Raw genomic sequence first — 220,634 nt, forward strand, 5'->3', positions numbered from 1 at the left:
CATTCCAAACTCTGAGACAAGAGTACATGTATTTTCATACGGTTTGCCAGAATATTATACCATTTACGCGATACTTATCGATATCAAGCACACAGCAATATTGTTTGCACAGCAGTATCGCTCACACAGTATAGATATAGACTGGAAATTATTTCTCGAGAAAATCTAAACTTTGGCGAGGTGGAGCGTGCTGTAAACCACTGAATAGCCAGAAACGTATTCCATCTGCGAAGACCTTTAGATGAGAACTCGAAAAAAATAGAGGAGTCTGATATTTCCACTCATGAATACCGATGTTGGTGATGTAACAGATTCCAGATCATTCATATAATTTACAAAGTCAACTAAGCTGTTTCTCATGTCTAGAAAACCAGCAAACGTGTCTTCCATCCGTCTTTCACCTGCTAGATGCAAACACCACAATCAATGTTCCATCGAATAAATAAAGGCGCGAAATGTGTAGAAGCAGTCAACCAGCCAATTTACTTGGGAGGGAATAATGGTCCAGCGCAAATACATGTCCATATTGAATCTTCTCAAATTTCCACACGATCACGAAAGCTATCCAACACTTACTAAGCATTAGTTCGTCATTCGGCCGTCCAGAGGATGACACGATTAAGTCAGCTACATTCCTACATGCAAACAGGCCTCTCCATTTGGACAGCTCCTACCGTCAGCCGGAAACGTGAATCATTCCAGCCACAGACCACCAGTGCAGACAGAATCATCCTAGTCAACCGTCCACATATATATTTTATCACTGTACTTACAATTGAATATTACGATTGCGATCTCAATTGGACGACATTCGACAATGAGTGATGTATCGGAAATTCACTCTGCTGATGGCTGTGGCCGCGGAAATAGAAATATCTGTACCATTTTTATGACTTGACGTACTTTTCCCTCTGCTATCACAGAATTCCACCTCAAATCCATACCTTTCTTACGACTGGTCATATAGTCATTTCCATTGCACATGTTGGAACACACACACACACACACACACACACATTCTTTATAAGCTTGCTGCTCAAGGCGCACCTATCACACATCCCCTACTACTAAGTATAATACTTCGCCAATAACTGCCAGCAATACGAAATAACACTGACCAAAAATCAGCGATTGCGCAACATGTCTCGTAAGTTTTTCCTGCGAATGGTACCACAGTGTCTCTGAAAGAGAGGTATAATCGTCTTACAAGCCGCCAGATGCTAAAAAACACGATCACAACGACAGTCAGTCTTGAGTCTTCGATACACACAAGTATCTATGTTGAAAGCTATACTGGCTGTATAAATGGAGGTATGGCATTACTTCCGAATGACGTGTTTTTTCCAGACAAATACCACGACTCTGAATATAGACGGTGGTCGTAGGAGTGTATATTATCAGACCAGCAGTGCGATTACATGTCGCCGATGGTGCAACCTCGTAATAAAATCATCGAATTTAGAAAGTGATTTGGCTGAGGAATGCAGTATGAAGCCAGTATTTGCGACTCCCTCACACCATCGCTAAATATTTCTCCAGTTTTTGTAACACATTCTGTCTCGATGTCATGTCACAATTTCTGCAACATATCCACCGGGGTATAGGCGATGGTTGATTGAGAAGGATAACAAACACTAGATGATGTGCTGATTGAGGTCGTAAGAAATGCACTTAGGCTGTTCAGATCACTATTGTCACGCTCTCTGGTAGAAATGCTCTCCACGATTTGGAATCAAGTCTTTACATTCAACCACATACTTTCGTCGGATCCTCAGCCACTAGTGAATCATATTTGCCGCACTCTCATATCACAAAACGAGTCACCTTTTATCGAACATGGCTGTTACAGTAAAATCCAACGTGGCTTTTTTTGTCAGTACTTGGAACTGCTGCCATTCGTGCAGTTTTGCATGTGTGATTGTTCCAATTTACGTCGAAATTGAGCAGAAGTTGGAGAGAGCTATATCTACAACCTTTTACAACCTGCGCAGAAACAGAGTGACTTGAGTTTATGCGACAGGACTGTGTTTTGACTGTTCATGGAGATGAGAACATGTTGTCGTAGCTCCGCCAGCAGTGTATGATGTGTAAGGTCAGCGCCGAATGAAGCCTGCTGCTGCAAGGCGAAGTAGTATAAAAGATAGTACCGGAACTGGGAGAAGGACAAGGATTTTGTTACTGCATTGTGGTGCATGTCCAAACTACATACGAGCAGTGATGGGATGGCGAGGCGCGGCGACTCGAGCGACCCGAGAATTTCTCGAGCCTCTAGTTCTCAAGTAATTCTCGAGAAGCTCACGAGAAATGGCTCGGCGGCGTGTGCCGCTGCGCGCCAGTTGGCTGCGACAACATAAGCCGCGCCGCTGTTGTTTCATGAATTGAGTGCCGCCGCTAGACAAACACGCTCGCTGTGCTCGTAACTAGTATGTCTCAGGTTTCATTCGAGTAAAGTTATTATTCAAATCAAAATGGACACTTGAAAACGAACGTCATGGTGCTGGCAATACTTTACGGAGGATGGAGATAACGTTACTTGCAACATTTGTCGTAAAAATCTCCGTAATGTATCAAAAAATACAACGGGCATGATTACACATCTCAAACTGCACAATTTATCGAGCAATAAAACAGCGACGTCCGTGGATACAGATGCTCATTCTTCTAATAGTGCGAGGCAAACAAAATATCCAGGTACGTGTTGTACAAAACGTGAAGTTCGGATAGTGAATCTACAACATACCCCAAAATCAAACCTATACTATCCTAGCTTTTGCACGATACGATATGTAATTTTATTGGACTAGTTGTCGAGCATAACATAGCCTCTCGCAGGAGCATGATCTAAATCTTACGTTTCTCTTCATAGAGGGAAGTAAACGGCAACAACAGCTACATGAAGCACGAGTGGCCATGATAACAGACGATTTTCAAACGTTTTCAATCGTCGAGGACACTGGTTTTCGACGTTTTGTTTCACTGTTGGACCCACAATACTCGATACTAAATCGAAAAAAGTTGCGCCTCATGATTGAGGACGATTACCATAAATAGAAAGAGGCTGTAAACTTGGCCGTGGAAGACTCTACTTGTGTTTCTTTAACGACCGATGTTTGGACCTCACTCAATAGTGAGGCATATATTGCTGTAACTGGTCATTTCATTAACACTAATTGGAATCTGAAAGCTTTAGTTCTCGAGACATTCCCAGAAAAGCATACAACGCTAAATATTAGTGAGGCGTTAGATAACGTGATTTCAAAATGGAACATTGAAAACAAAGTTGTAAGCATCACAAATGACAACGCCAGTAACATGACGGCGGCCGTACAACTTATTCACAGTGGCAACATAGATATGCAACATGTGCCTTGTTTAGCACACACTATCAATTTAGTTGTGAAAAGTTCTTTGAACAGCAACAGTGAGCTCTGCATAATGCGGGAAAAGGCGAGAAAAATTGTTAGCTATTTTAAAACAAGTTGCAATGCTAATGAAAAAATCCATGAGATCCAGGATCTAATGAAAAAACCTGTTCATAAATTGATTCAGGAAACCGCAACCCGATGGAACAGTACGTTTTATATGCTACAACGTCTAGTGGAGCAAAAGGAATGCATTGCAGCCTGTTTATCAACTTTGTATTAAGGTGTAGAGAACCTCATAGCTGACGAGTGGTGAATTTTGAGCGAATCTTTATGTGTACTAGAGCCATTTGAAGTGGTAACAAGTGAAATCTCAACTGAAGACTACACCTCTCTTTCGAAAGCTATTCCAATAATCAGACAGCTAATCATAACAGTATGCAATGGGAAGTGAGCTACCACGACAGCGCAAGAGCTACAGCAACGTCTGCACAACTCACTAATAGCCCGACTAGGCTTAATAGAAACAAAGTACATGCCGTTGCCACAGTTCTCGACCCAAGATTCAGAACGTTAGCATTTACGAATCCCATTCATTCAAAACATGCCGTTGCAAGCCTAATTGCAGAGTGTACAAACGTGGTAGAGACCGTGCGATCTATTCATTCGTCTGCTAACGACACTAGCCACGAGTACCATGTCGTACAAAACGCCAGTAGTTCCTTGTGGGCTTCTTTAGATGAAGAGGTTTCCAATAAAAATCTAATGAAAAGCGTTTGTGATAGCATAGACCTGGAGGTACAACGATATTTGGAAGAACCGTACCTACAACGCACGAATAATCCTTTACACTACTGGAAAAAAAAATGAAAACAGTGAAAGAATATTTTCGAAAACAAGACTACTTTAAACAAACAAAGAAGCAGACTAAAAGGCCAATTGGTTAATAAAATCATATTTCTAAACAAAAATCGACGGCAGTGTAGCAATGCGATGTAAAAACGCCTTCTGCTGAACAACTTTTGTTTACTTTGTTTCTTCTGTAAGTAAACTCATGTACGCAGTTTATGTGTATAAAAGGCTATAGTACCTCTCTTTTACGTTTAAGCATACATGCAGAATGTACAAGGTAATTTATTTTGTAAGAATAAAGCTTCTGTTTTGTGCGAATTCTGTGCTTTGTTTTAAACAACAATTCTATGATTTTTGTCTTATGAGACATATACTAATACTTCAGTAAACATTAATAACGGTAGTACAGTTCATATCAATCATAGAATTTCAAAGTTTTCCGAGCACGTACGTACGACGAGTACGACCGCTGCGGCTCAGTGCTTCGTGTACTGAAGGTTTGAGCAATTTCTCAGAGAGCGCAGCACTGTCAATTTCTCGAGAGTACCCGAGAAATTCTCGAGAAATTGCCTTCGCGTCGCGCGTTTCTCGAGCGCGATCATAGCCCATCCCTACATACGAGTACTGCAGTCCGAAGCAGATTCACGTACCTCAGGGCCCATTCACGTTTATTGCCTCAACATGCTATCATCTTTATTCTGTACCATCCAACAGAGAAAAATTACGAACCATAAAGGCTCCACTAACTTCAACTGATAGAGAACTCGATAAGTTTTTTTCCAATTCTCTCTTCTCCCATATATCGAAAACAAATACCGTCTGCACGCTGGCATCAAGCACATGTGGTGATCCTATTAAATATACGGGTATTGATCCACTGCACAGACCAGTTTAAAGTTTCATCAGCTGTACTGTAGGAGGATGACTGTATCCCACAGGCTGCACTGTAAGTCGATGAGATGCTGCCAGTTACCCTGTGTTGTTGTTTGAAACACTACTTTTTTTCTACTGCCACACATTTTGTTTTTCTGCCACGACTTCCAGGTCAGCGTCAGGTTCTAAACTGCCACTAACACTTTGTGATCCACGGCCTTTCCCAGAAAACTAAATGTCGCACAGTGCGAATCATGTTGTTGCTGCTGGTACCATAATAAACACGCACACTGGGTGATTTTAATAAAAGACAGTTACAACATAAGAAAACTGGAAGAGTTTTGCAGTGTTGTGTAGCGTTTTCAAACTGCCATCCGAAGGGACTGATGACCTCTACATTTAAACCCATCTGTCATAATGACAGGATAGCTAATGACTCTGTGTTCTGTTTCGATTGATTCTCCATATTGCAGTCATGTACGTGATCACTGTTTCGGTGCTAGCTGCCCCCCCAGAAGGTGTTGCCCCTCCACCAAGACTCTTTCTCCATCTCAAACAAGCGATGTCAGTCAATCATTATGTGGTAATCAACAGCATACCGGTGGACCGATGGGATGGAAAAGACTCCACCGATGTACTGTAATTCTAACATCAGTGCAAACAATTTTAGTAATTTTACAGTAATATCAACGCCGACCAGTGATACAACAGCATTGCTCCTGGAAAATATCTAATGCTACGAGGAGTATATATGGTGCATGTGCTTATTCTGGTACCGCGCGCTGCGGAATTTGTATTCCCTCCAGACATCATGGTCATCGAAGACCGAAAGCTGTGGCAGCGTGAGTCTCCTGACCTGCATTTAGTGTGAGGGCGCCACACTGGAACACATGGTTCGAGTTGCCAACAGCGGCGCCCACGATAGAGTATTTAAGCGACTGCCTCTTACTTAGCCAGCAAGTCTAATCTAGCTTACGTCTTTGGACACATCGCCTAGTGTTAGACGGCTTACTCACTTCCTTGTTCAGTGTACGAGTGGACGTGGTTGGTAGAGTTCCTTGTGACTCCGTTGTTTCGATCTTGTTCTTGTTCGTTCTGTCCTTCATTGGTCGTGTCCGTCCTCTCTCGTTGTGTTGTTGCTCGTGGGTCGCTACGCGGGTCCCGCTGCGCATTCCGTCACTTCAACCCCGCGACCGTTCCGGTCACACTTTTGCTGTTTGTCTTCATCAATGTATGAGTGTCTGGCGGTCGATAGCTATATGCATGATGCTAAAGGGGGAGATTTTGTATGGTACAGGATACGAATTGTGTGTTTCCTACATTGATATGGTACGTGTAGATATTCAAGCTTCCGTACTCAGTGGCAGAGCAGTGTAATTGAACAAGAGTCTTTCCATATTTCATGATATGTAGGCCACTTTTGCAGGGTTTAACTGTCAGTGCAATATGGCGATCTGTACAAAATAGTTTTGCTACTGAAAGTCTCCTCTGCGGAAAGAAAAAGACAGACAGTGCTTCCACACTGGCAGCATCAGTAATTTGGCAGGTAAATTAAGTAAGAGCCGAGGAGAATGCACTGTTAATTCACAAGACATCCTTTGTGCTGGGACATAGGAGCCTCTACAAAACAATGAGAAAGTTTGCGTTTTGAAGATGTTCATTGAGAGCAGGACATAACAACTTCCAGGAAAGATAACACATGATGGAGAGGGTGCCACGTTAGGACCATCGGGCGGAATGCATTCAGCGTTATTCAGAGCTATTTTCGCAAACAGGTTCTGTTAGGACAAGAATTTCCATGCAGACAAGCTGAGACATCACGAAAGCTCCTATGAAAGTGACCATTAATTATTTCTGTGGCATTTTACTAGTTCTGAGAGGTAGAGTAGGCTCTTATTTACATAGCCATGTGACATAGTATAACATTGAGAGCCTTTTAGCTGCACCTGCAATCGTGAGTCTCCATGCGAACATTTTTCCTCAATGCATCAGCCACACTAGGAAGGTAAAAACGTGAACAGCTAGACACATCTCGCATGTCCCGGTAGGATCGCTACGAACAGTACAGCCTGTGCTATTCTGGAAAGCATTGAAACACATTTCTATAGGGTGTACAGAGAGAGAGAGACTTGGCTGTTATTTACATAAACATATGACGTCAGTTTAACATTGAGAACCTTTTATCTGCGCGTACAATGGTAAGTTGCTCAGCAATTAGGTCTCTGCTCGACTGCAGGTAGAGAGGCATCGTGCCAGAAATGGTAAACATGGACGCACAGCTCAGAGGCGTCTCACATATGGGACTGGTGTGAGTGCAAAGCCCGACAAGCGCTCCTTCGAGTCCTGTAGGGGGAGGGGCAGTTCGCTGTGCAATGCATTACTTCTGCAGTTGACAATCAGCAAGCGTGTTCGCAGAGCCTTTTACATGCATTATTTTGACAATTTTGAGTTGTTTTCACGTCTGTACAGCAGTGTAATGCATTATATCGGTGATTTACGAGTAGTTTGCAGAGTTGTAGACTATTTACTGTGACCTCGAGCATGTTAGGGCGAGTGTTTTGTATCAGTGAAATAAATAAACTATGTGAAATCAGTCCCTAAATAAATAATATCAAAAATAAATAAAGTAAACTCGTTCCTCTCTCCAGCAGCCCAGCACAGGCTGAGTTCTTTTCCTGCCATTTTCTCCCCATACCACCATGGAACGATAGAACCCTCTGGTGGCAGTACTGTGTAGTAGGTCAGTTGCACTCCGGACCTCATGGTGAACACACTGGATAGAGCTACTGCCTAAGATTGTTTAAATAAACACTGCATGCAAAATAAAGACTTACATCCATCCTATCCAGCACATGCTTAGTCGTTTTTCCGCCAATACCAAGGAAGGGGTGGCGATCGGATGACTTTAAGTGAGTGGAGGTAGACCAAGTGTCCTATTTTCCCTCCATTTTCTTAGGTAAGTGGAGGAAATCCAAGCGACCTTTTTTCTGGCCAACGTTGACTATCCCGCCACCTTCAAGGGGCAAGGGTTTAGGTTAGTGCTGGTAGCCCAATTGACCTATTTTCCCGCCAAAATTTAAACTTCCCACCATGACATCATTGCCACGTTGCCACATTCATCGCCGCCATATTGGATCCACTATCTTGAATAAATCTGATAGTTATGCAGAGTGGCGTGATGCTACTAACGCAAAACTGTGTTACCCCATTCATATGTAAGGAAGTCAAGCTTGTATGTTCTGTCTCATGACTCGTATAAAGCAACAAGCTGCAGATAGGCACGAGTCTGCTTTATACTGTGCTTAATATTTTTATTTTTAAGCCAGGGGGAAAAAAATCCGCTTTTCTGGTATTTGCACTTGGTATTCTCCCTGTAATAGTTGAATTATAACTGGCAGGGACCGACTTCAAAGCTTCCATTCTCCCTATGGCTCTCCACTGCAGAGAGTCTGGTAGGCATCATCTCTCTGCCATACTGCTGCCTGAGTCTGTGTACACATTGAATGGGGATGTGGGACTACCCAACAAATACTACTCCATTTGATGGGTGCCCTGACAAGAATTTTGAATCAAATCACGAAAATGACAGCATTCATTTCCGAATGGTAGTCACTGCTGTTTTTCGTAACATGCAAATACAAGTTTACTCCCAGAAACAAGACCAGAAGAAGAGTCAACATACAGAATAATTATCCAAGAAGCTATTACTATGGAAACTTTAAAACCTCCAGCAGATGTTTCTGGAATGTTTCTAATTGGCTGATGTTTCATCAAGGTAATACATTTTTGAATTACCTCCTTCTCTTGTATCGTGAATCTTTACATAGGATGCAGTTGGTGAATCACCTGTGGCACTACTTTGAACTAAAAGCTCTGTTCTTAACATATCAGGAACCAACCTCTTTTAAAATTCTTTACATTGACGAAGCATTTACCATTGAAGGTATTTTTCTCCTCCACAGTTGTAACACGTTATTGTGATGTTGGGCAGTCATCATTCACATGGAGCTCTTTAAAGCATCGTTGTTAAAACGATCCATTTGTGTTACAGGTTCCTTGCGACTTCGATGCTTTCCAGATGACCCGAAACCAAGTTTTTCTATGGTTCCTACAGCTCTGACACTTTCGTTTATAATTCTCATTACATACCTCTTGCTGACACCACATGGTTCTGGAGTCCGTTCGTGTGTCCTCAACTGTCAGCAGTAGGAGACCTGGTTCCAAATTCACGTTTGAAAAAGTTATAAATGCGATAAATAATCCCCTTTGCCTGCTTGTGGAGCACTTCACATTTATTGCCGTCACCTGGCTTTCTTTTAACCGTCCTTAAACATGTTACAGATATATATTCACACATTCACCCCTATACTGCTACAAGAAAAAACAAAAAAGAAAACTGACAGTTGAATGAATAATCCGGTTTTCGTGAAGTACGGCAACAGTGCAGCATGTAGTAGCGAGATTTTCGCTGTCTAGCTGTAACTTGCAGCTAGCCGCTCGGAAAGAGAATGAATTGTGGTGTCACCGACAGACACCACACTTGCCAGGTGGTAGCCTTTGAATCGGCCGCGGTCCGTTAGTATATGTCGGACCCGCGTGTCGCCACCATCAGTGATTGCAGACCGAGCGCCGACACGGCAGGTCTAGTCTAGAGAAACTCCCTAGCACTCGCCCCAGTTGTACAGCCGACTTGGGTAGCGATGGTTCACTGTTTACATACGCTCTCATTTGCAGAGACGACAGTTTAGTATAGCCTTCAGCTACGTCATTTGCTACGACCTAGCAAGGTGCCATATTCAGTTACTGTAATTACTTCAAGAATGTATTCTGAACATATAATATTGTGAATCATGTACCGTCAAGAGCAAAGTTCATCATTAATGGATTAAAGTTAAGTATCAAACTAATTGTGTCCGCTTTCTGATTCAAATTCCTTGTCATGTTCCAGACCTCATGTCAGTATAGTTCTTTCCTCTTCACGCCATCCTGCGTGAGCTAAAACGCGTGATTTTCGGCCTCCACTCGTAACACGGTGTTGGCTCTTCTGCTAACACAAAATGAATATTATTGGCTACTAGTGGCTAGTGGAGGGTAATGGGCAGAACAGCTGAAAATTGGGTCACCTTCCAACAGACATGGAATTTAAGACTCACAAAGAGCATCAACAGCATCAAACAAATTTACACTTCTGTGTCCACATGAGGCTCCCAAAAACCAGATTTCATAATCCAGTTCCACAATACCATTTCCAGTTGATTATGTAAACACTTTAGCTTTACTGTATGGTTAAATAATGATGGCGTCCTCTTGAGTAAAATATTCCAGAGGTAAAATAGTCCCCAGTTCGGATCTCTGGGCAGGGACTACTCAAGAGGGCATCGTTATCAGGAGAAAGAAATCTGGCGTTCTACGGATTGGAGTGTGGAATGTCAGATCCCTTAATCGGGCAGGTAGGTAAGAAAATTTAAAAAGGGAAATGGATAGGTTAAAGTTAGATATAGTGGGAATTAGTGAAGTTCGGTGGCAGGAGGATCAAGACTTCTGGTCAGGTGAATACAGGGTTATAAATACAAAATCAAATAGGGGTAATGCAGGAGTAGGTTTAATAATGAATAGGAAAATAGGAATGCGGGTAAGCTACTACAAACAGCATAGTGAACGCATTATTGTGGCCGAAATAGACACAAAGCCCACACTTACTACTGTAGTACAAGTTTATATGCCAACTAGCTCTGCAACTGACGAAGAAATTGAAGAAATGTATGATGAGATAAAAGAAATTATTCACATAGTGAAGGGAGACGAAAATTTAATAGTCATGGGTGACTGGAATTCGATAGTAGGTAAAGGAGGAGAAGGAAACGTAGTAGATGAATATGGATTGGGCGGGAAGAAATGAAAGAGGAAGCTGCCTGGTAGAATTTTGCACAGAGCATAACTTAATCATAGCTAACACTTGGTTCAAGAATCATAAAAGAAGATTGTATACATGGAAGAAGGCTGGAGGTACTGACAGATTTCAAATGGCTCTGAGCACTATGCGACTTAACTTCTGTGGTCATCAGTCACCTAGAACTTAGAATTAATCAAACCTTAACCAATTTAAGGACATCCATGCCCGAGGCAGGATTCTAACCTGTGACCAAAGCGGTCGCTCGATTCCAGACTGTAGTATCTTGAACCGCATGGCCACTCCGGCCAGCGACAGATTTCACATGGATTGTATAATGGTAAGACAAAGATTTAGGAAACAGGTTTTAAATTGTAAGACATTTCCAGGGGCAGATGTGGACTCTGACCACAGTCTATTGGTTATGAACTGTAGATTAAAAGTGAAGAAACTGCAAAAAAGGTGGGAATTTAAGGAGATGGGACCTGGATAAACTGACTAAACCAGAGGTTGTACAGAGTTTCAGGGAGAGCATAAGGGAACAAATGACAAGAATGGGGGAAAGAAATACAGTAGAAGAAGAATGGCTAGCTTTGAGGGATGAAGTAGTGAAGGCAACAGAGGATCAAGTAGATAGAAAGACGAGGGCCAGTAGAAATCCTTGGGTGACAGGAGAAATGAAAATATAAAAATGCAGTAAATGAAGCAGGCAAAAAAGAATACAAACATCTCAAAAATGAGATAGGCAGGAACTGCAAAATGGCTAAGCAGGCATGGCTAGAGGACAAATGTAAGGATGTAGAGGCTTATCTCACGAGGGGTAAGATAGATACTGCCTACAGGAAAGAGACCTTTGGGGAAAAGAGAACCACTTGCATGAATATCGAGAGCTCAGATGGACACCCAGTTCTAAGCAAAGAGAGGAAGGCAGAAAGGTGGAAGGAGTATATAGAATGTCTATACAAGGGCGATGTACTTCAGGGCAATATTATGGAAATGGAAGTGGATGTAGATGAAGATGAAATGGGAGATATGATACTGCTTGAAGAGTTTGACAGAGCACTGAAAGACCTAAGTCAAAACAAGGTACCGGCAGAGCCAGTCCTGACAAAACTCTACCATGTGGTGAGCAAGATGTATGAGACAGACGAAATACCCTCAGACTTCAAGAAGAATATAATAATTCCATTCCCAAAGAAAGCAGGCGTTGACAGATGTGAAAATTACTGAACTATCAGTTGAATAAGTCACGTCTTCAAAATACTAACGTGAATTCTTTACAGATGAATGGAAAAACTGGTAGAAGCTGACCTCAGGTAAGATCAGATTGGATTCCGTAGAAATATTGGAACATGTGAGCCAATACTGACCCTACAATTTATCTTAGAAGCTACATTAAGAAAAGGAAAACCTACGTTTCTAGCATTTGTAGACTTAGAGAAAGCTTTTGACAATGTTGACTCGAATACTCTCTTTCAAATTCTTAAGGTGGCAGGGGTAAAATACAGGGAGCAAAAGGCTATTTACAATTTGTACAGAAACCAGATGGCATTTATAAGAGTCGAGGGGCACGAAAGGGAAGCTGTGGTTGGGAAGCAAAACAACGATAATGGAATGTAGTCGAATTAAATCGGGTGATGATGAGGGAATTAGATTAGAAAATGAGACACTTAAAGTAGTAAAGGAGTTTTGCTATTTGGGGAGCAAAATAACTGATCATGGTCAAAGTAGAGAGGATATAAAATGTAGACTGGAAATGGCAAGGAAAGCGTTTCTAAGCAAGAGAAATTTGTTAACATCGAGTATAGATTTAAGTGTCAGGAAGTCGTTTCTGAAAGTATTTGTATGGAGTGTAACATGGACGATAAATAGTTTGGACAAGAAGAGAATAGAAGCTTTCGAAATGTGGTCCTACAGAAGAATGCTGAAGATTAGGTGGGTAGATCACATAACTAATGAGGAGGAGAAGAGGAGTTTGTGGCACAACTTGACCAGAAGAAGGGATCGATTGGTAGGACATGTTCTGAGGCATCAAGGGTTCACCAATTTAGTATTGGAGGACAGTGTGGAGGGTAAAAATCGTAGAGGGAGAGCTAGAGATGAATACACTAATCAGGTTCAGAAGGATGTATGCTGCAGTACTTACTGGGAGATGAAGCAGCTTGCACAAGATAGAGTAGCATGGAGAGCTGCATCAAACCAGTGTCAGGACTGAAGACCACAACAACAACATGTAAACACTCCAAAATCTATTCTGGAAATCCTTTTCTAGAAAAATCCGTTTCTAGATACTGGTTTTTCACTTCCACAAACAATTTGTGCTCCCACGTAAATGCAAAACCATTTTTGACACGTGCTTGAGTATTCATATTGTGCCTTGTTTTCAAATTATTCTGCAGAATGACTTACTGTGCAGTGAAGGAGAAGCAGAAATATTAGACTCATCATCTAGCTGTGTACAAGTAATATTTAGATGAAGACAAATAGCAGTTTTGCTGACTAAATCAGGAACAGGAGCAGCTGTTTTCCAAATGCCATATTTAAGTGGGCTAGCAGATTCACTTCAGACCTTAACATGTAAATGCAACAGCGAGAAACAGTTTCTACAATTCATTTACAAATAGCGGTTGTGCTGATTAAATCAGGAACAGGAAGAGCCATTTTCGAAACACCATATTTAAATGGGCTAGCAAATTCACTTCAGACTTTAACATGTAATGCAACATCAAGAAATGGTTTCCAAAATTCCCTTTTTGTCTTCATGAACACGAATCCATGTAAACGTAATGTGCTAGGTACAGCATGCTCTCAATGAAGTTGTCTGTGTTGATGTAACTTGTGAAAATTTACAGAAATTAAATCCTGACTTAATTTTAAATCAAGTTTGAGGCCTCATTTTTACTGCATTACCATTTATATGTTTTGCTAATGGCGTCATCTGGGGAAAAAGTGACAAAAAGTTTTAGATGAAAATATAGATGGTTCTCTACTAAGAATTTTGAACAGTGTGTATGGTGCATATCAAGCAAATGAGATGGAATAGATGTACTAGTAGCAACAAAGCTACTGGTACCATGTATTTTTATTATGACAGAACGTAAAGGAAAATGATATTAATGTTTACAACATACATGGCTATAAAAAAATTGTCTCTCTTCTGCAGTTTTGAACAAAGATAGACAAGTTGCAGCATTTGTGTACACAATGAAATGAGAGATTCATTTTATTTTTTAAATAAAGTAAATGAAAACATAAAATAAAAACAGAAAACACTGTTCATTATTTATGTGTAATGGCAACACATAACAGCTCACAAACGGAAGAGATAAATCCATTCACCACCAAAGTTTTAATACCTTATAAAGGTGTCTTGGTGATATAGGCACCACCTATAGTTTTTGGTATTAAATCACAAAAATAAAATTATCAAAATGAAATATCGTCAGTTGATCATAATTGTAATAGGACAGCAAAAATAATCTTCACTGAATTGCTACAAAAAATGTGCCCTTGAAAGGGTTAAATATTTTCATGAGTGCCCAGTGGGTGGACATCTTGATATTTAATAATCTGGGGAAAATTTGCAGGAAGTTTGTGTGGAAGGGGGTGAGTGGCCACATTAAGGATAGAGTAAAGCGTTGTCAAATTTGTGCTCTAAGTAAGCCAGTGAGAAACACTAAGATCAGTTTCTTGGCATGCACCCTAGTTGAGACCCCTCTTTGAAAAATTATATGTGGGCTTTGTAGGAGCACTGCCTAGAACTCAGAATGGTCACAAGTACATTTTGGTCCACGTCAGTGTGTTTCCCAAATTTGCTTGGTTGTTTCCAACTAGAAGTGCTACCACACAAGCTGCAGCGCATTGTTTACAACAAATATTTGCTGTATTTTGGCCTAGTAATGCCGTTGTTGTTGTGGTCTTCAGCCGAGGGACTGGTTTGATGTGGCTCTGCTATCGTTAGTTATATTGTTGGTTCCATCATCTTTTGCTCTTTTGATCATCTTTTGCTGTAGAGCCCAACAGTTGTTCCTTAAGTGAATACGGGCACATCAACATGCCTCTATTTAGTCAGTCCTTAATGACCTCAATGACTACATCTTATTCTCGATTGTGCCTAATCCCCTTGTACAGTGATGGGAAGATTATTAAAATTAAATGAACTTGCGCAGGCGTGATTATTAACATATCCTGATCTGTAGTATTTTCCTGGTTAACTAGTCTAATAAGACCACTGGCAATCCAATTTTCAGCGCTCTTAATGTGCACAACCTCAAATCTAAATAACAGCATTCGGGTAGCCCATTGCATTATTTGCCTGGTCTTAGGAGTCCTGCCCAAGACACGGCTCAGTGCCTGGTTATCAGTCACAAGGCGAAAGGTGGTGTGTTCAGTGTAGTAATGCAACATTTCCAAAGCAAAAAGAACTTACAAGGCCTTGAGCTCATAAATAGGATATTTATTCACACATGAGATAATCCCATCAATGTGTATGCATTGGTCGTTCACATTGATTCATTACTGCGCTAACACATTACCTAATCCAGACACACATACATACATCTGTACAATTATTTTTTGTCAAAAAACATTTGTTAACTGTCTGCTGTGGTGTACTGTGCCAAATGCTTTTTGGAAACCTAGAAATGTGGAAACTGCCTGTTGCCCTTCATCCATAGTTTGCAGTATGTCATGTGAGAAAGAGTGAGCTGAGTTTCCCCACTAATTATGCTTTCTAAAACTGCACTATTCATGGACATAAGCTTCTCAGTCTCAAGGAAACGTATTATATTTGAACTCACAATATGTTCAAGAATCCTGCAGCAAACTGATATTAAGTACAGGGTGTTTCAAAATGAATATACAGGTTTTGAGGCTTTGTGGCATTTATTATGTTCACCTTACAAATATAAATAATACATCAAATGAAAGAACAACCCAAACCATTTTGTTTGTATACCTGTACGCAAAGGGAAGAGAGTGGAATGAACCAGAGTGACTGAAGAATGTGCTGGACGAGTGAGAACTTTTTACACACAGCACCAAGAAATCAGTTTGGATGGCTAGTCATGATTTAGCATTTCCAGTGATAGATGTCTCTGTGGAGAGCTTTAAGAAGGTGCTTACAACTACATCCTTATGATCTGAAGTTGTCACAAGCTGAAAAAAGCCTACAGCATATGGTTTATGTGTCAACTTTGCAAATGAAGCATTGCTGCTTTATGATGAACATATTCTGGATCGTGTCATCTTCGGTGATGACTTGACATTTCACCTAAGTAAACACTTGTAAGAAAAACTGTTTGAGCTGCTCTTTCATTTGATGTATTATTTATAACTGTGAGTTGAATGTAATAAATGCTACAAAGCCTTAGAACCTGTACACTCATTTTGAGACACCCTGTGTATTGGTTTGTAATTTTGTGGGTCTATTCTTTTACCCATCTTATGTACAGGGGTCACCTGGGCTTTTCTACAGTCACTTGGGACATTGCTCTGGATGAGAGACATTCATTATGAATGCAAGGTAAATAAGGGGCCAGTGCCATAGTATATTCTTTGTAAAATTGAATTGGGACTCCATCCTGATTTGGTGGCTCATTTGTTTTCAACTCCTTCAGTTGTTTCTGTATGCCAGGGGTGCTTATTACTATGTCGTCCATACAGGGGTCAGTTTGATGGTAAAATAATGGTATGTTTGAATGATTCTCCTATGTGAACAATTTCTTAGGCTACAGCTTTCATTTTGCTATCTTCAGTTGCCACAACAGACTGGTTAGTGACTGACTAGATGGAAGCCTTATACCCACTCACCGATTTTACATAGGATCAGAATTTTCTTGGGTTCTCAGTCAAAGCTTTTGTTAAGGAATTATTGTGATGGTTGTGGGTCTTTTCACAGACAAATGAATCCCTACTAACCTTTGCCTGTCATCATTTGTGTGTTTGCATTTGAACAGACAGTGCAATAGCCTTTGCTTTCCCAACATTTTCCGAATTTCATTGTTAACCCATGGTGAGTCTTTTCCATCATACGAACTGTTTAAGCTTTGCCCATAATCCCTCTGTCCATTATAATGAAACTAAATGATTTCAGTTAATTATCTGAGACACTAACAACTGCTTGTCTGATCTTGCTAGCAGAAACTCTCTCCTAGCCTTTTTTACTGATTTATTAACTTTTGTAACCATAGTTGCTGTGATGACATCATGATAACTAATCCTTATCTGTATACTGATGCTGTCAATAATATCCAGCCTGTCTGTAGCTACAAGTTTTAAGATATGTCCATTGTGTATGGGAGCTGCCAAACTAGCTTGTCAAGGCAGTTTTCAGAAAACATGTCAAAAGTACTTCACAAGACTACCTGTCTGTAGTCCCTTCAATAAATCCATAGATGTCCCAGTCTATACTCGGTAGATTAAAGTCACCTGCAACTAGTATTGCATGATCTGGGTATTTATATGTTACTGACCTTAGACTCTAGACCTGTCAGTGGAATTGGGTGGCTGGTAATAACATCCAATAATTAACTTGGTTTCATCTGCACCTTTAATAATAATAATAATAATAATGGTGTTATATGTGATCAGATAACTTCACTGTCACATTCAACTTTGAACTCAATAGTGGCAATATTTTTGTTGATTGAAATGAATACAGCGCCCTCTTATGGCATCTAATCTGCCTTTCCAACTCGCTTTATATCTCAGAGATATATACTTTAGGTTTCAACCAACTCTCAGTCCAAAGAATAATTTCAACATGAGAGCTTTCCTGGAGAGCATTAAATTTAGGGTCTTTGTTACAAATACATTGATAATTTACTGATAAAATTGTAACAGGAAAGTGTCATTACTCTGAATTTGGTCTGATTTCACTATCTGTGTATTGAGTGGTAAGAGTCCATCAGTGTATATCAAACTATCAGTTAAATCTACAGCCAAGACCATCACAGGATCTACAAAGCCTTTGGCTGAGACACTCCACTTGTCTCCAAACCAAAGGACCCCAGTCAGCTCTGGGTACAATGCTGAATATTGTGAGCTCTGCTTGCACTCCACATGAGGTTAATGGCCTTCATCATCTCTCCCTGGTGCTTCCCAGAACTCTCAGAACCCTTGCGACAGGCATTGTTGGTGCAAACACGAGCTGCAACTTGCAGATGACTACACCCTGCATGCCCAGTAGCCTCAGGCAAGGCCTCCTCCACATCTCTGATAAGGCATCCCAGCAGACATACTTAAGTGCACGTTGGCTTCCTTCCTGATCTTGGATGCTCTCTCTCTAAGGCTCTTCATAACGCACCTAACATTTGAGCTCCCAATCATTAGCAAACCCCTGCCCACATGTGTCTGCTCAGACCCTGCTGAAGGAACGGCCACCTGCTTACTCACAGAGCAAATAGGTGAGGCCAGATGGCCAGCCTCCACATTGGCCCTCCCAGTTAAGTGGTGTGAATGTGTTACCATCCACCACTCACCCTGCTGTGAGGGCAGATCCACCATTTCGTATATGCTGTGAGGTGCCTCATCAGCAGAGCCCATGGGCAAAACAAGTGACACCTGAGTTTCCGCCTGAGGAGCGTCAGATTCTCTGCCTCTTCTACTCCCCAAGACAACAGTCTGAAGGCAGCTGACCATATCAAAGAGCACATTCAGCTGTTTGCAAATGTGTCTGGCTCCTCCTTCATCCACACAGCATGCACACTTTGTAAAGACTAACTGAAGGTACTGTTGATCATAAGATTCTAGTAAATAAGATAGAAGCAGTAGGAATAAGAGGGGCAGCTAATGACAAACACTGTAGATGTACATGTAAAACTGATGTCTGACTACGTTTTCTGGTTGTTTCACTTTTTTTGTCAGGCAGTGTATTTGTGTAACTCCACGAAAGATGCTAAAAAGTCTGATTTTAGTTGTTGGTACTTATGTTAAGAAAATACCACAATTCATTTTATTGATAAATTTGTGTGATTGTATGATTTTGAACTCCACATAAACATAACTTGTCCAGTACCACTGCTCAGAATGGTTCACAGAGAAATAAAACTATAGGAATTGGTATTATTGCTATTAATACAATTGAAGAATGTTATAGATAGAATACTGCATTTTGTTAACAGGAAAGATAAAGCTGTCTTTAAGAACCAAGAGGTTAAAGCAGACTCTGAAAACTTTTATATTTGTGTTCATCAATAACAGAGATTTTTAAGAAGCTTGTCACAGAAACTATTCTACCTGTTATGGAATAAGCCTTGGTAGGTGTGCAGTTTTGCCCGATTGCCACCTGAAAGTGCTCTAGTAGGACTTATCCTTAAAATGAATTGTGAGACACTTCTTTATAAGTTCAAGGGGGTACAAGCCTGAATTAAAACTAAAGAAAGACTGACTGAAATGGCATGAGTGGCAGCCTTATAAAGGAACAGAAACTTTCTTTTATTGACTGTTTGTCATTATATTTTGTTTGTATATTTTTTATCATAAGCAACATTTATTCAAATGTTGCCTGTGCAGTGGGAATCCTGGTTTTATGACCATGTTAAAATTTCGTTACTGAAAATGTAGTAATTTCAGATAGGGACTCCTGCTCCTTAATATGGGTGTGACTGGATTCAGAAAGATCAGACAATCAAAAGTATATCAACAAATCCTAGAAATTTCCAATAATTTGGCTATAATTTACACTGAATATTAGGACCAGATGAAACCTTTAATTAACAATATCTTTTAAACTAATTACATTTGGGTTATTACAAACACTTCACTGAAAAGAGGAAAAAAAGCTATTTAAATTGAAAGTGGTCTGTACTGAATATACCTATTAGCTCACAAGAATTTATCTCTGACTGAAGTACCAAATCTTATAATTGTAAGAACTTTTCATGGCCATTATTGCTGCTGAAACTAATTAACTCATTGTGACCATGACAACAAAGTGAATGATTTGAATAACATTTTTGTTGGGGGAATTTGTTTCTACCATTCGAATAATATGCCTATTATGTGGTTAATGTAGCAACTTTAACATTGGAACTTTGAATAGAAATTTAGCAAAACTTTAAGTAGGGTGGTGGGCATCACCCTGCTTTGTCAAAGCTCTATCATTGTTCATTCTGATAGCTCCTGTTAGCAATGGTGTAGCAGAAGAATGTTTTCTGTTGCTTCCTCTTTTAAGAGAAATGTGACAAATAAGATTCAGCTGTATCATCTCAATGGTGTTAGTGGGATGATGGCCCATTTCTGCTTTCAAACTGATGCTACAAAGACTTCATCACAATTCAAGGAATGTTAAAATAACTTCTCCTGTGACCGTGTATGTGGCACATGTTCTGCTATTACGAGTCAAGAAGATAGTGATACCTTTGTTATGGAATTTTGTTTATGATGTACTGGTAATGACAGAAACTGTATCATATTAGTAGGAATTTTTTTCTCTCTTTTTCTTGGGCCTTTTGGCCTAAAATAACAAAATCCTACAGCATGCACTTTTTGTTTTTGTTGGGTTAACTATGAACAAGGGGAGACTTCTGTGCAGGTTTTGTCACTTCACTTGTAATAAAATTCATTTACTGAATGGCTGCTTTTTCAAGCCATTAGAGGACTTTTATACTCAAGAATGCAAATAGTGGTGCATTAGCCACCCACAACCTTTTTTAATTATGCAGGAATTTATTCCCTAATTGTTTGAAATCATGCAGCAAAGAATAGCCCCAATAGTGAAGGCAACAATATCATTCAATGATGCAGCATTTCGCCAAGTCCTCACTTATTCACTAAGACAAATTTGCTGCCTTTGTTATAGGACAGAATGGTACTTGCAGCTGCATCTCTCAAGAGCCAGAGGCCATGGGCACGTGCAAATGAACCACAATTAGGTCCAAGTACCTCTTGTTTCTACCAAAAGAAATAATTCCTTAACCTAGTAGGAAAGATCCCCAAAAACGACAATATAAAGGAAAGATGTCTACAAGCACTTCTAGAAATTACCTGAAAATGTGAAATTTGTTAATACTAATCTCAGTTAGTGTTTCAAGGAATAATATTTCTAGCAAATTAAGTTTTTTTCACAATATTTAGACACACAGCCTTGAATCATAACCAAGCTTAGAGCTCAGACATGGCTGCACTTTTGGGCCATTTGAGACTTGCTGCTGTTAAACTGTATCAAGAATGGTCTAAACACACACTATTGGCTTACTGCAACAATTGTATAAATTGACAACAGATAACTGGCTATCACAAGCTCTGTTGGTCAAAGTCACAGTTCATACACAACTCTGCCAACGATGCTATTGTCTGATTTTGCTTCCACAAACATGACTAGAATTATAATGCAAAGCACAAATAATATAATTCTTAAGCATTGGCTGTTTGCTATGAGGCAGGTTTACATGGCAGTATTTTGGACCTCTGAAGCCCATAGAGAAAAATATAATTGATTTGCAGCATTACAATCTCATTATGAACTGATTGCACCTGATTGTTTTCCTGTTGAGATTCTGACAGAATGCCATTATCCTCTAAGAAGTCTGTTAACCTCTTATTGAAAAGCCTTTCTAATATTTTTGAGAAAACAGACAGAAGTGCCAGTGGTCTGTAGTTGGAAATACCATCTTTTTTTCCTTTCTTGTATAATTTACTTTACTTTTGCTATTTTCAAACATGGAGGAAAAGTTCCTGTAGCAATATCCAGAACCAAAGGGAATTCATTTGTCCACATGTAGGTATTCAGGCTATGCAAGAACCTTTAACACTCAAATAAATTTGCTGAAGTCATAATAGGTTTGAACTCAGATAGTATGTGCTAGGTTTTTAAGCAACAGAAGTAGACTGTCTTTCTTCCTATCAAGCTGTGAAAGATACTATATGGACCAAATCAGTTTTACAGAATCTCTTAAAACTTAAAGATGTGGCCAACTACCTTGTAAATGGACTACCAAAATACTGTTAACTGATCAAGAAGTATGAGCCTCATTAATGGACAAAACGCAGATGTGCAGCATCATTTAATATAAAAAAAATTCTGTCTCCTTCAGTCCAGAACATCTCAGCTTCATAAATCAGGAAGTAGATACACTTACCAAGATACTCTTTAAAAGCAATTTTTAGAAACAGATACTATTACTGTTTACTGTGAGTACCATGTGCCCTAAAGACAAACAACATATTGAATCTGACATTTACTAATTAAAGTAGACATAATATGATCATTTATTAAAATAGATTTGTTTTGTTTTATTTTCCACTTAAAATATCAGTGAACTGTGTTAATCTTTTAAGTTTGTATTTGGCTCTCTTTTTGTGTGCTACTCTGGGATGTCACTGCAACTGTAATCCAACCAATGATTACAGTAAAATTTGCTACACTTTTGTCTGTGTGATTCTTCATTATGTTTTTAATGCTTTTATTTTGAAACTAGTAAAGCATTGTTATTACTCTACAAAGAGATGCTGAGTTGCAGATAGGCACTACAAACAGACAATCAAGCAAGTAATCTTTTGGCCAATCAACATTTATCGGAATGAGGCAAAAAACAAAACGCACACACACACACACACACACACACACACACACACACACACACACACACACACACACACACAGAGAGGGATAGAGAGACAGAGCTGCGCACACATGACACAGAGAGAGAGAGAGAGAGAGAGAGAGAGAGAGTGTTTGTGGGAAAGTATAGGGATGAGGGATGAGGTGGTGAGAGGGTAGGGCAGCTATGTGAAGTTTGGAAGTTAGTTAGGGGGCAGGAGGGTGGTAGGGGAGAGGTAGAGGGAAGGGGTGCAGTGGAAAAAGAGAGAAATAAAAACACGGTTGGTGCATTGGTGGAACAGAGGGCTGCAGGGTTGGAATGGGAACAGGGAAGGGGTAAGTGGGTAAAGGACAGTGTCTAACAATGAAAGATGGTGGTGCCATGTGAGGAGGCCACTGCCATGGTAATACCCATCAGGCACTTCCTCTTTCATTTTGTTTGGGTGATTATCATACAGTTTCATTTGCCTCTGGTGTATCTAAATTTTCCCTGAATGACATTAATCTGAACTATTAGGGTTAGGGTAAACCACTGATTGATCTCACAGTACTTGCATGACTTGATTAGCGGCAGGAGAATTAAAGTCGGTTATAGAGACAGATTTTTGGACACTGGAGGTGACCATTGCATTAGGGGCAGCTTTAGAATTTTCCCCGAGCAGCAGGCTAGGTCTAGGCACCTTCTCATTGTTAGCCTTCCTTTTGTAGTCACCGAAGCTGGCTGTGGGCTCAGCAGGGCAGTGGTTTATGAGCCACCATTTCGGCATCTGGCTTGGTTTGCTAGTGGCCAACAAGAGGGTGGGAACGCTGTGGCTGAATGCAAAATGAGACTTCTTTAGGAACTGGCAGCACCGGGCATCCTGGCGCTGTCCTAACTGCTTTATTAACGAGTGGACATGGTGTGGGAGCCTGGTCTCCTTATTCTGTGTGCAGGTCAAGGTAAAGTGGCATTGGGCTGGCACCCAGCTAATGTATTTGTTACAAGAACAGCATGCCTTGTGAGATGGTTCAACGAATTTCTCCGGATGTCGTGTTTCTTAGATGCCACCGCACCTTGCCAAAATGGCATCCACTAAATCGTTTTATGGACTATACAGAGCTTGTTTTCACTAGGAAGCTTCACTCATCTTGTGAAATACACCAGGGTTTTGGCTGCAGGACATCCAGGCACTGAGTGCTGTTTTTTTTGGAGGAGAACAGAATGTGTACTGCACTAAAATGATTAGTTGAGAAAGATTGGGTCTCCTTGCTAGAAAACATTATTGGCATGGTAACCACTGCTGGGCCATGATAGGTTTATTCAAGAACATAGGGGGGGGGGGGGGGGACGGCTGTTTCTTGGAAGGTTTTGAGCTATGGGAGGGGGACTTGCTTCTCAACCATCGTGGAGTACACTCGCTAGATCTCTTCCATTTATACAGAGAGAGCAGTTAGTTTTACCGACGGCTGGGCACCCAGACAAAACAATATTTTCAGGACCGTGAGACAATCATCGGCTGACATAGGGTCATATCCTGCAGTATGATGCTTCAGCATCACCTGGACGTAGATGATGCCATCTCGTCTTTCACCAGCTATACCACTAATGTTGCACAGCTTCAGCAAATTCAGAAGCATATCAATCGTTTTCATGACCATCTTTTTTCATACCAGCCTTGTACTCACAGTAGTCACTGCCAGTGTCCATTGCATGCTTCATTGTATCTTGACATGAGAGACCAATCAGTGGAACAATACAGCAGAGTGTGCTTGCCTAGATTGGCATCCTTCCTCTTACAGTAGCCAGTCTCATTTACACGTAAATTCTAGTTAGGTTCCCCAAGTCTATTTCCAACCAACCTGAGTTCGTGTTAATGAAATGAAATGTTACACAGTTGAAGTTTCTGTTGATATGTTTGTTCTCTCTAGACCCTGATATTAGTTAATAAATCTCTTTGTGAAACCATGGGACCTTGTCATTAATTTTTCAATGACACTCATTCTCATTCCCTGCTATGTCATTTAATTTGTTGTGGGTTTGAAGTAATTAAATTACTTTTATGTCTAGTTAGCCAACTCAAGGGTGATCCACACAGGGGCCACTATTTAATGTCAGATCTCCTTGTGCTATTGATTAATGTGGCACCTATTGTGTATGGTGGTTACAACTTTTTCGTCTTTTGGCAGACGGAGAATTGCTACCACCATAGGCTAACTTGCCACAAAGGTTGAGGCCAGAAGGGTTTTGGGACTGTAGGATATAGTGCAGGGAGAGTTCCCACTTGTGCAGCTCAGGAAAGGCTGGGGTTGATGAGAAGGATCCAGATGGCACAGGCTGTGAAGCAGTCACTGAAATGAAGGAAGTCAAGTTGGGCAGAGTGCTCAGCAACTGGGTGGTCCAGCAGTTTCTTGGCCACAGTTTGTCGGTGGCTTTTCAAGCTGACAGACAGCTTGTTGGTTATCATGCCTGTGTAGAATGCAGCAAAACGGTTGCAGCTCAGTTTGCAGATCACATGTCTGGTTTCACAAATAGCCATGCCTCTGATGGGATAGGTGATGTTTGCCACTGGAATGGAGTAGATGGTGGGGGGTGGATGTGTGGGACAGGTCTCGCGTCTAGATCTATTACAGAGATATGAGTCATGAGGCATGGGGTGGGGAGCAATGGTTGTTTTGGATGGATGAGGATGCTGTGTAGGTTCTATGGGTGGCTGAACACTACTGCAGGAGGGTAGGAAAGGATTGTGGGTAGGACATTCCTCATTTCAGAGCGTGATGAGAGGTAGTCAAACTATCTTTTTATCTTTTGTCTCCCTCTTGTTGTGCCTTAAAATGAGGGATATCCTACCCACAATCCTTCCCAGCCCTCTCACAATGGTATTCTGCTGCCCACTGAACCTACACAACATTCACGTCCTTCCCTACACAACCTCTGCTCCCAACCCCTTCCCTCATGGCTTACATCCCTATAATAGAACTACATATGAGATCCATCCCATACATCCTCCCATCACCACCTACTTCAGTCCAGTCACAAACATCACCTATCCCATCAAAGACAGGGCTACCTGTGAAACCAGTCATGTGATCTACAAGTTAAGTTGCTATTCACAATATACATAAATGACCTTGTGGATGACATCAAAAGTTCACTGAGGCTTTTGCAGATGATGATGTGGTGTATCGAGAGGTTGTAACAATGGAAAATTGTACTGAAATGCAGGACGATCTGCAGCGAATTGACGCATGGTACAGGGAATGGCAATTGAATCTCAATGTAGACAAGTGTAATGTGCTGCGAATACATAGACAGATTCCTTATCATTTAGCAACAAAATAGCAGGTCAGCAACTGGAAGCAGTTAATACCATAAATTATCTGGGAGTACGCATTAGGAGTGATTTAAAATGTAATGATCATATAAAGTTAATGGTTGGTAAATCAGATGCCAGACTGAGATTCATTGGAAGAATCCTAAGGAAATGCAATCCGAAAACAAAGGAAGTAGGTTACAGTACGCTTGTTCACCCATTGCTTGAATACTGCTCAGCAGTGTGGGATCCATACCACATAGGGTTGATAGAAGAGATAGAGAAGATCCAACGGAGAGCAGCACGCTTCATTACAGGATCATTTAGTAATCGCGAAAGCATTACGGAGATGATAAATAAACTCCAGTAGAAGACTCTGCAGGAGAGACGCACAGTAGCTTGGTATGGGCTTTTGTTAAAGTTTTGAGAACGTACCTTCACCGATGTGTCAAGCAGCATATTGCTCCCTCCTACGTATATCTCGCGAAGAGACCATGAGGGTACAGTCAGAGAGATTAGAGCTCACACAGAAGCATACCGACAATCTTTCTTTACATGAATAATACGAGACTGGAGTAGAAGGGAGAACCGATAGAGGTACTCAAGGTATCCTCCGCCACATACCGTCAGGTGGCTTGCGGAGTATGGATGTAGATATAGAAGTTGCAACCACCGCACTGCATTCTACATGAGCAGGACAACCAACAAACTTGAATGGCCACTGACAAACTGTAGCCAAGAAACTGCTGGACCATGCAGTTGCTGGGCATGCTGCCCAACAGAACGTTCTTCATTTCAATAATTGCTTCACAGCCTGTGCCATCTGGATCCTTCCCACTAACCCTAGCTTTTATGAACTGCGCAGGTGGGAATTCTCTTTGCAATATATCCCAGGCTCCCATAACCCTTCTGGTCTCAACCTTTGTTAGACATTGTCCTTTATCCACATACCCCCTTCCGTGTTCCCATTCCAGCAATACACCACCCTCTATTTCCTCAACACACCCACAGTCTTTCTATTGCTTTCTGTTTTTTCTGATCCTCCTCCTGCCCACTGTGTAACCTCCCGACTGCACCTAGCTGCACTACCCTCTCCTCACCTCATCCCTGTATGCTCCCGCAAGCAGCACTTTATTGTCCTCCGCCCCCACCCTGCTATCCCTTCCCCTCTCCTCCCCAGTCTCCTTCTTACACCCTCCATGCAGTTTGCTTTTCCCACATGTGCCATTTCTTGTGTTCAGACCTCAGCAGCCAGAGACTGTGGACATCTGTGTGGATACATCTCTCTCTCTCTCTCTCTCTCTCTCTCTCTCTCTCTCTCTCTGTGTGTGTGTGTGTGTGTGTGTGTGTGTGTGTGTGTGTGTGTGTGTGTGTGTGTGTGTGTGTGTGTGTGTGTGTTGGGTTTTGTCTGATCCTGATGAAGGCCTTTTGGCCAAAAGCTTACGTGCTTCACAGTCTTTTTGTTGTGTCTATCTGTGACTCAGCTTCTCTGTTATATGGTAAATAGTAATTATCCTTTTCATAATATTGTCGAATATATAACAGAAGATTTTCAACAAAGAGTTTGTGCTTGTCTAAAATTGACAATGGAATTCTATATTCTAATACAAAAATCTGAAATGAAGTGCCTGTTAAGACACGTTGTATACAACATACAAGCAGGTAGTTAAATAAAATTAAATATGGCGTACAAGCAGGTAATTAAATAAAATTAGAGACAGCACATGAGCAGATTATTAAATAAAATTAGATTTACACCTTTATTACCACCTTTATAATTTATCTGAATAATTCAGATATGACATTTCAAGTCTTAGTTAGCACAGTGTGTTGTAATACATCTAGTAAAATGTCTTTGTTCATAATATGAGTAATTATTTAAATTCTTTCCATGTGTATAAACTTAGACACACATGCTGCACTATGATGTGAGAAGTGTTAGGATTACTGCCTTTTCCGTATGCAATATAGGATAGCTACTTAAGAATACAATGAAGCATAAAAACATAAAAAGAATGAAAATATAGACCCACTTGTCCCATACTGCACAAGAAAATCAGTAATTAATGCTATTCAGTTTCTACCCCCATCTTTCTTCTTGTGTTTGTGTGATTAGTATTATATAAATGAGTGTAAATTCCACCAATTTCAACTGATAAGCATTATTCTAATACTGGAAATGAATTTTAAATATCATCTCATGAATATATCAAAACAAGCAAGTCTAAATTTCCTGAACACATACTAAACATTATGGAATAAACATGTAAAATCAAGATCAAGCAAATCAGTTGTGCTATAATCTTGGTGTGAGGGTTGCATAGAAAGGCTTAGGTGACAGAGTGACACCATCATAACCATCAAGTGAAGGGACAGGGTGGGCTGCTGGCACACTGATGCTGAAGCTATGTAACACTGTTGAGAAAAACAGAAACATAGTGCTCCTCGCAAGACCTTCTCCCAGACACCTGCGTCTACCTGTAGAATCATAAAGATTACAATAAATTAAAAAATACTTCACTCCACATGAACATCACGGTGCAAACAAAATTGTCAATCACTTTATCACAAAGCTATTTGATAGAGTGTTAGATTTTACAAAAATTGAATATGCTCTAAAATAGGATTACTCTCAATAAATTTAGTCATCTTTCCCCAGTCTGTGCCATATCCAACATTGGTACAGTTTTGTCATAGTACTTCATAACCTTGGGCTTGAAGCAAATTTACATGACATCTTACAAGGGAACCTCCCCATCGCACCCCCCGCAGATTTAGTTATAAGTTGGCTTAGTGGATAGGCCTTGAAAAACTGAACACCAGACAAAACAGAAAAACAGAAAGAAGTTGTGTGGAACTATGAAAAAAATAAGCAAAATATACAAACTGAGTAGTCCATGTGCAAGATAGGCAACATCAAGGATAATCTGAGCTCAGGAGCGTTGCGGTCCTGTGGTTAGCATGAGCAGCTGCGAAACAAGAGGTTCTTGGTTCAAGTCTTCCCTCGAGTGAAAAGTGTACTTTTTTTATTTTCACAAAGTTACTGTTCATTCATTGACGTCTCTGTTCACTGTAATAAGTTTAGTGTCTGTGTTTTGCGACCATACCGCATAATCGTACCGTGCAATTAGTAGATGAAAGGACATGCCTCTCCAATGGGAACCGAAAACATTTGGTCTCAAGGTCATAGGTCAACCGATTCCTCCACAGGTAAACACGTCTGAGATATTCTATACGACACTGGTGACGGCATGTGCGTCACATGACAGGAATATGTTGTTGACCCACGTAATTTGTACACTTGGTGAATGGGTAAAAAGATTCTTCTATCTTGCCCAATTTAGGTTTTCTTGTGGATGTGATAATCACTCCCAAAAAAGTGATGAAAACATAAGAGTTTGTCACATAAACTGCAACAAATGAATGCAACTGTTTCACAGTCACACAGTTTTCCCTGTGCTCTGTCAAAACATATGTTTTTAACATTTTCAAATTTTCCCATGTGTAGACCATCAAATCCTGCATATGTCCAAGCAAATCCGAACATGTCCTGGAATTTTGGAGAGCGAAGTTGATTATATGTGAGTGCCTGAACTTTGATAATTGACACACAATCACGTAAACAATACTGCTCTGTGTACCTGTGTAGCTTCGCAAACAATTGTCTGAAAATAAAAAATTAAACTGCTCACTCGAGGGAAGACTTGAACCAAGGACCACTCGTTCCGCAGCTGCTCACACTAACCACGGGACCACGGCACTCCTGAGCTATCACTATCCTTGATGTTGCCTATCTTGCACATGGACTACTCAGTTTGTATATTTTGCTTATTTTTTTCATAGTTGCACACAACTTCTACCTGTTTTCTCGAGTGATCTGTGTTCAGTTTTTCAAGGCCTAGCCACTGTGCCAACTTATAATTAAATCTGAGGGAGGTGCAATGAGGAGGTTTCCTTGTTAGTTAGCAGGATGACTCCTTGTCAAGTGGTGTATGGGTCCCCACTTCACAATCTTCGATTTTGACAAATTTGGTTTGCAGATTTTCTAAACAACTAATGGAGGATTTACAAATTTGTAGCTCAACAAAATTTCTCTCAAGCTGAAGTAACTTGATCTCTTTTATGTAGTTCATCTTATTTTGTAGTAGCTTTTTTTGTACCCTTTGTCAGAAAAGTTCCAGGGCAGTTTTTTTTATTTTTGAGTTTACAATACTTAAAAGGAACAAATATTGATTTTATGTTACCTGGTATGTGTGCATCTTTGAAATGACCTCGAACATGTTCCCTTGCAAACTCATTAGGTGGCAGGGCTGTGTTTAGCAACACGCTGTTTGGGTTCTTGGTGCATTAGTTATGGTGTCGCAATGGATGCTGATTGAGAGCAAAGAGTGAGCTTTAAGTTCTGCATTAAGCTTGGGAAAACCCCTAGTGAAATGTGGATAATGATTAAGCAAGCATATAAAGGCGAGGAACTTTCAAGAAGTCATGTTTTGAGTGGTGCAAAAGGTTTTGTGAAGGCAGAGATTCAGTGAAAGACAATTCTAAAGCTGGTCACCTGTCTACAGCACATACCGACGTAAACATGAAGCATGAAAGGCAGTTATTGCATGAAGACTGTTGTGTAGCTGTGTATACAATATCAGAAGAACTTAATTTGAATTTTGATGTGAGTCATAAGATTTTATGTGAAGATTTAGTGAAACAGTAACGTAATTCAAAACTTGTTCCTCAAACACTAACAGAAATAGGAAAGACGAAGCAATTCACCTGAACTAGTAGATCGAGCTTGATGTGATCCGATATTTCTGCCAAAGATTTATTGCTGAGTATGAAAGTAAAGTTGGTGCTGCCAGTATGACACACACACAACTGTAAGTCTTGAAATGTTTGCAGCAAGCAGTTCGATGTTTCCATCCTGTTTTGTGGCTTTCTCAGTCCTGGTTCTTACTGCTTGACAATGCAAGACCCCATACTACTTAATCTATTATCAAATATAATGCCAGAAGTTCTGTTATTGCCATCCCACACCCTCTACTTTCACCTGACCCTTCACATTGTGATTTTTTCTTCTTTCTGTGAATGAAAGACATCCAATGCGCTGTGACAAATAAGCTTACAAGCATCACAGTTGAAAATCTCCCAATTTGCCTCCAAGACCTCCAGAAACATTGGCTATAATATATAGGTAGCCAAGGGGGCTTCTTTGATAGGAGCTAGGATCATTTCTTGGTAAGAACAATTTTCTGTTCTTAAAAGAACCTGTCCTGGAACTTTTCTGACTAAGGGAGTGAAGCCTGTAAGTTTTATCATGTCTGTGTTCATAGGTTTTGAGGTACACAAGGTGAGATTGCCTATAAACAAATGTTCTGCCAAAGAAATGATACCTGATCCATACTTGTGTTAACTACCATTTGAAACAGAATCTTTTTCTCCATAAAATATCAAATTTCTACAAATGTTGTTTTTTTTTTCTTTTCCTTGAAAGTCTACAGTTATTCACTCAAGTTTCTTGTGCAAACTACTGTTCAGTCATTCCAGAGGGATATGGACATAAAGATAAAAAAAAATTATTTTTACCGAACTTAGTCCTCTCACTTCTAATTAACATTAAAGTTCTACATTTTACTGTTTTGCTAGCAATTTCGCCAAGAACCAGGAATTTTCAGGACTATAGCTTGGCAAATATGATCTATACAGTTTGCAAAGAAATCAAAGAAATTTTTGAATATTGGCAGGGATATTGAGGAGGAAAGTTTTTAATTACAAGCTATGCAAAAATGCATGAACCATTAATTATTTTCTCAGGTGGCTAATTATATTTATTTATAGTTGTTCTATTTTCCAGTGTGTCCCACATGCAGCATAAAAATTGTGAATATTTATGAAACATTGAATTCATTTTTGTTGGTAAGTCTCAAATAGAATCAGCCCAGAACGTCTTGGAAGAAAGGTTTTATTTGTCTTCAAGAGTTGCAGGAAAAAAAACAAATTCACCAGTTTACTCCAACTTATTTGAGAGCAATTCAAGTGTAAAGGTTGCAATGTAACTTCATGTCATTTGTTGCCAAAATATTAGAACCAATTGATGATACACCAGAATTTATGGTTTCAGCATTGCAACCAGGACAGTAAGTTGCATGCATATGTGACAACTGCTGTGCCAAGGCTTTTCACCTGCTCAGCCAGCAACCAAAAACACAGACGAGTTATGCAAGCATGGATTTCACAGGCCAGCACTTCAGATGGCAGACAAAGGATGGCCTTCCTTGTTCTGGCCACCATGTGGCAACCTGAGTGCTGCCAGAGGTCAATGGCTGTGGGTATTTCCTCCTCTGTGGGCTACATGACTGACAGTAGTACCTGCAGTATGCTGATGTCTTTTTGGGCAGACCATTCAAATTCTGTCCCTTATTGTATCATTTGATGTTTGCAGAAACTATTGCCACAAATAGTGGGCCTCAGTTTGTTTACGTAGGATTCTCCACTTCCTGTGAAGCAGATGGCCCTATTCTGATGTGTACTGAGTCCTTTCACCCTGACTGTGATGATCTAGCTGAATGCTTAATCTTTTCCTTTAAATCTGAGCTGTCCAAGCTCCACCACCATACTTGTTTGGGTGAGGCCCTTATACTCTTCTGACTTCTTATCATTCCACTCCACAGGTCAGGTCAACCCAATCAGCAAAACTCTATGGCCAACCACATCAGTCACAGTTATCTCTCATACATTCCACCAGCCCCCAAGCCTCCTCTCGGCAGTCCAGTCACCATTGTTTCTCTCTGTGAGATACTGCATGGATCCTTGTCTTCACGAGGGGCCACCAGCATTCATTTCCCATGTTCATTTCCAATCTTCTGTGGTGGGACCTGGCTCAGGTGACACTTCAAGATGGCACAGCAGCGTGTTGAATTAAAATCCCTTTACCAGGGTTTCAACGTTTATAAAATGTCTTATTCAGAAGGAAATACTGACCACCTAAACAAGGTAACAGTGAAAACATGAAATACACACACACACACACACACACACACACACACACACACACACACACACACGGGTACAGTGTGTCTCATTATGAACACAAAAGTTATTCAGACTTAGTGAATTACATGTTGTGGCAGAGGTGCATTAAAATGTAGCCCAGAGGCATCAGTCAGATATAAAATTTCACCTCTGTGATGTAGTGGCAACTTCTGACTCTGAATGTAACAGCAACACCAAATGTAGTGGGAGGAAGTAGAAGGCAACTTATTAAGACTCGTCCGAGCTTTCCAAGTGATTTGTTATTTCCAGCTACAGTGCCCCCATTCCTCTCAGTCTATGTAATTGGGTCCCGTAATGCTGAGGACAACACTTTGCTGTCTGCAAAATGGTTTGGTGTGGAATGGCTGCCTCAGCGACTCATGCAATGCCCTATGGTGTGTCGGCCCTGTACGGCTGCAGAGTTGTGGCGATGTCAGGGCTGCACCGGCAGCCGACTCAGCAACCTTTGTACTGCACTGTCTCAGCACTGCCTGCTGACAACTGCAAGGTGCCCCACACAATGCATCCCCACTGGTGTGGCTTGGGTCACGGAGACAACAAGTATCTGCATTCCGGCAGCTCAATCTGCAGCCCTCGTCCTGGATATCTCTGGTGCATTTTGGGAGCCAAAATGGCTGCTCACAGTAGCGAGCCATGGAGTGGCCCACCGCTGGCTGGGTATGGACCCTGCATCAGCTTCAGAGGGTCAAACCAGTGACCCACTGTGGACTGGAACACTGGCGCCCCATCTACTGCTGTGTGTAGATGGTGGTGTGACACTCCCCGTTGTCCAGAAGAGCTGTCTCTCTTGAATGCTTTGTTAGTGAAGCAGCACCTATTTATATGTGGCTCTGCACCTCTGTTTTGCTAAACCCGCTGCTCTGCGTTACATATTCATAACATGGGTTGGCCAGTGGGCCCCTTCTGCCTGTGACTTGCACCACGCAAACTGTTGCGTGTACTTTTCCGGCAGTTATACGCCCCTGCGGCCTCTATTTTACTTCACAACTGCTGGTGGCATAACTCACTGTAAACAGGCCTGTGCCTGGCTGTAAATTGCACACTTAGAAATATAACACCAAAACTGACCTTCCCTATCTCAAACAGTAGTGCCGCAACAGTAATAATTAAAACTTGCACAACATGGTTATTGTCATCTGGTATTTCCTCACTAATGTACAGCTAGTGTACTAGCATCATGTACAGAACAGGTGGGCTGGAGAAAGCCTCTGGCAAGAGAGGACAGTAGCGGTATGTACAACGAGGGTGCACAGTACAAATGAAACTTTATCATGCTAAACTTGTTTAAAATGTTAAAATTAAAATTGTATATTAAATACCAGATAACAATTACCTGTGTATGTTTTTAAAATTAATAAAATGGCAACAAATAGTAAGCCACTACCTGAAAAAGGTCATTGTGGTAAAAACAAATTATGTGAAACTGAATAGCGCAAATAGAAAAATAGCAAAAAGAACCAGGTTGAGGTGTGGGAGGTCGATGGAGGTATGGAAAGGGGAGAGGAATGGGGGTAGAGAGAAGGAAGAAAAGAGGTGGATGGAACATGGTATGTGTGTGTGTGGGGGGGGGAGGGGGGGGGGGGGAGAATAAGATCGTAAAACATATGTAACTCTCAAATACAACATCTCAAAAACCGTGTGGAAATAGTGATCTGATACTTGTTCTTTTTGCTATTGTGTCTATTTGCAATATGCACAATTCTACATAATTTGTGTTTACGACAATGACTCTTTAGATGGTAACTTATTATTTGTTGACATTTTATTAATTTTAAATATGTATACTGTTAAATATAATCTGATTTTTGTTCTAATTACAAGAACACACAGATAATAATGAACGCTACACTTTATTACCTTGAATGCAACACTTTATTACCTCAAGAATGTTGGTAAAGAAAAAAACACTGGCTGTGGCGTGGTGGTCCCACTAGTCCTAGTCACAATGGTTGAAGTAAACATCTGGCTGAGAGTAATGCTGGCCAGGCCCAACCCTATAAACTGTCAGCCGGCGGACATCTGAAAGTGGAGGCCTCTGACAATGCTGGCATCTAGTGATTTCTATGATGCACTGTACAGCTTTGTACCCAGATCATGGGTGTGGAATCTGACATGGGTCTCTACAGTTTTTAATGTAATCATTTTAATTTAAACAAGTTTAGCATGACAAAGTTTCATGCACTATCACCCACCCTCCTTTCACGTACTACTAGCGCCTCTCTAGCCAGAAGCTTTACATAGCCCAAACATCCCATATGTGACGCTAGTGGTAATTCTTTCTTCCTGCTATTATTTACATTTGAGGAGCTAATAAAGTTGTCTGTATATGTGGCTAGAATTAGTTTCTTTTGCTTCTTAATTCTGTAGTAAATGCAGGGATCATATTCTGATTTATGGTTCATTTTACATAGTGTTACATTCATCTTCCAACACCAAAGGAATTATACCTGTTTTGGACCATCTTACACAGCTTCTTCTCCTCCCCCTTCATCATGTAGCCTTCAGCTTGATGAATGTAAATTTCTTCAAGGTTACCATATGTATAAGAATAGAGGCTAATCATAAACATGTTCAGCACTGAGATCAAATTCAACTGTTAAAGCAAGAAGGTTCTGATGTGAAGGATGATCAATAACAGACGAGAATATTCAATGAAAGTACACTCTTGTCATCTGTGAATAACATTTTGTGAAAAAACGAGCCTTGTGATACTTCACCACATGACATTTCTTTGACTTTTAATACTCTCTTTGAACTGATCATCTATATGCCTCATTGTAAATCAGTCAAAGACCAAGTCACATTTCAAATAATGAATTATGCTCATCACTTAAGGCATCCTTCCATTTTTCATAATTACCATGACACATTCGTTCTTTATGCAAATTTGGCCCAGAAGTACTGGTAAAACAAGCATAATCATATTACAATGCTTGATGTTTGGCTTTCTTTAACATGATGTCTTATTAATTTCTGACTGTATTTCTTACTGGACAGCTTATGTATCTGACTGATCAGTGCCCATGTCTATGAGGGACATTCAGTAAGTAATACAACACATTTTTTATCAACCAGTTTTGGTTGAAAAATGCAGAATTTTTTGTGGTCTATTGTGGAATATTCCTGCATCATCACGTACAGTTTTGTGAAACTCCAATAAGTATTAGGCCGTATGTGGCCTTCAAATGGCACCTGTAATGGAGGTGCATTCCAAGCAGAGAGCTGTCATTGAGTTTCTGTGGGTGGAAAACCAGAGCATCACAGATATTCATAGGTGAATGCAGAATGTCTATGGAGACCTAGCAGTGAACAAAAGTATATGAATTGTTGGGCAAGTTGTCTGTCGTCATTGCAAACAAGATCGCGCAAACCTGTCCGATCTTCCACTTGCCTGCCAGCCACACACAGCTGTGACTCCTGCATTGTAGGACCGTGTGGAACTCTCATTCAAGATAATCAATGATGATGATGGGGAGGTTCTGGATGCAGCAAGATGTTGGCTCTGACATCAACCAGTAGAGTGGCACCATGTGGGCATACAAGCCCTCCCCATAAGGTGGTGCAAGGCCATCACACTGAATGGAGATTATGTTGAGAAACAGGATTCTGTAGCTAAAAGAGTGGAGAATAATATGGTGTACTGGAATCCTGACTGAAACCAACATGCTTTCAGAAAAAGTGTGTTGCATTACTTATTGAATGTCCCTTGTACATTGCCATTCACTGTCTGTTCTGTGTCACTTTGTGCCAGCTCAAGGTAAACTGCATTTCCATCAACATCAGAAGATTGTGTTGGTTCTGTTGTCTCTTTGATGCTGATATGTGCTGCTGCTGGCTGATTGCTTCCCATACTACTATCATCAATCAGATTACTGTTCATGATGTCGTTTCCGTAATTGCATTTTGAATTTTCAATGAATTGCACATTGTGTGCTTTCACTATTGTCTTTGGTAAATTTGAATCAGTCAGAGAGTGTTGTTGTTGTTGTGGTCTTCAGTCCTGAGACTGGTTTGATGCAGCTCTCCATGCTACTCTATCCTGCGCAAGCTTCTTCATCTCCCAGTACCTACTGCAACCTACATCCTTCTGAATCTGCTTAGTGTATTCATCTCTTGGTATCCCTCTATGATTTTTACCCTCCACGCTACCCTCCAATACTAAATTGGTAATCCCTTGATGCCTCAGAACATGTCCTACCAACCGATCCTTTCTTTTGATCAAGTTGTACCACAAACTTCTCTTCTCCCCAATCCTATTCAATACTTCCTCATTAGTTATGTGATTTACCCATCTAATCTTCAGCATTCTTCTGTAGCACCACATTTCGAAAGCTTCTATTCTCTTCTTGTCCAAACTATTTATTGTCCATGTTTCACTTACATACATGGCTAAACTCCATACAAATACTTTCAGAAATGACTTCCTGACACTTAAATCTATACTTGATGTTAACAAATTTCTCTTCTTCAGAAACGCTTTCCTTGCCATTGCCAGTCTACATTTTATATCCTCTCTACTTCGACCATCATCAGTTATTTTGCTCCCCAAATAGCAAAACTCCTTTACTACTTTAAGTGTCTCGTTTCCTAATGTAACTCCCTCAACATCACCCAACTTAATTCGATTACATTCCATGATCCTTGTTTTGCTTTTGTTGATGTTCATCTTATATCCTCCTTTCAAGACACTGTCCATTCCATTCAACTGCTCTTCCAAGTCCTTTGCTGTCTCTGACAGAATTACAATGTCATCAGCGAACCTCAAAGTTTTTATTTCTTCTCCATGGATTTTAATGCCTACTCCAAATTTTTCTTTTGTTTTCTTTACTGCTTGCTCAATATACGAGATTTAAAAACATCGGGGAGAGGCTACAACCCTGTTTTACTCCCTTTGAGTACCTCTATCGGTTATCCCTTCTATTCCAGTCTCTTATTGTTAGTGGAAAGAAAGATTGTCAGTATACCTCTGTGTGGGCTTTAATCTCTCTGATTTTATCCTCATGGTCTCTTCGTGAGATATACGTAGGAGGGAGCAATATACTGCTTGACTCCTCGGTGAAGGTATGTTCTCAAAACTTCAACAAAAGCCCGTACCGAGCTACTGAGTGTCTCTCTTGCAGAGTCTTCCACTGGAGTTTATCTGTCATCTCCGTAGCACTTTTGTGATTGCTAAATGATCCTGTAATGAAGCGCTCTGCTCTCCATTGGATCTTCTCTATCTCTTCTATCAACCCTATATGGTACGGATCCCACACCAGTGAGCAGTATTCAAGTAGTGGGTGAACAAGTGTACTGTAACCTACTTCCTTTGTTTTCGGATTGCATTTCCTTAGGATTCTTCCAATGAATCTCAGTCTGGCTTCTGCTATACCAATGATTAATTTTATATGGTCATTCCATTTTAAATCACTCCTAATGCCTACTCCCAGATAATTTATGAAGTTAACTGATTCCCATTGCTGACCTGCTATATTGTAGCTAAATGATAAAGGATCTTTCTTTCTATGTATTTGCAGCACAATACACTTGTCTACATTGAGATTCAATTGCCATTCCCTGCACCATGCGTCAATTTGTTGCAGATCCTCCTGCATTTCAGCACAATTTTCCATTGTTACAACCTCTTGATATACTACAGCATCATCCGCAAAAAGCCTCAGTGAACTTCCGATGTTATCCGCAAGGTCATTTATGTATATTGTGAATAGCAACGGTCCTACAACACTCCCCTGCGGCACACCTGGGATCACTCTTACTTCGGAAGACTTCTCTCCATTGAGAATGACATGCCTCCTTCTATTATCTAGGAACTCTTCAATCCAATCACACAATTGGTCTGATAGTCCATATGCTCTTACTTTGTTCATTAAACGTCTGTGGGGAACTGTATCGAATGCCTTGTGTAAGTCAAGAAACATGGCATCTAGCTGGGAACCCGTGTCTAAGGCCCTCTGGGTCTTGTGGACAAATAGTGCAAGCTGGGATTCACACAGTTGTCTTTTTCGAAACCCATGCTGATTCCTACAGAGTAGATTTCTAGTCTCCAGAAAAGTCATTATACTCGAACATAATAGATGCTCCAAAATTCTACAACTGATAGACGTTAGAGATATAGGTCTATAGTTCTGCACATATGTTCGACGTCCCTTCTTGAAAATGGGGATGATCTGCGCCCTTTTCCAATCCTTTGGAATGCTACGCTCTTCTAGAGACCTACGGTACACTGCTGCAAGAAGGGGGGAAAGTTCCTTCGCGTATTCTGTGTGAAATCAAACTGGTATCTTAGCAGGCCCAGCGGCCTTTCCTCTTTTGAGTGATTTTAATTGTTTTTCTATCCCTCTGTCATCTATTTCAATATCTACCAATTTGTCATCTGTACAGCAGTCTAGAGAAGGAACTACAATAAAATCTTCCTCTGTGGAACAGCTTTGAAAAAAGACATTTAGTATTTCGGCCTTTAGTCTGTCATCCTCTCTTTCAGTACCATTTTGGTCTCAGAGTGTCTGGACGTTTTGTTTTGATCCACCTACTGCTTTGACATAAAACAAAAATTTCTTAGGATTTTCTGCCAAGTCAGTACATAGAACTTTACTTTTGAATTCATTAAATGCCTATCACATAGCCCTCCTCACACTACATTTTGGTTCGTGTAATTTTTGTTTGTTTGCAAGGCTTTGGCTATGTTAATGTTTGCTGTGAAGTTCCCTTTGCTTCTGCAACAGTTTTCTATCTTGGTTGTTGTACCATGGTGGCTCTTTTCTGTATCTTACGATCTTGCTTGGTACATACTCATCTAATGCATAGTGTACGATGGTTTTGAGCTTTGTCCACTGATCCTCAACACTATCTGTAATTGAGACAAAACTTTTGTGTTGAGCCATCAAGTACTCTGAAATCTGCCTTTTATCACTTTTGCTAAACAGTATAATCTTCCAACCTTTTTTAATATTTCTATTTACGGCTGAAATTATTGATGCAGTAACTGTTTTATGATTGCTGATTCCCTGTTCTGCATTAACTGTTTCAAATAGTTCGGGTCTGTTTGTCACCAGAAGGTCGAATATGTTATCACCATGAATCATTTCTCTGTTTAACTGCTCAAGGTAGTTTTCAGATAACGCACTTAAAAAAATTTCGCTGGATTCTTTGTCCCTGCCACCTGTTATAAATGTTTGAGTCTGCCAGTCTCGACCCAGAACTATAACATGGTCGGGAAATCTACTCGAAATATTTTCCAAATTTTCCTTCAGTTGCTCTGCCACAACAGCTGCTGAGCCAGGGGGCCTATAGAGACATCCAATTACCATGTCTGAGCCTGCTTTAACTGTGACCTTCACCCAAATTATTTCACATTTCGGGATCTCCGTCAATTTCCTTTGATACTATTGCACTTTTATCACTATAAACTCCCCTCCCCCTTCACTGTCCAGCCTGTCTCTGCGGTATATATTCCAATCTGAGTTTAGAATTTCATTACTGTTTACGTCTTTCAACTTTCTGTCCCTAGTACTATGTGGACATTGTGACTGTTTATAAATGAAAGCTGTTCTGGGACCTTTCTATAGACGCTCCTGCAGCTTACTATTACCACATTAATACTGTTATTCCCTGTTGCGTTTTGCCTACTACTACCATGTCGCGTCTCAGGAGACGTCTTGTCTGGCCTAGGGAGGGAATTCTCTAACCTAAAAAAACCATGTGTGCACTCCACACATACTCCGCTACCCTTGTATTTGCTTCCTGCTTGTAGTGTAGGGCTGGCCAAATGCTGCACAGCGTGCAGACATGCGGAAGTGCTGCACACGTGCGCACGCATGTGACATCGAGCGACAGCGACATCTGTTATTAGACATGTGTCCTAAATTAACGGTGGCATTATGAATCACCTCGAAGGGAACGATCTATTGACACATAATCAGCATGGCTTTAGAAAACATTGCTCTTGTGCAACGCAGCTAGCTCTTTATTCGCACGAAGTAATGGCCGCTATTGACAGGGGATCTCAAGTTGATTCTGTATTTCTAGATTTCCGGAAAGCTTTTGACACCGTTCCTCACAAGCGACTTCTAATCAAGCTGCGGACTATGGGGTATCGTCTCAGTTGTGTGACTGGATTCATGATTTCCTGTCAGGAAGGTCGCAGTTCGTAGTAATAGACGGCAAATCATCGAGTAAAACTGAAGTGATATCAGGTGTTCCCCAGGGAAGCGTCCTGGGACCTCTACTGTTCCTGATCTATATAAATGACCTGGGTGACAATCTGAGCAGTTCTCTTAGACTGTTCGCAGATGATGCTGTAATTTACCGTCTAGTAAGGTCATCCGAAGACCAGTATCAGTTGCAAAGCGATTTAGAAAAGATTTCTGTATGGTGTGTCAGGTGGCAGTTGATGCTAAATAACGAAAAGTGTGAGATGATCCACATGAGTTCCAAAAGAAATCCGTTGGAATTCGATTACTCGATAAATAGTACAATTCTCAAGGCTGTCAATTCAACTAAGTACCTGGGTGTTAAACTTACGAACAACTTCAGTTGGAAGGACCACATAGATAATATTGTCGGGAAGGCGAGCCAAAGGTTGCGTTTCATTGGCAGGACACTGAGAAGATGCAACAAGTCCACTAAAGAGACAGCTTACACTACACTCGTTCGTCCTCTGTTAGAATATTGCTGCGCGGTGTGGGATCCTTACCAGGTGGTATTGACGGAGGACATCGAAAGGGTGCAAAAATGGGCAGCTCGTTTTGTATTATCATGTTATAGGGGAGAGAGTGTGGCAGATATGATACACGAGTTGGATGGAAGTCATTACAGCATAGACGTTTTTCGTCGCGGCGAGACCTTTTTACGAAATTTCAGTCACCAACTTTCTCTACCGAATGCGAAAATATTTTGTTGAGCCCAACCTACATAGCTAGGAATGATCATCAAAATAAAATAAGAGAAATCAGAGCTCGAACAGAAAGGTTTAGGTGTTCGTTTTTCCCGCTCGCTGTTCGGGAGTGGAATAATAGAGAGATAGTATGATTGTGGTTCGATGAACCCTCTGCCAAGCACTTAAATGTGAATTGCAGAGTAGTCATGTAGATGTAGATGTAGATGTGGCGGCTCCACTTCCCTGTTTATGTGGTACAAGCAAGAGCACAACATACCCAGTCTCATTTACCCCTGGTGACCGTAACCTTAACAGAGAAGTACTGAGAAATGGCAGGTACTGTGAAAAAGCAAAGGATGTGAGATCTATGTTTAAAAATGACTGGGAACTGTAATTCTTTTTTGTAGCCATTGGTGAAAACTCAGTGTTTGCTGTGCCGCCGAATAATAGGTGGCCAGCGAAATGTTTTCAAATGAAAGACACTAAAATACATATCACAAAGACGAATGTAGTGTACTCAACAGTGAAGAACGGCAAGCAAAATTAAATGTCCTTAAGAAAATGGATGAGGCACATCAACTCGATTTTACTGTACGTCAAAGTAACTGAGACTTCTTGAACTCTTAGTTTCTTGTGTTACATTTATGTCTGTACAATGTACTGTCTTCAGTTTTCCAGAATGACAACCACACTAAATCTTCACTGCGAGCAAGTTTTCAAATCGCATTAAGAATTGCACAATCTGGGAAACCCTATTCAGAAGGGGAATTTGTGAAAGGGTGTCTGACTGATGCTGCAGAACTTGTGGGTCCCACAAACGTTTGCAAGTTTCAATAAATCAGTCAATCCAAACAAACAGTGACAAGACGTATCAGTGCTATGGCCGGCAATGTGCGCAGTCAGCTAATAAATAAGGCTAAAGACTATGTTGCTTTCTCTGTTGCACTCTATGAAGAAACAGATCTTACAGATACAGCCCAGGTTGTGATGTACATATGAGGTGTCTATAACGCACTTTGTGTAACAGAGGACGTTTTGGGCTTAGTACCTTTGAAAGGGACTACTATAGGTGCGGACTTACTCCAAGCGGTCGAACAAGCGATTGATGGTGTAGGTATGGAGTGGAATCGGTTAGTCTAAGTGACCACAGATGGAGCACCATCAATGCAAGGCCATCAGAGAGGACTCATAGCATGGATGCGCAAAAAGCTAGGCCACGCAGACGAGACATGTGGAATTCACTGCATTCTGCATCGAGAGTGTTTTGTGCAAAATCAGTAACGTTAGCAAACGTAATGCAAGCTGTTGTCCATACTGTAAACTATCAGAAGACACATGGGCTTATGCATCACCAGTTTCGGCGGTTCTTGAAGGAATTAGGAGCGGAGTACGGTGACATACCTTACTATACCAAAGTACGCTGCCTCAGTCGAGGTAAAATGCTAAAAGTATTTTTTGATTTACGTTTGGTCATAGTAACATGTTTACATGACAAGGGAAAAAGTGAACCTATGTTGGAAGACCTTTGTTGGATATCAGAACTTGCATTTCTGGTGGACATTACGTCTCACATGAACAGACTGAACATCAGTTTGCAAGGTGAAAATAATTTAATTTATGACATGTTGGAAAAAGTAAATGCCTTTGAAAGGAGGCTTGCGCTTTGGGAGAGCCATCTGTTGACAGAAAGCACTGCACATTTCCCAACTCTTGGACTGGTCCATGAAAGTGCTAGATTTCCAGAATACGTGTCAATAATTGTACAAATTAAGGAACAATTTTGAGCACGATTTGCAGATGTTACAAGTTTGTCTCCTGTCATTTGCCTCTTTGCTCGACCATTCTCGTCGTCAGTTGAAGATGCTCCGAATGATCTACAGATGGAACTGATTGACTTACAGTGCAATAAAAGACTGAAGGACAAGTTCTTTGCAGTGCGAAGTACAAAAGAATTCTACGAAAATTTTTCACAATAAGAATTAGGGTTTTTATAATGTGTGAAGAGCTACGCTCAGCTGACATCAATAAAGATTTTTCTCGGTGATTAAAATGAATAAATCAAAGTTTCGATCAAGCATAAGTGATGAAACTCTTCGCAACTGTTTGCGTTTGTCAATGAGCCATGCTTTTGTGCCCGATATTAACTATATCATTTCTCATGACCAGTGATAAGTGTGTGTGGATTTATTCCTTTCATAATTAAAAATTATTGTTTACTAACTGTGCATTATTGCCTCATTCTGCTCCAAGTTACATTATTGTCAGGAAAATTGGTCATTAAACCGGTTGTTCCAATGTATACTTACATTTAGGGTTTTTATAATGTGTGAAGAGCTACGCTCAGCTGACATCAATAAAACAAACATTCATCTAATTGTCAGTTATTATGCAGATTTCAGATGAAACTGATGAAAGATATAGCAAAGATGGTATTGAAATAACAGGTGATCGAGAGGTCTGCGGTTATCATTCTGTTCAGAGGTCAGTGAGACAGAAATTATGTGGGTGTAACTGAGGGCACCAAGAATTAGTTATAGGAGACCTTGCATTGGTTTAATGTTATTTGAAAACATGAATAAGGTTCATTGGAAGTCGCAAAGTACTCTCTTTTTTAAATACTACATAAAAAACATTATGCATATTTATGTGCCGTCAGTCAAGCTGCCTTGATAAAAACCCATGGTTGTTAACTGTATTACTTGTCTTACTGTGTTAAACTGTTAACATAAAAGTAGATGTCTCAGTGAGTAGACTGTCACAGTATTTTAAATGTTTAATACGTGAAACACCGTCCCATGGTTGGCTTCCAAGCTGTCGAAAGAGCTCTAGAATGTGCCGGTACAGAGTATCCCATCAAGTGGATAAAGAGACATATGTGCATAGTAACATGCACTACATGAACGCTGACGGCTGCGGCATGCATGCTGTGACCCAGAAGTTGCACATGTGCAGGAGCACTGCACGTGTGCAGTATTTCTGGCCAGCCCTGGTGTAGTGCACACCTGACCTATTCAGGGGGACCCTACATTTCTCCACCTGATAGCGGAGGTCGAGAAATTTGCACCCCACGTCTCCGCAGAATTGTCTGAGCCTCTGGTTTAAGCCTTCCACTTGGCTCCAAACGAGAGGACCACGATCAGCTCTGGGAACAATACTATAAATAGTTAGCTCAGATTACACCCCATGAGCGAGGCCAACCGCCTGTATGAAATGAGGATGACCTCTGAACCCAGACTGCAGGAGTCATTGGTGCTGACTTGAGCAACAATCTGCAGTTGGGTGCACCCAGTGCTCTCTATAGCTGCCAGCAGGGCCACCTCCACATCTCAGATGAGACCCCCCGGCAAGCAGACAGAGTGAACACTGGCCTTCTTTCCCGACCTTTCAATTATTTGCCTAAGGGGCTCCATCACCCACCTAACATTGGAGCTCCCAATCACTAATACCCCCCCCCCCCCACCCCCCTCCCCTGTGTGCCTGCTCAGACCTTGCTGAAGGAGCAGCCACATGTCCACTCACAGGCGAAGATGTCTCCACAGCAGCGACTGTGGGTGAAACACGTTAACACCTGGGATGTACCATGCAATGCACCAGACTCCCCACTGCCGTTACACTCCAAGGCAGTAGCCTGAAGACGGCTGACCGCGGCCATCAACACGTTCAGCCATTCGCAAACAGTGGCCAGCTCCTCCTGCGTCCATACACAGCAGTCACATGTCCTATCCATCCTAAGAAATCAACAACTGACTGTGGAGAGTTAAACAACTTTTAACTAGACTGCTCTGGACTGTATTCAAAACAAACACGAAATCTATGGAACACTATCACTAGTACTCGAAAATTAAAGCTTCCTAAAAGCAAAAACACACGTAAAAAGAAGTGACAAGTAAGAAAAACCCAGTTAAGACTTAAATTAACACAGTTAAGACTTAAATTAATGTAGCTTGCTGCACAGCAGATGTGAAGCAGATGGCAGTTGAGACGACACTAGCACTACTGTTAACGGGTTCAGCCCAAAATATGATTGCATAGTCCTGCGTCTGTCAACATCAGTCATGCCTTTTCAATGATAAACTGGTTCAGGCATTCTGCAACTCCATTTTGTCCTGGTGTGTAAGTAACTGTTGGTTCTTATTAGATTTAATTCTCCTTTAAGAATGACTTCATATGCTGATTAACAAATTCTTTTCCACTATCTGTTCGAACTATTTTAATTTTTCAACCAATTTCATTTTCTACCCATGCTTTAAACCCAATGAAAGCTTCAGAGACTTATTTTGCTGAGTTTAGCCCATAATCAACTGACTTTTTTGTCTGTAAAAGTAAGAAATAGTGTGCTCCTTCCATAGAGCCATAAGGATCAATGTGTAGTATGCCAAGTAGAGCTCCTGTTCTTCTGTGTGATGGTTTAGGAAAAGGTTGTGCACAATACATATCTTGTCATTTGACTAACTGACAGAAAGTTACATTTAAGGCCTGGAACACAGGCTACATCGTTAATGGTTATCTGCTTATTTTTGTCATCATAGGTAACTTCAAGATGAATGTTACCCCCTGCAGTTGCCTCGAGATTGCAGTTATTTGCTACTGTAACTTTTGCAATTGTGACCAATTGGAAATTGTTAAATGAGTCTCTTTTACCCCTGGAATCTATGTAGCAGCCACCTCCATCATGTGAAGATGCAGTTAGAACCGTTAATGCATTTTCATTTTCAGCTTTCGTGGTATGACCACAATCTGAAGATTAATTTGGTTTCTTCTTAGTTCTACACTCACCCACTTTATGACTAACTTTCTGATATTTATAACATCTAAACAACTTGGGTTTTCATATATTGCAGTTAATTTTCAACTTCTGGTGTTTACTGTTCTGTTTAAAAGCTGCCAGTGCCAAATCTATAATCTCATCTGTCAAAGCCAATTTGTGTTTCATTGATTCTATAATAACCACTAACTCACTAAATTGAAGCCCAAATTCTCAGTTGCTATAATCAAGGGCTGGAAATCTTCAGAAAGTTCACTTAGCATGATCACAGCTATATAATCATCGTTGAGTTTCTTACCAGTGTTCTGAATTTGTTGAGAAAGTGATATAATTTTTGACAAATACATCCCAGAAGCCAATTGTGCATTCATTGAGTGTTGTAGCAGCCCAAAGTAAGTAGATAAACTCTTATCTATGAATGCTGATAGTAAATTTTGCCATGCTTCTGTAGCAGTAATTGCTTCATGCTGATGAATTTACAGTGAAATATATTTTGGATAATGATTTCTGTACATTCTTTGGATTTTCATCAGCACCAGCAGTTGTTTCTCACAGTCTCTTGTGTTTCAGGTACATTTCCTTTGTATACTTCCAGTTGATGAAGATAGCCATGCCTGTCAGCTTTTCAAAATTAAACATTGATTGTTCAGCAAAAGCCATCATAAATATGTTCAGGTAGTTCAACAAATAAATTTCAAAAGTTTATTAACAAAAATATGATAGCACCACATTGGACACATGCAAAATATGATAAATTTGCAAGTAAAAATCATGACAATTGATTTCACACAGATACGTGCAATATCAATTTATCAGTTTTTGCATAAATGGTACTTTATCAATGTTGAAACTTCACTGATCTCTTCTTGGGTCCACAACCTACTGGATATTGACTCCGATAAGCACTCTAAGACAGTGCAAAGATGACTGTGATGAATGAAATTCACATACGCCATACTACGGGGTGTTCAAAAAGTATCTCCACAGTGCCATATGATTGTTAGCCGCGTGTGCTGTATGATTGTTCACCTGCGTGGGTTACTTCCCTTCAAGTGGACTCTCCCAACATTCCATTGTTTCGTTTATCTCAGCCAGCATCAGTAGTATCCTTGCTGTGTGGCGATACGTGTTGACGTGAACATTTGAGTTTTCTCCTTTGTTCATTTGTTTCATTTTTGTCAGTGTTAAAAACGCTAACCACTAAAGAACATGTGCTTTTAGTGGTAAATACACAGTTTCAGTTCGTCAAACATCTAATTCAGTTTTTCCGGAGACAACACTCCCACTTCGCGATACTTTGCGAGATTTGATTAACAAATTTCAAAGTACGAGTTCAGTGACAGATGCACCGAGAAGTGGTCATCCTAGTATTTTGTCTGAGGATAAACTACTCAATATTTCTGATAAAATGTCCATGAATCCAAACAAGTCAGTAAGAAAACTTGCCCAGGAAATCGATGTTAGTGTTGGAATGGCCCACACAGCTGTAAGGAAAAAATTAGAACTTTTCCCATACAAAGTGACAGTCATGCAAGAACTGAAAAATACTGATCATGGCCAGAAACTGCATTATTGTCAATGGTTCAAAAATTTTGTTCAACAGACTGGAAGGGATATTCTTAATGAAACATTTTTCATTGATGAGGCATCATTTCATTTGTCTGGATACATGAACTCACAAAATTCTCATTTGTGGAGTACTGCAAATCCACTGTGTATTCATGAGGAACCACCTCATTCTGTGAAAATAGAAGTTTGGATTGCGATTTCTAGACGTCAGATTGTGGGTCCCATCTTTTTCAGTGAAACAAGAAGTGCACAACGATACTGCAGTAAGTTTCATTTTGGTATATTCACTGTGGCATACGGCACGTGCAGCTAACAATCATACTGCACTGTAGAGAGACTCTTTGAACACCCCGTACCCTGTACTTATTCACTGATATACTTACAAAACAGAGCAAACATGAAAAACCAACAAACTACTGTACAAGATGGCAGCAAAGGAAAAATGTAGTTGTTTCCAACAGTTCCAAGTATTCATTTCCTCTCTTATTCTGTGGAACTCCTCCTGATTTATCTTATAAATTCTCTTAATTTTTGACATCTTTCTGTAACACCACATTTCAAATATTTTGAGTCCTTTCTTTTCTGATTTTCCCACAGTCCACTAAACACTTTCATACAAAGCATTCTCAGTAAACATCCTCAAAAATTTCTTTTTCAAGTTAAGGTCTGTATCTGATCCTAGCAACTTCTTTTGGTCAAAAAGCTCTTTTCCTGTGCTAGCCTGGCTTCTTACATCCTCTTGCTTCATCTTTCATTTTATTGTACTTCCAATATAGAATTTCTTCACTTTGCGTACTACATGGTTGCCAATTTTCATGTTAAGATTACTATCAAAATGTAAAATTTATTAATACAAACAAATCTTTAGTTTGTAATTTATAAACTGACGTATTCAGAAGAATAATCTGTATGATGTCCTGAAACTGTATTATTTCTAGGGATTGTATTTGATTATTCGATGTTGAATAAATATTATTATTATTATTATTATTATTATTATTACTAATCTTGTTTCTGCTGCTCTCCTAGTACTTCAGTATAATATTCATTCCATTCAGTGAGTCCAGCAATTCTTGCTCATTTCTCAGATGCTGTCAGTGTCATCATTAATCTTATCATTGACATCCTTTCACATTTAGTTTTAGTCCCACTTCTGAATTTTTGTTTTAACTTCTTCATTACTTCTTTGATATACAGATTTAAAACTCGATAAAGACTGCATCCCCATGCTACATAATTCTTAGTTGCTGGATTGGTTTTCAAAGCCACTATCCCTAAACCATTGTGATCAGCACAGCTATTGCAATTAACAGCATCTTTGGCTTACTGAATTCATATCCATGGACAATTTCATTATGTTTTGCTTTTCATCTGCACTAGCTTAATCTTACAAAACTGTATTCATACATTTCCACAATATGAGGCACATTTACAGTCCACCAAAAGGGTCATGAGTTACACAATTTTTAACGTGAATGTCATAAATTGCCTTAGTCACATGCCTCAAAGAGTTTTTTATAAAGTGGTTTATCTTGGCTCTTTTATGAGTGTCAGTTACATGAATCATCATGAACCAAATGTCTAGAGATCTTTGAAGTACTGATCATGAGGGTGTTACACACACAACAGTTCTGTACAGTCCCATTGCCAGCCTCTGTGCAGAGGCTTTTAAACCAACACTGTTCCTCTAGTGGTGAGCCTCATGGTTCACCAAATCTATAGGTTCAAGTCTGATCCCCAGTCATTCCATCTGATTGCTTAACCCAGCATGTGGACAGTTTTAGTAAATCACCTACATGACACAAAGCCATCAAAGATCCACTTCTGGCATTGATTATAGTTCTCGCTCAGACATAGACTTAACTCATACGCCGGATGCTCAAAAAGCTCAGTCATTTTTCACTTTTCTGCAATACAATATGGAGATTGCCCCAGATCTCATTTATAAATTGTCTTTACAGAAAATATTATGCCAGCAATTACATATCTCTTTTTATGAGTGAGTTAATGCAGAAGAGGCCTACCTTGGCTGCCTAACAGTTTGACCTGTTAGTAAATTGAGTCACATGCCAAACGAATAGGGAATTTTTAAGGTGGGCATTAAAGTAGTCTAGTGCATGTACACAAAAGAAAAGCTGGTTCAGTCCATCCAGGACACTCTTCTTTAATTACAAAATCTAGGAAGGAGGTGATATCCTATTGGTTACTCAAGTAAGGCAGTAATATGGGGCAACTAAATGTTGAATGCAGCAGTCGATAGTCCTGTGCAATACCTACAGTGACAAATGTTTAAATCCCCTGTATGAGCAGTGTCACCCATCATTGAGGGCACAGGTGACTATATGTGAGGGAAGACAAGCTTCTCAACTACTGATGCAGAATGCTAATGTGGCTCTGTATAAAACACACTGTTTCCTCCTCCAGGGAGATGGTCACCAGCATGTGGTCCTTCTGACATACGTCTGTCTCTACAAAGAGTGCAACACTTTAACTTAAGTACAAAAATGAGTTTAATTCATGGGTACATATGTATACAACAATGTGTCAGAATATAGGTCATGTAAATAGTACAGTTTCAGTGGAAATTAGTTTTCTGTTGGGCAACCTCTTGTATTCAATTGAAGTGTGTCATCACAGGAACTTGGAATTAAGTAGTAATATTAGAGTATACTTAGAATTAGCACTGTAATACTGTAATGCTGAACATAGTTAAATTTTTATTTTGTGTTTCATTTCAATATAATATACATCACTGATATTTTTCTGTATCCCAGAGTGTTAACTTCCTTTGGATCCATGGAATATTATTCATGTTGTTGTTGTTGTTGTTGTTGTCTTCAGTCCTGAGACTGGTTTGATGCAGCTCTCCATGCTACTCTATCCTGTGCAATCTGCTTCATCTCCCAGTACCTACTGCAACCTACATCCTTCTGAATCTGCTTAGTGTATTCATCTCTTGGTCTCCCTCTACAATTTTTACCCTCCACGCTGCCCTCCAATGCTAAATTTGTGATCCCTTGATGCCTCAAAACATGTCCTACCAACCGATCCCTTCTTCTAGTCAAGTTGTGCCACAAACTTCTCTTCTCCCCAATCCTATTCAATACCTCCTCATTAGTTACGTGATCTACCCATCTAATCTTCAGCATTCTCCTGTAGCACCACATTTCGAAAGCTTCTATTCTCTTCTTGTCCAAACTAGTTATCGTCCATGTTTCACTTCCATACATGGCTACACTCCAAACAAATACCTTCATAAACGGCTTCCTGATACATAAAACTATATTCGATGTTAACAAATTTCTCTTCTTGAGAAACGCTTTCCTTGCCATTGCCAGTCTACATTTTATATCCTCTCTACTTCGACCATCATCAGTTATTTTACTTCCTAAATAGCAAAACTCCTTTACTACTTTAAGTGTCTCATTACCTAATCTAATTCCCTCAGCATCACCCAATTTAATTTGACTACATTCCATTATCCTCGTTTTGCTTTTGTTGATGTTCATCTTATATCCTCCTTTCAAGACACTGTCCATTCCGTTCAACTGCTCTTCCAAGTCCTTTGCCGTCTCTGACAGAATCACAATGTCATCGGCAAACCTCAAAGTTTTTATTTCTTCTCCATGAATTTTAATACCTACTCCAAATTTTTCTTTTGTTTCCTTTACTGCTTGCTCAATATACAGATTGAATAACATCGGGGAGAGGCTACAACCCTGTCTCACTCCTTTCCCAACCACTGCTTCCCTTTCATGTCCCTCGACTCTTATAACTGCCAACTGGTTTCTATACAAATTGTAATGGAATGTTGTCTACTCCGGGGGCCTTGTTTCGACTCAGGTCTTTCAGTGCTCTGTCAAACTCTTCATGCAGTATCTTACCTCCCATTTCGTCTTCATCTACATCCGCTTCCATTTCCATAATATTGTCCTCAAGTACATCGCCCTTGTATAAACCTTCTATATACTCCTTCCACCTTTCTGCCTTCCCTTCTTTGCTTAGAACTGGATTGCCATCTGAGCTCTTGATATTCATACACGTGGTTCTCTTCTCTCCAAATGTCTCTTTAATTTTCCTGTAGGCAGTATGTATCTTACCCCTAGTGAGATAAGCTTCTACATCCTTACATTTGTCCTCTAGCCATCCCTGCTTAGCCATTTTGCACTTCCTGTCGATCTCATTTTTGAGATGTTTGTATTCCTTTTTGCCTGCTTCATTTACTGCATTTTTATATTTTCTCCTTTCATCAATTAAATTCAATATTTCTTCTGTTACCCAAGGATTTCTAGCAACCCTCGTCTTTTTACCTACTTTATCCTCTGCTGCCTTCACTACTTCATCCCTCAGAGCTACCCATTCTTCTTCAACTGTGTTTCTTTCCCCCATTGCTGCCAATTGTTCCCTTATGCTCTCCTTGAAACTCTGTACAACCTCTGGTTCTTTCAGCTTATCCAGATCCCATGTCCTTAAATTCCCACCTTTTTGCAGTTTCTTCAGTTTTAACCTACAGGTCATAACCAATAGATTGTGGTCAGAGTCCACACCTGCCCCTGGAAATGTCTAACAATTTAAAACCTGATTCCTAAATCTCTGTCTTACCATTATATAATCTATCTGATACCTTTTAGTATCTCCAGGATTCTTCCATGTATATTATTCATGTAATATAATGTAATATTCACAGAACTTTAACAAGGAAAAAAGTATTAGTGACTCATAATGCTTCACACAAATTTAGACTTTTTCGGTGAATCTCAGTGATGAAGTCTTCTGGGGTTATCAGCTGAGTCAAGGCATGATTCTGCAGCAATGTTTCAACAACTTTCCAAGGTGTTATCTTCAGACCTGTCATCTTCACCTGAAGATAACATGTAGAAAACTTATTGAAACATTGCTGCAGAATGCTGCCTTGACTTGGCTGATAACCCGAGAAAACTCATAATGCTTGTCTAGAATATACATAGCGGCTTCTCCAGCATAGTAATTCTCATGGAATAAGCAAGAAGAAAATTAAATTCCACATTTAGGGAACAAAAGAAAATAGTAGAAAAATGTAGCAATGCCGTGCAATTGGTATAGCAAGCATAGTGGATGCCAGCATTCAATCTGCACTCCCACTGACCACTGTCATCTGGTCTACCATGTGCATGCAGCACTACACCAGTGACATCTGATGGACAGCCACAGGCCTTTGTGCACTCAGTTGTTAATGTTTTCAAGAGGTGTAACTACCTTCACTATATTGTTGTTGATATAACTCCCTGTGTATTTACTCAGCTACCCAACAGACTGTACCTCTTTTATGGCCATGTGCTTCATGCATTTCTAGCTAGAATCCAAGTGGCAATGAGTGAGGGTGAACTTTTCATGTGTTTTGGCTTCTGTGGTTTTCAACTATTTGGCTTTTCCATGGAAGCTTTACTCAAGTCACTTCTTCAACATCAGTAGGTGCATATGGCTAAGTTGTAATGGTTGATAGCTATATTAACCCAGGTGCAAGGAACCCCCCCCCCCCTCCCTCCCAATCTCCCCCCGATGATCAATCTGTGGATGCTTCAAAGAAGCGGCTTTGCCAACATTTGTGCTGTTCTGAGTGATCAACGAGAAAGTCTGTCAAGCTCTTCTCTTATTATGGATACAATCTTGTATGTATCACTTATTGCACCAGTTAGTTCCTCTCCAAGAACCAGAATCACTTTCTTTTCAAGATATGTCTAGTTTACTTTCCCCTATCAGTGTAATTGTACACATGTGGCCATACTGTGCATGTTGAATTCTACCAATTTCAGAAACAGCCACAACAATCGTATTGAGCTTGCATGACAACCTCAATCATAATTCATCACGGCTAAGTCTCGGGGGTTTCTCGTGGACACCTTGGTCAGAGCTGTGATATTTAGGTGCATCAGCAGGCCCTTCAGTTTGAGGACCTCACACTGGAGGAATACTGCACAGTTGTTTCAGGTCTTCCACACCATGGGCCCATGTTGTTAAGAACTTGCAGCCCCAGTGCATGGAGTCTAGCATGCTGTGGGAAGAGTTGGTCACCACAGTACAAACAAACCAACTGGGTTGACTCAGACAAACATGTTGCCAGCAGCAGGAACAGTGAACACCACTTCCTTCATGCCTCTGTTGTTTTGTACAGCATCAGCGGGCAGCCTGCCCCAAGAAGTGGGCTTCTTGCCATAGATGTAAAAAGATCACATAGCAGTAATATGTCAGTCTCTGCCTCTCCCAGGAGTCATTGCAAGAATCAATAAATATCAATATTCACACTCTTTTGTCATTGTGTTTTCTGTACCTCTAGGCTAGAATAAACTTTTCATTGAAGCACAAGTGATGGATCAGTCATTGATTCTACAAGTTGACAAGGGGCTGCCATGTCCCTGCTGAACTCACATACATACACCAGGCTTTTGCAGGGTCTACCTGCCACTGGCACAGTCAAGCATCGATTGGCAAGCTACAACAAATAGCAGATCTCTATTGTCAGCAGCTCATGGCCCACACACTTTACAAATCAGTTGTCTGTTCCATTATGTGCTTGGTGGTTAACGACATGGGTGCCAAAATTCTTTTTGTGTTAGAAGCCTTTGCTGCTTTTGGTTTTTCTGTTATGGATGCTGTGCATCTGATGTCAGATCAAGTGCTTTATCATGAATTGGATTCTTTGTGTTCTTAGTTTTTGGATCTGTTTCCCCCAGGATTAGGTTGTGCAAATAATTTCCTTGCACACAACACTCTCAGACCCTCCACCTGCCCTTTCTTTTCTTGGGTACAGCCACTGCCAGTAGCTTTATACAACCATGTTAAGACGGAGCTTGATTGCTTGACATTGGTTGGGATTACACTAATTTCTTCAAGCGAATGGCCTACACCATTAGTGGTTGTAAAAAGCCATGAAGTCAGCTTTGGCTCTGTGGCAACTTCAAGGTCACTATTTATGCACAGTTATGCCTGGAGCAGTTGTATGCAGAGTTGGCTGGGGTTGAATTCTTTCCAAATATGAACTTGGCCAAAGCCAGACCAACGAATGAGGCATCAAAGTAGTTGCTTGCAGTTCATATGCCTTTCAGCCACTATCAGTATCAACAGCTAATGTTTAGGGTCACTGGTGCTGCCATCTTTCAACATTTTTTTAGAACAGGTTATGACTGTTGTCCTTCATTACATTAACTATCTTGATTATATCACTGTGGCAGGTGCTACCACGGAGGATCAACTACATGAATTCCATTCTTTGTTTACTGTTCTACAGGTTGTGCACCTCAAATGCAATCTCACTGAGGCATATGTCCCATGAAGCAATATGTGACTGCCGTTATTGCTTTGCCTTATCTGTATAATCTAAGGGAACTCGGCTAAGCGGCATACTATCACAAATTTGTTTCCAGACTTACTTTTACCGCCCACACCTTGCTCCTGTTGTTCCAGAAATGTTCTCCTTTTATTTGGTCTGCTTAAGTATCATCTTCACTCTGCTCCGTGTTTTGGAACATGTCAACCTGACAAGCATCTGGTCCTAGCTATGGATGCATCTGCGTACAAGGTGAGAGTAGTCCTGGCTCATCGCCAATCAGATAGCTCCAAAGAGCCTACTGCCTCTGACTCAGAAACACTCAACTCAGCTCAGCAACATTATTCTGAGTTAGAAAAAAAACTCTTGCTATTGTCTACAGCTTAAAAAAATTCATGTGTTTTATTGTAGTGAAAAATGTCATTTAGTTGTAAATTATAAACTCTTGGTTTTCTTGTTCAGCCTCTCCGTGTCCTTACCAGACAAAGTCACTCATCATCTTCAGTGTTGGGCTTTGTTCTGTACAATTCTGAGACCCATTTTCATCCCCAACATGCGAAAATAGATGCCTAGTCCTGGCTCACCATGAGCCTTGACCCCTCATTCGACCAGGAGGACCTGCTTTGTCTTCATCTGGACAGATGCCATGGATGCCTCTCTAGTCACTGGATCGTGATGCCTGATCTTTTTGTAATAACCCTCTGGTTATTACACCTGCCACCCACAGTGGGCATAAGCCGAGCCACTACGGCAAATGTAGTTCTCACTGACATTAAAGTGACATGCCTGTAACTACATAAGGTGGCTGCCAGGGGCAGCACAGTCACTGACTGCCATAACCTGGCCCACCATGCATGCAATGCATTACACCAATGTGCCTGATCGGGATAAGATCTTTACAAGGAAAAGCACAGGCCTCCATGCCTTCAGTTGTTAATATTTTTAGGACATTTAACAACCTTCACTGTATTGTTATTGTTTCCACTCTGTGACTTTATCTACACTGTTTTCTTCTTTTGTCACTTTGTGACCCAATTAATTGTATCTCCTTTATGGTGTGTTTCTTTGTGTTCCAAGTTAGAACAAAATCAAAGAAGAAAAAGGCAAAATTCAACCTCTTAAATTGCATTAGTCATTTGGAAAGAAAGGAAGAGAGGTAAGAATTTAATGTCCCAAAATGAGAAACCTTTCAAGCAGTAATCAGAATTGCCAGTTTTTATTGTTACTGTGTGTTAATGCTTATGCAGGTTGATTCTGCTAAATGAGGAAAAACTGTAGGAAAAATCCCTGAAAGGATAAGGAGAAAAAGGTCATATGGACATATGGCTGAAAATGTGTTCAAAGGGAGGTACATCCACTTGAAGGTAGGGATAAAATGTCTTTGACAGTGTGTATTTCATTGATTGATAGCACACATATGAGCACACGATGCAAGTGGTAACGTTTGTCTTTACTAGTGTTTTAAGTCCACATTCCAGAGGACAGCTAGCTGAAGCACCATAATTAGTAGCCACATTACCTTTTGTGCCACCACAAGCATGTCTTCTAGTGAGGGAGGCAGACTCGCCAACAGGAAGTGCAGATATGCCCTTGCTGGGAAGGCTTTGTGGAAGGACGAATGGGCCCACAAGATGGCTGTTAACAATCCCCACCCACACATTGAAGCTGTGCCAGTATTGATGGTTCACCACCATTACACTGTGGGTATTCTCTGATGCACACAGGTGGTTGTTGTGAAGGTTCACAATGCTGTCCTTCATAAAGATAGCCTCATCTGTGAATAGAATGGATGACAGAAATGCCAGCACTGTAGTGGCCTATGTGACAAACCAGTGACAAAATTGTTGCCATGGAGGTAAGTCCCTGATAGTGGCAGTTTTTGTGGTGAATGTTCCACATGGTTGCCTGGCTTACCTCACACTATTGGACCACATGTCTGGTCCTGATACCAGAGCCACTACCAAATATCTTTGATCTCCACCTTTGTAGTGCATGTACTTTCCTTGTAACACATTTTTGGTCAAATGTCCATATGACGTTTTCTGCTCCTCATCCTCTCAGGGATAATTTCTTCCAGTTTGTCTCCATTTATCAAAAGCAGCCTGTATAAGCTTAAATGTGAGGTTAAGCAGCCTTCCATTACAGAAACAGGAAGCAACACTGACATCCATTCCTTCCATTAAAAATGCCCTTTGCCCATTGATGTACAGATACAAGGAATAAATGGGTCACATTTCATAAAATTCTGCAGAATGTGCAAAGCTATTTAATGTAAGCAAAATATCATAAATAAAACTGGAAAACTATAATGAATAAAAGCTACAAACTAGTTTTATTTAAAGTTGTGAAGCATCATCAAATAAAAGAAGCAAACCACATATGGCAATAAACAAACTGCCTTCAAAGTACTTCAACAAGTAGTTTAATATTTTTCCTCATACCTAATCCAAAAGGAAGAAACCAGGTATCATGTTTTATTTTTCCATCTTTTCCAATGAATCTGTCTGGTCTGAAGTTTTCTGGATCTCCCCAGTGTTGTTTATCCATGTGTACACTCCATATGCTAACTAGAATTGTTGTTCCCTGAAACATACAGGACATATTACTTGATTTCAAAATACATTTCCTGTGTCAAGTCTCTCTCTCTCTCTCTCTCTCTCTCTCTCTCTCTCTCTCTCTCACACACACACACACACACACACACACACACACAAACACAAGAATAAAAAAATGATTATTATTTTTCCTGAAGCATAAATATAGAGTAATCTGAATAGTAAACAATGAATAAAAACTGAAAAATCATTCTGCCCATGCACTGAATGTAGTATTTACATGACATTTCTGAAGGGAAAATATGAAACGTGTTCACTCTTACAATGCTTATCAGTATCTTATAAGAAAAAGAAGCTCTATATACAAAGTTACATATCTTCACTACCTTCCACATACTAATGAATGTAATTTTCAGTGCATTTATTTTTCCTTTGGCACTGAAGTATTGTTCATTTTAGTACAGAATTTAGAAGAACAAAAGTTGTGAATAATGTTAAGAAGTGTAATGATTAAAATGGTGAGTGAATTCATATACAGTTATATAAGATGAAACATGTAGTTATATTAATTTGCAGTTAAAATTCTGTAACAGTTTTAATGTGCTAGTTCTTTTTTAAAGACATGCACATTTATAAAATATTGCCAGAAAAATCACAGTGAATGAGGAAGCTTTGTTTATGTTTAGATCTATGGGGTAATCATGAGAGGGGGAAGCCTGGAAGAGGTTGTTGGTGTAGGTTGCTATAGTTATTATTGTTGGTGTGTAAAGATACATTGCAGGTAGTGGGTTGGTACTGGTTGTCCACTACAGCAGAAATCTTCTCCATTGAAACATGGCAGCCAATTGGAGTGGGGCACCTGGATGATTGCATTTATTGATACTAAGAACTAGGTGAGTATGCAAAGAGAGGGTGAAACAAAAAGAAAGAAATGGTCTTGTAATGCCAGTGGATATATCAATGGATCAGTTGATGTAATTATGTATCACGTGAGGTCACCAGGCACATTACAGAGTGATACATTCACTGGCACAAACTCATTATGGTTAACAACACCAGCAGCTGTAAAGACTCCAACAAACCAGATCATTTTAGCATAATTTGTCTAAGCTCACTGACATGTACTACATGCTTTACAGTGGACTTATTTATGATGACCTTGGTCTACTTGTTTTTTTTTCTGTCTGTCTGTCTGCCTCTCCCCCCCCCCCCCCCCCCTCTCTCTCTCTCTCTCTCTCTCTCTCTCTTTTTTTTTTTTTTTTTTTTTTTTTTCCCCCCCTCTGTTATTCTTAGATGTTGACATTCGGCTTCCACATGGACCTGTCTATTTCCCTAACATAGTGTGGTCTTTATGCAACTACATGTTGTGCCTGCTGTGTGTTTGAACCAACAGCACATACTTAGACAGAGGGAGTGGTTCATGTTAGATTGCTTCCCCAGGCTGACAAAGTTGCAGTGTTCTCCAGCACTAACATTTGAGTTATTCAGTAAATCTCTTGAGTACTTTAATTGTCAAGAGATAGGCAGTTCTAGAAGTCTCTGTTTTTGTTTAGTTCCAGACTCAATCTTTCTGTGGTTTATTTGAATTTTGTTTATGTTCATTAAAACCTGTGATGTTGAAGAAGGAGACTCAAATTCATAAGTGAAGTATTTTGATTGGCCCACATATTTTAGCAGACATTGGAGGTCGTACTATATTTCTGGGTTAAGATTCTTCCAGCAAGACTTTTAGGTGGACATATCTGACAGTTGGTGCAGACTGTTATATAAATCTATTGAATTCTCCGAGATGTTGATCTCCACCTCTCGGATGGCTCCATAAATACATGTGTCCACATCAAGTGCACCAATCACTGACAGTACCTCCACTTTGACAGCTGTCATTCATCCCACATCAAAAAGCCTCTTCCTTACAGCCTTTCCATCCACAGATACTGCATCTTCAGTGGAAGGCAGTTATCAAAATTAACTGATAACCTTACCAGAGCCTTTACTTACAGACAATACCCCATCCAAAAACAAATCACCCAGTCTGCTCCTGTGATACTAGTAAACCTGTTAACCAGCCACTCCTCTGATCACCCAGCGCCATCCTGACATTAAAAAGCTCAACCACATCCTCCACCAACACTCTGACTCTCTCTTGCCCCGAAATGAGGGATATCCTACTCAAAATCGTATCCACATCTCCCAAAATAGTGTTCTGCCACCCACTCAGTGTATGGTTGCCTATGCTCATCCCTATTCCAATCCTATTTCCAATATTGCACCCTGTGGGTCATTCCCTTGTGGTCAGCCCTGGTGCAAGATCTGTCCCATACACCTGCCCAACACTTTCAACCACAGTCAGTCACAGGCATTTCCTACTCAATGAAAGGCAAGGCCACATGAGAAAGCAGACATGTTATGTGTGAGCTATGCTGCAATTACTGTACCCCATTCTAAGTGGGAATGACAAATAACCAGCTGTCTACTCACATGAATAGCCATCACCAAACTCTGGCTGATCACAAGCCTGACCATCCAGTTGCTAAATATGCTCCACACCAAAACACGAATGATGTCAACAGCTGCTTCACTTTGCAGGCCATTTGGATACCTCCTTAGAACACAACTTTTTATAAACTATTCATATGGGAACAGTCTTTCCAACATCCAATATATCCTGCACTCCTGCAATGCCCCTGGCCCCAACCTCCACTAATTTGTTCCCATCACTCCCCCTTATCTTTTCCCTTCACTCTTCTGTCCAAACCACTCCTTCTCCATGCAGATGATGCACTGCCTTCTCCCACCACTCTTGACAATTTACTGTGGAATTCTTGTTGCTTCGTTTTCCCTTTCCTTACGTTTTACTTTCTTACATAGCATTTTCCTTCTTTTCCTGCTTTCTTTGCATGTGTGCTTCAGTTTTATTAGGTCTGCACACATTCGCTCCCTTGAATGTGTGTGAGGGCACTGAAGACTTGTCTCTTTCCCACTACCCCCTACTTGTGTCTTTCACTGCCCCTCCCACTTCCATCAGCTCAGGCAACTGCTTTCAGTAATAGAGTATTGATAACCAGTCTCACCATGGCCACTGAGTGTGTGTTTGGGTGCCTGTGTAGTTGTGTGTGTGAATGTATATACTTCTGCTAGAGAAAGAGTTAGTGCTTGAAAGCTAGTGTGAATACTGTCCTCTGTTGTGTGTTTCTGTGCACCACCCATCAATCCACTTGATCCACTATAGGTGAGTGGTTACCTTTTACATGTTGCTGCATCCAGGAACTTCCATTTTTATTCATTCTAATGAATCACACAGATGGTAACAAGTGCAAGCCACAGAGCTTGCTTAAACACAAGCTAGGCTCAGTGAGAGGGAGTTAAGAAGTGGCATGCCCAGCAAAGCAAACAGTGTTCTTGGGTGGTTTTTCTTTTTTTTAAAATTAAAACAAAATGATAATAATAATAATAATTATTATTGTTGTTGTGCATATGCTAATGCAAGCCATGAGTATAGTATGCTGATGAAGGCAACTAGGCAACCAGTTTTAACATTACAGATGACACAGAAAGAGTAATGAAAGTGAACTCTCTGAGTTTCTAACTTATATTTATGTACAAAATGCATTCAACACAGAAAATTGGATTTTTTAAAACTGGAATGGAAAGGTGGAAGCTATGCAAGTGCCCGTGATATTGCAAGGAAACTAAAATTAAGAAAGGTGTGAAGTAGAGCTGTCTGTTTATTACCACACTTGTTCAGTGTGTTCAAAATGTTCCTGCTTTCTGTGATCTTGGAGCTTCCATATCACCTGGTGAAGTTCCAGTTGACAGGCATGAATAATTTCTGTGTACTGTCACACATGTGCTGTCCAGCTAAATAAGGGTTACCTGCCTTGCCTTGACAAAAAAGATGGGGTTAAAATAATTGCTTCTGCTGCACCACTAACTAATGCCCTGCAGCACTCTGACTACTTTCCAAAAGCTCCCACTTCTGACCGCTGGATTGTGCAACAGACACTACAATCAGTTGCTAAACTGTCACCAACTGATATCTACAATTTTTCTGTAAACAACACAAGAAAACAGTCTAAAGTCAAAGAGAGCATGGACATATACAAGAACTACATACCTTAAATGATTGGTATACAGTAGCTGTAGTTAGGGGACATAGTGGTGTAAGTAATCTTCTTGGTCTTGGGACTTTTCTGAATGTGATGTTACAGCTTATTGTACCTATCATGTTGGGGTACAAGCTAATAAGAATTTTGGAAAGTCAGATCCATATCATTCAATAGGTAACCCACCAGATAGCTAGATGCACAGAACTCTGTTAGAGGGCTTTTTCTTGAACCATCTGTCTACACTTTCTAAACTTTCCACACTGAGAGAACTTTACTGATCCCTGACTACAGACTTCCAACACACACACACAATCACACCACCCCCTACCTCGGAGGGCTCCAAATTTCCTCCACTAGCACTTCCAACTGACTCCTTTAATTTGCCTACTCCCACCTGCTCCATAAAATTATTTTAACATGCAGGCCCTTGGGCGAATTAGCCTCCAGAGCAGCAAGTAGGCATTGCAGTTGGCCATTCCCTGTTAACGTTCATAGTACTACTGTAAAGTGCTGCTGCCTACTGACATGTTCAGAAGTTTGTTGTCCAAAGGGTATTAGGAAATAATAGCCTTCTGCAGGAAACACTCACCATTGAAAATTCAGGTCAGTCCAAGCCACCATCCTTTATCTGGATTAAGCTAAAACTAGACACTTATCTACAGGTGTGAGAACAGTTCATGGGGCCCAAAGGCAGAAAATAAATGCTGTTGCTCACAATAATGACCAGCAATCACTGACTGTTGCAGCCAGAAGTGATATATTGCATGTTAATTGAGAAAAGGACTAACATCTTAAAAAAGAGAACAACAAGGAGGGCGTGAGTCGTGCTTTGGTAGCTCAGATGGTAGAGCACTTGCCCGCGAAAGGCAAAGATCTCGAGTTCAAGTCTTGGTCGGGCACACAGTTTTAATCTGCCAGGAAGTTTCATATCAGCGCACACTCAGCTGCAGAGTGAAAATCTCATTCTGGAAACATCCCCCAGGCTGTGGCTAAGCCATGTCTCCGCAGTATCCTTTCTTTCAGGAGTGCTAGTTCTGTATGGTTCGCAGGAGAGCTTCTGTAATGTTTGGAAGGTGGGAGACGAGATACTGGCAGAAGTAAAGCTGTGAGCACCGCGCGTGAGTCGTGCTTCGGTAGCTCAGATGGTAGAGCACTTGCCCGTGAAAAGCAAAGGTCCCGAGTTCGAGTCTCGGTCGGGCACACAGTTTTAATCCGCCAGGAAGTTTCACATCAGCGCACACTCCGCTACAGAGTGAAAATCTTATTCTGGAAACAAGGAGTCAGTTAAACTAAGGAACAGTCCATTGCAAATGATTTGTTGTAATGCTGTAGCGGTGGGCACAGAAAAGAATGTAACATAATACAGAAAGTGATGGAAGTCACATTGTAATAGTGTAAAGTTAACGTAAATGCTGAAACAACAAAACTGTTACTAACAAGAAAGAGTGGTCAGCTTATCATCACTTATATGACACTTGGAATATGTTAAATGGAGCAGATAAAACAGTTTTGCTATTTAGCAAGCAATCAGTGTTGGACATAACAAGCACACTATGGAAAACTACATAGTGGGCAGCCTTTTCTGAATAAGTGTTCCAGATCAAGATAAGTCTCTCAATGAGCAGATCCGTGACTAAGAAAGGTATTTACAAAATATTTTGTCTGTGGTGTGCTACTCTGTGATGGTGAGAACTGAACAGTAAGTAAAAAGGTAATCAGCAATGAAAATGTGAATTTGGATGAGAGTACTTAGAATGAGGTGGAGCCGTAGAGAAGCAAATCAAGAAGTCCTAACAAAAATAAATGAAGAAGGCTGAAAGGAAAGAGAAGAGAGACTGACAAAATTTTCTAGCTATATGCCTGGACATAACGTGTGTGAAAAGCATTTTTGAAGGCAAATTACTTGGTAAAAGGGGATCAGGCAAACACAGGGAACAAATCTTTTAAGCCATGAAGAGGGTAGTGATTTAACAAAATTATCAAGCTGAAGACTGAATAATGGTTTTAGCAATGAAGCTTAGCCTTTGCAATACGAAAAAGCAAAAATATTATTCATATTCACTGATAGATAACATCACTTGGAGAGTTAATTGAAAAATGATCATGACAGAGAGAGAGAGAGAGAGAGAGAGAGAGAGAGAGAGAGAGAGAGAGAGAGAGAGAGAGAGAGAGTCAGTCAGTTGTCCACAACTCCATAAATTAAATTATTGAATGGCTTTATTGTCCAAGAGACCATGTCTCGGATTGTTCAACTGCCTTGTGCAAGTCTTTCTATTTGATGCAAATTCAATGACCTGTACATGTTCATGAAGATGAGATAAAACTATCATTGCAACACAAACATCCAACACTCAAACAAAGAAAATCTCTGAGCCAGCTTGTAATCAAACCTGGGACCCCAAAATCTGGAGACAGCAATGCTAACCACTAGGCAGTGAGCTGTAGACCTTAAATTAACTTTTGTGAAATACAAGTGTCATTCAGTCTGGCTGAAACATGAGTGCAAAGGCATCAGATCATTCGGAAATATTGTGAATGGTATCTAAATGTTAGGTATAAAACTATTACCAACACCATTCCTTCTATCAGGCTCTGTTACCTTTGGTATTTTGTATCCAAAGAGTTCTGTATCACAAACAGCTCGATGGGCAACAGAAGTAGGGGCAGTGTTTACCCTTCTCTGTATCTCCATTAGAACTGCTTCAGTATATGGCATCCTAAAATACAAGAAAATTAACACATATATATTTTCAGTAAATTGAAACATAAAAAGGAAACAAGAATTTACAGAACTATTTAAGATTTCTAAAAATATATACAACAGGGGGAAATGTTGGATGGAATACAAAAAGAGAATAAATGAATACAAGTGCTAATCATATAGTTTTATTTGTTAGACAGTGGATACACACATAAATAAAGAGCTGAACATTATAATTCAACTATAGAGATTTTGTTCTTTATAGTAATTACACCCTTATGCACACTCCAGTAGATTATCATCACATCTTAGATTTTGAAGTCAAATAGTTGGTGGAAGCCTTTTGTCAGGTAGTTACTAAGATTCATCATGATAATGTTGGAGCCTTTGTCTGCAATGATGGTTTATATTCTTGAGAAAGGACCTGGGGAAGCATGATGAGGCCAAATTTGAGCTAAAGAATTCCTCAAGTTGACCAGGTGGTGGGTAGGTGGTGGTGGTGGGGGGGGTGGGTGGGTGGGAAGGGGGCTCACAACTGGGTGGGTGTAGAAAAAACTGAGAAAGCCAACATTTAATGGTGGAGCTAGTTCCGTTTGGTACCAGGGATTGGTAGCAAAAAAGTGTTTCCACTGCAGAAATTGGTAGAAGTAGAGCAGTCTTTGACATATACACTTATATTAGTGTTCCACATAACTTTAGTGGCTTTTGTGATCTGTAGGTAAGAGAATATTATTGTTACTGCCTAGATAAATTTAGTAAAAATTATTGTAAACAACCATGAGCAAGAAGTGTTCAAGCTGTTGTAGGAAAGTCAGTTCTGGGGTTCTGGGCAACTGTCGTGACAGATGGTTACATTGGGCTGAATGTAGTGGCATGGGAATCAGGGAAGTAAATGGGTTTCTTCCATGGTATTGCAGATTATGTTCAAGGGATAGGAAAATAGTGGAACAGGAAGGGAAGATTAGAGCCCTTCAGGCTGAACTGGATAGTGCTAGGGAGGAACTGATGCGGTTAAGTGGGTAAGAGGGTGAAGACAGGTGGGAAGTTGTAGCCACAGAAAGAAAACAGTATCAGACAGTTTCATCATTGGCACAAACAATAGATTTGCCTTGCTATCTCAATCAGCTAAGAAAGAGGCTCAAGCAGATGTGAGTGTAGTCAGCACTCAACAGACTTTCACTAGGAAACCAACTGTTGCAAAAAAAAAGTAGAAAGTAGGAGGAAAGTTCTGTTGTTGGGTAGTAGCCACGGAAGAGGCGTGAGCCATATTTTGCAGGAAAAATTAGGTGACAGGTCACAAGTATTTTCAAGCCCAGTGAATGTCTTAGCCAAGTGATAGAGGATGTAGGATCATTGTGCAAAGGTTTTACAAAGAAGGATCATGTTGTGGTAGTGGGTGGAGCGGGAAACAGTATTGACAGGGATCAGGGCTACAATATTGAGTGTGACCTGGTAAAAATAGCATCTGCAATGAACCATACAAATGTTGACTTGGTTCCTACTTTCTTGCGGTATGACTGGCCAAAATTGAACTGCTCTGTCAGGAAGGTCAATATAGAGCTAGATCAGCTGCTTCGGACAGCTACTTTGTTAAGCATAGGTTTTGGTTCCTGGTGATGGTATTGGTAGGTGGGACTTCACACAAAGCATGGCCTGAACCTCAATAGGAAATGGAAAGGTAAACTGGCTGGGATGTTAGCAGAATCTTTAAGGCAGGGGGGAGGGGCACTGAAACTCATGAGAGTACTCTTTTAGGCTAAGATCAGTATCCAATCATCCTAAATCAATTGAAATTAAGCTTAACGAAAAATTCAGACAGGCAGGTACTAGAGATGTGAAAATATCACAAGATTTGCATAACAGTACAGTGAAAAATAATGTTAAAATATTGCATCAGAATATCAGGGGATTAAAAAACAAAGTAGATGAACTTCTTGTTTGTATAGAAGATTTAGGGTGGAATAAATGTACCATGCCTGTCTGAACATCATATAGTCACCGGTATGGAAATGGTAAATGACGGTGGATATAAGCTTTCAGCTCATGTAAGTAGAGACACTATGGAGAGAGGAGGAGTTGCCATATATGTTAAAATCAGTCATAGTTTGAAAAATTTGGAAACTAAAAAATTTTGCATAGAGCAACACATAGAAGCATGTGTATGTGAGCTTAAACTAAATACAGGCACTTTTATAATTGTAGCCATGTATAGACCCCATTGGGAAATTTTCAACTATTTTTGAAAAACTTGGATTCTTTGTTGTGTTACCTGTCAGACAAAGAAAAGCAAATTATTGTTTGTGGAGATTTCAATGTAGATTTTCTGAAAGAGTCCGATAGAAAGCTTGACCTTGAAGTATTACTTGGTTCTTTCAATTTCACATCAGTTATTGATTTTCCTACTTGGATGGTACAGGAAAACAGCACCCTGATATATAATGTTTCTGTAGACCAAGATAAATTTAGTCAAATAAAAACTTTTCCTATTAAGAATGGTCTGTCTGATCATGATGCACAGCTAGTTAAAGTAAATGATATAGCTCCATACAGTAATGCAAAACAGTCCTCCAGAGTAGTGCATTGCATTAATGATTTAACACTTCAAAATTTTAGGGAAAGCTTGCAACAGTTAGACTGGGATGAGGTGTACAGGGAACATGATGCTAATTTAGACTGGGATGAAGTGTATAGAGAACATGATGCTAATTTAAAATTTAACCTATTTCATGATACCTTTGAGAGTATATTTGAGAACAGTTTCCCTAATAAGTAAACAGTGAAATATAATTGTAAGAAACCACGTAAAAAGCCATGGGTTACTAAAGGGATAAAAATATCTTGTAAACAGAAAATGCAAATGTATCTTATAGCTAGGAGGAATAATGATCCTGAAACAATGAAACATTATAAAACTACTGCACTGTATTAAGAAAAGTTATTAAAAAGTCCAGGAGTATGTGCATTATGTCTGAGATTAGCACATCTGCTAATAAAATTAAAACGATTTTGAATATTGTGAAAAGGGAAACAGGGCAACCGAGAGCACAGGAAGACTATTTTTATCAAACACAATGAAAAGAATATAATAGAGGGGAACATTCCATGTGGGAAAAATATATCTAAAAACAAAGATGATGTAACTTACCAAACAAAAGCATTGGTATGTTGATAGAGACACTAACAAACACAAACACACACAAAATTGAAGCTTTCGCAACCCATGGTTGCTTCATCAGGAAAGAGGGAAGGAGAGGGAAAGACGAAAGAATGTGGGTTTTAAGGGAGAGGGTAAGGAGTCATTCCAACCCCAGGAGTGGAAAGACTTACCTTAGGGGGAAAAAGACACACGCGCGCGCGACCGTGCACACACACACACACACACACACACACACACACACACACACACACACAGATGCAAATGCAATGAACAACCGAACATCACCCATTGGAATATTTTGTGATCTCTCAAAGGCTTTTGATTGTGTGAATCATGAAATTTTTCTAGATAAGCTTAAGTATTGTGGGTTGAGTGGGACAGTGCATAAATGGTTTGATTCATACTTATCTGGAAGAATGCAGAAGGGTGAAATTAACAGTACAGATAGTCTACAAAAACCAGCAGAGTCCTCTAACCAGGGAGGTACCAAGAATGGTGTCCCACAGGGTTCAGTCTTGAGTCCCTTATTGTTCTTAATATATATCAATGACTCACCACCCTGTATTCATGAAAATGCAAAGTTAGTTCTTTTTGCTGGTGATACAAGTTTAGTAATCACACCTGAGAAGCAAGAATCATCTGAGGAAATTGCAAATAATGTCTTTCAGACAATTATTAAGTGGTTCTCTGCAAATGGACTCTCACTAAATTTGAGAAAAAACAGTTTATACAGTTCTGTACAGTAAAAGGCATAACACCATTGATAAATATAGACTATGGACAGAAGTCTGTTGCTAAGGTAGAATACTCCAAGTTTCTGGGTGTGTGCATTGATCAGAAATTGAATTGGAGGAAACACAGCGATGATGTCCTGAAATAGTTAGGTTCAGCTACTTATGCTATTAGGGTTATTGCAAATTTTGGTGATATACATATCAGTAAATTAGCCTATTGTGGCTATTTTCATTCATTGCTTTCATATGGCATCATATTTTGGGGCAATTTGTCATTAAGAGAGAAAGTATTCATGCACAAAAGCGTGTAATCAGAATAATAGCTGGAGCCCATCCAAGATCACCTTGCAGACATTTATCTAAGAAACTCGAGCTATTCACACTACCATTGCAATACATATATTAACTTATGAGATATGTCATTAATAACCCATCCCAATTCATAAATAACAGCGAAGTGCATAGCTACAACACTAGAAGAAAGGATGATATTCACTATTCTGGATTAAATCTCGCTTTGGCACAGAAAGGGGTGAATTATGCTACCACAAAAATCTTTGGTTATTTGCCAAATAGTATTAAAAGTCTGACAGAGTGACACATTCCACATCATTACAAAATGTCATATTCATGATCTATGGAACAAGGATTAATGTATGTATGTACGAGTCCAGCATGACTGAAGTTGAGTGTGGGCTGATGGTGAGGCCTCTGGATAGGACTGACAGTTCTGTAGGAATGAGATTTCTGGTGGGTATATACTGACAACAGTGTTCTGGGTTTATGTGCATTCAGCTAGAAAACTTTCATGTGGTTTTGTTATCAAACATGACAGTCATACTTCTCGTACAAGTTATGGCCAAGTTTTTCAGAACCAGCTTGCAAAAACTTTGTAAAGACATTGTTTCCCATTCTTTATCACTCTGTGAAAGTGTAGATATTGCAGGCACGCAGTCACACAGTGGATGTGTCTCTCTTAGTGTAGAAAATGTAGGTTTGTTGTGGAATTTTTGAGTCTGTGTCTAGAGACAGAGCACCTGTTGTGACTGAGAAAAAATCAGGACCCATAGTGTAATGGAATGGGAAAATGAAAAACCTTCCTGTACCCAATTCATGCAGATTACCAGCTTCGCAAATCTGATCTGTAATAGGACATACGTTTCTTGTATGCAGCTTGGGAAGAATGACTGTTTTAAATATCTCTTGTCCTTGTGATCCCTACAGGAGTAATAAGTAAGGGCTTGTAGTACATTCCTAGAGTCTCCAATTAAAGCTGGTTCTCGAAATTTTGCAAGTAGGCTTTCTTGGGATATTTTATCTCTGTCTTAAAGAGCCTGCCAGTTCAGTTCTTTGAGCACCTCTGTGATACTCTCTCATGTGTCAAATAAATCTTTGAGCATTTATGCTGCTTTTCTGTGTTCACATTCAATATCCCCAGTGAGTCCTATTTGGCACAGGTCTCACACACTTGAGCAATATTCTAGGATGGGCCACATGAATGATTTGTATGTAGTCTCCTTTGTAGACTGATTGCATTTCACTAGTATTCTACCAATAAGTGGAAGACTGCCACTTACTTTACCCATGACTGGGCCTATCTGATCATTTCATTTCATATCCCTACAAAGTGTTACACCCAAGTAATTTTATCCTTGATAACCTCAGAATTTCAAAGTGTATTTTAGTCAACATTGTCAAAAGCTTTCTGTAAATTCACAAATGCTATAAACGTAAATTTACCTTTCTTTACTCTATCTTCTCAGTTAAGCTGTAGCGTCAGTGTTGCCTCATATGCTCCCAAACTTATCTGAAAAGAATATAGATCTTCCTTGAAGTCAGATTCTACCAGTCTTTCCATTCTTTGGTGAATAATTAATGATAGGATTTTGCAATGAGAGCTTATTAAACAGATGATTTGACAATATTCACATCTGTCTGCACCTGCTTTAATTGGTATTGAGGTTATTACATATCTCTTTGAAGTCTTATGTATTTTGCCTGTGACATATTTGTTGTATCGCTGGTGGAATCATTTTGTTATGATAGGTTCTCCCAGGGATCTCAAAAATTGTGAGGAAATGACCTCTATCTCAGGTGCTTTGTTTCAATTTAAGTCTTAACTGCTGTCAAATCCTGCATGAAGTGTTGTATCTCCTTTCTTATCTTCATTTACTTCCTTACCTTTTTCATAATATAATTTTCAAGTTTCTTTCTTTGTATAACTCTTCTGTATATTATTTCAACCTTTCAGTCTCCCCTTCTCTACTTAGTAGTGAACTGCCATCAGAGCTCTTGATATTCTGTCACCTGTTCCTCTTTTCTCCAAAACTTGCTTTAATTTTCATATACACAACATCTGTCTGTTCCATAGTTATGTATCATTTACAGTTTTGCATGTCTTCTCAAGCCATTCATGCTTTGCCATTTTGCACTCTGTCAATCTCATTTTTAGATATTTCCATTCGCTTTTGCCTTCTCCATATGCTACATTTTTATATTTTCTCCTTTCATCAGTTAAATTCAGTATTTATGTCTTATCAAAGTTATCTATTAGGCCTTATCTTTTTGTCCATTTTAGCTTTGGCTGTCTTCAGTATAATATCATCTCTCAAAGTTACCCATCATCTCCTGTTTTATTCTTTTCCCCTGTTTCTGTTGATGGTTGTCTAATGGTCCCTTTCAAATTCAAAAACTTCTGATTATTTTTATTTATCCAACTTACAACTCCTTAGTTTCCTACATTTCAGTATTTTCTTCAGTTTTAATCTGCAGTTCTTAGCCAATAAATTATGTTCAGTTCCACGTCTGCCACGGGAAATGCTTTTCAGTTTAAAAACTGGTCAATCTCTGTCTTACCATTATACTATCTCTTCTATGTCTACATCCTTCTTTTATGACTCTTAAATATGCAATAATTAAATTGTGATCTGTACAACATTATTTTCAATCATGAAGCATTCATAAATTTCCTTGGTATTGGTTAAAAATTATACATAAGAGCAAATCAAACAAAATATGTGAATATTCAAAAATATTCAGGAGTGACAAGATGAACAACTACCTATATACTATGTGTGGTATCTTTTTATCACAATGGAAATTTTGCTATTCACTGCTTCTTTGAGTAATCAAAACACCAACAAATCATTCAGGTTTACATCTAGTGACTTTTGTAAATGTTAAAGGCGTTCGGACTTCAGTTCTATAAATGTTGTGACTCTTGTACAAAGTGTTTGGATTATGCTTGATAAATTACAACAGGACATTTACAAACACCACCATAAGTCATCATGATTTGACTGACGTAAAAGGTGGTTTTTAGAAGATCTGAAAATACTGCAGCAATGGCAGTCATCTCTAATGGCATGTAGTGATCCAACATTGTTATTGTTGTTGTTAGAAGTGCACAACATTAGCTTTATTAATAGATTGTTAAAGTGAATAAATAAAAAACTCAGAAAATTCTGAGAAATGAGAAGTGCACTAAGGTAGTTGGCTTCACCAGCTGTAGCATATTGTCCTATATTTCTAGCCAAAATTGTTTCCTGTGCCTCGACTGGGTAACTTATAAGGGCATGTTATATTGTGCTGAAGTAAGTGCTGATTAGGACTTTCTCGCTAACACATCAACCACTTTATTAGCTAGAATTCCCCTAACCTAGTTCCAAGCAGAAAATCACATCTTTTGCCAGCATTTGTAAGCAAACCATTGGGCTAACCTAGTTTCTGTGTTGGATACATACAATGTATGGCTTAAAGTGCACTCATGGAGATGGAGCAAATGAGCAGTTGTGTAGCTTGAATACATCACATACATTTTAGAGCATCAGAACTGCATGTCATGAACACTGAAAGTGTTCAGTAAGTTGATATTGGCAATTTGATTATGGAAAAACCATGGAACAACAAAGACTATCCCCAATGTAAATCTTGTTGATCAATGGTGCTGGTGGTTCCACAATATCAAAAATAACTATGAGGCTCTTAACACTCCTGGGTGGCAGTGCACTTCATTTCAGAATTGAAACCTTTTCTTACAGGCCCTCAATTGCTTTGTAGTATGTGTGTCATTTACAAAAGCCATATATGTGGTTTTGGGGAGAATCAGTTGGAATGCCTTAGAGTTCAGATCAAGCAAGAGCTAGTAAATTTTTAGTACATTTTGCTTTGTTGTCAGGTGGTTTGTGGGAACTAGGTATAGAACTAGTCGTATAAGCTGCTGTACTAGGTCTAATCTAGTAAAATGTAAACTCCATCCACAGGCTCTGGCAGACCCTATGACCCTATGGTACCGCAACTACTGCATAATTTTCTGCCAATTGCATCACTGGATGTGGTATGGGGGGATGTCTCAGTACACCACTAACCCACCTGTTGTCAGGTTTTGGGAGCTTGGTGTAATCTAGTGCATAGTATTAAAATTTACAGATCTTTAGGTCTTGGTGATTTGTACACCTGGCACCCATAACAGAGTTGAGGCCCCATGAGTACATCATAAAGCTGTAGAAAATGTTCTCTGTTTGTTCACTGACACTTGAGACTAAGGCACTTACAAAATTAAGCACCTTGCAGAATCATGCCTTCAGAAACTCCAGCTGTCATAACCAGATAGCTTATTGTCAAAAATGAAGTGCTGGTAGCTCAGTCACCCGTTCACATTCAGAGCAGCGACTCTCATAAGTGGTTCATATGGACTAAATATGCACATTCAGTGGTGCTGTTGAATGGATATGTATTTCTTATTGGAAAACTAGGAACTAATGTATTCTATCCACTCCTCGAGCATCCTAATGACCAACTGAATATATGAAAGTAAGAAGGCTGAAACTAAGAAATACAGATTGTAGACAATGGAGTTTAAAAAAATTAATGCCTTTAAAAGTGTTTATGGAAAATAGTTCTCTGTTATGTTATGCTTCATGATAAATAAGTTAACTTAAGGAAACTGCCATAATAGACTATTTTTTGTTTTGTTTTTGAGCTATGCGTTATTTATTCTTTTATTCAAATACTGATTTCATTGTCATACTTTTTAAAAAGTTCATGATAATATTACGAAGGTAAATCTATGTTCAAGAGCTCCTGTTTATAATTGATCAGTTCTGCAGATTGAGATTCCTGAAAAATATTGAATCAGGTTGTTCTCTTGTAGTATGTTCTTTGATTCTTCACTTAATGCTGGTTCTTGAAACTTTGTAAGTATGCTTTTGCAGGACAGTTTGCTTCTTCCTTCAAGAGTCTGCCAATTTGGGTTCTTCAACATTTCTTTGGCACTTTACCTTGGGTCAAACAAACCTGTGACTATTCACAATGCCCTTCTTTTTATATGTACATCCAGTATCCTGTGTTGGTCATATTCAGTTGGGTCCCACACACTTGAGCAATATTCTAAGATGGGATGCACAGGAAATTTATAAGCACTCTCCTTTGCAGGCTGACTGCATTTTCCCAGTATCTTGCCAATGAATCTAAATCTGTCACCTACCTTTAAACCTATGACTGAGCATATGTGATCATTGCATTTCATATCCCTACAAACCATTATATCCAGATAGTTGTCTGATTAGACCAATTCTGATTGTGAATCATTGATACTGCAGTCATAATAACAGGCTTACATTAGTCATGCAGTTTTAGCTTAAGATATCCATCCATGTACATCAATCATAAAATCATTGTCATGGCTGTGGAAGTGTGTGAGTGTGCATGTACTTGCAAAATTAGAAGAGTGGGAGATCAGAAATGTGTGTGTTTCTACAATTTTTGAATGTGTCTATGAGATACCCACCATTAACTAGCAGGTGATCAATTACAAACCTTCATTATCACTTATTTATTTCCACCTTGGGAATATTATTGTCAGATATGGTTACAAAGCCCAGAAATATGTATTATTGCTTACTTGCCAGCTTGTTAGGAGAAAATTGTCGTAAAATTTCTTGGAGTCCAAATGGATAATAATTTAAAATGTAAATTTGCATGCAGATAAGCTGGTTGAAGTCAGGAGATGTGTAGGACCAAATGAAATCTTCAATTGTGGGTAAAGTAGATGGTCGGCTTTGGTTTATTGGTAGAATTCTGGGGAAGTTCAATCAGTCTACAAAAGAGACTGCTCACAAATCGCTCATGTGATCAGTTCTTGCATACTGCTCAAGTGTGTGGGCCCCACACCAGATAGTACTAACAGGAGGTATTGATTATATACAGAGAAGGACAGCACAAATGGCCACACATTTGTTTAATCCATGGGAGTTTCACAGAGATACAAAAGGAACTGAAATGTAAGACTCTTGAAGATAGATGTAAACTATCCTGAGAAAGTCTATCAACAAAGTTTCAAGAACCAGATTTAAATGATTACTCTAGGAATATACTACAATCCCCTATGTATCACTCCCATCGGGATAGTGAGTATAGGAGTAGAATAATTACTGCACACACAGAAGCATTCAGACAACCATTCTGCCCATGCTCTATGTGAGAATGGGACAGAAAGAAACCCTAATAACTGGTACATGAGATGTACCCTCTGCCATGCACCTCATGGTGGTTTGCAAAGTATAGATGTAGGTGTAGATATTTGTTGTTTCTTGTTCTGAAATTACCTCTGCTCTATTCTCATGACATTTCCTGTCCCCAACACCCAACTTACTTCTTACTTCACTCTATCTCCCACGTTTAGCTTGGCTTCTGAGTCTTTAGACTCTCATGCACACTATTTTTACTGTTATCTCAACCACCATCCCTATATTCTTCTCTGTTCCTACCAGCTATTCTCAAGACTACCACTTGCCCATCTTGGCCACAACACAATGAGACTGTAGTTATGTGTTTGTATATTTGATTGCAAGTGTCTGTTCTTCTGTGGAACCTAATCATTGAATTTTGGGTTTCTCAGTTCATACATCCATTCAACTGTGACCCCCTACCTAACTGCCACCTGGTCAGCTTCGAAGAATTCCTTACCTCAAACTTAGCCTCACCATCCTACCCCAGATCCCTACTCAAGAACACAAACCATCATTGCAAAACAAAGATTCCAACACTGTCATCATGAAACTCAGTAATTATCTGACAGCCGGCCGGAGTGGCTGAGCGGTTCTAGGCGCTACAGTCTGGAACCGCACGGCAGCTAGGTCGCAGGTTCGAATCCTGTTTCGGGCATGGATGTGTCTTATGTCCTTAGGTTAGTTAGGTTTAAGTAGTTCTAAGTTCTAGGGGACTGATGACCTCAGAAGTTAAGTCCCATAGTGCTCAGAGCCAATTATCTGACAAAAGACTTAACCAATTGTCTTGACTCTTCCAGGTGGAAGCTCTGCTATAGTGATCCTATCTTACAAGGGGAAGGTCTCAGACATGGCCAACCGAATTGGCTCAAATTTGGCAGGTCGCTTGTGTACAACCTAAAACGAAGGAATCTAAGAAATTTTGGGTCAACATCCCCGTGTTTTTCAGTAACTCACCCCTAAAGGTTATGACAAGCAATCGACTTAAAATTGGCAGGATCAAAAGATAATCGCAAATAGAGCATTTTTCATCATCAGGTATGGGGTCCGAAAACGCCTGCTTTTCCAGAAAATCGAGGTAAGAAACTTTTACAACTGCCACTTCTGTACGCACATGGTAAACACTTTTTGCCGACAGCACTGATAGCGCAATGGCCAAGGTAACTGGCTGGGAATTGGAGAACCCTAGCGGATGTTCTTCTTTTCATTTGTATTTTTCCATATCTCAATTGGTAGGGATAGAAGGGTTAATAAGATAAGTAAATCAATAACGAATGATAATAATAAGGTAGACAAATAAATTTCTCAAACTTCTTGGGATAGTAAACAACTAAAATGTTACTCCAGGTCACTTTACAATGGCTCTTCCAGTCACTGTTACGTGTCCTCACTTTTCTTCGAACAACTAGATGGATGGTACCTGTCATATAAACATTTGAAACAAATATACTCACAAAACCAAGAACATCTAATGAATGCAATCTTTCAACAGCTACACTGTTCCTTCCAAAGAGTTGGCAGAAAACAAACTTGGTTTACATTTAAAAATACGTCTTTTTCGGGAATTAATTTTGATGCGTACCTTGCATACGGTATCATTGCCTGAAAAATCGGTGCTGAAAGTTGGTTATGAATTATGCTGTGAATAGTTTTGTATTATCACGTAATAGGGGAGAGAGTGTGGCAGATATGATACACGAGTTGGGATGTAAATCATTAAAGCAAAGACGTTTTTCGTCACGTCGAGATCTATTTACGAAATTTCAGTCACCAACTTTCTCTTCCGAATGAGAAAACATTTTGTTGAGCCCAGCCTACACAGGTAGGAATGATCATCAAAATAAAATAAGATAAATCAGAGCTCGAACAGAAAGGTTTAGGTGTTCGTTTTTCCCGCGCACTGTTGGGGAGTGGAAAGGTAGAGACTAGAGAGATAGTATGATTGTGGTTCGATGAACCCTCTGCCAAGCACTTAAATGTGAATTGCAGAGTAATCATGTAGATGTAGATGTAGTTGTTGCACCCGTGTGGTTGTGTACTTTCTGCTGGGTTTCCAGAAGCACACTGCAATTCTGAAGCCTGGAAATAAAGTTTTTAACCTGGCAATGGAAATAAACATCACATGGCTGGCACACAGGTGTGCATTTTGGTGGTATTACTTTTACTGACCATTTTGGCTGACCCTCGCCATTTATAAACATTGTGCCATATATTGTAGTGTTAATTCGCCCACTCCAGGAACCCAAAATTAGACAAAACTTGTTATCAGAAATGTATGGTTTGAAAACATTCTCAAGAAATGTTCTGTAAATCACATTTGTCACTTTCCCGGATATGGAGCAGGTAATGTAAACATTTTTCAATGACTCGGTTAAACGATTGACCTCTTCTGCAAACTGAGGACAAAATGTAACATTCATTTCTTGTAAACACAGGAAAACCTTAGGCAACACTTTTCCAGAGGCTGTGATGGCATATTGCAATGTGTACAAATTTGTCTGTTTGTTTCCAACTGCAACAAGAGTTTGTTTTTCTCCCTTATGCAATTACATGCGTCAAATGTTCACCCGATACTCGCATCCTGTTTGATCGGTGTTGATCATGTAATCGCAATTAAATCCGGTCATAAGTGACGTCATTTGCATGCTGAGAAGAGCTGCCACTTTCTGTATATCTTCTATATTTTGTACCTCCTTATGAGAGACGCATTTAGTGACGTGACATTGATGAATTTTATACTCTGATTTGAAATTTCTTGCCCAAGATAATGATTCAGCAAACATAAAATCCTTGTTGGCCATATATTGAAATGCTACACCTGCAGCCCACTCCTGAAGTATTCTCATTGTTACATTCTCATTACAACAATGAGATTCAACAAATCGGTCATATGTCCACTTATTTATCACCTGGTATTTGTCATATCTTGTCCCTCCTTCAATGATATCACTTCCCCACAATTTCAAGTCCTTCCTTTTCAGGGCTGTTCTTGTTCCATTCTTTTGCAGTGTTTGTAAGTTTCCAATTTGGATGATTCCTGGCTAGCACTACTGCCTTTACTTTTACTTCAAGCAGTATAGCACGATAGTTCAATCGCTTAGTAACCAGTTCATAATACTAATTGGGAACAGATGAAGCACATATTCCTAGTGACGTGGAGATTTCCAAAGTGTTGTGACCATTTTTCGATTCACTTGTCAGGATATCTTCCACTGAATCACCTTCTGCTTCGTCTTCATGGTACAGTACTTCAGTATCAACAAAAGTTATTTCGTTCATCAGCTCCAAAAATTGCTCGATGATAGCCGCTCCTATCAATCTGGAATGCCGAGAAACAGAACTGCCTGCTTCCGGTAGTGCATTGGTAATGTATCTGTCTTGCAGCACTTCTACAAACCAAAACACAATGTTGGTAACTTCCCACTTGCCATCATCTGTGACAGGCTCCCAACTATATATTACAGCACTATTCGAAGGGTGTACATCCTCCATTATTCAGATTATGCACCTGAAAGATATGACACAACAAACAATAACTAGTTACTATGGCTACATACAGTACTCGACATATGTTACTTATGGAAGAACACTGTATTCATTCACAAAACATATTTCATTGGGCACATTAATGATGGAAAAATCACTACATGTATCTGTGAGGTTCATGACAGAAAAACAGCTCTTTCTGATTGACTTCTGTAAGGCTGATGCTGGACACCTTCACTCTTCCAGGTTCTCAACTATGATATGACGAAGAGGCAACTGGGACAACATAACTCTCCCTGCATGGATTCTATCCTGTGCCTGACTGTAAACAAGTGTCGTGCAGCTGGCTATCTGTGATCCCTCATGAGGAATTTGCAGCACTCTTAGTTGGTGTTGCTTAAAAGTTTAACACTTTACTAACTCACGGCATTTGGGAAATTAGTTTGCCTACCTTATTATTATCATCCCTTATTGATTTACTTACCTTATTAACCCTCCCATCCCTATCAATTGAGATATGGAAAAATACAAATGAAAAGAATAACATCTGCTAGGTTTCTTTGAGATTCGAACCCGGGTTTTCTGATTCCCAGCCAATTACCTTGGCCATTGCACTATCAGTGCTGTCAACAAAAAGTGTTTACCATGTGGGTACAGAAGCAGCAGTTGTAAAAGTTTCTTTCCTCAGTTTCTGGAAAAGTTTGCGTTTGTGGACTCCATACCTGATGACGAAAAATGCTCTAGGTACAACTATCTATCGATCACTCCAATTTTGAGTCGATTGCTTGTTATAATCTTTAGGGGTGATGTTCTCAAAATTATGGGGGGTTGACCCAAAATATGTTAGTCCTTCGTTTTTGATTGTACACAAGTGACCAGCCAAATTTGAGCTAAATTGGTTGGCCATGTCTGAGGCCTTCCCCTTGTTAGAAGCCCAACGTGACCTCCAGTCTTTACTCAAATCCTTAGCCCATCTCATAATTTCTCCCGATTTCACCTCCCTCCTCACCTGAATGACCCCTAGCACACTCATCTTCTACATGCTTTCCAAATTCTATAAACCCAACAGTCCTGGAAGCCCCATTGTTGCTGTTTATGTGCTCTCATATTAGAGACACATAACACTTCCTTCACCAATTCTTGATCATCTACATGTCATTGCTGCCTGGATCCCTACTTGTCACTATTGACAGCTCCTCCCTACACACCGACATCCCTCATGCCCATGACCTTGCTGCTACCAAACACTACTTCTCCCAACATCCTTCTGATTCCTAACCCACTACTTCATTCCTTATGCAGATTACCAATTATATCTCCACATAAAACTGCTTCTCATTTGAGAGGAAGAAATATAAAGAAATCTGTGACAAGGCCATAGGCATCTGAATGACACCCCCCTGTGCCAGTCTGTTTATGGGCCATTTTGTGGAAACATTCCCAGCCTCCCAAAACAGCACCCTTTTGTGTGGTTCAGTTTCATTGATGATATTGTCATAATCAGGACCCAGGGCCAAGATGTACTGCCCCATTCCTCCATAACTTTACACCCACTCTCCCACTCACTTCAACTAGTCCTCCTCAGCCCAAAAAGCCACTTTCCTGGAATTTCACTTCCACCTCTCCAATGGCACCAGTCACACCTCCAGCTGTATCAAGCCTGCCAACCACCTGCATGTCAACAGCTGTCATCCCTTACATACCAAAGAATTGCACTGGTTTAGACTGCCCACCCACAGGTGTCATATCAGCAGTAACAAGAATTCCCTTGCCCAGTATGCTGAAGGTTTCACAAAGGCAATCACAGACAGGTACTACCTCACATACCTTGTCTGCAAACAGATTTTCCCAGCCTTATCCGCACACATCCCTAATTCTCCCACCATACTCGTGAACCAGTTAAAGATGAGCACACCACTCATCACTTAGTATCACCCCAGATTAAAGCAGCATTTTGTGAACCTGTCAACGACTCAGTACTTCTACTGTCTAGAGAGTGATCTCTTTTGATTTTAAATTATTTACATTATGCCAGAACTTTTCTTGCTATATTAGTTTTGATCTTCATTGTTCTCAAGCATGTGCATCAGTAGTTTACACAAAATCAAATCAATTGAAATATTATTTTATCCTTCTGTTTTATTAATTTTGTATAACAGAATGAATGTGTATAACATAAATACATTATTTTTTATCATGCTATTACTATTTTCATATACTGACAAAATAGAACTTTGTGTGAGACATGTAGCTATTTGACTAAGCAATTTTACCACTTTGGATAAATATTTCATCTTAACTGTCTGACTAAGGATGTTGCAACCATAACTTTGTAGAATGTTTTATGAAATAAAACTACTAATATTGAACAGTAACATAGTTCTGTTAGTCCTTTCTAGATGCTTGACAGTGTTTTGTTTATGCTTGCATCAGGTGTGTAATTTTTCCAACTTACATTGAGCGATCAGCAAGAGATGGCAGTCTGGTCCTCCCAACAACAGAGTCAAGTTCTGCTTGCACTTTTTGTTGTATTTCTGGATATCTCATCATGTATAAAATAGCAAAACTGAGAGTGTTGCTTGTTGTTTCAGAGCCAGCCATGAACAAATCAAGACATACAGATAATAACTGTTCATCTGTAATTGAAAAACAAAATTCATTCTTAAATTATATATTTAAAATTGTCTTTATGGTTGCAGTACTAACTTTATAAACTGGGAAATAATCTCAGGCACTGTGCACCTACATATGATGTCAGTGCACAGGGGCTGGGGCAATTGTATTGAATCATATTATTTTTCTTTCTTTCCTTTTGTTATATATAAGCTATATGTAAACAGAATTAGCTTAAACCAAAGGCACCACCAAAGCAAAATTAACTAGTTGTTTTGTGGCAAGGATAATGTTTTGATACATTGTTAAATATCTGTATGAAACAAAGTAAGAAATATACTTATCAGTTTATTAATTCATGTGTCTTCACCCTTTTGTTTTGCAAAGTGGTAGCATATGGATGTATTCATGGCTCCATCATACCAGCATTTTTAAAAATGTGGATTCTAACTGTTCAGGAAAAGTATTATAAAAAGTTATTAGAAAAGGAATATTTATTTGCACTGTTATGAGTTCAAACCCTATCTGTTCATCATTTCACTTGCTGCTGAGACCCTGCATCAAGAGTTTCAGCGCAGACAAGAATAATTCACACCATATCTGGAGTAACATACCTGCATTGACATTGTCACACTCATGACTAAACACAATGGAATTAATGTGAAGGTAATGACTTAGACTTGATAGGCACCTATTGAACTTGGTGTACTTATACTAAAAATATTGTGCTTCATGTGACAGATTGATAGTTTCAAAGGTTGCGGTGATTATTTGCTACCGCACACTACTGGAAGCAGTAGTACATAATGCAAATTATGTTTATTGACCTTGAATGTAATGATATTGAAGGACTGTTGATATTTGTATGAGTCGACGTTCACCCAAGATTGTGCACAGATTCATAAATTACCTTCAAAATTTTTACTCAACTATTCTTTCAAATCAATTTTTCCAATTATTCAAGCAATTATTAATCCATTTCCACATCTCTATTCATAACAATGTACTTTACTAAAGTAATAACTTACATAAAAGCCATCTTGTAACATAATAAGGCAAGGGTCCATGTAAGAATACCTTAATGTAGTATCTATATATTTGTATAAATTTTTTGTCACAACTGCTATAGTATGTAATAGTGTTTAAGGGGAAATAAATATTCTATTCTAATTGAAATTGGTTATTCATAAGTGAGTTATAGCATGTGTGTGTGTGTGTGTGTGTGTGTGTGTGTGTGTGTGTATGTGTGTGTGTGTGTGTGTGTGTGTGTGTGTGTTCGTTTTAAAATGAGTACCTTTATTATTGATAATTGATCATATCAGTTTTGAGAAGTTCTATATAAAAGTTAAATTAAAAAAATAATTTATATATAAGTGGTTTTATACATTGTATCTTGTCAAGCTGAAAATTTTAATTCAGAAAATCTTTGTATTGTTTTGATGAATTCTGTAAGAACAATTAGTTTGAAAATGAACTAATTAATCAGTTGTTTTTTTTATTTCACTGGATAGATAAAAAGTCTACTCATCAAACTGAGGCAACAGATCACACTCATAGAAGTATTTTAATTTTCAGGCTTTTGAAGCCCGTTGCTCCTTCTGGCAGAGGGGCTGAAGGGGAAGGGGGAGGTGTGGAGGAGGAAGACTCATGAGATCTAGGAAATGGGGAGGGTTTGTAAAAGTTGCCCAGAATCCCAGGTCAGGAGACTTACTGGATGGGATGAGTTGGAAAGACTGGTTGTTGGGGACTACACCAGAGAAGATTACTATTTTGGCATGTTAATTTCTCACTTTTGTTTTCTTACTAACCCTTAAATGTTCTGCATTACTATTATTTTTACCACATGAATACAGATTCTGGAAATTGCCTTGTGCTATGTGATAAGAATGAAATTGAACTGAGCTCTAGAGATAGCCATACTTAAAGTGTTGAAGTGGTTCTTTTATTTATTTATTTATTTATTTATTTATTTTTACCACAGAATGCCATATGTTGTAACCTGTGAATGATGAAGTTGCTTTGTTTTTATCTTCTTCTTTTTCCAGAAGAAAAGAATCAATTAAGTCCCTTGGGCATCCTGCTGTTAATGTTGTCTCATGTTCATGTATAGTTTCCTGCAAATAAGAGAGCAATTTTAGATCCTGCACTGCTAATAGTTAATAATGCTTTGTGTACTCTGATATAGGAAGACTCAAAACATATTGAAGGAATTACATTAATATCTGTTAGTGGGTATAGCATTCAAAGCCTTATACAAACAGAAGGAGATATTCTGACAGAGCCGTATCAGATATTACTCAGATATTATGAAAATGACATGAGTGCATTCAAAATAAATTAACATTGATGAAAATAAACTAGTGCTATCAGTTCATCCATTGGTCAATGCCATTAAACATAAGGGACACCATATGTCAATCTTATGAGAGTCAGGCTAAATTCAAATGATGTCCTACTCTTTAAATTGTATAGTTCCTTTACTTTAAGTGTGTATTGGTTGAATGTTCCCATTCTTCAAACAAGTTCTGTAGTTTTATGAAAATTATCTTTCTATTGCACTGTAAGAAAAAATGATGCATCCTGAAGGAATTTTCTGAAAGGGATGGAAAGCGATAGATGTACTGACAAACAAATGATTACAGTTTCAAAAAACTTGGATGATTTATTAAGGAGAAAAAGCTTCACAAACTGAGCAAGTCAATAACCCTTTGGTCCATATGTGTCCCTTATACAAGCAGTTACTCAGCTTGATATTGATTGACAGAGTTGTTAGATGTCCTGAGAGGGGTATCATACCAAATTCTTTCCAGCTGCTGTGTTAGAACATCAAAATCAGAGGATAATTGTAGGGCCCTACTCATAATGCTGCAAATGTTCTAATGTGGGAGACCTTGGTGGCCAAACAAGCATGAAGACAAGCAGCAGAAACTGTCTGTGTGTGGGTGGGCATTATATTGCTGAAATGTAATCCCAGAATGGCTTGCAATGAAAGCCAACAAAATGGAGCATAGAATCTAGTCAATGTACCTCTGTGCTTAAGGGCATCATAGGCGACAACAGAAAGGGGTTTTGCTATGAAAAGAAATGGCACCTCAGTCCATCACTCCTGGTTATTGAGCCATGTGGCGGGCGACAGTCAGGATGGTATTCCACTGCTGTCTGGGGCATCTTTAGACATGTCTTTGCTGGTCATCAGGGCTCAATTGAAAGCAGGGCTCATCACTGAAGATAATTCTACTCCAATCAATGAGATTCCAGGCTGAAGACAAGTCTGGAGGTGCAGCAGAAATTGGTGGGATACCATCTTGACTGTCACCTGCTACAAGCCCCAAAACCATGAGTGATGGTCTGGGGTGCCACTTCTTTTCATAGCAGGACTCCTTTATTATTGTCTATGGCACCCTTACAGCACAGCAGTACATCAAAGATATTCTAAGCTGTGTTTTGTTGCTATTCATGGCAATCCATCTTGGTCTTTCATTCCAGCAAGATAATGTCCACCTGCACATGGGAAGAGTTTCTACTGCTTGTCTTCCTGCTCATCAAACCCTGACTTTACTAGCAAGGTCACTGGATCTCTTGGCTGAAAAAGTTTGGAGCATTAGCAGCAGGGCCCTCCAATCAGGTCAGCAGTTTGCTGATCTAACATGCCAAATGCACAAAATTTGGCATGATATCCCTCAGGAGGACCATTCTGTCAGTCAATGCCAAGATGAATAACAACTTGTAAAAGGACAAGTGGTAGATCAATGTATTACTGGCTTGCTGAGTTTGTGAACCTCTTTCTATTGAATAACTCATCTATTTTTTCTGAAATTATGATCATTTGTTTGTCTATATAAGTACATCATAGCTACTGATTTCCATCCCATTTAGATAATTCCTTCATGGTGTGCAACATTTTTCTTTCTTTTACTTAAAGTGTCTATACGTAACTAATAATCACTGGATCTAACTCCCTACCAAATACATGCTGATACAAAATGCAAAATAAATTAGTAAAAAATTATAGCACTGCATGGACTGTCACCAGCAAATATCTTGCAGAAGCACATGAAGACAAAATAAGAGGAATCAGAACATACCTGTATACAGCAGTATACAGACAGTCATTTTTTCCTTGGTCCATTCGCAAGTGGAACAGGAAAGGGAATGACTAACAGTCTCACAGTGTACACTCCACCGTGTATTGTGTGATGGCTTGCAGAGTATGTAAACAGATATAGATGTACCCAGTAATAAGAGGAAAAACTCCCCATATATCATAAAAATCTTCAGTCAACCACTAACAAACTTTCAATTATTATAACTTAGTTTGACACTGACCTAGGCTACATGATGTCCTATATATTATTGAACAATGTCAGAAAGCAGACCAAATTTATTTCAGTAGGCCACGTGGCTGCACAAACTCATGTGGAAATAGCTGCCACACTCTACAGAAATCTTATATAATAGTGCCCTATGCCACTTAGATCAAAAAATTAGTCTAGCAACTGTTGAAACTGTAAATATCAATAAAATACTGGTTATCTTTATTATTTCTAAAACAGAAGTGTTCAATATCATAATCATTAAATAGTTACAAATAAAACTATGGTCTATATGGTGACTTTAATGTTGACCTACATAGATCAGGAAAGATGAAGAAATCGCTATGTCTGAAAAAATTGGTAACATTCCTCACAAGATCCAAAAGCATTCTAAAATAAAGGAAATATTCTAGTCTGGTGACACCAAAAAGTTGTAATATTTTTCTTAAATACATTTCTTTGCTACTGTAATACTATGATACTACATATCCTATTATATTAAAGTATTTGACTAATGTATAACAAAACCATTTATGCAATATGTTCCTGTGAAAGTAAGGTAATTTCAACTGTTATCTAATGAAACATAGTTGCTTAGAAAGTGAATGAAGAAAAGTAAATCTTCCTTTGCCTCTACAGTCTTTTACGAAACTAGAAATGATGACATAACATCTAGGGCGGAAAAAAAAGCAACCAACCAAGAAACAAAAATAAATAAATAAATAAATTATTAGGTGGAATTGATGTATTTCTTTAATTTACAACTGAATAGTGTAAAACTGATGTAAAGTTCCAATTGACTAATGTTTACAATTTGTATCCGTTGACCTATTCTCTGAATGTGCTAAAAATAATGAAATTTTCTTTGTATTACATGTGCATTGCATTTATCAGTTGCATCTGAATGTCTGCTTTTTCTTATTTTTGTCTACTGTATTCTGGAATTTTCATTGTAATAAAAATAGGTCTACTTTTCAAGAAAGGCCTGTTATTATTGACTTCAAAATACTGTCTTGGAGGCACAATCATGTAAGCATTTCACAATGCTGTAACTAATTTCTGAAAATGTTCATTTGATTGTGCCCTTTTCTTTTTAATTGTGAAAATTAAGGTAATTTTCTTTAACTCAGTGTAATTTTATAAGGCTACCATACCTACTATGTAAAAGCCTTTTAAAGTACATGAATGCTCTCGGGGAAAAGAAGTCCTGCAGATATTAGTTGACATTGTTGTGGATCTAACAATAGCTTTTGAAGTTGTATCCCACAAACTCTTACCAGAGGACCTATGGTTTGTGTTCAGCTGTTCCAGCTGACAGTTGATATCTTTTGAGAACAGTTACTATCTTCATATATATAATTAAAGGCTACCCAGCCATTGACCTTCGTCTGTGCGAATGTGCACAGGTTGCCCGAACTCTTACGGGAATCATCACCTTAGTGTGTGCGAGTAATGAGAGGATGAGCAAATATCTATTAGGTACATTATGTATGTAGATTGTGGACAGTTGAGAGTGCGGGTCTCACGGGAAGTATAAAAGGGATAAGACCCTGCAGTCGCACTATTCATCTGTCTCCTTGGTGACTCAGATGGATAGAGCATCTGCCATGTAAGCAGGAGATCCTGGGTTTGAGTCTCGGTTGGAGCAAACATTTTCCGCTGTCCCCATCGAGGTATATCAGCAAGACCTATCAGCAGCTGAGGGTTTCAATTAATTATCATTTATTCTAGAGAAGCTGCACTGTCATCAGTGGTATCTGTTCTTTCAAGAACAGTTACTATCTTCATATATATTCTAGAATATATTACTTTTTCAAGAACTTTGGAAAAAGCTGTCATCAGCTGGCGTCAGACCTATCCTCTTTTTTATGCAATGTCTTAACAATAGCATATTTCAAACTATCAGGAAAATGCCCTGTTTCACTGAGCTAGTACATATGTTGTTAAGAATCCCACTTACCTGTTGGGAACAAGCTTTTAGTACTTTGTTGGGGATACCATAAATTCCATGTAACCTCCTTTTTCTTTTGAGTGAGTTTATTATTATCCTAACTTCAGAAGGAGAGGTGGGTGGAATTTCAATTTTATCAAATTGAATAGTTACTGCCTCTTCCATATATAGCTTTGCCTTTTCTAATGAACATCTAGATCATATTTTCTCCACAACATATAAAAATGATTATTAAAATATTTTCAAACTCTAACTTTTTGTTAATAAACTTTTAATTCAGTTTTATGGTAATATGAGGCCTATCTCTAAAGTATCCAACCTTTGGCCAAAAAAAATATTTCGAATACCTGACAGGGTTGAGACCCTAATCTCCTTCAAAGTAAGCCCCTTGTGCTTGCACATACTTAGTCCACCAATCCTTCCACTGCTGGAATACTTCTGGAAGTCTTCTTTTGGAATAGTGTTCAGCTCTGTCAGCATGTTCTGCATTATGTTTTCTGTACTCTCAAAATGGGATCATTTCAGTGGCATCTTCAATTTTGGAAACAACCAGAAGTTACAAGGTTCCATGTCTGGAGAGTAGGGAGGTTGGTGAACAGCTGTAATTCCATGTTTGACCAACAAATTTTGGATCAGGTAGGATGAATGTGTGGGGGTGTTGTCATGATGCAGTTGCCACTTTTTCGCCGTCCACATATCTGGTCTTTCACTGTGAACTGTGTCATGGAGTCACCAGAGAACATCTTGATAGCACTCCTTTGTCACTGTTTGTCCTTCCAGTGCATATTCATGATGCACAATTCCATGGACATCAGTCAGCATCACCTGATTTTGCTTCACACCTGCTGCACTTTCTTTAGCCGTGGAGACTTGCGATTTTTCCATTGCGATAACTATCTTTTTGTTTCTGAGTTGAACCCGTACATCCATGACTCATCTCCAGTTATCATGGTGTTCAGAAACCTGGGATCAGTGTTGGTTGTGTCCAGAAGATCCTGTGCAATGTCAAAACAGAGGTCTTTTTGTTCCAGTGCCAACAACTTTGGCACGATTTTCGCAGCCCCTCAATACATGTTCAAATCATCTCGCAAAATTGCCTTTACTCACTCCAACCTCTTGGGCAATCTCCCACATGGTCAAACAATAATCTGCCATCACCAAATTTTGCACCCTCTCAACAACAGCTGCTCTCTGAGCAGTTTGGATCCTGCCAGAATGCTGGTCTCTCTCTGCTGATGTGTGGCCATTTTTGATTCAGTTGAACCACTCCTTAATTTATGTTACACCCATCACATCTTCTCCAAACACCTGTTGAATCTTAAAAATTGTTTTGTTTTGAGAATCACCAACAGGCACCGACTGACACACTGGAAGGCAGGGACAAAATTCACGCAAGCACATAAGTCTCTTCCTTTACTGCGTCCAGTGGCGCTGTGCTATCGTCTCTATTTTGCGCAGGAAAATCAAAGGCCGGATACTTTCTAGACAGACCGCATACATTTTTCTGGTGCTCTTAGTTGCCCTGTCTCCCTTTCAGCAATATTTCAAATTGTTTTAATTTTATTGTCAGCAATGTAGGAAAAGACAGATTACTATTTACCATAAAGAAGACAAATCAGGTTGCAGACAGGCACATTTAAGAGATATTTACATAAGGCTTTCAGCCACAGGCTTCATAAGAAAATGAGAGACACACTTTATTCACACTCACAGGCAAACACACCTCACACACACTAGACCACCAACTCCATCATCTCGGGCTGGAATGCAGCTATCAAGTGGGATGCAAGCAGCAATCTGGAGGGGGTGTGGAAGAGGATAGTAGTCTCCGGGCAGGGAGAGAGACAAACATTGTCTGATGGAGTTGACAGGGGTACACTGCCAACAGGAGGTTGTGGGCCAAGGAGGTGGAGAAAAAAGGAGAGGAGCAGGGAAAGACAGGCAGATGCAATTACAGAGGTCTGCAACTAAACAGGGTGGGAGATGAGAATGGGGAGGAGATGATAGGACAGAGAGGGTGCAATCTGTTGGCTTCTTTGTTCCTTCACAAACTCAACACCTTCTCTCCCATTCACTTTATGTGATCATCCTCAACTGAGGGTGCCATCTTCCTAGTTGTTGACCTTCTCCTCTCTGATGGCTCCATCCACACCTCTGTCCACATTAAACCCACCAACCACCAACAGTACCTGCATTTTGACAGCTGTCTTCCTTTTCACATTAAAAAAATCCCTCAGATATAGCCTGGCCACTTGGGGATGATGTATCTACAGTGATCAGACTCCCTTGCTCAGTATGCTGAGGGTCTCACTAAGGTCTTCACTGACAGGTGCCACTCACAGACTTAATCTGCAAATAGATCTCCCACACCATTTCCCCTCACACCCCTAATCCTCCCACCAACCGTAAGAACCAACCACAAAGGAGCGTCCCCTTCATCTCCCAGTTCCATCCCAGACTGGAACAGCTGAACCACATCCTTTGCCAGGGCTTTAATTACCTATCATGCTCTGAAATCAGGGACATCCTATCTGAGATTCTTCCCACTCCTCTGAAAGTAATGTTCCATCACCCACCCCAATCCCACAACATCCTAGTCCACCCCTACGCCATTCCCAGTTCCAACCATTGCCACAACGATCATATTCCTGTGGAACACCCTGGTGCGAAACCTGCCCAATCCACCCACCCAGCAGTTCCTTCTCAAGTCCTGTCACAGGTTTATCCTATCCTGTCAGGGGTTGTGCCACCTGTGAAACTAGCCATATCATTTACCAGCTCTGCTGCAATCATTGCACAGGTTTTTATAATGGTATGCGTCCTGACCAACTGTCCACCAGGATGATTGCCCACTGCCAAACTGTGGCCAAGAGCTTTCAAAAATTCATTTATGCTAGAGGTCTGCAGCACCATTCCCCTTTCAATTATTGAACAAACTCAAGGATGGCTGACATAGTGTTCAGTGTATCTTGGATTGCAAAACAGTTAAGATCCTCAGATGCTAGGAAGGCATCTGGCCCAGACGGTATCCCCGTAAGATTCTATGTTGACTATTCTACGAATATAGCACCCTTCTTATCCATCATCTATCAGAGATCATTGGAACAGCGGAAAGTTCCATGGGGCTGGAAGAAGGCCAAGGTCATAGCAAGCTATAAAAAGGGTAGAAAATCGGATGCACATAATTACCGGCCAATTTCACTGACATTGATTTGTTGTAGAATTGTGGAACATATTTTGTGTTCACACATAATGACCTTTTTAGAGTCTGAGAATCTCATCTGCAGAAACCAGCATGATTTTAAGAAACAGCGGTCATGAGAGACACAGCTGGCCCTCTTTGTGCATGATATACAACAGTCTCTAGATACCGGTTCCCAGGTTGATGTCATATTCCTCATCTTCCGAAAGGCATTTGACTCAGTTCCGCACTCTCACTTGCTCCAAAAAGAACATTCTTGTGACCTTTCCAGTAACATACGTGGTTAGATAGAAAGTTTTCTAACATCGGGGAGCAGTATGTTGTCCTGAATGGGGGGACTTCAACAGAAACAAGCGCGACATCAGGTGTGCCCCAGGGCAGCGTAATAAGTCCGCTGCTTTTTACAATTTACATAAACAATCTGTTTGATGTATTGACTGCTGCATTAGACTGTTTGCCAATGATACTGTAGTCTACAGGAAAGTAGTATCACATGAAAGTTGTGAACAAATCATGGAGGATTTGCAGAAAATAAATGTGTGGTGTAATGACTGTCAGTTATCTCTCAACATTAGTAAGTGTAACCTACTGTGTATAACAAAGCAGTAGCATCCATCAAGTATCTGGGTGTGAATACTTGAAATGATCTCAAATGGAAAGATCAGACTACACAAGTAATGGATAAGGCGAACTCTAGATTGTGGTTTATTGGTAGAATCTTGAAGTGATGGTGTCCTTCAACAAAGTAAATTGCTTACAGTACTTTAGTTTGTCCAGTCTTAGAGTATTGTTCATCTGTATGGGTCTGGTTCAAGAGATTGAGAAGGTCCAAAGAAGAGCAACAAGATTCAAGACTGGTACGTTTAGCCATTGCCAGAGCGTTATAAATCTCATAGAAATTTTGAAGTGGGACACACTTGCAGATAGACAATGCGCTAAATGGGAGGGGCAGCTCACTAAATTCCAAAATCCGATCTTCACCAAGGATGTAGAGCATATATTATTACCACCAACTTTCAAATCTCGCAATGATCACCATTTACAGATATGGGAAATTAGAGCTCATACTGAGGCGTTCAGACAGTCATTTTTCCCTCGTGTGGTCCACGAGTGGAACAGAGGGGGGAAATATGACTTTGGTGCAAATAGTGCCCTCTGCCACACACTGTTTGGTGGCTAGTGAAGTATATATGTAGATGTAGAAAGTAGACTACCCTGTGGCACAACATGCAGCTCAATATGACACACTTGATTTCAATGGCTGCTTCATTACCTGAACCACCTGGATCCTTCCATCCACCAACAGCTTTTCTGAACTGCACAGATGGAAGTTTTCCTTATAAAACATTCTCTGCTCCCATAAATACTATGGCCTCAAACTACCATCCCCACATCCTCCATCCACCAATTTCCAATCTGTCTGTCCTATCATCTCCTCCCCATTCTGATATCCCACCCTGTTCATTTGCAGCCCTCTGCCAATGCATCTGCCTGTCTTTCCCCGCTCCTCTCCTTTTTTGCTCCATTTTTTCCCAAATCCCTGCCCCTCACCCCCCTGACATGCACCTGTTGGCAGTCTAGCTCCTGCACACTTCACCAGGAAGTATTTGTCTCTCTCCCCTCCTGTGCACTACTATCCCTTCCTCTTCACTGCCTCCTCCAGACTACTGCTTGCATCCCTCTTGATAGTTGCATTTCGGCCCAAGGTGCTGAAATTGGCAGTTGGGTGTGCGTGAGGTGTGCTTGTTTGCATGTGTGGATGATGTGTGTGTCTCTCTTAACTGATAAAGGCTGTGGCCAAAAGCTTTATGTAAGTGTCTTTTAATTGTGCAAGTTTGCAACTTGAGATGTCTTCTTTACTTTAAGTAGCAATCTGCCTTTTCCTAAATTGTTAATAACTGATGTCAAATTGAAAGAACTTATTAATACTTCAAGGTCATTCTCCCACTCAGATTCTTTCAGAAAATCTACACTGAAATCCCACAAATAATAATTTGCTACCCTCTGTCTTAGAGAAAGCACAACAAGGAATCCAAGTTTTTCAGATATAGTTGAAAACTTCCCAGTGGAGACATTGTTACAATTATAAACTTACCATTATTTAGTTTAAGCTCAGAGGCACACACTTGTATATAGCGCTCTACACAATTATTTTCAGTTTCTAAATTTTTCATGCTATTATAACTTTTAACATATACTGCAACTCCTCATTTTTCCATATTCTCTCTACTCACATGTTCAGAAAGCTGATATGCACTCACATTTACCCTTTCCATATCTGTGACTATATGATATTCAGATAAGCATAATACATCTATTGCATTCTCAGTTTCTAAATTTTCCAAACAAACAATAAGTTCACCTGCATTGTTTTTAATCCCCTGGTATTCTAAGGTAATATACAAACATTATTTTCACTGTTCTCATATGATCTCATTATGCTTGATTCCTTTCAGTGTTGTATCACTGGACACTAACCTTAGCTTAAAAAAGAGGTACCCCCCCTCCCCCCCCCCAAAGGTTTTGCTGTCAACCCAGTCAATTTACCCTTCCATTTCCTACTGAGATGCAGGCCATGCCTACTGAATTGCCAGCTACCAACACCATCGACAGGAACCACACCCATATCTGCCCTAGTAGCCACTTGAAGCAGCCAAACCAACTCCATATTGACCCGTCTTACAGAACTATTTAATTGAAGCCGATCATATCACTAGAAAGCAGGCACCAACCCAACATTTGCAGGGTTCGTTGCAGAAGCTATTTTTACCAGGTCACTCACTATTGTAGCCCTGATCCCTATACATATTTTTTTCTAATCCACAGACTGTCACAATGTTATCCTGCTTTGTAAAGCCCTTGCACAAGGATCTTACATCCTCTGTCAAGCTGTACATCCATCTACATAGTACAAAAATTCATTCTTATTGTCTTCACATAAGGGGTACAAATATCTGCCTTCAGTGTGTACCTTCAGTCACTATATTTTAAATTAACAAAAGCCTGCGAATATAGTTCACAAACATTAAGTAATTATTACTGTTTTGTGGGACCCTGTAATTTCTGTACGTAGATTACATTTACAAAAACTGTATCTAAGATTTTTTCCACCTTTCTAAAACAGTTTATATGTACACACACAAACTGAAAAGTGAAAAACTGTATTTTACATTGTGTGTGTGTGTGTGTGTGTGTGTGTGTGTGTGTGTGTGTGTGTGTCTGTCTGCCTGCCCCAAGGGAATATGAAATTATGATCAGTACTATCTTCTAATAACTTTGAAACAACAGCTTATTATTTTGCTACATATATGACAAAACCTGGAAGCACAACATGTCACGTCACCACCCCTCATAGCATATACTTAACATGGTCCGTATATCAATATATTTATCCTATAAAAGATAATGTGAACAAATTGTGCAGAAATCATTCAGAGGGAAAGTAAATCTAAGAACATAGAAGCTTAAGTACTGAACTATAACACTACACTGTTCTCCTAATGTTACAACTAACCTTCATGAAGTTCCACATTCGCTGTAAATTATTCACAAGGGTAATATATCCTGAGGCTCTGGGAGCAATAAACCTGAGGTAAGGCATTTGGTTTAGCAGCCCACCAGACATATCAGTAGCACGAAAACTGAAAGGATGAAAACAGTAACAAACATTGCAGAAAAGAAAAGAAATAGAAATGAATAAAAAAATTAAATTAAATAAATCAAAAAATACTGGGTGTGGGGGTGGAATGACAGGTGTGTAGTGCTGGAATGTGAGCTGGATGCTTGAGGACAGTGACTAACGTAGGTTGAGGACAGGAGAGTTATAGGAACATAGGATGTATTGCAGGGAAAGTTCCCACCTGCCCAATTCAGAAAAGCTGGTGTTGGTGGGAAGAATCAATATGGTACAGGCTGAGAAGCAGTCATTGAAATGAAGGATATCATGTTTGTCAGTGTGTTCAGCAACTGGATGGTCCACTTGGTTCTTCGCCACAGCTCATTGGTGGCCATTCATACAGACAGACAACTTATTGGTTGTCATGCCTACACAGAATGCTGTACAGTGGTTGCAGCTTAGCTTGTAGACCACATAACTGGTTTCACAGGTAACACTGCCTTTGATGGGATAGGTGATGTTAGTGACTGGACTGGAGTAGGTGGTGGTGGGAGGATGTATAGGACAGGTCTTGCACCTAGGTCTATTTCAGGGTATGAGCCTTGAGGTAAGGTATTGGGAGCAGGGGTCATGTAAGATTGGAAGAGTATATTGTGTAGGTTCAGTGAATGGCAGAATACCACTGTGGGAGGGGTGGGAAGGATAGTGGGCACAAGATTTCTCATTTCAGGGCACAATGACAGGTAATCGAAACCCTGGCACAGAATGTAATTCAGTTGCTCCAGTCCTGGATGGTACTGAGTTAGAAGGGGAATGCTCCTCTGTGGCCAGATGGTGGGGCTCTGGGAGGTGGTGGGACACTGGAAAGATAAGGCACAGGAGATCTGTTTTTGTACAAGGTGGGGAGGATAATTATGGTCAGTGGAGGCTTCAGTGAGACACTCGGTATATTTCGAGAGGGACTGCTCGCCACTGCAGATGTGATGAACACAGGTGGATAGGCTGTACAGAGGGACTTCTTGGTATGGAAAGGGTGGCAGCTGTTGAAATGGAGGTATTGCTGTTGGTTATTAGGTTTGATGTGGATGGAGGTACTGATGTAGCCATCTTTGAGGTGGAGGTCAACATCTAGGAAGGTGGCTTGTTGGGTTGAGTTGAACCAGGTGAAGCAAATGGGGCAGAAGTCGTTGTGATTCTGGAGGAATGTGGATAGGGTGTCCTCACCTTTGATCCAGATAGCAAATATGTCATCAATAAATCTGAACCAGGTGAGGGGTTTAGGATTCTGGGTGTTTAGGAAGGATTCATCTAGCTGGCCCATAAATAGGTTTGCATAGGATGGTGCCATGTGAATGCCCATAGCCATACCCTGGATTTGTTTGTAGGTAGGTAAAGAAGAAGTAATTGTGGATGAGGATATACACACATCAAAAAACGTTTTGCATCACCCCTGAAAAAAAGATGTCACCAAACATGCCCAAAGATGTAAACAACCATGCATGAGCAGCACCTATTACACGGAGGGGCTCCAATAGCTGATCACTTCTAGTCATTTCACCAGGAAGGAGGTACACAGCTCATGCTGTCTGTTGTTCAACCATGCCTAGATGGTTAATACCATGGTTTGATCATGTCCGCATTGTTACTTGGTGCTAGGAAGGGCTCTCAATGAAGGAAGTGCGCAGGCATCTCAGTGTGAACCAAAGCAATGTTGTTCGGACTTGGAGGAGATACGGACAGACAGGAACTGTCAATGACATGCCTCACTCAGGCTGCTCAAGGGCAACTACTGCAGTGGATGACCACTACTTATGGATTATGTCTCGGAGGAACTCTGACAACAATGCCACCATGTTGAATAATGCTTCTCCTACAGCCAGAGGACATCATGTTATGACAGAAACTGTGGGCAATAGGCAGCATGACGCGCAACTTCACTCCTAACATCCATGGTGAGTCCATCTTTGCAACCATGACACCATGCAGCATGGTACAGATGGGTCCAACAACATGCCAAATGGACCACTCAGGACTGGCATGATGTTCTCTTCACCGATGAGTGTCACATATGCCTTCAACCAGACAATTGTTGGAGATGTGTTTGGAGGCAACCGGGTCAGGCTTAACGCCTTAGACACACTGTTCAGGGAGTGCAGCAAGATGGAGGTTCCCTGCTGTTTTGGGGTGGCATTATGTGGTGCCGATGTACACCACTGGTGGTCATGGAAGGCGCCGTAACCGCGTACAATACGTGAATGCCATCCTCCAACCAACAGCGCAATCATATCGACAGCATATTGGCGAGGCATTTGTCTCCATAGCCTATAATTCGCACCCCCACTGTGCACATCTTATGAATGACTTCCTTCAGAATAACGACTTTGCTTGGCTAGAGTGGCCAGTATGTTCTCCAGAACTGTATCCTATTGAAAATGCCTGGAATAGATTGAAAAGGGCTGTTTATGGATGACGTGACCCACCAACCCCTCTGAGGGATCTATGCTGAATTGCCATTGAGGAGTGGAACAATCTGGACCAACAGTGCCTTGATGAACTTGTGGATAGTATGCCACATCAAATACAGTCATGCATCAATGCAAAAAGGATGTGGTACTGGGTATTAGAAGTACTGGTGTGTACAGCAATCTGGACCCCCCACCACCTCTGAAGGTCTCACTGTATGGTGGTACAACATGCAATGTGTGGTTTTTATGAGCAATTAAAAGGCCAGAAATGATGTTTACATTGATCTCTGTTCCAATATTCTGTACAGGTTCCAGAACTCTCAGAACCAAGGTAATGCAAAACTGTTTTTGATGTGTGTAGTTGGTCATGGCAACTAGGAAGGAGGTTGTTGTTTTGGAATCTGTCAGGCGTTGGGAAAGGTAGTGCCTAATACACATTGATCTCTGTTCCAATATTCTGTACAGGTTCCGGAACTCTCAGAACCGAGGTAATGCAAAATTGTTTTTGATGTGTGTAGTTGGTCATGGCAACTAGGAAGGAGGTTGTTGTTTTGGAATCTGTCAGGCGTTGGGAAAGGTAGTGTCTCATACCGGTAAGGCCATGGGCATTAGGTACGTTAGTGTACAGGGAGGTGGTATCAATAGTGACATGCAGGGCACCGTGTGATAAAGGGACAGGAACTGTGGAGAGTAGGTGGAGGAAGTGGTTGGTATCTTTTGTATAGGAGGATAGGTTCCGGGTAATAGGTTGAAGGTGTTGGTCTATGAGAGCAGAGATTCTCTCGGTGGGGGCACAGTGACTGGCCACAATGGGGCATCCTGGGTAGTTCGGTTTATGGACTTTAGGAAGCACGTAGAAGGTAGGAGTGCAGGGAGTGGTAGGGATGAATAGAGAGATGGACTCCAGGGAGAGGTTCTGGGATGGTCCTAAGGATTTGAATAGTGACTGGAGATCCTGCTGGATTTTTGGAATGTGGCACTGTGGCAAGGTTTGTAGGTGGAAGTATCCTTCCGCCAGGTAATCCTTGCGGTTCAGAACAACAGTGGTGGAACTTTCATCTACAGGTAGGATTATAATGTCATGATCAGTTTTTAGATGGTAGACTGCAGTTATTTCTGTGGATGTAAGGTTAGTCTGCATGTTGAGAGATTTGGGGAATGGTGGTGAGGTAAGGTTTAATGTTAAGAAACTCTGGAAAGTTAACAGGGGGTGGTTTGGGGGCAGTGGTGGTGGATCACGGTTGGATGGAGGAATGAACTGAGTTAGGCAAGGTTTAATATTGGTCTTTGGTGGAGTCTGATTGGTAGGGTTGGTGGCGAAAAAGTGTTTCCACTGTAGGGAATGGGAGAAGGAGAAAAGGTCTTTAACAAGTCCTGCATGATTGAATTTGGCAGTGGGGCAAAAGTTGAGGCCTTGGGGAAAGGACTGATATTTCTGTGGGGCTAAGGCTTCTGGAGGAAAGTTTCATGACTGTGTTGTGGGTCTGCTTAGGTTGTGGATTCTGTGTGGTGGTGGGAGGGAGTTTTGGAGGGTGGGGTAAGTGTAGTAGTCTGCAAGACATGGTTTGTCAGCTATGTTGGAGCATGGAGGAGGTTTGGAGGTTGTTGTAAAGGTGATGTACAGTGGCACTCCAAGGTGGGAGTAGGAAGTGAGCAGGATGGAGAGCTTTTTGAGGTGGCATTGTGCATGTTGCTTAAGTTCCTGCAGGACAAGAGTTTCAAAGTGTGTTATTGATTAAGGAATTTGAGATTGCATAGTAGGGGAATCTTGTGGATGGAGAGAAGGTACTGCGCAAGGAGGCTTGGGCTTGGTTGATGTGGTTTTGCCAGACTTTGTTGGTGTGGGCTAAGAATTGACAGAATTTGAACAGGTGGATCTCATTGTGAAAGGAGGGGTGGTAGCCAGAGATGGGTAATTTGATGGTAAGGTCATGAGGGGGGATTCCATGAGCCTATCTGCAACTCATCATCTCCACTATATGAATAGCAGCAACTTTCCATCTCGGAACGTTGTTACATTCCATCCTCGGTTTTCTGTTGTTTGATTATTATAATTTCTTATAGATTACTTTATATGTGTAGAAAACACTTTTTTAAAAAAAAGTCACTGCTCCTTCTGTTCTACTTATCTGCTGTTTTTATCTAAATTCTCAAAGAAAGCCAGTATATAACTTTATGCAGACCACTGTCTGCTGCCTATAAACTGTCAGGAACTATCTAATGCAAATTTTCTGTTAAATTGCAGAAGGAATTCAAAATCAGGTATTCTTTTACTCTGTTTATGAAAATTGCTTTTACCTCTTGTGTTGTAGTTGTGGATTGCAAGGTTCATTCCAAGTTCACTATTGTTTCTAACCACAAATACTGGTAGGGAGAATGTGTATTGACATGTAAGTGCAAGAATTCTGAGGTCCCTGGAGAGGCTTCTATAAGATGTTAGGTTATCAGCATCACACAATTTTCTTTTGTGTGACTCTGTAGAATAAATAATTTTTCTCCTTAGTTACATTTCTCCAGAATATTATGCCACAGTGCAGTTTGAATGAAAGTAAGCAAAGAATTCTGTCTGCACGTTCAACACTGTGAGTAATATTTCCATGTGCAAAGCAGGCAGAATCTAGCTATGTGGTTAACTTAGCCAAGTGCTGGTGCCACCCCAGTTCATTATCCATCAGGGTGCCCATAAACTTCACACATGCATTGTATTTCCATTGATCTCTACTTCTGGCAACTATGAATCATTTTGATTCATTTGCAGTCATGTAATATGAGCTTTGTAAGACTAATGGGCAAGCTGTTGGCCATAAAACTACTGCAAGTTTGTTCGATTATACTCCTGGCTGTGACTGGTACAGATTTTATTTTTATTTATTTATTTAGCACATATATTATCACATTCATGATATTGGACTTGTTATGTTTATGTAAATAATATTGGATGAATTTTGTTGTAAAATATAGCAAATGAAGGAAAAGAAATCCTTTCTATTTATTTTAAATATAATTAAATGGAAGAAACAGGATATATATGCAATATGATAATTACATGAAAATAAAAATTCAGCTGAGAAAGCTACAAAATTATAAACAGAATGGCTTGCTGTTTCTTGCCTTCAGGTGGTGAAATTCTTAGAACTGCTGACAGACACATCCTAAAGTACAAGAAACTATCCTAGATTTCAGAAGTATTAGCTTCTTCATCATGGAGGGAAAAGAGGTGTACTGAGTCATTCAGACTACATAGATTTATGCATAACAGTCATTAGCAGTTATTCAAGTCTCACTTGTAGTCAGAAACAAGGAGCTATTAGCAGCTACAAGCAGAATTACAGATCACCCGGAGACACACTTTTTAAGGGTTATTTATTTATTTATTTCTCATCCCAGAAGTATTCCAAAAATTTATACAATTAAACACATATATGATTGTATAACAATCATAGTTATATATACATAAATTACAAAAAATACATAAATTAACAAAGCAAAGGAGTTGATTGCATATTTATGATGCACTCTTTCAAATGTTCAGTATCAGCTACACATTTAGTACATGGCATATTTTCATTTTCAATGGATGTAATTCCATTTGGGGGAACATCACACATACCACACCCAGGAACCATTTCATTTGGGTTCGCATAAGTGACGGTAGTTCACTATTTCTAGAGCCTTGTTCCTGACCCTTGAATGATATTACCCACGATGTACTTAAGGTAATAAAAACTGATTTTTATGAATGTCATACATTTTTCGCTCAATTTTCATTTATGTTTCCCAAGCTAACATACTTGTTATTTACACTGTCTGCCATGTTGTGATAAGTTTAGAACATACTTTAAGTCTGGCTGTGCTGTCTACTGAAAAGTAATTCAGGAAGCAAAAAAGTTATATAATGATTAATTAATGACAGCACCTAAAAATAAAATGAAATGCATTTGCAAAGATATAACAACTGAAAGTAACAACAAATATTGTGCTGTAAACTAAACTTTGAAACTGAATCTAAATGATGAGTTGATATCGGAACCAGAAAAATCATAAATACTTTTAATGACTATTTCAGTACAATAGTTGAAAATCTGGTAAAGAAGAACTGCCACAGAGCCAGTACTCAACACCCACTATGCGTGGAAACCATACAACCATCAATGTTTCTCTACAAAGCCTCGAACACTGAAGTGCTCACAGTTACAAAAACACTAAAAAATAAATACTGTAGTGGCAGTGACAACATACCAGATTTTATCGTAAATAATTGTAAGGAATACATCATAGAACCATTAACAGTTTTAATTAATGAATCCTTTTGTAAAGGATTTTTCCCTGGTCACCTTAAGATCGCTTACATTATCTCACTCCACAAAAAGATAAATGATGTATCTAGTTACAGGCCAGTAGCACAATTCAGCACATTTTCAAAAATATTTGAGAAATTGTTGTACACCAGATTAGAAAGGTTTATTAACAGATTCTGTTTGATATTGGAGTACCAGTGTGGATTTATAAAAGCTAAAACAACCAGCACAGCAGTATATGAATATCTTGACACAACCTTAAAATCTTTGGATAGTGAGGAAATTACTGCTGGTATTTTTTAAAATTTGTCTAAAAGTTTTGATATTATTGAGTACGCCATACTCCTTAGAAAGTTAACTAATAAAGATGTGAGAGGAACCACAAACCAATGGTTAGAATCATCTCTATCAAATAGAGTACAAAAAGTTGAAATGAAATTTGGAAAAAAAGAATACTAATGTTCATCAGTGTACTGTACACTCCTCTGAGAAAACACCTGTTAAATATGGTGTACTGTCTCCGTTATATTGTGATGACACTAATGTAAAGCTTACTTCAGGGCATACGACACTGTTTGCAGATGACACAAATACTCTGGTGACAGGCACAGACAAAGTTGACCATGATCATAAGGTTAAACCACTTATGTCACAATTGAGTGAGTGATTCAGTGAGAACAAGCTCATCATAAATGTGCAAAAACAACCTACATAAGCTTCACCCGCTGATCTCAAAAAAGAGAAATTTTCAACTTGTCCCTAATCAACTAAGAGCTCTCCAGTGCGAGCCCCATTAAGTTTCTTGGTATAGGGCTTGAAGAAAGAAAATGGAACACACATATAAGTTATATCTCAAATAAGCTGTCAGCTGTGCGTTATATTCCAAGGGTACTTAGCAAGTCAATCACCAAATTAGCCCTTAAACAAGTATATTATTCTTACTTTCACTCCATACTACAGTATGGGATCATGTTCTGGGGGAACTTACCCTGCTACAGAATATCTTTAAAATGAAAAAAAGGGGGGGGGCAGTACACATAATATGCTATCTGAGATATAATTAATCATGCGGGCAACATTTCAAGAAACATAGCATTATGACACTGTTATCTGTCTACATTTATAGTATTATATAATTTGTTAAAGCCTACCCATTAAGCAATGACTGCTCAATAATGTTAAATGAACTTCATTGCTACAAAGCAAGACAGCAGTCTGACTTACATATCTTTCAGTCCACAACAACTTGTTACCAGAAAAGTGTCTTACATGTTGGGATACTGATGTACAATAATGCACCAAAAAGAAGACAGAAATACCAATAGTTTTCACATATCAATTTTAAAAAAAATTTCTTTTCAAACAAAACTTTTACACAGTAAATAAAGTTTTGAAAAAGGTAATAAATGTTAGAGAATTTCTTAATAATTGATCACATAGGCCTTATTATAGAGCATGTCCTCTTCAAGTATGAACAAGTGAAAGTACAATACAATGTCTATTACCTTCTTGTAATACTGAACAAACTTTCATGAAACAATTAAAATTGCAGTAATACAATTGTAAAAATAACTTATAAAAATTACTTGTAAAAATGTATACTGACTTGTCCAATATCATATGTGCAAATTGTACAATATTATGACTACTTGGGTCAATTAAATACAATAAAATACATTACCATATCTTCATTCAGATAATGTTTCTCAAAAACTGGGCCAAATCTAGGGCACTGTCATTGGCAAGCAATAAATCTTGTTCTGAGCACAAAAAAGTACAGAGAGGGCATTGATACATATGACTGTCTGTTCTTGGACACACTCACACTTGTCAAGGCAAAATTGATCAGTAATGATAGCTTAATAAGACAGTCAAAAACAAATCAAAAGCTATAAGGATGTTGTGAAGACTATAACAGGGAGGAAATGAGAAGACAAGGATATAATTCTGAAAAATGTAACAAATTTCAGTATTAAAAAAACAAATTGCCAAATTTTATAAACAGTTGCTTCATCAATTCAGCTTCCTCAAATCAAGAAAAACCAGTATGCTCAAAAGCTGCATGTAGCATGTGGTGGAACCAACAAATGAACATGAAGTGTTAAAAGTGTTAAAAGCTTGAAACTTAAAAGATTGGCAGGATTAGATGAGGCACCTATTTCTATCATAAAATTAAAGTTTCACAGATTAGAAAAGCAACTTATATTTTGCGAAGGAGTGTTTCTGAAAAAACTGAAAATCTCATCAATGAAGACATTATTTAAAAATGGCAACAAGTATAAGGTAGAAAACAATCAGCTAGTATCACTCCTGACATTTTCCAGGAAATTAGAAAAATTGATGAAGCACAGGATCAAGAAGTATCTAAATAATTATAAGTTACTAAACAGAAAACATGATGTCTATACAGGTAAAATTACAGAAACAGCAGTAATGTGCTACAATGAACAAATAATCAAAACTCTAGAAAATGACAATAGCATTTCTTAACACTGTGTAATGCAGGGAAGTGTCCACAGTGCTTCTTGCGCAACTCTTTTCCCACAAAATAAGATTTCTTTTTTTTTTAATGCTTCAATCATTTGCACTAAACCAACAACAAAGAGATTTTTGCCTTGGAGTGAAATATTCAAAGTATTTAAATGACCACTTAGGTCACTAAAAGAATCCAAATTTGCCACCTACTTAGGATCACAAAGTAATTCTTCTGGATGTCCTATCATTTCCAAAAAGGTATTGATTCAATCCCTCAAGGAGAAAAACTGATGAAGCACCTTCCCTCTGCTCAGCCATCTTACTTCCGCATGGTAGGGGATTTCGGGTATTCTGCATCGATATCAATCTGATATTCCTTAAATTGGCATTGTGTGAGCTCATGCAAGCAAAGATAATTAATCTTTCGAACACCTGTGCCCATAATGTTTTCTTATGTTGACAATCTTCACACAAAGTTCATCCTGGTGTATCAGACAATGGACTACCATGAATAAGGAACAGCTGACTTCAGCCATTTGCCACCTGACCTAACCCAGGAATCCAGTGTGTATCCATTGTAGCACAGGGGCTACATCAGCTGTTATACTGGTCAGGCATTCCCATTTTAAACCCATTGACTAAAACACGTTTTCCAAGGCTAGAAAGATATCCAAACCTGTGGTTGTGTCTTTTAATGGAATAAGGTTGAGAAATTCTTTCATGACACGCGGACTGTTGTCGGTGCCTCAGATATATATGATGAGCTAAAATATATCTGCAACATCTGTGGACTTATCAAGAGTGACAGAAAATGAAATGGAGTTTGCTGCTCTCTCCATTAATTGCTGCTCCATATTTGAGGCAATATCTTTGGCTCGGTGAGCAACATTTTGAGGTGAAAGAGCTATTTTTTCAAATTTTTCCATGAGGTCTGCTGGACAAATATAATATGCTGAGTCAACCAGGCGATCCTTGATGAGAACCCCAGCTGCAAAGGGTTTTGCTGCTTTCACAATGCTCAGCTAGCATTTGCAACTTGGATGCAAACTTTTCCGACCATACACTTACAATTAATTTTGTACAATCCTGTTTTTAAAACATGTTTATCATTTAAACAATTAATTACTTCATTCATTGAAACCCAAATAAAAAACTAACAAAGAAAGATTGGTTTCAGGTGCATTTTCCTCCCATTCCCCTGAAAAGCAGTCATAGATGCTAGCAAGGATAGCAAAATGTGGTTGCAAAATAAGTTTTTATTTCTTGGAATACTTGCATTTTAATTAATTGAAAATGTAGATCAAACTGCAATATATGTTTTCCCATCCATCAAAACACAAGTACACAAAAGCAAAGAATGACTCTAATGACACTTTGCTGACTGAGGGAGTGTGTGTGTGATGGCTTTTCAGAAAGTGGTAAAAATAATGCACCTGAAACTTAAATGCAACTCAAATATAAAAATTAACTGGAAAGAAATGTTCCTTGTTGCTGATAATCTGATATTCAATAATTGGCATATAGTCAAGTGAGACATCACATTATAAAATAAAGTTTTATTTATCATCTTTATAAATAATAAAGAGTCATACAATAAGAAACACTTACTTCACTGTAATACTGCTTGAAATTTTCTTTTAGTTCTTCAAGCTTTGACTGGCGTTCCTCTTGCCACAAATTTTTGAACTGATCTTTGTGACAGCTATTAAAGTGCCATTTAGTCAAGTACTTTTTTTAAACACATGAGGTTCCAATGACATACTGAACATTTGACACGACTTTCAACAGCAGTAAAAAAGGAATTAATTTCCCACTCGGGTTTAAATAGTGCAGATGTGCCACTCCTCCTTTTTTTTGTCTGTTGCTGTTGACCATCCATCTTGATACACTGTAGTTTTATGTCTGTTGACTAATGACTTTGTGTCACATCATTGCTTGTGTACAAAGTGCGCATACAGTGGCACAACGAGGCGGACCGCACAGTCAGCTAAGCGACACAGCTCAGCCACTGCAATAACATACAAATTTGCCGGGCCTGGTGGCCTTGTGCAATCGCAGCCACTCACGCCCCAGGGGCACAGTTCAGATGAGTCTGATCTATGCAGAAAACACTTACAGGAACTCTTCTCGACATTGTTAGTTTAACTGACCATATGCCTTCGGAACTGGTTTGGTGTTTTGGACCATGACATCCAGTACAGAAGAGAATTTTAACCAGTCTGCTTTTTTGAAGTTATATCTAGAATGAAAGGGAACACACTGTGGTTGGTTAGCTGGATTAATCTGACTCAGGATTGATATGTAGAGAGACTTTTGCATCAGGTTGCATACTGTTTTAAAGCACTGTTGCGCTAGTCGTGCTATGCTATTGGCAATGAAAATCAAATCTGGATTGTATCCTTTTTGCCAACGGCCACTGTTGAAGGAAGGTGCAGTTTACTGTCATGAATAAGAGATAGTTCACTAACACTTGCCCAATGTTGAGGCAGCTTCCCTTTATTTGTAATTTTTTTTGCTCGAGTATCATGTCATTTTTGGAAACCCAGAATCTACTCTGTAGGAATCAACATGGATTCCGGAAACAGCGATCGTGTGAGACCCAACTCGCTTTATTTGTTCATGAGACCCAGAAATTATTAGATGCAGGCTCCCAGGTAGATGCTATTTTCCTAGACTTCCGGAAGGCGTTCGATACAGTTCCGCACTGTCGCCTGATAAACAAAGTAACAGCCTACGGAATATCAGACCAGCTGTGTGGCTGGATTGAAGAGTTTTTAGCAAACAGAACACAGCATGTTGTTATCAATGGAGAGACGTCTACTGACGTTAAAGTAACCTCTGGTGTGCCACAGGGGAGTGTTATGGGACCATTGCTTTTCACAATATATATAAATGACCTAGTAGATAGTGTCGGAAGTTCCATGCGGCTTTTCATGTATGATGCTGTAGTATACAGAGAAGTTGCAGCATTAGAAAATTGTAGCGAAATGCAGGAAGATCTGCAGCGGATAGGCACTTGGTGTAGGGAATGGCAACTGACCCTTAACATAGACAAATGTAATGTATTGCGAATACATAGAAAGAAGGATCCTTTATTGTATGATTATACGATAGCGGAACAAACACTGGTAGCAGTTACTTCTGTTAAATATCTGGGAGTATGCGTGCGGAACGATTTGAAATGGAATGATGATATAAAATTAATTGTTGGTAAGGCGGGTACCAGGTTGAGATTCATTGGGAGAGTCCTTAGAAAATGTAGTCCATCAACAAAGGAGGTGGCTTACAAAACACTCGTTCGACCTATACTTGAGTATTGCTCATCAGTGTGGGATCTGTACCAGATCAGGTTGACGGAGGAGATAGAGAAGATCCAAAGAAGAGTGGTGCATTTCATCACAGGGTTATTTGGTAACCGTGATAGCATTACGCAGATGTTTAGCAAACTCAAGTGGCAGACTCTGCAAGAGAGGTGCTCTGCATCGTGGTGTAACTTGCTCGCCAGGTTTCGAGAGGGTACATTTCTGGATGAGGTATCAAATATATTGCTTCCCCCTACTTATACCTCCCGAGGAGATCACAAATGTAAAATTAGAGAGATTCGAGCGCGCACAGAGCCTTTCAGACAGTCGTTCTTCCCACAAACCATACGTGACTGGAACAGAAAAGGGAGATAATGACAGTGGCACGTAAAGTTCCCTCCGCCACACACCGTTGGGTGGCTTGCGGAGTATGAATGTAGATGTAGATGTAGACGTATTGCCACTGTGTTCATATCACCATTCAGTACTGTGGCAATTAAAATCTCTCACCACAAAGTTTACTTTCTCATTCCTTAAGTTCACTGGTTCATCAAAGGAAAAAACAGAATTTGGTAGCTTATAGACTGATGTAACTGTACAGTTGGAAAGTTCAGCTAAAATTTTGATCTCGTTCTCCAATGTATATGCTGTTGACAGGAGCAGGGTTTCAGGTTTTGTGAAAATGGCATCTTCATACTTGCTGTGAGCCATTTCAGCTGTGTCACTTGCTCTCAATTATGGGATGTGCCGGGTTAGTATTAGCTTGTAATTATGATCACTGGGAAATCTATATAATAAGTGAATTACACATTCCTGGAAGTTCCAACATGATAAAATCAGATAACACATTTTGAGTGGGGCTATACTGAGGAAGCTTGGGGTAGTAGAGGGTACAGAGGAAGGGACATGGAAAAAAGAAAGATAACAAAGAGAGAAAAAATAAACAAACAAAGCACATAAAAGGATGGAGGCAGACTAAAGGGCCAGATACTCTTACTGCAATTATCATTGTGGTGTATAATATAAACTTTACTGTACTGTACTGTATAATATAAACTTCACTGTACTAGTTCTCTGGAATACAAAAGTACTTTTAAATAATAATAATGACAGCTCTTAAGCATAATACTAATAGCTTGTACCTCGAGTGGACAATGTTTAGTAGCTCAGAGAGACGATGATCATTCAACGCAAATCGTTTACCAGCCAGCATTGCCCAAAGTGAATTGAGGACACATATATCGAAAGCCGTGTGCATTGGTACAGGATGCTGGCAGCGCTTAGCCAAGTCATCAACAAGGTCACAGGCCTCAGCGGCAATATCTGGATCACGTAGTCGCCTTTGCAGGAATCGACGTTGCTCAAGCCAGTGTGTACCATCTGTAAAAACCACTCCTGTGGTGACACAGCAGAGTTGGAAATTAGGTTTTCGCTTTACGAACTAATATATAGTTGCAGGTCACTACAGTATCCTTAATGTACATTTTTTTATCTGTCCATTTACATTATACACTCCTGGAAATGGAAAAAAGAACGCATTGACACCGGTGTGTCAGACCCACCATACTTGCTCCGGACACTGCGAGAGGGCTGTACAAGCAATGATCACACGCACGGCACAGTGGACACACCAGGAACCGCGGTGTTGGCCGTCGAATGACGCTAGCTGTGCAGCATTTGTGCACCGCCGCCGTCAGTGTCAGCCAGTTTGCCGTGGCATACGGAGCTCCATCGCAGTCTTTAACACTGGTAGCATGCCGCGACAGCGTGAATGTGAACCGTATGTGCAGTTGATGGACTTTGAGTGAGGGTGTATAGTGGGCATGCGGGAGGCCGGGTGGACGTACCGCCGAATTGCTCAACACGTGGGGTGTGAGGTCTCCACAGTACATCGATGTTGTCGCCAGTGGTCGGCGGAAGGTGCACGTGCCCGGCGACCTGGGACCGGACTGCAGCGATGCACGGATGCACGCCAAGACCGTAGGATCCTACGCAGTGCTGTAGGGGACCGCACTGCCACTTCCCAGCAAGTTAGGGACACTGTTGCTCCTGGGGTATCGGTGAGGACCATTCGCAACCGTCTCCATGAAGCTGGGCTATGGTCCCGCACACCGTTAGGCCGTCTTCTGCTCACGCCCCAACATCGTGCAGCCCGCCTACAGTGGTGTCGCGACAGGCGTGAATGGAGGGACGAATGGAGACGTGTCGTCTTCAGCGATGAGAGTCGCTTCTGCCTTAGTGCCGATGATGGTCGTATGCGTGTTTGGCACCGTGCAGGTGAGCACCACAATCAGGACTGCATACGACCGAGGCACACAGGGCCAACACCCGGCATCATGGTGTGGGGAGCGATCCCCTACACTGGCCGTACACCTCTGGTGATCGTCGAGGGGACACTGAATAGTGCACGGTACATCCAAACTGTCATCGAACCCATCGTTCTACCATTCCTAGACCGGCAAGGGAACTTGCTGTTCCAACAGGACAATGCACGTCCGCATGTATCCCGTGCCACCCAACGTGCTCTAGAAGGTGTAAGTCAACTACCCTGGCCAGCAAGATCTCCGGATCTGTCCCCCATTGAGCATGTTTGGGACTGGATGAAGCGTCGTCTCACGCGGTCTGCACGTCCAGCACAAACACTGCTCCAACTGAGGCATCATGTGGAAATGGCATGGCAAGCCGTTCCACAGGACTACATCCAGCATCTCTACGATCGTCTCCATGGGAGAATAGCAGCCTGCATTGCTGCGAAAGGTGGATATACACTGTACTAGTGCCGACATTGTGCATGCTCTGTTGCCTGTGTCTATGTGCCTGTGGTTCTGTCAGTGTGATCATGTGATGTATCTGACCCCAGGAATGTGTCAATAAATTTTCCCCTTCCTGGGACAATGAATTCACGGGTTTCTTATTTCAATTTCCAGGAGTGTATTATCAGTAACATTTTCATTGTTAATATATAACTTGTGTTACAAGTTATTAAGTTTTAACTGCATGAGAGACCATAGTGATTAATTATTGGAAGGCATCATGCCTAAAGTTCATTATGAAGTTCTTAAATAATTTTAAGTGAATATGCAGATATACTTCAAACAACAAAGTCCAATTCCTTCCCCAACTTTGTAAAAGTATTCTTTTGCTCTAGCTGTAATGGCCTTGAGAATTTTACAGTACACATCAAAAAAGATTTATTCACAAAATAAAAATTTTAAATTCAAACAGTGGAAAATCTAGGATGGAATAATGAAAATATTATGATAAGCATAGACTGCTACTCACCATATAGAGGAGAGCATGAGCCACAACAGACACAACACAGAGACTGCTATACATTTGCGATTTTGGCCAAACACACACTCATGACCACCAGCTCATACAGCAACTGTCCAATATGTGGGTGAAGACAGTAAGGGGGAGCCTGGAGCATGTAGGTGGAGGGATAACAGGACAGGAGTGGGGGAAGGTGTACTGTTGCTTGTGAAAGTGCACAGGGATACAGTGGGGACAGTGTAGGACTGTTATGTGTAACTGGGAGGTTTGGGGGGGTGGGGGGGGGTGGGGGAGGGGGGGGGGGGTAGTAGAAAAGAAGAGAAGTATGGAAGCGGAAAAAGACTACTGGGTGCGCTAGTGGAATAGAAGGCTGTTTAATGCCAGAGTGGGAGCAGAGAAGGGAACAGGTAGGTGAAGGACAGGGACTAAGGAAGTTTGAGGACTGTAGAAAACAGCAAAGTGGTTGCAGCTTAATTTGTACATCACACAACTGCTTTCACAGGCAGCTCTGCCTGTCACCTGACTGGAGTGGGTAGTGGTAGCAGAATTTATGGGACAGGTCATGCATCTAGGTCTATTACAGGGATACAGGGCAAGGATTTGGGAGCAGATGTGGGATAAGGACGGACAAGGATATTGTATAGATTCAGTGGGCCTTGGACTACCGCTGTGAGATGGTTTATGGATTTTAGGAAGAATATAGGAGGTAGAAGTGTGGGAAGTGGCAGGTCTGAGAAGACAGACTCATTGAAAAGGTTTTGGGATGGGCCTCAGTATTTGAGGAGAGACTAGAGATCCTTTCAGATTTTTGGAATGGGGCTACTGAGGCAGGGCTCATAAGTGGATGAATCCGACAGCTGGTGAAGCCCTTTTGCCTACCACAGTGGTCGAGCCTTTGTTGTCAGATAGTATTATAAGGTTGAGATCAGTTTTTCTGCACATATAAGATTAGTTTCCATGTGGGAAATTATGGTGAGGCAAGGTTTGTGGTCAAGAAATTTTGGAATGTTAGCATGAGTGATTCTGGAATGTTTACAGGTATGGATCACAGCTGGATAGAGGAGTGAACTGAGTCATTCAGGATTCAACATTGGCTTTGGGCTAAATCTGATTTATAGGGTTGGTGGTGAAAAAGTGTTTGCACTGTAGGGATGAGTTGAAGGAGAGAAAATCTTTAATAAGTCCAGCATGACTGTATTTGGGAGTGCGGAAAATGATAAGGCCTTCAGAAAGAACAGATATACTACCCTGGTATCGCTCCACCTCCCTGTACCAGCCTCCTCCTTACCCCTACCACCCACAGCTTGCTTCTCCCATCAGGCACATTTGCTGTATGCAGTCCGGCCTCGGTGACCAGAGACAGTGATCATGTGGGTGTGTGAGTTATGCTTGTCTGAATGTGTGTGTATTTTTTACTTTAGAAGAAGGCCTTTTGGCCAAAAGATAAAATGTATAGCAAGCTTTCTGTCACATCTGTCTGTCACTCAAATCTTTCCTCTATATGGTGAGTAGAAATCTGCCCTTTCCTTAATACTGTCGTTATTCCATCCTGGATTTCCCATTGTGTGATTTTTCCTAGTGGCTTTTCTTCCATCCTGCTAGCCTGCACTATTTTTCATTGTTACTACCCTCTAACACATTACTTTACTCAGTATCCATCCTTTTCTTTCTTGTCATTCCTGTCTTTTACATGTTGCCTTCCAAACTGCACAAGCTCTGACTTGTGTTTCCCACTGTATAAATCATCTTGTCTGTGCACAACACATGGCTACTTGACCACACTGATTGTTGATGCAACATCTTATGTGCCACATTAGTCCCACCAGTATAACTGATGCCAGACTTCAAAATTATCATTCTTTCATCCTAATTCTCTTGAATTTTCACATTTTATTTTCTGTACTTTCCTGTACCACATGAACTTGTTGAATTCCAATCTGCCAAACCAACCCCACCTCACCCTCTTTCTCTTTCCTTATTCCAGCACGTACATACTAACCACAATCTGTCCTTTTACATCTGCTGTCCCCTCTCTTCACACATATTCAGCCACCAACTTGGATTCCACATATCACTCTTTTATTTATTTTTCTCATTAATCTTATTGTGTTTTCAAGTCAATTTTAGTTCGTTTTCACCTTTCACTTTTTGTCATGGTTCATTCACTCAGTACTATTTGCGATTTTTCACACGTATTTTTACTTATTTTGTGGATTTTTATGCATTTTTTATACTCCACCATGGATCCTTGCTTCTTCTATCCACCACGATAGAAAAGTTTCCTTATCCCTGGCCTGAACCTAGCCCCAAATACTGTACTTGCATTCTTGTAATGCTCATGGAACCCTGCCAAATGTCTCTACCATTAAATTACTCATCTATGGTTGCAACTACTCCTTTCACAATTATCTCTATCTACTCAAATTCCATCAGTCCATAGCTATCACCAACCTGGTCCTGCGAAACCATGTAAATCAGACCAAATCTCATTGCATTATCTCTTCTCCATCCATAAATTTCTTCTGCTCTGCAGTCCCAAATTCCTGCAAATCACTCTTACACTGAAACTCCCTCCCACCACCAAACAGAATACAGAGACTAAACAGGTCCAAAACACTGTCAGGAACCTTTCTTCCAAAAGCCTCAGTCTAACAGAAGTATCAGCCCATTTCAAAGGCCTTACCTTTTGCCCCACTTCCAAATTCATACTTGCTGGACTTGTTAAAGATCTTCTCTCCTTCCCCCAACCCCTACAGTGGATACACTTTTTTGCCATCAACCCTACCAATCAGAATTGGCCAAAGCGAATGTTGAATCCTAAATAACTCAGTTCACTCCTCCATCCAACTACAATCCATCTGAACTACCCCTAAATCACTTGCTTTTATCATTCCAGAATTTCTTGACCTCAAAGCATGCTTCACCATCATTCTCCAAATCTCTCAACATGGAAGCTGCCATTACAACTGTAGAATGAACCGTAACCCATCACCTAAAAACTGTTCCTTATCTTATAATCCTACATGATGACAAAGGCTCTACCATTATGAGTTTGAACTGTAGGTGTTACCTGGCAAAGAGACTCCAGCAGCTGTCAAATCCTCCCATAGTGACCTAATTCCAGAAATCCAACAGAATCTCCAGTCTCACCAGAATCCTTACACCCAAACCAGAACGTCTCTCCTCACTATTACCAGTCCCTGCACTCCTGACTTCTATACGTTTCTTAAAGTCCAGAAACTCAACCAGCCGGGATGACCCATTGAGGCTGGTTACTGTTCATCCATGGAGAGAATCTCTGCTTTCTTGGACCAACACCTTCAGGCCTCTACCATAACATTCCCTTCTCAATAAAATAAGCCAACCATTTCCTCCACCTACTCTTTACTCTTCCACTTCCTTTACCACATGGTGCCCTGCTCATTAATGTTGTTGCAACCTCCCTCTACATCCCTAATGCCCATGGCCTTGCCACTATTTAACACTACTTTTCCCAACACCTAACTGACACCAAATGTAGGACCTTATCTCTTTAAGAATGATCACATCAAAAATGGTATCAGTGACCACGATGTGATAGTGGCAACAGTGATTACCAGAGTACAAAGGACAATTGAAACAAGCACAAAAACATACATGTTTGGCAAACCAGATAAAATATTGGTAGCATTATATCTCAATCAGGAACTTGAAACTTTCAGCAGAGGGCAGGAGCACATGGAGGAACTATGGCTCAAGTTTAAAAGAATAGTTGGCCATGCACATGATTGTTTTGTACCCAGCAGAACAGTTCATAATGGGATGTTATCTCCATGGTATACAATCATTGTAAAGAAACAGAGACTACTTCATAATAGATGTAAAACAATGCACAGAACTGTAGATAGGGAGATGCTGAACAAAACATGTTTGGCTGCTAAGAGAGCAATGCCTGACAACTTCTATGAATATGGTATGAGAATACTGTCAAATGATATTTCGTAAAGTGCAAAGAAATTCTGGTTGTGTGTAAAGGCTGTTAGCAGCACCAAAGTTAGTGTCCAGTCCCTAATGAATAAGACAGGAACTGAAGTTGAGCATAGCAAAGCAAATGTTGATATGCTTAACTCCATTTTCAAATGTTCTTTTATAAAGGAAAACCCAGAAAAATTGCCCCAATGTAATCTGCAGATCACTGAAAAGATGAATGAAATAAGTACTAGTGTTAGCGGTGTTGAGAAGCAGCTGAAATTGTTAAAACTTAATAAAACTGCTGGGTGTGATGGAATCCCTGACAGATTTTATACTGAGTTTTCAGCTGAGCTAGTCTCTCTTCTAATTATAATATATTGTAGATCTCTTGAAGAAGAACACAGGCCCAGTTCTTGAAAAAAGAATATAGGTCACACCTGTCTACCAGAAGGGAAGCAGAAGTGATCCACAAAACTACCATCCAGTATCCTTGATATCAATCTGTTGTAGAATTTTAAAACATAATCTGAGCTCAAACATAATAAGGAATCTTAAACAGAATGACCTCCTCGATGTCAGTCAGTATGAATTCCAAAAATGCCGATCATGTGAAACCCAACTCACGTTTTTCTCACATGAGTACTGAAAGGTTTGTATCAAGGCAGTAAGGTAGGTGCAATATTTCTTGATTTACAAAAAACATTTAACTCAGTACCACACCTATGCTTATTGTCAAAAGTTCAATCATAGTGAGTATCTATCAAAATTTATGAGTGGACTGAGGACTTGCTGGTAGGTAGGATGCAGCATGTTACCTTGTATAGAGAGTCATTGTCGGATCTAGAAATGTCTTCAGGTGTGCTCCAGGGAAGGGTGTTGAGACCCTTGCTATTCATGTTATAAATTAATGAACTTGCAGGCAATATATTAGTAACCTCAGACCTTTTGCAGATCATGCATTTATTACATTACCAACCCTAAATGAAATTTTTGTTGTACTGATGAATGATGGTAATTTGTCTTACTTTAATGCCATTTCTATTAGAGTATTATAATATTGTGCTGCTTTGATAGAACAACCCTTGAGCTATCTTTGTAATCAGTCAATGGCTCAAGGAATATTTACTGACAGACTTAAACATGCAGTAGCAACATCTCTACAATTGGAGATCAGCAAATCACATCCAATTACAGATCCATTTAAGTTTTTCTGACATGTAAAACGTTTCTAAGAGTGTCTCCTCCATTAGAAAACTAACACATTGTTCACAGCAAACAGTAGCTTGCTGTCTCTAACTCTGGATTTAGTAAATGATCATCTGCAGAAAAGGCAATATATGATATTACAAATGAATTTCTGACAGAGATAAACAACATAAACTGTGATGGAGACATGTTCTGTGGCCCCAACAGGGCCTTTAATTGTGTGTACCATGTAATTCTACTGGGGTAACTAAATACTAAATTACTATGGTGTTAGTGAAATCCTTCATGCTTGAACAATAGTCTTCAGTATTGGAGCCACTCCTGTCCATACCTTACGCAAATCATTTTCCAATCATTGTAAATGATTATTCAAAATCTTTAGTGTTTACTGAGAATATTATTAAAGGACTCAAACTGAATCATACTATACAAATCACAGATGATAGTCAAATAGGCCTGCAACTGTTCCACAGCAGATTCTATAAGCTACAATCTCGTCAAGACTCATGTTGTGCAATTTCAAACACACAAAATGAGCTCCTAGTACTGGAAATAGGCATCAATGATCACATTTTAAATGAAACTCTGTGCTTAACAATTCTTGAGTCCAGGTGAATAATGAGCTAAATTGGAGTCAATAGTCCCCACTATATTTGTTTCTTAATGATATTTATTGTTAGTAGTACAAAGTAGATTTAGTTAAATTGTCATTTACCTGATGACAATGCAGGACAGAAAAATATAAACTTCATTTAGTGATGAGCAATTGGTTTATGTCTTGGTGAAGTCCAGTAAAATGTTTTTACTTAATACTGGGTAATATTATGATATTGCAGACTTTCGGAGTGAAATTTTACTCTGCTGCAGAGTGTGTATTGGTTTGAAACTTCCTGACATATTAAAACTGTGTACCAGACTGGGACTGAAACCTTGGCCCTTGGCCTTTCATGGGCAAGTGATAAAGCAATTGAGCTGTGTTAGCAAGACTCACAACCAGTTCTCACAGCTTTCTATCCAACTTTGCCTCATCTCTTATCTTCCAGACTTCTAATGGAGAACTAACGAGAAGTTTGGAAGGTAGGAGATAAGGACATTAAGGACATGGTGGATGTAAAGCTATGAGGACAGATTGTGAGTCATGCTTTTGGATAGCTGCTGGTTAAGCACTTGCCTGCTAGAGCTCTGCAAGTTGGCATTTTGCTCACTCACACTCACTCGAGCACACTACGCTCAGGCATGGTGTTCACAAGTGTGAGTGCTTGAAGTGAGCAGGCTGTAGCTGAATGAGGTACCAAGGGGTGAGGAGGACAGAGGCTGCTAGGCCTGGTGCACCCACTGCAATGCTGTAGTGAATGTAATACCAGTAGTAGTAGTAGTAGTAGTAGTCTGCAGGTTGGTGTTGCTTTTGATACACTCCCACCACCTTATGGAACTACATTCAGATCAATTTGGTTACACTGTAGACGAATATTCCTGGATGGTAATGTCTAATCTCAACATGAATGGTAATATCTAATTGTGATGTATTTATGACCCATAAGAGAAAATAGCTTGCTTTACACAATAACAAAAATTCTGAAACAGTTTAAAGACTCACAAGATAATTAAGTAACTAACTAGATACCAACTTTTGCAATGATGGTTGGTCTAAGAGTGAAAAATAAAAATGCTCTCTTTTTATAACATCATCTGCATTATTGATTCAGATTTTCATATGTAAATTTGATCACATAAGAAATTAGAAATCTAAGAGGAACAAAATCATTTCTGAATTTTTCTGTTAGCATTATAATTACAATGAATTGTTAGAATATCGTCTAACTCATTTTGGATCAAGTCTGCTTCATGTGTCCGAAACAAGGTTCTCTGCCTACTGTAATATATTTACTTGCCACATTTGAAGCTGGACCACAAAAATTTCTTCTCACTAAATTAGATAGCTTAGGAAAGATTTGACTGTTATGCTTTTACCTTGCAAGCAGATTGCCAGGATTGGCACTATCCATTCAACCTCATGGGCAGATTGAGTATAACATGACACACAGTGTATTGACTCTGAAAACACTACCTTTTGTAGCAGGTAAGCATGGACAACATAAAATAAATATTTACATATGTCACAAAAACAGAGTAAGATATTACTATCATGTTATAATTTTGTCCCAGCTTACCTGGAACTGATGTACCATCATAAATGTGTTGCACCATATTTAACTAGTCATCTCTATCAGAAACAGACCCAAGTTTTGCTAATCAGAAGGCCAGGATCATAAATTTTACTATCTTGCACAAAATCAAAATGCTGACTTTCACCTCTATAAGGCAGGGAAAACCCTCTTTCAGTTCTCATAGTATTTACAGATTGTAACCAATAATATGGCAGTTAAACTGTACTGCCAAAATATGCATGATATTGAAAATGTCATTTTGCAGTTAAGGAAGACTTTTATTTACTGAACATTAAACAAGAAACTGTAACTCTGTGTCTTCAAACCATGTATTACAATGACTTTTCAGTTCGTGCTGTAATAAGCAGCAAGTTTTTCAGAGACCCCCTTCTCCACAAGCAATTCCATGATTTTATCATATTGCTAACTACAGACTGTAGTATTCTAGTTAAGCACTTCACCTAGTCAGTTTCTGACTTCAAGCTTACCTATATTGATGTCACATCACTAGTTTTCTTCATGGAACATGTAGTATATTTGGCAGTATAAATCATGGAAGAAACCACTGCAACTTCATTTTTCAAATAATCATTGTCAAAAATGTGTTTCAAACTTGTGTTCATAATTTGAGTAATGCTGAAAGAATTGCAATGCCTTGCATAAATTTGTATCTCAGTCAGTGACAAATGAAATCTTATTAAGACGCTGATTAAACAATATTTCCTCAATTCCTTCTTAATAAATTCACCAGACTTTTTTTCTTGTCAGTAAAGTGAGTGATCACCAATACCATACATCACTGTGCCTATTCTTGATAAGTAAAGTGTGCAGTAACAGATAGGTAACAGATTTTCCAAAATGTTTGTATACAGCACTATTTGTGGAGAGGTGCGAAAACTGCACGAGTCTCCTAGCTGTTTAGTGCTACCCTTAAACAATAAATGGGTCAACTATTACAGCAGAAAATACAGACCACCATATACAACATTATTCCATGTGAGTCTACAAAATGTCAGAATGTGCCATACAGTGTAATTCATGCACATGCTTCAATTTTTTAAACTCAAATTTTGTTCTGTTCTGCAAAAAGGTGCTTTCAGATCTATGTTGGTGGATCTGCAATACAGGAGAGCAGAGCACCTGACAAGAAGCAAGTATGACTCCCATCCTTATCAATCACTGGTGAAAATATTTCCCAGACACTGTTATGCCCACTGTCTTTCACACTCAGTTTAGATTCATTCAAAACAAATTTCACTTTCACACTCTCCTTCATCTCACATTCAATTTTTTCACAGAAATTCTTCTAAGTACCTTGAATGACTAATACTCTTCCCTTCCCAAACATCACACAGGTCCTGCTGCACACCTTGCAGCACTAACACTTCCAGCAGTGGTCTACCTGTAAGGTATCCAGAAGAACTTCTGTGTAGTTTGGAAAGTAGGAAATACTGGCAGAAGTTAAGCTGTGAGGATGGTTCATTAGCTGCACCCAGTACCTCAATCATTAAGAGTACTTGCCTGCAAAAGGCAAGATTCTGGGTTTGAGATATAGGCAGGCACACAGTTTAGCATGGGGTAGCCGCACGGTCTGAGGCATCTTGTCACGGTCCGGGCTGCTCCCCCGTCAGAGGTTTGAGTCCTCCCTCAGGCATGAGTGTGTGTGTTGTCCTTAAAACTGGAGAAGGGTGTTTTCAGCATTCTGAAGATCAACTTCGTCAGTTTTGGATATCATCGGCAGGCTCTCACCACCTTGACATGAAGACCCAAGTCACTGCATGCAAGGAACTCCGCAGATTCCTTGGGATGGGAAGCTGTGAGCAATCAAACACAGCTCATGACTGCTCTGCTCACAATTGTCACCAACACCAGCCAATTTATCAGAGGTGCAGTCCTGTAACAAAGTGTTGAAGCAACTTGGCAGCCTCTAACATTTTTCTCAGTGAAGCTTACAGTGCTGCAGTTGCATTGGGCCACATATAAGTGTGAGCTCCTTGCTATGTATGAGGTGGTTAGGTATTTCCACCCCTCAGTGGAGAAGTGCCATTTTATGATTTTTACTAACCCAACCATTGCCCCTTGACAACGGGTTTCTGTCACAAACAGCACACACAGATCTTGCTACACCATTACTGACAGAAGAAGTATATTGTGCAGTTCACCACAGACATCTGGCACCTTGCCAGAAGGGACATAGCATCACTGATTGCCTTAGGCAATCATGTGCCCTTACCACTCCCCTCGACTATGCAGCCCTTGCCACCGCACAGGTTGCCAATCCCAAGCTCTTATGGCTGTAAGACAACATAAATACGGGTCTCAGTCTGCAACTGCAAATGGCACCAGGTGTCCATGAACCCATCTGGTGCAACATCCATGCCAGTACCAACCACCTAGGCCCTCCCTCAGTGGTCTAAAGCTGGCAGACAGGTGCATGCCCACATCTCCTCTTTCCCCCGTCTCCTGGTGGACCATTGCTTCTCTCACACATATATATGGATATCACAGACCCCCTGCTGTTATCCAACAGTCACCGGTATCTCCTTACTATTATCAATCAGTTCACCTGGTGCCCTAAAACAGTACCTGTGCCTAACATAACTGCAGACACAGTGGCAAAGGCCTTTATAGATACATGGGTCTCATGTTTTGTGTGCCCCTGTCTCTGTAACATCACCACTGACTGTTGATGACAGTTCACATCTTGTTTATTTAAGACTCTCTAAGCAACTTGTGCACACTTGTGCACTTCACGACCAGTTACCTCTCTGTTGCTAATGGCATGGTGGATCTATGCACAGGTCTCTAAAAGCTGCCCTCATATGACACTGTCCAACTTTGTCTTCCACTCAGCCTCTACTCCTCTTAGGTTTTTAGGTGGCCTGCAAGGTGGATATCGGCACATCACTTGTCCAAAGAAACTCATTAAGCCACTCCCCCTGCCACCCTGCATCCTTGTCTTTATGTAGCAGCTACATGACTCAATGGAGTGCCTGTGCCCAGTACCTCACAGGTGACACAGCAACTGCCAGCCCTACATGAACCGAGGTCTCAGCACATGTACTCATGTGATACTCCAGGTAAATGCCTGTCAGCCACTACTCTGCCCACAGTACTCAGGAACATACGTTGTCCTCTTACGTGGCACAAAGACATTCTCCCTGTGGCTCCACTGCACCACCCTTAGGCCTCCATCGATCACCTGAAGTTGGCATAGACACTCAACTTTCTGAGACATCAAGATCGAGGTGGTACCAAGCAACAGTGATAGTGCTTCACCCAATACTGCTGGTTTGAATGATGGCCCATGGGACACCAGGGTGGGTACTGTCTCACTGTTCACCCACCCGATCAAGCTGACAGAGCCATCAATGATGTCAGCCACCCTGCCCCCAATGCCATACATTTCCCCAGCCACCGCACCCGAGTCATCTGGCAAAAAATCATGTCCCTGGCACTAAGGGTCATTCACCACCATTGCAGTGCTGATGCATGCCCATGTAGCATTCGTGACCCAGCCTCCCAGCAAGGGATACCTGCAGTGGATGCCCATGACACCAACACAGGACAGTGCACAGTATACCATCCACAGGGGGGACGGAGGGGGGGGGGGGGGCACTGTGCATCACATTCTGGCATGCTACTATCCTCTCACCAAACCCTGTCACTGCACCACACCACACCCCACTGTGCCGGCAAACTGATGTACAATAGCACGCAACGCCAAGGCTGGTGGTGTGGCGTCATGTCACCTGAGCACCAGGCTCACCATAGAATAAAGCAAGGCCTACTGTGCACTCCATCACCATGCCTGTTGCTGCAGCATATGTTGGCCTCATTGACTCCATGCTGCAGCCAGCTGAGGACCATGACATGTGTCATCACCTCTGTCTCACCAACTGTCTTGCTGCCACAGCCGATGGCACCTCCTGCCAACAACATACCACCACCACCCAGCACAGGGACCACAGCCAATATTGCCGCCACCACTGCTGTTGCTGATTACAACCCCCCCCCCCCCCCCTACCACCTGTGCCCCCCTCCCCACTGGATGAGAAATGTCTGGTGATGCGATACAGTGCATGCTCATTTGCCACCCATCTGCTTCGGCAGATGACACATACTGGCCACAAGAGAAATGTACCAAAGTGGTGGAATCTCTGTCATCCACTGCCTTGTGGTAGCCTTGTGGTTTTTGTGGAGAGAAGCATGGGACAGAAAGAGCTCCTGACATCTCCCTGCCGAACAGTTGATATAACTTACACAAGTGAGCTAGTGTTTCGTAGTGAGTGTCTTTTGTGCAGTGTGGATCTGAAGACAGGATTTGCCATGACGTGCAGTGGTGATTTCCAGGACATGTACATTTGCAGAGAAGGTGATGCCAGTGAGTCTGTATCAAATGCTTCACCTCAACAGTGACTGCAGGATCTGCTGAAACCTTGCTGAGTGCCAGTGGCAGAGCGTTAGAATTCTGTTTATACAGACCAGTTTTAGATTGATATTTTTCACGCCACTGTTTCATGAGATTTGTAAACTACTTCCACATAACAGAATTTTCAGTGACGATTGTATGAGAGCACATAGTGTGCCACATGCTGCTTGATTGCTGTAGTCTTTCACATGTGTGCCTGCAAGTTTTCTTTTCCTGTATTTGCTAGGTGTGGAACAGCTGTGTATAGTTTCTGATGTTTAAAATTCATACTTGACACTTGCTGAAACCTTTAGTTCTGTGAGGCTACTGTGCGCTACATGAATTATTTTCACCGTGTCCATTTTTATTGCTATGTCATTTGGACTGTGTTAATAATGTCCCATATTAATTTTTATGTAATTGTGTTCTGTTCCAATAAAGGAGCTGAAAAATTAAAAGTACTTTCCTGTCCAGTTCACCCTTTATTTTCCATTAACACCTATATATACTAGTGTACCATAGAGCCACGTGTGAAAGGTTAGGGAGTAAAGTATTCCTCACACTGACAAAATAAATCTTGGGTGAACAGCCTGGTATGAGAGTGCATAGGACACAATATTTCAGCAATCAACCACATTGCCATCATCAGGTGCGCTGATGTACTGACCAGCGGTGAATATCATCAATGGCACACTAGACTACAACAGCCCAGTAAGTCGGTAATCACTGAGCATTGCCTGTCGGAACTCCACAGCATGGATTATGACCAAACCAAAGTCCTGACATAGACTTACAAATACTGGGACTGTGCCATCAAAGAGGCCATAGAGACTAGAGTAAGGGAGCCACAACTAAATCGTGACAGCGGTTACATCCTTAGCAAGGCGTGGCAACTCATGATCACCCAGATTAAGAAGAAAAAGGATATTTCCCAGGGTGTACCAATTTTGGGGGAGGGGGGAAGAATCCCAAGAGCAGTGCCGGCAACCCTCCTAAATGAGAAGACCTAAGACGCAGCGCCCAGACGGCGGGAAAATGGATGCTGTACCTGGACTACGCATGGGGTGCAGACTGCACCGACTCATAGGAAGTGCCTGAGGGAGGAGTGGGATTGCCCTATATATACCTGGTGCTGGCCCACTGCAGGTCAGTAAATCAGTGCACCTGATGATGGGAACGTGGTCGATTGCCGAAATATTGTGTCCTTTGCGCACTCATACCAGGCTGTTCACCTGAGATTTATTTCATCATAAAATACACCTAGTGAAATTGAAGAATCACATTCCCCACACTGATATATGTGTATAATGTTGAAGTAATTATGATAAACATCAGTATGAAGAGATTGGCACTAGCCATAATTCATTGCTAGTTTGCTTGATGAATTAACCAGACTTTCTACTGAGTTCCAGAGAGCCTTCATGTGTCTAACATTGTACCTGTTACCACTTGGACCTTGCAAGCAGCAGAGGCAAAGCCTTCTGGCTCTGTCTTATTATCATTTATGATCACCTCTCTAAACTGCTCATTAGAAATATGAAATAACCTTTTGGCCATTTGCCATGTAAAAGGTTTTGTATCACACAGATCCAGAACTGAGCATGATCTTTGAGCCACTGTCAAGAGATCATTGGTGCCAGATCTGATTTCTCTGTGGATTACATGAGCAGCGACAGGGGAGGGAAAGCTATATGATGCATTTGTGACATCAACTGAACAGTTGCCACTAAAACTCCCAGCATCCTTTTAAGTAAGGTAGAATATTGTGATGTCATAAAAAATTCTCTGAAATAGTTGAATCAAATGGTATCAGTAGGCAAGTCCTGTATTAAGTAATCAGTCTTTATTTGTATAGTGATCACAGATGATACAAACATTGCCAATAGAAAATCAAATGTAGATTTATACAGAGCTGCTAATGTACATTGATAAGTTGTTACCCAAGTCATTGATATTCAACATTTACAAAAAAACACCAATTGTGTGCATTTCAAGATCTGAAAGAATATGAAGACTTGCAATAGAATGAGATAACAGCATTCTTGAGATTAAAATGTAATAATAAATTTAGTTAGAAGGTACATACAAAAGAACTGCTTAAACTTCTAAATAAATCAAAGATTATGCTAAATTATTGGGATCATAACTCAATAACAAATTCAGTTGAGAGGGGACTATTACAGACTTCCTAAATCACTTAAACAAACCTTTATGTTCAATGTGGGTGTTGTTAGACTTATGTAATGTAAAAGTGACATATTTTGCTTATTGTCACTCCATAATATCATATTGGTATCATATTTTGAGGGGACTCATCAAGTCAAGCAAAACTGTTTGTGAGAAACATGTTCAAAGAATGGAGTATAATTTCTATTGTTTCTCAGCATATTTATTCTTTACTAACATTTGTCATAAGTAATAGATATTTTATTAACAACGAAAAGTCAGTTTACTGAAGCAGTACCAGGACTAAACACAATCCTCATAAGGGCTTAAGGTCACTCTTTTCATCCAGAAAGTTGTACATCCTTGAGGAACACATTCTTTTCAATAACTGGCAAGAAACCATAAACAGTTTAGAGCTATTTCTGGGCCAACTTCTACTCCACTTATGAATTTTTTAGCAAAACCATCAGCTGTACTTATTATTAACTGTATCGCACAAAATGATACTACACACATCAAAAAAAGTTTTGCATCACCACAGTTCCAAGAGTTACGGAACCTGTACAGAAAATTGGAATAGAGATCAACATAAACATCATTTCTGCCCTTTTTATTGCTCAAGAAAACCACACATTCCACGTTGTGAGTTAATGAGCATTTTGGTCTCAATTAAGAACATGGCTGAAAGAGACAGCCTTCGAGGAATTGTGAAACAAACCCTGCCGTTCAGGACAGTGTGCTACAAATCGTGAAGTTTCGCCATGAGATGGGGAAATTCACAGTCACCTATTGTGCTGAATGAGGCCAGGCTGATCAGGCCTAAGTGCTGTAGCATGCAAGTGAGACAGATAAGAACATACATCATAGGGAAACTCTGTAGGAGCTGCCTGTGTCCAGGGAGGTGTAGCAGTGTTAAATATGGCAGGCCTAAGATCGGCCATAAAGGGAAACACTTATGAAAACTATTTAATTCTGTAGCAATTCAGGGAATGAAGCCACAGTAATTTTAATATACCATCTTTCTTAAATTTTCATGGTGATCCCAATAAAACTTGAATATTTATCATATCTATAATAGTTTAGGAATTACTGTTAAAGTGAAATTAACATGTTTTGCAACAAAGACCTGAATGCTAAAATCTGAGTGCTTTGGTCGATCTTAACAATCAACATTTCATATAATAGTGCATCATTAAAATGACATATCAACTCTATAACTTTATTTGTTTAAAAACTATAATAAATTTATATTATCAGTATTTTCAGTTAAGCACTAGATCATCATCTCCTCCACACAAAACACACTGAATGATGACAGCATGACACCTCATTGAATCATTAGGTAATAGAATATTTGTTGTAATGTTTAGTGCATAATAGTTACTTTTGTTCTTTATTATTTATCAGAGAGCACATTGGTGCAAGGCTACTGGCTGAGACATTCAAAGTTAAGAAGGAAATTGTATTGATTTTATGTAAAAGAATTTAATGTTTATTATGTAATGGATATTATTGTTACCTTAGTTAGAATGTGTAAGTGGTCAAGCTTTGATTATTTAAATATGTTAAAATGTAAAATAATGTAGAATAATCTGCAGCCAATCAGATGGACAGCTTCTGAGAAGGGAACTGCACTAGTCAGTTGAGTGACAATGTTCAGCACGCGGGAGATGCAGCCAGAGATGGGCAGAGGGACAGTATGGCTGGAGACACCAAAGTGGACAGTTCTGGTCTAGACACCAAAGGAACAGTTTGGATTGGGACGCAAAAGCAGTCAGTCGGTCTTTAGGTAGCTAGGAAGTGAAATGACTTAGAAAATTTCACGTTGTGTGATATCGTGGGACTTAGTCTCTGAGTGGTGAGCAGCCGTGCACCTGGTGTCAACTCTAAATTTTTGTGTAGATTACAAGGTGGAGTATTGGGCTTGTATTTTGCGATGAGATTGTAAGTGACTGAACTGTGTCAAATGGATATGCAGTTGAGTGTAACAGTAACTCTAAATACGACCACTTTTATTATTAGTTTTCTTTCTGAATAAACATTATTCTAACCAAATAGCAACTGTGTGGCCTACATCGTTTATGGGTCATTAATTTAGCATCTGATATGATTATTACTGTTATTATATGTTGTATTAACTTTTTGATGAAGAGGAACCCCATGTGAGCCCAAACATCTTTGGGATGTTAGCTTGCAATGTTGTACCACCATACAGTGAGACCTTCAGAGGTAGTGGTCCAGATTGCTTTACACACCGGTACCTGTAATACTCAACAGCACATCCTCATGCAATGATACATGCCTGTATTCATCGTGGCATTCTATCCACAAGTTCATCAAGGCATTGTTGGTCCAGATTGTCCCACTTCTCAACGGAAGTTCAGTGTAGAGTGGTTGGTGTGTCACATCGTCCATAAACAGCCCTTTTTATTATATCCCAGGCATGGTCAATAGGGTTCAAGTCTGGAGAACATGCTGGCCACTTTAGTTGAGCGATGTTGTTATCCTGAAGGAAGTTATTCACTAGATGTGCACAATGGGGGAGCAATTTGCCATCCACAAAGACGAATGCCTCACCTATATGCTGCCAAAATGGTTGCATTATTGGTCAGAGAATGGCATTCACGTATCATACAGCCATTACAGTGCCTTCTATGACCATCAGCAGCATACATCGGCCCCACATAGCGTCACCCCAAAACATCAGGGAACCTCCACATAGCTGAACATGCTGGACAGTGTGTCTAAGGCATTCAGCCTGACCAGGTTGCCTCCAAACATTTCTCTGACGATTGTTTGGTTTGAAGGCATATGCGATACCCATCGGTAAAGCAAACTTGATGCCAATCCTGAGTGGCCCATTCGGCATGTTGTTGACCCCATCTGTACAGTGCTGCATGGTGTTGTGGTTGCAAGATGGACCTCACCATGGACACCGGGAGTGAAGTTGCACATCACGCAGCCTATTGTGCACAGTTTGAGTCATAACACGATGTCCTGGGGCTGCACGAAAAGCATTATTCAACATGGTGGCATTGCTGTCAGGGTTCCTCCAAGCCACTGTAGGTAGCGGTCAGCTGCTGCAGTAGTAGCTTGGGTGGCCTGAGCGAGGCAGTGCCTCTGAATCTCCTCCATGTCAGAACAACATTGCTTTGGTTCACTCTTGAGATGCCTGGATGCTTACCTTGTTGAGAGCCCTTCCTGGCACAAAGTAGCAATGTGGACATGATCTAACTGTGGTATCGACCATCTAGGCATAACTATAGACAACACAAGCCATGTACCTCCTTCTTGGTGGAATGACTGGAACTGATTGGTTGTCAGATCCCATCCGCCTATTAGGCCCTGCTCATGCATGGTTCTTTACATCATTGGGCAGGTTTGGTGACATCTCTGAACCATCAAAGGGACTGTGGCTGTGATGCAATATCCACGGTCAACATCTGTCTTCAAGAGTTCTGGGAACCAGGGTGATGCAAAACTTTTTTTTTATGTGTGTATGTAATATCTAACTTCAATACAACTTCAATGCAGTAATGCAAATCAGTATAAGTAAGCCTTGAAAATTGTTTTTGGTTTTGATAGTGCTTAGCTACAACAAAACTGGTATTATCCAGTGCACTTCAATATTTATACATTTAAATATTTGTAGTCTGCTTCTTAATTAAGATTTAAAAGAAACATCTGTAAAATATTTGACTTTACATATTGCTGTGGACCACCTCACTTAGAATCTGTGAAAGGAACTTCATCAAATACAGTTACTCTGCAGATATGTACTACATATTTTTGGTTTTAACAGATTCCACAGCCTAGAAAATGTCATCTCTATTGGTCTACAGAACAAATAGTACATATAGTGTAATTCAATATAATCCAAGTGTTTGTGATGAGCATGCTCTCTCAATGACCTCAGGTCTTTGCCATATCTGCTTCTGAAAGTTACAAATGAGGCTAACTTTTGGAAGTACAAAAAATACTAAAGCAATTGAAAGTACTAAATAGTAAAATAATGAATTGCTATTCACATCTAGTAAAGGAAATTAAGCACAAAGCATAAACAAAGTACTAACTCTGCTGCAGTTGTCCTCCCTGTAACTCATGCCTCCTGCCTGAGGACTAGCTAGCATCCTGCATGTGTTTCTATCAGCAACACTGTGAACTTTACCTCCTGAAGATGCAGTGACGTGTCCATGTACATTCACACTTAAATACCATATTCGAGTTCTTGAGTTGAAACTTCTGGACTGAGAGGCAATGGTCTATGTATAAAATTTCCACCTAATGTTTTGTCTCCATCTGCGGGAGACATCTTCTGAATGTCTCCCACATCATCCAGTTACTGCGACTGAGGCTCCAGGTACTCTCACATGTATAGAGTGCATAGAGGGCACCACCATTTGTCACGCAATGCCGAAGGTATGCCTATCTTTGGAGGGCGTCATCATTCTCGATTAAGAGTAATTGATTGTCCAACTTTAAAACTAAAGTTTTAAAGTTGGACAAAATATGGATGTTGATGTTGTGCCAGCAGATGGAGATAAAACATTAGGTGGAAATTTTAAACATCGACCACGGCCTCTCAGTCCGGAAATTTCAACTGAAGATAACACCAGACGTGAAAGCCTACATTGTATGTATTCAAGTTGTTAATGCTTTCATGTGGAATAAAGTTGTGTTCAGCCTGCTAGTAATGTTGTACTTACATCTACATTCAGTAGAAGGTAAGTATAAATAGCTCCTAAAACACTTAAACACATTACCATATTTGCTTGAATCTAAGCCGCATTCGAATCTAAGCCGCACCTGAAAAATGAGACTCGAAATAAAAGGAAAAAAATTTTCAGAATCTAAACCGCACGTGAAATTTGAGACACGAAATTCAAGGGGAGAGAAAAGTTTTAGGCCGCACCTCCAAATCAAAACAAAGTTGGTCCATTGTAATATGAGACACAATTTAGGTCGAATGAATGACAATACAGATACAGTAGTTTGGTTCGAGTCATAAGCTTAGCAGTTAAGCTTTACCAGGCAGCCATTGCTATGCGTCAGGTGCTCCATCTGTATGGGTCCCTTCCTTTTCAAGTGCTTCGTCTGATTTGAATCGATTGCTTATTTTGCTTTGATCTGATAAGTGTCATTATGTTTGTTACAGGTGTTTACGTCACTCTAAGCAGAAAATGCATTACTGTACTGTATCATGCATTGTTTGTTGCATTCTGATACTGCATGTTTATGGCCTGTCGCCGCTCGCAGCATGGCTTGCTTTCGTGCGTGTTACCGCCGCTTACAATTAAACAAAAGAGAGAGGAATTGTCTCATTAGCGAAACAATGGCAAGAGACTGCTGTTTGTTGTTACTTATACTGCTGCTTTCTTTGATGATGATCAACAAGAACCAAATAATAGACTTAGTATGATAGAACATGTTCTGAACGAGAGTTAGGCGAAAATGTTTCTCCGTTTGAACATCTTTGTGGCCGCTTCTTTAGTACATCAAATTCTGCGCAGAAATTAGAGTCATCTTAGAATTGAAAATCTGGTCAGTTGCCGTGATTCATTTCTGACTGTATCACTATTAGGCATAAGTATAATATGAATATAAACATGACACGATATGTATATTCTTCCGCGTTTGCTGTTGTCTCACTCTAGTTTCGTAGTTTATTAGGCAAACAGGATTTAAATGAGATAGCAGCAAACACGAAAGAATACATGGCAAAATGTTGATATTCGTATTATTCTCATGGTGAAGAGAATACTGCATGTGGTTCACATTTCATCAGGTTCCTATTAGCAACCATCTCTTCTCACAGGTAGGAAAAAATTCAGAAAGTAGAGTTGGCCATATTGACAAATGTCCCAGTCTTGCCAGTCAGATTTCGTAGTACATTGAAATTCTGCTACATTCGAAGATGAACAATACGGAATTTGTATTTACTTCGTTCGATAATGTATAAAAATGCAGTGGTCGAAACTCAGGGCGGAGAAAAAAAGCTCGTCTTCCACATTCTTTTTAAAATTTATTTACTGATGCAGAGGTTTTGGCGCCACTATTTATCTTTGTGCTTACAAAGCATGCCTGTGTCGCTAATCGACGGCAGAAGTTAGTTGTGGCGGCACCTACCAACATTTTTCAGAACTTCCCCTTGCTTTGCACTTGATTCTAAGCCGCAGGCGGCTATTGGGATTACAAAAACTGGAATAAAAGTGCGGCTTAGATTCGAGTAAATATGGTAGGCTAGTTTTGTTCCATAGTCAGATGTTGTTTATCCTTCAATAGAATATGGTGTAAGATGTCCAGAGTTCATGTTCACAGCCTTCCTTTCATAAAATTGCCAAAAATATCCATTGTGAACACTCAGCCTTTGATCCCCACTCTCTGCCACCCACCCTCTCCCTTTCACCAGAGCTAACACTTATGAACTTGTTTATTACAACATAATATTCATTTTGAAAGAAGAGTGAGTTGGCTTCATCGCTGATCATCATCTAAAACAGTATTCTACAATAAGATTTTTTGATGTTATTGTTACAACTTTTTGATAGGAGCAAGCTCTGATGATGAAGGCAAGCAGATTAACATGGACACAGAATTAAAAAAAAAAATGTTTTACAAAATCTTATTAAAGCAATTGCCATTTTATAGAATGGAAATGACGAATTTGCATCATTATTGTCTTTGTTTTTATACTGGCTCTTCTATGCTTACAATAGGATTTCTAACAATAGCCACTTGTAAATTCACGAACAGAAGAATAACATTCAAGCATTGTGGCAAAATCCTGAGTTTCTATTTCCTTGCCGATTCCTCATCATCAGTTTCTAGAACTGGGAAGTGACAGTGATGTATATCTTTCCTCAAGACTGTTGAACTGCTGGTTTGCTATCATCCTTATTTAATTTACTGTTCTCCCATGACTTAATAATTCAGAGTTATAATTCTTAATTGGCTCTTTGGAACAACTTTATCCCACATACAAGGAAAAGATAAATTATTCTCCTCTGGAGATTATCCTGAAAATTCTGGAAATACAGGTGTTCTATACTTTTTGGTAGTATGTATAGTCTCAGTCTAAGTTGGTTGCACTGGTTTCCAAATGTTTTTTCCTTGTTGGTAGCACTGTTACAAGAATTCCCCTCTTTGGTCATGGTAAAGTAGTGTAACGACAATCTTGCCTGTAGAGATTAATTTCAACCTTAAAATTCAAATAAGTATCAGTTTCTTTATGTTAAGTAGTATAAAATTACATTGCCCCTTTAATAAAGCTTAATTTCTGTTTACTTTCTTATATCATTTGGAAATTATGCTTGGTGTTGCAATACATGTTACCTAGGACAACTTTGTCTTGGCACAAAGTTGCTCCAGTTTCACTTAAATATGCCTACATAATTGTTCTATACAGTATCTTACATGAATGGTGCAAAACACAAATGGAGAAAAATTTAAGATCTGTCTAAGGAAGCATTTCCAAGATAGCTTAAAAAATAGTGACTCTTCAAGGCAAAGAAGAAAACATGGTTTCAGGTTTTAGAAGTTTTAAGGCAAATGCAGTTCTGAAAAGGCTGTCAGATGTTGAAAGGTCTGTGAAAGTTGAATGTGTCAGTGAATCATTTCTTAAAGCAGCAATTGGCAAGAGAGCAGCGTCTGCACATGTTGTAAGAAGAAAAAGATAATTAATAAATGTGAGGCCTGAAAAATGAGTCATCCCTGCAGACTTGGAAGTGCAAATGCTTGGATCACCTGCAAATGAGAAGGAGAGAAAAAATTACTGGTGTATAACCTCTTCTACTGACAAGTCTGACTTCACTGTTGATTACTCTACAAGTGATGAACTGGAGTGTGGACAGGAGGACAGTAACACTTATAAAAACCCTGCTTAAAAAGATAATGTATCATGGAACAAAAACCTGAAAGAAAATAACTATATTGTTGTCAGTTATAATGTGCCGAGAAAGTTAGAGTGTCATGCCTGGAGGAAAATATGAAGTTTTGGAACAAGCCAGCTGAAAGAAAAGAAGATGTAATTACCTATAATCTTTTGGACATAAAAATAAGGAAAAATGAGCCCTGAGCAATTAGGAGAGGATATTACTCTGTTTTGGAACTGGGTCACTAAATTCTTTTCTAATCTCATAATGATACTTTCCCTGCTTGTGTTACACTCCCATCTATAATATTTTCACTCAGTAAAATATTTAGTAAAGTACCAGTACTTGACTTTAACTGCCTTTTCTCTGCCTTACTTTACTTTACAGAACCTGCATTAACATTATTTCTTCATAAATCATGAGCAATATTGGCCATCTGATCAAAAACTTTTTTCCCAAAATTTAAAAATTAAAGTTTTCCTATAGTGCGTCAACATTAGTCCATTTAGGAAAAGAAGTTTTTTTCTCATACAAGAATGATTAGTTATGCATTCTGTGTCAAAATGTACATGTTAAATCACCACTTTTTCCACAAAATGTTTTTGCACTTTAGGAACAAAAATGGAGGACAAATCTTGAAAAACTAGAAAATGTGGGCCCAAGCTTGCTCATTTTATAGCATCTCAGAGCAATTGTTGTAATAAATAATTAAACTCTATAAACTGAATATCTGGCAAGTGATGTAAACATTTTCTTACCTAATCGTTTGTTAAATGTTCTTGTCTGGAAGAAGAAACCATCAGGACGACCATCAAAAGCATCTGTAGAGAGAACAGTAGAAGCTGCTTCCTTTCCGCAGATAACTGCAATGAGATTATTTCCAAGTCTAAGACCAATGATTGGTCCATAAGAAAGTGCCAAATCATCCCATACAAGGTGAAGATAACCTAGGCGGTGTCTTAATTTCTGAAGCTGCAAATAATTTCCAACGAGTGGCAACCATTTTGGCCCTATAAAGTGTACAAAATGGACTCCATAAATGTGAGAATACTAGAACAAAAGTCACAGAAAGTTATGGACTAGATTCAGAACATATAAAATTCTATACTTCTTGACTGCAAGATCAAGAATAGTTAACAGCAATCATTTCATATACAAGTGTAGCACAAAAATTGGCCATTGGCCTGTGCATCCAGAGTTAAATATCTGTGCATTACTGTCATGAATGAAATACAACAAGTCAGTTTTTCTATTTACACTGAAAACACATGGAATAAGAAATATTACTTCAAAATTTCTATAGTTTATTTCAGTTAATGCTCACAAAATTATTTGGTTGCTATAACAGTTTCAACTGTACAGTCATGATCAGCAGCCATACACAAATAAGAAACATTATACAAAACATATTGACTAATATTACATTTACAAACAAAAAATTATCTAACTACACTGTATAATTTAAATGTGATACCATAAATGTTGCTCATTCTGTGGCTGCATCGAAACATGCTGGGAGTCAACATTTCATTGAGGCTCCTAAAACAGGACTGGATGGAGCTACCGAGTGTAAATCCTTGAATAACTGGCTGTAAAGCTATTACAATTAATTCTTCAGTTATGTTCACAAGAGAAAGTGTTCTTTATTTTTAGAAGCATTACTCTACATCCTCTAATGTGACTGGCTCCCATGTAAAATGCCTGATAGTTCAAATGGAGGCTCTAGTCATTTTTTATGCTGTAAAATGAACATGATTGGCATTCTGAACATTTTGAGGAAGTAATGCATTGTCCTTCTGTTCCAAAACTTTACCTTCCATTCTCCTCAAAGTACTCTCATTTTGGTCCTATGAACTACTATGTCTCCTCAAACTAGTTACACCCACATCAACATCCGAACTGTGCAAACCCCTGAGAAGTGTAGCAGAGGGTACTTCATGCTGTATCAATTATTATGTTTTCCTCCCATTCCATGCATGTGTGGAGTGCAGGAGGAATGACTGCTTTTAAGCCACTGTGTGCATATTGAAACACTCTAATGTAGTTTTTTAGTCATCCCTGTGGAAGTTATACATAGTGGATTGTAGGATAGTTCTAAGCTCCTCATTTAATACTGGTTCTTTAAATTTCATAGGTAAGGTTTAGTCAGACACTTGATGTCTGTTGTTAAGAGTTGAGAGTTGGCCAGTTCAACTGAATCAGCATTTCCATGATGCTCTCCCATGGGAGAGAAAAACCTGTCACGATTTGTACTTCCCTTCTTTGTATACATACAATATCCCCTGTTGGCCTTATTTGATTATACACTTGGGTAATGGTCTACGTTGGATCACCTTAGTGTCATGTAGACAGTCTATTCATAGACCGCATTTTGTCAGTAACCTACCACTGAAACTAAGTCACCTTCCTGCTTTACCTATAGTTGAGCCTATGTACAAATTAATTTGCAATGTGAATGTAAAATGTCTCATTCCACATCATTATGATCTATCAAGCAAAGTTATCCTTGGAACATATAACTAACTAACAAACAATGTGATCAAATTGCTTCATAGGGTGCACAGTCTCAAAGAGAGTACAGCTTGTATTGCTGACAGCTGATTAAACTGATCAGCTTGCCACTTATGTAGTAGTGTCTGGAGTGGTATCAGAAACTCCTCATAGAAGTTGTGTGAAGAAACCCTGTATTTCTGAAATGAAACTGGTAAGAACCACTTTTCAGCTTTCTTAATGTAATTCTGTTACTGTGTTGCAAAAGTTATTCACAGAATACATGAGCAATAGCCTTCAGTTCTTGACTGCATTTTGAGAGGTTCGCTTTCTGTCTACTATAATGCATTCACATATTTTGCAAATTTGCCATGTGCTGCCATCTCCTGACTTTGGTTAGAATCATTGTTACTGTATGAAAGAATATGCATGTTACATCCCCAAAGAGTGAGTGCTTACTCTTTAGGGTGCAACTGCAAATTTATACCATTTTGCATGTGTTGTGGAGTCTGAAGGATAGGTTTCATTTCAGACTGACTTCAAATTAAGTACAAAAATGGGACAGGAAGTTCATCTTTACTGAAGAGCTGCTCAATGAGGCCAGAAAATGAATAAAAAATGGAGTAAGCAAATGAAAGATTGCTGCTGCTCTTGGTACATAGGAATTTACTTTAAGCAAAAGACTGGTAGCAATGAGTAGGGAACATAGTTTATTTATTCCCTTATTAAGCATCCAATATACAAATGCATAGGCTACGTTCAAAATATTCTGATTGCAGATAGTGTTTTCTTTTAGGGCACTGTACCCACCACTGGGATGTTTAAAAAAAATTCTCATATGAATTAGAAAAACAATTGGCAACCTATGTCAGGGATCTTTATGCTATGTTCTTTGGTCTCAGCAGGCTGCAGCTCATGCAATTAGCATTTGAGCACACAGAGGCTAACAAGTTGGATCCCCACTTCAGTAACGATGCAAATGCAGCTGGATAGCACTGGATTCAAGCTTTCTACAAAAGCCACCGTCTTACACTTCGGACTCCATAGAAATGCAATATAAGGAGGAGTACTGGTTTCAGTAAACCTCAAACTGAGAGATTTCTAAAAAATTTGAAGCAGGAAACAGAATAGGAAAAGTTTCTTGCTCATCACATCTGTAATATGGATTTGACAGAAATACTTTCTGCTCTAACAAGATCCAAAACATCATAACTCCAAAAGGAAAACGTTTGGTTGTGTAGGTTGTGTCAGCAAAAAGAGGGCAAACCATCACAGTTGCCTGTGCAATGAACCCTATCAGTTTCTTCATACCACCAGCCATAATCTTTCCATGAAAGAGGATGGAGCCTACGCTCTTCAAAGATGCACTCAAAGGAACTCTCCACATAATCTCAGACAGTGGTTTCATAAACTCTGGTTTCTTCATTGACTACCTAAAGCACTTCAATGGCTATGCCAACCCAACTAAAGATGGTCCATTCTTCTTGATACTTAAGAATCGCAAGTCGCATTGCAGTCTTCAAGCTCTTCTCTATTGTCAAGATTATCATAACTTTGTTATCCACGCCACCACACACCAGTCCTAAATTTCATCTCCTAGATAATTGTTTCTTTGGACTACTGAAAACTGCTTATGCAGCTGAAGCTGATAAATGGGAGCATGACAAGCCAGGGACTGCAATTATGTTAAGTGAGATCTGCCCGGTATTTCTTAATGCCTATGAATGAGTTATCACTCTTCAGAAGACAAAGCATTCCTTCCACGCAACAAGTAAACACCCATTTAACCCCAATGTGCTTTCAGATAAGGTACTCCTTCCATCAAACGTAAGTGACTGACCCCAGGAAGATCTACTCCAGAATTCTCGATGAACAGAACAACTTCCACCTAAAATGGTATATTTGAACAGAACCTCCAACAGTGACCCAGAACATGCATATAGATTTCTTAGCCTCAAAGCTGTTGAAGAATGTATTTGGCATAAACACGATTAGCAAATATTGTAAGTATATGTGTGTATTAAAAACTGATTATCACACACTATTCTCATCAAATTTAAACTGTTGTTGTTGTTGTCTTCAGTCCTGAGACTGGTTTGATGCAGCTCTCCATGCTACTATATCCTGTGCAAGCTGCTTCATCTCCCAGTACCTACTGCAACCTACATCCTTCTGAATCTGCTTAGTGTACTCATCTCTCGGTCTCCCTCTACGATTTTTACCCTCCACGCTGCCCTCCAATGCTAAATTTGTGATCCCTTGATGCCTCAAAACATGTCCTACCAACCGATCCCTTCTTCTAGTCAAGTTGTGCCACAAACGTCTCTTCTCCCCAATCCTATTCAATACCCCCTCATTAGTTACGTGATCTATCCACCTTATCTTCAGTATTCTTCTGTAGCACCACATTTCGAAAGCTTCTATTCTCTTCTTGTCCAAACTAGTTATCGTCCATGTTTCACTTCCATACATGGCTACACTCCAAACAAATACTTTCAGAAACTACTTCCTGATACATAAATCTATATTCGATGTTAACAAATTTCTCTTCTTCAGAAACGCTTTCCTTGCCATTGCCAGTCTACATTTTATATCCTCTCTACTTCGACCATCATCAGTTATTTTACTTCCTAAATAGCAAAACTCCTTTACTACTTTAAGTGTCTCATTTCCTAATCTAATTCCCTCAGCATCACCCGATTTAATCTGACTACATTCCATTATCCTCGTTTTGCTTTTGTTAATGTTCATCTTATATCCTCCTTTCAAGACACTGTCCATTCCGTTCAACTGCTCTTCCAAGTCCTTTGCCGTCTCTGACAGAATTACAATGTCATCGGCGAACCTCAAAGTTTTTACTTCGTCTCCATGAATTTTAATACCTACTCCAAATTTTTCTTTTGTTTCCTTTACTGCTTGCTCAATATACAGATTGAATAACATCGGGGAGAGGCTACAACCCTGTCTCACTCCTTTCCCAACCACTGCTTCCCTTTCATGCCCCTCGACTCTTATTACTGCCATCTGGTTTCTGTACAAATTATAAATAGCCTTTTGCTCCCTGTATTTTACCCCTGCCACCTTTAGAATTTGAAAAAGAGTATTCCAGTCAACATTGTCAAAAGCTTTCTCTAAGTCTACAACTGCTAGAAACATAGGTTTGCCTTTTCTTAATATTTCTTCTAAGATAAGTCGTAAGGTCAGTATAGCCTCACGTGTTCCAACATTTCGACGGAATCCAAACTGATCCTCCCCGAGGTCCGCATCTACCAGTTTTTCCATTCGTCTGTAAAGAATTCGCGTTAGTATTTTGCAGCCGTGGCTTATTAAACTGATAGTTCGGTAATTTTCACATCTGTCAGCACCTGCTTTCTTTGGAATTGGAATTATTATATTCTTCTTGAAGTCTGAGGGTATTTCGCCTGTCTCATACATCTTGCTCACCAGCTGGTAGAGTTTTGTCATGACTGGCTCTCCCAAGGCCGTCAGTAGTTCTGATGGAATGTTGTCTACTCCGGGGGCCTTGTTTCGACTCAGGTCTTTCAGTGCTCTGTCAAACTCTTCACGCAGTATCGTATCTCCCATTTCGTCTTCATCTACATCCTCTTCTATTTCCATAATATTGTCCTCAAGTACATCGCCCTTGTATAAACCTTCTATATACTCCTTCCACCTTTCTGCCTTCCCTTCTTTGCTTAGAACTGGGCTGCCATCTGAGCTCTTGATATTCATACACGTGGTTCTCTTATCTCCAAAGGTCTCTTTAATTTTCCTGTAGGCAGTATCTATCTTACCCCTAGTGAGATAAGCTTCTACATCCTTACATTTGTCCTCTAGCCATCCCTGTTTAGCCATTTTGCACTTCCTGTCGATCTCATTTTTGAGACGTTTGTATTCCTTTTTGCCTGCTTCATTTACTGCATTTTTATATTTTCTCCTTTCATCAATTAAATTCAATATTTCTTCTGTTACCCAAGGATTTCTAGCAGCCCTCGTCTTTGTACCTACTTTATCCTCTGCTGCCTTCACTACTACATCCCTCAGAGCTACCCATTCTTCTTCTACTGTATTTCTTTCCCCTATTCCTGTCAATTGTTCCCTTATGCTCTCTCTGAAACTCTGTACAACCTCTGGTTCTTTCAGTTTATCCAGGTCCCATCTCCTTAATTTCCCACATTTTTGCAGTTTCTTCAGTTTTAATCTACAGGTCATAACCAATAGATTGTGGTCAGAGTCCACATCTGCCCCTGGAAATGTCTTACAACTTAAAACCTGGTTCCTAAATCACTGTCTTACCATTATATAATCTATCTGATACCTTTTAGTATCTCCAGGGTTCTTCCACGTATACAACCTTCTTTCATGATTCTTAAACCAAGTGTTAGCTATGATTAAGTTGTGCTCTGTGCAAAATTCTACTAGGCGGCTTCCTCTTTCATTTCTTAGCCCCAATTCATATTCACCTACTATGTTTCCTTCTCTCCCTTTTCCTACACTCGAATTCCAGTCACCCATTACTATTAAATTTTCGTCTCCCTTCACTATCTGAATAATTTCTTTTATTTCATCATACATTTCTTCAATTTCTTCATCATCTGCAGAGCTAGTTGGCATATAAACTTGTACTACTGTAGTAGGTGTGGGCTTCGTATCTATCTTGGCCACAATAATGCGTGCACTATGCTGTTTGTAGTAGCTTACCCGCATTCCTATTTTCCTATTCATTATTAAACCTACTCCTGCATTACCCCTATTTGATTTTGTGTTTATAACCCTGTAGTCACCTGACCAGAAGTCTTGTTCCTCCTGCCACTGAACTTCACTAATTCCCACTATATCTAACTTTAACCTATCCATTTCCCTTTTTAAATTTTCTAACCTACCTGCCCGATTAAGGGATCTGACATTCCACGCTCCGATCCGTAGAACGCTGTAGAAACGCTGTAGAAATTTGGGTTGCAACAACTCAAGCCACCCTAAGCACATTATAAACACTACAGGAAAAAGTTATCAGAATTATTTGTGGTGCCAAAATAGGGAAACATGTCAGAACCTGTTCTCACAATTAGGTATGCATACCATTACAGGCGTATAAATATTGAAAGTTATGTTGCTTGTGAAAACAGTAAATCCAAATTCCAGTTGTGAGCTGCACCAGTATGATACAAGACAAAAATTTAGATACTATGTAAATAGCCACAGAACAGCTTTATGTAAAAAAAAGTGCACTTTATGCTGGGATGACGCTAGCCAATGCCCTACTGAAAAGTTTCACAGCCTTTCCTGCTAACAAAGACAGCTAAAAAGAATTCTAACTAAAAACACTTTTTATTCCCTATATGAGTACTTTATCTTGTGTGTCAAGCACATAGTTTTAAATAACTCACAACTGATACAATGTTTTGATAACAACAAAATGTAAAATTTATTAACACAAACTAATTTTTAGTTTGAAACTTATTGACATATTCAGAAGAATAATCGGTATGTCCTGAAACCGTATTATTTCTGAGGATTTTATTTGATTATCTGAGGTTGAATAAATACTATTATCATTATTTCTTTCTTTTCTCAGATGTTATGTCTGGTTAAAAATGAAAGTGACACGGACCTTGATCAAGTGTGACTTCCTTTTAACTGTACGGTATGTTACATTGCATTTAGGAACTTCCGGGTAATCGAACATGTATCAATAATTACAGATTTCTGTAGTTGTATAAATATATGTTTGGATGTAGCTGTATTGCGTTGATGTACTGGTGGATATTGTGTGGTATGACTCCTGCAGTTGATAGTATAATTGGTATAATGTCAACTTTATCCTGATGCCACATGTCTTTGACTTCCTCAGCCAGTTGGATATATTTTTCAATTTTTTCTCCTGTTTTCTTCTGTATATTTGTTGCATTGGGTATTAATATTTAGATTAGTTGTGTTAATTTCTTCTTTTTATTGGTGAGTATGATGTCAGGTTTGTTATGTGGTGTTGTTTTATCTGTTACAATGTTTCTGTTCCAGTATAATTTGTATTCATCATTCTCCAGTACATTTTTTGGTGCATACTTGTATGTGGGAACGTGTTGTTTTATTACTTTATGTTGTATGATAAGTTGTTGATGTATTATTTTTGCTACATTGTCATGTCTTCTGGTGTATTCTGTATTTGCAGTATTGTACATCCACTTGTGATGTGATCTACTGTTTCTATTTGTTGTTTGCAAAGTCTGCATTTATCTGTTGTGGTATTGGGATCTTTTAATAATATGCTTGCTGTAATATCTGGTGTTTATTGTTTGATCCTGTATTGCAATCATGAATCCTTCCATCTCACTGTATATATTGCCTTTTCTTAGCCATGTGTTGGATGCGTCTTGATCGATGTGTGGCTGTGTTAGATGATACAGGTGCTTGCCATGTAGTGTTATCTTTTTCCAATTTACTTTCTTCGTATCTGTTGATGTTATGTGATCTAAAGGGTTGTAGAAGTGGTTATGAAATAGCAGTGGTGTAGCCGATGTATTTATATGAGTGATTGTTTTGTGTATTTTGCTAGTTTCTGCTCGTTCTATAAAGAATTTTCTTAAATTTTCTACCTGTCCATAATGTAGGTTTTTTATGTCAATAAATTCCCTTCCTCCTTCCTTTCTGCTTAATGTGAATCTTTCTGTTGCTGAATGTATGTGATGTATTCTATATTTGTGGCATTGTGATTGTGTAAGTGTATTGAGTGCTTCTAGTTCCGTGTTACTCCATTTCACTACTTCAAATGAATAGATCAATATTGGTATAGCATATGTATTTATAGCTTTTGTCTTGTTTCTTGCTGTCAATTCTGTTTTCAGTATTTTTGTTGGTCTTTGTCTATATTTTTCTTTTAGTTCTTCTTTAATATTTGTATTACCTATTCCTATTTTTTGCCTGTGTCCTAGATATTTATAGGCATCTATTTTTTCCATTGCTTCTATGCAGTCACTGTGGTTATCCAATAAGTAATCTTCTTGTTTAGTGTGTTTTCCCTTGAATATGCTATTTTTCTTACATTTGTCTGTTTCGAAAGCCATATTTATATCATTGCTGAATACTTCTGTTATCTTTAGTAATTGGTTGAGTTGTTGATTTGTTGCTGCCAGTAGTTTTAGATCATCCATGTATAGCAAATGTGTGATTTTGTGTTGGTATGTTCCAGCAGTATTATATCCATAATTTGTATTATTTAGCATGTTGGATAGTGGGTTCAGAGCAAGGCAGAAGCAGAAAGGACTTAATGAGTCTCCTTGGCATATTCCACGCTTAATCTGTATTGGCTGTGATGTGATATTATTTGAATATGTTTGGATATTAAGTTTAAATTGCTATGTTTAGGAACTGTATCAATTTAAGATCTACTTTGTATATTTCCAATATCTGTAGTAACCATGAGCAGGTTACACTAGCAAAAGCTTTTTGGAAATCAATGTATGCATAGTGTAGCGACCTTTGTTTGGTTTTAGCTTGATATGTCACCTCTGCTTCTATCAGTTGCTCTTTACACCCTCGTGCTCCTTTGCAGCAGCCTTTTTGTTCTTCATTTATAATTTTGTTCTGTGTTGTATGTGTCATTAATTTCTGTGTAATGACTGAAGTTAATATTTTGTATATTGTTGGTAGGCATGTTATGGGGCAATATTTTGCGGGGTTTGCTGTCTTAATCTTTAGGTTTCAGATAAGTTATTCCTTGTGTAAGTGTATCGGGGACTGTATATGGGTCTGTAATGTAACTGTTAAATAATTTACTTAGCTGTGAATGTGTTGAGGTGAACTTCTTTAGCCAGAAATTTGCTATTTTATCTTTTCCAGGGGCTTTCCAATTGTGCATAGAATTAATTGCTCGAGTGACTTCATGTTGCAAAATTATCACTTCAGGCATTTGTGGTATCATATTGTATGTGTCTGTTTCTGCTTGTATCCACCATGCATATCTGTTATGTTGCACTGGGTTTGACCTATGTTGCTCCAGAAGTGTTCCATGTCTGTTATGTTTGGTGAATTGTCTATTTTAATATGTGTGTTATCTATTGTCTGATAAAATTTCTTTTGGTTTGTGTTGAATGTTTGGTTTTGTTTCCTCCTATGTTCACTTTTTTTGTATCTTCTAAGTTGTTTGGCCAATGCTTGTAATTTCTGCTTCTTTTCATCTAATTGCTTTATCGCTTCTTGTTGTGAGATTTTACCTAATATTTTTAGTTTTTTTTCTGATATTTCATTTCTTATAAATTGTGTTAGCTGTCCGATGTCTTTTCTCAGTTTTTCTATTCTGATGTGTAGCCTGTGTTGCCATGCTGGTTTTGTGGGTTTCTTCTGTGTGTTGGTTGGTTCTGGTCTCTGCCTAGTGTCTATATTTAGTGTAGTGAGTGCTCCTATATAAACCAGTAGTTGTAACTCTTCCATAGTTGTATTTTCATTTATTTTGTTGTGTATGATTGTGTTGATAGTTGTTATAGTTGTTTCAACTTGTGGGTTATTTGGGGGTCTATGCAAGAATGGTCTAATGGCTGTATTTGTGTCTTTGTATTCTATATATGTCAGCTGAAATTTTTCTTCTACATCTAACATGTGTGTCACTTCGTGTTCTATTTGTCCTTTTTCTGGTAACTGTCTTAAGATTTTGTTTTCCTCTGATTGTTTAATTGATGCATGTTGTTCTTTGTTTGTTTGTTCTGGGATGTTTGAGTCCATTACCGTATTTTCTTCTTCTTCTGATTGCACATTATTTTGTTCCAGTATTTGTTGTACTTGTTGTTTGATGTTTTCTGATTCTGACTGGGGTATCCTGCTATTTTTGATTATTTCATGGATCTGATCAGCTAGTCGTTCTTCTGTTAAAAATTTTAATTCTGGGTATCTGGTAATAAATGTTGTGTATACTTGTGATCTGTATCCAGTTGTGTTGGTTCCTAAGTTTGTTGCTTGGTAATAACAGAACACGAGGTGTCAGTTAATTTCATCTGATCATCTCATCCTCTGTCTTTGTTTTCCTTCTAGAGTGGTTGCAGGAAGCATATCCTGCAAAACACCTCTATTTGGATTTAAATCATTTTCCGTGCGGCTAGCAGTGTTGTTACCATTGTGGACGGGCATAGGGTTGAAGCGTCATCCCCGACCATGACAGTGCTTCTTCGAGGCTTCATTATTTCTGTCCTGAACCAACTAATCACACTAAAAGGGGGGTTAGCCCTATTAGTGGTTTGTCCTTTTCGTTGCCTTTTACGACTGGCAGAACATACCGGAGGCCTATTCTTTTCCCGGGCCTCCACGGGATTTATTATTATTATTATTATTATTATCATTAATATTATGTTCAGTGTTCTATCCACTATTTTCTGCCACAAGTTGAAATCAAGAGACAGCACGTCCTACAACAGACTGGAGTATCTTGCAGGTCATTTTCTGAATGTGCTGCACACTCAGAGCCTTCAGTTCAGCTCTTGTTATTTTTTCGCATAGTATTTCCCCCTTCTCTGATTTAATCAGAGTACTGAACACAGCATCTTTCAGTTAACCACCCAGGCAGAAGTGATATGGACTAAGAATAGGTGATGTGGATGGTCGGGCATAGGGAAATGGTGGCTGATAATTTAAGTATTTCCAAAATGTCTCAACAGCTGCTTCGCTGGCTGTAAAATGAGCAGAAAAGCCCCACCTTGCATGAAACTGATCCTGCCCATACGTCTATGCTGTTGAAGGGCTGGAATGACATTGGTGCACAGAAGACTCTTGTATCATTTCCCCCATCTTTGGGGGAAAATATGGCCCTAGGATAAATGATGCCATCGCACTATCACCCTTGCAAAATGAGGTGATACCAGTTGAAATCCAAGAGGATTTTCCATTGACCATGTTTAGCAATTCTATGTGCTGAATTGTCCTTGGAATTAGAAATGGGATTTATCTGTCCACAGAATGTTTCATGGCCATTCATTGTTCACTTCCACATGAGTAAGAAATTCTGTATAAAATGTTTTTGTTACTGGCAGGTCAGCATGAATCAATTCCTGAACATTGGTCATTTTGTATGGGTAGTAATTTAATATGTTTCATAGAATTCTATGCACTGTACTCACAGGCATATTCAATGTTCAGGCAATTCCGCATACACTGCATGTTTGCACACCACCACTCAACCCCTCCTGCAATGCTGTGACCACATCTTCTACTGACAACAGATCGATTGTTTTCCTTCCTCTGTCACACTGCACTTCAAAACAACCCGTCTTTTCAAAATTTGTAATCATTTTCTCCAGTCCCATGGCAGACATTGGACCAGTGTCTGTTTTCATACTCTTGAATGTCCAGAACTTCTGCAGAGCTACTGGCACACAGTCACCATTCTTGTAAAAGACCTTTAGCAGCAGTGTGTGATCCTGCATTGAGACAGTCACGCCAAGCATCTCAGAAGCAAACTGACAAACAGCTATGTAACCCATGTCTTTTATTTTGCTTAGAGTACCATCTAGTAGTAAAATTTTTGTTATTTTTTCCGAAAGTGTTTCCCCCTTCTCTGATAATATTTTACTTAAATTTGATGTCATTCTGAGGAGATGTTCATTTTTTACAGCATTTCAAAACTGGATCTTTCACTGTAATCACACCATACATTATAGTTAAAAGAGAGAAACTCAGCCACAAATTCTGTGTATAATCTGATATAGATAAAACCAGGTCCTGGGTTCTTGATCAATTTTGACAATTTTATCTACTCCCCAATGCCACTTATACTACTATTTGTCTTGCACTCATATCTGCAGTGTCATGAGGATCCAATTAAGGCCATATTCCTGGATCCTCCTTTGAAAATAAAAACTTGCAATTCACATGTCATTCATTTGTACCTGGACGCTAACTTTGGTGCCACTGATAGCCTTGTCATATGATCAAGCTTTCAATAATATTCTGGTACAGTAGTTGTTGAAGCCTTCATCCATCATCCCATTGAGAGCTGCATATTTCATTCAGGATCTCTGTATCTATAGCCCTCTTCTTTTTGTTACACTGGTTTCTTTTGCAGTTCCTTTATAGAAACTATGTATTGTGGACAGTCACCTTCATCACAAACTGTTTGGGGATTGAGGGTAGAAAACTTTTCCTACAGCTGAAGTTTTAAAAGTAAGGACTAGATTTATTTTCTACTAAATTAGCTGTTTTTTCTAAACTTTAGCCACAGTTCCTCTACATGACCTTGCCCAGAGCTAAAAATTCAAGGGTCTTCCCTGAGACATAGTGTGACTACCTCGCTATCGAGTTTGCTGAACTTTCAATTTGAAATTGTTTCAGTTGCCCTTTGTACTACTGACATCCTCAAAAATGTCAGGTTTATTTGATGCCATTAGATCTAATAAATTACATCACAAACGAGCTTCCAAACCATATGTTCTAAGTAGTTTTCAGAGAAGACGTTTCATGATATTTTGCATGACATCTTGTCACCCCTATCACTTATCCTAACAAATTGTACACCACTTTTATTTCCTATTAACTTTTCTTTTTGTTACACACTTAAAGTCACTCCAGAAAGTTCTCTATTATCAGTTTTGAGATTTTCGAGTTTCTGTATTTAGTATTATGTGAACTCCACTGCTCTTTAGTACTGCTTCAAAACCCATCACTTTGTTGCAAATGCCACGGCATTTGTCATTATGATTTTAATTGTCTTATCTCTGAGGGACTTTTTTTTTTTTGAAGTCTTATACTGATACTCTGAGGTCTCCAATTATCCGGATTGGATGGAGAGTTACCTAAGCTAAAAAAAAACCTTGTGTGCATTCCACAGACAAGCAATCAACTGGGAAGAAGCCTCTGATGTGTAGTATGTTCTGACCCATTTAGGGTACCCTAAAGTTCTCAACCATATGTCACACTCTAATCTTGTCACAGAACCCTCAAATTTTTGGTTCAAGCCTTCTACTCAGCTTAGTGTTGGAGGGCCAAAATCAGTTCTAGGGATGACACTACTGATTGTTAGCTGCATTTAAAACTCCATGAGCTAGGCTGATCTTCTTCACCTTCTTAGCTATTCACTGAAATGAACCTAGTATGACCTCAAAACCTAGGTGACAGGCTTTGTTTATTACAATACAGACTACAATTTGCAACTGGTTACACGTTGTTCCCCCAGTAGCTTTCAGAACAGCCTCTTCAGCATAATGAATGTGGTCCAAGACATATATGAGTGTAGGAGGTGATCCTTCCACTATTTTGCTGCTATTTCCCTAAGGGGTATCATTATCCATCATACATCACTGACAGATTTGCAGTTTCGGTAGGAGACTGCATCTCAGTCTTTTTGGTTAGGGCCCTGAGTAATCACCTATCCCTTCCACTCCTGTACATGGTTCCAAGACATATCATTGACAAGTGGACAAACGATAATAGATCCTGTGCTACCTGTACAGGAGACAGTATCCATAGAACAAGGTAGTACTTGAAATATCTTTGGTATATCTGTTATGTCACTCTCTTTAGGTGACCCAACACACACATTTACAGCAGCACATTTACAGCAGCACTTTGCAGCACTCAGAACAACTTCCATCTGAAACTGCTACTGACTCATCTTGTGCTTAAGAATACCATTCATCAATCATCTTGGATGTTTCTGGTGTGATTGAGATTAGACTACTGATAAATGTATATGTATCATCAGCATGAATTGCAGATTTTAGTTGTGTTTTATGTTTTCTGATAGGCGAGTTGTGTCAATGAAGAACAGGAGTAGACCTAGTACTGTCAAGAACAGGAATAGTCCCACAATTGAATCCTGTGAGATACCTTGTTGCATAACAAAACAATTCATGGCCATACAGCCAGATTTTAGTATCCAACTCAGTTTTCAAATGTTCCTTTGCGAAGGAAAACCCAGGAGAACTGCCACAGTTTAATTCCCGTACCACTGAAGGAATGAATGAATGGCGTCAATGGTGTTGAGAAACAGTGGAAACTGTTAAAATTGAAAAAAGCTCCAGGTCCTTATGGAATCCCAGTCAGATTCTATTCTGAATTTGCTGCTGAGTTAGCCCCTCTTCCAACTGCAATCTGTCATAGATTAATTGAATAAAAAATGGTACCCAGTTCTTGGAAAAAAGCACAGGTCACACCCATCTACAAGAAGGGTAGTAGAAGTGATCCACAAAACTACCATCCAATATCCTTGGCATCAACTAGTTGTAGAATCTTAGAACATATTCTGAGCTCAAACATAATGAGGCACCTTGAACACAATGACCTCCTCAGTGCCAGCCAGCATGAATTCCAGAAACATCGATCATGTGAAACCCAACTTGCACTTTTCCCACATGACATACTGAAAGCAATAGATGAAGGCAATCAGATAGATGCAGTATTTCTTGATTTGCAAGAAACATTTGATTCCGTACCATATCCTTGCTTATTGTCAAAGGTTTAATCATATGGGGTGTCAAGTGAAATTTTGGTAGAAAAGGCATAGCATGTTATCTTGGATAGAGAGCCACCATCAGATGTAGAAGTAACTTTGGGTGTATTCCAGGGAAGAGTGTTGGGACCCTTGTTGTTCATGTTGAATATTAATGACCTTGGAGACAATATTAATAGTAACATCAGGCTTTCTGCAGATGATACAGTTGTCTATAATGAAGTAGTATTTGAAAGAAGCACATAAACATTCAGTCAGTTCTAGATAAGGTTTCAAAGTGGTGAAAAATTGGTAACTTGCTTTAAACGTTCAGAAATGTAAAATTGTCCACTTCATAAAAGGAAAAAAATATAGTAATCTATTAGTATAATATCAATGAGTCACTGTTGAAATCATCCAACTCAAACAAATACTTGGAAAGATATGAAATGGAATGATCACATAGTCTCAGCCATGGGTAAAGCAGATAGTAGACTTCAGTTTATTGGTAAAATACTGGAGAAGTGCAGTCAGTCTATAAAGAAGGCTGCTTACAAATCACTCATGTGACTGATTCTAGAATATTGTTCAAGTGTGTAGGACATGTACCTAATAGGAATAACAGGGGATATTGAAAATATACAGAGAAGGGCAGCACAAATGGTCACAGGTTTATTTAATCCATTGGAGAATGCCACAGAGATACTGAAGGAACAGAACTCGAGGACTCTTGAAAATAGACAAAAACTATCCCAAGAAAGCCTATTAACAAAGCTTGAAGAACTGACTTTAAATGGTAGGAATATACTACACTACCCTATGTTTTGCTCACATGAGAGTAAGATAGAATAAGAACGTAGAATAATTACTGCATGCACACAGGCATTCAAACAATTATTCTTCCCACACTCTGTATGTGAATGGAGCAGGAAGAAATAAAAGATGTACCCTCTGCCATGCACCTCATGGTAATTTGCAAAGTGTGGATGTAGATTTAGATTTAGAACATTATTTCAGCAAAAGAGCATGTTGCCATCGTCTGCTGCACCAATGGACTGACTGCCTTGGTGCTAGCATGCAGCATGTCTCTTTCCCTATGATCGCTCTGACTCTGCTCTGTCCTCAGTTTCCACTCTGGGACACATGCTCAAGACATGTCCACTGGTACTCTATCTGCCCCCAAAGTCAGTGAAGTTGTAACTGCAGGATACTTCCTTCTTCTTCTAAATAAAATAAAGTGCAGGTTCCCATGGCTTACTAAAGTTGCAGCCACAGTCACAATCAATCAGCCAGTCCCCTACTTGAGTCTCTGTGGATTCTTTAATGACTAAGTCTCAGCATTTTGACATATTTTCCAGAACCTTAGTGTGGCCATATCCATTCGATTCTGTAGACAGTGCTCTGCATTGGCAAACTTCTTAGGCAGTAGTACTTGGGTCAATTGCTGATTTTCATGGAAGTGATCTTTAACAGTTCCCACCATCTGGCGAAGTATGGCATGTCACATTACCAGTTGATTTGTTAGACACTGCCAAGCGATGTACATGTAAATGTAAAAGTTGTATGGCATTATTGGCAGGGAAATCCCATAGGATGGATTCACCTAACAGAAAAGATGTTCTTCCTGCATGCATATGGCCACTTTTCTTCTGTATAAGTGAAAGGGTCTTGGATGTGTATTTGTGGAGTGTAGGTTAGTGTAATGGGAACATATGTAGTATAACTTTAAGTTTGTTTTGTATGATGATGTTGAGAGAACAGAAAGTATGAAACTCAGTCCTACCACATAACATACTTCTCTCAAATAACACCAAGGAGGGATCCAGGCTTAATGTCCCCGTCTGACAGATGGATCAGCACCAACAGTGTCACATTCCCTTATTTCAAGAGACTCTGTGGAGAGGTTTGAAATTTAATCCAGGATGTTGGCACAAAGGCTGATGATCAGGATCCTAATGCTACCACCTTTCCTCCTCTTTCTGGCCAAAAATTGGCAGTGAACGTTTCATCCACCACCAGGATTCTAACTGACATACCTCTGAGTCGAGCGCCACCTCATAGGGACTTGTTAGTCACCTCAGTTACGAAGGTGAGAGCGCAAGTTTTAGCCTGTAGGCAGAAAACTGTCTTTACATGGCATTTCCTGTCAGTGCATCCTATGTTCCCAGATAAGGCACCACTGGAGGAAGTAAATGCAATAGCTACATACTTCTCAGTTCCTGTTTTGTTTTTGCTGGTTGTATTGTCAGTGTAGGTTGTAGATCTCACTGGAGCTGCCACTCCGTGTACCCTTTCTTATGAGAAACTGTCTCCAGATTTTCTAGTTTTTGGATGATACTGTTTCTGAAAGGGTATGTAGCCCTATGTACCAATGCTTTGTGTGCCAAATCAGTATGTGTCTTCTTGCAGTATACAGTGTGGCTCATTGCACCATATGCTCTTCTTTTTAACAGGTCATTCAGAGAGAAGAGCATTCTAACCATTTCAACTTCCAGGGTAAAGTTGATGTTTGTATGTATGGAACTGAGATATGTAAGGAATTCATTCTCTCTGCTCACAGTAAACGCTGCCAAAAAGAAATATGTCAACATAAAGAGAGGTTGTCAAGACTTGTTTCTGGCCAATAAATCTGACAAACTGTCTGCCACAGAGCAGTAACTATCGGGAGTATATGCGCTGGATTATTATCACACTGGCGTTCTGGCATAGATATCAAAATTCTAGTACTGAGTGATTAAAGAAGCCATCAAGATTCAAGTAAGGGACCAATCAGACAAACATTACTTCAGTTACAACCTTAATGAGGTGTGGAAACCAGCACTTTGTTTTTTGTAAGAAGAAGGACACATTCTCACATTGCAACAAACTGATTTTGAGGACAGGCAGAGCACCAATAGATATGTCTCGAGCACACAAGACAGCATACAGGAACAAGTCATAGGAATAGTCATACTACATTAAGGCGGTGTCCCCTGAGGAGGACTGAACTTCATTAATTCCCACAATATCTAACTTCAACCTATCCATTTCTCTTTTTAAATTTTTTTAACCTATGTGCCCAATTAAGGGATCTGACATTACACACTGTGATCCGTAGAACACCAGTTTTGTTACTCCTGATGACAATATCATCCTGAATAGCCCCCACCTGGAGATCTGAATGGGGGACTATTTTAACTCCAGAATATTTTACCTGAGAGGATGTCAGTACCAGTTTTAATAATGTAAAATTTTATTTTTCAAATGTCACTTTCTGATCTACGAACTCAATATCCTTGTTGAGCTAACACAGAATAATTTTTGTTATTTAGCAATGCTAGGACTTCATTTATTAGATGATATATGTCTATCTCTACAGAGAATTCTTTTTTCAAGAAGAACTGAGCTGTTGTTCAATAAGTTCTGAAAAGTGGAACACTATTCTGGTGTAGAATGGATTCGATAAATTGGAGGCAATAATGAGGATCTGATATAGTTTCTGCCAAAAATACTAGTTCAATACCTTTTTCTTTAATATTGCTTTCTGTCTGACTTCAGTTTAATTATTGTCTTTGGATAAAAATGTCGTTTCTGTTCATCTCAATTTCAGTCAGTTACCTTCTGTACTATACTATAGGTTTCTCTCAGTGTATGTCTCAAGTTTCATTGAGCTATGTTACTTCGTAATAAAACATCATGTGAAAATTACTTTTGTCCTTCAGGTCTGGATAACAATTTGTATATGGTGGGAGGAAAGCAGCTACTTTGAAAGGCAGCACTGCTTCCCCTCTTACACTACTCAGCTGCTGTTTTTGTTATTCTTCATTTATTAAATTTATTGATTTTGAGAACACTTGTTTTGCACCCACTGCTTTGTTCACACAGATTGCAGAGATATTTTTTTCTGTAATCAAATGTTGTTATGTCCATTGCTCCTGCATTAATCTACACACTGTGCAAACAGTGCATATAATGTATGCAAACTAAGCTCAGACAAGGTATTAAAATTTAACAAAAGAATTAGTGACATTTCCATGGCTGCCAGTCTTTAGATAATTAAAGTGTCCCAATGGATTTAACTCAGTTTCACGTAGCAAGTTAAAAAAAGAAAGAGACAAATCAGAGTAGTAGTTCTACAGTTATTTATGTCAGTCTCACAACTGGCACTGAATTTTCTCATGTCAAACAGATATTCCTGTAGGCCTACCTATTTCAACATAGTATCTATTTTGTTATCATTAATGATAGTTTGTGTAGAAATTATATCAATAATAATTTTGTAAACATATATAAGGCCCACTGAAAAATTAATGTATCAAACTTCTGTTTCTTTTTCTATGCAATTCTGACAAAGTCAGTTAGTCATGGTGATTGTTAATAGCTTAAAACTTGTTGTAGACAGTCTGCAACACTTTATAAATGTTTCACATTAATTAAGGCCATAGAAGCTAGGTTGTTTCTGAATGTACTTCTAACGAAAAAGCAATTCTGGTAGCTGCAGTTGAAGGTTGTCATTAATCCTGCCTTTTGAGTTCTTTTGCTGACATTTTCATTGAAACTTTCGTCCACTAACACATATTTCTATATTTATAACTGAGAAGTGAAATAGCAGTTTTCATAGATTTAGCTTTAAAATACTTTAGTAGTTATTTAATAATGATTTATTTAATAAAAGACTTTCAGCCACTGTTCCACCTCCTTAGGGATTTAATTTCTGAAAATTCTGGAACATGTGTCTTTTTGTTTCTGATCAACAAACCAAATACTAATTTCCAGAGTTAGCTTCAAAACTTCCTTAACAACAACACTTTCCAAAAACCCTTTCATCCCCTTCTTTCATCCTCTTTACAGCACAATCTACCCTGCAACACCCTTACAGGCTTTTCAGACAATTTCTGACCACCCTGTATGAGATCCCGCACAAGAGTGAGAAATCTTATACTGGATAGACACGTTACACCGTGGAAGAATGTTGTGTTGAACACCATTCATATACATCCCTGAGCCATCTTGATAAATCAGCAGAGCATTGCCTGTACATGGGACATTGCATTTTTACAAGATAACTGAATTTTTTCTGCAGCATCATTATTCTAGGTTCATATGGTGGACAATCTTATCAACAGGGATGTGTGATTTCAATTAATTGCAAGCACTGCCTGGAATCCAACACGGCTGCCATTAGATTAGAACAGGAGAAGAAAGGGCCTTCAATTTATGACCTGGTGTATTACACTGCAGAGAGTTAATTTATCTTTCAACCACAGGAGCACCCAACAGCACAGTCATTGCCCATTGTGCATACATGGAATGCTTCTCTTCAGCTCCTTGTAGGGGACGCTGTGAGTGCCACTTCCATTCAATTGTGAGCAGCTTCCTGAACATGTGTAATTCCTGTTCCTGACCTGAATTTCAATGATGCTACTTGTTTATCACCAGCCTTTCTTGCAGCTATAATGATACCAACCACCAACACCTGAAGATGTTGAAAAGTTGTTTCAATGAAATATTGTGGGACTTGCACAGTATTATCTGGCAGCAAACATGAGAAGTGTATTTGCATCAGACCCACTGGGAAAGTCAGAAAAAGCACAGAAGATGTTTGCTGAAAACATTTAGATGGACAGGCTGCTTTCGTGACTTAAGATTTATAATACTTTATACACAAACAAAACATCATAAATAATCATTGTTGAGTTGATTTACAATGTTCGCAATGGAATATTTATAATTTTTTTTGTGCTGTTCTCTATTTTGATTCATATTTGGGAAGAGTGGAACTTAAACTTTTTCCAGGCATCCAGATTTAAGTTTTCCATGTTTCTTCTAAATTAATTAAGTAATGTGAGTGTCATGATGACACCCTGAAAAGGCAATGGCCAGTTCATCCTTCACGCTACTCTAGTACATGCTTCTGCTCCACCTCTGAGTCGTGAGAATATTAAAATCTACTATTCCTTCTTTGTTCTCTGCCACATCAGGTTGAAGAAAAGTCTGGTGTTTTATAGCATATCAGCTTGTGCAGATAAATAAAGCTGGGTTTAATATTCATAAACGTGTTTCCCTCCAAAATGATGATTAAAAACAAACTCAGCATTGGGTGCAGTGTCCTTATTTGTATGAAATGTAACAAATTTACTCATTTTGATTTCAAAAAAGGTTCAAAATGTCTTTTATTTTGTTCTAACCATGCTGCTCTATCTTCATGCACTTAGGATTTACCAAAGTATCTCTATAGCTGGCAGTGATTGACATCTTTACCAGATTTGGTCAACCATCTAATCTCTTACTGCAAGACACAGTTGTCTCTTTAATATGCCTCAATATATCTCCATAAAATATCATTAATGCAAATGAAGCCTCTCTCCCAATCCACTGACTAGGAAAAATTTTATTTGAATTATGAAGAACAAATTACCCAATAGTACTTTGTTCTCTTGTTCTTTTGCAATGGTTTCCAAATGAAAATATTCTTTGTGATTTTGGAGTAAATAAACTTCTTTTGGGAAAATAGAAGAAACTGTGTTTTTTAAAATTTCAAGAACACTAAATTTTTTTCACTGCAACATAAAAAATATTGAAGCACGTCCACTATGCAACAAAAATTTTGACTCTTTCATTATTACTATTCAGTCCGTCAGTTCCATGGAGATTATAATAATGATATTATCAAATTAAGGCAAGATACTAAAGAGGAAGGTCTTATGGCTGAAAGCATAAATGTATAGCAGTCTTTTTGTTGTGCCTGTCTGTGACTCAATGTCTCCTCTATATCATAAGAAGCTATCTGTCCTTTTCACAATGTTGTCATTATTCCATCCTGGATTTTCCATTCTTTCAAAGTTTAAAATGTTTTCAGAGCTCTGTTTGATTAAATTAATTTTGTGCTATTTGTCTATTTAAAACTCTGAATTTAGCCTCATTTTCTTAAGTTTCCTGCAGATTCTAGGCATTCCTTGGTGTTTTAGGATTTGTAGCCAGATGAAGTTGGCAACTTGCCATGATATTTCAGGCTGCAACCTTTCTGCTATCTTCAGGTCAGTGTTTTAGACTGGAGATTGCTAGTACACATAATTAATGTTATGCCAAAAATTGCTGCAGAGATGCATATACATAGTAGCCATTACACGACCCCTTTCAATGGATTTTGGTTCCTCTTTGAATATTGCCCCATCTGTGTTGTGCAGGTGCATGTGTGATATTACATGCGGCCTCTCTGTCAGACTGTGGACTTGCAGAGCTAAAATTCAGATGTCCACTTAATAAAGTTAATTGTTGCTAAGCATGTCATTAGGCATAAAATATTTCCTTTCAAAAGATATTAAAGAAAATCTTGGGTTCCAGGGCTTATTGAGCTGATTAATAAGATATTCTGCCAAATGTATTTATAGAGATTTCTTAAGACTTGAATACCATGAAGATCTTGTAGGGGCCAAGATTTCCACAGCAGAATAATCCATAGAATGACCTGTGGAGATACAATGCTCAGCAGTGGCTGATGTACTGGATTGTGAAAAGTGAGTGTGGTGATCACGTTCAGTACACTTTTCAGGTACCGTGGGTTTGGTCTTATCATTGTAGCCTTTGCCACACTAGCAAGGTATTCTGTAGATTTCAGCCTTCTGTAATATGAGCCGAGAAGAATGCTAGTCTTCATATATGGCCAGACAATTACTTTAAAATAATGTTTTCTTAGGATTCTAAATAATTTTGATAAAATATTGCCAAAATATGGGAGGAATGCCCTAGACTTAAACAGCTCCTTCTCCTCTTGATCTCATGAGTGGTCATGTCTCTTCCTCCTTAAATCTGTGCTAATCGGACATGGAGAATTTCCTACATCTTTGAACACACTTTGTAGATGTTTCAGCTCCTTTGCAAGGCTGTCTCTATCATTCACATGTACCCAGTGCATCAAGGATGCCCTTAGTTGGTAATGCCTGCAAATACAGACTTCTACATGTGAGTTTATGGAAAATGGGATGCCCCAGTGACCCATCCACTTTCTGATAGACCAAGGCATCCATAAATGGCGAACAGCCATCCTTCTCCATTTCCATTGTAAATTGTATATTCTCTTGAGTTGAATTCAGATGCTACAAAAATCATGACACTTCTTATTCACCATGAAAACACACTACAAAAGTATCATCAACATATTGCCAGAAGACATTTGATTTAAGCTCTGCAAAATCAAGTGCCCTCTCCTCAAAGTTTTCAAAAATAAAAGTTGGCTACCAGAAGTGTAAGAGGAGTACCCATGACAAAACTGTCAATTTTCTGAAGACATTCATTGTTGTATATTAAAAAAAATAGATTGAGGAAAAAGCATAATGAAATGGCATTGTTATATCGACTTTGAACATACTGCTGATGACTGACAATGAATCCATGAGTGAAGAGTGAGGTGACATCAAAACTTAGTAAAAAGTCTGATTCATTGTGTCATAGTGATTTCAGTCTTTTGACAGTCACCAGAGTTGTGAATATAGTGCAATCATTTTCCCCTCAGAAGGTCTCAGTAAAGAAGCAAGATGTCTAGCTAAGTCATATGTCACAGTGATGATATGGCTCAAAATAGGATGCAATTGTGGACCTTCTCTGTAAATTTTTGGGAGATCACATAAACTTGATGGAACCAAGGAATTATGGCTTAATCATTTTGGAACTACTTGTAGAAGAGAAGAAGAATTCAACAATTCTGACATTTTTCTTTTACTCTCCCTGCTGGGTCGTTATCAGTTTCCCAGCACATTGATTCACTCAACAAGCTATAAATCTTCGGGTCATATATTTCATACAGCAACATCACAGTGGCAATTCCCTTATCCACTGAAAGGTCCACAGTGTGAGGATCTTATCATTAATTGTGCAGTGTGGCCCTTCCCATGGAGGAAATTTTACTCTTCTGACGCAGAGATCTCTAAAGTGTGAGACACGTTTCACACCATATTTCTCCTGCTATGTCACTGGGAAGAGATCTAACAGCTTCTTCAACAGCACTAAATAAAACCAGTTAAAAATAAGTTTCTAGATATAGGTGTGATGTTCAAGCCTTTCCCAAGCACTGTCAGCAACACATTATTCAAAACCTTATCCGTAAAATAGACCACAGAGCATCAAAAAGCATAGGTGACATTGCTGACAGGTGGGTGAATTTCATTGATTGTCTTGAAGCAGACTCATTATGGACACAGTCTAACTTGGCCCAGATCACACCATTGTCCCATTCCCATAATAGGGATGGGAGATTGGATGCAACCTCCATGTAAAGATAAAACAGCTGTTTTGAAATGCCACTCCATTCATGGTGTGCAAAATGAGTGTTCTCCTTATTATGCAGCAGCCCCCCCCCCAGTCCCCAAGATCATTTTGAACTGTCTAATACTACCTTTCTTATATGAATCTGCATATTTATTGTACGATTCAGTGTTTCCTAGCACCTTTTATGGGTATTTTTATAGGTATCGTTCTTTGTAAATACATATAGAATATTCTGGAATGACGTACAACCTCGTGATTGTTAATAGATTGTTGTCATTAACAAAAATATGTACGTATGCCAAATTAAATATTGGATCATTAAATTGAAGTAATAAATAACTAATGACTCTAACTACCATAATTGCAATTTTCAATTTGCTAACACAAAAACCTCATCATGATTCAAATGAAAACAACAATCATTGTCCAGTGATGTAATTTCATTCATTATTCGTTTTTATGTAATTCATTGTAGTTAATGATGCTTATAAATTATGCAGATATTTACCTCTTGCTAGTTACACCATCCAAATTTACAAAATTCTGGTATTTGAGAAAACATGTGTGTATTTAATTTATGTAATCTGGTGAAGCACGGTGTGTATACTTTGAACAAATGTTAGCAATAAAATCCATACAGTCACTAATTACAAAATTAAAGTTAAATCAAAATAATTTTTGAAATAATATTCACACATAAAAGTGAGTTTATGATAAAAATATTATGTTATTTGACATTATGTTTTATAACCTGTATAAATGTAACAGCAATTAGTTCATATTAAATTGTTCTTAATTGTAAGTTATATTTTGTAATATATTAACAATGGTAGTGGTTGTTAAATTTGTATTTAAAGCGATGCAGCGAGGGTGCGCAGGCAGTCAGTCAAGTTTTGTTTAGTTTTTGAGCCAGTGTAGTTCAGTTTGGCTTAGCTCAGTTTTGTCAGTTGTTTAGCACTTACGTCAGTTCTGTCAATCATCTGATGTCAATAAATATTTGGTCAAGTTTGAAATTTTTGTGATGTTCTCATTATTTGCATCATCCACAACATCGATAAACCACAGGAAAATGCAAGTTAAGTAGTGACATTTAAAAGATCATTACATCCTTCATGAGCACTAGGCTTACCTAATTTGTGATAAACTTCATAGCAGTGGTCTTGACAAAATGTGTCACTCTGGGAAACTTTTAACTGAGGCCATTGTTCCACCACTTCAGTAAAAAACCCAAAGAACTTTTAACAGTCACGCTTATTTATTGCATAACTTGTACAACCTCTTGATGTGTGTTGCTATCTTCTCTGCAAAGAGGAAAACATTTCCCCAGCATAAAAAGTATTCCATGATATTTCCGAATTGCAGCTTTATGAGGTCAATATTTTGGCTGTCAACCAATCAGCCATCTTCAGGTGAGTGGTTTAGACTAGAGACTGCTAGTGCACATCACTAATTTTGATGTGTTTTTACTGAAGTGCCTTGACAGTGGCCTCACTACAAAGTTTTCCACAGTGACACATTTTATCAAAACCACTGTGAAGTTTATCACATGTATGGTAAGCCTAGCACTAATGAAGGAGAGAATTCGTTTTACTTGCCATGAACTGAACATTATTCCAAAACAGCTGTTTTATCTGCACATGGTGTTTGCATCAAATCTCCCATCCCTTTCATGGGTGAGGCTCAGCGGTGTGACATGGGCCAAGTTAGACTGTTATCGTAGTGATTCTGCTTCAAGACAATCAGCAAAGTTCACACACCTGTCAGCAATGTCACAGCAAGTACATGCTTTTTCAAGCTCAATGGTCAATTTTACAGGTAAGATTTTTGACAATATGACATTGTCAGTGCTTGGGAAAGCCATGAACCTTGCACTTACACCTAAAACCCTGTCCTTAGCTGATCTGATTAGTGTTGTTGAAGAAACTATTAGACCTCTTCCAAGTGATGCAGAAGAAGAACTAAGGCATGAAACATCATATGAGAGCTCTGCAATACAAGAGCAATATTTCCTCCATGGAAAGGATTGAACTATGTAAGGAGTGCGAATATGCTCATGTGGTGGCTCTTCCAGCAGCAAAGGAAATGTCACTGTGCTGTTACTGTGTGAGATCTACAACGAGAAGATTTATAGCTTGTTGAGTGAACTAATGTACTGGACGACTGACAAAGATTCCACTCAGAGAGTAGAAAAGAAAATGTCAGCATTGTTGAATTCTTCTTCTCTTTTGCAAGAAGTTGTGAAAAAATTAAGCTATCACAGTTCTGTTCCACCAAGGTTATATGATCTCCCAAAAATTCGCAAAGTAGTGCACCATTACAGCCTACTGCGAGCAATATCAGCTTTTGACATATGACTTAGCTACACATCTTGCTTCATTACTGAGACCTTCTGTGGGAAAATGCTCACATTGTATTCACAGCTCTGATGATTTTAATCAGGAGGCTGTAGTCACTATGACTCAATGAATATTTGTGGTCACTCATTAGCAGTAAGTTCAGAGCTGACAGAACAGTGCTGTCTCATCATGTCTTTTCCTCAATCTACTTTTTATTTAACAATTAATATTTTTAACAAATTGATAGGGTTGTCATGGGCAGTCCTCTCTCTCTCTTCTGGTAGACTTTAAAGAGAGAACATGTGATTCAGCAGAGCTTAAACCAAAAGTCATCTGGTGATAAGCAAACAATGGAAAATCCAGGATGGAATGTAGAGTTGCCTGAGACTGCAGTCATGAGTGTGAGGGTTGCTTTAGTGTGTGTCTGTGTGCATATGTGTGTGTGTGTGTGTGTGTGTGTGTGTGTGTGTGTGTGTGTGTGTGTGTTGCTGATTAAGGCCTTAATGGCTGAAAGCTTTAATTGTGAGAGTCTTTTTTGTACTGCTTATCTGTGACATCTTCACCATATGATGAGTAGAAACTTTCCTTTTCATAAGATTGTCTACTGGTGATATGTTGATGATACTTTTGTAGTGCAGTCCCATGGTGAAGAAGATGTGTCACAGTTTTTATAGCACCTGAATTCAGTCCATGATAAAATTCAATTTATGATGGAAGTAGAGAAGGGTGGCTGCCTGTCGTTCCTGGACACCTAGGTTGGTTAGTTAGAAAGTGAAGGGTTCACTGGCGCATACCATTTACCGTAAGGCCAGACATACAGATCTGTATTTGAAGGCATCTTATTGTCATCACTTTTGACCAGCTATGAACATCATTTGAACATTGGTGCAGTGGGCACATGTTGTGCCTGATAGAGAGGGCCTTGCAAAGGAATTTCAAATCTGTGTTAAAATAAAGTGGATATTCTCCACATCACATTAGTACAGCTTCAAGGAGGAATAAACTTGACCAGTAATAATATCAAGAGGACAAGCAGCCATTCCTCTTATATGTCAGCAATAGTTCACCAAAATTAGTTAGAATCCTAAGAAAAAGATTATATTTAAGTAATCTTGCAGCCACATACAAAGACTTGTATTCTTCTTTGTGCAGTAAAGGATGATCTGAGATTATGGAAGGCTGGATCTACAGAATATCCTGCAGTGTGGCAAAACATTTTGAGTCAGCACCACATCTACGCCAATTGTCAGAAGTTCTATCATATGGGGTATCAAGTGAGGACTTCTTGGTAGGGAGGATACAGCATGTTATTTTGGATGGAGAGTCATTGGCAGATGTAGAAGTAACTTGGGTGTACTCCAGGGAAGTGTGTTGGGACCCTTGCTGTTCATGTTGTATATTAATGATATTGCAGACAATATTAATAGTAACTTCGGACTTACTGCAGATGATACAGTTGTATATAATGAAGTAGTATTTGAAAGAAGCTGCATAAACATTGTCAGATCTTGATAAGATTTCAAAGTGGTGCAAATATTGGTAACTTGCTTTAAATGTTCAGAAATGAAAAATTGTGCACTTGGCAAAATGAAAAAAACATAGTATCCTATGACTATAATATCAATGAGTCACTGTTGGTATCACCCAACTCATACAAATACCTGGATGTAACACTCTGTAGGGATGTGAAATTGAATGATCACATAGGATCAGTCAAGGGTAAAGCAGGTGGTAGATTTCAGTTTACTGGAAGAATACTGTGGAACTGTAGTCAGTCTACAAATGAGATTGCCTACAAATCACTTGTGCGATTGGATCTAGAATATTGCTCAGGTGTATGGGTCACGTACCAAATAGGACTAACAGGGGATATTGAATGTATACAGAGAAGAGCAGCACAAATGATCACAGATTTGTTAAACCCATGGGAGAATGTCACAGAGATACTGAAGGAATTGAAGTTGAGGACTCTTGAAGATAGACACAAACTATGCTGAAAAAGTCTATTAAAAATGTTTCAAGAACTGGTTTTAAATGATGTCTCTAGAAATATACTACAATCCCGTATCTATCGCCCACATAGGGATTGTGAGAATAAGATTAGAATAATTACTTTACACACAGAAGCATTCAAACAATCATTCTTGTTGTGCCCTATATATTGGTGGAACAGGAAGAAACCTTAATAACTGGTACAATGAGACATACCATCTGCCATGCACTCCACAATGGCTTGCATTTCTCACATGCAGGAAGTAAAACCTGAGTAAAAAATTTTTTATTATGTACTTATGCCTCACTTCAGACAAAATAACTTTATTTTGTTAATATTTTAATCTGATACTTGCAATTTAAAAGTGCCCATCTTTCTACTTCGACATAGTTAACTGTAGCCTTCAGTTCCAACAACCAGAGCAGAGATGTATTTACATTGCAAACATTTCTCTTGGGCTGTTAAGCTGTACTTTGTACAGTTACTATGTGGTATATTCAGGTGTATAGGGATTAATTTGATTATGTAATTTTGTTTCCTAGCATTTTACTATTCTCTTTTTTCTTCATTTTTAAACAGACTGTATAACGACTTGTTAAGAAATTGAAACCATTTTGGTGATCTGAAATTGAAATTGAAATTTCTCAAGGATTATCTTCCAATATTGATATGGCTAACAATACAAAATTTTCCAAAAGTTATTTCACTAACCACTTGTTTTAAATAATATGTCAACTAATAATATATTAATGCTGCTAATGTTCTATGTAACAGCTCCCATATTTAATTTAATTGTAGGCCCATTAACAAATATAATAAATGAATCCTTCACATCAGGGACATTTCCAGAGCAGCTAAAACAGGCAAGAGTTGTACCTTTGCTTAAGAAAGGTAATGCAGAAGACATAGAAAATTACCGGCCCATTTCCCTGCTGTCAGCATTCTCAAAAATAATAGAAGCAATTATGAAAGACAGATTAATGAATTATCTGAATAAATACAATCTTTTAAGCAAATCACAGTTTGGTTTTCGAAGTGGCAAAAATACGGAGTCAGCCATAGTAGAATTCACAAAAGTTGTACTTAATGCTCTTGATAAAGATGAGTGTGTCACAGGCATATTTTTGGATCTTTCTAAGGCTTTTGATACAGTCGACCACAAGATTCTATTAAATAAATTAGAAGCATTAGGAATAAGAGGGGTAGCTAATGACTGGTTTCGATCATACCTAACAGATAGGGTACAAAGAGTAGAGATAACACATACTTTAAATAGATCTAAACATTTAGTAAAATACTTATCAGAACCAAAACATATTAATATAGGGGTTCCACAAGGTAGCATATTAGGCCCAATACTATTCCTGATATACATCAATGACTTTCCCAGTAGTGTTACTCATGGTGAGAAAATTCTCTTCGCTGATGACAGCAATATTATAGTCACTGAGAGAACAAGAGAACTCCTTACCGAGAAAGCAAATGAAACTCTCAAGGAAGTTTACGATTGGTCAATAAGCAACAAATTGACATTAAACATAAAGAAAACTAATGCCATGAACTTCAGTTTGAAGAGGAAAAATGACAATGTTAAATTAAATGTAGATGGCACCTCTATAGACTGTGTAACAAATGCAAAATTTCTAGGAATGAATATTGACTCTCAGCTGAAGTGGTGCGAACACACAAAGGTACTTGCAAACAGAATGTCATCAGCATGTTACGCCCTTAGAATTCTATCATCTGTGTGTAACATGCAGCGTCTTTTAGTTACATATTATTCATATGTACACTCAATTCTTAGCTATGGCATTCTTTTTTGGGGAACAAATCCACAAAATATGAACACAATTTTCAAACTCCAGAAAAGAGCCATAAGAATAATAACCAGAAATAGTAGTCGAGCTCATTGTAAAGATCTGTTCAAAACACTGGGAATTTTAACTGCTCCATGTGAACACATTTACCAGTCAGTTGTACACATCAAAAGTAACATTGGCAAATACTGCACAAACAGCTCTGTCCATGACCATGCAACAAGAGATAGACTCAACCTACATTTACCAAGAAAAAATAAACATAAAACTCAAAACAGCATTTTCTACCAAGGAATAAAACTGTACAATAAATTACCAAAAGAGATTAAAGAAATTTCAAAAATACACTTATTTAAGAAGGCAGCTAAAAAGTACCTGTTATGCAATACATTCTATACATTGAAGGATTACTTAGATAAAGCAGAGTAGGGGTTTGATAAAAAAAATGTTATACAAACAAATAATAATAATAATAATAATGATTATAAAACATCCAATATTCCACATAACACCTTCACTTTATTATTTTTCTTCTTTTTTCCTTTCTAGAGACACTCTCCCCTCAAGCCATGCATAGCACAATACTAACACCTCTTTCTCTTTCTGAGCTCAACATCTCACTCATTATGAAGGGATGCTGACTCAGTTTTTCAGGATAGCAAATGGGAACTTGCAGTACAGAAAATGGCCCAAGGATCACCTGTGTGTGTGTGTGTGTGTGTGTGTGTGTGTGTGTGTATGTAGTGAGTGAAGTGTTATGAAACAATGTGTGTATAGTGTGTGCAGTGACTGATAGTGAAATATGAGTGAATAGTGTGGCATTACATTATTTAATGAGTTATTTGTAAATAAATTATTGTATACCAGGAGTAAAATCTAATGATTGTCTCTAACTAGAAGTCTGTAAATATATGTGTATATGAATTAGCTTATTGTAAATTGATCTAAGCTTGTAAATACTTTGACATGTCCTATATCCTTGTAAAAAGAGATCTACGGATGAATAAAACTACTACTACTACTACTACTACTACTAGATATATGGAGAGAATTCTAAATAATGAGATCACTATAATTGTGAGATGTGATTGTAAAATGTAATCGTGTGACTCACAAGTATTTATAATGAATGAGAAACACCACCTGGATCACTATTTCTTTTATTAAGGATAACCAATTTCAATTGGACCAGCTGACCATCTTTAGATCTGGTGCTGCAAGGTTTGTAAGAAGGACTCTTATCACTGCTGACAAACTACACTTCGCATACCAGATCTAAAGATGATCCACTAGTCAGATCAAAACTGGTCATTATTATCATATTAAAAGAAATAGTGTTCCAAACAGTTGTTTTTGTTCACTATAACAACTGCGATCACAGTTTACTGAGGCAGGGCATCAATTATGTTACACATATTTAATATTAGTTTTCTATACAGTACAAACTAACTCATATAACAGCTCATAAAAGTTATATCTGGGCATATCTCTGCTAAAATGAACATTTGTATCTGTCTAAAAGAAACACATCACATATCAACTACAAAACAATGTGAAGACAAGTGAAAAAGTATACCTGGTGGAAATCTGTGTGGTTTGAAGGTATCAAAATATATTAAAACTGCTAATGCAATAACTATCCCCAAGTAAATTATGTACATTGCTGCTCCTTCTGAACAGAACTGAATTAGTTTCGTGAGTGAACAAACATATAAGAGGTCCCCACAAGTGAGGTGTAATGAAAAACACACTGTTCTTTGAGTTGACTTGTTATATCTGTCATGTGGAAATATGTAGTAAGTATTCTTGTCAGAACTCTTCTGTAAACAGAAAAGCATTTGCAAATGACCCCATATCTTAAAGGTCATCAGAGTTTCATGAATGCAGGGGTAACTATTTGTAATTCAGTAGATAAGACAGTCCATGAATTATTAAAAATAAGTGCCTCCTCTATACAGATTTCTTTTGAAGTAGTTAGCAAGCAACCTGTCACATACTGTGACATTCTAAGACACATTTTTAAAGGAACTGTGTTATCTGATAGTGAATGGTATCTTTGTATTACAGAGTAACTGATGGGTCAAATAATAAATAATTATAATACATGACTGGTTCCATAATATTTGTTTATCAAAATGTTTATAATTACATGTCTAGTTTCAGCATATCTTTGTATAATATTTGTGCCATTTAACATGGATATTTTTAGTATGTATTCATTTTTTCTAATATGACAAGCCAAACATATAAAAATTATTTATTCATTCATCTTCAAGTTTTTCCAAGTCTCTGATATCATGAATAATTTCAATAAGTACCAGAAAATGAACAAAAAACTATCTGAAATTCTTACTTTCCTTACTAATGTAGTTAACTGGTATTAACTTTTAGTCTTGTTGTAAAACTAAAGTATTTTTCCAAGTATGAGTAAGGACAGAATATTTTTTGCAGCTTCTTGATAACTGAGTGTTGTCTCCAGGACGAGGCACATTTCTTGATCAGAAGCAAACAATGCCTAAATATTTCTGTTTTCCTCATAACAAACAAAAATTACTCTGGGGCACTGCTCTGAAAGAAAATATTTAATGTTTGCATATAAACATTCACCCAAGTCTGTAACTGAGATTGCTATTGCCTGCCTCTTAGATGGTGCTTGACTCAGAGATAACCCGGTTTGAATCCTGGTGATGGAAAATTTTCACCACTAATATTTGGCTAGCAAGAGGAGGACAGATAATGGTGTGTAAAGTTTCTGGTGTCTGGTCTTTGCACCAGTGCGCTGGATTAGATTCCAAACCTCTCAATAGCATCGCACGAAGTGACGGCATGTGATGCTATTGTTGGCAATCCGTCCATTGGATGGGGACGTTATGCTTGATGACTCCCTTGGTGCTGTTTGATAGGAATAGGCTATGTAACAGCAGTGGGTTCCACCCTCCCCTTCTCTTCATCCACAACAGTACTCCAACACGACACTGTACAATCACTCATTGCAGTCATGCATATGACACAGATACACACTTGACAATTCATAGCAGCTTGGAGGAAGGCAATGGCAAGCCACATCTGCTATGACATTGCCTTGACAGTGATACAATGTTGCTAGATCTGCTCCCCTACATTCAAAGTCCCAGAGTATGGGACTATTTTGACTTTGATATAAACACACCATAAAAATTTGGTGAGAATTCTAAATATATCTACATCTGTACTCTGCAAGCCACCTTGCATTTTGTAGTAGAGATATTTTGTGTGCCACTGTCACTTCCCTTCTTTCCTACTCCAGTCACAAATGGTTTGCAGGAATAAATATTGCCATGAAGCCTCTGTGAGAGTCTGAATCTCAAATTTCTCATGAAATAATGTTGGGACAAAATTTCCTATGAATAATCATACAACTTCTATTCAGCTTTTTGTGTAAATATTGCCACCCATACTTCCTTGGGCCCAGCACTGTCAACACGAGTGTCTGCTTTACAGACCATGGAATATGGACACCACCACTTTGCCCCAAATACCAGTTTCTCTCATTTGTGTAGATAGCAATTGTCCTTGCAGTACACCCTTTAATTCTATGATCTTTATTCTCTCAGTCTCTGCTATCCTGAAACAACTCCCCTCCTCCCCCTCCCCCCACACCTGCTCTTCTACATTTATCGACATCTACATTTATACTCCGCAAGCCACCCAACGGTGTGTGGCAGAGGGCACTTTATGTGCCACTGTCATTACCTCCCTTTCCTGTTCCAGTCGCGTATGGTTCGCGGGAAGAACGACTGTCTGAAAGCCTCCGTGTGTGCTCTAATCTCTCTAATTTTACATTCATGATCTCCTAGGGAGGTGTAAGTAGGGGGAAGCAATATATTTGATACCTCATCCAGAAACGCACCCTCTTAAAACCTGGCGAGCAAGCTACACCGCGATGCAGAGCGCCTCTCTTGCAGAGTCTGCCACTTGAGTTTGTTAAACATCTCCGTAACACTATCACGGTTACCAAATAACCCTGTGATGAAATGCGCTGCTCTTCTTTGGATCTTCTCTATCTCCTCCATCAACTCGATCTGGTATGGATCCCACACTGATGAGCAATACTCAACTATAGGTCGAACAAGTGTTTTGTAAGCCACCTCCTTTGTTGATGGACTACATTTTCTAAGGACCCTCCCAATGAATCTCAACCTGGTACCCGCCTTACCAATTAAGTGATTCACAAACCTGGTGAGACCTCAGAAAAATTGAAGGTACTTGTGTTTATTGATGACCTAGCAATATATTTTGACAGTAACTGTGATGAACTGATTTCAGGTTTAATTATAGCACTTCCTACTTCCTCAACTGATTTAATAAAAAAAGTCATTAAATTCCTGGGGAGAGATACTAATTTTGTCACTTCTTTTATCTTTGGTGACAGTATTTATTAGTGTCCATGCTGCTTTGCACTTATTGGTGGATTTCTCAATACTTCTGAGATTGTGTGCTTGTGTGGCTTCCACAATTGCTTTTTTGTATTAATTCCTAGATCTAACATAGGCTAATTTAGCATGGTTGGTTTTCAAATTTTTATAAATATTGTACAACAACATAACTTGATTTTTCATAGTAGACAGCTGCTTTGTATACCATGTATTTTGTCTATTTGGAACTTTTGCTTTTAGGACTCTGTCAGTTACTTTGCATTTCTTTATTGGAATGCAGTCATTAAAGTGTCCCAAAAATGCTTTAAGAAACCTATAAAATAGTACATTTGCTGGCAGATAATTGCTTAGAGTATAATGTGCCTCGTCATAACACAGGTCAAACCAATCTCTGTTAGAAAGGGATATACGAAACCTGTCAATTTTCTCATCTGTGACTGGTCTAGTGACCACAACTTCTGGGACAGGCTTATTTACATTACTCTTATCAAGAGGGAACCTACTTGTATAATTTAAAGATACTGAATCATGATCAGAATATGGAAATACTGTCACAAAACATGATTCTTCTGTTGTTTTAAAATTTACAAAAATATTGTCAAGACATGCATGTTCTCTTGTAGGGTTGTTATTGGCTGAATGTAATTATGCTAATTTGGACTCTAACCTACATAAAATGAAACTACTTAGGTTTTTCTGCACTGTGAGTAGGTGTCTTAAAATACTTAGGAGGGACAAACATAGCTTGGCTTCTTTTGTAAAATGGTAGCTATAAGTGCCTAGCTGTCACCATATACCACAAATTAGGAAATGTGTGATTGTGTTGGTATCTATGGAGGAGAGGCAGTTAGGTGTGGTGTCAGGGGGAACTCGATGCAGGAAGAAACTGGGGAGTGAAGCAGGATTAATATGCTATGAGGCCATGGTACAACATGATGAACAGTTCAGTGATAGAGTTGCTCTTGTCAGAATCTACGGTAAATCAATGAGAACAGCAGTTGGTCAGGTGTACATGCTGATTTCACAAGCAGAAGATGAAGAGACAGAGAAAGTGTATAAGGATATTGACAATGTATGAGGAGTGACTGAAAAGTTCTCAGCCCATCCAATAAAGTTTGTGAGTAGACCAAATGTTTATGGTTACTTTTCAACATAGTTCCCTTTTAGGGCCCCATCAGTTTTTCAGGCTTATTATACCTTTCTTGTAGAATGTTTCTTCTTACGTGACAAAAAAGCCCTCCACTACAGTCATGATATAGTCTTGTCAAAATTTGGTTCCAGCTAGATGTTCCTTGAGCTTAGGGAGGAGATGAAAGCAGAGGGGTCCTGGATGAATAATGTGGACTCTGAAGCATTTTGAAGCCACAGGGGTCAATGGTAGCAAGTTGTATACAACCCGGGACAACCGGGAGATTTGGAAAAACCCGGCAATTTTTTCAACTGGGAGAAAACCCAGAAAAACTGGGAACTTTTCGTTGTTTTACTTTTCAGTTAAATTTTTGTAATTTTGACTAGTAAGAATTGATACTCTAACAAAGGATATTACTGTATCCCACTACTGCAGAATAATACTGCAACAATAAAATGTGAATGAGGAAAAAAAAAGAAAAAAATGAAACATAAATTGCAAAGGAAATGTGCCATATACAACAACAAAACACAGTGCTCATACAAGTGTTTGCCAACAGCAAACATGTCAAAGGCTTTAGGAAGACTATGCAATGCTTCATAACAACAAATTGCCTCCAGTAGCACGACGTCACAACTGTTTACATTAGATTCATTGTAGCAATTACGAGCGGCTTCATGTGCATGTGCATGCGCAGTTAAGTGGCATATGAGTAGTACTTTCTACCATTTCTGGCTACAGAAATGTGGCTTTTGGCTGCATAAATACTCGCAGCAAGCAGCTAGAGATGCAACCAGAAAAAATTTTATTGCTGCGCCCAAGCTGCCAGATTCGTTTTTGGGCAGCGGCCCAGATCTATGAGGGTTGGGGGTGTGGGGTGGGGTGCCAAATTCATATTCTTGAGGAGAAAAAAACTTGTTTCACAAAGCGCCTAGCATCCAGCAGATGTTGGTGTATTAATTACTCACATGATTTTGATGAGCATCCCTGTTGGTTTTTGAACACACTCTGTACGTTGATTTCTGAATGAATCATAATCCGCGTGGAGTAACCGTGTGGTCTTGTCACAGTTCGTGTGGCTCCCCCCGCTGGAGGTTCCAATCCTCCCTCAGGCATGGGTGTATGTGTTGTCCTTAGCATAAGTTAGTTTAAGTTAGATTAAGTAGTGTGTAAGCCTAGGGACCGATGACATCAGCAGTTTGGTGCTATATATATCATAAGTTGATTTTTGAATGCAAGCATAGTGTACATGATGTCTCTGTCAGGGGAATCCTCGCCGCATGTAGAAATAAACTTTCTTGCAGGCAAAAGGGGACTGGGCTATACAAGCTGAGCGGAGTAAAGCCGAACGAGTGAACGCCAATCGCTGTCTGATTATGTTGTTGATTGGGTTTGCGAATGATCAGAGTTGTTGTAATTACTAGGGAAATCCATAGATTCAGATTACTAGAATGGAAATAAATGACTAACAGGAATAACAGGTAAGAAAGATTACTTATTTTCTTCTCAGTGTATCCAGCAAAATGAAGTTTTGTCAGAAAATTTTTGGCCAGATCGTTACACTAGTAAGGGTCAGTTGTACAGTCCCCGTCTAGCAGCCGCTTAAGTTCTATTCTGGAAGTAGCGTGGAAAATGGTTTGTATGAAAATAACAACACCTAAACGGAGAATAATCAGGGGTAACTAAACCGGTGATTCTGGCAGGGTTAGTGAAGTTAACCAGCAAATAAGTTTTGACAAAGGCAGGAATAGTTCCAGAATTAGTCATGAGAAGATTGTTTGTTAGAAAGAGGAATGAGATGAAATGGGGCCATCACACAAATTAGGGAAGAATATGATGACTCCAAATTTATATGAAAATCTCATACTACTACTTTTCAATCTCATACTTGAGAAACTGGAGGGCATGAATGAAACGTGAAACTATTTTCTAACATAAAGCTTTTTGCTTGTAGTAGGCCTAATAGGCATTTTGTGTTGGTCTTCATGAATTATATTCTGTCGTGTAATAAAAATGACCATTTGTGCCAAAACAGTCTCGTTTATTTTCTGTGTGTTACAATATCTGCAGTGTTAGAAAGGCCTATTTTGTTTTATCTAACAGACAGTGACAAAATAGAATAAATCAAATCAAGAAACCACACCAGTCTTGGGTACTATTTGTATTAACAGCTTACGCAGCATTAGACAACAATATTTCGATTTTTCATGTAGCAAAACATTTGACAAACTTTGATGAGGTAATAGATTCTTTCGCAAAAAGTAAAGCATGCCGTGTAAAGCTGTAGCAAGATTAGAGAGAAAACAATGTGAGGAGGTAAGGATTGAATAAATGTGTACTGTATTGCTTGTCTCTTGTCTTTACTGGTTTTATGTATGCTATATTTAATTTTATGTCACCCAAAACAGAAAGTTATTAGCTAACAGGCAATAAAGAGTGCAAATTTGTCCTCTCGATTACAAATAATCCCATCCAGTACTAACTGTGAGTATTTTTTTTTTTTAAAAAAAAAAAAGAGGGGCAGGATGTCAAACCTGGTGACTGGGAGCAGGAGAGGCATCGCAGGACATTTTAATTTCCACTGTCCTGAATATAGTTTGATGACGTCCAGTACAAAATGTACCCATTTCAGTTCCATGGAGTGAAATACAGTGATTTGTGATAGAAGAATGCTGTGTGAAGAGGGATGGCACTGCACTCTGGCACACTTAAGACCAAATAACATGTCTTACATTTTCTTGAACATATATATGTTTTATGTATCAGACTCTTCAGAAAGACGTGCACTACAAAATGAACATATTTTTGAAAGTTCGATTTTTTAAAATTTTTGACGTCATGTCTCTAACGCTTGAGGGAGAGTGGCAGGAGGGGGAGGGGGGGAGGGAGGGGGAGCACTATTATCTTAGTATTGCCCCGGTTCAGAAATATGATGATCTGGGGCTGAAGTGCAGAGCAGTCTGAGTTATAGTGGGAAAGTGTGTAGTCTCCACGTGACCCATGTTTACATTTAGTGATTTTGCTGTTTCCTCTTCGTTTACTGCTCTCACGTCAAATGAAAATAAAATGATTTTCTGTTACCCGGAGCTATCAAGTGAATTAAAATAAATTCACATAATTACGGAAGGCTAATATACATTATTAGTTTCAGATTTCATTTTATTTCCAATTTTCTGACAGCCATGCATTAATCGCCTTGTAGATCAATTAAGTTTTTTTGTTGGTTTGCTAAATAAATTTGGTGTTTATTAATCTTTTATGCTGAGGCAGTCAATGTGTTTGAAACAAAGTGTTTAATTACACACAATTGGCCAATTTCAACTGCTCACTGCATTTCAAGTGCACATTTTCATCTTCTAGCATGTATGGCATTATGCCATAATAAAGAATCAAAAATGAGTTAATACAGTACTGGTAGGCTACTCGAAGAAAATTTACATCCCGAAACCCATACTGAAATGCTTAATATCAAGTCGAGGCCTACTTCATTGGGAATCTGGACATACAAATGTGCTCTTTAAGTATGCACTTTAAATGTGCCATTGTAGTATGGTTCGTGAAATTCCGATGCTCTTGGAGTATCATCTGATGTCTTTTTTCTTTTATGACATAATGTAAGATCTTGTAATGTTTTACATGTATGAACATATGGATTGCGCTGTGTCATAGCAGCTGCCAAAAGTGCGGTGTTGCCTATTATCTGGCGCTCTGACGACTACTGAAACAAACCTATTTCTAACAGGTCACAGGAAAATATTGTGAATGTTGGTTTGAAAATCGTTACTTTCAAAGTAAATTTCCTTTTAAGCAAGTTGAACAATGTGCGAGAATGTACGATGAATTTCTTAAATCACAGAGCGTTTGATGATGAGCCATTTAGAAGTATTTCGAGCCCAGAAGATCAGACATTCATGTTGTTATTATGAGCTACTCCTCTGCAGTAGCTGATTTATTTGTGGAAAACTTTGAGGACAAGTCACTGGACTAGGGTAAAAATTTTACTGTCACTTGAATTCATGAATATATTCAAGTTAAAATTTGAGGAAACATTTCCTAAAGTAGTACTTTCTGTTGGGGGATTTAGTACGAAGACTTGGGTAACAAAAGGTATCAGAAAATCCTCTGAAACACTCAAATATCTGAGATCTATCAAAAATGATAAGAGTGACCCAGCCTTCTTACAGTTTTTTCTTAGGTACAAGAGGACATACAGAAAACTGTTGCAGGAAGCAAAGAGAATCCAAAATGAAAACAATAAAAGCAGAGCCATTTGGAATATAGTAAAACAAGAAACTGGTAACTCAAAATCAAGGTAGTTTAATAGATAATCCTAAGGGCCAAAATCAAGGTAGTTTAATAGATAATCCTAAGGGCCTGGCTAACTTTATAAGCAACTACTTTAGTAATATAGCAATAAAACTGCAAGAAAAGCTTCCTAAAACACAACACACAATGGAAAAGAACTCTGTATCTCACACAATGCTACTACTACCCACCAATGGAGATGAAATCAGTAGCATTGTACATAAATTCAAGAATAAATCATCCACAGGTTTAGATGAAGTTCCAATACGTATACTAAAAGACTGCATTAGCAGCATAAAAGAACCCTCAGCAGACATTATAAATGAGTCGTTCTCGTCAGGTTGCTTCCCTAATTATCTAAAGCACGCAAAAATTCTTCCCATACACAAAAAAGGTGATACAGAAAATATAGAGAATTACAGACCAATTTCATTGCTGTCTTCTTTTTCAAAAATAATGGAAACTATTATGAAAAACAGACTTATGGACTACTTAAATAAATGCCAATTCCTATGCAAAGAACAGTTTGGTTTCAGAACTGGAAAGGGAACAGAAGCAGCCATAGAAAAATTTACAAGAGTAGTTCTAGAAGCCCTAGATAAAGGAGAACAAGTAACAAGCATTTTCCTAGACCTCAGCAAAGCATTTGATACAGTTGACCATGAAATACAACTAGGTAAACTTGAAGCACTAGGAATCAGGGTGGTTGTAAATAAATGGTTTAGATCTTACCTTGCAGACAGAGTGCAGAGGGTGGAGATATCTCAAATTTCAAATAGCTCAAATTATGTAGTGAAACATCTTTCAGATGAAGAATATTTGAACATTGGAGTACCTCAAGGGAGTGTGTTAGGCCCAATACTATTTCTTATTTATATTAATGACTTCCCACAGTGGGTAACACAAGAAGAAACAGTGTTGTTTGCTGATGACAGCAATATAATAATTACAGACAGGACACCAGAAATGTTAAATGTAAAAGCTGAAAAGGCACTTAAGGAAGTTCACAACTGGTCAAATAACAACAAAGTAACCCTTAATGTGAAGAAGACTGATAACATAAACTTCTATATAAAGAAAAAACCAAATATGACAAAACTTAAAGTTCAAAATGAAACTGTTGGGTGAGTAGCCAGCACACATTTTTTTGGTATGTATGTTGATCAACAATTAAAATGGGATGAACATATTAGGATGCTTTGGAAAAAAATTAGCACAGCATGCTATGCCTTACGAATAGTAGTCACTGTGTGCAATACTTCATGCCAGTTTTTACATAGTTTGCACACATACATTCTATAATAACTTACGGCATAACATGCTGGGGTGCAAATGCTCAAAATATGAAATATGTGTTCAGATTGCAAAAACGAGCTATCAGAATAATGAGCAAGAGTCACAAAAGAGCACACTGCAGTGAGCTATTTAAAAAGTGGGGTATTCTGACTATCCCAAGTGAATATATCTTGCAAACTACAGTTTTTATTCGCAAAAATATTGAGCAATACTTAGCAAACAGCTGCATACATGATCACCAAACCAGAAACAGTAACTGCTTGCACCTAGACAAAATGAATAAAACTAAAACCCAAGTCACTATGTTTTACCAAGGTGTCAAGATATACAATAAATTGCCAAAAGAAATCAAAAGCATAAAGGAACTATGTAAATTTAAAGCATTCCTTAAAGAACATTTATTAAAAAATAGTTTTTACTCGATTAGAGAATTCATGCAGCATAAAATTGGCATAAATAAATAATCAGATTTATCAATTATAAAGTGGACATTCTAGATTGTAATTTACCCATAGAAGTATTACAGGAGACTTGTGATATATTTCTTTTGATTGAAGCAGGTTCTTCAGCATTATGTAATTCAATGATAAATTGTGTGTGTAATACACATATATATATTATGAATTTATTATATATAGCTTGTATATCATTACCTTATATGACAAAATAATGTACAAATGTATGTATAATGATGACATCCATACAAAGTAATTTGTTTACGGATGAATAAATAAATAAATTTGTATGATATATCTTAAAGTGTAACATGTGCAAAAATATCAACATTATAAGTGAAAGCTTAGCTTCTCTTGCAGCTTATTAACCTTAGAGACCAATATTATATGTGAAAGCTTTGCTTTTCATGTAGCAACACCATGTATATTAATTTAAAACATTAACTTTTCCTGTTTGTGTATCCATGCTTCTTCACAGCGATGTTGCTATTAGCTGACTACGTCATGTGTCCTGTGGTCTGAATATTCACAGTCATCAGCTGGCGGAATCACATGACATGAGCTATGACTGACTTACAAAAGTGCACCACAATCTTGATTACAATGGTTTGAAAAGTAACATGCGGGGTCCAGAATGAGATTTTCACTCTGCAGTAGAGTGTGCGCTGATATGAAACTTCCTGGCAGTTTAAAACTGTGTGCCCGACCGAGACCCGAACTCAGGACCTTTGCCTTTCGCGGGCAAGTGCTCTACCATCTGAGCTACCGAAGCACGACTCACACCCGGTACTCACAGCTTTGCTTCTGCCAGTTTCAACATGCGGGGTTTTGGTTGCATTCAAATTTATACTTTCATAATACAAAAATATGCAGCATTTATTTTGCTGCACATCAAAAATCTTTCCAAAATGAGTTTTCTTCCTTAAGTTTATTTTATAAAGTGCCGGGAAATTCTACGCCCGTGTATAAAAACATAACTGTGCGAAGAATTGATTACTTTTACAGTTCTGAGGGAAAATATACTGTCACTTAATAAAATGGAAAAAGTGTGTTTTCATCCTGGAGAAAGTGTATATTTAACCGGGAAATCAGGGAAAAATCCGGGAATTTTTTTCCCTTATCCACGTATACACCCTGGGTAGACATCGCAGTAGATGCATGGGCACATTGTCCTGATGAAAGTGCACTTGCTTTGTTAACATCCTGACAGTTTCAATTTGATGGCCTCCTCCAAAACACATTATTTGAGCAACGTAATAGGCTCCATTCACTGTTTCACCTTTTTTAAAGTATTCAGCCAAGATAACACCCTTTGGATAAAAAACAAAAAAAAAACAACAAAACAAAAAAAACACACACACACACAAACCATCGCCTTGCCAGCTGATGCAACTGTCTTGAATTTCTTGGCAGTGGGTGATGAAGGGTGTTTCTGCTGTTTTGGTTGAACTTTGAAAGAGTCAAGTTGAAAGTGGCGAACCAATGCTTCAGCCACTGTCACAAATCATTTGAGGAATGTCTCTAGATGAACAGTACCTCAGAAAGGTCAAGTTTTCGGCAGACATGATGTGTCTCTGGCATTTGTTTTCTGCTGTAAACATTCTTTGGAACGTCTGACTTGAGACCTTGTGTGCATCAAGTACAACTCTTAAATGTGTCCAAAGCATTCCTTAGATGCACCCATGCTCTCAGCAATGTAGCATTCTGTCAGGTGCTGGTCTACCATGATGATATCCTGGATTGCAGTGATATTTTCGTCCATACTGGCTATCACTGGTCTTCCACTGTGAGTTGCATCTTGGACAGAGGTGTTGCCTCACTTGAATTCCGCCACTTTCTTTTCAAGTGAAATAGGAAGGGGACTCCTCCCCTAATGTTTTCATCAGACTCCTATGCATTCAAGCCCTTTTTTTTTTTTTTTTTTTTTTTTTTTTTTGACAAACACTGGATGACCAAATGCTTGCTCTCTTTTTTCAAAATTCATGCGTGTTTGACACTTCAAACTCCAATATCTGAAACAAAAAGCAAGATAGTAACGAAGATTGTGCTATGTAATCTAGCAAAGGAATGTACTATTGGTTGCTGAACTGACATTTGGCTAGGACAAATACTTCCTGGGTGAGCCAAGAACTTTTCAATAGCCCCTCACATCATGATACCTAAAAATCACAAGGGTTTACAGGCAGTAGTAGGGGCAGAAACAGAAGACAGAGTTGTGGGATGATATTGGTCTGATAGCACAAATGTGAAAGCAGGAACAGTGATTGAGTTATGCAACCAATCTCGGCTAATAATAGTGGATATGCTTTCCAAAAATTACAAATGGGACAGAGACTTGAAAAGACTCCAGCTGGCTTACATAATGGTCAGATAGAGATTCAGAAATTGAGTGTTGGAGTGTGAGGCATACCCAGGAACAGATACAAACTCAGATCAGAATTAAGTACTGATTAAGTGTAGACTGAAGCCTAAAAGAATCTCCAGAAGAATAAATGTGGAGAGCAGTGGGATACTTAAGTACTGAGGAACAACAAGGTGTATCTGAAGTTCTCTGAGGCTGTGTATACTGTGATAATGAGTACCACTGTAGAAGAGGAATGGATATCTCTAAAATGGACAGTCATAGAAGCAGGACAGAGAAATGTAGGTTAAAGAAAAGTAACTGTCAAGAAATCTTGTGTAAAAGAAGAAACACTTTAACTCATCAAAGAAAGAGGGAATTACTAAACTATGCAGGGGAAGACAGGAATACGACAACATAAATTGCTTAGAAATAAAATGAACAGGAAATGTAGAGAAGCTGGGGCAAAATGCTCATGCCTTAGTGTCCAGTAACAAGAGTGACCATGTGTGTGAGTTATGCTTGTGTGTTTGAGTTTTGTTGCCTGATGGACTTGATCTGATAGTTAAAGAATCTGTAGCTGTCTTTTTCATTGTGCCAGTCTACCACTCAACATGTCTTCTGTGTGGTGAGTAGCATCCATCCTTTCTTATTGTTGTTATTCTGTACCAGATTTTACATTGTTTGATGTAACCGAACAGCTTTTCTTCCTCCTTCAAGCCAGTTCTGCTTCCATTTGTTCCTATTCTCTATCACATTACATTACTCAGTGTTCATCCCTTTGATTCCCTACTTTCCTACATTTCCTTGTCATCTTAAAAACTGCACACCCTTTCCGTCAATTTATCACATACCCAGTGAAGCTTTGACTTTTGAGACAACCTGTATCATTAATAATCTTGTCCGCACGTAGCACATGGCTATGTGCCCATGCAAACTTTAGATGCAGTGAATCATATCCGCATTCTATCTGCTGATAAAATTATTGTCGCATCTACACATTGATCCCACTGATTCCCTTCACCCACATAAATTTCCGAATGTTTTCCCGGTCCTGGCTGATCCCAAAACAAAACAGTTTACTTTCCATATGATTTTGAAGCTAACTGGATTGTATAATTAACTGTTATGTCATTATGTAAAATCCATATAAGTAATTTTGCCTTCTGAGCTCTGTAACATAATTTTCAACAACTTCGTGTCAAAATAGTCACTAATATTACTTCCATCAATTGGTAGGAACACGTACAGTCAATTAGTTTAATTGCAATTAGGGCTTTCCTTTGATGAGCAATTGAGTACCAGAACAGATGCCATATATAATGTAATTATAATGTTTGAAAACTGGAACAACTCTGTTTATCATATTGGCAGCTTGCTATGCTGTTGGCTAACATAGCAACATCTACTTACCACATAATTACTATAATCCATAAAATAAACCCAGATTAACAATGTAAACGAAGTGTTTATATGGGCTGCTGTATTGTATATTGAAATTCTGTTCACACTAAAAAATAATGTATTCATATTTGAAACCGGAAACTTGGTAGGAATACTTGAGATGATGTAGTTTCAGTGCAACTAACAAAAATGTAATCAATATTGTTTATTCACATTGTTTCACTTATTTTTCCATGAAAACAAGAGATATGTAATTGTCATTGTATCACATTCCACGCATTTCAGTTTTAACCACTGGATTATAACATTATTTTATAATTATCAACAACTTCTGTAGTTATTATTAGTGAATTTACTATACACAACAACACATTGATTGCTACCAAGATTATGTAAGACCTGTGAGAAATCTTGTAGAATGCCCATTATGATGTGAGTCCTTGGGCAGCTCTCTGTGACATAATAAATTGTGCATCTGGAATGTGTCATTTGAGAACCATGGTGGTCTCTGGCCTATTTTCACTTAAGATACTCAACAGGAAACATTAGGTGCAATGAAACAATGAGATGAAAATAAGTTCTAGTCATCTTTTATTATTTTGAACAAACCGAGTTACACCCACCATATTTCAGGAACATTTATTTCAGCTACCACTGGCAAAATTAATATTTTATAAAGACATTTGTTTTGAATTATTTTCTGTTGATAACATGTATCTCCAGCAATATGGTGGAAAGGGCTGGGATAATGATTTAATTTGGGTCAAAGTGCTAAAGTCACTCATGATTTTTCAGGTGTACCATTTTCAGCATCAAGACTGAAAAGGCCATTTTATTTGGAAGTAAAATTTTGGACAGGGTACTGAAACATTCTAAAACTAAAAAATATGAGGATAAAGAAATTGGACTGTGGAACTGTGAGTACCACCAGCTACAATCAACTTGGACATTGTGAGGAAGCAAGCTGGGATATTTTTACTTCCCCTCTTGTTCTGCCACCTGCCTTCTTAAATTCTTTTTTTCCCCCAATTTTAACTGATTACTATTAACATACTTGAGTATAATCTGCATTTTCATAAAAGAGGAAATTTGACCCTTACTTGTAAGGGAGGGAACACCAGATCTAATTTTGTGCTTAGTTTTATGTGTGTAACTGCTTTTATAATTTATTTTGTCTATTCTTAGTTGCTATCTTTCATTATAGGGTGAAATCAGTAATTGTTTTGTAACTTAAATTCTATGGTTGATGTATAAACATATATAAATTCTGTACTAATTATAAGTATTTTGAGGAACAACTAATAGTATCCTTAAAGGATCTCTTTGGCTCTATTTGAAAACATGTTAATGAAGCTGCCCTTAATTAATTCCAAAGTAATTTCCAATTTCATCAAAAGTATTGTTTGCATAACTATATACATTAATTTCATTATTTAAACAAATAATTCAGCCTAAACCTTGTATTGGGAGAAACTGTTAAACAGACAGAAATTTTTGATGTATTCAGTTAATTTAACGAGTTAAGCTTTCATTTTAATTTCTGTAAATTACACTTCAAATAATGTGTAGTTTCAGCACCTATTATTGTGAGGATATATAAGGGCCTGATTTTTGGTCTCTAGACAGTCAGTCCACGGCCGAGTTGCAGACGAGGAACCTGTGTTGGTTAGAATGACAACGATGCCTCAACTTAACAGTGAAATAAGTGTTACACCAATAGACCATGTGTTAAATCAATGACAGTGTCTGCTCCATACATATGTTTCTATTCTTCAAGAACTGTGAACTTTGTGGTTATGTTTTTATTGCTCATAGATGTTCAATAGTAAACTATTGCAGCAGTATGTGTTAACCTGCAACCTATTAATGAGGCTTATTGAAGGTTAAACAAAAGTGCACTGGTCATATAACTGTGTAATATTGGGGAGTTGTGAACAGTGAAGTAAAAGGCTGTGAAACGCAACTGTGCATCTGTCAGCTACATCATTCACAGTAGACAGTACTTTCACTTCCACCCTCTATTTTTTCAGCCAGTACGTCGACACCGAGGTCAACGGATGAAGAAATGAAAGCAGGTGGACCACCAAAAAATCACAAAAATCACAGTACACCATCTACAATTTTATACAATGTCATCAATTCAGTAGGCCATGTGAAGAACTTTCTATTTAGGGAGTGTTTTACTTTTTTGTGTGTGTTTTGAATATAATATTTCCATGATGTGTGACGAAAGTAGGGTTGGCAATCAAGAGGTGGTGGGAGTAGAAAATTTGACACAAGATAATAAGGAGACAGTTGAAAATAATGTTAGTGATATGGGACCAGAAGGGGAAGAAGTAGGTGGAGATTCCGACACTTTGTTCACCGATTCAAAGTTTCAGACGTGAAGATACCGTATTTACTCGAATCTAAGCCGCACTTTTTCCCGGTTTTTGTAATCCAAAAAACCGCCTGCGGCTTAGAATCGAGTGCAAAGCAAGCGGAAGTTCTGAAAAATGTTGGTAGGTGACGCCACAACTAACTTCTGCCGTCGAATATACGTAGCGCTACACAGGCTTGCTTTGTAGGCACAAAGATACTGGCGCCAAAACCTCTGCGTCAGTAAATAAAAAAAAAAAAAAAGGTGGTAGACGAGCTTTTATTCTCAGACCTGAGTTTCGACCACTGCATTTTCATACATTATCCAACGAAGTAAATACAAATTTCGCATTGTTCATCTTCGAATGTAGCAGAATTTCAATTTACTACGAAAATCCGACAGGCAAGACTGTTTGGGATGTTTGTCAATATGGCCAACTCTACGTTCTGAATTTTTTCCTGCCTGTGAGAAGAGATGGTTGCTAATAGGAACCTGACGAAATGTGAATCACATGCAGTATTCTCTTCACCATAAGAAAGAATACGAATATAAACATTTTGCCATGTATTCTTTCGTGTTTGCTACTATCTCATTTAAATCCCGTTTGCCAAATGAACTACGAAACTATACAGTGAGGCAACAGCAAACGCGGAAGAATATACATATCGTGTCATGTTTATATTCGTATTATTTTTATACCTAATAGTGATACAGTCAGAAATGAAGCACGGCAACTGACTAGATTTTTAAATCTAAGATGACCCTAATTTCTGTGCACAATTTGATGTACTGAAGAAGCGGTCGCAATGATTTTCAAACGGAGAAAAACGTTCGCCTAACTCTCGTTCAGAACATCTTCTATCATACGCAGTCTATTATTTGGTTCTTGTTAATCATTATCAAAGAAAGCAGCAGTGTAAGTAAGAGCAAATCGCAGTCTCTTGCCATTGTTTCGCTAATTAGACGATTCCTTTCTTTTTTTATATATTGTAAGCGGCAGTAGCGTGCACAGAAGCAAGGCGTGCCGCGAGCAGCTACAGGCCGTAAACACGCACTATCAGAATGCGACAAACAATGCATGACACAGTACAGTAATGCATTTTCAGCTTAGATTGACGTGAACACATATAACAAAGAAAACAGCACTTATCAGATCAAAGCAAAATAAGCAATCGTTTCAAACCAGATGAAGCACGTGAAAAAGGAAGGGCACCCGTATAAATACGGACGGAGCGCCTGGTGCATAGCAATGGCTACCTCGTAAAGCCTAACTGCTAAGCTTACGACTCGAAGCAAACTACTGTAGCTGTATCGTCTTTCATTCGACCTAAATTGTGTCTCGTATTACAATGGACCAACTTTGTTTCGATTTGGAGATGCGGCCTAAAACTTTTCTCTCCCCTTCAATTTCGAGTCTCAAATTTTACGTGCGGCTTAGATTCGGTTTTTTTTTTTTTTTTTTGTCCTTTATTTCGAGTCTCATATTTAAGGTGCGGCTTAGATTCGAGTGCGGCTTAGACCCGAGTAAATACGGTATACTTGGAAATAGTGCCAATCTTTTTAATATGCTTGCAAAACTCATTGGGGAGAAATTAAATAAACAAACTCAGATACTAGACATCAGGGCTGAGAAAAAACTTGAAAAACAGAGTCAGAAATGAGACAGAAAGTTGGATCAACAGGTGAAAAAATTAGATCATTTGCATAAAAACTTGTAGAGACAAGGCAAAGAAAAGCATTAAAATGCATCGTGAAAAATTTAGATGATATCAAAATTTAGATAGAGAAAACTTCAGAGACAACTGAGGGTCTGGAAGTACATTTGAATGATATGAAAACACATGTAACCACAAACCATTCCAAATTTGACACTTATTTCTTCTGTTGGACACAAAATGAGAATGAAAGCAAATTGATCAGTGAGGCAGAGAGCAATGACGGGAGCTTAAAAATATTATATTCTATGATTAAAAATGAAGGTGATGGCATTAATTTGAAACTGAGTGAAACAAATAGAATATTTAATAAAGAACTGTCAGATGTAAAAGGGGATGTTGGTACATGTGCTGGTAATGGCAAAAGTAAACGAGTTTGAAGAAAATGCCTGTAGAAATTCTTGTAGTAGCATCGTAGTACATGGAATAATATAAAACAAAGAATTTTCGTGGGTAAACAAAATTCACCCAGTGGACTTCGTTTACCAGCATGATGATAATTTTAGTAATGGTATGTCAGAAAACTTGAAAATTAAATTTGTAAAGAAATTTGTAGGTAGGAAGGCACTGTCTTGGGATAATCAGAATATATACAAATATGACTTTTGCAGAACATGAAAATCATTTTTGATCACATTTTTTGGTCTGATATCAAGAAAGCTAGGATCTATGTTTTAGAGAAGGCAGCATTCTCATGAAAGACTATTGTGAACAGTGCCTTAAACACTCATACAATTAGATTAACTATTAGATGAGACAACACAAATAAACTGCATTAATGAGGTGATGCCAAATAAAGTACAGTACAGTGAGGTTAGTGTATGGACGAGATGATTCTCGTGAACAATTTTAAAACATGTTGATAAACTAGATATGGTATGGGAAGGAAAAGAGAGAGAGAGGGATAAGCAAAGAGAAAATGAATTTTGTCAGAATGGGAGTATGGTTCAGTGATAATCATGGAGACCGAGATAGAAGAAGAGAGAACAGGAAACATTAACATCATAATCATAGCAGAAGAGACAATCACTGGAATGACAGATGCAGGGATGATGACAGGAGAAATAATAATTGGAATGATAGGCATAGGGATGATGAAAGGGATAGTGAGTAAAGAAGTGACCAATGGGAAGGTAGTAATAGAAGATTTGATGATATGATTTTTGAAGATGGAAGAAGTAGATACCACACTCAGGCTAATAGAAGAGGTAATTTCCCGAGGGGGTGCCACAGGAGAGATTACATTGCTTCACATCAGGTAAACAGAATATAGTTTAGCAGAGAATTTTGGGAAGACATGGTAAGAGAAATGAAAGGCAAAGAAAATAAGAGACAGAGGGGTGAAGTTCATCTTGATGATAATGCCTTGACAAACTTATTTAATGAATCTTGTAACCAACAGAGTTTTCATTAAAGATGCTGATGATGAAAATTGTGATTAGTTTGGTCTTGTGAGGTTAATGAATAATGAAAGTGTAAAGAGGGACGATGAATCTATTTGAGATGAGGTTAAATGTGTTGAGACTGGGTATCATGTACTTGAGGGGGAAAAGATAGGATAAATAGTAGTTGTGATGTTGATGGTGCTTATACTGTGAATATTAGTGTTACTAAAGATGATTTAGGTAATGGTTTTTTATTGTTTCTCAAAATAAATTATGTTCCTTTTGTGCAGGAATGTTTAGCAATTGAGGATCTGAGTGAAAGTTTAATACAGAGAATGAATTGGGTTGTCAAGACTGTGATAGATCTTATTTTGGTTTAGCTATAAATTATATACCATTCAGTAAATATCAGAACACTGTGAAAGGCAAAGATGCAGTATAAACATGCTCACACCAAAAAACGAGGTGTACAAAAAGAAAGATGAATGTATATCTGTATTCTAATGTTTCCTTAAGCTGATATCAAATTTTTCACTCTTCAACCATCTGTCTCTTTGCATCCATGATTCAAGCTCCAAGTATTGGGTGTATGTCAGACAATAACACATATTTGTCTAAAAGTGTATACAATAGATCTTCTGAAAAGGGAAGCAGTTTCTTTCATTTCTAAATTGCTCATCCTGAAAATGATACTTTAATACACTTAGCCTGCAGACTTTTTTTTTTTTTTTTTAAAAAAAAAAAAAGCTTTATTACAAAGGAGGCTGGTGCACTATTTTCTTTGAAAAAGAAGGGGTAAATATCACTCTGTTCAAAGGAGAGTTAATATATCAATCAATTTAGATTGTTATCTTGGTAATCATAGTGAGAGACTGTGGAGGTGTGAACTTAGACATGTGAATTGCTGCTAGTGAAAGTATCTGCCAGCCACACACCACAAAATAATCAACACGATTTGCACATCCTTACAGTGCCAGTAGTTAAATACCAGTATAAGGCAACAGTTATTTTTAATTGAAATGAGACAACATTGTCATTTACTGACTCTTAAGACATGAATTTCTGGGGAGATAGATGTTGTGATGGTAAATAACAGTAATAGCAATCAGATCAGGAGAGGGGAGGGGAGGGGGGGGGTAGAAGAATTAGATGGTAGAGGCTTTATGAGGAAGATAAAGGATTTAGTGATGGGGAAATAACTAATTATTCTTACAGTGAACTTATAGCAAAAAAGATAGGAGAACTTGCAGAGGATAAAGAGGATCTAGAAAAAACTTCAAGGGAATATAGTGATGCATTGATGAGAGACCAGGTTAAGTGAAGAATTATCAGTTTCATCTAAAGTTGAAACATCGTGAGCCATTTTTCACTGAACCCTATGGTGTACCCATCAGTAAAAGAAGAAAGTTGAAAGGAAGTTACAGAAAATGCAAAAATGGAGGGTTGTGGAAATGATTTGTAGTCATTACACACTTTGTGGAGGGAAAATTTGTAAAAGAAAAGTGGAAGAAAAGAAACTACTGTTGATGAAGAAGTGTAAAATCACTAGAATCATTCAAGAGGATTGTACTCATTTGTGCATCATGCATGTGGCAAATGCAAGGACCCTACCCACATGACATTTACTTCCACAGTAACACATTTCTGATTTCACATATTTTCTTAGACTGTCCTTTATCTCTAACTTACACACCTATGTTTGCACAATTGAATGTTTGATTTAAGCACTTTGAATTTTGGATAGGCACATACTTTATAGAAGATGTCACTTTGATTATGAAAATGTACTTGGTTTTTCCCTAAACATATAATGATCTTATAATGTCACATATACCTGGACATCAAAGCATGAAAACATGTATGAGGAGTACAAAGAAAAGTCCACTAATGTCACAGACTCAAGATTTCAAAAAATAATTCATAATTGAACTGATGTAGGATGCAGTTGGTGCAGTGCTAAGCCAAGGAGGGCTGGGAAAGAATCTTCCCATAGCATGTTCATCCAGGACACTTAATAAAGCAAACAGAAATTTTATCACCACCGAAAATGAAACATGCATTATTCATTATTGCTTGCTAGTGAAATGTTTTGCCCATACATGTTTGGTCACAAATTTATGATATGTACCAATAATAAACTTCTAACAGGGATTGGAAATATTTTTGTCCTTAATGAAGCTTAGACTGAAGCTAGAAGAGTATGAATATGAAATTCTATATAAGAACAGGAAAGGCAATCATCACAGATCACTATCAGACATTCATGAAGTCAAAGTGGCAACTACAATGCCTAAAGTAACCAGGCCCCTTATCAAGATAGCCACAGACACACTGAAGATGAGAGAGAGTCAACCTCTGCAAATGAGAATAACAGAGGGCCTTGACTCAAAGATAGAGGAAAGCAAAGGCCAAGTTTTGAAGAAGTTAAAAGCGTTCTATAACAAGAACATGATGCGCCTATTGGTAGAATCTTTGAATGGGTTAGAAAGTATCTCACCTAAGAAGGTATGAAAAAAGATGCAAGGATATATACAGACATGTGAAAGTTAACAAAGAAACAAAATCATGCAAAATAAGATAAGGATGCTGCCAAGGATAATAAAAACTCTAGAAAGTGTTTTTGAGGAATGTGCCATCGACATTGTAGGTCCACCAGCCAAGCCAGAAGAAAGGTATAAATACATATTAACATTTCAAGATGTAATGACAAAATATAAAGTGGCAGAGCCAATAGAGATGCAAGATGATGAGACAGTAGCAAGATTATTTTAGAAAAAATGATTTTGACATGTGATATACTCTCAGTTGTCATCAGTAACATGGGAGGTAATCTTTTCAATGACATGTTCCAACAGGTGTGCACATTACTGAGAACTGAGAAGAATCAAACAACCAGTACTATCCTCAAGGTAATTGTACATTAGAAAGATTGTGCCAAACATTGACTGAGTTTCTGAGTTTGTGAATATGAGTGAAACAGATTGGGATTCATGGATAACCTATTCAGTATTTGTTTTTAATACAACACCATACATTGCAACAGGGAATATCCCACATTAATTGTTTTGTGACAGAAAGTGTAATATACTTTTTTTTTATAATGAGTACACACTGGATCCCAAGGAAAGGCTATAATAAATGCATCAGTGTGCAAAAGAGTTCAATAATAGATGTAAAATAAATATAAGGAACACTACAATCAAACTAAAAATCTGAAAGTATTCAATATGGGAAACAAAATCTTGCTATATGATGTAAGCAGACAACAAGATAGTCAGTTTAGAGGTCCATTAAACATAGTCAGAACCAAAGGACCTAATGTAGTAGGCCTACTAATTTTAAGAAGGAACAACTTCCTGACCATTCATACTAAGTGACTAAAGGAGTTGTCTTGAATTACAGATAATGCAGTGGCTCACACTGGAAATATGAGAATGCACCTATGCAACAGCACATATTATCAGGAAACACCACATTTCAAAGTGAAAAAATTTAAATATGCACCAAGACTGTACTATCATAATCTAGTAAAACTAGTCTATACAGCATCACTTGGAAAACAATAAGTTGTGTAAAAAAATTGAAAGATAAATATGAAAAAAGAAGAAGGGAAAAAAACCACAAAAACAGAACAAATATTGCAAGTATTGGTAGATGTCTGTAAAAGAGGCCTGAGATAGAGTTTACTACAGTGGCAGCTAGTGCTAATCTTCGTTGGTGGTGCCTACATAAAAGTAAAACTTCTTAGTAAAATTTTTCCTAATTGTTTGTTATGGTAATCTTCTTTTATGTCATTCTGCTTAAAAACACTAGAAAATTGCAAGTATGTTAATTATACAGTTATAAATATAGACTTAATACAGAAAATGTTATGGCTATAATAAAGAGTATACGTAGGTGAACAAGTGTGTGTGTGTGTGTGTGTGTGTGTGTGTGTGTGTCAGACAGAGAGAGAGAGAGAGAGAGAGAGAGAGAGAGAGAGAGAGAGAGAGAGATAGTATGTGTCAGTGTGTGTAATATTGTAGTAGAAACAGCAAAGGACTTTGACAAACAGTTGAATAGAATGGACAGTGTCTCGAAAGGAGGATGTAAGATGAACACCAACAATATATATATACAAGCACCAGAATGATGTAGGTTTTAGTAGTTATTCAGGGATGAAGAGGTTTGCATAGTACATAGTAGCATGAAGAGCTGCATCAAGACTGAAGACCACAACAACAACAACAAAAACAACAACAACAACAACAACAATGGCAACAATATAGTAATTGGTTGCTGTGCATCTAACTATTTGATTTCTATCTTTTCTTCCATACTTAATAAATTTATCAAACAGTCCACTTGTTCATTCTGAAATCACTGTATGAATACCTGAGTTCCAACCACACAGCTCCAGGATATGGAAAGTGATTTGAGTGAAAGTTCAGGCTGGGGGGAGGTCTAGCTCATGTTCAGCAATAGAGCTTTTGCCTATTTTTTCCAATTTCTGCCAACTGAGGTCTGGAGTGAAACTATTTAAGCTAGGCTGCTTCAAAATATTTGAAAGAATAATAAGTTAAATTCTGATAAAATAATAAGTTAAATGGTAAACACATATCACCTATAACACACAATTTCATCTCATTTTAATTTCTTGTTAGAGAGCTCTATATCTTATTTTAAAAAATATGAAGATTTGGTGCCAAATATAAACTAAATATTGATACAGCAAAGCTAGTTAATGAAACAGTTGCTTTCAAATTCCGTTAAAAATAGCTGATGGAAATTGAAAGAGCGTTTGGCATCATTGGCTGAGAGGCTCCTTGCAGGGCAGATCCGGCCACCTTGGTGCAGGTCTTATTACATTTGATGCCACATTGGGCAACCTGCACACTGGATGGGGATGAAATGATGATGAAGACAACACAACACCCAGTCCCTCAGCGGAGAAAATCTCCGACCCAACCAGGAATCAAACCCGGGACCGTAGAAAGGCAGTCTGTCATGCTGACCACTCAGCTATCAGGACGGACAAAAATAGTTGATGAAGTGCACTAACATAGACTTCCACTGGGATATTCTGATTTTTGTTTGAAGTAGGGGTTACAAAGCTCTTAGCAAAAATACCATAGTATCTTTGAGGATATTTCAGACAATTTCAATGTAGTTTTAGAAAATGAAAGATAATAAAAGCTACTTAATATCAATTATAGGTGAAGCAGTCTATCAAATTCAGCTATATTGTTGACAGGATATGACACAACTGCTAAATTTGACTTCAGTGATCTCATCAATACGTTTTCTGCAATCAGGGTAAACAAATGAAAAGTAAAGCTATTATCAGAACACAATTCTTGGAGAGGAATATGTTCTCAGTACTTAATTAGAGCCATTTTTCTTTTATTTCCTGTTGGTGGATCATAACTATAAATAATTTAATAGAAGCAAATGAAATCTGTTATTTATTACACATAATGATAAAATAAATATGCAACAACTGCCACAAACAATAACACATAAATTTTGTTTCATTATCAGTTATTTCAGAAATTCTGTAGAATCTGAAATTTCTTTACTATGATTTTGCCATGTGCAATAATTTTCTGCTATGTCGTTCATTTAAGTAATATTTTTCAATAATACTTCATCTATCTTAAACCTACCTTACAAATTTCAAAGTTTCCTTTATATATGTACAAAAGATTAAAGAAATGTAGTTTTGTCTGTATGTGGTGGAGGGAGGGGGAGGGCAGGAGGTGCACAGTATAGACCACAGTTTTGGCAGCTCTGGCCCGGGTGCAGCTGTGGCTGTGGGTCCAGCCAGCTGGCTGCAAACATTTTGTAGATGCACACACAGGTGGGTGAGGAGGGGTGAGAGAGAGCACGGTTTGCTAGAGTGCAGGGAAATGGGGGTATACATGAGATGCAGCATCCAGTAGACCTTAGCTATGCTAAGGTGAAGAGCAGGGTGGAGAAAGGGAAACATCTTACTTATGCCAGTGTGCCTGCAGTTTCGTAATTCAGGAGTGTGGAGGCAGTATTGGCAACCTGATGGTGCTCCTAGGTGTTTGATATGTGGGATGGGAAAAGGAAAACAGGTTTGTACTGTGGAAGGATGTACAGATTCATCACTGTGGAAGGATGTACTGAGATGTGGAAGCATGAGAGAGGGGTAGCGGTAAAGCCTGGCCCAGTTTCTGGCAGTGTCTCTGCAATGGAGCAATGGAAACTATGCCTGATTACCTCTGGTCTCTGTCACTCATACTACTCCAAAATCGTGTTATACCTGCAAAGACTAGAATTATATCTATCTTATATTCGTGGTGCAGCTGGGCCCCTCCGGGTGTTAACAACAAACTGCCCCTAGTTTGCTAGGCTGTTGAGTAGTATAAAAAGTGATAGAATAGCACAAAATGAAGATAGAGACAGCTCACAGTCCAATAGGACAAATGATGAAGCAGGAAACACAAAGTACATGTGGAATATTTCACTTTGTGGAAGAAGTTAGTAAGATACTATTTGGTACACTGGAGGAGAAATATGCCTCATACTTTAAAGCAAAAATAGACATGGTGGAAGGACAATAAAGACAATTTTTATGGTTTGGTAAGGAAAAAGTTGGGTATGATAAGAGACTTAAATAATATTAAACTGTTACCTTGGAAAATATGCATTTTCTTGTAAGTGTCTATAAATGTTTTATAGGAAGAGATGTGTACCACATGCAGAGTGTAATCATGTCTTTTAAATTTATAATGGTAAGCACTAGTTAGGAACAAACAAAGGCTCATCTATGGCTGAGGGTGATGAGTGGCTTTTGCGTACATTGAGACAACACTTCCACCAACAGGTTGTTTTGCCATACACTGAATGTTCCAGACTAAACTCTTGGATGATCTGTATTTCAAATACTGCCATTAACAGAAGTGCCACCTTGTGTTTCCTTAATTTGGAAATAAGATACTGTGTCCAGATGCAGATGCCACAGCGGCTACTTGACATAAACCAGGAACTTTCCAGAGAAGATTCTGAACATCTCATGATCTGGACACGGTGGGTCTGACGTCAGAGAGAGTAGTCTGTATGTTTTGGACAGGTGGTCTGAGAGTTACTCAACAGCTGAGTATTGAGCTGAATCTAGTTATGAGTTAAAAGCCCTTGAGAGGCTGTGAGTCTGCCATGGTAAGCCCATGGCTGCATTGCCTGTCTGAGTCTTGCCAGTGTATTTCAGAACCCTACTGAGTGTAGATAGTAGTAGTTCCAGTCTTAAAGTAACCTCTTGTCATGGATCGAATGACTGTGTTACATATGTGAGTATATTCTGCCCTCATATCAGTTCTTAAATGCTGGCTCTGCCAAAGTCTTGGTGTCAGCTCTCCATCAAGATCACATGTATTTGCTTGTATGTATTTGTTCCTCTGGTGTCACATTAAGCAGTTCCTGTACAAAACATCATTCCCAGCTATTCAACACATACATAGTATGACCTCAGATGTCAATATTGGATACCTACAACCACTATCTGAGTTTCAAAACAGCTAATCTACTCCATTTATACCTCCACTGATTACAAAAACTAATTTTTAAATGATAAAATGCCATTCTCTGGGGTCTAATGTGACTTACTGAAAGTATTTGATTGTGACAATCATAACATTGCATCAGAAACATTACATTTTTGTGTCATACAGAGTTCAGTACATGACTGGTTTATTTTGTATTTATATTACAAGCTACCATACACTAGGCAGTTCAAGTAATTCATAGAGGGATACAGCATCACCTACTCATAGCATACCACAGGATTCAAACTTGCATCAAGTACTGCTAAAGCTCTGTGTCAACTATCTGATATTTCATTTGCCTACGGACTAAGAATTGTACCTTTCTGCATATGATACAGTTACTGTTGTCAAGCTGACTGAAGTATTAACAGAGTAACTAATTAATGATTTTGTGAATGTTACAAAGTGACTCTGCACAAATAGGTTGGCTTCAGATTTTGAGAAATGCAGCTCCTTGAGTTCTGTGCTATCAAAATGCCCCACCCCAGCTCCAGATAAATAGACCCACAAAAACATTTAGATTCATCTCCTTTAACCACTACAACAATCATCAACTTTAAGAGTCATGGAACTGGTAAATGGGTATATTTTTTAAATGTCCATTTATCGATATTATGTGGAATATCACTTTGGGATACTCCTTACTCAGGCAATAAGACAACCATTTTCCAAATGAAAGTAACTATAATTATGTGTAGTGCACATACATTTTGTAAGTGTCTGTTCAAGTAGTTGAACATGTCAATCACTGTCACCGTATCACAACACATTTATTCACTGGAGAAGATTTTTTTCAGCAAACCATTTGAGTCTGAGAGTAATGCTGGGATTCCTGAATACAATACTAAGATGAAAAATGATCTGCAGTACTCTCTAGCAGATCTATAACTGATACATAAAGGAATGCAAAAAGTGACTATAATATTGTTTTGACAGTTTACTTATGAAATTAAAACTGTTTCTAACTAAAATTTTCTTAATACACATAAGTAGTCAATTAGCAGTCTACAGATGGCTAACATCTAGCCACATAATTTTGTTTGATAAGTGTATGGAGCTTTTGTTCAATTGGCACATACCACATCTTACCATTTATCATGGGTATGATCTATGAGACATGGCACTAACATTTGAGCACATTCTTTGAGTCCTATAACTGTTTTTATTGCATTAATTGATATTTCATGATATCTTTGTAAGTGCTCCTAGTATTAAAAGTTGATGTTGGAAATTGTATGTTCCTACTAAAAAAAATGTGAATGAATGGTTTTGCTTTACACAATATGACATAATACATGCTTGAAAATGTTTTATAAATGAACTACTCATTATCGTAATGGGTGCTTTCAATATGATCTTTGCAACATCCAACAAGTATTAAAATAGTTCAACCCAAAGTCTCATGTAAAACAGTTAAGCAGACACTTTGTAAAATTACTTCAGTATAGTCTTGCATTATAGTCTTCACTTGTATTGGGGATCCATTATTCAAAATACTATTCTGATGTAACAAGTTCAGAACAATTTTGTTTTCAAGTTTGATAAGAAAAGAATGGATTTAGTACATAAAAAAAATTTCCAGAAGTTGCATAAAAATTGGAGTACAAACATAATGGTGTAATATTGGCACAGCAGTAGCATTCACAGTCACCAGAAGAAAGAACATTATTGACCACTTTACAAGGTTCCATAACTTTCATAATTGCTGTTTGTGTAGGAGGATAGGTGGGTGTTCTTTATCAACATGGATTAGTCATCTCTGTTTATTCTAGCTCGAAAAAGCATTACTCTGAAAGCTGGCAAGTTTTCCTTCTTTTTGTACGTACCTATTGACAACTCAGTGCTCTGCTTTTGTATGAGTGGTCTCCTTTAATTTGAAAGTATTTACACTCTGCTACCACTTTCCAGTACTCTATTAGAAGTATGGAATTGTAAATATAAAGATAAAGCATGAGACGATACTTTGTTATCTGTAACACCTTTAAAAACAATTAAGCTACAAAAAGCCAAAGCAAGAGACTTGCAGACTTCCAAGCTCTGAGGAAGTTTCAAACATTAACTGTATTTCGAAGCAGGAGCACAAATACTTTTGATGGTCAATTCACCAACATGACATTTCTGTTGCTTCATGTAATCACGTCACAAAAGGTTTAATAAGATAAGGAATACTTGAGTGAAAAGTTGCAGTTGCCAAACAGTCAGTGTCTACAGGAATCAGATAATAGTTTGCAGTGCAATGATAGTGAAATATCTTGTTGGTTTTTGATCTGAATTATCTAAATTGTTTTCAGATTATTTCTTTTAGAAAATTTCATTAATTTGAAACAAAGGAGCTCTCAAGCCAACATAACCTTTGTAATACCTGCAAACTGCTACTGTGTGATTGGTGACATTAACTTATTATTAAACCAGTTTTATTCCTTTGTGTTATCACGTGTCGTGGGTGAAAAGAATATTCATATTGCTTCAGATGTGCTATGTTAATTTCAGTTTTCTTTTTGTAAAATACATATGCAATCAGTTTGAGAATATTTTGAAATTATGAACGGAAAGGTGACTTAACAAAACTGCTAAATTATTTTTGAAGTACCATCTATTATTTTTGAATACTTCGCTAAACCTAGATTTAGTCATACAGTATGGAGACTTCACTCTCCAAGAGTCAGCTTGTTGTGAACAAACTCGGTGTGTAATTATCTTTGTCAGACATTTTTTGAATTTAGCGATATATTGGAGTGTTGCATGGGGATTCAGTTTGTTCCTAGCTGTTTAATAATGTAAATGTCTTCTACATGTGCTTCGCAACTCAACCAACCCAAGTCTCATTGCCGCTACCCACATACCTGGAATCGATGCTGCATAAGGCTAGATAGCCACACAATATGAAAAAGGCAGGGCGTGCAACACAATTAACAGTCACAATGAGACAGAACTAGCTAAAACCTGCATATCATTATGCCAACAACAGAATGCTAAGTGACACATCACATTTATTAAGTTTTAGAATTACTATTCATAAGAGAATTGCTATAAATTCACTCACTACCTTGGGTCAGTGACAGATTGCCATCAAAATCTTACATTATAGTAAATAAATAAATAAAAATTTCTGCTGAAGACAATATTAGAAAGCTGAATGTATAGAACTAATGCTGCAAGAAGAAAAAGAAACTAATAAGAGAGTAAATGCTTTAATATCATTATTTTGCAACCAGTGAATTTCTTGAATATTGGATGTTCTGAAGTCACCATGATAATTAATGACTTCCAAAAGAAATTTTAAAAAACAGCTCAAGAGTCCATAAAGGCATTTGAAAATCCAACAGCGAAAAGCTTTGGAAAACCATGACTAAAAAAGGTTTTCATTATTATTTGATAAAAGCACCAAAAAATTGACACAGAACATCCATTGTTGTATCAAATGATTGACAGCACCAAAAAAAGAATTACTCACTTAGATGTGGTTGTTGAGTCTCCAGTGCTTTTTAGTGCACATTCATATAATGACATTTAAAAAAAGGAAATGGAACTTAATCAGTGGTCCAACACTTTCAGTTTAGTATAGATTTTGTAGTATTTTGTACATGGGCAATATTGTGAGTTTTTGACGCAGTGAAGGGAGCTTATGAAAAGAAATATTCTTTTAAAAATGCAATAGAAGAGTGTGGTCAGTGCCAAGTCTGTATAAAACAATAGTAATGGCCTCCACTGAAACTAAAACAGAGATAACTGGCAAATTATGAAACAGATACCCAATTTTACGCAAAATATCTCCAACTCTATACTGAGGCATGTAAAACACACTCAGCCGATATAGAAATGAGAAAAATAAGTTTAGTTTTCTGTGGTGGTGGTGGTGGTACCAAAGGAACTGGAAATGATCAATACTTTTAGCAAACAATAGAGGAAAAAAATGTAACAGCTAAATGAAATTTGGAAGACCTGAGAAGGACTGCAATCATGATAATTAAGTGAAAATAAACACATTTTGTGTACAAAACAAAGCTAAAGAATGTAAAAACTGAATGATCAGGACTATAGGGAAAGTATGCATCAGACCACTTATCCTGAAGTGAATTACAAGCCCTAATGACATTGCGATTTGTATCATCATAGGACAATATGGACTTCAAGAACAAGTTGCTTTACTTAATCCTTAAAGGGCAGAAATAATCTTTGCAGTATGGTAACAAAAGTAATTTAACTTGCCATTTCCGGCAATAAAATGCAGCTTAACATTTTCTGAAATAGGCTACACTGATGAAAAGAAATAAACACAACTGGGACAGACCCAGTTCAAAAATGTTCAAATGTATGTGAATTCCTAAGGGACCAAACTGCTGAGGTCATCTGTCCTTAGACCGACACACTACTTAAACTAACTTATGCTAAGAACATCACACATACCCATGCTCAAGGGAGGACTCAAACCTCCACCACAGGGGAGTGGAGGGGGGGGGGGGGGGGGACTATTCAGTCTGGATCCAGTTCATATTATAGTTAAGGATAAATCATACTCTGGAAACTCTAGGTTGGAATACCAACAACATTAGGAAAAGGATAGATTGATACTCACTACAGAGGCAACATGTTGAGGTGCCCACACTCATTCACACAGGCAAGAACACTTAACACACTCATGACCGCTATCTTTGACTGCTCGAGCCAGGATGCAAATGGCACATGAATGAAAGCAGCAATCTGGAAGGGGCCTAACTTCCCATGGGTGGTGCATCTGCAGTGACAAGAACTCTCTTGGCCAGTATGCTGAAAGTCTCACCAATGCCTTCACAGTCAGGCATTATCCCCCACACCTAGTCATCAAACAGATCTCCTGAACCATTCCCCCCCCCCCCCCCCCCCCCACACACACACCCAACACCTCCCACCACCCCCAAGAACCAGCTACAAAGGAGTACCCCTCCCCCCCCTTTATCACTCAATACCATCCTGGATTGTAAAAACTGAACCACATCTTTCGTCAGAGCTTTGAATATCTATCACCATGCTTTGAAATGAGGAACATTCTATCCACAGTCCTTCCCAACTCCCCTCAATTTGTGTTCTGTCATCCACCCAACCTCCATATCATCACCGTCCTTCACTGTGCCACTCCCAGTCCCAATCCCTTGCCACAGGGAGCTAATCCTCACCACAAGACCTGCCCAGTCCACAGCTTTTTATGTTGGTATGACTGCTAACTAACTGTCTGGCAGGATGAATGGCCACAACCAAACTGTCCCCAAGAACAAAGTAGACCATCCTGTGTGACAAAATGCACCACAACATAACATGCTTGATTTCAGTGGCTGCTTAACAACCAGGCCATCTGGATCCTCCCCTCCACTACCAGCTTTTCTAAACTGCAGAAATGGGAGTTATCCTTACAACACATTCTCCACTCTCGAAATTATCCTAGCCTCAACCTATGGTCCTCATATCCTGCAACCCAACAGTTTCTGCCCTCTCTGTCCTATTATCTCCTCCCTATTCATATCCCCTCGCCTTCACTGCATGCCACTCTCTGCAAACGCAAACGCGCGTCTTTCTCCTTCCCTGCTCTTCTCCTTTTCTGTGTCCCGTTCCCCCTCCCCCTCCACCTTCCTGCCCCACAGCCTCCTGATGGTGCACCTGGCAGTCTTGTCATACCTCTGTCTAGTCCCTGCACACCTTTCCAAAGAGCATTCTCCCTCCCCACCCCCCACCCCAAATCTGTACCCTGCTATCCCTCTGCCTTTCCCACCTCACACCGGATTGTTGCCTTTATTTGATGTGACAGTTGAAATCTGGTTCAATTTGCCAGAGATGGCAGTGATGTGTGTGTAAGGTGTGCTTGCCTGTGCGAATTTGTGTTTTCTTTTCTGAAGAGTGCTTTTGCCAAAAGCTAAAATCTGTCTGCAACTCAATGAGTCATCTTTATAGTGAGTAGCAGTCTACCCTTTTCCTAATACTGTGTATAAGAATAAGTAATAGAAAAATACAGATATCAGATAATTAAGAATTTAATATTTTTAATTTAAAAAATATCAATGAAATTGTTTTGTGCAGTTAAACCAATGACACTAAGTTGAAAACAAAACAAAATAAATGTGAGGGGTGTTCTTTATTTAATTACATTTTATTTTTTCCCCATCATTTATGGTGCACAATTTGACTCATCATTACAGTTCCAAATATACAGTACTTTGATCGAACCGTAGATGAAGGATAATCACGAAGTGTAATCCCTGCCTGCACAGTACAGCCCAATTTCCCAACTGCTGTCATTACAGAAGCCAACAACATGGAGTGTGTTCGTCAAGGACTGCACTGGATGATATGATTCCTGTGAAAAGAGGGTGTAAACACAGTGGATACTCACAGATGATTGGTGGCAGTTTGTGGAGAGAGTGCACCATCATGAAAAGTGTTCTTGCAACATGACAATGCTTGACTCATTACGAACTGCTGTTGCTGAAACAGGATTCCTGGTACTGTCATACACCTGTTCTCCTAGGCCCCTTGAACTTCTGTAGGCTATTCCTCAAACCACATTTCTTGAGCCTGTTGCAACATCCATAGGGAAGCACCTTACAGTTCCTGGAAGTCTGCAAAATGATATCTGTCCCGAGTTTTCTTCATAGCCCTAAACTGATGGTAATCAGAAGGGGGCAAGCCAAGTCAGGAGAATATGGTGGGTGCAGCAGTACATAGAAACCTTATTTCACCAATAGCAGCTATGGTTTTCCAACTTGAATGAGGATGAGTGTTGTCATGTTGCAAGAGCATTTTCTGATGATGTGCACTCTCCACACACTGCCACCAATCACCTGTGAATATCTGCCACGTTACACCCTCCTTCCACAGGAACCATGTTATCCAGCACTGTCCTTTACGATCACACACCATGTTGTTTATCTCTGAATGTGTGTAACGACATACATGTGTTGTAATGAAAATACTCATGTTGCAAGTGTGTGTCACCTGGTCTAACAGGACATACCAATTAGGCAATTGACTTAGCACCTTAAAAAGTAACCACAAAAAACATTTTATGTAGTTTGCTACACTGATTAGATAAACAGAGGAACTGGAACTTACAAGGAACAACTTTTCATACTAATAATATCACAATGGTATGACCCATGTAGGAGTCATCAGGTGCAAGGGATTGTACAGATCCACACCACACAAAACTAGGCAAATAACTGATAGTGATTTGAGTGGAGAAGCATCAATGTTTCATATGACAGAAGTTGGCACTGCAACCCTTCTTATCATCTTTCTTTCCTACTTACATTTATTTCTCTGTCCCAACTATGCCAAAAATAGAACAACTACAGATTCTTCGATATCATTTTAATAAGTGAGACTATTTAACCAGTTTATTTTCTTGAATCAAGGGTCTCTCTTCAGGATATATGAAATTAAATGACTTCTTGATTACTGTGGAGGGATGTTGGGTGATGTGTAAATTTATAAATTTAAGGTATGGGACACTAGTCCAGAAATGACCGAGTCAAAAGTTACAACAAAAATCATTGCAACACCTCTGACAGTAGAATGTGTGTACCATGATTGTTATTGGTAAGACTGTAGGGTAGTGGTAGTATGGATCAAAACAAGAAAAAATATTCAGTAAATATTCAGTAAATATGAGCTCTAAAATGCATACCTTATGAGCTATGGGCCTTGCTCAGTAGAAGGGATGTGTTTCATAGGACTGAAGACAATCAAATGCTCATAGCTTTTAAGGTATGTATTTTAGAGCCCTTGTTTACTAGGATTTTTTTAAGACTACCATCTCTGAAAGTTGCCTCCCCTACAATCTTAGCAACAACAACAGCAGTACATGTATTCCACTGTCAGTGGTATCAGAATGATTTTCACTTATAACTTTTGACTCAATCATTTCCCTTATCTCAGACTGACACATTTACCCTTCTCCATTATACCTGAAAGTTTGTATCATAATCACAGAAACATCCTGTGTATCCTGTCATTTTCTTTAATCAGACTAGATAATGTCATATGCATTTTTCAGTTACAACCACAGAAAAAAATTCTCCATTCTGTAGTAGTTAAATAATCCTAATGTCCAATCATCTTGTTTCTGACAGCACAAAACTAACATGTGACCAGAATTAAAGTAAAAGGGAGAAGAAAGCCAAGAACAGACAAGCACAATGTAAGGCAATCAGTGGATGAACATACATTAATGGTCGGGAGACAGCAAACATGTCATACCTTGGCTCATATAAATATAATTTTTTACCTATGTTGCATTGTTGTGTGTTTCCATATATCTCTTTTTACATGGTTATTATGATGATTCGATAAATTTTATGGCTGATAGGTAGTATCTTTGTGGTACATATCGCCTAACTTCTTCTAATTATTAATTTTTAAAGATTAAAATAAATAGTTCTAATTCATATCAGATGGAATTTAGGTTTCCTACAGTTTCTCCAAATCAGTTGAAGTGAACACTGGGATATTTCCATCAAGAAACCCACAGCTGATTTCCTTGACAAATCTTTTCCTATACAACACTGTGTTCTGCCTTTAATGGTGTTGTTTATGGGATGTTAAAACCTGTTTTTTTTCCTTCTTGAAACTAGGTGGATTATCACCATATACTACTCAGACTACATTACTGTTACAGTGTAAACACACCTCTTAATTAGTCCAGCCAATATGAAATAACATTAATGTGAAGATCTCAAATATGGAAGCATGCTTGTTTGGCACAAATGTTGTGGCACAGAGTATGCAGTCAACTGCAGTATTTCAATGTGTGGCATTTAAAAAGGGGGAGAGGGGGAGAGGGGGAGAGAGCGAGAGGGAGAGGGGGAGAGGGAGAATATGGTCAACTACTTTTTCTCAGTTGCTTCACAATATTGTCAATGGTAACTGTTTAAACAGCTATGGTATACTAACTTCAAGGGGTTCTGAATATGATTCATTTTGTCCTAGAGCTGTATTTCCCCTAATGGAGAAATTTCCATATTTCCTACATGGTATGATTGCGATTGACTTACCTCTTGCCACCTTGTAAGTTTTCTATGACTGATAATAAGAGAAGTGGATTCCTATGTGATACCTTATAATTTAGTGTAAAACGTGTATATCTTTTCTTCTGAAATGGCATTTCCCTCAGTTGCTAAGTTTGTGGTACAGCTGCAAAATAATGCTCATCTGCATGTGCACTAGCTTCAATAGCTAGTGCAGAAATCTGACTCTGTCATATATCGGCCATCTGTCTCTAAGAATTTGTTACGCCATTATCTTGATTCAATGAAATTCTGACTTTCTTTTTCCTCATCAAAAAGTCAAAATATTATTTCAAATAGAGTGAGAGCAGCTGATTTCTGAATGCAAGACATGTGATACCTTGTACATATTCACACCTAAATCAAAGTAGTTCACATAGATGACATTATTGGTTCAAGAACTGTTTGACAGCTTCTACAACTGCACCAGAAAGTAAGTTGATGACAACAAATGAACCAGATGCCCATCAGTTACCATTCATGAACTGTTAAATTTGGTTGAAAATGCCTGGTAAATGATCAGTGTATCACACTGAAAGATTGAAGGAAGAAAATCACATATATATGTCGCCATTATTAAATAATTTATTACAAATCATCACATGAAGATATTTGCACAGTGGCTGCAATCCACATTTACAAATGGAGGAAACAATAAGTGCAGGGTCTGGTCAAGAATGTTTCTTGTGTTACATCAATAAAGGAACCAATCTCAACACTAACGTTTCATAGCATCAATCAGAAGAGGACTAACATATTAGTTTAAGACAGAAGAATTGTCTCAGTAACTGATGGTAATGATAGTATGGACAAAAATTATTTCTCTTTACTGACTTTATGCCAGTCACTGTGAATGACAATGCATATTGTCAAACTCCAAAGAAACTTGGAGCCAGGCACTTCAGGTTAGGTGTGGTGGTCTGTGGCTTGTTGACATTTTGCAGTTATTGATAAAATATGACAGCTGTTGTAACAGGTTCAGCATCAACAACTGAAAGTAACACTCAGTATTCTACTCAGTGGTTCTTTAGCAGAAGACTGTAAAATAACCATAAAAAGATTTATCCCATGACATAACAAATGTCTGAATTTTCAAGAATATGTTGGAAAGAAAGTTCACTTATTTAGTTGAAAAACTGCAGTTTCTTCCGAAAGTTTCAGCATGTAGTGTTTTAATTTAATATATATTATGAAGACCTTCACACGAAGTTTTAAAAGCTTACCCAACAACCAAAATACTCGTTCCGTTAACTTGACAATTGTTTTCATCGGAAAATCAAAAGAGCATGTTCTTCAATGGGATTATTAAGGCATAAGGAGTACATTATACTAACAAATAAAAATAAAATGACACGTTTACTGAAAATGGTAGGGATTTTATTCTACATCCTGTTTGCCTACCTTTCACAGACACACTGTGGTAGGGGAACATTGGTCTAGCAGATGGCTCGATTCAACAGAAGTTCTGTCAAAAATATCACCTAAAATGAAGTCCATCATACATAACTTTCTGTACAAATTATAGTTTATCACTTAAGAAATTAAAATTTCATATGGTAACTAGTAACACGATCCAAGAGTCTACAAAAATAAAACTATATTAAGAGACAGAGATTAATCTTCTTTGAAGCAAACCATCTGTTCTTGAACAATACTCATTAAAATGTTAATAACATCCGTACAACGGACACAGCACATAATTTTTTTGTACAAACAATAGCATTACAGACAGGTCCATTTTTATATATATATATATGTATATATGTACACACACACATCAGGCATGGTGACTTAACAATGTGGGCAAAAGTCTGAGGTAACAAAACTTTCTCCATCAGTTACAGAAACAGAAGTGGTGAAAAAAATCTTATTTTAACAATATTCAGATAAAGAAAAGGAAGTCACGTGGAAATATCTTTCCCTTAAAGTGATACAAAATTAAATTAAAATAGGTTACTAGTTGTTCTCTAATACAGGACCTTCACATAAATGATCAAAAATCAACTACTGCAATGCTCCGAGTTACCACTTTAAAACAAGCAACATCTCTTTGTATATTCCATGATAACAATATCAATAACAATGGCTTAAATTTTATAACACTTGCCACATTGCAAAGAGAAAATATAAAATTTTTATCATCATCATAAAACATAAGAGCAGTTAACAGTAAAATACCAACTGACAATTTTCTCAGATACACTTTTCCATCAATATAACAAATAAAATTCTGTATAAAATTGTTCTTGAAATAATTACACATTCAACAATTTTCTTGCCACAACCTGTGGCAGTACCTGAAGTCTGGACACTGCAAGGGATGCCTATAAAAAGACTAGATCCTTGCCTGTAGTTTAAAAATGGTACACTATGCAACATATTTTGATGTTCAACATATCCTGAATTTCTTTTCCTGTGCATGAAAGGAGACATGATCACATACAACAGTTTGCCATACTAAAGTAGTGATATCATAATCTCTACTGTAGTACATACGAATTAATCGACAACACAGTACCACAAATGATTTACAGGCCTCTGCTCATGTACAGGAATAAAACAGGAAAATTATTAAAACGATAACCATTATGGTTCTACAACAACTGGTCAAAAAACAAATAAGTTGTCTCATCATAAAACATCACAAGAATATGTCATTCTTGAGAATAAGATATGTTTTTGGAATAGCAGAAATAGAAGAGTGACATAACGGAGAAATAATAACAAATATTGGTTGGCAAAACTGTATCTCAAGCATGGTATGAAGGGCTAGGTAACTACTGCATGTATCTGTGGAGATACCAGAGACAAGTGTTACCAACACGAAACTTGCACTTCACATAAGTTCACAGTAACAATGTTTAATATTTATAATATATATTTATATATATATATATATATAATCTTTTCATAACAACTAGTATTTTACACATGTTAACGAGCTTACACATAACACACTGACCACGGCAGCCTTGCTCTTTGCTTTTAAATTAATAACAAATTACTGCTACACAAATAATAAACTAAAGTAGTGTCACAGTTAGTCCACCACCTGAACTCATCTTGAGCAGAGAAATGTTAAATAAATGAAAACAGAACAGAGTTTTGGGAATCATTAGTTAAATCTAGCACTCTGCCAGCAAATGTGTGCTGCATACTGTGACAAAGGTGCTGCACTTATACAGAAACCCAAAAATTTAAGAAGTCTGGTGAAGTGGAATGTTGAAATCATTGTTATATCCAGCTTATGGCCTAAACTTGCAAGAATGCAATGAAAGTAAAACTGAGCACTGCTAAAAGACCGAGGTTTACTACAAAATCAAATTACTCTGCAGTATGACAAGAACCAAAGCCCTTACCGTGCTAGCAGTTTGGCTACTGGTCACAACAGCTAAAACTACAGTACGGTTGACGATGCCCTCATATCCCTTCCAGAACAAAGCAGTGCGCTTTTTATCTGGAATGTCAGAATGCACAAAAATTATAAAACATGCCACAAATAAAAAACGGTAATGAGCAAGGATACTGTGGTCACAATCAGGATGAAGAAGCATCAGTTTTTATTGATAAAAATAAAGACATATCTCTAAAAATGCAATAACTCAACACACAGTGAAGTGCCTCACTCACAGCAAACACTGAAGCCACCTGCAGTCAGTCTCTCTGGGGTCTTGTCTCCAGCAGAGGGTTAGCATCTCAACTACAGCACATTACAAATCCTGAGTCAACTTAGCTTCTTAACACAGTGTCTGACATTCTCTTTAGTTTCTGACTTTGTACTTTTTAAAGGCAAATGTACTTTATTAAAAAAGTCAACAAGACTATTAAAATATGACCTACTAGATTTCACTGTGCTTATGACAATTGTACAATAATTATTTGTCAAAAATTTGTGTTTCTTTTTTAAATATAAAATTAGAGAATAAAGCCTTACCTTCAGCTGATGCATATCCCTCAATCTTCCACCAAGGACTCTCATTACAATTGTTATGTTATTGCACTTTGAACTATAAATTCACCACACATAAAATATATCCGCTACGATTTGCTTAGATCTGTTACCAACATAACAGTTTTATTCAATAACAAACATAATGCCCATCTCAAGCCAGGCACACCATTCAGCAACACTGTGGCCATTATCACGCAGCCCAGTAACACGTGTTAATTGCAAAAAATGACTGGTGGTCGCAAATCATGAATGGTGCACCAAAATCGACAGCAGGAACTTGTTGTCCATCCACCTGGCATAAAGCCCCAATACATTTGTCCATTCTTGTAAAGCAATAATCTACTGGCCTTGCGAACTCATTTACTGTCTTGAATATATTCACAGAACACACGGCTTAATACAACAACATTAAAATGCTACTGCTGCCTGATTCATTTCCACAAGCCTTTCAACATGCACATTTACTTCACACTGATCACCAGTTTGTTCTGCACTTTATAATTTAAGCTTTTCTTGCAGAAAATGCAAGTCACTGATACCTAAATTTGAAAAGATTTCATATGGAAATGAAAATATACATGTTTTAAAACATATAGTATAATAATTTCACAGGTAACCGGCAGTGGGAAATTGCAGGCAGTTCGGCAGGATTTCATCAGAGCTGGCGGCTTCAGTGGGTGAATAATGTGGACACTCTGACCATTTAGGACTCCTGAAACAGAAGACCAATAAACATAAGACTGCATGTCATCATCATTGTGACAGCTCTGAGTCCTTTAATAGCTTCTGACACACAACAGAAAGTAATAGTTTAACAGAAGATGGGTTACATATGGCACAAGAATGTTAATTACTGGAATTACACTTCTCTAATTATAAATAAATTTAATGAAAACTTAATTATTGCTTTTTGAAACTTGTAATTTTACTAAAAAGATTTATACCAAAACATTGTAGTCTATTTAAACACTGACTGCTGATATTATTGGATGAGTGTAGAAAAACTTGAGCTTCGTATGATCAGTACATAAGGAATGTAGTATGGTCTGTTTTTATTGTGTGTTTATGTGTGGTATTCACTGATACAAAAGGGTGTATATAATGGCCTGTAGGTGGCTATTGTTGGAACTTCTTTTAAGTAGTTTTGTAATAATTTACCACTTATCAGTTCAGTGCCATATTATGATAACTGACAAAGAATAAAAAATTTGTAGCAAAGTGGAATATAAGGCAGACAACTAGCTACATCCAGAAAAATAAACAGACACATAAACCACTGGACCATCTGAAGATGGGAGTGTGAACCCTTAAACATCTCCTATAAGAAATTAAACATAACAGACACAGTATAATTGTTTTAATTTGTCTTTTTGTAAAACTGAAGGTCATGTGTTTTCATGTCTGAAAGAAGTAGGACCACAAAAATGATAGATGTCTGATGAGAGTTAAACTGATATGAAGCTAGGTATTTACCAATAACATTAATACATCAGTTAATCTCTTGGGAAGTGTGAAACCAAGACGCCAATATGCCAAAACTGCAAATAGGTGATACAACAAAACCACAGTTTATTGTACCTACTGAAGAACTCTTACACTGATACAGCAATGAGAAATGCTAAAGGAGTTCAGTACTGAAAGATACCCAATAGAAGAAATTGTAACAGTGCTCATCCAAGATATTGATAATATCCATGCACTACACATTTAAATAAATGAAAATAAATTTTATATTCAGTGTAAAATATTACTCAAGGATAATAGAAAATAAAGAAAAAATTATCAAAACTGGACATATTTGTCACAAGGAGCAATCACAGTCCTTATTTAGACAGAACTGGTTTTATTCTGCCTGTCTATCATTGTTCTTATTTCAAAATTGACAATTTTGGGCATCATCATCCATCTTCAGAGCCACTAAACAATAAAACTAAAATACACATGTTTCTCTTCATGGGACTTACACAACTGTTACTCATCATCAATGATAAAATCCTTCCTCTACAGTTGTAAAATTATTTATTACAAATAAATTACAACATTATAAATCTAAAGGAATGTACTACAACTAACGCAAAAGTTGTAACAACATACCACATATCAAAATGACATGACAACCTGTCTTAACACAACTATAGCTCACTGTCATGTAAGTGTGGTTTTAACACACATAACAGTGAACTGATAGTTTCATTAAGACAGGTTACCCTATAACTATGAGATATGGTACATTATACAGATTTTGTATTTTATGATTAATTAATACTGTATTGTACTCTGCCATTGGGAGATACCATCGAAATCTCAGTGCCAATTCCAAGCCTGGATAAAGGAAAAGGGATGGGCACGGGGCTAACAACCCTATCCTGGAAAAAGAGCTCATTATGGAACCAAAGGACAAGTGAAGCCACATGGATGTAACAGATAAACAACCTTGGCAATGGAAATGGCATATGACTTGGTATTTAGCAACATGGAATGTGAGAACACTGAACAAGACTGGAGGACTATGGAATCTGAAAAAGGAAATGAAGAAATATAATGAGATGCTGGCCACAATACAAGAGGTGAAATGGAAAGGACGTGGAATATTAGCATCTGGGACACACACACTGTTGTACAGCTGTGGAGGCAGAGGATATGAAGGCTCAGGTTTTCTGGTTGATAATGCTATGAGACTGCCATATCGAAATTTAAGCCTGTCAGCGAAAAAATCTGCATATATGAAGGAAAGTCGACTTCAGTATACCCTTCATACGTACTTATGCTCCAACAGAAGGTGCACAGCTGGTGGAAAAAGATATATTCTATGAGCAACTGGGACAGTAGATAGCAAGGGTGGTAAAGCATGATATTAAGGTGGTTATGTGGGTCTTTAATGCTCTAGTAGGAAGAGAAATTGCATGTAGGAAAGCAGCTGATAAGGATCGTCTGTATGAAGCTTCTAATGACAATGGTATCAGAATAATTATTTTGCCATGGGCATTAACATGATTATTACAGCCACCTGGATGCAAAGGATGGATATAAGGAAAGTTACATGGTGCTCCCCAGATGGGATCACAAAAATACAGAATCAGAAAATGAAGGAGAATGTTGCTATGGTAGATCAGGTGTAGCAGGAAGTAAACAGAAAAGAGTACCAGGATACTGTCGAGGAACCTACCCTGGAAGAAGTTAAAGCTAGTATCGAGACTCTTAAAAACAGTAGAGCTCTGGGAGAAAACAATACTAAAGCAAAAATGATAAAATATGATGGAGAAAAACTAATAAGGTTTTGCATGAGATTATAGTGGAAATATGGTGGAGAGAAAATATGCCAGAACAGTGGAATACAGCTATACTCTGCCCTCTATGTAAGAAACATGACAAAGCTGATTGTGCAGATTATAGAGGAATGGCACTGCTCAGGATGGTATATAAAGTATCAGGAAAAATCAAGGCAAGTTGACTCAGTATATATGTAGAACAGTATCTATGAGACTACTAGTGTGGTTTCAAAACTAACTGCTCCTCTACATATCAGATTTTTACGATCAGGCAGATCCTTGAAAAAGGTTACGAGTATAGCATCAATTTCCACCAGCTGTTCATTGATTTCAAACAAGCTTATGATATTATCAAAAGGGTCAACTCTGGAAGGCAATGCGAGACACAGGAGCACCCAACAAACTAATAAGACTGGTCCAAATGACTGAGAAGAAGTTAGGTTGCGGGCAGTTTATCAAAGGCATCTGAAGTTAACCATGGTTTGCAACAGGGTTGTGTGCTCTCCACTAGTCTTAATGTAGCCTTGCAAAGGGTAATGCAAAAGACACAAAACGGCAACCCTGGCGGGACACTGTTTAATAGAGTGACAAGTTCTTGCATATGCAGATGATATTGATTTGTTATCCAGGAGGAAACAGGACTTTGAAGAAAAGCTTGAAAAATTAAATAGATATGGAGTGGAGATGGGGCTGACAATCAGTAGAAGTATATGTCAACATCTCGGAAAAAGTATAGTGAATGAGAAAGAAGCATCACTTTGAAAGGGGAAAAAATTTGAACGCTGTGAGAGCTTTAAATATCTTGGATCACTGGTAACTGAGATTAATGATATGAGAGGAGAAAAACATGCAAGGATTACAGCTGGTAACAGGAGCTACTTCACAGTGATTAAGGTATTTAAAACAAGAAGACTTAGTAGGAATCTCAATCTGACAGTGTATCATACAGTAGAGAGACCTGTGGTGATGTACAGTTCAAAGGCTTGGACAATGACGGAAAACGATGAGGAGTTGTTGCAGAGATGAGAAAGGAAGATACTTAGGAAAATCTTCAGGCCAGTGAATGACAGGGGGTTTTGACAAATCAGAAATAATAAGGAGATCAGAGAGTTGTACAACAAATGAGATACTGTGACAGAAATAAAGAGTAATAGACTACGTTGGTTGGGACATGTAGAAAGAATGGTGGAGAGCAGCACAGTCAATAACGTCTCAAAGGAAAACCAGGTGATGCCAAATAAGCAGTAGACCAAGGACCAGATGGCGAAACAATGTGGAGGAGGACTTGAGAAGAATGGAAGTTAGAAGATGGAGAGCTAAGGTGGCCAGCAGAGAAGAGTAGGAGGAGACTGACTAGGAGGCCAAGGCCCTACATGTGCTGTAGTGCCAAGGAGTAATTAAGTAAGTAATACTGTATTGAAAGCACAGTATTAGAACCCACCTGTAATTCATTTTTATCTGTTAACAGATCTGAAGATGGGAAACATTTCCAAAACTGGTAATTTTGAAATGAAAACAATGATCAACAGATAGAAAATAAGCCTATTTTGTGTAAAGAAAAATTATTAAAAACAACAAAGAATATAAATTATTAGTAGTAACTGTATCATCATATAAAAATATGAATAATTTGACATTCTAACAGTTTGAATGTAAAATGAAACACAACAGAGAAAAAAATTGAAGTTATCAAAGTAAATTAGCAATAAAGAAATGTTTCCTTAAAGCAGGAAGTCTGATGTAACGAGAAATTTCAGTTTCCTGTCTATAGCACAAGTCTGACCTGCCAATAAAAACTCTTCCAGCAGGACACAGAATAGACGAGAAAAAGACCCCATAATTAATGGAAGCTTTTTTAGGAATAAAAAAACTCAAAATGAATAGCTTGCCAATGAAAAACATACTTTAGAGAACACAGTGGCAAAATGTTCATGATTAACTAATGGAAACAACTTTGGGATACAATAATGGTACATATAGACAACATCTAGTGAATCATTGTACATAGAGACAAATGATTTTTTTTAAATATAATATTTTACACATGATCAATATTTTTAATGATGCTACCATTGTTGTTTGCAGAAAAAAGTGAACCAACATGCAAAATCAATCAATACTGAAAAAGATCAATGTACCAGTACAAAATAAAATTGGGAGAGTGGGAAGATTGCTACTCAAAATTCTGTGCAAGATACATGGTTAAATTAAGTAAATGTGTACTGACTAATTATGGTATCATTTAAACTAATTGACACGTATATGCAGGCAAGAGAACCAAAACTTTCATGTCTAAGAATATCTTTCCCCTCTCTGTTGTCAAGACTTCAGATCTACTGCATACATTTGTTTTTCTGCAACATAGTGATAGTTATATCACCACTCCCCCAAAACTCATAAATATTTTTCCCAAACTACGACAAACAAAATGGCAGTGAAACTGTCATCATAAAGCAGTACATTTCCTGTTTACTTACTGGGAGAGCATGAGGCATTTGTCGCACAGCTGCTGTCCGCTGAAGCGGTGACTGATGATGCTATTTACGCTTGGCGTGCAACATTTCCATCAACAGAGTCTGCGTTGGAGCACCACCACTTCTGTGTTTTTGGTACAAGTGGTCTTCACCACGACTTGCCATCTGATGGATCTCGGGCATCACTAGCAACAGCTTGGAAAACTTATCCTGTAATAACATGACACATGTGAAATTACTGATCAGTTCTACTGTTCAGAAGTGTTATAGTTTTTATGTCTCCTACTAACTTATTACAAAAACCAGTGTTAGAACAATTTCAGATGTGAATTAACTACTAATATAAATATCACATTCACATAATTATAGGTTCTCTTCTGGATACAGAAAAGAATAAACATGAGATTGTGGGAGGGCGTAGTAAATGAAAAGACCTGTCTTCACATTCTAACCCACTGTGATAAATCAGAATATTCTCTTCTTTCTCATCAGTACATCTCCTTCATTAGCATTGTTATATGAGAATATCAAGTTTCTACTGGCTTGTGTTCCGGAGTTAACAGTTGTTGGGGCCTGATAAGTACTTCTTCTATTTCCATTTTGGCTATTCATAAATTTTTATAATTCATTAATTTCTTTTCAGGTGCCTTGATTTCTGCATCTATTTCACATTATGTGTCACAGAAGGTTATAATAATGGATATGTTTCCAGTTTCCAATGAGACATTGTCTGTTGGCAGGCAACAGTGATGATCATCACATTTAATTTGAGTAGTAGGAAAAATGTGTATTCTGAGTGAATTGCTGCCTCATGAAAAATTTATTACTTGGTGACTACTAAACTCTTAAAAAGATCTCAATTTGTTAACATAACTACTGTTTCTACACTCACCATTTCACTTTTAAACCGAACTGTCTTCCTTAAATGTGAATCCTAACAAAACATTCGAGAATGAATTTTAAGATTCTATTATCAAATGGAAACGTTTGACTGCACATATTGCTGTTTGCTGACATGTGCATTTACATTCTAATGAATGATTTTGATATTAGCTAGGAGTATTCAAGATTTTAAAAAAATTATGATTTTAAAATATCATTTCTGTTTCAGTCTGACAATAATACAGCACTGAGTAATGCCTTCTGAGAGAAAAATTAGTAATTTAGCTATTAATAATATATACACCCTGAAAGTTTCACTCTTCATTTCACTGAAATGTAGTATTAACACTGTGTAAGTTGTCATAAATCAATTTGTACTGAAGAGAAGGTTTCCAATATTTGACAGATGTGAGCTTGCAGCTAAGCAGACTGCTACACCAGCTGGTCCATGAGGGAATAAATGAGAATGGCCCTTATGCTGAAGGAGTGCAAACAAGCTAGATGGCTCTCCAGCTGCATCCTGCTAAGCTCAGCACAATATGTCAGCCAGTCTGTAGCTCCACACTGACATTGAATAATGCAACTCTTCAAAGATTTAAATTTGAAATCTGCAATGGAAATAACTACACAGACAGTAACATCTTCTTAAGTGTGTAAACGATCAATGTTCTATGGATGTAATTTGATGTGGAGATATTTAAAGTTAGATGTTACACTTAAGCATCTTATTGGTTTGTACTTAAAGCCAATGCTCTTGCCTTTTAAAACAGAGCATACCAGTCTTATTATTGACTGTATTGTGTATCTCCATCTTGTGCCTCAAATTCCTTCTTAAAGGTTCTGCTTCAAATAACCCCATTATTTAATTTAATATTCTTCACAGTGAAATGTTCCTTTTAATAAAATAATCCTGTTGCATTTTTTATGGCTTCCTGTCCAACTTTAGGAATGATCTTTGTGAGTGTTACAAAGTGATAATCAGAGTTTTCTTCATCCACACCATAATAGCAGCTGCAGTAACTTAACAAAAAATCCATTATTTCCAATTCCAGAGAATACTTGCTACATTTTTGTGAATATTTTTGCTAGCTTAGAGATTGTGCATTGCTTTATCCTCACCTGTATCTGAGGGTAGCACGTGAGCGTGTAGTCCAGTAGTGCCTGCTGAACCTGATCGTGGCCTTCTTGGACGTGTTTCCTGTTAGCCAATCCTCGTACATCTGAATAGAAATAGCACAAATATTACAAACAAGTTAGAAGTGCCAGAACTATGTTTTCATTAAGAATCTAAGGTGCACAAAGCGCAGAATATGTAAGAAATCGCCACAAACTTTTTTTATGCAGTGCCACAGAAATTTCATAACTTTTTTTTTAGTTCATTATCACATACGACCACTCACAGTCCAAGATAATAATTATTTTTTCTAAACTTGTTCCTAACAGAGACAGTGCACTGTATTTGTCAACAATGAAGCTAGTATCATTTTCTTACATGATATTACACAACACATACAGTAAGAAGAACGTCTCATTACACTTAACTTCCTATCTGAGGTTTCATTCAGTAAAACAATATGATCAGGTCTCTAATACCGAGAATGAAGGCTTTCATGTCAGTTAGTGCAATAGTGCCCCTAAATATTCAATAACACATAAAAATCTGTAGCTATTTTGCATTTTTTAACGTAAAGTACTACCTAGAGTATGAAAATCACTGGTGTTGCTAAAGATTTTCCATAAACTTTATTCCATAAACTTCACCAATCATACTCAATTGTCCAACATTGCTCCAGTATCACCAGATAGTGAAATGTCTGTATACACAGTCGCTGTAGAATCTCACAGCTAATAATTAATATTTGCCCCTTTCAGAAAACAAATCACAAGGAGGCCTCATGGCAGATACTGTGTTGCACTAGTGAAACTTACATGTGTGCTATACATATAAATGTGAAAAAGGAGCTACAAGTTACACAGTAAAAGGTGGCAATGACATTTAAACTGCAGTCAGGAAGAATACGGTGCTGATGAAGATATAAATACATTACATAAACTGAACATGACAGAAAACCCAAAATACTTCTTAGCATGTATGAGGTGTTTCAAAAATACTTCAAAGACAGGTTCCTTGACCAAAACAAGTAAAAACATTTATCTAAAAACCCTCTGTTTCCAAACTATCAATAAAAGTTTATGTTGTACTGCTTTCCAAGTATAACCCAACAACTTCACTTATTTATGTGCCCATTTGACTCATTGTATCCTACATGGTGTTGTTCTGCCACTGAGACTTCTTTACTTTCATCAGTCTTCACTGTGTCCATTGTGTTCATGTACTACAGGTAGTAGCTTAACTGAAAGTGCTTCGAGGCTGTAGAGCTGTATCAGATGGGATTTCCAGACTGAAGACAGCTGAGTCATCCAATCTTTGATGACTGTGCTGTGTATTGTCACATTGCCGAGACAGGATCTGTAGCACCACAGACTGTTGACTGAGGAAGACCACACACTGCTTTTATAACCAATCAAAAACAGCACATTCTAAAAGCTGTCACAGAAGAGCCAGGTATCAGTGCATGACAAGTGGCCCTGTCATGTGGTGCATCTCCAAGTTAAACATAAATGACAATTCATGAACAGTTTGTATATCTGTATCATCTTCAATGTGTGCAGGGCCTTATGTCTGCTTGTCACCCAGCAGGGGAGAACTTCTGAAAAAAATTTACTTCTTCAGTTTTGTTTACAGATGAGGCAATGAATGGAAGTGATGGAAACAAAAATTTCTACCAGCAGCTCATAAGGGCAAATTGCAATCCTTGTGTTGCAGTACAGGCTAGATTTCAGTGTCTGTTTGATGTGAGGGTTGGAACTGTAGGTGATTGTCCAGCAGGACCACACATTATTCCAGAATGTATTACAGTTGCTGTCTACAGAGACTTTATTCAGAACACTAGCCAAGGTCTACTAGAAGATGTGCCCCTCAAATACGAAGAAACACATGGTTTATGTATGAAGGACCTTCAGCACATTTCAGTCTCTGTGTTCAGGATGCACTGGCTAGTATCTTCCATGATAGATGAATAGATAGAAGAGGAACAGTTCCATGCTTTCCATGCTCTTCATGTTTCCTTGATCTCAACCCTTTGTATTATTATCTCCGAAGGCACCTTAAGCAATTTCTCTGTCCAGCAGACCATCCAGATACAGAAACTCTTCATCAGCATGTCTTGGAGGGCGGTGGAAACATATGAAAGTGTCGGGATTATTTGAAATGGTGTGACAGTCTATGATTCGATGAGTGCATGCATACTTAGAAGCACGAGGAGGAGATTTCGAACATTTGTTATGTGTTTATTTGTTGATGAGCTCCAATTTTATTTAATCATATGGCTAGGGCCCCATTGGGCAGACCGTTCGCCGGGTGCCAGTCTTTCAATTTGATCCACTTGGGCGACCTGCAGTTGATGAGGATGCGGAGAAAATTCCCTGACCCAGCTGGAAATCAAACCCAAGCCCAGAGGATTGACAATCCATTACACAGACCATTCAGCTACCGGGGGAGGGGGGGGGGGGGGGGGGAGGGAGGGGGGACGTTGAGCTCCAATCACGTAAAGTGTAACCTTTCATTAACAACTATCAAATGAACCATTTTTAGACATATGTTTATACACACTTTCCTCTTGTTTAGAAATAAGGAACCTGACTCCAAAATTTGTGAAAGTATCTCAAACACATCAATATAAATTGATTGGTGTTGTATTTTTGATTGTAATGAAAAAGATTTTGTTTTGCCTAAGTTCAGAAATTATAACCACCCCGGAATCATGAAGAAGCCATTTAAATTTACAGCAAGTTTGCATGTCACTAGTTTCAGCTTTTGCATCATTCTATTGAATATTTTTCAGGAAAGCACAATAATTTCATTTATCCATTTAGATAAATATGTATATTCATGGCAAAAAAAGATTTTTTGGCATTCAGTACAATGTTGTATATTTTAACTGATGTTTCAATTAACTCTACATCTTGTTACCTGAGATAATTTAACCTGACCGATTAAAAAACTTAAAATTTATTTCTGTTTCCCTACACTTGCCATAGAGCAACTTACAAAATTAGTAACAATGTATTTTAGAAACAGATTTTTGAAAAATCCATTTTCCATGCAAAGAAATGTTATGTGGGACAGAATTATGTTGCACAACACCCAAGAAAATAAGTATATTCTATACCTTCCCATAGCACACAATTAATACTGAAATGTCTACATGAATGAAATAAAATCAGTTGCTCTGAGCAATTCCCAAATTATTTTATAAATGCAACAACCAAAATATGCTTTACATTCAGAACAATTGAAACTATTAAAAGCGAAACTTGAACTACTTTTTACATAGCACTCTATCCTTATCTGGCTGCAAGAACTGGTGTTATGAAATGAATCATAATTATTGTTTATCTTTAATCTTCACAAATCTTTTTAAAATTGAAGCTATGTTCAGCCACATGTCAGTTTGAACACCACAGTGCTTTAGTAGGCACTGTCTTCCTCTGACCTATCCAGTCAGTTATAGTGGGATCCATTATTTAACAAGGAATCTGAATTGCATTCAGTTTGAGTTTTTGACACACAAAACACGCTGACAATGATAGAATTAATTCTAACTGCCCATAAAATTTCATTAGAAAGGAATTTTGAATCATTTTAGGAGTAAAGATAACGAAAAATTTTAATGGCTGATTGCATCGTTAATTCTGGAGCAACATGGCAAAGATAAAAGTCCAACAAAATTATTTACACAAAAAGTACATTCATACTGTCTTAATAAACAGTTAATGGAAGTCATCACATTAGAAATCAGTTGTCCAGTTGGATCTCCTGAGTTCCACAGCCGTTCTCTGGCAACTCACCTTTATTCTCTGGCAGCTTCACTTAATCTTCTCCAATTCATTATGAATGTTGTAACAAAGGCAAGGAACTACAGAGTTACTTTACAGAAAAAGGGAAACCTGGCTTTTACAGATGTAACAATATTTTCTCACATTCTGTAGTGTATCAAAAATAATTTCTAATGGGTGAGGAGGAGTGAGGCTCTTCACTCATACAATATTCTGGGACAACTGAAAGCATGTCTCATCATGGTGATTTAAAGTAAATTCCATTAATGTTATGCTTTTGACAAATAGTAAAGTAAATGATAGGTATTCATCGAGAGAAAAGAGCAATGTAAAAACAGGAAGTTGTTTACCAGGATTGAGGAGCAGCAGGAACTTGACACAAATGTAATCGCTGAGGTCAAATTTGAGGTCCTGCAGCTTGGCAGTGAGGTCATTGAAGTGATCGGCTAGAGTAGGCACACCCAGCAGGCCGAGGCAGAGTAGGTCGAACTTCTGCCCGTTGGGCAGCGTCGTCTCGTCCGGCAGGTTATTGTGCATGCGTTGATGCATGTGGTCCAGCACCAGCATGTCTGACCAGCTGTGCTGCAGCAGTTTCATCTGGTCATCCACCTACAACAACGACAATAATAATAATAATAATAATAATAATAATAATAATAATAATAATAATAATAATGAGCTCATGGAATGCCCAGTAGTCAGCTTTAATTTGTATGTTCTCCTTTTAGTGCAAAGCATCCAGATACAACAGTGAACTCCTTCACCTAGCCTTGATGGTTGAACACGAATTTATAAGTGGCCAAATGAATTCTCAAATATTTATAGTTACTTGGCGTCCAGGGGGTAATTTTTAAGCTGCTTTTAATTTAGGCTGTTCAGTCTCTTCCCTTTCCACAAAGTAACGACAGAGCGGCTGTTTTTGTCGCCTGCAGTATCATCTGAGGAAGAGCCTAATCCAGCCTCAGTAAGTCTATATCATTTATTTGAGCAAATTCAAGTCATAGTAATTACCATTAAAATCAAAGGAGAGAAAGAATTATTAAGTTAAACCACTGTTGCTGCAAATTTTGCAGCATCAATTGCTCTCAGAATTGCAAACCAATCTATGCAAGATGCAGGGCACAGCTGACAGAGACAGTGTTCTCCGCCCTCACTGTTGATGGTACAGAAAAGGTAGTGTAATTTCTGTAGGCTACTCCGGAATCCTCCGACTCCAGATCGAAAGTAGCTGAGTTCTCCGCCCTCACTGTTGATGGTACAGAAAAGGTAGTGTAATTTCTGTAGGCTACTCCGGAATCCTCCGACTCCAGATCGAAAGTAGCTGAGTGAGCTCCACACAGCTCAATACTTTTACTGCTCTATAAAATCGGCTGTTATATTATAACAGAAATGACAACGATATCTGTTTTTCGTAATTTATGAAACGTCTACAGTCTCACCTCTTCAGTATACATACGGACTACTCTTACAAGCAACAGCTTCTCATTTTATTCGTTGATATTTTATCTATTCTCCTTATTAGAGATGCACATTGTTACTTCTGGCTCAAAATACAAAGGCCGAAATGAATTGGTTGTGGAAGACTTATAAGCAGTCTTTTTTCTAATTATTACCGTTGAATAAATAAAAAAAGAAACTTCAGTTAACAACACCATCCACCATCAACTTTCGTTTCTCCTTTAATCTTAGATTTAAATTATTTTTAATTATGATCTTAATTTCTCGCTTTGACAGTATAACGTAACTTGCCGCATTACATAATAACTTTTAAGTTATTAGGTATCGTTCCTACTCCTTCCCATTCGAGAACTCTGGAGTGGGCGACCAGGCTATCGTGTCTAATGAGAACATCATTCGAGCAACAGAGCGAGATGACACCAACTAGAACGAACGAAACTGGCAACAGCGTATTTCCGAAATATTACGCTCTATAGACAACGATCGTCCTTTTCACCCAAGATCTTTTTACGCCAGAGCTGCTTCTGAGGAATAAATATTTGTGACAAAACGGGTGACATCGTCGAACAAACAAAACCTATTACCTTACTTCAATTCCTGCATAACTTAGCTAGCGGGAGGTACTTTAACGTGTACTGCAAGCTCGACAATATGTGCGATAAACGGAGCCAAATGAATCCGCAAACAGTAACATTCGGTGTAGAGAACAGCATGAAAATGGACAGTCGGGGCCTTCGGAGTGACCATTTTAACAAGCCTGTAATCCGACCAACGGCTGAATAACGTCGGGACAGTCGGCTAGAGATTGTAGAGGTGGCGAAAATGTAACGACGATACGACCGTGAAAGGGGGCGCCGCTAGACAGTGGAAAACAAGGCAGTTAAACGTTACGTAACAAATAGAGGTGCACACAGCGGCCCGGCGCTTGCGCAGAGCGCACCAAACGACGCTCCATGTGTACGCAGCTGACCCACGACACCTGTAGCGCGCGCTTCCTAGCAAGAAGCGGCTCCACAAATTCGACCGTGGCTACACCGCAATCCTCAACTACCGGGTACTGGAGGAAAATATTCTAGGCAACGTTAACCGTTCTAAATCGTGCAGGAGCAAATTTATGGCTTGCTCTAGGCATAATACACTCATAATAATAAACGTAGACGACTTGTGCGTAAAATATAAATGCGAACTATATTACACCAGATATAAGATACTTGAGGAAACACGGTTCTTGGACCGGACAGTTTGCACTGCAAACCCTTTACTGTGGCTACATCTACCACATTTGTCGCTTTAGTAAAAAAAGACCTCGAGGAAACACATACGTCAGTTAACGCTACTACCTTCTACTTATGTAGTACCTTCATCAGTTCAAAGCTGAACGTTTAAACTCTATTCACGAGTGCTTGTGGAGCAGTACATACGTAACTTAGTCTCACACTGCTCTCGCAGTGCAGCGTGCATCTTGGAGTGGTGAGCGCTTGTGAAATCTAGTATTACGCTAAGTTGTCTTCCTCTTGTTTTATTGCGGATCATTATGGATACGAATGGAAGCGAGGGACTAAAAGTTGGTGCAAGCGAACTTCTCTCGGACAGCAGTAAGTTTGTCGCTAACCATCAAGGCACCAGCCGATGGTCTGATCTCCAACGGTGACACACGACCTTACTTCATGAGACAATGCAAAGAAGTCTGGTGTATAATTCATGACATCAGCGTGCGGTATAGCTTACTCACCTGTCCTATCAAACAGACGACGAAAATTTGTGCCATCTTCAGGATTCAAAGGAGCTACCTGCAGATGGAACTTGGTGCTGCGCTTCTGTCGGAAATCGTGCAACCCAAAGCTCTCCTTGTCAGCGACAGTTGCTAAAGAGGTGCCTAGCATCTCGTCTGTTTAGAACGGCGAAAAAAAAAAAATAGCGCCATTATCAAATGCGTACTCAGTTTAGTTCGTTAACAGATAAGAGCTGCATGTAAAAACATTCGAATAACCTGTGTATCAAGAACGAAATCTTCATGACGCTAAAGCTGATGTGGATTTCTGTGGTATGGCCGTTGTCGTGTGTACATCTTATAGCTGACAGACAATAAACGTTCACACTTCTTGGTCGTCTTGGACACTACCGTCACAGGATTTGTTATATGCCCGAATACTGGTCTAACAGTTAAATATTTTTAACTGCAGCTCACGGTGTACATCAAAATGCCCTTTAACAAGTACTTACGAACTGCGGAGGTCCAAGCATACGTGACTTAAACTCGACATTTGTAGGGTAAGTGATCTATTAGTTGAAACCACCACCCATTACGTCACACAACGTTTATACAGTTGATTTCGCAACCTTTTCTAATTACGACTGTACAGAGCATTCTGTTCTCTAACGTATGAAGAAACAGTATTTTTTTAGTACCAATTACATAGAGCAAAAACAATAGAGAAAAAATTTCAAAAAACAAAAATACAACTTCATGATATCCTAAACGTCCAATATCCATATTGATGAAATTATTTCTAATCCTCGCATCACAAAAAAAAACTATAGTCGGTAAACAGATCATAGCAACGAAACAACATGAAAGAGATTGAACAAAGTGTTACAAGAAACTTACGAGATATTTCATGTACGCCTATATTTCAGTATTGCTTCGTTACGCTATTGCCAAGGGAACAGGGTGACGGCGTTTGCCAGTACAAAAGTTTATTACATGCGCAGCGATTCATCATGGAACGAAGAAATCAAATCTCGTTGTGCGAAAGGCCGATGTCAGACTCCGTGCCATTTGCAATAAACCACGAAGGAAACCGCTTACGAGCATCTCGTCGAATCATTTGATAAGTGCTGAACAACGCTGTGTAGATTACCGAGCTGTAGCAATGCAGAAGTGAGAGAGGTTTCAGGGAAGAGCTGCCTGATTCGGCATTCTGAATGAGCACGAGAACGTCAGAGAGACTTTCAACACATTAGACTGAGGGTCGCTACTAGACTGACGTTGTCAACCACGGGGAATATTCACTTTAATTGTGGCATGGGCGGAGGCGCTCTACTCGGAGGTAAGCCAGTTCGGGTCCTGGTGGTGGATGAAATTTTCGCTGAGCCTACTTGGCCGGCAAGGAGAGGCGAGGCGGTGGCCTAAGGTCCCTGA

At 38.7% G+C, this 220,634-nt stretch overlaps 3 protein-coding genes across 3 annotated transcripts in view; 1 reads left to right on the top strand and 2 right to left on the bottom strand.

The window, feature by feature from the left end:
* The first annotated feature begins 2,222 nt into the window (after window positions 1–2,222).
* Window positions 2,223–3,645, top strand: LOC126272332 (E3 SUMO-protein ligase ZBED1-like). Its single transcript, XM_049975158.1, has 4 exons — window positions 2,223–2,279; window positions 2,517–2,691; window positions 2,867–2,978; window positions 3,129–3,645. The coding sequence occupies exons 1-4, from the start codon at window positions 2,223–2,225 to the stop codon at window positions 3,643–3,645; spliced, it is 861 nt and encodes a 286-aa protein (XP_049831115.1).
* Window positions 3,646–27,572: 23,927 nt separating this feature from the next.
* On the bottom strand, window positions 27,573–164,864 carry LOC126267564 (methyl farnesoate epoxidase-like). The gene is made up of 9 exons (XM_049972870.1): window positions 164,752–164,864; window positions 132,650–132,901; window positions 107,988–108,240; window positions 94,204–94,330; window positions 83,223–83,337; window positions 81,066–81,246; window positions 64,626–64,743; window positions 57,807–57,948; window positions 27,573–28,287 (listed from the first exon to the last, which is right to left on the bottom strand). The coding sequence occupies exons 1-9, from the start codon at window positions 164,834–164,836 to the stop codon at window positions 28,106–28,108; spliced, it is 1,455 nt and encodes a 484-aa protein (XP_049828827.1). The 5' UTR covers window positions 164,837–164,864; the 3' UTR covers window positions 27,573–28,105.
* A 37,049-nt stretch (window positions 164,865–201,913) lies between these two features.
* Window positions 201,914–220,634, bottom strand: part of LOC126267603 (nuclear hormone receptor FTZ-F1) — a 199,427-nt gene continuing 180,706 nt past the window's right edge. Inside the window, exons 5-8 of the mRNA XM_049972907.1 lie at window positions 216,385–216,643; window positions 212,255–212,355; window positions 210,257–210,463; window positions 201,914–205,222 (exon numbers count right to left, since the gene is read on the bottom strand). Of these exons, the coding sequence (XP_049828864.1) occupies window positions 210,317–210,463; window positions 212,255–212,355; window positions 216,385–216,643 (507 nt within the window). The 3' untranslated portion in view covers window positions 201,914–205,222; window positions 210,257–210,316. The remainder of the gene's footprint in view (window positions 205,223–210,256; window positions 210,464–212,254; window positions 212,356–216,384; window positions 216,644–220,634) is intronic.

Source organism: Schistocerca gregaria, chromosome 1 (genome assembly GCF_023897955.1).
Source record: "Schistocerca gregaria isolate iqSchGreg1 chromosome 1, iqSchGreg1.2, whole genome shotgun sequence".
In the NCBI taxonomy this organism is placed as follows: Eukaryota; Metazoa; Arthropoda; class Insecta; order Orthoptera; family Acrididae; genus Schistocerca; species Schistocerca gregaria.

Bases quoted from the DNA above. Each gene is read 5' to 3' on its own strand.
- LOC126272332 (XM_049975158.1), top strand. From the start codon at position 2,223: ATGGCGAGGCGCGGCGACTCGAGCGACCCGAGAATTTCTCGAGCCTCT. The intron at 2,280-2,516 runs GTAATTCTCGAG...TACTTTACGGAG, and splicing joins CTCGAGCCTCTAGTTCTCAA to GATGGAGATAACGTTACTTG. The intron at 2,692-2,866 runs GTACGTGTTGTA...TTCTCTTCATAG, and splicing joins GAGGCAAACAAAATATCCAG to AGGGAAGTAAACGGCAACAA.
- LOC126267564 (XM_049972870.1), bottom strand. From the start codon at position 164,836: ATGTACATAATTTACTTGGGGATAGTTATTGCATTAGCAGTTTTAATA. The intron at 108,241-132,649 runs GTAAGAAAATGT...GTGTCACCACAG, and splicing joins AACATTTAACAAACGATTAG to GAGTGGTTTTTACAGATGGT. The intron at 83,338-94,203 runs GTTAGTTGTAAC...TCTTATTTGCAG, and splicing joins GAATGTGGAACTTCATGAAG to GAAACTATACATGAACATGA.